This window comes from Ascidiella aspersa, chromosome 4, assembly GCF_963924565.1.
Source record: "Ascidiella aspersa chromosome 4, kaAscAspe10.2, whole genome shotgun sequence".
Classification (NCBI taxonomy): domain Eukaryota; kingdom Metazoa; phylum Chordata; class Ascidiacea; order Phlebobranchia; family Ascidiidae; genus Ascidiella; species Ascidiella aspersa.
Genome location: NC_139450.1, coordinates 3,419,281 through 3,665,005, shown reverse-complemented (window position 1 = coordinate 3,665,005; position 245,725 = coordinate 3,419,281). Strand labels below are relative to the sequence as shown.

At 35.4% G+C, this 245,725-nt stretch overlaps 14 protein-coding genes and 6 non-coding genes across 25 annotated transcripts; 9 read left to right on the top strand and 11 right to left on the bottom strand.

The window, feature by feature from the left end:
• Positions 1-59,428: 59,428 nt before the first annotated feature.
• On the bottom strand, positions 59,429-64,661 carry LOC146146719 (small integral membrane protein 14-like). 2 transcript variants are annotated; one of them, XM_083387388.1, is made up of 3 exons: positions 64,455-64,661; positions 63,184-63,332; positions 59,429-60,947 (listed from the first exon to the last, which is right to left on the bottom strand). In XM_083387388.1, exons 1-3 carry the CDS (start codon positions 64,579-64,581, stop codon positions 60,894-60,896), a joined length of 330 nt encoding a protein of 109 aa, XP_083243514.1. In that variant the 5' UTR covers positions 64,582-64,661; the 3' UTR covers positions 59,429-60,893. The 2 variants fall into 2 exon arrangements, with proteins under 2 accessions (XP_083243514.1, XP_083243515.1); XM_083387389.1 differs by having other exon boundaries at positions 63,184-63,329.
• A 2,313-nt stretch (positions 64,662-66,974) lies between these two features.
• Positions 66,975-74,527, bottom strand: LOC146146718 (serine/threonine-protein kinase Pink1, mitochondrial-like). Its single transcript, XM_083387423.1, has 12 exons — positions 74,258-74,527; positions 73,703-73,843; positions 73,067-73,278; positions 72,531-72,677; positions 72,006-72,105; positions 71,317-71,434; positions 70,627-70,785; positions 70,029-70,192; positions 69,467-69,597; positions 69,033-69,144; positions 68,415-68,545; positions 66,975-67,479 (listed from the first exon to the last, which is right to left on the bottom strand). Exons 1-12 carry the CDS (start codon positions 74,376-74,378, stop codon positions 67,240-67,242), a joined length of 1,776 nt encoding a protein of 591 aa, XP_083243549.1. The 5' UTR covers positions 74,379-74,527; the 3' UTR covers positions 66,975-67,239.
• Positions 74,528-92,718: 18,191 nt separating this feature from the next.
• LOC146146717 (ras-related GTP-binding protein A-like) lies at positions 92,719-96,106 on the top strand. The gene is made up of 9 exons (XM_083386446.1): positions 92,719-92,869; positions 92,934-93,033; positions 93,382-93,448; positions 93,507-93,729; positions 93,874-93,969; positions 94,083-94,175; positions 94,313-94,434; positions 94,772-94,887; positions 95,637-96,106. Exons 1-9 carry the CDS (start codon positions 92,858-92,860, stop codon positions 95,741-95,743), a joined length of 936 nt encoding a protein of 311 aa, XP_083242572.1. The 5' UTR covers positions 92,719-92,857; the 3' UTR covers positions 95,744-96,106.
• Positions 96,107-97,219: 1,113 nt separating this feature from the next.
• On the bottom strand, positions 97,220-102,441 carry LOC146146716 (spliceosome-associated protein CWC15 homolog). Of its 2 annotated transcripts, XM_083387443.1 has the most exons (6): positions 102,221-102,441; positions 100,817-100,993; positions 99,973-100,071; positions 98,855-98,964; positions 97,767-97,880; positions 97,220-97,372 (listed from the first exon to the last, which is right to left on the bottom strand). In XM_083387443.1, exons 1-6 carry the CDS (start codon positions 102,362-102,364, stop codon positions 97,315-97,317), a joined length of 702 nt encoding a protein of 233 aa, XP_083243569.1. In that variant the 5' UTR covers positions 102,365-102,441; the 3' UTR covers positions 97,220-97,314. The 2 variants fall into 2 exon arrangements, with proteins under 2 accessions (XP_083243569.1, XP_083243570.1); XM_083387444.1 differs by lacking the exon at positions 97,220-97,372 and having other exon boundaries at positions 97,597-97,880.
• Positions 102,442-102,946: 505 nt separating this feature from the next.
• LOC146146714 (ATP-binding cassette sub-family F member 3-like) lies at positions 102,947-114,868 on the top strand. 2 transcript variants are annotated; one of them, XM_083386437.1, is made up of 19 exons: positions 102,947-103,102; positions 103,320-103,466; positions 103,771-103,854; positions 104,275-104,333; positions 105,128-105,231; positions 105,914-106,036; positions 106,365-106,469; positions 107,142-107,303; positions 107,697-107,826; positions 107,983-108,053; positions 108,731-108,753; positions 108,927-108,982; positions 109,827-110,027; positions 110,647-110,723; positions 111,207-111,384; positions 111,704-111,884; positions 112,901-113,033; positions 113,699-113,786; positions 114,227-114,868. In XM_083386437.1, the coding sequence occupies exons 1-19, from the start codon at positions 103,030-103,032 to the stop codon at positions 114,383-114,385; spliced, it is 2,154 nt and encodes a 717-aa protein (XP_083242563.1). In that variant the 5' UTR covers positions 102,947-103,029; the 3' UTR covers positions 114,386-114,868. The 2 variants fall into 2 exon arrangements, with proteins under 2 accessions (XP_083242563.1, XP_083242562.1); XM_083386436.1 differs by having other exon boundaries at positions 103,320-103,467; positions 103,781-103,854.
• On the bottom strand, positions 108,296-108,368 carry Trnat-ggu (transfer RNA threonine (anticodon GGU)). Its single transcript has one exon. It is a non-coding gene; the product is annotated as a tRNA-Thr (tRNA).
• A 2,640-nt stretch (positions 114,869-117,508) lies between the features above and the next one.
• On the top strand, positions 117,509-119,410 carry LOC146146713 (motile sperm domain-containing protein 1-like). The gene is made up of 4 exons (XM_083386978.1): positions 117,509-117,692; positions 118,230-118,305; positions 118,460-118,722; positions 119,214-119,410. Exons 1-4 carry the CDS (start codon positions 117,509-117,511, stop codon positions 119,408-119,410), a joined length of 720 nt encoding a protein of 239 aa, XP_083243104.1.
• Positions 119,235-131,989, top strand: LOC146146712 (uncharacterized). The gene is made up of 15 exons (XM_083386591.1): positions 119,235-119,372; positions 120,985-121,678; positions 122,435-122,483; positions 122,858-122,979; positions 123,691-123,892; positions 124,152-124,222; positions 124,301-124,429; positions 124,566-124,661; positions 125,081-125,262; positions 125,646-125,769; positions 126,580-126,744; positions 128,106-128,239; positions 128,565-128,760; positions 129,175-129,356; positions 130,576-131,989. The coding sequence occupies exons 2-15, from the start codon at positions 121,073-121,075 to the stop codon at positions 130,739-130,741; spliced, it is 2,424 nt and encodes an 807-aa protein (XP_083242717.1). The 5' UTR covers positions 119,235-119,372; positions 120,985-121,072; the 3' UTR covers positions 130,742-131,989.
• Positions 131,990-134,154: 2,165 nt separating this feature from the next.
• LOC146146711 (carboxylesterase 1E-like) lies at positions 134,155-148,898 on the top strand. The gene is made up of 11 exons (XM_083386977.1): positions 134,155-134,340; positions 135,425-135,582; positions 137,344-137,443; positions 140,033-140,267; positions 140,805-140,935; positions 141,667-141,875; positions 142,763-143,024; positions 143,775-143,944; positions 146,815-146,997; positions 147,374-147,503; positions 148,584-148,898. Exons 1-11 carry the CDS (start codon positions 134,155-134,157, stop codon positions 148,896-148,898), a joined length of 2,079 nt encoding a protein of 692 aa, XP_083243103.1.
• A 3,100-nt stretch (positions 148,899-151,998) lies between these two features.
• Positions 151,999-162,054, top strand: LOC146146710 (NACHT, LRR and PYD domains-containing protein 3-like). 2 transcript variants are annotated; one of them, XM_083386951.1, is made up of 13 exons: positions 151,999-152,089; positions 152,156-152,240; positions 153,366-153,416; positions 153,970-154,008; positions 154,652-154,705; positions 155,641-155,685; positions 156,373-158,129; positions 158,580-158,732; positions 159,330-159,491; positions 159,782-159,943; positions 160,447-160,602; positions 160,823-161,002; positions 161,165-162,054. In XM_083386951.1, exons 1-13 carry the CDS (start codon positions 152,078-152,080, stop codon positions 161,228-161,230), a joined length of 2,922 nt encoding a protein of 973 aa, XP_083243077.1. In that variant the 5' UTR covers positions 151,999-152,077; the 3' UTR covers positions 161,231-162,054. The 2 variants fall into 2 exon arrangements, with proteins under 2 accessions (XP_083243077.1, XP_083243078.1); XM_083386952.1 differs by lacking the exon at positions 155,641-155,685.
• Positions 162,055-164,576: 2,522 nt separating this feature from the next.
• Positions 164,577-164,649, bottom strand: Trnar-acg (transfer RNA arginine (anticodon ACG)). Its single transcript has one exon. It is a non-coding gene; the product is annotated as a tRNA-Arg (tRNA).
• Positions 164,650-165,330: 681 nt separating this feature from the next.
• Trnar-acg (transfer RNA arginine (anticodon ACG)) lies at positions 165,331-165,403 on the bottom strand. The gene has a single exon. It is a non-coding gene; the product is annotated as a tRNA-Arg (tRNA).
• A 1,095-nt stretch (positions 165,404-166,498) lies between these two features.
• Trnar-acg (transfer RNA arginine (anticodon ACG)) lies at positions 166,499-166,571 on the bottom strand. The gene has a single exon. It is a non-coding gene; the product is annotated as a tRNA-Arg (tRNA).
• A 592-nt stretch (positions 166,572-167,163) lies between these two features.
• Trnar-acg (transfer RNA arginine (anticodon ACG)) lies at positions 167,164-167,236 on the bottom strand. The gene has a single exon. It is a non-coding gene; the product is annotated as a tRNA-Arg (tRNA).
• A 2,125-nt stretch (positions 167,237-169,361) lies between these two features.
• Trnar-acg (transfer RNA arginine (anticodon ACG)) lies at positions 169,362-169,434 on the bottom strand. The gene has a single exon. It is a non-coding gene; the product is annotated as a tRNA-Arg (tRNA).
• Positions 169,435-171,649: 2,215 nt separating this feature from the next.
• Positions 171,650-174,086, top strand: LOC146146704 (dnaJ homolog subfamily B member 9-like). 2 transcript variants are annotated; one of them, XM_083386543.1, is made up of 5 exons: positions 171,650-171,991; positions 172,450-172,654; positions 172,721-172,780; positions 173,021-173,091; positions 173,823-174,086. In XM_083386543.1, the coding sequence occupies exons 1-5, from the start codon at positions 171,778-171,780 to the stop codon at positions 173,912-173,914; spliced, it is 642 nt and encodes a 213-aa protein (XP_083242669.1). In that variant the 5' UTR covers positions 171,650-171,777; the 3' UTR covers positions 173,915-174,086. The 2 variants fall into 2 exon arrangements, with proteins under 2 accessions (XP_083242669.1, XP_083242671.1); XM_083386545.1 differs by having other exon boundaries at positions 173,616-174,086.
• Positions 173,318-182,733, bottom strand: LOC146146703 (major facilitator superfamily domain-containing protein 8-like). The gene is made up of 9 exons (XM_083386542.1): positions 182,575-182,733; positions 181,886-182,071; positions 181,270-181,532; positions 179,781-179,946; positions 177,281-177,438; positions 176,234-176,375; positions 175,721-175,840; positions 175,279-175,409; positions 173,318-174,534 (listed from the first exon to the last, which is right to left on the bottom strand). The coding sequence occupies exons 1-9, from the start codon at positions 182,645-182,647 to the stop codon at positions 174,412-174,414; spliced, it is 1,362 nt and encodes a 453-aa protein (XP_083242668.1). The 5' UTR covers positions 182,648-182,733; the 3' UTR covers positions 173,318-174,411.
• A 7,974-nt stretch (positions 182,734-190,707) lies between these two features.
• LOC146146702 (histidine ammonia-lyase-like) lies at positions 190,708-208,235 on the top strand. The gene is made up of 15 exons (XM_083386974.1): positions 190,708-190,972; positions 191,464-191,576; positions 191,989-192,002; positions 192,281-192,356; positions 193,118-193,139; positions 193,395-193,472; positions 199,213-199,285; positions 200,772-201,002; positions 202,148-202,336; positions 202,863-203,105; positions 203,660-203,799; positions 204,535-204,679; positions 205,312-205,502; positions 206,225-206,364; positions 207,313-208,235. Exons 1-15 carry the CDS (start codon positions 190,841-190,843, stop codon positions 207,500-207,502), a joined length of 1,977 nt encoding a protein of 658 aa, XP_083243100.1. The 5' UTR covers positions 190,708-190,840; the 3' UTR covers positions 207,503-208,235.
• Positions 208,236-210,661: 2,426 nt separating this feature from the next.
• LOC146146701 (alkyldihydroxyacetonephosphate synthase, peroxisomal-like) lies at positions 210,662-224,375 on the top strand. Its single transcript, XM_083386972.1, has 14 exons — positions 210,662-210,734; positions 211,063-211,223; positions 211,720-211,934; positions 212,307-212,476; positions 213,232-213,354; positions 213,635-213,778; positions 214,206-214,331; positions 214,459-214,519; positions 215,087-215,225; positions 215,751-215,859; positions 216,874-217,003; positions 219,827-219,950; positions 222,135-222,218; positions 223,805-224,375. Exons 1-14 carry the CDS (start codon positions 210,662-210,664, stop codon positions 224,027-224,029), a joined length of 1,884 nt encoding a protein of 627 aa, XP_083243098.1. The 3' UTR covers positions 224,030-224,375.
• A 3,769-nt stretch (positions 224,376-228,144) lies between these two features.
• LOC146146700 (ras and EF-hand domain-containing protein-like) lies at positions 228,145-234,107 on the bottom strand. The gene is made up of 6 exons (XM_083388331.1): positions 233,891-234,107; positions 232,583-232,694; positions 231,177-231,261; positions 229,763-229,882; positions 229,058-229,171; positions 228,145-228,583 (listed from the first exon to the last, which is right to left on the bottom strand). Exons 1-6 carry the CDS (start codon positions 234,045-234,047, stop codon positions 228,512-228,514), a joined length of 660 nt encoding a protein of 219 aa, XP_083244457.1. The 5' UTR covers positions 234,048-234,107; the 3' UTR covers positions 228,145-228,511.
• Between the last annotated feature and the right edge of the window lie 11,618 nt (positions 234,108-245,725).

The following is a 245,725-nucleotide window of genomic DNA, read 5'->3' as shown; positions in this document are numbered from 1 at the left end:
TGGCAATTGGCGTCTCGATGTGACCTGTATGCTTTCCCAAGGCAAACAGTAAGCATCCTGCTTGGCCGAACAAGCTCAGGCTGCTTTAGCTACTTTACTAGCACGACTGTACGGCGGTTAGCGATTAAAAGCAACCCTGGAAGAGGTCATTCATTTCTTAGTAAGGGATTAGCAACTGCTTACGCCGATTACCGACCATTTGAAAGCATTCGCCATAAGCGTACTAAGCGCCGGTGTGCGGTTTTGTTGTGTACGGCAACGAGAGAGCCCTCAAATGCTGCCAACTCGCCCAAGGCTACAACTACCGCCGCCCTATAGCGTAGGTTGTACGAAAATTCAGCTGTATGCTTACCGATGCTTGTATAGGCTACGTTAAGGCTACAGCATTTCGGCTCAGTGTTGCGTTAAAGCTGCTAGTGTTATGGAATGCGATTTGACTGCAAAATAAACTTCAATACCCCAGTGCCAACCTAAGTAATATCTTAGAATCCGAGACGTACACGTATGCTAGAAGTACACCTGTTTTTATGTGAACTTTGCAACTGAAAAACAAACCCAACCCTATTGGTTTATTTCTTTATCTTAACAGGCAAACTTTAAGGCCACTGTGCAAGTCTGCTAATATCTGACTGTTATGCGCACAACTTGAACACCCTGGCCTACTCGCTGTGACCGCGGCGTGAATAAATAGCGGCGGTCGGCCTACAGACAATTGGCCGCTCTAAAAAGCGCACGCAAGGCTCCCTTTTTCAACCGCGATTTTTTTATTTGTTGTCCAGTTTACATAGCTGCTTTAATAGCGCAACTGGGGGCCTTTTGTATGACACTTTTGCACTGAAAACTTAGTTTTTTTTAAATGGCCATGTAATGTGATCAAGAGTTTGGCAATGTAGTAAGTATGGTCAAAATACCAAAAGCGGCTCAAATTAAGGCCATATCTGCCTAGGACATTTGCGGATTGATGATTTACCCGGACGCTCAAAGGCCGTGTCTTCTGTAGCGCAAACAAACGGCTTTTGAAAGAAATATGGAGGATAATGAGGCTCTCTTTTATTCCCTTCTGCTGTGTGACGCTTATTCTACCGGCAAAGTCAACAGAAGACAGTGGAAGCCGGTTTGAACGCAGCAAAACAGAACCGCTTCCGCCGGTGGCCTAAATAACGCCGTGTATGACTGTGGCAGGCTTACTACACTCATCATTGCATTACCAACTAAACCGCAAATTTAACGTATTTGTTGAGCTTTTTTAAGCGTTCTAAACCACACATTTAAAGTTGTACTTAAAAAAAAGATTTTTCTTTGAATTGTTTTGGGAAAACTTCGTTACAATGTCAATGTTATCCCGTGATGAGTTTTTATATTTTTATTGAAATTGCTGCAAAAACCCGTGTCTTGTACTCCTAAATTTCTGGGAAAAAAGCCTTAATACAAGGTTTTCACAGGTACTATATAATGTCCACTACGTGAATGTTGGTCAGTCAGCCTTTGTAAGAACTATATGGCAGTTGTACACACGTGACACGCTTCAGTTTAATATATTATTTATAGAAAATGCCTCATGCCAAAATTTATTTTCGAAGCTGTGCAGTATTACACCTGAAGCAAGCTGGATATTATAGGTAACGTCTAAAAGCTTATAGTATCGATGAGATTCCTATATTTTGACGATTTGACGCCAATTTGTCTCGCTTTGGCAACCCATCTGACTTTCGGGTGTTAAGTCATTAACCTGGCAACCCCGCAAGTTTGACATTGAGCTACTTACAGAGGCCAGCTGCCCTAGAAGGTCATCTACGTTTCAACAACTTCCCAACGAGTTTTAAATAGTTGACGCCAAGCTAATCGACGCGATGACTTGGTAGGTCAGTTTTTACCTGACCAATTCTCGTTTGTCGTTATACTTTACCTACGATTTTGGTGTTTGCAGCATGTTACACGACTAATTTACATACGCTTTTACCCCGATTTTTGACAATGCTTATCCACTGTTTGTACCTTCAGTTTTACACACAGCCCTAAAAGTTAAAATAATCAAAAACCGGGCTGCAGTGAAAGCGCTGTTTCAAACGACCATTTATTGAGGAATTTTAACTTTTTCTAACGTGTAACGTGTCAAGAGTGAGAAATTAATGCAGAAAAAAGAGGCTGACCAATTTAATTTTAACACTACTCTGTATGTGTACATAGAATAAGGCCAAAACAAGTTTTAAACTACATCTAACCAGACCACTTTAAAAACACCACTGTGCGAAAATCGCCAAAAGCGTACTTTTTCAGTATCAATAAAATATGTACAACTGCCGAATAGCTGCTTAAAAAAACTAAGGTGAAAAAGGACCAGCGGCTTCTAAATTGCTCACAAAATCTTGCAAAATCTGAAAACACTAAGAAAACTCTCTAAAACTTTCAAACTTCCCATACCCAGCCTACATACATGACGTAACGTGAGTATAAAGTGAATCGTGACTCACAGCAAAACTACGCGGAAATTCGACACCTTTCTCTTCTTTGTGTAAAAGCCGACGCAGTAATTGCAATTTCCTGCAAGGAAAGGGTATTGGAAACGACCTGGGCTACGTAATACCTTATTCAACGTGAGAAAGCAATAAGGATTTCGCGCGCACAATACACATATTTATTTCCTGTTATTTTGGGCACCGACCGTGTTATTTTATAACGCGTAATGTTCCAATATTGCCCTTGTATCGGAGATAAGAGATAACGCATTACTTAACGGTGCGAATGCTGGTGCGTAGCACTGCAATATGGCTGGGAATAACCTACTTTTTTAGGTTTGATTTTCAGCTTTGGCATGTTTTGCAAAATGTCTTTTTTCTATATGTTTACTCTTTCAGACGGCTTTTACTGTTTTTTACGCTTTTTTCGAGTTTATTTGTCTATCTCGCAAAATTTACAACTTAAACTATTCTATAAATAACTTTTATTTATTTTTGTTCACTAATTTGCGAAAATCGCATAATTCCATAGTTATCTCATAAAACGAGGCTCCGTAAAAAATAACCCTTTTTCGTTAAAAACATCGGAACAATTCTTCAGGTTAGGTTAGGAGTAAGCAAGCGTGTAGACTTTGGGTTACACGGAGTCATAGCGTTTATCGTATTACATGTGTAGTAGAGCCTAGCTAGGAGCCATTCCTATTTAGTCACGGTAAACCTAGTAAAGCTTGGTAAAATATGGTTGTTGATATTATTTGTCATTTTTGGATCTTTGCTTGTTTACATTGTCTAACACTGTTAATGCTTTCCCTTTTATATAAACGACAAGTTTTAAAATGAGCCGCGAATGGTAAAAAAGATTTAAAACAGCTTAATTAATAAATAAGACTACAGTAACGCGAATAGCGACAAAATACCTTTAATTTTAAATAAAAAAGCTTAATCTATTCTATCCTATCGGTTAGCTATTTTTAACTACGGCTGTTTCGATCTTTTACTTATTTTCAGCTATGCCATCTATAATTTTCAAGCTAAAATTCACAATTTCTTGAAACTATAAAAAATAACTGTCGCAAAAAAAGCTTTTTCTAAAGACTCGTACAAAATTTAGACGCAAACTGAAATCAGTTGAGCTTATTGCTAAGAAATCGCCGGACAAAACTGCTTCTACAAATGCATGACTCTGTCTAGACATCGTTCAACTGGTTTAGAACATTGATTAACACCACGTAAAAAATTCAGACAGTCATCAACTTTACATTATTAGACGAGCATTAGTTAGAACGCTGGCAACTGTTTGACGAGATTTCTTATACTTAACCGCACTGAACACTTACAGCTAGAAGGCTAGGCTGTCTCTTAACAGAATAACAAGGCAGTCTTAGAGGGCAATTGCCAAGCTAATGCGCAAATTTGTGTCAGCCATGATATCCCAAGAGAACATTACAGAGCCCAAGTTAGATCAAAGCACCGCAAACCGGCTTCAATTTGGATGACTGTCGTCTATAAACGCCAGCAGTCCATCCATAACAGTTTTCTGGCCGCGTATCACCTATTCTAGTGGCTGTTTATTACTTTATTTGAAGAGTGTGAAGATGCCTTTTCGTCGAAATATATTTATTTTTACATCCTATAAAACGACTGACTTTGATTGGCACAGAAATGTCTAAAGAATGTTTACCATCGCACTGACGTTACTTTTTTTAAGAACCGTATTAGACCTAAAAATCTTTCGCGCTCAACTATTTAGTGGTTAGTGCGTAACAGGTTGAGAACCACTGACATCCGCAGACGAGCAACATTCTATTGGACTTAATGCAGCAGTAGTTGAACAAAAACTGCATGGGTTCTACGAATTGGAACGGAATTTGCACAAAGCGGAAAATTCTGGCGTTGTAACCCTATACCTTCTGCTTGTACATGAATGTGTGGCTTAAACTCCAGTGTAAACGCTGTAATGTATTTCTGCGGCAACTTAAGCTATTTTCTGGCGTTTTTTTTTCTGTAGGATATTAAGGTAACGTTTTGCCTGGTCACAAATACAGTAGAGCCGAATTCATTGTTTATACTTTTTCTCAATCGATTTCCAGTTCTAACTTTTGAAAATACTAAGCGCAAACTTCTAAACAATTCAACTATATAACAGCTTTAGAACAACTTATATCAAATTCGAATCATTTAACTATACCAGCTTAGAATCAAAATTATAAACATCCAACTGTAACAAATTTATATGAAAGTTTAAATCTTTTACGTATGTCAACATTGTAGCAAACTTCTAAACATACCAGCAGTACTAACTTAAGCTCAAACGCAACCTTTAATGATGCCACAAACCTGCTAGGAAGGCAGTGCTTACTCATATTTCACCGCTCGCTAAATCTACAGTCGCACAAAATACAGCGGAATCGAGTTTTAGCATCAGTTTCCTGTTTTTGCATCCTGGATTTAAAATCTCGCGTTTCGTGTTTGTGACAAGCGCACACATCCGCAAAGGAAACTGGACTGCGTTTTGGTTGGTGCTTAAAGCGACAGGCATAATACAGAATTGAACTTGTATACGCTGTACACAACGTTGGCGGACATAGAATACGACAGGTCAAAAAATGGTGAAAAAATTTACCTGCAAAACAATTCAGAAGAAGCCAAGTAGATATAATGAATATTAAAAACCATACATAAGTATATAGGTAGCATATTTCGACCGTAAAGATTTATTCCAAATGTTCACGAAATGCTACCCATACTCATGTACAGGCTTTAATATTCATTCTACGTCTAACTACAACATCCGTGCCCCATCCGTTATCTTAAGATTTTTTTTTGAAATGTTCACAAAATGCTACCTACTTCTGTATGGGCTTCCCAACTACAACCTCCAGCCTTTAAATGCAAAGGAAAAATAAGTTTTACTTGTTCAAGGGCATCAGCATATCAATATACAACAAAACATGAAGTAAGAACAAATGGAAAAAAGCAAGAATATTTCAACACAAAAAGTGTTTATGTAGAATTAAAACAATTTAATGTATACATAGTAGACCAGGCGTATTTAGTAAAATAACCTAATTAACCACAACACAATAAGTTGCCAAATAAAGATTTTCGTCAAAGCAAGTCAAGGCTGTATTTCTTTAACCGCAAGAATTTTTCCGGTGTAGTTTTGCGTGTGCTGTTACCGTTAGTCAGTTCTTTAATGCCAGATTATAGATATGAAAATGTGGATAGATGTTGTATTATGTTATGATATTTACATATACAATATTTATGAGACAAAATCATATGCTCGCTACATGAAAGTTTACAGCCTTTTCTAAATTCCAGTGAAAACCGTGTGAATTCTGTTGAAAGCCTAATGTGTAGTCGTCCGGCAATGGCTTTATATGGCAATGTATTGTGACTCTGATTACGATCAACTTTATGCAGGTGTTCTGAATCTAAAAGATTGAACAGCGATAGCCTTACATCCAAGCGCTTTTAATCTATATGACGTGGCTTACCACAGACATTGGGCGTCTGACGTCTAATTTAAAACACTAAAGGCATTATACAGTTTCTAAAGGGGATGTCCAATACTTGTCATTTTATTTTGATACCTGAAACGTCATACCGAGACTATCAAATGCACTCCACGGCCGGAGGTCATGAGTTCGAACCTCACTGCAGACTAATTGTTTTTAAAGCCTGACTTGCTTGCATCATTGATCGACTGATTCAGTTAGTTTATTAAAGGCTACCGGTATAGTATAATGATACGCAAGCCGTAATCGTTGGTCAACAAGCGAATTCAGAAGGGCTTGACCACAGTTGTTGAACACACATGTGTGTGTCATTAGACAGAAATAATTAGCAACCACTGCTTCAACGAAACTGTACTATTGTTAGCAGAAACGAACTAACTGCGCATTGAAAACATTTCGCAGCCCCACGGAAGAAACGGGGTGACAGGGGACACTTTTTATTGGAGTGGGGCATTTAAGGATGGACCTAATATTCAAAAACACGATTTTTTTGTGTAATTTTGAAATGGGGTTACGAGGTTTTACGCTGCGCTAGAAATTCGTTCCGGTGGTTAATCAGAAAGCCGTGGGCGTTGTTGCAATAGACTATTATCCTTCAGAAGGTAGGTTTTTATTCTGGTTGACTTTTAAGTAAAACCGCATGATTATGTCAGAACAACATTCGAAGAGATTTCACTTTATGGAATGCATCAAAACAACTGACTTTTTTGCAACAGTGTAATATAATAAGTGAAAAAAAAAGAGTTGTGAGCGCTAAAGCAGAGCAGTGATTGAAAAGTACAACATTTTCCGAATTCTTAAATAAATTACGCTTTTTTAATTTAACCAAACTGTCCTATACCATACAACTAAACCGCATGTAAAATTAAAGAAAGCTGCAAACAGCGTAGAAAAATATAAACAGAAACCAAAAACCTTAAGCGAAACCTGACTAGGCACCCTGAAAATTCGACCAGTAGGCTCAGAACAAAATTGTGTTTGTGAGTGTTGTCACTTGCGACATCTAACGGTTTTAGTTTTTTCAACGAAGTAAGCGTAAAAGTGGGAATATGGCTGAAAATATAGTGGGAATATGGCTGAAATTTTAGTGGAAATATGGGTAAAAATGAACTGGGTGGTGCGTTTGAAAAATTCGGTAAACGTAAACATGGAATTTTTTGGGCAATTTTGTAAAAAAAAATAAGAGGAAACTCACAAGAAAACGGAAATTGGCCAAAAGTTTTTAGAGGCGAAAAACGCTTTAATTATTTTGCTGTAATTGGGTACACTTTGCACGGGTCTGTAACTATAATAGGAATTTAAAAACGTGGTGCTCTTTCAAGAATTTTTACTGTTTAAAAAGACGTGATACATTTTAGGTATACCGTATACACTGATCTGTAAAGCAGCTTGAACAATGAATAGCAAGGCCAAATTGGTCGAGTAAATCGACATCATATTTAGGTAGCCGTTTCGTTACGCACATAAAGATTTTTCAGTTAGAATTCTTCTACAACTGAAGATGATGCAAGTGCGTATCGAAACGACCCCCAAATAAATAAGGTATCACTGCTTGTGGGTCTCACTTTCTCACTGATAGTACAATTTAGAAAAACATCATGTAAAAATAGGAAAAACGTGTTTTTACGGCCAAACTTCAAAAACAGTTGTCCAGGCAGACAAACACTTAAGGCAATTTACAGGCGAATTTTTTGCCCGAAATAAAGAGAATTGTACTAAGTATAGTGGTTTACAGCCTAGCGGTCTTGCTCAACCACCACCAGATACACATATAACACATTGATGTACCATTCTTTGCCCGAAATGAAGAGAACTGTACGAAGTATAGTGGTATATCTTGCCCAACCATCCCCAGATACACATATAACACATTTGATATACTCACGCTTTATAACCGACATAAATGTGTCGTAAGCCTCAATCGCTTCCACTTCTTCTTCAGTCAGCATTCCATGTTCAGGAGCACTCATTATGCCGCTGCTTTATAGATCAACCACAACCTTCTAGCAAACCCTATAGTGTTCTTGGCGCTTACAGAGTGTTCGTTTTTCCCGTTCTTGGTGTTTTGCAAAAACGCGAACCACTATCTACATAATGTCACCGCTGCAACTGCGCAAGAAATGTAGAGTAGCCAATACGAGTGAGTTTTTGCTATACTCGAGAAGCATTTTACACTTCTGAAAACGATTTTTAAGACATTTAATCACCTAAATTCATTCAATGTGCGTGTTGTAAAATTATTTAAAACAGTGCGTTTCAGACAAGTACAAAATAAAAAATAAAAGTTTCTCTTTTTTTATAGTGAGAAGGTATCAGTTTGCCAAGTTTCCATCTAAGTACGTCCATTTGTAAAAAAAGAAACTATTTTGTGTCTGATTGGGACATTTTTCATAGATGTGGTAATTTTTTCATTTTCACGCACTTAAAAGGTGCCTTTCAGGCATTTCAAAACGAGTTTTTTTATGAGGAATAACCGTGTTGGCAAGTAAGTAAAACCGACAAAAGAAGTACATTTCTTGAGGCCGTGTCCTGGCCAATTTTATAATAATACAAATTTTGACACATTTATCGACATCGAAGTAACTTTTCCGCTAGAAAAATGTGTCTAAAAAACTGATATAATCCGAAATCGGAAAGTTATTCTATTGACAAATTACTATAGTTGTAGAAAAACTAAACCCCACATAAGATTGCTGCCAATATGTATGACCCTCGATCTAAGAACTATTGACCTTGTTCTTATCGCAGTACTTGGAAATTCGTGCCATCTAAACCGTTTAGCAGTTGTATATCGAAAGCTATTGAAAGCTATATTGGTCGTCCGACTATTAGAATGGCAGCGCGCCAGGCAAAATCAATGAACGGAATTAGTTTTAGATTTCCACAACTAGAACTAGGCTGCATTTGCCTCTTATGTTTCAAATTGTACAGGCTGTAAGAAAAAAGTAGTAAATACAGTCAAATCATTAAAGGGGGTTGGAAATTTAAAGCGTTATGTTGCATTGGTATTATAGGCGCTATATTTCGAAACAAACTAAGATCTGTGGCCTAAGTTTAGGCTTTGTTTTGTTACATTACCCAAGTTGTGAGTATTTAAACGCAGCTAGACATATGTCTGAAGGTTAGCAAACGGCCTTTTGGATATGGTCCGCAGATATTGTGGACAAACCTAATTGGGCAATGATGGTATTGAAAACTTGCCTTATTTCTATACATTTTAGGGTAGACTTAACAGCGGCCTCAGAAAATACATCCAGACCCCTGCATTGTAGCTACACATATAGTACAAGGCTGTGCACTGACTTGCATAACAGTTAACAGTAATCTAACTCTGGTTTCAAAAGTGAAACGTTCTTTGCTATTATAAATAAACCTTTAAAAACTTCTATCAAAACTAACTGCTCCAAGACCTTGCTATTGTAACTGTACCTTTATTAAAACCTACTGCATGAAGACCGTGCTCCACGCGGCCCTAACAAGACTGAAACACTACAAATCGATTCGGCCGTAATTATAGCGCCCAACGAGGGGAGAGTACCCCCCTAAAAACATCTCAAACTTTTAGGAGATCGATACGGGCGCGATTCGTGCGCTCTCAAAAAACCTGAACCGCCAACTGAGGCTACAACGGCCGACTGGGACCATTTGAAAGCGATCGAAACGAATTTGCCAGTGCTCGCATATAGCTTTGTCGTCACCCAGTCTTGGAGGTTGATTGACGCAACGCCTGCAAGGTTTTGAACCCTGAGCGCTGCTCATTAGCCGACATATGTCGGGTCGTATGTACTAGATATATCGCCACCTATAATGGATGCATGATCGGTTTGGATGCAGCGGCGTGTTGAAAAGCGTTGGCAATAGAACGATGCCTTGCGCGTATAAGTAATAAGCATTCGTAAAATTATAACTGTGGTCGTTAAGAATTTGTAAAGCATCGCTATTTTTTTCTCAAGCGAACATACTCTGAGTGGGACATTACTTTATGAATCTTACAGTACACTTAACCACGAAAAGTTTATACAAGGTTTCGAAAAAAAATAACGGGTATTAGGATTCCGCTGTTGCTTGAATATCACGCAAGTCGTAACCACACGGGCCGTATCCTTAAGGTTTTACGTTTATGACTGTGGTTATATGTAGAGCCGTAGAACTAATAGGTATTTGCTATAACTAATAGGCATTTTTTTATATGACTGGTCGGTTAAACATTATTAAGAATCGTGACATTTTTTTAGGTACACTATGCACGGATCTGTAATGTAGTTTGAATATGAATCACAAATCCATGTAGGTCGAGTCAATCGACATCATCTTGATTTTGGAAACACTATGCACTGATATAGGCATCTAAAACGTCTTCCTAAAGATCATAATGATTTTCTGGACCTATTTGGCCTAAAACTTGGAATTACCTTTTTTTTAAATAATTTAAGCGTTGGCAGTTGGACTATGACTTGCGCGTATAACCAACAGGCATTTATGACTGTGGTCGTTTTAAGTTTTTGAAAGAATCTTTACCACTCATAAGAACGTGGTAAATTTTTTGGCTACACTATGCACTGATCTGTAATGGTAATTGAAGATAGATAACAAGGCCAAATAAGTCATGTAAATCGACATTATCTTTAGGGAGATGTTTTGATACGTCCTTGTTTCAATTCTAACTAATGCAGGGTACGTAACGAAAACGCGGTCACAAGTTTGAGCAGTAATTGCATTTAAATGTCCAGACATATATAAGCAATTAGGGATTCTAACACGTTTCACCAAATAGAGCGACCAAAAAGAGTATTTCATTTTGTTGCCAAAATTATCGCGGTAAAACATTACATTTCCCCTTTTAGGATAAGTACTCAAAACTAGAAACCTTGTTTTAGAGAATTTGTGCAGATAAAACATTGGCCCAATTATTCAAATTCCGAGGTACGCACGTTCGATTCTTTGGCACCTTTTTATTGTTAAAAACACACAAAGTTTATACCTTTTTTTGAACAACTACTGACTTAATTCAAAATTTTAAGTTGTTAGTTTTAGTTTTCCTATAATAAAAAACAGGCTTTTATTATGACCACAATATCAGCAAAGTTCAAAAACTGACCTACAGACAGATTTGCTGCATTCACACTAACAAACATTCTGTATGGAAAAGAACTACAATGCTAAAATAACTTTTTTATTCTTAAAACTCAACCAATGCATTGGAGTTCGGCAAACGCGCAAACATTTCTGGCCTGTAATCTCAATTAAACTTCACCTCTAACCCACTTGCAAACATTTCTGAATAGGTATAACCTAATAGACTATACACGGGTCTAGATACGAATGACGGCAAAACTAGGCGATGGCAATAAAGCTATAGTGCGCCAAAGGTTATACTTCACGGTTATTGAATTCAAAGAAGAAAATACACAAAACTTTATCAGAGAAGTTAAGTTTGGGCAAGGCCATAAAAGAGTTTCAGTGACGCATCCTATCAATGGAATCCGGCGTTGTTAACCTTAGTTTATACCAGAAGAGCCAATAGCGACTGTGTAAAGAAAGTTACAATACACCACAATGGCAAAACAACTCTTTTTACAGCTGGAATAAAAAGAGTTTTGTCATCACGCAAAATACAATTAGGATTCGGTTTCTCAGTGAGTTTCAATTTTGGTTTTCTTTCACATTAGGAAATTTAAAAGGCCATTAGGCTGGGCTATTTTGCCTAACCATTTGAAATGACTCGATCGATTTTGTGCGCGTTGCTTGTCTGTTATAACGCGATTTATGTTATGCATTAAACAGGTTTTTGTTGAATTTTTTGAACGTCAAATTTCGTTTTATTTTAACGCTGTCGGTTATTATTTTGCATTTGCGACAAAAACTAGCTTAAAAGCTGTCACCCGTTAGTTATGTGCATAAAAAATTGTTTGCCTATGAAAAAAATCAAACTTAGAAACATAAACCTAATACTGCAAACAATTTTTTCAGAAAACTACATATTTGCGTTAAAATCACTTTACGCTCTTATTATGCTGCTATATTAATTTATACAACTGATTACAAGCTGTTTACCGTGCCCAAGACAAAATGCATTTGGGTTTATGGTTATCGTATGTGGTCAACATTTTAAAAATAGCCTACTAAGCTATGCTTTTATTGATTACCTGCTGATGTATAGTTATCGAACTGCTGTTTTAGAATTTAAAGTAACAAATTGTTAAAGGAACAGGTAGTTAAGGGTTGCTTATAAGTCTATAAATATAATCTCAATAAGGCAGGATACATTAAAATCAGTAGGCCACAAGTATAACAGAATCACACAGGAATAACAGAATCACACAGGAAGGCCACATAGTAAATCAGAATAAATAAGGTAGCCACATGGCACATAGTATTACACAATCAATAAGGCGTAGCATACTTTAGAAGAAGAACAAAAATAGGCCACACACTATAACAGAATTACATAAGAAGGCCGCACACCAATCCAGAATCAATAAGGTAGCCAAATACTGTCACAGAATCAAAAAGGGTAGCCATCACACGCTATAATTTCGCCAACGGCATTTATTCTTAAAACAACCGTCTAAAATTTTGTCAAGTTAAACAAAAGAGACACCTTAACATTCGACCTGCTAATCCTGCCACTGTAGCACCTTATCTAACAAAAAAACGCGAACAAATCGTCTACGTTTTGATCACGCATTCAGCCTTTCACATTACACCGTCACACGTGCAACTGAACGAGTTGGGCAAAGGGAAATATCAAAGGCCGAGGCGCGATGCAATTAAGTTGCACGACAGATGGCGAATGTATGGGCAATTATATGATTTAGAGCAGCTAACAGGCGAGTTCAGTAAAAGCAAATATCGTGCTGATCAGATAGAGCTAAAATTCGATCTTAATTTGATCAAAAAGAGATTTACGAAAATAAATCAAAAGCAAGTTTTTTTGAAATATATTCTTTTTGCTTAAGATCAACTGGGTTGATCCCTAAGGGGTAAGTTTCGAGCTTAACTCGATGAAAAAGAGATAAACCCTTCAGTAAGAGACATCACTTTTCAATTAAGGTCTTTAAAATGTGTTTTATTCACTTAAAACCAACTGGCGTTATATCTGAATGCGAAAACGCATGTCGTCCTAAAATTTTGGCGAAAACTTTGAATGCCTTTCGCAAATTTGAAATTTTTTTGACATGATTTTATACCCACGCCAGAAAGGCATGGGGCCTCGCAAAATTGATATATCAGGGACACGTCATGATTCAATACGTCAACGGTCACATTTTTCCACGAAAAAATCTCTGGCGTAACTGAGATTGAAACGCAATCAGACAGAAAACAGCCAAAGCAAAATAAAGCAAAATTTTCACTCAAATGCAAACAATTTTTTTTTCGAATTTTGCTTGAAATCTTTTGTAAAAGAATTTCCTTTACAGACAATAACACAAACTGGATAAAAATATTGCTAAATCTTTGTTTCTGTTTTAATTCAAGTTTTCCAATGTACAAAAACACTTGGCAAAGGGTATATAGTTTTGGACGAGTACCGATACTACCACTTGTCAAAGGATATCAGCTCCGATCCGATATTATATTTATTATCGGAAAACCTTACCGCTGACAATGTTCCTAAACCCACAAATATGCATCCCAGTGTTTTTTTAAGGTGTTTTGGGGGAAAACGGTCCCCCAAATTTCTCCAGCGGTTTACCAAATTTTGGACTTGCAACTTTTTGGTATTTAAATGAAGCACTTGCGGTCTCTTAAAACTACTTAGCGGTCACCCAAACCAAACCTTAAAAAAAACCTGCGTCCTACTATGCAATAAACAAGTAAAGTGTCACCCTCGTGCAATGAACTCTACCCTGTTACGATAAAAAGTTTATTGACAAACCTGCCACTCTTAGCACTGCTTTTTCTGCAGCGTCCACCACCCTCTTGGTGTTGGCTTGCATTACGTCATCAGGGGAGTGCAGGGCAGGGGGAGACTTGCTGTCCGGTGACGTCATAGATTGCTGAAAAAACGCGATTCGGATGGTTACAAGTTTTACAGGGGTATACGGGGAATAATCTTTATTTAAAAAACGCATTACTTTGTTAATTTAAGTATTATATTACATTAGGTAATTTATATTTCATAAAAACGATTTTTTGATTGATTATAAGGTTTACAATGCATTATAGAGAACAATTGCTGCTAAACGGGCATTTCTATTATTAATATTATTTTGTGTTTAAATAATAATAGCTTTAGTTAGTAAAAGTAAAAAAGAAGAATCAATTAGCAAGTGTAAAGATTAGTCTAGTTAGTTTCTCAACTCATATTAAGTATAACTTGTCTGCATTCTTAGTATACCGAAATGCTATTTTAAAACACAGTTTTCCTTCAACAAAAGCCGATGTCTATACCGCTAAACCACCATTCCCTAAAAAGGAAAAAAAGTCTCAAAAAAACACTCCAAAATACGCCTATTTTTTAATTAACAACAATTAAAAAATCAAAGATTTACCAAATATATAAGTTTGCCTTCCATCTCTTATGCACTGCGAGTCGTCGCAGAAAAAAAAACGATTTGAAAACCTCGGGCGTGGTCAGTAAGTACAAGCGCCCGTATTCTCGACAACGCAACAACGAAAAGGATTAAGGCGCCTCTCGAAATGCAAGTATATTGTGATTTGGCTTGCCAGCGATAACTCTTTGTGTCCCTGGGCTAAACGCGCGGTGTTTTGCGTACAAATACCCGGAGCTTCTCCGTAGATATAAGCCCTGGCCAGGGTAGGATCCAGTATATTTAATTAGGGGGGATGAAAATTTTGGTATGTGACCTCATTAAGTTACGCCATAAAACGATTAATCTTAAATTAGGGGACATGAAGATTTCCATACGTGACGCCATGAAGTTATAAAACGATTAATCTTGAACACATGCTGTTCTCGAGCAAATATGCAAAAAATATTTTTTATTTAGTGGTAATTTAGTTTTAGCATTTCTTTTTATTTATGAAGGAGTGACGCTTGTGGCACATTAAAAAGAATTAGCATAATGCTTAATTTAATGGCATTTTTTTACCATGTCGGAAAGGGCAATTTCTAGATTATTTGAGTTAAAAAAAAATAGTTTAATTTTTTTTTTTAAATCGCGAAAATTAAACGCGTTTGCAAAAATATTTGCATTTAGATCGAAGTTGGCTAAAACATATATAATTTGAGGGAGCATGGCCTGGTCCCCCCTCTGGATCCGCCCCTGGTCCTGGCTGCAGAGTAGTATCGCAGCTTATATTTACGCTGGACGAAATTTGATTTTTCGTTTGTAAAGGTTAATCGTGTGTTTGTCTGATTTTGAGCGAATGACGAACGATGGAAAACGATACTTTTCGAAAAAAGAGAAAAATGACGCATTACATTGCCGGCGAATCGATACAAAAAAAAAACTTTTAAAGCCGGACAGTTTAAGAGTAAGTAACTATGTTATAACTTTGAACATTATTGGTTTTACAATACGGATGTCCGATACTCAATATTTTATTGCGACATCGGCGCCCGGTACTTTAGGTAAAAAATCGGCCCGAAAAGAATAAGGCAAAAATAACTTTTGATTTACACATTCTAAATTTCATTTTTTTCGTCGACATACCTTTAAACTATTCTATTACAAACTTACATTTAATATTTTCGTTTAAACTTCGTCATACTATTTGCAAGCCATGTATCGGCAAAATCAATGCGCAAAATAAAGCTGAGTGCAAAAATTCGAATCCCACAAACGCGTAAACAACATATACGTTGAAATGCGTAACGACTAGATCGCTTTAGGCTTAAAAAAGAAAAAAAATGAGCTTCTGACAAAGCAACTCGGATCAAACGAGGTCACACAGCACTGAAACACGATCCTAAAAAGGAAAACGAAGGATGTGATAAGGCGTATGAAAAGAAAAGTTCGTATGGGCCACAATAGTCTTTCAAATTTAATCAGTTCGCGGCGCACTGAGAGAATAAAAGAAAAAATAGTCGGAACATTTTTTTAAAAAACAACTATTACGATTTGGGGGGACAAATTAGATTTTAGGAACAAAAATATTGAAATTCTCTTATTCCTATTTCTTATGCGAATAGGTGATTTTCTAAAATTACGAAAAGTTATGACATTTTTCCAAGTAGCGTTTACATACTTATTTCAGCAAATTTTAATGCGAGTGGTGTGTCTGCTTTTCACAACAAATCACATGTTGTACTAATGGAAGTAAAACACTGGTTTCAAAAACCTGGTACAATTTATAGCGCTCTGGGGTGCCGAGCAATATTGCAAACTTCTTTGGATTCAAAATATCGGTCTATTGGTAAGCTTTTATATGAACATTTAGAAGCCAGGACAACAATTTTTTTCAACTCTGTGCGCTGTACATAGTTGATATGTGCTGTTTTAGTTTGATTTATTGTAACATTACAGTAAACTATATCGCGAAAATGCTAGTAAGAATGCCACAAACTGTTTATATTTTTACGTGTCTTTTTTTCAAAAAAGCCAAGAGAAGGTTTGACGCACTGGATTAACGATTGTGTGTATAACGTTTTCGAAATATGAAAAGTTTATTTTCCAAAATTACGAAAGAGTTGAGCCGGACGAAGCCTGAAAACCGCTGTTATATTTGATATTTCTACGCCTTAAAATATTCTATTTCCGCACCAACACACGCACGTGTGGTGAGGGCTTAAATGTCGGGTTTATAAGGACGCAAATAAGCGTTGGGCGCGGATTTAATCTAAGTCCACTGGCGCCGTTCGGTCCCACAATGAGACTCCCAGCTGTGCAAATAATAACATACCCAGGGTGGCAAGTAATTGCAAGGCTAAGCTGGACCATAAGTGGACACTAGGTGGTAGCAAAGAGCTCGACAAGAATATAATTTAGACGAAATAGAAATTTTTAATTTGTTTTACCTAAATAGCAAGTTTCGCAAGTTCTTGGTAAGGTTGCATATAGCAAGTTTTAGTAAGGGGAATATATATTGGTATCTAAGTCCTTTTGATCAATTTAATAAATTCAATAGCAAAGATTTTTAGGGTGTTAGGCCGAATCTTATTTTTTTTAGGAAGACTATTTGTCTTCGACTCTTAATGTAAAAAAATTAGCTTACAAAGTAAAAAATTCACGTTAGCTCCGAAAACATGGCTGCCACCCGCAATGTACAGATTCATTTGTTATCGGATCAGCACCGATACCACCTATCGGACGAGTAACGATACTACCACTTGGCATTGTATCGAATCCGATCAAAAATTATGAAACACTCAACGACTTTGGTAAAGTATTTACCTGTAAAAATACCACTAAATGCAGCGTGCAAAAATCACCATCAACAAAAACAGAAATTTACCCACAGAGAGCAATTTATTATAAGCACTTAATCAAACTGTAGTAAATGGGTTTAATAATTAAAATACATAAATGGGTTTAATAATTAAAAAAATAATTAAAATAAAATACAGCGTGTAGAATTAAAAATAGGAGAACTTTACAAAAGCACTGTTGGTTAAAACGTAATAAAATAAACCTTACGTGACCCTCGTTAGTGTTAGATCTACCGAAATCAGCAGGACCATAAGGGTTTGTGTACTAATGATGCGGAGCTGATAATTATAGCCAGAGCAACTTGCGAACAAATGTACACACGTGTAGATTAGTTTCAAATTAAATATATCCTATATGGCTGGCATTGGTTACACCAGTGGTTCTCAAACTGGGGTCCGCGGTCCTTTTGGGGTCCGCGAGGCATTTTTTTAGGACCGCGAAGCACCTAATTAGAAATCAACACGACGCTCTTTAAGAAGAAAATTTTTTGTTCCTTAAAAATTTTCAGGCAACTTACTTTTCCAAACCAAGCTGATTAGTTGTTTATTCACGTTATTGAACGCTTTGAGTTAAATTGTCCATTGTGACGTCATAGTGTTGCGTTGTGCTAATGACAATTATGTTTTCACAGCTTGCTGCGCTGCCACTGTGGGCCGTGCTGTCACGATTTTAAAACTGTTCGTGATTGCTTCACTCAAATTAAGTGATTCGTTAGAGGTTAACATAGCCGAGCGGATAGCAAAGAAGCAAGTGCACCAATCCCATTGATACCATTAAAAACAAATGTTATTTTGTGTATATTTTTAAGGGACCGTGAGCAATTTAAAAAAAATGCTGGAGACCGTTGCGTAATTTTTTAAAAAAGTTTGAGAAACACTGGGTTACACAAAGTGTGTGTCACGGCACATTATTGTACCCCGAGAGTGTACGATACTTTACAGTTTACCCCGATACCGATACCCGATATATTGGACAAAAAATATCGCGAGCCTTTACGACGGTATCATGTGAAGTTCTGAATTCATAAGAAGACATATTGATTAAAATCAATTGACGTCCCGTTAGACGTTACGTCATTGTTAGAAAACCATGCAAAAACCAAAAGTCTACGAAAACCGCTTTTGCGCTGTGCTAATTCCGCGTAACCCTATGTATAACGGGATAAATGAAATAACGTCTGAAATTAAAGGATTCAGGCCAAGATACGAAACACACTTCAGTTAAAAACTTGCTACAAACGTGTTTTCATTCTACAACTAGGCACGCTTTTTTCTTGCGGTTTTATAAATCAAAACAATTGGCAACAGCAAGTTGTGTTGCATAAGCAATATTTAATTAATGAATAAGATATACCAAAACGACATATTTTGAAATCGAAAACAAATTCCCGCAAAGTAGACGCAGAATAGATATCAAAGTCCATACAGAAGTGCGTAGCGTTTTGTGCCCAAACGTAACACAACTGATAACATTGATTTTGCTTAAATTATGATAAACCTCACAACACTTAACAACTGTATTTATCTTACCAGCGCGTATGATTTCATCATAATATAATCATAATATCCACATTATAAAAGGCGATATTTTCCTTCGCAGATCACCAAATGCTTTCTACAAGTCCCTAAGGAAAATGATGATGCAGTTTGCAAAAAAGCACCGTCTGTCAGTAGAAAGCCGTGTACCGCTGAGATAAACCGATACGTAAAAATCGATATGCTTTTTGGGAATGTATTTATCGACTGAAGCGACACGGCCAATTTGTCATCTGTCCGTAAATGACGGCTATAGTTCGGCAACTGAATGTGGATTTTATTGTGTTTTTGCTGTATTGTGGATAGTAAGATGTAGTAACAATATCAAAGCGCATACAGAAGTATAGGCATCATTTTGAACGTTTCAAATACCTATTTATACATTTTTAACATAGTCTTATATAATCAGTACGTCTTACTACAACCTTCAACCATTATGCCCCAAGTTTATTGGATTGTGTTATGTGAAAAATCATTTTGAAAAATAGATCAAGAATCATTGACTATATAAAACACGACACACGTGGTTTCTAAGCAATTTCAGTAAAATACAAAATCCATAACATTATAGGCCTTAATTTCACTTCATTTTTACACTGATGATGGCATATTGCAGAAACGTCATAACACTTTAATATTTTTGTTGAAACTATAGCGACATTTAGAATCCCAAAATCATGTTGTTTAACCAATCGCACTATTTAAGGCTATTTTGTTCCCAGAAAATATATGTAACAATTTTTATCCCTAATTCAAAATACGCTCTTTTAACAGGTGATGGTATAACAAATGTGGCAAAAAAACTAGTGATTTAGTTTCAATAGCTGTTTAAACACGCAAATATTTACCAGTAGCGTGTAACAGCTTATATTTAAATTAGGCTCATGCTTGCTTAGTGCCTTTATCTTAAAGCCAAACATTTGCATACATCAAAACCCTTTAATATGTTTAATGAGGTTGATAATCTTAATCTGCTCGCGGCTTTAATCAGAACCCAACACAAACAAAACTCAAAACTAATAGAAGGGGATTTCCTATTTAAGATAATGCGAAATTTAAAGCTGCGAGGTGCTTTAAGGAAATGACGTTTTAAACCAAAATAAATACCAGTTGCTATTTGTGGGTGGGGTTGTTTTGGGGTATTATTCCGATATTTTGGGCAAAAGTATGTTCGTCCGATTCCATACCAAATGACGTCATTTGATTTGCTTAAATAGAAGAAGTTAAAAACAAAACGTTTGAAGATATTTTTTTAGGTTATTAGGCCAAATTTGTTTTAACACTAAAAAATTGGAACAAAATCAGTGTTATAAATACAGTTATCTCCACCAGGCAACATATCAATAGATAGAAATCGCTCTTTTGGTGTAAACGAAGTATAAAGTGAAAATCGCTGTGTTGGATGGCAAAACATGTCTAAAATGCGTGTCACAAGTTATATTATACGATTGACACCGATATCGGACGAGTACTACCATCGGGTATCAGCTCCGATCCGATATTATCGGACATGGGTTGGCGATTTACCTGACTGAACTCGCAGTACTTCTTCTGGTGAACTCGGGTCATTTTCGTGTTAAAAACTTCGAAACGCGAAGAGGGCGAAAGGCGTTCCATCATCGCTTCGACCTTGCGCCTTTTCAAGGTCGAATATCGGTGTTCATCCGCCGTAACTGCGCTAGTAGTGACCCTAACTTCACCCTCGCTAGAACTCGGACTCGAAATAAGTCTAAAATCCTGACAGCCTGTGCTTTCTACGCTGATAACTCGCCCGTAGTGCAACTCGTCCTCTGAGTCGGCGTAATTCGAGTTGGCGGAGTCGTAGTTTTGCGAGTTGGACTCGTACGAATCCGAGTACAAGCGTAAATCCAATTCCTCGGGTTTCAAAGGCTCTGTAGTGAAGCTACTACTGACACAAGTCGACTGTTTTGATGATGAGCAGCTTAGCATCTTTTGCCGGTCGTTACCGTTATTTCTGCTAACGACTCGATTGTTATTGACGACGTCATCTTCGTTATCAACGATGCTGCTGCTAATGCTGCCATTGCTACCGCTACAGCTGCTGCATGAATAATAAACCAACTTATAATCCTGGCCGAACGCCGAGTTGCTAAGCAACAGCGCGGCCGACGGCGAGAAATCAAAGTCCAGATTTTCGCTTTCGCAGTCGCTGGAGTCCCCGACAACATTTTGCATCATTTTCGGGGCGATTTTTCAGCAAAAACGTTGACTTTCACTTGTACAGCGGGCAGAGCGTTTCGAGCGACACCTCAGTGACTGAATTAGCAGAGTAGGTCGCCCATGCGCTCCTAAAATGGTGCCGTCATTGTTTTAGCGCTAGAGAAAGAGAAGACGCGTGCATTCCCCACTGAATCGAAGGACCTGAATAATTTATCGCCCATAGCTCGCGTGTTTCTTGCCAAGGCCTTAGAGTCTGTCGCTGCTGTCATACAGTTCTCTGATCATAAATTCTGTACCACGGGTCACGATACACCTGTTGTTTTTTTGCTGACGCAGGTTTACGTAATAGACTGTGTGATTTTTGTTCATGGTCTATTTGCTGGTTATGTAGGTATGCCGGATAAATTTACGAAGCCCATGCAGCTATAGATCAGATTTTTGTTCCTTTTGGTGAGAATTTAGTTTGTTTAAACATAAAAAATGAAATTACACAAAAAAAAAATAAGTATAAGCTGTATGAATATCATTATCTTACAGAAAATAAAAATTTTGATTGATATTTCTACGGAAAAAAAACGATCGCACCAGTTTAAACACAAAAAAATAATCTATAATTTTCATTTCTGCATTTACTTAAGCTGCGTGAATATAGATATGACGCCAATATGCTATCTATTTTTACAATATTTTAGGCTATTTTTACAAAAGCGGTTTAGGGCGAACAGCAAATCTATTTTCCACCTCTGCTTCTACATAAGCCGCGTGGATATTGATTTCACGGCATTACGTTATTTGGGTGAACCTAATGGATTACCAAGCTTGCATGATCTCGCCTTGCGAACAATCTGGCACACATTTGCTTTAAGTGGTACAATAAACATCATGTTAGCTGATGTTTCTCAACAACTACGGCCCGTGGGCCAGATCTAACGGTATAATGCTTAAGTTCTTGAATTACCCTAAAATACGGTTACCAGTACTTTAATAGGCGACATGTTTGTCGGTGGTTTTGAATAGGATGTTAAACTATAAACGTAAACTTCCTTGGTTTTATAATAATTAAGTTACATAAGGTCAATACAAAATTTTGATACCCGGTCCGCGATTGCCAGTCCTTAGAGCTATACGGCCTTTTATGTGAAAAATTTAATGATCGTTGCATTAAACCAATTCGGCTGAGACAGAATGTAAAATTGACTTGCGTTTACCGAAATGTTGGGTTTACCCAATATAAAGTGGTTTGGGATTTAGCACAATCGGCCACAAAAAGTGTATTGCGTTTTCTAAGGTCAATTTTCATGTCGTGACGCAACTGTTCGCTGCTTTTGTGACGCAAATATATCCAACGTACGTGGGCAATAAAATCTTTAACAAGCGAAAGAATTCAATCGCGTGCTTAGTAGCGACACCACGTGGCTAAACTCAACACAGATCCAATATGCAACACAAACCAACAACAAACCGCCAATGAACCCTAATGTAAAAATCCCGTTAAACGAATCCTCAACCAATACATTTTCGGCAAGCAGCCCAACTTGTTTAAAGTGCACATGCGGTACAATCGCCTACTACTATATGCAGAGTATGACTGAACCATTTGCTCCCAATACTAGGCACGCTACCTGTATTGTCTCAAATGTGAAGGATTTTTTCGTGAAATTTATAAACTATGCCGTACTTGTCTTAACCCAGGACTTTAAAACACAATGCCATAACTTCGGCCAAATAAACTTTCCCATATTCTTAACTACAAACTTATTTCCGGTTCCTGTATTTTCTCACATAGTGTTTGTTTACTTTTCTTGTTTTTTTTGCCTCAACAAAAAGTTTTATGTAATTATTTATCAATCACAACAAATAAATGTATTTCTTTGGGCAACAGCAAATTGGCTCAATTGCCTGCTTAACATGTCATACGCAAGGGTTCTAACCGCAATACCAAGGAACTTTATAAAATAGCAATTATACGGGCTTGTTCTAAACTTTTTTTATTTTTGCGTTGTAAACGTTTTTCTAGCATCATTAAACAGAAGCTTTGGCTGTTATCGCTTTACTGGCCGCCGAAAGTTAACGGTATGAATTCGCAATAGCCTAACTAGCCCTAAGTTTAATGAATTTAATTCAATGGTTGAAGCGCCCTGTAAAAACAACTAAAAACTGGGTGTATTTTGCTTCAAACGTTTCAACTGTTACGTCACACAACTGACCTTTCGTAGATTGGAAATGAAAAAGGCGCTCAGCCTTCCACTGGATGAGTCCTCGGCCGAAATCACCTGCAAAACATAGAAATCATAATATATTACGTCATTCGCGCATGAACGGAATCAACAGCATGTATAATGCATGGCTGAAAATACCGCATTTCCGCATAGCTGGCATTTCAGAGTACTGAGAATTTTGCGTGGAAAATTTTCAAGATTTTAAAAGATGACTGCGATTTTACTGTTACTAAATTCAAAGTAATTAAACGGCATAAGTAATGTGTGGTGGCTAAACGGAAATTTTGCACAACTGGAATCGATTTTCACAGTAAATAGCCTACACGCGGCTCTTACGTTCATGTTGTACTGGTAAAGTTATGGATTATTGCCGGTTCCGACTCAGACTGTTTGCCTTGAGGCCAATGTGTTTTTAGCAATACTTTTGAAACAAGATAAACGCAAAAAAACATGCTCCAATTATTTTGATGAATGACATTGTATCGAGAAACGTGTATTTTTTCATCCAACGCGTTGCGTCTCCTTTTAAATTAAAATTTTGTCTAGTTAACGAAAAAAAAGCACTTTTTTTTTCGCTTCATGCGATCGCTTTGTGGGAGTGAGTAAGGTATGGAGTGATATGCTATTTTCGTTCCATGTGTGTAAGGTGTGGCTCTTTGCGGTTAACCAAGTAACAAATGCGGCTCTCGGTATCTGATTGGTTGGCCACCCCTGGTATAGGTCATTAAATCGTTGGTTGGTAAATTTCCACAAGTTAAAAAACTTTTGTGATTTTATTTTACAAATAGCAAAACTATAGTTTTACTATAAAAAAATCAACGACACACTTAACGCATGGTTGCCGACCGCCTTTTCCGCATAACTTACTTGAACAGTAAGAACTCAGATTTTTGTGGCAAACTATCAAGATTTAAAATCCACCTCGATATTTTCGTTTTTAGTGAATGCAAAACAAAATGTGTCGCTAACCATAGTTAACTGTGGTTTGGCAAAGAGTTAGAAAACATTGGTTAACACATTGGTTTACTGTATACAGTATACACATTATGGGTTTAGTATGGGCATTCCCTGTTATGGCCTATGGAGATATCCAACAAAGTCAATACCTTACTGCAAAAATTACGCGGTATTTCATTCACAGCGGGTAGTGGCATTCAGAGGCAGTGATGGCAAACATATTTATTTAAAGTGCTGTTAGAAAGGCCTTACTGGTCAAATGTAAGAATTTCCAGGATTTGTGTTTAGGTTGTAAAAGTACGTATAAATGCTAAAGCATTATTTTAATGTTGACAGTATTATAAACATTTTATTTTACTAAAAAGGGTCAAGTTTTAAGTACGAGCGATTAAAATCAAGTAAAGTCATTTAAAAAGAGTGACTTAACATTTCATTGATAATAATAATTGTGTGAGCCCTGCCAAGAAAAATCTTATTAAATACAGAGTAGCAAAGGGCGAATAAACCACTAGCTGATTATAAATTAAAAAAGCAAGTAGAATTTGCAGGGGGTGTATTTGCTGTCGCGAGGGGCGTGGTGTTCAAACAACCATTGTGTCGTCACAAATGAATGATTGTGAAAAGAATCAACAAGCCATTTTGCGATCAAGCGATAAACCTTAGCAGTGGCTTTGTCAATAGACCGAAACCAAGTCCGGGGTTGCAAGCCATCACGCGAAAATTTTTCTCCGGTTTTAACGGTTTTGCTAATTGCCGCAAACATTAGTTTGCCTGTTAGTGGATTATGGCTAGCAAAAAAATAGCCTGGAGTTTTTATAAACCGTATGAAACGCCTTTTTTAGGATTTTTTTTGTTGGCTCATGCCATTTCGTTTTAAACGTTTAGCTAACATCCATAAACACAATTTTGCGACTTCAGATTTCAGCTATAGTAAAAAAACGGCATTAAGTTTGCAAATCATGTTTAATTGGTCAAACTTTTAAGGCTATTTCGCGTAAATCTCATGAAAAACTGCTGAAACGTCGATTATATTATATGGGTTTCCAACGTTTTGCTAACAGCCTTAAGAAGTTTTGCAAAACTAGCTGAAACTGGGTGTATTTGGTTTCAAACATTTCACTAATGGCGTTAAATTAGTGGTAACAGATAACGACTAGCCAAAACCGTTTTCAATTTGCAAATAAAGGTAAAAGCGGCCAATTTTAAGGTTATTTTCTGTAGCCAACAACTGAAATTATTAAAAACACAAGTTGTTGCGTTTGATCAACTTTTGGCCTAAAGTAACATTATGTGAAATTGTTTGAAAGCTAACCTAAATGATATTACATAAACCCTAACTTATTTTAGTGCTTATATTGGGTTTTTACTACTCATTTTGCCTGGTTTTTACAAAATATAAGTGGATTTAAGTGCTAGAAGGTTATATAAAATTTTAAGTAGACTACTTTTGCCTACTATTTTACTAGACTACTGTGCAGCAAAAAAATGCGGCGCTGGTCTAGAATCCCACCACAGCAAACACTACTTGGGTTAGGGTGAGTCAAGTAATATTGTTAAATAATAATACTTGACCCACCCTCACCAAAACTCTAACCCGGACCCTAACCCAAATTTTGTGGGTTGCTATAATAATTTGTTTGAACGCTGTGGTAGCAATCCATGACAAGCGCAAAAAATGCAGCTGTACTGTACAACTTCGAATTCCACAGTAAGCCTGTACACAGTAAGTACACTTACATTATCTGAGTCTACTTCCCATGGCACATCCTCGTCGACGCTTCTATTCAAGGTCTGACTGGTTATTTTTCCGTTTGACTTGGCCTCCATGTTTGCAAAATGCCCAAACAGCTGGCATTACAAGCTCAAAAATCAGCAGCAGCTTAGCTTAGCTTCTACTTGACAAACCTGTACTAAAAAAGCTTTGTTCGCAAATCGTCACAATGCCTACTGCCTTTTTTCTAAAATGTTCTTTTTCCCTGAAAAGCTTTTGCTAAACCAGCTTTTGTGCTAAAAACACACGACAAGCTTTGTTGGTATAATTCCCGTTTGAACTTGGGTGAAATATTAGTTCCCTAAAGCCTCAGTAAAAACTACCTTTTTTGTCGCGACTATAAGATTAGCAATATCTGCTAGACACGGGTCAGTCGTAACTGCACGAGGTACCTTTTATCATTTACATTGGGTAAACTTTGTCATTATGCCTACTCGGTCGCTCACAAAAGCTATCAATGATTTACCATTAGATTAGCCGTTCAAAGGCGTTAGGGCGTTATTATCTCAACCTTAACGGGCAGTCATAACGGCGTCTGTCCTTTTGCAGGCTAAAGCTACCTGTAACACCGTATACACCACACAGGATGCCATTAAATAAGAAAAAAGAAATAACACAACGGTAGACTGCGCCTGGCGCTAAGAGCCCTTCTCAAAACTATTTCATATTGGACGTACTCGAAATTCTATGGATATTGAATCAGTGCCAGACGAAAATCGCTAGTTATTTGACTTTCAATTGACCAGAGCCCAGACTTCCCTTTATTGAAAAGCACTTGAGATTTTCGTATTTGCTATAAGATTGGTTACATAACTATAGCGAGTTTTAACAACACACGAATGTGGTTTCTATTTTAGGAGTACTACACTAAATGTATTACGTCTTCCTCAAAGCAAATAGAAATGGAAAACAAAAACATTATATGATAATTGGTAAAACGGCTCCAATGTAAATAGCGTTGTGCGCAGTTTAACATTGGTAAGAGACAACCAAAAAAATAGTATGTATAAAATAGTGAAAAATATTGCGTTAAGATCATTGTTTAGCGTAGATCAGAATTAAAAAGCGAATAAATCAAAGTTTGGAAAACACAGGTTGGTCTAATTTAAGGGTAAATACAAAGAGGGCGTATTCAAATAGCGAAAATTTTAGATATAACAATTACATTAAGCTGGCAGAGGGGAAATGCATTCACAAAAGACTTTTAAATAAACAAAGATTGGCGCGCGTTATTACAATGCCCTTTACTGCCCTCGGTGGTTAGATTTATTTTAATTCTGCAAACGGCAATTTTTTACGACATTTACAGAATTAAAGAAAAGTTTTAAACTTTTAAACTTTAAATAAACCTTACAAATGTTTTGACAAAAATATCAGTAACCGGTGTTCATTCGGTATTTTGAAGCATATATGTACTGATTTATTTAATTAAAAACTATTCTTAAAATCAAAATTGCTATTTATTATATTTTACCTCCACCCTAAGAAAATAAATGTCGTTCTTGCCTTGTTTTAAATAGTAACAAAACTTATGGTTTCTATAAGTGCGAATCTATTAATATGAGCCATGTGTTCGTATTTCACCCACAGTTTTCTCAAATTTTGGAGCAAATAGTGCTGAGAACCAATTTCAGCAAATCTAACCATACAAAACTACTACAGTAGGCGACCCAACCAAATCAAAAGCCACCCAATTTTGGGTTGCAATCCATAGGTTAAGAAACACTGATTTTACTTGAATACACACTACAAACTTCTCAAGTTGGTAAGCCAATGTGTCATCCTTACTAAGCGTGAGGTAATTATCTGCAGCGAAATGTGTAAAATGGCGTCTTTTACACTCAATATCCCACAAATTTGGAGAGACGGACTAACTGATAATTCTCAGCTGTAGTTACAGTTCTATTTTAAGATAACGTTGGAGGAATTTGAGAAACCATTTTACTTTGAAGGAACACTTAATAGACCAGTCTGTCATCCTTACTACCCTGTGAACGTGAGACAATAATCAGCAGCAAAATGTGCACCTAAGGGCTTGCCCATATTCCGAGCAGCGGCACCTTACCAGTGATTTACGATCCGAATGACTAACCGAACCTTTGCCAACATACCATACTGGGGCCGACTGCGCCCTGTGTGTATTGACATTGAGAAGGTCGCAGGGACTTCTGACTTGTACCCTTTTTTGGCGAGAAATAACCTTTTCGTTTTTTGTACAATAAAACTGTCTATACAGCCATATTTAGGTGGTATGGGTTAAACAAAATACTTTTTGGAGGCTGAGCGTTCAAGGTTTGAGGGCAGATCTTTATTTTGTTGATTTCAATTTTGTCACAAGTGTTATTTGCATTTTTTTTAAATATATATATTTTTTAAATAACGTATAAATCCAAAATCTTGAACAGGAAAATACGGGCAGACATTTTATGTCACACAGATAGTCGTTTTAGTATTTTATCGAGTGTTTCTTGTCAACGCCAGGTTTTTAAACTGAGCTAAATTGCGAGAAACGAATCTTTTCGTGTTTTTGACCGGATATAATTATATTAAAGCGACAGGTTAGAAAAGTTTAGTAAAGTAATGAATTTGGGAGTTTATTAAATTATAACATTGTTCGTCCGACATAGATTTTTATTATGTGCCAGGGCTGTGGAGTCGGACTCGGACTTGGGACTCGACGGAGTCGGTTTGTTTTGCCGGAGTTGGACTCGGGACTCGGGTAAGACTGCGTAAAACTACCCGAGTCCCAAGTCTGACGTGCGCATGCGCAGTATCACATGTTATGTGCAACGTTTCGTTAACCTATTCAGGTAAACTTCATTAGGGCAATCAACCTGAAACTTACCGAAAAAAAGATGTATGAAGTCAAGCCATAAAAACCACAATGGTTTTGGACAAATTTGCTGCTTTCTATACCGCTTTATAACAAACAGGAAAAATAGGTTTTAGTTCAAGAGCTTTACGAGATAAACGGACATTCGTAAACTTGTTAAAACCACATTTAAATCACACGTTAAACATGATTAAAGTGAAACCATCGAGGTAATGCTTTTTAAAGTTATCTTTGCTGCACCTGGCGACCATACTTAACTTTTCTATGTCCATGGAAAAATTAATTTCGGCTAAATCAGCATTGCGTTTGTCTTCTCTACTGCTTTAAAAAGTATGTTTTTTTCTGCATAAAACGCGTTATCTTTTCAAAAAGATTCAAAAGATAAGCATAAAGCATTACTGAATAGAAGTATACCTTTATTTCTGTTGGTGTTTGCTGTTTTGCGCAGGTAATAATTTACAGACTTGCGCATATGTCGCGCTGCGCATATGTCAGGCCTAACTGACACAAAGCCAAGATCAAAGCGGTTGTAAATTTTACGGCCTCAGTAAACCTTTTTCGCCTGAAATGCCACACTTTTCTCTCTAGGCACGTTACGGGGCCAAATGTGGGGTCATGTTGTCAAAAGGACACAAAATACTTTCTAAAACTCTGGTTCGTAAATAGTCTTTCCGTTTCACAGCACTTTGTTTACAAATAAGGTCATTTAAGTTATACGAGCATCCAATAAATGATATTTAGACTTTTTGCAAAACCATAAAACATAAAATCATTGCTTAAAATTTTACAGAAATGTATATTTTCGCCGTATGAACAGGCACCATCAATTTCTGTACAAAATAATGTATAAAATGCCCCACAAAAGTAGTCAAAATGTAAAATATATATAAGACCGCCTACAAAATTACAAAACACCTTCAGAGGTCAGAGACAAAAAATGTTTTATTTTCTCTTTAAGAAATGATTTTATGTTTTATACCTGTTTTATAAACCGTCTAAATATCATCTGATCTGAAAGTAAGAATCTTTCTTTACATTTATTGTCTGCGGGAGATTCCTTGGCCGAGAGTGTTTTAGCTTAACTGCCAATAGTTTTGCAAATATGTAGATTTGTGGATTAAAATTAAGCAATATTTTAAGACATTTGCTTAAAACAGTGTGTCCGAAAAAAAATATAACAACTTTAGTTTAGGCAACCGTACGGCACAAAACAATTTCAAAGCAACTAATATTTTGAAAGAGTCTTTTCACCTTTTTGGATCCCTTCTTTTTGTCATGTGATCTGCGATGAAAGCGACCGAGTTCTTTCACAAAACGTTTCTGTCACAAAGATAAAAAATATTATCAACACAACAATATCAAGCTGTAAAAAATGAAAAAAGCTAGACGTTCCAAACACGATTGAGCATAAACAAAGTACCTACACATTTAACAGAGCAATGGTCTCTAGACTAGATAAATGGCTGTAACTATGAAGAAACAATAGACAATTACCGGCCTTACAGACGCTTTCCAATATTATTTATTTCAGTTAAATAGGATTTTTAAATGAACTCGTTTTTTTTCATCTACTTTTCCTCCACAAATCCTCCCTGGAACAAGTTTCCCCCAAAGTTAAACATTCCACCCCAAGGGAGCCAAGTGATTTTTTAGCCTATAAGGCTATATCTGCTTACGACCAGATACCATAAGGAAATAATACAACGGTTAAGGGCAAAACCGGATATACATAGCTTGATTCCTTACCTTGATGTTAGTTGTATAGAATTCTTTAATTTCAGTCAATGTGTAGGTAGTCCTCACTGAAATACAAGTGTCTTATTACAGTGACAAGCATTACAAAAACTACTGGAAATGTAGAAACAAGCTAACAAAAAATTAGCGTATAGACAGAGGTTCAAACACATAACATCTTACGTGTTTGTTTTTTAGTAAAAAATGCTACAAAATATGCCTTTATCTTGAAAAGATTTCCTTTGGCTTCTTTAAGGGAGTGTAATTTTTTTGCGAGTTCCTAACTAAACAAGATTGGTACAAAACACATTTTTTCGGAAAAATAGGCATAGAATAGACATAGAAGGACCTAAATCATCGGAAAACTGTTGGTTCCAATGGTATTTATCGATTCCATTGGCCTGAAACAATGGCAGTGGTCAAGTAATATTAATTGATGTTTTTTAGTAAGTGTGCTGCCAAAAAAAATGCAGGCTCCTATAAAAACAGGCCTCATTCAAATTTGAAGAACGTAATTTAAAAACCTGTTAGGAAAGCAATTGAAACCTCGTTTGCACTCGAAGCTATATAACTGCTGATAACTTATTTCCAAAAATCACAAAACGACGTGATAACCCGTTTTTAAGTGTACAAAAATATACATTTTTAGAAGGTTAGTGGCCAGGAAAAGAATTTTATCTGTTTGTGACACCACCTGAAGGAACCTACAGAATGGAAGCACTCAAACGTATCTTGAGGGAACACTGACGGACACAAGTGTTCATCTCAAGCTGTTAGTGTCTGATTACAAGAAACGACGTTTTTCCCACCGGCAAAAAACGCAACCTTTTATTTCCGGAAGGCGCACCGTTAAATACCTGTGATATATTGACTTGACTTCAGTGCGCTTAAGTTACTGTTTACAAATGACTTGAATTAGGTCTTTTCAGGAAAATGACTTACTTGACTCGAGTCTTCTATACAAATGACTTAACTTGGAATTAAGACTTTGTGTGAAATGGATTTGGGTGACATTCATTTAACATGATTTTAGGTTTTTAATCTAATTGTTTGCACGTAAATAATAAACTTGCTAAATAGTGGGGGTTTTCTCAATAAAGTTGTTGCATATAATCGGACAATTTTACCAATTTTAATTTTTTTTTATCGTTTTATTCTTATACTTGACTAGTTGACTTGCTCTAACAATGACTTGACTGGGACTTGACTTGGGAACTTATGACTTGACTGGGACTTGACTTGTTATTTTTTGAAAAAACCTAAAGGGGACTTAGATCATTTCAAAATGAATTCTTTACAACACTGTAAGATACGTGTTGTTTAATACGAGGGCTGGACAAATGAAGGTAAAATATCGTAACTTACTAACAAATGAGAAAACTACCCTAAACTGACATAACACACCATTTTTTTAAAATTTGTAATACTACCGCACATTTTTTAAGTTATGGCTTTAAAATAACGGCAATTATATCATCTCAGTGTGTAAAAATAACCATTTGCTAATTTTGTACTGTATAGTTACAAAAATAGGCTATTATTTGTTTAACCGTTAAAGTTTGACAGGCCATTATCTACCCTCAAAACAACCTAAAAACACTGCTCCTACAATACATTTGTATCTCTGGACATACAATCGAAATTGCCTTTAATTGCGGCTAACCGTATATTTTTAAGCACTAACTTCAACATTTTTGCTGTGAAACAACCAGCCTGTCTGGTCTGGCGTTTACTTTTACAATTTCCCTAATCATAATTCAAGCCGTCACGTTGAACTGCAAACACTATACGTTTAACGTGTGTGCGACTTGTGTGCATTAGCTAAACACACCCCATAGCCTACACACTCAATAGAAACCCTAAACCCATTGCGTATAGGTTCGCAACAATGGCTTTGCAAACAGAACTGCCGTAGCGGACTGGTACAGGCATCACGAGAAAAATAACTCGCTAACGATAGTGAAATGTGTGGGTAAACGGACTCCAGCCATAATAAAACTGACATAAGAACAACACAAATCTCTGAATAAAACAGAGTTCGGAAGAAGACCAAATTAGGACCTAATAGTCGTAATAACGTCTAAACCGGACTAAGTCCTAAACCCGTCGGAATAAGACATAAATGGGCAACGATAAGGCCTATACAACATTATACCTATAAAACCCCAAACCCCAACCCTAACTTCATCACTAACTCCACAAATAATTTCAACCCTAAACCAAGTGCTCACTCATTACCCACCATTAACCTCAAAGAGGGACAAACATTCCGGTGCCAAAACAACGATGCCCCAGTGGAGCCGTTCAAACTAGGGCTCTCCAACGTCGATAACAAACGGCCGATGTCATAAAGGTCGCCTTCTAATACAGTAGTCCTATACCCTCTTCCTTTTTTTACCGCGATTTTTTATGATTTTATTTCATAAAGTTGTGTGCGCTTAAAACAACAACACAATATCTACGAACATATAAACAAATAATGATTTTAGATTAAGGAGTGTAAAAATGTCAAAAAATACCAAGGAAAAATACCTTTGTCAGTTGTTCAGAATTCATTTCTGAACTTTATAAAAACGTGACCAACAAAAAGAATAAATTTTACCGCTAAGTGGTGCTTTTGCGACAATTACATTGCTCTCTTAGCGTTTTACGTCTTATTTTTAATGCAATGTTAAATTATTTTCTAATTTTCATTTCAACCTGATAACGGCATAAATCGATAAAATATTGTGTAGTATTTCAAGTAATATACAAACCGCTGTCAATTACAATTGTTCTTCCGGCAAAATTTATTAAAGTGCCAACGTTTCGACCAACTATTCGGGCAATTTTCTTCAGGGCATAATATATTTGCAACTAAAGGCAAAAACATTTAGTTGCAAATATATTGCCCTGAAGAAGATTGCTCGAATAGAGGATCAAAACGTTGGCACTTTAACAAAATTTTGTCGGAGGAACAATTGTATAACTGAAACAATGCCTGGCAGAAACAACATATTCATAAACCGCTGAGTTATGTAAGATTACTTCAGAAGATTTTGTGCAAAAACTTTTGCAAATTTAAAAGGCGGTTTTAATCCTTGAAACCACCCTTATAATCCTTCTACTTACTCTCGGTTACTTTAGTCCAGGCCCATTCTCTTAACACTTGGTTGTAGCTTTGATTTTTTCGCTTGCGTCGTCTCATTTTTCTGCAACACAAGATTACATTTTGTCGAATCGTCAACCACTTTGTATTACTTATTGCTTCTGGTCTGACATTATACGAGGATCAACTGGTGATAAACTAGATTAGGCATGTAGACAGAAAATTAAATTTTTTGAACTCTTTATTCATTTTTTATATTCCATATACACTTAAAAGCAGTGCATTATCGTCATGTTGAAAATTAATAAAGAGTTATTCGAAACGTTCAAAATGATACCTATAATTCTGTTTTGGTTTTGCTATTCTTATTACGTCTTATTATCTCTCCAATGCTAGTTAATATCAACATCTAATAGAACACGGCTGAATATTTAATTTTTTTAAGATTATAATGTTTACTCCCTCCATGGCATTTTTTTGATTGATAAAATTGTTATGCGCACGAATATAATACATTTGTTGCGTGCTAAATGCAATCAATCGATATATAACTTCTTACATTATGCACAGTTAAGGTCTTTTGTTTAAATTGTGTTTTCGTAACAGGACAGTAAACTCCTAAGCGACAATGCTACCATGGATGCCGCAATCTATATACAGATACCGTGTCTTCGATTTTTTTTCTTTAAATTGACACTCGTGGGCTTACATGGGAATTTGTAACCTGCATACTGAGCCAAACTTTATCTTTTAATGTTGGTGCGTGAATATTATTGTTAATATGCCTATATTTGTATCTGTACAAAACCAAATTCCAAGGCAGCAATCGTCAAACAGACGACTGCATTCGATTTTGGATTGGGACCGATATCTTAGTATCGGTTGCAACCGATACTACCAAACAATACCTAACATCGGCCCAAATCTACATCGTTGGTAAAAACTAAAAGGCTCAACGTTAATTTAAATGCGTTTTTTTGTTGGCATAACATTTAGTCGCAAAACACATCCGAAAAAAAAAATAATACCAACACTGATTTATCAGAACACATTTGGAAATTGGTACAGCACTATATTGATGAATGTTGACTTATAAAGCAACAATATCTACAGCAGATTTCAGAAACACAACACTAGAGTATTAAGACCAACGACAAAATAAACTAAAGTTAAGTAATATATACGACAAAATAAGACCTATAAACCCGTCATGAAACTATATAACCGGCCTTAACAGCATTAAAAACCGTGATGCATAGGTTGTTAAACTGAGGTCCACCAAGGCCTAATTGACACATTGGACTCGACTGGATAATTCTATGGAAAAAACGCTTTAGCACCTTCTTCTTAAATGTATTTAGAATTAATTTCACCAACATAATTGTTTAACTAAAAGCAGAAGGTTTCCTTATTCTACTTATTTTTGAATCTTCTCAAAAAAAAATCATACCGACTCTGATCCGCGCGAACTACAAAAATTGTTTAGGTGGCCCGCGTTAAAAAAGTTGAACCCCTGTCTCGCTGTTTAGGACGAATGGCGCAACCATTGTAGCAGCGGCCGCTCTGGCAGCGCCGATTGAGCACCGGTTTGTTTTGGCATACGATAAAATAGATAGAGCTGCGCTAATATTAAATGTAGAGTGTGGTTTGAGTCAGGCAAGCAGTTGTTTAAATCGAAGTCTGACGGTTTTTTCTGACGCCTTAGATTTTATTCCGATGTATGTTTTATTCCTCCCATAGGTTTTTGGTTTAATTTTGGTCTTATTCCGAATTTGGTTATATTTGGACGACAATGATATTCCGATTTTAGTATTTTTTATGGAGTTGCTGGAGTTCGTAGAAGTTTGTCATGATTTGGTTAAATTTATGCTGTCTAACGATGTAGTACTGCTATATACATATAAAACTGCTTCAAAAAGCTTTATAAATACCTTTTAGTTCCCGGTTTCTTGCGATTGCAAACGAGGCACAGCAGAATTGCTGTGATTATTGTCACAACGATCAGTGCCAGGTGCGCGTATATAACACACCAGTTGCCGATCCAAATGCACGGGTACGCCTCCGTCATCCTTGCTGAAGATTAGCTGAAAAAAGAGTGAGATCTAAAGTCAAACATCAAACTCTACAATACGTTTTGGTTTTATCTAAAACAGGGGTGGGCAACTTACGGCCCGCCTGCTAGATCCGGCCCGCCAACGCAAATTATCCGGCCCGCGGCCTATATTACAAACTGGGCACGGAGCGATATCTCATATTTTCTAGCTATTTCAACTACGAAAAAGCAAATATTTTTTTGCGCTTTGCGTTAATCTTGTTCCTCCATCGAGTGTAAATTGCAAAACACCCTAGTTGTATCCCTGATTAACTGACGTTGCGGTGACAATAAGATGCGTAAAGTATACACAGCTAACATATAACGGCCCGCGGAGACCTTTTTTAGTTTGGTTTTGGCCCGCGACTGGAAAAAGTTGTTGCCCACCCCTGATCTAAAATGTACTCATTGCACTTTTCCACGATACATTCTTTTTCAGCCTTAAATTATCCTGTTATTTTCCAATTATATTGATTTAACTTGTGAGTTTACAAATAGGACAGGTGAAGTGCGGAAGAATAGATTTTGCCCTAAGAATTTAAACCCAAAATAGATTATTCCTAAAACTTACTACAAAAATTAACTAACATTTATTTGATCGTTTCCTTGTTTTACTATAGATTTTTGTCCCCTTATAAAAGTTTGGTGACCTCCTGCTTTAAGAAAAGCGAGCGTATTTCACGAAACATGGCAGTACATTTTTTATATGTAAAAGACCTGTCGATTATTATCAAAACAATTGCAAGGGGTAGACAATACAAATGTTAAAAAGTTTAAAATAAATTCGAGAAGAACTGATTTACCCGATTGCGCCAACATACGGAAATCATGTATAATATTTATATTTATGCTCTAAGTCAGTGGTTCCCAACACGTTTTTAAGGCGACCCATTTTATAAGAAAAATTCAGTTCGGTAAAATCTTGCGACCCAAGCAAATTGTTGTAATATTTTAAAAGCCATACAAGATTGCGTTACAAACAAACTGAACTACAAAAGCAGTAACTTTTTCCGAAAATAATATATTTATTAAATCACTAATGAGATAGCTGTGCTCGCTTGCTGTCAATGAGTTTTTGGGATATAGCCGCATGTTTGCTTCAACTACCAGCTTTATTGTATGACCGTTTTGCCATTTTTCGGAAGCCTAATAATTAATTGAAATATAGGTCACTCAGCAATAACAAGAATAATAATAATATTATAATAACAATAATAAAAGGAAAACTGTTAAATGTTATTTCACTACGAACACGCTACAAAGCTTTCCGATGTCTCGACATAAAACGCTTCCGGACTTATATTTAAATTTCCAGTTTTAAAATCTCTTCATGTTTTAAATTTTTTTTATCGTTATTTTTCGTCCAAGAAATGTTAAGCCTAAACACAAGCGACCCATGCGTTGGGAACCACTGCTCCAAGTCTAAAGTTTAACGTTACGAAATAGATAATTACATAGGGTACATTTACCCAATAAAAGTGCATGGAAACTCACACACAAAAAAATCCAATATACTAACATTCAGGAAAAAGTATATGTAGTAAGAATATCAAAGCCCATACAGAATTAATAGGATTTTATAAGTAAACTCTTTATTTATTTTAAACATAGTGAGAAGGCACTAATTATTCGAAAAGTTATTTAAATCGTTCAAAATCATACCTACTTCTGAGTGGGCTTCGATATTTTTACTATACGTCTTACTACAACCTCCAACCATTATGCTCCATAGTAAGAAGTATACAATAGAAATATCCTATTTTATGTGTATAATATATTTATTAGTGTTTAACTATTAAAACGAACTCAAAAACAACAAAAAACGGCACATGATTGGTATTCACATTTTTGGCCGCACATGGTTTGCATGACAGAGTGTGGAACTTTTGTTTTTTACGTTTATTTGTGACGTCATATGTAAAAAACATGTTGATGTTTAAAAACGTTCCTTACTTAAATTTCAAAGCTGTCGTGGGTTGAAGTTTACCGAAAATGCCGATAACGCACGCTCTGATTCGCGGTTAGCGGGGCACGAGAAAAATCAAATTCCCAGAAAGCGTCAATTTGTAGAGAGCGATGCGTTAAGCTTGGTCGGTTTGGTCGACTTAAAATAAACCTGATATTAGGGGTCAGCTGAGCTTACAGTGGTTATAAAGGCGGCAATTTGACACAAATAAGCCGGTAGCTGCTCGTGACAGCAGTAGGCTTTAGTTTGCAGTCCAAATGCAGTGTTTTTCAACCCTTGGGTCACGACCAGGGCCGGATTAACCCTACTAGGTGCCTTAAGAACTTACAACATTGTGTTACACAAATATATGTACAATTCAAAAACATTAAATGAGTTAATGTCAAAGATAAACACAACTGAGCTATTTTACATCTATATGATTTTTAAACAGTTTAGATATTTACAAAAACATAAAAAAAGGTTTTTAAGTTGCACAGCAATGTATATTTCGCCAATGAATATATATCATCAGTTTGTCTACAAAAAAACTAACATGTGTATAATATCATCAGACCAGAAACAAGAATATTTATTTTAAATTTTAGTGTCTGCGGGAGATTCGAAAGTGATTTAACTAGAATTTGCGCATACTTCGCCCTTAATCCGTTATCTTAAAAATAAAACTAGGGTAGAACAAATATAATGTAAATCCGACAATAGTTGTTTATGGTTCCCCTTTTCATGGATGCGCTTAGCACGTGCTTGTATTGCCCTTTGGCGACACAAATCAAGTTACTGAACTTTTTTGTAAGCAAACAAAAAACAAGCAATTAGCAAGAATCTGTGCTAATTTAATTAATATTAGCAATGTTTTTATATTGCTTCCGTAATATTCTCAAAATTGGAAGAAGTCTTGCTCAAAACAAATGATCACCATAAAAAACTCAAGGATGTTGTTTTATTAACGGTTTTGAGCCTATTTTTAAGCCATTTATCCATTTACATTAACATTGCAAATTGCTTTTTCGTGCTCTACACGCGGCCTTTAAGAGATAGGGGCATAATAAAACTATCCATGAGGTGATAAATATTGATGTTCCACGTTCAACCACATGAAAGCCTCATAAAATGTCACTTTTATATATGGTTGGCATCTGGTAACTGATTGTGACTATTGATATAAAGGTTTTTAAATCATGCGGTTGGCAAAATATGTAGAAAAAGTAACTGTTCTACGTTAACATGTAAAATATGAAGCTAATTAATTGTAGACCCGGTATTTTAGTGTGATGTCGTTTAAGTTTAACCCATGCAGAAGTATACCATTTTGGAGGTTTTTGAATAAGTTAACATAGAATATGTTGAAAATGAATAAAGAGGTAGTCGAAACGTTTAAAATGATGATACCTTTAATTCTGTATTGGAATTGATATCCTTACTCTTGTAATTTGAAGTGGTTTTCGACTGGGCAGTGACCATTTTAAATCAAGTTGTATTTATAGTGGTACGAACTGGCAATTACATGTCAATTCGCTCATAAAAGCCTAGTACTGGTCAATGCAAAGTAATTACTACTTTGTCACACACGCAAAAGTTTGGTGAAGGAAATGACAACATACATTTTTGTGCGTATCTCGTGTGAAATATTACTGTCTCCTTACGCATATATTTACCTCTAGTTGCATCAAGTAATTATAAAGTTTATAAAAAAGTGCATGTTTTTTAGATCAAATAAATTAATCTCGACTTCGAAAATTATTGAAGTTTAAAAAAAACAGCGTTTACGATATCGTGTGTGCCTTACTAGCTTAGAAAATGACCAAAAATAGCATAACAAAGCACTACAATAACAATCTATCGGTATTTGCAAAAACAAAACTATATACATGACAGTGTTTACGTGCGTTTGGATCAGATAAGGCGTTGTTTTTGTAGAGATTTAATGACAATTAGGCAGTAAAAAATGCCTTTTTTCGTGTCGCGTTTTCGGAGAAAAACATATTCATTTTAGTAAGGCAACATGATAACATTGTTACACAATTGTAAAAATTAGGATTCTACATCACAAAATCTTGTTATTGTTAGACAATAAATTGCAAAGCCAAAAAGGTCAGTTAACATTAACTGAAGATGGTACAAGCACGTATCGAAACGTCTTAATCAAGATGATGTCAATCTACTCGACCTTTTTGGATTGCAATTCATTATCAAGCTACATAACAGATCTGTGCAAAGTGTACCCTAGTTATTATTTGCTCTTTACAAAAGTACGTATAGTACTACGTTTTTACCTCGCTTGTAGATCAAGTGCTGGTTTCCAAAATGTCGCGTTAGAGATTAGAACAACAATCTACCCATATTTGCAAAAACAAAACTATGTACATAACAGTACGAGTAAGATTACTATGTTTACAAGCGTTTGGATAAGAGAAGGTATAGTGATTTAATGAGTATAAAAAATACCTTTTTTCGTGTAACGTTTACAGCAAGAAACATAATAATTTCAATAAATAAACATGTTTTATAGCAGTAGCAAGCAAACTAAAGGAAAAAATGGGATTTTACACCACAAAATCTAGAACTATTACGCTTTTACCTCGCTTGTAGATCAAGTGCTGGTTTCCAAAAAATGTCGGTTCCAGATCAGATCGCAAAAGCTCTTTGCTCTACTTGACGCGGTCAAAACTTTATCCAGCAAACGCCGGCAATTTCAGCTTCGATCTGCGTCAAAGGCAAAAGTCAGCAGCGGTTAGGAGGCGAAATATCACACGTGGACGATACGGCGCAAAACACACCTGAAGGCATTTTGGATTTACGCTAAAGGCGTACGTACGCACTCGTATGACGCCCACGCGGTGTAGGCTTAATATTTCTTGTTGTGATGCTTTATGGCGCGGTTAAGGTAAAATTATAGCGTATGATTTGCTTTGCGAGGGAGAGGATTTTGTTTTATTGTAGTGTTTGATTTTTTGTGTTTGGTCCATTATGTGATTTTTTTGCATTTTGTCAGTATGTGATTTTCTGTTTTTTTTGTCATTAGGTGAATTTTTGTTTTTTGTTTTCGTTTTAAGAAGCGAAAGGTTTTAATTGTAAATCCCGTTCAACTGCAAAAATAAAGTTTTAATTTAATAATGCAGTCCAAATAAAAACTATGCATAAGCTTATTAACTGCTATAAGCCACGAAAAAGCACTTTCACGGTAATATCACCAATTTTAATGAAAAAAAGTATTGATGTTTTAAGAATGACAACGCCGGTATACACACCTGTTCATACGGATGAAGTGATCATCGATGTTTCCCAGTCTTTCATAATTCATTACATATCTGTAAAATGTATTTGCAAGGCGCTACACAGGGAAAAGAGGACAATAAATTAGGTAAAGGTCAACGTTGAAAAACTGGGTAACGCCTACTTGAGAGAAACTAGCTAAAAGTGCTTGCTTATTCGACTGGGTCCCAAAATGCAAACAAGCGTAAAAACCATGGAATTCCTGCGCTATCCACACAAAAAGAGACTGCTTATTATTAGAGTTTGTGTTCAACCAAGCGTTTGAAAGGTGGTTATACATTTATTACTTGCCTTGTGATTAAACTTTAACTTAATTATGAACTGTAGGTTTTAAAGTTCACTGGAATTCAAGTTTTTTTGCCTTTTATAAGTGATTTTAAATAGATTTCAGTTACCTTAACTGATGATTGTAGGCATGGTAGCCTACAAGTGCGTCGACAAACGTCTTTATTCAGATAATTTCGATTTGCCCGACCTTATTCGCATTGTTTTCAATTTTCGAGCACTTTACAGATCCGTACATAGCGTACCAAAAATTGGTTTGCATTTTGTTCACTAAAATCGAAAACGGTATACCGCACTACCATTAATGTGAAAAATCAGTTTTTATTTTTTACCATCGTATTTCACCCGTGGTTTTATTGGAAATAAGCTTCAAAGTGACTAAAATATCGATTAGACTTCAATCGATTTTAGCCAGAGCTAGCAGCGTAAATGTAACGTTGGAATTGGGCTTCGTTAAAAAGCCTAAATCAGTGCTTTTCCTTTTTTAGAGTACGGTACATTACACAACAACCATTATACCGCGGGACGCTTACTGGCATTTTAGCTTAGTGGTTTGCCGTAATGTCACAATACAGATCAACTGTGCAAAACATGGCAAACATTTTTTTATATATTGCATTTTAATCATGCACAATCAGTGATGTTTAGAGCAAAAATTGGCGCTGGTCTGTAAACCCCCTACAACGAACATTTTTTGATTAGGATGCGGGTTAGCGTTTGGGTTTGGGTAGGTTAAGCAATTTATTAAATAAGAATACTTGTCCCACCCTCACCCAAACACTAACCGACACCCTAACCCAAATAATGTGCGCTACTTTAATAATTTGTAACGCTGTGGTAGGATTCTAGACCAGCGACTAAAACTTATAATCTCAAAGAATTAAAAAAATCCCTTTGAGTTGATCATTCTAAACAGCACCCCAGTTAGGAGCCACTGGCCTTAATTCCAGTACCCTGTCATTTTTACCCTGAACACAAGGACCATCTGCCTATTTATCTACGTCACAATAACAAGAGAATGAAAGCGAACGCGTCAATGAGAGAAAGCGCGGGAAATGTTACACGTGCCGCTAAGCAAAACAAACTCCTCTGCCACTGATAATTGCCAACCCACAGATAGCTGTTTCCTTTTTCGCAAGTGATTGAAAACTTAGTTGCGTTAAGCTGTCATTAAATATTGCAATGCAGGCACAGTTAGTTTCATCCAATGCTATGTGCTAACGATAAACTGTATGTGATATATCCTGCATTTACTGCTGAATTTTAGAACATTTGCAAATTGTTTAGCAACGCTAACCTTTTCCACTTGTCTGTAACTTAGCGCGGTTCAGGTCAATTTCGGGCACTTTTCAGGGGATTATGTGAATTATTGGCTTTTTTCACAACAGCCCCTTACATCGACACACTTCAATGAACACTACACGTTTTGTGTCGCGTTTAGCTTATACATGAACAGAATGCCTATGGCCCCGTGTATTTAGACTTCTCACTAAGGTACCTGCTTAACCTGAATGTTTTAGCCCAGTGGTTTCGAACTTCGTTAGCTAACGGCACACTATCGAAAAGATAACTTGAATAAACAAAACACACGACTTTAATTATTTTGGTGCCTAATGGCTGGGGTTGTAGATAAGCATAGAATAAATATCAAAGTCCATACAGAAGTAGGCAGCATTTTGTAAGTGTTTCGAAATATGATGCCTACTTCTGTACGTGCTTTCATATTTATTCTAAATACCAATGTGAATTTAAAGTTTCACATCTCAACCTAGCATCGCGATCAATGAAATTCTATTGTGTGAGGCCCAAAACTTCGAAATTGTTTGCTGATTAAACACTCTCCCAATACATCAAATTCACCTTGACTTCTTTTCTGCGTCTGTCAATATTTGCAAAGCGCTTTTGAAATTGATAAATAGTCTTGATTAAAGCTGCTGCTACTGCACAGCCAGCTGATAGCTGATACCGCGTGTCCAGCTCGCCAGAGGCTAGCTATACAAATCGTAAATAGCGCACAAATCAAAACCATTATAAACAACAATAACAAAGCGACTGATGGCTCGGCCCGGCTGCGCGGTTGCGTAGCGTAGAGACAGTTGTACCGCCGACGCTAAATGCCAGTTCGCTACGTACAGTGGCCTGTGCCTGTTCAAGTTTTGACGCTACCCAGACTGGCCATTGCTATGCTTTCGGACACAGGTTATGTCAGGCTTCCTAACTAGGCTTTACAAGACGTCTTGGGGTCCGTGGTTACTGGTTACCGTTCTTTAAATGTTCCACATAGTTTTTTCTAAGGTAATGCTCTCGTTGTTTAATAGCGTTAAAGTCTGTGTTGTTTAAATCTAGAAAAACGCATCCTAGCAGAGATTTAGCAGCAGTTTCGGATAGTTTGTTGTCTCATTTCAGATGTAAATCTGTGCATTTTACACAGTTTTAAACATTGTTTACAACAGAGGAACCAAGTCGGGAAATCCTTGATTTATGCAAATTTAACGCGCAAGTACAGCTACCTTAGCAAACCAACATAATTAGTTTTGCTTTTAGTATTTTAAATGTAACTGGGCCATGTCTTTACTCGTGTCTGCTAGATGTCCACAATGTTTTCTGAATAAACATGTTTGATCCAGGGACGATAACAAGTTGAGAATCCTTTGATTTATGTCAATTCAACGCGCAAGTACAACTGCCAATCCAATGTTTATAGTTTCCCTGCAGAAAAGGCCGACAACAAGCAAAGCGGAAATGGGTCCTGACAATTGCTGGTAAAATGCTCAGTAAAAGCCTGAGCTAGATCCTGCCAATTGCTTTAAATTGCCGCGGTGTTGCGTTACGGCGCCATACAAATTGATAAAGGGGTGCTAGACTATATCATAACCCACCCTCTTACAACAGCGAAAACTTGTTAAAATCAACAGAATATCAGCCATTGTCAAGAGATTACCGGACAGTTAGTGCTTAATGTACAAGCCTTCTTCGCTCCAGTGTTGTACTCGGCGGAAATGTACTACATAAATAGCTACGGGTCAAAAGGATGAATCCATCAAAGCTGCATTGCGGCCAGCGTACTACAACTGCTATCGACATGATTTTGACAGGCAATCGTTTCACCTGACAAATATACAAACCTAAGCATCGTACAATCAAGTGTCATACCTTGTATCAAAAATAAATCAGAAGAGCTTTAATTATAGGCGGTGCTTGTATTTTTAGATCAGTTGTTCTCAACCTTGTTAGCCCACGGAACCCTAAAGAAAAAAACAAATAAATTGCTGCACTTTTGGTAACGCTATCGTTAGGCGGGTTAACTGCAAGATTACAGTAAATGAAATTGATACAACACGTTTAGTCGTATGGTCGTATAGCAACCCGACAAACTATATGAAAACAACATATGCCTTGAAAACCTTGGGTATTTTCGTGTTGTAATGACTTGTCTTGGACTCATTGTTTTCAAATGACTTGACTTCACTTAAGTGGTTTTGGAAAATGGCTTGACTTGAGTTTAGTCTTTTGGGCAAATGACTTGACTTGGACCCAAATATTGAGTTCTTTGACTTGGGTTGAAATTAAGGGATAAGATTATGGTGACCAGTGCCCCCTTATTTTAATTTTTCTTTTGGCGCCATTCATTTTTTCAAACATGACGTACAAAATTACGTCAAAACGTGACGTCACAAAGTTACGTCACAACGTTACGTCACAAAATTACGTATAAACGTGACGTCATAAATAAGTGTGGAACACAAAAAAATGCAATTTTGTATGTTAGGCGGTCGTAGTTTTTCGGGCAAAATTACCCCCAACAAAGATTTGACTCTGTGAAGAAGGGATAATGCAATCAGGTACTGCTAATATCGGACAAATTTAGCAATTTGAAGGTTTATCATTTTATTTTATACCAGTGATTTGACTTGGAGTTTCCTTGGGCAACTGGTGACTTATTGGACTGGGACTTGACTTGGTGTTTTTTAAAAAGACTAAAATTTGACTTGAGTTATTTTACACTTGATTTAACTGGGACTTAAATCATTCCAAAATGACTTGTTGACAACAAGGGAATAATTCCTTTTTACAAATATTTTTTCTTCACTAAAACTAAAAAAGGGTGGACAAACCCGATAGGTTGGTAGAAATAATTTTTTGTTGGTTTTTCTTTTGTTAAAGTGTTTCTTAAACATTTTTATCCCGTGGGCCCCTATAACCGTTATCAGAAACTCAATTCTAAGAAAAAACACTATCTGAAATTTTACAAATATTAGAACAGAGTATATCACCTCTTTAAATTGTCAAGCTTTTCATCCGCTATATTAGTAGTAAATTATTAGTAATCTAGTTTGCTAAACAATATTTTAATCAAATCAATCTATGCGACAGAGAGCACACCGGGCGCGTGTATATAAAATAATAATAAGGTAACTGTGCACTTCAGTCAAAGTTTTTGTATCGCTTACAAAAAGGCCACTTTAACATTTCACCACAACTAAAAAAACGCGACTTTTTTATAAATTAAAAATTCACCCTTTGAAACTTCAAAATGTGGCGGGGGGCCCCCGGTTAAAACCTCTGTGTTTACACTGTTGATACACGGTTAAGCGAAAACTGGTCGATTTAAACAAATCTATTTTTCGTTTTAACTTATCAAGCGCTAAACTACTTGTGCATACTTTGAAAAATGAAATAAATCTTACAAAAAATCCGATTTGAAATAAAACAAGGAAGTGGTTAGGGCAGGGGCGGGCAAATTCTCCAGTCGGCGGGCCTGATATGGGAAAATAAAATACTTGGCGGGCCGGATTCCTGATCGATATATTAATTGTACTGCCATAGTGTTTTGTCGCATAATGGCGACTAATGTTGTACTATTTAAACACGGCAACACTTTCGTTGCACAGCAAATATACTGCTATCTTGCCGATTTGAGTGTAAAAGTGCTTTGGCATCCAATCCCTGTTAAATTTGCAATTTACTTTTCTTAACAAAATCCAAGGGAAAATATTGATTGTAAATTCTCAATCTAATTTAGGAACACACAATAAGACCTGAAAAGCAACAATACCTTAAGAAGAAAATCAATAACACCAGTATTAACACATACGACATTATAAACCAAAATACGCAGTTATACCCACGACAGAATAAGAACTTATCGTCTAAATAAGACATACATCTGTCGGAATAAGTCCTAAATTGTTCGGAATCGGGGATAAATGGCCAAAATAGCACATGAAACTGTAGAAGGAGTTATCGGACGATCGGGGGCCATGCGTCTGATATCGAACTTTTTGATGTCTAATTTTGGGCGCCTCAGTTTGAAGGGCGCCGTTATGGTGCCGCTGCTTTGGCCTCTGATGTTCTGGCCCCGTTTGAGGTTTATTGGTGGGTAATAGGTGGGGTTAGAAAATGGGTTAGGGTTTTAATTATTAGTTAATTATTATGTACTTAGGGGTGGGGTTTGATGTTAGGTAAAATGTTTTATAGGCCTGATTCTGGTCATTTAGGACTTATTCCGACCGGTTTATACCTTATTCCGATTTAGACGGTATTACTAGGTACCAGTCATATGTTGGTCTTATTTCGAAGTTGATGTTGTTCTTATTTCGATCTTATGGCTGGAGTCCTCTAATTGTAATAAGCAAGTAGTGGGGGATTACGCCGGACAATTGCCGCGGGCCACATTATCATGTAACACCGGAAACTGTCAGCGTGCCGCTCAAAATCCAATCGCGGGCCGTATGTTGCCCGCCCCTGAGTTAGGGTATAGGCTATTTGACCGGATCTCTCCTTTACGCATGCACCAATACGTAAGTATTATTTATTGATTTGGCTAGGGTTTGGGTGGTTGTAGTATCAAAATTTAATTTCCGAGTTTTGCATATTTTGAACGATTTTTTCGGAAATCAATTTAAATGACTTTATTAGCCCGGTAAATAGCCTCAGGAATTGCCTATAGGCCAGGGATGTCCAACTCAAACATGCCGGCGTGCCAATTTTTATCTTATAACTTCTTCCCGTGCCAAAGTTTAGAAACTATTTTTTTTCTAATATTAAAAGCGATTTTATACAAAAAATAAAAGCAGTATAGTGCAATAATATCAGAAGTAATTGTTTGTTGTCGTAATTGCTGGGATTGCTTTGTATTGTGAATAAACAATGACAATTGGCTGTGTAACAAATTTAGCTTTTTTGAAAATAGGCTGTGTTTTGGGGGACTTGCGTGCATTTATTATTAGGTCGCGTGCCACATTTGGCGCACGTGCCTCTTGTTGAACACCCCTGCTATAGGCTATTTGACCAGATCGCTCTTTTACTCTTGCACCCGTTTATATGTCGATTTAAACTACTTTGGTGTCCGGTTGAATAGCCTTTTCCTTAAAACAATGCTTTGGTGCCTTATTCTGGAATGTTTTTAGACTTTATTTAGTTTTACATTTGTTGAATTGAAAGCAACAGCTTTCCTAAGTAAACATGTTTATGACGTCATCCTTATGACGTCATCTCTCAAAAATTCACGCCGAACCTGGTTAACGCGAACCAAATGTTTAGGGGTTCCCCTTATTGAAGTTAAAGCCTAAAAAACCCTGGTATAATAGAAATCTAACTGCAAGTGAAATAAAAAGATAAATGTTCAGCGGTTTTATTTAAAATAAGATGTGTAACATTTTGACGATAAAAAGCAAAACAGCTGACGACTTGATCATTGACTTCACCTTTGGAAAGCTTCTCAAGATAGTTTCTGAAAAGTACCGTACATACAGATTTAGAAAAAAACAGTAAAAACAAGGAATTGTCAAAATGTATAATTATTAATAGCTCTATACAAACGTAAAGGCTTAATTTCAATACTTTCATATTTTTCAAATTAATGTTTTTCAAAATAATTCACAAAAACCTAATTTTGTGTTTTCAAGAAAAAAAAATTGTATTAATAATTCTAAATAACCTTTCAAGGTAAAATCTGTGTTCGATTGCAGACCATGTCTGCAATTCATATATTGATTTGACATTAGATCGGCATCGATACTGCCCTAGTATCGGACGAGTACCGATGCTTTCAATTAGTATCGGTTAATGGTGCAGATATTATCGGACATCCGTAATTGAAACCTACCAAGAAACCGACCTTTAATTTTTCTGCTACCATCTGAAGTCGTTTCTGTCTTGGTGCGACTTAGAATCGTCATTGTCAGCTTTCATACTTTCTTCAAGTTCGTCCATAACATCTTCCACAATAGCGGCTGAAACATTTCAAAAACGTTTAACTTTTTGACGTTTTGTTCTTTGCATTTATCTGTTAACACTGGCCAAGTTGCTCGAATTTGAGCAACATTGTCTTTTGTTTTTTTGTAACAACAAACAATTGATAAAAACATTTATCATGTTGTTCTCTGTGTGAGTTGTTAATCAATTACTTGCGCTGTCATGTTTGGTCGTTGTTGGAAACAAGACAAATTGTATATCAAAATAGATATGCACCAAACTTAGTTTCACAGCTAACATGCGAAAGACTTGTCGCAGATCGCAACAAAAGAATCTTGATCGATTTGTTAGTTAGACTTTACAATCAAAAAATGCATTTTAGGATGTTGTGAAAGTGCTTGATATGGCCACAGCACACTGGTTTGTTTTGCACCTCACGAGTGCTTGAAACTAATTGTGATTTTTCATATACCAATCAACCATGGAGTATATTTAAACGAAAGTTAATGTGATTTGGATACAAATATACTTTCAATCGTTTTTTTTTACTTTTCCGAGCATTTTTCCGCCTTCTTCGTACGGTTGGGTTTGAATCAAAGTTTTAATCTGGAAACCTTGCTACGGACCGGTAACGAACTCCTCGATGACCGGCGGTTGCCGACCACTGTGTTAATGTAACTAAAATATATCCAAACCTCTCTTATAAAAGGTGGACCGCAATTCTAATCATTCTGAGTTTTCAATTACTCTAGGTTTTTAATTGTTATGAGCAATATTTTGCTTTGCCATTAGTAGCTGCATTACAGATCCGTGAATAATGTACCTAACTGAGAATTCGCTTTTTACAAACACACATTGGAAAAATCATTAGAAGCATTTTAGTTTGTAGGAGTAACGCAGTTTCTGCCAAATTACACTATTAATCCCAACATCTCAACCCATAGGCCTATTCGTATATCATTATTGTGCCTAATACGTTTTCAAATTAAAAGTTTAGTAAATTTAAACCAAATAAATGCAATTTTGTTCGCACCGTGCGCGAATTTTCAACTGCGTTTTTTCAAAATATAACGGGTGCGGTGAACTAAAAACGTTTGAGAACCACTGGTATAGCCTAGCCCTAAATCATTCACAAATAGGGAAAGAATAAAACACATGTATTGGACAGGACGGATTCATGGGGACTTGAGGCAATAATCTAACCTAAACTAAATTATTTACTTACTTTAACTATCTAAATGCGAAAATGGTTGCGCTATGCACGGACGTATAAATCATTTAGTTGCGCTGTCGTGTAATGTCTTCATTCAAGACGAGACAAATTAAAAATCTAAAAAGTTAGTCACGGAAAGCAGGACATCGGTTCGTAGAACAAACAAAACAGTTAAAGGGGAAATCACGAAAAGTAAAGATGGATTAAATCATTTTCGGTTCAGAACACCCAAAACATCTGGCTTCAGAACAGTGGCGGAATCAGGAAAAGGGGCGTTGTTATGCCCCAACCTTGAACTGTGTTTTTTGCCATTTTTTACTAATTAAAAACAAGAATAGTTTTACCACTCTGCATTACGCTTCTACTATGTCTTAATATATTTGTTTTAAGCCCAAACGTCCTGCGTCTCACCGAACCCTCGAAAACGAAACGTTTTTGCGAATTCAAAACTCTACATAGGCGTTTTGCGCTAAAAAGTATTTCTTTTGTGTCAAAGTAACACCTCTCCAACGTTTAGACGTCACGTTATAACCTAACTTTATGACGTCATATTTTGTGTTTTTAAAAAATATTGTCAAAAGTTTTTTATTTAAAAACGAATTTGTTTGCGTTTTGTTAAGATTTAAGGTTAAACTAAGTACGAAACTCAGTTCTCACATTTCATCACTAAACGTGGCATTTTGAATTCCTTGAAGTAAAGGTGGACCCAATCAATTTTTAAAACAAGGAGAACTTTAAAGATCACTGGACAATAATTACTCTAACTTTCAAATCCAACTATACTCAGGCCAACTCCATACTCAAGTTGTCAAATGTGTTAATTTTATTGAAATCCAATCGAAATGATATGTTCCGGGTAACTAAATGGCCAGTCATTAAATTTTAAAAAGTTGCGCGAACCTCTTGAAACTTACTAACGGTGCAGTTTGAGAAGCATTGGTTTAGTGTAGCGATTTGAAAAACTGCGGGTACCAGATTGCGTGGAGATTTTCTAGTTTGCCGCGTACTTTTTTATGTTTTTCAACAAAATCTGTATTAGGGATTAAAATTATACACAACAAACTGTTAACTGAAAATCACATGGTAGCCTATTTACACATTGCCTATTGCTAATAAGGGTGAATTGGGATTTTTATGGATTGCTACGCACAATTTAAAATAAGTACACGGCGATATTTTTAATTTTGTTTTGGTATTTTTTCTGTGCTGCAAACTGAAAACGTTTAGCAACTACTGATTAAGATGAAAAAACGCTGGGATCGTAAGCAGAATTGTTCATTTAACTGATGCGCTTGTTTTTCGGTTCGAATTGCAGAAATTAAAACTGTGCTTAGTAGGCCTATTGAGGTAAAAAAACATAAATTAAATACGTTTATTTTGTCGCCATAATTTTTTTCTTACAGTACATTCTGGCTAGCTCTTGGTGTCTATGTTGTCACAAAAGGCAGAAAAAGCAAGCTTTGTAACAAGGAAATCATTGACAGTCTTTCCCGGAAAACACGACAAATTTAAACTCCAAGAAACTACAGAGAACGACTTGAGAAATGGTAGCAGCTACTGACAAGTCGTAAGCGGTTAGAGAAATGCTGTAAGACAGATTGCTGCTGAAAAAACCGCTGACAGTTTGCTACCAAAAGTCGATTTGTCTAAACCCGATTTTAATCAAGAAAAAAAGTTTTTTTTGTAATTCGAACTGAAAAACATGCGCATCAGTTAAACAAATAATTCTGTTTGCGCGTCCAGTGTTTTTTCATCTAAATCAGTAGTTTTTAAACGATTTTAGTTTGTAGTACACTTTTTCATTTAAATCAGTAGTTGTTAAACGTTTTCAGTTTGTAGCAGAGTAAAAAAATACCAAAACAAAGTTAAAAATATCGCCGTACACTTTTTTAAAATTGTGCGTAGCAATCCATAAAAATCCCAATTCACCCTTATTAGCAATAGGCAATGTGTAAATAGGCTACCATGTGATTTTCAGTTAACAGTTTGTTGTGTATAATTTTAATCCCTAATACAGATTTAAAAAAGTACGAGGCAAACTTGAAAATCTCCACGCAATCTGGTACCCGCAGTTTTTCAAATCGCTACACTAAACCAATGCTTTTCAACCTGCATCGTTAGAAAGTTTCAAGGGGTTCACGCAACTTTCTTATTTCATTGACTGGCCATTTAGTTACCCGGAACAAATCCTTTCGACTGAACTTCAATAAAATTAACACACTTGACAACTTGAGTATGGAGTTGGCCTGAGTATAGTTGGATTTGAAAGTTAGAGTAATTATTGTCCAGTGATCTTTAAAGTTTTTCTTGTTTTATAAATTGATTGGGTCCACCTTTACTTCAAGGAATTCAAAATGCCACGTTTAGTGATGAAATGTGAGAACTGAGGTTTCGTACTTAGTTTAACCTTAAATCTTAACAAAACGCAAACAAATTCGTTTTTAAATAAAAACACTTTTAAATATATATTTTCAAAAACACAAAATATGACGTCATAAAGTTACGTTATAACGTGACGTCTAAATGTTGGAGAGGTGTTAGTTTGACACAAAAGGAATACTTTTTAGCGCAAAACGCCTATGTAGAGTTTTGAATTCGCAAAAACGTTTCGTTTTCGAGGGTTCGGTGAGACGCAGGACGTTTGGGCTTAAAACAAATATATTAAGACATACTAGAAGCGTAATGCAGAGTGGCAAAACTATTCTTATTTTCAATTAGTAAAAAAATGGCAAAAAATACAGTTTGGGGGTGGGGCATGACCACGCCCCTTTTCCTGATTCCGCCACTGTTCTGAAGCCAGATGTTTTGGGTGTTCTGAACCGAAAATGATTTAATCCATCTTTACTTTTCGTGATTTCCCCTTTAACTGTTTTGCTTGTTCTACGAACCGATGTCCTGCTTTCCGTGACTAACTTTTTAGATTTTTAATTTGTCTCGTCTTGAATGAAGACATTACACGACAGCGCAACTAAATGATTTATAGGTCCGTGCAGAGCGCAAACATTTTCGCATTTAGATAGTTAATTGCAAGTAAATAATTTAGTTTAGGTTGAATTATTGCCTCAAGTCCCCATGAATCCGTCCTGTCCAATACATGTGTTTTATTCTTTCCCTATTTGTGAATGATTTAGGGCTAGGCTATACCAATGGTTCTCAAACGTTTTTAGTTCACGGCCCCAATTGTAAATAATTAAAAACGCAGTTGAAAATTCGCGCATGGTGCGAACAAAATTGCATTTATTTGGTTTAAATTTACTAAACTTTTAATTTGAAAACGTATTAGGCACAATAATGAGATGCGAATAGGCCTATGGTTTGCGATGTTGGGATTAATAGTGTAATTTGACAGAAACTGCGTTACTTCTACAAACTAAAATGCTTCTAATGATTTTTCAAATATCTGTTTGTAAAAAGCGAATTCTCAGTTAGGTACATTATTCACGGATCTGTAATGCAGCTACTAATGGCAAAGCAAAATATTGCTCATAACAATTAAAAACTTAGAGTGATTGAAAACTCAGAATGATTAGAATTGCGGTCCACCTTTTATAAGGGAGGTTTGGGTATATTTTAGTTACATTAACACAGTGGTCGGCAACCGCCGGTCTGCGAGGAGTTCGTTACCGGTCCGTAGCAGGGTTGCCAGATTAAAACTTTGATTTAAACCCAAACCTTTCGTAAAATCCGGAAAAAGGCTCGGAAGGTGTTAAAAAACGATTGAAAGTATATTTGAATCCAAATCACATTAACTTTCGTTTAAATATAGCCTACTACATGGTTGATTGGTTTACGATAAATCACAACTAGTTTCAAGCACTCAAAACGAACCAGTGTGCTGTGGCCATATCAAGCACTTTCACAAACATCCTAAAATGCATTTTTTTTATTGTAAAATCTAACTAACAAATCGATCAAGATTCTTTTGTTGCGATCTGCGACAAGTCTTTTGCACGTTAGCTGTCAAACTAAGTTTGGTGCATATCTATTTTGATATACAATTTATCTTGTTTCGAAACATGACAAAACGTGACAAGTTATTGATTAAACACTTACACACAGAAAAAAGCGTGACAGATGCAATTTTTTGTTGTTACGAAACAACGAAACTGCGCTATAAAAGAAGCCCGACCTTCTTCGAGGCATCACAGTTCTAAATCGCGTTTAAGTGAAACAAGAAAAAGTAAATATGAACAAGGTATTCATCCTTATCTTGGTGGCTTGTCTCGTTGTAAGTAACGATGCAAGGCGTCGACGCAGGAGACGTGCCGATTCACAAATGAGAGGTAAGGACTTGCCCGTTTAATACATAAACTGCTGCTACCAGGCATAATTTTAACCAAAAGAGCAGTTTTTGATTAATGGACTTGTTGGTTTAACAATTTACAAACAGGTATATATGGTGACGAAAAAATGCGTACATTTTTTAAAATTCATAGCTTTTTTATTACAGTTAAATTTGGTAAGAAAATCCGTTTATTGTATTAGAAAGGCCGTCAAGATAAAAAGGGTCGTTTTATTATGCGCTGGAAAATAGAAATGTTGTACGTACGGTCAATTAATACAAAAATCAAAAGCCAGAACATTTAAAAAAAATTGACCTATGTTGTTTTTGAACGTTGCGCCAAATAACTAGCAATGTTGTACAACATATTATGCCATTTTGAACTGACTCAGTACAAGTCAGATGATTTTTTAAATTAGCCTAATTAAGACAATGTCAATGTAAGTCAAGTTATGTTAAGTTATTTGTACAAACATTTTTTTCTTAAACCAAGTTTATTAATAACAGTATCGTGGATTGGAAGACCTGACTTATTTCATCACAACACTGATAACTCATCTAATGTGTTTCGTATTGCGTCGTTTGCTAATTGGAATGCAAGCTTAAAACTTTATTAGCATTTCTAAATAAGACATTTTTTTTTAAGAATCAAATTTTTTTCTGTTTGGGTTTGGAAAAAAAACAAACGGGGAGTTTTTAGAGTAGTTGCAATGTGAAAACTCAACCATATCAAGTTGAGCGTAAACTCGCTTTCGGATAAGTTCGCTTATCTTCGCATAATTTCGCGCAATATCTTCGGACAACTTTGGCCAGTTACAAAACACCTAATATTTGAACGTTTTTGAAATGTTTCAGCCGCTATTGTGGAAGATGTTATGGACGAACTTGAAGAAAGTATGAAAGCTGACAATGACGATTCTAAGTCGCACCAAGACAGAAACGACTTCAGATGGTAGCAGAAAAATTAAAGGTCGGTTTCTTGGTAGGTTTCAATTCTGGCAATTAGGGATGTCCGATAATATCGGGTCGCATCCGATACCCGATACCATAAGTGGAAGTATCGGCACTCGTCCGATTCTAGGGCGGTATCGGTGCCGATCCGATACCGAATTTGTTTATAGGTTTTAAAAATAGGTGGTTATCACGTTTTGTTTAGCATTACGAAATAGTTTTTGTTTAGAACAGCTGTCCTGAAACTTATTTTATCTTTCAAGTCAATTTTGAAATATTGCAGAACCGAATCAAATTTGAAAACTAAAAAAACGAGACAATATCTACTTCAAATCAGCACACATATAAACTATATATTGTACGAAAGCTGTAAAATGAATCATTCATGAAAAAGGATACTTCAGCTTTAGTATGTTATTAATATACGTCTAATATTTGAAAGACGTATTTTGGAAAATGGGCGTTTTTCTAAAGATCTTAAGATTAGGTACAATTATATCTTGCCTTTAAAAAATGTTTTGGTTCATTTTTTCTAAACACGAAATTAACTTTTTCTGAATTAGAGATATAACATTTGATTTTAAAATTCACCTTAAATTCAGGTTATTGTACTAATAATGGTTTAGCGTTTATTTTTACTGATATTAAAAAAACATGTTTTTATTCTTCAGAAAATCATCATTGAAAGATTTCCAGCGTTGAATAAAGTCTCATATACGTGAAGTCGTCTATTATTTTTGCGTTTTATCGCAAAAGTGTCGCCATTTTTAATAAAACTGATGAAGGTTTATGTTTTGTCATCCCATACAGTTTTATAGAACGCATAAGGCTATGTTTATTGAAATTGCGCGTTGGAGGCAACAGGCAATTTTAACGATACGTAAGCTTTCTCGTTGATAGACTGTAAAGCCCCACATCCGAATAACAACACTTCGATGTATCTTAAATTTAACTTGCCAGATGGTTACGAGGGCATTTCCAAGGGCATATTTACAAAGCTCGGCAAACAATATTAAATGCAAATTAACCCAACGTAAAAACACATAGGACTCTTTCAATCTGTTGTTGCAATCTCTTCGAAAAATTGCCCTCCCCCTACAAAAAATTCCGCTGACAATACTCTGTACGAAGCATGATTGAAGTGATAGCAATCGGCCGTTTCTTAAAATCCAGAAACAACTACTTTACTCTGTCGAATAAATGACGTCATTAAAATAAAATCAGGAACTGCGCGCGCATATTACAACAGAGGAACCACCGATAAAGCAAACAGGATAACATTGTGCTCGTTTAATTGAGGGAGCTCCAATACATTTGCTTGCCAACCTTTGTTCCTAAATGTTGATTAGCTTGTCAGGGAACCATTAGCCTTGCGCAGTGTTTAAAACTAGCTGCATTTCGCTCTTAAACGATGGTAGTTTAATTTGATTTTGACTTAAATTAGGGTTTTTAGTAAAGCAAAAAGAATGTTGTTTTTCAGTCTAAAATTAAATCACAGAATTACGAAAATACGAAAGTGGAGATTTTATTTTTAGTTTCGGGCGTTTTTGCAACCTTGTTTATTTAATTAGTTAAAATTATGTTAAAGGTTGTTACTGTATAGATTTAAATTTGGCATTTAAAAATACGTGAAATAAATAATAATTAGTGACTACTATACTTTTTTTTATAAAATTTGTGTAAGATAACTTATGCGTGTACAAAATTTGGTCGGCCTGCAAACAGATCAAATTTGGGAAATGTATTTTAGTAGGACCAGTAGGCCTTGATGTTTCTTTATAACAACCATGTTTTTAAAAAATTAGTTTTGTCTTGTTTTACGTTTGGCCGGCTGATTTATTGAGCTTTGGAAAAAAATTATGTGAAAACGATCATAATTTTTCAGTTCTTAAAAAAATATTAATTTTGGATGCTTTTTTACTTTAACATACTTTACATCTCTACCGGTTATATTTTCTCTTATAGCTATATTTTCTGTTTCTATAGAGCAATCTAAAAAAATAGCGCTTTAAAAGTTTATTTCTTGGCTCAAATAAATACCAACAAGTTAAACAGACTGTTCTCTGCGTGACTTGTGCAGAAAGATGTCGCACCATAAGAACATCTTTTCTGGATTGGGTTTCAAACCTTGGTGGGAATCCATGCGATCTTACACAATTTCCATCATGTCAGTCACCACTTTGTTTTACATCTATAAGTCGGGTGAGGGAATTGTAACTTGCCTGCCCGATCACTGCGGTGTTAAGTGTTCAGAAGGACCCCCAATGACAAATCTCAAATGCATGGCTGATTTGCCACAACGATGGATCCTGGTAAACTTCTGGTGGCTGAGCGCGTTAGGAACTTTTTTCCTGTTTCTGGCTAACAACTTCTGGGAACACAACCCGGCATTGCTTGTGGCAGTAAAAGAGTTTAAATCCTTGTACGACGATGTTAGCACTTTGCAATACATGGACTTGCCAGAAATGTTTAACCTAGTTAGTTCGCCTGGAAAGCTTACAGAGCAGCGAAAGTTAGCCAGGACGGTTTGGACTGGTTTCTTGATTCAACAGAAGAACAGCTTCGCTATGTGGTTCCGTACGCGAAACGTAATTTCATTAGTTGCTTCTATGACCAGCGCAGGCTCCATGGCTTATTCGCTGTATAAAGTTTATGAAGCAGACACCACATTTTACTGCACTATCAATAGAAATAAATACATAACCGAGTACGAATGCCTTTATACATTAAAATACGTCATCCTCCCCGTGACTGTGACGCTTTTTGTGATGTCATCGGTCCAATGCATAATCTTCTTCACTTTGCTACGAAGCTACGGCATTTTAAGCAGCGTGGATGTGCTTATTGATATAATGGAACAATCGAAAGTCGGAAAAAGGTTGGTTGTTTGTTTGAAGTGTTGAAATGGCTTAAGTCAATGACTTAACTTTAAGAGCACTTAGGTCTTTTTTTAAGGACTTTGCGTATTTTGGACAAAATAGTTAACTTGGTTAAATCAATTGGATATAGCTTGCATTAAAATTAAATAATTTTTTCAAATGAATTCGGTACCGGTAGCCTAAACGTTAAGCGCTTTAATTGAAAACATTTCAGTCAAATTGTAAACGAAAAAAATAACTTGCGGTTAGTTCGATTTTTGTTGCTTGCTATGTTTCGACTTTCAGGAGCAATTCCTTAGGACGACAATAAAGTGTCCTGGATTTGACTTCTGACTGCGACTTGCCTGGGATAAATAGGGACTTGGACTTGCTAAAAATGACTTGACTTGGACTAGAATCTTTTTAAACTGACTTAATTGTTCACAAACCTGCTTTTTATTAACTTGTTTTAAAAATAATTAAGGGTAAAATATCAAAGCTCGCACAGAATTAGTTCACATACAAATTCATTAACTTTACACAGCGCTCATCGCCGTCGCTTTAAAGAGATGAGCGAATACATAAGGAAACACCGAACTTCGCTTCTGGAGGAACTAAACCGGCCCAGTCGGTTCCAAAGGTTCCTGTCGGCCCGCCAAGCAAAAGACAAGGAATTTCCCGCTTTCTACGAGCTGGCTGGTGGCGATTCGGGCAAGGTGCTGGCTGAACTGCAGGAGAAAATGTCAAGTCGCACTTGCAACAGTACTGAAAATGTTGGATGCAGTGCTGCGACTATTGTAAGTCTCGTGGCTTCGCATTCCAAATCGTCTCATAGTGTCCACAACGGCAGTTATGTCAGGTGAAATCTTGCTTTGAATTCCGGCGGTAAACGCCTATGTACAGGACATAGTGCTTCTTTTGTTCTCTATTTTAGATCTTTTCTGTTTCACGTCTTTGTTTTTCGTACGAAACACATTGTATAACGTGTTTTAACGTTAAGCAAAATTACTGTTGTGCAAAAAACGCGTGTTGGGCTAAAAAGGGTTTTTAAATCTAAAACGGTGTTTTTCTTCTACACGCGACGTATTTCTGTGTAATATTTGTAGTAGCCTCGTTGCCGCCAAACCCTCTTTTTCACATCAGTGGACGAATAGCCTTTAAAAGTCAAACACGTCAGCGTGAAGAAGAAACGTAGCCTAAGGCTGCTCGACAATGTACGTCATACGAAAGCCTAAAAGCAATACGTTTACGTCAACGTAAAAAAAATAAATGTTGTTGTTTTGTACATTTCAACCAGTCTTGGAGACTTAAATCAGCTAAACAAACGTTTATTTCTGTGTTTTCTGAACTCGGGGAATTTTGCCAGTCAACGACAACGGCACATTTCAAACAACATTTTTTCAACTAAATGAATTTAAAATAATTTTTTTTCTGTAAAATTAGTGTTACGCAATTTTCAATTACACGGTCGTCAATAAAAATTCAGTAGAATTTATTTAAATCTGTCATTTTTGAAGTTGCGTGAGTTTTTGTTTAAATAATTTGTATCGAAAATGTTGCCCTTTACAAAAAGAAATCCTCTTACTTTGCATTACATAATTATGTGATTGGTAAAATGGACAGCGCAACTTTCGAACAAAAAGTAATTAGTAACTTATGGACTCAACACTGGGATATGGCTCAGACAAAATACCATGCTTTATAAAAAAAAAGGGTCTAAAAACAGCCGTGTACAGTTTTTTCGTAAAGACTCGAAATATTCTTATTTCTCATAAAAGAACCGTGTTGCCTTTCAACGATTTATCTATTTATTTACAAACTTGTAAGTGCACCAAACATGTATTATATGTACAAATAATGTGTTTTGTAATAACGTTACAGAAGGCAAAGATAAAGAAAGGGAGTAGGGAGAGAGAGGCTTCACGAATTATGATGAAGAAAGGCAAATTTTGTAGGATGAACAATTTCCGAAAATATTTTTTATTCAAAAGGCACTTGATAACATTGCGGTGAAAGTTCTACGCGTTGGCTTTTTTTGGAAAACATTGACGCCATATTTTAGCACATTTAATAAACTATCTATTTTTTTTACTTGCTTACCACATTGGCCTAACAACAGCTTTACAATGCACTTTTGATACTTACAACATACTTGACAAGCATTTCCTTATGACCCAGCCAAGCAATAACATACGCATATCTAAGATAGATACTTAAAATTAGCTAATGGTATTTAGGGAATGTTTATGTAACTACCACAGAGTGCAAATAGTAAATAGCTATGTGGCGGCGTTTAGACAAAAACAGAAGGCGTATTCAATTTGCTTCTTAGAATTAAAAAACCATGTAAAGCCAAAATGCTTTTGGGAAATTCTGGAGCAGAATGGTTGGAGGTTGTAAGCTTGTAGTAAGACATTTAGTAGGAATATCAAAGTTCATACAGAAGTGGGTAGAATTTTGAAGGATGAAAATGAATGAAGAGTTATACAAAACGTTCAAAAGGCTACCTACAGTTCTGTATGGGCTTTAATATTCTTACTACAGCTTTAGGGAATGTTCAGTAAAGAAAGAAAATAGACAAAAAATGCAATGAGAACAATGGGTGAATTTAATTTGGGTGGGATGTGTTTGAAAAAAAAATCTAAGCCCAAAAATGTTCAACAGAAATTAACAATGTAAATTCCAAAAAAAATTATAATTGTCTTAATCCCTTTAATTAGGTCAGTGGTTCTCAAACCTATAAATTAATTTTCCAATAAATTTTATTCACTGGATTACACAGCCCAGCTTTTAATTGATTTAAACCTTAAGAGTAATTAGTTTATACTATTTTGATTTCTTTCTTATGGAAAATTATGAGGTTTCTCTTAATTGTGTCAAGATAGCAAGGGACTGGCTGGATAACAGTTTAAAAACCACAAAGTTAGGTTGTCAAGTTGCCATAAAAGTTTAGCCGTGATGAAATAAGCATAAATATAATAAACCTATCTTCCATTTAAAGAGCAGACACCAGCAACATGAAATAATATAACAAACAGTTATGTTGTTGTATACAGTTATATACGTATATGGATTTATGCCTTAAGCAATATATTTATATTATACGAGTATAGAATACGATCCTACAGGTTTTAAGCGGAACAGTTTATTGCACTGGTGGGACATCCGGTGGTGGATGGTTGTTGCCGTTGTTGTGATCCTGAACAGATGTGAAAATAGGAACGATTTAGTGACACAATCATCGAAATCATAAATGTAGGTCTATAGTCTGTTTAGATAATATTAATATTACGATTCGCATGAAAAGCCTAATTTGTTGGTTATTTTTAAATATAATGTTGAAACCACCTAAAATATTTTTTTAAAACTGAAACACCATCATATGTAATGTGTGTACTGTAAATAAGCCCTTCTGGAGTCGTACTGACCAACGATAACGGCACCCATATATAGTAACCAATATGCCTACGGAGAGGTTTACAGAAGTCAGTCAGCCTAACCAAAATTTTCCTGCAAGCAAGGTCATGCTAAAAAACAACCAATTATAACAAGTAAAATGTATATGAATGTTTCAGTTGCTGAATACACCCTGTTGGTTCTCTTTAAATGAGGTTGGGTAGGTCGGTCGGAAGAGCTGCGGTCCTAATATGGTCGGAGGTCAGGAGTTCGAACCTCACTGCATGCTAGTTGTTTTTGTAGCCTGTTATCATGTGCACTCTTTTCTGGGTATTTTTTTTTTAATGTTTAGCATACAAATACCAGATTTTATAGACGAAATTGAAAAAAAAGTTATCTTATGTCAATCAATGTTTGGATTTTTGGGGTCAGGTTTATTTCCTATTACAAAAAATATTTTTAGCATTTAGACGGTTTTTGGTGGTCTGGTAAAAAACAAATTTAAAATAAAATAGAGACATGGTTTCAACTTTTAATCCAAACCAGCTTGTGCATTGTAGTTTACTATACTGAATAGGATTAATCTGTATTGTGAAAAGGTAAAATAGCACCCTATTGTTCCTGTTTTATATCAATACATTGGAATGAATTCATAAAAGGAAACAATAGAGTATAGTCTGTGCGCTAGTTTTAAATTTTGCAGTTGCTTTTTTGACAAAATACATTGTAGTTTGATAAAGGTAAATAAAGCTTGTCCAACACCAAACAGGCATAATAAGACCAAAAATGTGCCCAATGTTTTGCTCTTCTAAAACAGGAAGTAATAGACTTATAGTGCTTAATCTACACATAACATGTCAATGTTTTTGTTTTTAATAACTGTAGGATTGCCAACGCACATTTAAAAAAGCCATAAATAATCAAAAAAATGACATCATAAAATAATTTTTATCTTTTTAAGGTAATAAGCTACGAAAGTGTTTTGAATGGTACAACAACTTAAAACACTGGTCAAACTAAAGTAACTTAGTATGCTAAAATAAAACACTACAAACTATTTTGCCCGAATACTACGCATCATATTAATAAACTCTATTAGTCAGCTTTTGACAATATAACCAAAATCAGTGCAAAAAATGATACTAAATTGGACTTCTCATGTGGAAGATCTAGATCAGGGATGTCCAACCTTTTAGCAGAATGGGCCTTATTGCCACTTTAAAAATTTTGATGCACCGCAAATCCCATTAAATTAAAGGGGTGGCGTCATAAAACAACTTTACTTATAAACACCCGCTCTTCCAGATAGAACTTGTGTGCAAATACGCAAGAATTAACCCAGGAAAGCAAAGTTCTAATCGCGCGAAACGCGAAAAATCGAGTTTACATGCCGTATCATGCCATGGTACGACACCATTTATTTCGTTAAAACGGTCCACAAAAACACACATTAAAAATAAACACATCTTGCTTAACAATGATGCGTGCTCAAGTGTTCGATGGATGTTGAAATGCGACATTAGACTCGATTATAGTCTCAGCGAATATATTAAATTAGGTCTACATTAAATACTGCTCGTTTTACACATTTTAATAATAGTATAAACAATTGTTTTCAATAAAGGCTACTGAAATTTAGAATAAGTGGTGGGCCGCACGTAAACATCAGGGAGGTTGGACATCCCTGATCTGGATACAGTAAAACTATTTTTTTTATATCACCCTATTTCATAAACCATAAACCAAGGTATTAGCACAAAGGTCTTGAACCTGGAAGTCTTACAGTTTATAGATTTAACACAGGCTAATTGTTTTTCTAGATTGGCCTTGCTTGCAATACTATCCTAATCAGGCAGACTGATTTAGTGAGCCTTCATAAAAGGCATTATGTGTAGATAAAAAAATATCACTTACTCGGAGCACCATAAGCACAGCAACCTTGGGGTTAATAAATTTAGGCACTTGGTAAAGCATCAGAAATTACTACATTTTCCTAATACCACAAATCAGAATTAAATACAGACATTCCCAACACTTACATCATCATCATGCTGTGGAGCTTTGACCTGTCGCCTCATGCTTCGTGGCCGAGTGAAGAAAAGAACAACCATGACCAAGAACCAGAGAAGACCGGCAAACATCATGTTCCATTGCTGATTTTGGGCGTTTGGGTCATTCAGTGGGCCTACTGAAAAGATTCAGAATATGATTTTAGGGGTTTATTCTACTGAAAGATAATGTCTGAAGAGTTTTAAACTATTAAAAAATATATTTTTTTCAAACTCTTTATTTTGTGTGGCAATGAATGTGAACAAAATGTTCAAGATGAGTGTCTTTTTGGTTACAACCTTTATTTTTATTTATTTTGGATTTTGTCTTAATGGGAATTTTTATGTTCTAAATAAAGCACTCTTTTCTGGTTAAAGGCCATATGATTTGCTTCTTTTATCTAATCATATGGGTGTTTTTAACGCACAATTGTTGTTACGATTTTGTCAAACAATGGCAAACTAGGTTTCCAAACCATTGAATTTTTAAACTGGGAAAGTGAGCAAAAGCTGTTTGTCATAATGCCTGTCCTGTTGCTTCACAAAAGAGTTTTAAATGAACTGAATTTTGACTTCCTGGATGTTTTTATGGTAACTTTTTGATATTTTGGTAATCTTATTGATAACAAACTTACATTTATAGTTGTCTTCTTTGGACAATATATTACAAGGAATAGAAAATAGAGAAGTGAAACAACTTAATTTGGGCATTATTATGATACTTTATAAATTTGATTGTCAAAATACACATTTTTTTATACTAAATTTACATTTTATGAAAGGTGTTTGTTTTGAACAAAGCACCAAATAAGCTTTTAAGGCCAAGCCTTTTTTATAAATAGTATTTCTACTTACACTCCCCCTATAATAATCTATATATAATCCAAGTTATGTTTGTCATTTGCAAGCCTAATTCTATCCGTTTAAGCAAATATAACAAGCCACTAAAACTTAAACAGAAATAATTACATAAACAAACAATGAATGTCACATCTAGAGTTTTCCAAAGATATTTCTAAAACCTGAATGGGTCCAATGGTGTTTCAAATTATAGCTGAAAAGACAATTAATACGTAAATAAAATTGAGAAACCCTTTTAAATTTTCTAAAACTTTCTCAAAATTTATTCTACTTTTCTAAAACAGACTTTATAAGTGAGTAGTTGCGGTTTAAAACAATTTCGAGTGACCGCCAAAGCATATACTAAAAAACCCTGATCATATCTTTTATAAAATTATTCGATGCAAAATAACTACACCCACCTTCTGTGAAGCACTCATTCTCTGTGCAATGCTGTTGTGATGTCCTGAGCACCGATAGAAGTCTCTGCATTGCACGTTGGCTGCTGCAAACGCACTCGCAGGGATCAAATCCACCCTGGTCTCCCATTTTGATGTTGTTATGTTTTTTTTTATAAATTTGGCATCAGATCTCCAGGCAATATTCAAGATAATACCCTGAACCTAAACAAAAATCTCCAGTTTTATTGTTAATATTTTTAGGTTGCACGGACAGATGGATTTTAACTCACAAAGAATGACAATAATGGCTGGTCTAGAATCCTACCATATTTCGAGCGGGGGATTTATATTGCTATTAACATTATATATTTGGGTTAGGGTGCGAGTTAGCATTTGGGTATTATTCATATTGTATTGCTTTTCTTTCTTGCAACTTCAATTTTGACAACTCGTTTCGTTACTGTAAAAAAGTGGTAGTTTTCTAGACCAGCACCTTACATTGCACCGGGAAACAAAAATAGTATTTAAAAGACAGACAGACTTAAATTCAAGAGAAAATAATACTGATAAAAACATTTATCTATTTGGTATTCAATCTTGTTTTAGGTTGAGGGCAAATACTCAATGTGCCCAAGGTTTTAGTACATTCAATCCTGGAATCAAGGTTTTCATAATATTTTGACTATATTAACAAATCTAAAGACATAAGTTGAGACCAGTTTTCATTTTTTGTCACTTTTCACTGAGATCTTGGGTGTGCGGCGCCAATTTTTATTAAATCATAATACTTGACCTACCCAAACCCACACCCACACCGTAACCAAAATGATGTTAACAATGTGGTGGGATTCTAGACCAGTGATGCGTTTTTTACTAATGCAGGTGAAAACACAAATTCCTTTAAAAAATGTAATGTGTGCCTCTGCCACACAATGCAGTACCTAAGGGCACCTTTTAGACATTTTATGTAATCGAAGTTAATTACTACTTTCTTTTAGAACTTAAAACATAATTGTATGCCGTATGTTTAGGACTAACCTGTGCTTACTTATATTATATTGTAAGCTTTGGCGCTCGTCTAGAATCCTACCACAACGAACATTATTAGGGTTAGGGTGCTGGTTAGCGTTTGGGTTTGGGTGAGTCCAGTAATAGTGTTAAACAATATTACTTGACCTACCCACACCCAAACACTAACCGACACCCTAACCCACGTATTGTGCATTGCTTAATAATTAATTTAACGTTGTGGTAGGATTCTAGACCAGCGCCTAAGCTTTTTATAAATTTAAAGGTTTTATTACTCATTTAGGCTGGACTTTTCGGTACAGTGTTAAAACATATTTAGTCAACAATACGTTTTAAAGGGATGTATTTATTTACTTAAAAAACGTTTCTCAATTTTTTCTGATGCAACATTAACACTCCGTTGGGTACGACTTAACTGTATTAAGATCCCAATTACATTTAAAGTCTATAGTTCTTGACAACAACATGTGTTATATATTTTTGCACCCAAAACAATTTCACTCCTGATTGATTTCTTAAGGGTGAATCAAATCACGCCACGTACACACAATAACACTTTTTCCGCAGACGAAATGCCGACATTTTGTTTTCCCTCGAGAAATGTGGTATGCGGAACTTTTAGTAAACAAACGCGCTATGATGTCTATGTCACTTTTAAATTTAAGGTTTGGATTATAAAAGTGATGAGTGATGACTGCAGTCCTGGTTTTAATAGCACTCAATATGATGTTTTTGCAAAGTGATGACTGCAGATGGCATGTCTATGTCACTTATTCAGGGTTGTATTATAAGTTAATAAAAACGAAATATCTGCGTTCACTTGGATTTTATCTCCAAATGTTATACGGTTTATTTTATTGTCGTTTTGTAGGCAGCTTAAACTTTTGTCACTTACGACCCTTGAAATACTGTGAGGATATTATATCTTAACAACAAAAAAGTGCGGACTTAACTTTAAATATTTTATCTTTAGCCAGGTACCACAAAAAGGTTGCAGTCTGCGAACCAAATGATGTATAAAGCGCTAAAACTGATGTTTTTCTTTTATCTAAAACTGTTTTCACGTAAAAACGCCAGGTTTCCCAGTATACTGTAGTTAAACTCACCCTCATAAACATTAAAAACGCAAACAAACGCACTTACTTATTTATGTATTTTACGTTCCAGTTAAGTATCTTTATGACAACATATTAGTAGGCTATATCCGTATGATCGCATCTCCCAATTTTATGCAAATAGTTAACACAAAGGGCGTCATAATAGTAAAATGAACTTTATTACATTATTGTACACCAGCAAAAAAACATGCAAAACAAGAAAGGAAGAACAAATAAAGCAAAAGTACCCAAGCAAAACTGAATTAGAATTATTTCTTGTTGCTATTATTTTCAGTTTGTAAACTATTTCTAACGCCTTGCGCAGTTCTATATCATTAGTAATTGAAATATGTAGTGACTCCAGTATAAACAAATCGACAAATCATATTCACATTTTCCCGGTACACAATAACAAGTTTATTTGGTAACGCGTTTCAAGCCTTTTTGTACAGCGCGCAAGCTTGGGTTTGAAGATACATTAAGCTCCAAGCTGTTAACCGTGTTTAACACAGTATTAAGAAATTAGGCAAAAGGAAAGCATTTGAAACAAGGCTCATAGTTTTTGCAATTGTTGTTTAGTATGACCAAATTTTAAAGGGTTTATTAATTCTGGTTTTGTGCGACTGTTTGGTTGACACATAGTTAGCTCTTAAAAAAAATTGCAATGTTTATCGCTCTACCTAAGCTCTGAGCATCATCCAAAGCCGCAGAGAAGTGACGAGTCTCTTTGCGTCCAAACGACGAAAAAAAGACTCGCAAATTCCGAACAGAACAGCGTCGCTCGACCTTCGAAGGATCGCCTCAGCGCAGTGTGCTACCGCCCACGTGCGGAGGTCGCTACTCGAGTCACACTGGCCGCTAGGTGGGGTTGCGAAGTGCTCGAGGTGAAGAAGGTCGGCCGCTTCTCTAGCACTCAATCTCTGTATAAGCAGGTTATTTTAATTGGTATTGTTTCCAAGAAAATACAGCCTTAAGTAATAAAAGTACTTTAGTGGGAGAGTTGATTTCCTCCAAAACTGAGTTTTTAATTTTTTTTATTTGGGGTGGTGTACTCTAGCCCGTTTTTCGGAAAATGAACAAGCTTAATGACCTAGTGTTGGTGAAAATCATGTTAAACCAATTTGGTAAAAATTAATTGTTTTTAAAATGAAATACGCAACCCAAAATGTCGCTTTTATCATTGACGTTGTTTTGGTTAAAAAGTAAACAGTTCACAATCGAGCCTCCCAACTCCATTGGTGTAAAGCAATGGGAAATGTAGAATCGAATCGGTGCCGATCGGATGCTAAATTATAAGCATTTTATTAATGGTTTAAGATTCAACGCTTTCAACGTTTTCTAATTTTAAACAAAAGTTTAAGTGAATTAACAATCGAAAGTAACCTAGCTTTTAACGCTCAGACAATTTTGTCTTAACAACTTAAAAGTTCCTTCAATTAATTTTGTCACAAAATGCCTAGATCGGCTTTTGACTATATGACTGAAGTCAAGTCAAGTCTTTTAAAAACAGTGAATTTAGTACACTTAAGTCAAGTTATTACTGTGTGGATCGGCCGTTGTAGTTTTTTACTTAAAACAGGAGGTATCCGAATTACAGCGGCATCCTTGTTAAAAAAAGTCCTTTACTTGTATTAATTCAACCAGCTTTGCATATTTTTTGTGTGAGTTGTGACTTGCGCTGTGGTGCGTTGAGTTTTGCTCTAAGTGACGGTTAGCAGTGTAGCAATCACGTACAAAGAACCTCTATAATTTTTGGGCGATATTTTCTTACAGTGCTCGGATCTACAGAGTGATAGCCGTGCTATATTAATTATTATCAGACATCCCTACTTGTAACCATTGTAAAATTTCTTACTGTGCTTGGGTCTACTGAGAGTGATAGTCGTGCTATGTTCTTGAGTACATGGGACACTCCAGCTTTATTCAGACCGGGAAGATCTTGTTCAGAGTAAGTTCGTGAATCGAGTCCCTTGTCATGCCCGGCATCTGACATAAAAGCAAAGTAAACAACTAGTAACAAACAGTTTATCAAATTTAGGTACACTATGCAGAGAGCTGTAATATGGCTTGAAAGTAAAGGCATAGCCAAAAAGGTCGAGTAAATCGACATCATCTTGTTAAAGACGTTTCGATACGAACTTGTATTATCGTGTATTTTACGGTTTCAAGAGTTAATAAACTGGGTGATCTTTCTAAAACATGTATTTAGATATTGAAGTAAGAAACAATTTAAAATATTGATTTTGTACAACATTGAACACAACCTTACATGTCAACACATAGTAGACAATATATTTTAGTCGACTAAATAAGGTTCAATAAACCTTCCTGTCATTTAAAGCTATAAAAAGTGTGATTGGTAATCATTTTAAATTGAGGTCTGCAGCTTAATAGTGGCAAAATCGTATGCGACTTCTTGTTACCAAACCTAATCATAGATAGAATAAGATATAATAAATTAGATACAACCAACCTTCGAATGGGTTGCTTCCAGTTATAAGCTCATATGCTAGAAGTCCAGCAGACCACACATCAGACTTTCTATAGTCAATGTAGTTGCCCCTCTGGGGTGTTGACCTACTAGCCTACAATATGGAAAGTAAACGATAATAATTAATCAAAAAATCCGAAGAAGGCGATTTGAAAAGGTCGCCGAAACGTTGGTTAACAATTACAATGATCAGAGGAGCTGTTTTTGATTATAACTACTATGCCTGGTAGCAGCAGTTTATATATGGAAACTATATAACAATAATGGATGAAAAAAGTGCAAAATACTAAAAAAATTAAAAGTTTAGCCTTTAACAGGGGCTATTTTGCTGCTAAAGGTTAACGGTTGAATTTTGTAGACAATTTGCTTTTGTATAAAGTTTACTCTTTTGCTGCTTGCTAATAAAAAAATATTACCTCAGGAGGCTGCATTGATTTCTTTCCAACTCTCGTATCAAACTCTTTTACTTCAAACGGAACGCAAACATCGTTTTTGCTTCCACCGAAGCAATGTCCAAAGCCACCAAGTATCACTCTGGGAACACAATCTGTTAAAACAATTAATTGTAAATTTAGGAGTATTTTTATATAATAGGTTTCAGTATTTATTTCAAATTTAATTTAAATTGAGAATCATCTAAAAAAGCACTTAATGCCTTGATAAAATTTTCATCCAGAAATTTCAGTTTTTCTACAATGTTGCATTGTTTTGCATTGGTATTACAGATGATATATATTTTTCATTTCCAGTATTAATTTATCTGGGAAAAATAGTTTAGTGTAATAATAATAATATGCTACACATGTCTAACAATTAATACAACGAGAAACAATTCAATGAGCTATGATTAACTAGTTTATTTCAAAAAATACTTGGCAGTGTACTGTTCTTTATATCAAGATGAAAAGCATACATGTCGAGTGTTGGTTTAGGTTCAACTAATCTCATAACTTTTAAACCTGCTAGTACTTGTCCTACCTTGGTTACACTGAAGGAAAATGTTTTCAGCGTTGACATCCCTATGCACGTATTGGTGTTCTTCAAGATGGGCCAACGCCTCAAAAACTTGCAGCAATATAATGCTGACCATGTCACCATCTGGATTGTTATCATACAACCAAGACCTTAAACTTGTATCATACCTGGAAATTGAAGAGCCTAGTTTTAAAAGAGTGTTTGACAAAATGTATATTTCTATTTAACTGTAGTCTATTGAAATAGTTTGTATCATGTGGTCCAGTCTGTAATTATTATTTGCAAGAATTCCATTTTGCTAAGTTGCCATTTTGCTTTTAGATGCACTTGATTTCTTACAGAGCATCAAAACGAGTGCGTTTAGTAAAATTATTTCACTTTCAATAACTTGGCTGGATGTATGAAGCATCAAAGGCCAAAGCACAGAACACATACTGCAAATCAATAGAGTAAATATAAAGCAATTAATCCAAAACCAATGATCAAATAAAATAAAGTTTGACAACATAAACATCTTTTTTTTTTTAATTTGTATGGCATTTATAATTTTGCATCATAATGTTTGACACATATCAAATAATAAGAGTAATTTAATGTAAACCTTTTAGAAACAGCGCAGAGTATAGGTGAGTTGTTTCGGTCGCTCGAACTTCCAGCATGCCACTGACAATCGTACATCGATGGAAAGTTATCGATGAAAACCTTCTCGTATCGCAAGATGTTTGGGTGGGAAGGGATAGGTTTTTTCTTAGGTTGGTTTCTAAAATATATCATTATTTCTATTCGTACCTTCTTTGTCATATAAATTTAGAAGTCTCATGTAATAAACATTTCACCAGATGCCTTTTGGAAACCTTAGCTATAAGTTTAAACCTTATTAATTTTTGTTTTGCAATATTGATAAAAATCTGTGGTATGCCATTCTGTTTTGCGGTAAGCCTTCTTGAAGGCATGTGGTGCACTGTAACTGGTAATAAGTGAGCATATGCGGTGTTATTTCAAAAGTGTTTGCAGCATTACTTCAGAAAGGAAAAATCACAAAAATACACCGTTGAATAGTTTAGTAAGTCGAAACATTAACAACATTTAGATTCAATACTTTATATATGACTTCAACAGATAAAATCTTCACATATGGAATGCACTAAATTTGCAATATATTTGCTTGCTTGCATATAAATCCTGGTTAGACCAAACGATTTTGGGAAGTTAAGATTTCAGGAGCATGAAAACTTTTGTTGCAGACTCAAAGAGCACTTTAAATAACAAATTCACAAGATTTCTAACATACCCATTGTGAAAGGTGTACCGGCCATATCCGCAACAAGCCAGTTCAGCTTCGCAGCGCTTTAATATCATTTCATAACTTGACACACCGGGTGTTGGGTACATGGCTTTCACAGCATATCCTTCGAATAAAAGGCAAAAAAACGGTAAACAGCACTGCTTCAAGTAAAAATGCCCCAAAAGCTGTAAATATATAAAGAAGGTTTGTGAACAATTTAACATGTTTGCTGCGATTCCAAATTTTCGTTGTTTTCTTGTGTTGCGATTTTCTTTAACTTTCTGTACCGCTAGCTGCCGCCAGAGGTTTGCCGTCAAATTTAGATTTCGACATGTTTTCTTCAATTTAAGGAGTTCTTTCAGACAGTTTAATCGTTTGGCCACCGGTGTGTCAAATCGCATTAAACACAAACTATATTGTAGCCAGTGCGATTTGACCCACCGGTGGGTCACATAATTTTAAGCTACTTATAGAGTAAAGCTTAACTATTTGCTTGTGTGATAGATCGTAGGTAATATATTGTGAGTAATTTCTGTTTTAATTGTTGCAAAATGAATCATATCGCAGCGAACGTGTTAAAAGTCTTTTAGTAAAATAAAATACCAAAAAACTGAAAAATCTGGACAATATTGAAAAAAAATCTGGACAATATAAATTACGGTTTTAAAAATACTTTATTTCACACAACTTTTTACCTTTTGTTTGTTTCTTTTCAGGTACATCGTCAGCGTAAACCCATGAATAAGAAACTTCATTTACATAGTTATCAGACTTTTCAATAGATGGTTCACAGTCCTGAAAAAAATATCACAAAATTGTTAAGGGTATGGATAGTCAATGTATAAACTGTTGCTAGCAGGCATAATATTAATCAAAAGCAGTTGCGGGGCTTGGTGGGATAAGTCTTGGGACTTAGTTCCAAGGGGTTTGCATATTACCTTTAAATTCAATGACAAGTTAAGTATTTCAGGCAAGAGTACTTTCCTTTCATTGAGTTTTTATGAGAATAGCGTGACTGCTTGTGTAAAGTAATCTGTTTTTAAAAGTGCCGATTTGTATATAAAATAAATTATTGCGCCATAACTTTTAAAATTTTCACATTTTTTAACAATTGTAGCGACCCTTATTCATTGTAACCAAAAGGGGTCGCCAGGTAGAAAAGTTTAGGTATCACTGCTTTAGACAATTATCACGAATTATTGGATACAATTAGAACTGACCAGATTGTCTTCATTTCCCACCAGTTCAGCATCATACGTTATGCCACTGGCATCCATCACCAGGCAATCTTTTAATTTGTAGTCTGACAAAATGTTGCCTTTGTCTGTTGAAAGAGTTTCTTCTTCTTCAATTATAGGAAACAAATCCTGAAAACAAACATTTATACTGTGTTGCAAATTAAATTTTATGCCTGGCATGATTATTCAAAATTAGAAAAAATAAAAAAATTAGCATATATAAAACAAAAAATGATTTTTTTTCTGGCTCAATGGTGGGAAGTGGAAAAACAATTCTTTTCTAGTTTTTAAAAACATTTTTCCACGTTTTCATTATGTCTTGAAACATCTTTTGAACCATCTTGTAAAATTTGTTGTTACTACTGTTTTCATTTTTGAAAGGTATCACAAATATCCGAATTATGAAAACATATAAACCAAAAAACATCACTAAAATGATGATGACCTTGTTATGTTTTTCTGAATGTTTACTTTTTAATCTGTTTATATTCAACTACTAACGCGCACAAACCGTGTACCTTAATATTGTCACAAATCCTGCTGTATATCTCATACTGCTTGTTGCTTTTTCTGTGGAGTTCTTGACTTTCTTCCTGGTAGAGAAACAGTCCGGCAAACGCGATGAGGTGACTTTTTCTGGCTCTACGCCAGAGAAAATCACGACTGAAAAAATTTTCTGCTGCTTTCACATCTGATCGTATCAACTGCCTCTGAGCCCGAACAGCATTTTCTGCATAGTAAAAAAATCCTGTTTATTTTTTTAAGTGTTGTTAATGGTAGAACTGCATAATGCCTATTATTTGGCTTTTATTAGAATTTATAGGGAAGTAGCATGATTTGCATTTGCCCTCAATTGAAAGTATTTTATGAGGTAAGCATAAAAAAACATATTGTCATGCGTTTGTGTGTTTCGTAACAGAAATGCATAAATTACAATTTTTTAAGATTCAAATAAATTAAATATTTGCCATAAGGCCTAAATTAAAGTTATTTTTATTAGGCAGGTATATTACAAAACGATATATTAGGTAACTTAATATGTAAAAAATTACCGACAAACAAAAAACGTGTAGACATTCAACAATAGTTCTGCTAGTAAATAGCCATTTTGGTGAAGATAAAATACAAAAACATAGGAATGATCTTTATTTTACCTTTTATGGTAGTCTTAAACGACTGCAGAGATGGTGTCCAGTACTTCTGCACATTCTTTCGTGGTACCAAAACTGATTCAGTGAACACACTGCCAACATTGTCGGCAACATTTGGGTTGCACACTTGCTGTTTGAATGTTACTAAACAACATTTTAATTGTAAGAAAAAAAGTAGTTTTAAATGCAAACGACTTGACTTAAATTTAAGTGATTTTATTAATCACATCTGAGTTTATTAGGTTAGTTAAACTAACACTTATTGTAAAAATGCTATGTTGCTAAAAGTTTTGCTTTCTCTACAAAATATAGCCCTAAATTGTGTGCGTTTAAAAAACTAAACGTTTTAAAATCATTATTTATGCAAATGACTTGACTATGATTTTATTACTATTTGTTAAAAATGACTCGACGTGGTACTTTAGTCATATTAAAATAACTTGTTTACAAACAAGCATAAACATAAATTAACAATAAGAAAAAAGCTTAAAAAAATACATAAGTCTTTTCGGTCGGGTAAACATATAATAACCAAATCAAAAAGATGGAAATTGTTACCTTTGGTAAAACTTTTATACACGGCATTGGATATCTTCTCATATTTTGCAGCCATTTTGTTGTAGCCCCACATACCGATAGACTTAATAGTCTTTGGCAGTAGGGCACTTGCTGAAGACATACTGCCCTACTTAACAGGCCTCTATACCTGTTTATTGCAGGGCAGTCAAGTAGTTTTGCAATTTGATTACCAATACAATTTAACGCTTAAAAAAAAATTTTTCAGACTAAAAAAAAGATAATAAACCCTAGCATGGAATGTATACCATAAGTGTTAATCACATGGCACAAATAGCTTTGAGTTCATGGTTATAATTATAATGATTCGAATTTCTAAATACAAGCATTAAGAATGAGGTATATTATTTATTGAAACAATTTAAGATTTGGATAAGTATAAAACTAATCTTTAAAAACATCAACCGTTTAAAAATGATGCAATGTTTTTTAACATACGATAACTGCAGCACTAAACTTTAGCTATGTTAATCTTAGAAGATGCCCGTACTTATTTAATCAAAAGCTGTAAATGAAAATTCAACAGGTAGCACCGTTAAGTTGCGCTGGCCCAGAATGATACCAGTTTTTTTAAAGTGCCGAAACGAGTTGTCAAAATTTAAATTGCAAGGAAGAAATAAATATGGCAGAATAACTATATTATTATTACTTGACCCACCCTAACCCAAGTAATGTTAGAAACATAAACCCCCGGATGAAAATGTGGTGGCATTCTAGACTGGCGCCCTGTTATTCTTATCTTCTGCTTAGTTTTAATTATATGTATTTCAAGAATAAAATCAGGAGTGTTTGTTAAACATTTTCACCTAATTTATCTTGTAGAAATGCCATAAAAACTCAAACTGTACCCTTTAATTAGCATGTCCACGTACGATATACAACAATATTGCGCTATGGCTTGTGTTTTGGTTATTTTTCGTTTTTGTGCATGAAGTATCTGACATCACCCGATCCGACTCGTTTAGGTCGCTTCAAGCCGTCTTATAATTTCACTTCTTCGGCCTTAAAGCAGTCCCGTGGATGTCCACTGACCCACTGGTGGGTAAACTTGCCTGCTTTATGCCAACAGCTTATTCCACTCGGTTCATAGCACTCACGAATCTTCGTGAATGTGATTTACTGGCAAGCGGCTATAGAGAAACGCAATATTTTGCTTTTTTATTACACAAAGGTAACGATTTCACCCGAGAATGATGCAAAGATGAACTACTTAAGTAATAACGAATAAAAACAGCAAAAATATATTTAGTTTACGAATAACTAGGAAATACGAAAATGTAGAATTTTTAATATTTTTTTTAAAACTTATACTCTCGTATAAGGGGACTCCCCATTGTAGCGACCGTAACACTAAAAAATTTCAATTCAGCTTAAAAAGTTGTCTTTCTGTCAGCACGGTTTTAAAAATTATGAAAAAAGGCAAAAGTAAAAAAGTAATTACCTGATCAGTTAACATTTCCTGTCAGCTATGTTTTAGTCATGATAAAGTGTATTATATTCGGCCCTGAGGGTGTCATGTAGCCTGCAGAGCCACTGCCTGTACAAGTAGCTTTCCCTGTTATTGCATTGCAGCAATAATATATTGTTGAAAATGTTAGGCGCAATCTAACCTATAGAAGATGGTTGCTTACTAGTCTTTACTACCGTTTTGGACAGCCTAACGTATAGTAAAGGGCTTTGTTACTCAAATAACGCTATACCTGCAGAACGAGTCTGTGACCCGACTACCGCTAACATTCGGTCACATTTTTATTAGTATTTAACTGTTTTCACTAGTCTGGACCTATCACTTATCAAGAAACACAGCCGTTTAAGCAATCATTTTTTGTGGCTTGTCTAGTTGCCCAGGTCTAAACATGTAGCGAGCCAACATATTTGTAATTATAACTTGTGCGCTGTGCGTAAATAGACCAAATCTTAGTTTAAAACTGTCCTGGCATATTTCGTTTTCCCCCGAACCAAAGTCAGCAACTGACTAGCTTACCCGCCATCGCCCTTGTCCCGTATGGAAAATATGACAGATTTTGATGAAATCTTGCGATTGCACTGCCAGAAAATTTGGGATGACCTGATGCAACTAAGGTCAAAACTGCACCCGCCAATATAATTTGTTGAAAAACTGCTATTATGCTATTATATTCATTTTCAAGGGTTGAAGGTCTAGTCCATTGTTTCTTAACCTTTTGACTTGGTGGCACACCTAAAGACGTATGAAAACGTGGCGGCGCACCTTGTGAGCGAAGCGAGCGAGAATTTTTTTAGGTGTACCCGGTATTTCTCTTACTGCAATTTTTCAAATATTGTTTAATAGTTGCATATCTTTAAAGGGACTCCAGTGTTTAAGACTGAAAACGTTATTTTGTCCATTTAAGTCTTATTCCGATTAATTTTGGACTTATTTTGACATGTTTAGGTCTTATCTAGACTATTTTAGATCTTATTCTGTCGTGGTTATTACTGCGAATATGGCGTTATTTTTTCGGTGGTCTTAATAGGCCAACTATGAAAGCCTGTTATAGATTAATTATATGATTTAGATATTGCTGCTTTGTAGGCTTATTGAGTTTTCCACTTGAAAGCCTTGTGAAGTCAATGAGCTAAGTTAATTGGAAAGTAAAAAATATGTTTTATATAATAGGACCTACATTATTTTTTCTTTTTGTTTGCGGCGCACCTGGCAGCCTTCCATGGCGCACCAGTGCGCCGGGCGCACCGGTTGAGAAACGCTGGTCTAGTCTGTTAAAAATAATTGTGGGTGCACTTGTCATACTTTCCATGATGGACTCTTGTGCTATAATATAGTTTAACACAGCTACTGAAAATACACCCAACCATACACAACAATCATATTGCAATACTTGCGAGACATGTTCTTGCTGCACTGTGAACTGTATTTATTAAAAGCAGAGCTATGCTGAATTTTTTTAATTTACATATTTTCAATAACCTGACTATCGCTACACTGACAATATGCACTTTAAAACACTGAGGCAGTTTCTTCAGTTTTGATCTTTTTTGTGTTGGCTCATGGACTGCCTCCTTAAACGACTCTTGATAACTATCACATTCACTGTAATGTGTTTTAAAAAATGGTGTGCTTAGGAGTATTTTTTTACTTTTGCTCATTGTAGCATCATAGTGCCACCGTGCTATACATCCCCCAAAATCTATACTGCATTAAACTGTTTATGACCCAAATGCTGTGCATACTATCGTATGTTGAGCTGTGTGACTTATAAATGCTACAAAGTAAATTTTTATTAAATGAAACTATAAACTTTTTGCACTAAACGTCTAATTGTTAGTATTAAGTGTTTTATGACAAAAACTCTGTGATATAATTCGCTTCATGTGCTGGGCCTTTAAAAGCTCTTGAAAGAGCATTTTGGGCAGCGACAAAAAAGTTTGTAGGCCACTGCTTAAAGAACATTGTACCCAAGTTGGAAAGTTTGCCTTATCTTATGCAGTTGCACTTTGTGCATTTTATGGAAATTTACTGTGGAATCAGATTAACTCCACAATCACAATATAAAACCCCTAGTACAGTTTTCAGTTGAACTTTATCTAAACTAGACAAATTGCATTTGTAAGGTTATTACAGCCTATTCTGTTCTCCAGGACAGGTGCACACCCAAATTAGTAAATTATAGAAAAAGATTTAGTTGTGATTGGATTCCAAACTATAATAAACATTAAACCAGGGGTGTCCAACTCAAACATGCCGGAGTGCCAATTTTTATCTTATAACTTCTTCCCGTGCCAAAGTATCGTAACCGAACCAATTCTTTTTAATCATAAAAGCGTTTTTTTACCAATAATCAGAATGTTTATTTAAACTTGAAAAATAACTATCTAGTAGAAAGGCGCAGCCCTACATCAAAGTGTCTCTCGGTGAGCTGACTTTTGTTTCTTTACACCAAGCTATATAATATATGTGAATGCTAGCCTCCACACAGTATAATGTTACTATATCAAAAGTAATTGTTGGTTGTCGTGATTGCCGCGATTGTTTTATATTGTGAACAAACAATGGCAATTGGTTGTATAACAAACTTAATATTTTCTGAAAATTGGCTCTATAACAAATTGAGCTTTTTTGTCAATTGGCTAAATAACAATTTTAGTGTTTTTTGGGCAGGGCTTGCGTGTTTTTTTATTAGGTCGCGTGCCAAATGTGGCACCTTGTTGGACACCCCTGCATTAAACCTTGGCCCAACTGAAAATTTGATGCCACTCACCTGAGGTCTTGACCAAATGTGCCATGAAATGCTGACTGAAAACAACACATTTAACGGTTACTAATACTATTTTACCTTGCCAATCCTGTCTTCGACATGTAACTTGGTATCATTACAATTTTATTTTAATCACATGTGATAACTATGCAGTGCAAAGCGATTTAGTAGAGTCAGAGCTTTATTATTCATGATATACTTTTAAAAAGGCAATACAGCAATCAACCGCAAAACTATTTGCTAACATTTATATTAATATCATGAAATTAAAACAAATATTCAACATTATAAACAACTGACATTTCAAAAAGTTGTATAAATTGTAGACCATAACTACCAACAAAAAATATCATAACAGAAACACCTGGTTGTTGCCCAAACTTAATTTTTTGTTTATTTAATGAGTGCGGTGCAGCACAATGAGCTCTTTACAAAGGGGGGGGGGGAACTGTTGTATTGTATTTAAGTTTTGCTACAACTGATCTGGTTAATCAGCTGAATATGATGCTGAAAATAACATGTTACTATTTGCCATTAATATCTTATTATCACTGGGTAAATACACTGTAAAGTAACCTTTGTTAACCTCGAGTAACCCCACATAAATATTATTATTAGGCGAAGGTTAACAGCAAATAATTAGAAAAACGCTGGTGTCGCAGTACATGGCTACCTTTATAGCAAGTACAGTAATTGTTTCGCCACTGCTACAGACCTTTATTCAAACTTGCCACTTGCGTATGTACAATTAGGAGCAACTCTTTGCACTCCAAGCTCAACCTATACTTCAAGCTAAAAACTATATTGGTTCCAACCATCAAATACAGCAAAATTAGATACAATATAAGCTTAAAGATTCTCTATTAAATATTGAATATCCCTATGTTTAACCCACTCTTCAGCTAAGCATAATGGGTGCAACAAATTCAGTCTGCAATTTCATTAATATTTTTAATTGCGTATGTACAATTGAGGCAATTCTTTGCTGTAAAACTTGAACTATATTGGTTTGAACATCCAAAACAGAGAAATTAGATGCAATATAAATTTGGATTTGAATCTTAAGACCCTTTATTAAATATTAAATATCCCTATGTTTAACCAACTGTTTAGATAATCGTAATAGGTGCAACAAATGTCCATCAACAATTTCATTAATATTTTAATTACTTTTTGATAAACTGTCCAATACAAATCAGTTATTTTTTCGGGTTTACAAATCTCTTTAATGCATAGGTGATATTTTAGTTATATCTAAATAACAAACAGCTATGAAAATGACTCAGAAAAACAAGACTCTTGTTATTTTAGAAAAATGTTGTTGGAAATATCTCTTATTGCAAGACAGAATCACAATTAGGTTTAATGTTACTTTATACCACTGGATTCTAAATAAAAAATTATATGTAATTTTTTGTACTGACATTATTTGAGACTACTAAATTATTTTCCCTGGATTTTTACACATTATCAGCAAAGATGTACAGTGTAATTTATACTTATGTCTTATCGATAGATAACTTTTAAGTATTTCAACCAGCACTTCTGCTAAACTATATATTGCCCTTCAAACTTCATGAGCATTTTAAGGCATTTTGCTAATAAAGTGTATCTGTACTGGTACAACATTCTCGATTACTAGATAATATTGGTATTTTGGAGTTCTAACAACCTGTTTATATTTGTGTCATTAATTGGAAAATACCAATCAAATTTTAACTACACTTCTGTTTTAATTTTTACATATTTTTAATAAACAAATCCTATTAGAATGTTGACTAAAAAAACAACATGACTAGGCATTTGTTTAAAGAATTGCTTTGCCTGTATTAAAATTGGGGTTTGAAGGAATAGATTTAAACAAAAAAATCAGCTTCTAGACATTTTGTTAGATAACAGGAATCCTAGTTCCTTTTTTCAGCTTTAGGAAAAATTACTTACAAATTGGTCACTTGCTTAAATCCTATAGATGACATGTGGAACAGTTTAACATTAGTTTTTTAATCAGGATTGTTTTTCTTTAATTTGTTTTTTAGAATTCAGCAATAGTCTATCAAAATGTAAAGTTGCTTTTCTCTGAAGAACTGATACCAAATGATAAACATGATATTATTATGCTACATGTTATGATAAACCAGATGAGATGAATATTGAGGATACATCATTGTAAAATAATTGATCAATCAATACAAACAGGTGTTTAAAATTAAAATGACTAAGTTTCATATTTCATAAAACTGTGGATTTCAGTGTTGAAATTATAATGCCTAAAATAAAGCTAATGATGTTTTCTAACTACCTATTCTGTTTATATATTTGCATATACATTCAATGGGTATCTTACAATCCTACAGTTTGTTGTAACTTAGTAATGTTAAGAGGGATTTTGCTACCAATAGCACTTTCACTATTTCTTTTTCAGTTTTAGTCAGATATTGACGTTAAAGTTTGCCCACCATATACTTTAATATTTACTGCCAGATAATAACAACTTCTGTATATATGTATGTACAGAGCAACTTGAGGGATTCCAATGTCAGCTTAACAAAGACAACCAATTTCAAGTTAAGCACAACACGCTTTCTCGCAAACTAATGTTGCTTGATTAAAGATTTATTCAAGCGTTTCAAGAATGCTACATAGTTCTCTATGGGCTTTGATTTTGTTTAAGCCAACTACAACCTCTAGTTTGTGTTCCAAGCTCGTAGACTAATTTGTTAAAAAACTAATATGTTTCAAAAAAGGAATAATTTGTCACTCGCATTACAAGTGCATGTATGTTTAGTTTATGCGTTTATTTTTGTACATTATTTTTCATTTTTGCTACATGACGTTAATTAATTAATATTTTCAATAGTGCATGATGTTTTTAAGGGGTTAAATAGCAATTGTACGAATTCGTCAACGGTTTGTTAAGTTGAACAAAGCTTAACTACCACTTATTTACCCAAATTGACATCCCTATTCCAACCCTTAACCTAACCCTTAATAATTTTATAAACAAACAGATCAGTGCCCAATCTTCCCATTGCTCTCTAAGCTAAATATTTTGATGTTTTGATTTCAACGTAAGGGTATTTTGGTTGGCCACGGTCTACTCCGTCTTTGGATTATATTTAGGCTTCATAAAATTTTTATTTGCTATTTTTGGGCTAATGGTGCTTGTTCTTGCTTTTCTATTACGCTGTGGAATAAGCTTAACTGCCATATGTATTTCTTCTTCGATTTGTGTCTCTTACTCACTAATTGGCTCACACTTTTGTTAAGAATTGCAACTTTCTCATTGACAATTTAGAACAAACTACTATGCCATGTAAAAAGTATCTGTTTTGTGTTGCTTTTGGGTGATATTGTTTATTTTTTTCCGTATTAATCTGTTTTGTAACGTTCTACTCTGAAACGGTTATCAATTTGGGGCGGCCTTCATTTTAAACGTCATTTTGAATATGCTTCCGTGTAAAAAAACAAATACTTTTCAAGTTATTCACTAACTTGATCGATTAATATTGTCATAAATCGTCATCTCTTGTCGTATAACGTGCCAAGAGTAAAATTTGATTGTGCTTAATAATATGAAATAAACAAAACAGTTGTTAATGAAAGGCGATTTTAATGCTGTTAACAAGTCATTTAGAAATGTAGTCCCAGTCAAATCAAGAAAACCATTACGTGGTAAATAACGTGGTATTACAAAAAAATATTTCAAGAATGTTCTTAAATAAAAAAGTCTGGTATTTTTGACTAAAACGCTAAAATGTCAAGTCTTCAAAAACTAAAACTTGAGTGCATTTTATCATAGGAATACAATGTTGAGGAAAATACAGCTGTTGTGTTATGTAGTAATCAAGTGACCTTGCGGGCAACAATTAAGTTTTGCGAGCCAAGTTTAAAAACGACTTGGATAACTTATTGTTATCTAATATACTTTTAAGAAAAGCAAAGAATTTAGTGTAAAGCAGGTTTAGTTACGTTATTTTGAAATAGAAGGTAAAAATGTAACAAATCACATGTTTTTTTCCGCTTTTGTGTAACGTGCACGACGGAAAAATTTTATCTATCTGCATCTATGCTTATTCCTTACATATTTGTGTTGGTGTTTTACCAATTTTTATTAAGAATGGTTTAATCTTGCTTTAAAATAAATCCGTCGTATGCTTGGTCAGCTGTGTTGTAGTGTTTCAGTGCAGACGACGTTTAATACGCCCTCGCAAATTGTACAAACGACCTTGTTATTGCGGTGAATTCTATCGCAACCTTGCGGATTACATAATTCTGTGATTTTGTCAATTTATATAAAATGTTTAAATCGAATTTTATGCCTAAGCCTCGCCAGATATAATTAAGACAGATGTACAACGTGCTAAAATATCAAAATTTTTATCGATTAGGCCTAAATTTTACCTCAGTAAATATTGTAAGGTTTTATAACAACAGGAACCTAAAATGCATAGCTCTGCTGTATTACTTGGGTTATCTCGACATTTTTTTTAAATAAGATAATCTTAGTGGTACAACAGTGAGAAAAATGATTGAGATGAACTTTCACAAGAGATACAAACATTTTGAGACCGAGATAAACACTTAATTAGTATTAACGTATTTGAAAATCGACGCATTATTTTTATGATCAAAATATAGATTCCGAGCTTTCCAAAGGAAATGAGTCAAACACGAAATCTGTATTTTGATCGCGAAGTTACTAAGTCGATATCAAAACTTATATTCCGATCAGTGTCGATCTTGAAATGTCCATCAAGTTTCTGAAGTAAATAAGTCAAACACGAAATCTGTATTTCGATTATGAAGTTAATAGGTGGATATCGAAGCTTATATTCCGATCAGTGTCGATCTTGAAATATCCATCTACTTTCCAAAGGAAATGAGTCAAACACGAAATCTGTATTTTGATCGCGAAGTTACTAAGTCGATATCAAAACTTATATTCCGATCAGTGTCGATCTTGAAATGTCCATCAAGTTTCTGAAGTAAATAAGTCAAACACGAAATCTGTATTTCGATTATGAAGTTAATAGGTGGATATCGAAGCTTATATTCCGATCAGTGTCGATCTTGAAATATCCATCTACTTTCCAAAGGAAATGAGTCAAACACGAAATCTGTATTTTGATCGCGAAGTTACTAAGTCGATATCAAAACTTATATTCCGATCAGTGTCGATCTTGAAATGTCCATCAAGTTTCTGAAGGAAATAAGTCAAACACGAAATCTGTATTTCGATTATGAAGTTAATAGGTGGATATCGAAGCTTATATTCCGATCAGTGTCGATCTTGAAATATCCATCAAGTTTCTGAAGTAAATAAGTCAAACACGAAATCTGTATTTCGATTATGAAGTTAATAGGTGGATATCGAAGCTTATATTCCGATCAGTGTCGATCTTGAAATATCCATCTACTTTCCAAAGGAAATGAGTCAAACACGAAATCTGTATTTTGATCGCGAAGTTACTAAGTCGATATCAAAACTTATATTCCGATCAGTGTCGATCTTGAAATGTCCATCAAGTTTCTGAAGGAAATAAGTCAAACACGAAATCTGTATTTCGATTATGAAGTTAATAGGTGGATATCAAAACTTATATTCCGATCAGTGTCGATCTTGAAATGTTAGTCTCATTTCGGAAGTAAATAAGTCAAACACGAAATCTGTATTTTGATCGCGAAGTTACTAAGTCGATATCAAAACTTATATTCCGATCAGTGTCGATCTTGAAATGTCCATCTAGTTTCCAAAGGAAATAAGTCAAACCCGAAATCTGTATTTTGATTGCGAAGTTACTAAGTCGATATCGAAGCTTATATTCCGATTAGTGTCGATCTTGAAATATCCATCTACTTTCCAAAGGAAATGAGTCAAACACGAAATCTGTTTTCCGATCAATGTCGATATTGAAATGTTCCTCTCGTTTCGGAAGTAAATGATTTAAACTCGGAATCTATATTTCGATCGTGAAAACAATGCGTCGATTTTTAAATGTTTGTCACGTTTGCGAAGTAAATATTCAACCCTTTAATAGTGAATCAAATGAAATGACCTTAATTGTTCGGGCCGTTTTTAATGCAATAAACTAAACTTACAATCTGTATCACGATTCAAGAAATGGATATTGAGATTAAAATATTATATGTCCATTGTAAAGCGAACACGTTAATACTAATTAAGTGTTTATCTCGGTCTCAAAATGTTTGTATCTCTTGTGATAGTTCATCTCAATCATTTTTTCCACTAATGTAACACTTAGATTATCTTATTTAAAAAAAATGTCGAGATAAACCAAGCAATACAGCAGAGCTATACATTTTAGGCTCCTGTTGTTATAAAACCTTACAATATTTTTTGTTATAAAACGGAACCTTAGAATATTTTTGAGGTAAAATTTAGGCCTAATCGATAAAAACTTCGATATTTTAGGACGTTGTACATCTGTCCTAATTATATCTGTTGGAGCTTAGGCATAAAATTCCACTAAAATATTTTATATAAATTGACGAAATCGCAGAATTATGTAATCCGCAAGGTGGCGATAGAATTCACCGCAATAACAAGGTCGTTTGTACAATTTGCAAAGGCGAATTAAACGTCGTCTGCACTGAAACACCACAACCCAGCTGACCGGATTTGTTTCAAAACAAGATTAAACCATTCTTAATAAAAATTGGTAAAACACCAGTGCAAATATCCAAATTAATAGGCATAGATGTAGAGTGATGAAATTTTTCCATCGTGTACGTTAAACAAAAGCGGAAAAAATATGTGATATGTTAAATTTTTAACACTATATTTTAAAAGAACGTGACTAAACCTGCTTTACACTGAATTCTTTGCTTTTATTAAAAGTGAATTAGATAACAATAAGTTATCGAAGTCGTTTTTAAACTTGGCTCGCACAACTTAATTGTTGCCCACAAGGTCACAAGATCACTACACTACACAACATGGAGCTGTTTTTTCCTCAACAATGTATTTCTATGATAAAGTGCACTTAAATTTTAGTTTTTTTGTAATAACACGTTATTTAGTAATATTTTGTAATAACACGTTATTTACCACGTAATAGTTTTCTTGATTTAACTAGCACTACATTTCTAAATAACTTGGTAACAGCATTAAAATCGTATTTTATTAACAACTGTTTTGTTTATTTCATATTATTAGGCACAATCAAATTTTACTCTTGGCAAGTTATACTACGCAGGAGATGACGATTTATGACAATATTAATCGATCAAGTTAATGACTACGGTCAAAAGTATTTGTTTTTTTGCACAGAAGCATATTCAAAACAATGTTAAAAAGAAGGCTGCCCTACATTGATAACTGTTTCTTACCATTTCAGAGTAGAACGTTAAAAACACAGACAAATACGGAAAAAATAAACAATATTACCCAAAAGCAACACAAAACAGATACTTTTTACATGGCATAGTAGTTTGTTCTAAATTGACGAAAAGAAAGTTGCAATTCTTAACAAAAGTGTGAGCCAATTAGTGAGTAAGAGTCACAAATCTAAGTAGAAAAACATATACCAATGACAGATGAGCTTATTATTACACAGCGTAATAGAAAAGCGTAACGAGAATAAGCACCATTAGCGCAAAATAGCAATAAAATAACGTTTTTATGAAACCCAAATGTAATCCTACGACGGAGTAGACCGTGGCCAACCGGAATACCCTTACATTGAAATCAAAACATCAAAATATTTAGCTTAGAGAGCAATGGAACGATTGGGCACTGGTCTGTTTGTTTATCAAACTAAGGGTTAGGTTAAAGTGTCGTTTGGAATAGGGATATCGGGGTAAATAAGTGGTGGTTAACCTTTGTTCAACTTAACAAACCGTTAACGAATTCGTACAATTGCTATTTAACCCCTTAAAAACATCATGCACTATTGGAAATTTTAATTAATTAACGTCATGTAGCAAAAATGAAAAACAATGTATAAAAACAAACGCATAACTAAACATACTTGCACTTGTAATAGGAGTGACAAATTATGGCGGTTTTAAACAAATTAGTTTTTTTAACAAATTGGCCAATGAGTTTGGAACACAAACTAGAGGTTGTAGTTGGCTTTAAACAAAATCAAAGCCCATAGAGAACTATGTAGCATTCTTGGAACGTTTGAGTAAATCTTTAATCAAGCAACATTAGTCTGTTGAAAATCCTGTTGTGTTTAACTTACAAGCAGTTGTCTTTGTGTAGTTGACTTTGGAAAGTAGCTCTGTGTATATATATACATAAGTTGTTAATATCTGACAGTAAATATCAAAGTATATAGTGTGCAAAGGTTTCAATATCTGACTAAAACTGTAAAATAAATAGTTCAAGTGCTAGTCGTAGCAAAATCCCTCTTACCGTTACTAAGTTACAACAAACTGTAGGACTGTAAGATACCCATTGAATGTATATGTAAATTTATAAACAGAATAGGTAGTTTGAAAATACCATTTGCTTTATTTTAGTCAACACTGAAATTCCCTGTTTTATGAAATATGAAATTTGTCATTTTAATTTTAAAATACCTGTTTATATTGATCAATCAATTCTTTTACAATGATGTATCCTCAATATTCATCTCATCTGTTTTTTTATAACATGTAGTATAATAATAGCATGTTCATCATTTGGTATCATTCTTTTCAGAGAAAAGCAACTGTACATTTTAATAGACTATTGCTGAAATCTAAAAAAAAATTAAAAAAAAACAATCCTGATTAAAAAACTAATGTTAAACTGTTCCACATGTCATCTATAGGATTTAAGCAAATAACCAATTTGTAATTAATTTTTCCTAAAGCTAAAAAAATGAACTAGGATTCCTGTTATCTAACAAAATGTCTGGAAGCTGATTTTTTTGTTTAAATCTATGCCTTCAAACCCCAATTTTAATACAGGCAAAGTAATTCTTTAAACAAATGCCTAGTCATGTTGTTTTTTTTAGTCAACATTCTAATAGGATTTGTTTATTAAAAATATGTATAAATTAAAACAGAAGTGTAGTTAAAATTTGATTGGTATTTTCCAATTAATGACACAAATATAAACAGGTTGTTAGAACTCCAAAATACCTATATTATCTAGTAATCGAGAATGTTGTACCAGTACAGATACACTTTATTAGCAAAATGCCTCAAAATGCTCATGAAGTTTGAAGGACAATACATAGTTTAGCAGAAGTGCTGGTTGAAATACTTAAAGTTATCTATCGATAAGAAATAAGTATAAAGTACACTGTACATCTTTGCTGATAATGTGTAAAAATCCAGGGAAAATAATTTAGTAGTCTTAAATATTGTCAGTACAAAAAATTACATATAATTTTTTATTTAGAATCCAGTGGTATAAAGTAACATTAAACCTAATTGTGATTCTGTCTTGCAATAAGAGATATTTCCAACAACATTTTTCTAAAATAACCAGCGTCTTGTTTTTCTGAGGCATTTTCATAGCTGTTTGTTATTTAGATATAACTAAAATATCACCTATGCATTAAAGAGATCTGTAAACCCGAAAAAATAACTGATTTGTAATGGACATTTTATCAAAAAGTAATCGCCCTACATATAACTAATACCAAAAAATGTATTAAATCCTATGGAATGTAATCAAATACTAATCATTCTTATAATAATTTGTTTAATTTTAGTATATTTAAAATATTAATGAAATTGCTGATGGACATTTGTTGCACCTATTACGATTATCTGAACAGTTGGTTAAACAAAGGGATATTCAATATTTAATAAAGGATCTTAAGATTCAAATCCAAATTTATATTGCATCTAATTTCGCTGTTTTGGATTGTTGAAACCAATATAGTTCAAGTTTTACAGCAAAAAATTGCCTCAATTGTACATACGCAATTTAAAATATTAATGAAATTGCAGACTGAATTTGTTGCACCCATTATGCTTAGCTGAAGAGTGGGTTAAACATAGGGATATTCAATATTTAATAGAGAATCTTTAAGCTTATATTGTATCTAATTTTGCTGTATTTGATGGTTGGAACCAATATAGTTTTTAGCTTGAAGAATAGGTTGAGTTTGGAGTGCAAAGAGTTGCTCCTAATTGTACATACGCAAGTGGCAAGTTTGAATAAAGGTCTGTAGCAGTGGCGAAACAATTACTGTACTTGCTATAAAGGTAGCCATGTACTGCGACACCAGCGTTTTTCTAATTATTTGCTGTTAACCTTCGCCTAATAATAATATTTGCGTGGGGTTACTCGAGGTTAACAAAGGTTACTTTACCCAGTGATAATAAGATATTAATGGCAAATAGTAACATGTTCTTTTCAGCATCATATTCAGCTGATTAACCAGATCAGTTGTAGCAAAACTTAAATACAATACAACAGTTCCCCTCCTTTGTAAAGAGCTCATTGTGTTGCACCGCACTCATTAAATAAACAAAAAATTAAGTTTGGGCAACAACCAGGTGTTTCTGTTATGATATTTTTTGTTGGTAGTTATGGACTACAATTTATACAACTTTTTGAAATGTCAGTTGTTTATAATGTTGAATATTTGTTTTAATTTCATGATATTAATATAAATGTTAGCAAATAGTTTTGCGGTTGAATGCTGTATTGCCTTTTTAAAAGTATATCATGAATAATAAAGCTCTGACTCTACTAAATTGCTAGTATTAGTAACCGTTAAATGTGTTGTTTTCAGTCAGCATTTCATGGCACATTTGGTCAAGACCTCAGGTGAGTGGCATCAAATTTTCAGTTGGGCCAAGGTTTAATGCAGGGGTGTCCAGCAAGCGGCACTCAGGCCAAATGTGGCACGTGACCTAATAAAAAATGGCACGCCAGCCCTGCCCAAAAAACACTAAAATTGTTATTTAGCCAATTGACAAAAAAGCTCAATTTGTTATAGAGCCAATTTTCAGAAAATATTAAGTTTGTTATACAACCAATTGCCATTGTTTGTTCACAATATAAAACAATCGCGGCAATCACGACAACCAACAATTACTTTTGATATAGTAACATTATACTGTGTGGAGGCTAGCATTCACATAATATTATATAGCTTGGTGTAAAGAAACAAAAGTCAGCTCACCGAGAGACACTTTGATGTAGGGATGCGCCTTTCTACTAGATAGTTATTTTCAAGTTTAAATAAACGTTCTGATTATTGGTAAAAAAACGCTTTTATGATTAAAAAGAATTGGTTCGGTTACGATACTTTGGCACGGGAAGAAGTTATAAGATAAAAATTGGCACGCTTTGGCACGGGAAGAAGTTATAAGATAAAAATTTGGCATGTTTGAGTTGGACACCCCTGGTTTAATGTTTATTAAAGTTCTGAATCCAACCACAACTAAATCTTTTTCTATAATTTACTAATTTGGGTGTGCACCTGTCCTGGAGAACAGAATAGGCTGTAATAACCTTACAAGTGCAATTTGTCTAGTTTAGATAAAGTTCAACTGAAAACTGTACTAGGGGTTTTATATTGTGATTGTGGAGTTAATCTGATTCCACAGTAAATTTCCATAAAATGCACAAAGTGCAACTGCATAAGATAAGGCAAACTTTCCAACTTGGGTACAATGTTCTTTAAGCAGTGGCCTACAAACTTTTTTGTCGCTGCCCAAAATGCTCTTTCAAGAGCTTTTAAAGGCCCAGCACATGAAGCGAATTATATCACAGAGTTTTTGTCATAAAACACTTAATACTAATAATTAGACATTTAGTGCAAAAAGTTTATAGTTTCATTTAATAAAAATTTACTTTGTAGCATTTATAAGTCACACAGCTCAACATACGATAGTATGCACAGCATTTGGGGCATAAACAGTTTAATGCAGTATAGATTTTGGGGGATGTATAGCACGGTGGCACTATGATGCTACAATGAGCAAAAGTAAAAAAATACTCCTAAGCACACCATTTTTTAAAACATTACAAGCACACCATTTTTTTTAAACATTACATTGTAAGCACACCATTTTTTAAAACATTACAGTGAATGTGAAAGTTATCAAGAGTCGTTTAAGGAGGCAGTCCATGAGCCAACACAAAAAAGATCAAAACGGAAGAAACTGCCTCAGTGTTTTAAAGTGCATATTGTCAGTGTAGCGATAGTCAGGTTCTTGAAAATATGTAAATTTAAAAAATTCAGCATAGCTCTGCTTTTAATAAATACAGTTCACAGTGCAGCAAGAACATGTCTCGCAAGTATTGCAATATGATTGTTGTGTATGGTTGGGTGTATTTCCAGTAGCTGTGTTAAACTATATTATAGCACAAGAGTCCATCATGGAAAGTATGACAAGTGCACCCACAATTATTTTTAACAGACTAGACCAGCGTTTCTCAACCGGTGCGCCCGGCGTTTTCAGTCTTAAACACTGGAGTCCCTTTAAAGATATGCAACTATTAAACAATATTTGAAAAATTGCAGTAAAAGAAATACCGGGTACACCTAAAAAAATTCTCGCTCGCTTCGCTCACAAGGTGCGCCGCCACGTTTTCATATAGGTGTGCCACCAAGTCAAAAGGTTAAGAAACACTGGACTAGACCTTCAACCCTTGAAAATGAATATAATAGCATAATAGCAGTTTTTCAACAAATTATATTGGCGGGTGCAGTTTTGACCTTAGTTGCATCAGGTCACCCCAAATTTTCTGGCAGTGCAATCGCACAATTTCATCAAAATCTGTCATATTTTCCATACGGGACAAGGGCGATGGCGGGTAAGCTAGTCAGTTGCTGACTTTGGTTCGAGGGAAAACGAAATATGCCAGGACAGTTTTAAACTAAGATTTGGTCTATTTACGCACAGCGCACAAGTTATAATTACAAATATGTTGGCTCGCTACATGTTTAGACCTGGGCAACTAGACAAGCCACAAAAAATGATTGCTTAAACGGCTGTGTTTCTTGATAAGTGATAGGTCCAGACTAGTGAAAACAGTTAAATACTAATAAAAATGTGACCGAATGTTAGCGGTAGTCGGGTCACAGACTCGTTCTGCAGGTATAGCGTTATTTGAGTAACAAAGCCCTTTACTATACGTTAGGCTGCCCAAAACGGTAGTAAAGACTAGTAAGCAACCATCTTCTATAGGTTAGATTGCGCCTAACATTTTCAACAATATATTATTGCTGCAATGCAATAACAGGGAAAGCTACTTGTACAGGCAGTGGCTCTGCAGGCTACATGACACCCTCAGGGCCGAATATAATACACTTTATCATGACTAAAACATAGCTGACAGGAAATGTTAACTGATCAGGTAATTACTTTTTGCCTTTTTTCATAATTTTCAAAACCGTGCTGACAGAAAGACAACTTTTTAAGCTGAATTGAAGTTTTTTAGTGTTACGGTCGCTACAATGGGGAGTCCCCTTATACGAGAGTATAAGTTTTAAAAAAAATATTAAAAATTCTACATTTTCGTATTTCCTAGTTATTCGTAAACTAAATATATTTTTGCTGTTTTTATTCGTTATTACTTAAGTAGTTCATCTTTGCATCATTCTCGGGTGAAATCGTTACCTTTGTGTAATAAAAAAGCAAAATATTGCGTTTCTCTATAGCCGCTTGCCAGTAAATCACATTCACGAAGATTCGTGAGTGCTATGAACCGAGTGGAATAAGCTGTTGGCATAAAGCAGGCAAGTTTACCCACCAGTGGGTCAGTGGACATCCACGGGACTGCTTTAAGGCCGAAGAAGTGAAATTATAAGACGGCTTGAAGCGACCCAAACGAGTCGGATCGGGTGCTGACATTCAGAAGGCTTATTTCTGTTTTGTTTGTTTGTGTCACGTGAGGTTGTCACGTGTTATTTAATTATCGAAATCAGTGAAATCGTTGCTGATTCAGTTCAACAAAAAATTACATAATGTAGCATTCACTAAACATAGTTTTTACTAATATAAAAACTAATTATCAGTATTTAAAATTTTAATTTTGTGATGCAATCGTATAATATTTCTATTGTATCGTCACGCCTAATTGATTCCAAATTATTATGCTTCATTGCAATTTTATTTTCGTTATTATCCATTGTTTGTTAAATAACTAAGTTATCAATTTATTTTTTAGTAAATGCTGTATGTGTGATTACTGAATACTAAAGATTTGGTTAACTTAAATAAAGTACGTGTCGGTGTGTATTGCATTTCAATAATTAAAAATGTCTCAACGTTTTTTGCAGTTCATCGTGTTTTGCATAATTTAGAAATTCGGAATACTGTTTTGTATCAAATTTATTATTTTTAATGAACGAAAGGTCTGCCACGATACAACCCACGCACAAGTTGGATTTGTGAACAACTTTGGACCTCATCACCATTAATCATGAAGAAAAAGGTAATCCCGCTTAAAGTTTAAACCTGTGTCTAAAAAACGTCAATTAAATTTGTTTGTTTCAAAGGTACTTTTAATGGGAAAATCTGGTTCTGGCAAAACCAGCATGAGGTCAATCATTTTTGCAAATTACATTGCAAGGGATACACGTCGACTTGGAGCAACAAGTAATAAATATCTTTTTAAATAGATCTTAAGCCAGTAATACGTTTACATCTTTTTGGCGTTGGTCTGCAATTCTACAACATTTCGCCTTGAACTGCATTGCCAACATTATTTGGTTAGGGTGCGGGTTATTTTTTTGTTGGTCAAGTATTAATATTGTATTTCTTCCTTTCAATTTTGACAACTCGTTTTGTTACTGTAAAAAAGAGTGGTAGGATTCCAGACCAGAAGCCAAGGGAGTAATATATTTTTTGAAATATTTTAGACAATTTGAAAGTTAAATAGTGCATGTCTGATCTTATATTTCTTTACTTCTTCCATTGCATTAATTGTAACCTGTTTGTTTTCAGTTGATGTTGAGCATTCACATGTAAGATTTTTAGGCAATCTAGTCTTAAATCTTTGGGACTGCGGCGGGTAAGAATTAAAAATAGCCAGCCCACAGTATTGGTATAAATAAAAAGCAATTTTGCAGGCAAGAAGCATTTATGGAAAACTACTTTGCCAGTCAGCGCGACAACATTTTCCGTAATGTTGAAGTTCTCATATACGTGTTTGATGTTGAAAGTCGCGAACTACAAAGGGATATGCACTACTACCAAACCTGTCTGGAGGCAATTTTAAAAACATCCCCGGAGGCAAAAATATTTTGCCTCATTCACAAAATGGATCTGGTTCAAGAAAATCAGAGAGATGTGGTAGGTTTTAAAATCAAGTTACTATGAACTTTCCAGCATAATCGCCGAAGGTTCTGGCTAGACATACTATCATACTGAAATATGTCGAAAATTATTAAAGAATTGTTTTTCTATAATGATTGTAAAGTTTTTTTTAATATTTAGGTGTTCAAAGAACGAGAAGATGACCTTATCAAATTGTCAAAGCCTCTGAAATGTTCTTGTTTCAAGACTTCAATTTGGGATGAGACTTTATACAAGGTATACCAAACTGTCGTATTTATTATTAAAAATATACATTAAAAACAGTATATTCTGCTTCCATATTTGAATTACCTAATCAGCGTGTTAAATAATTTAATGTCAATTCACAGGCATGGTCCAGTATTATGTATCAATTGATTCCGAATGTTCAAGAGTTGGAGCTAAACCTAGCGCGCTTTGCCCAGATCATTAATGCTGATGAGGTAAAAACTAAAATTTAAATTTAAGTCTGCTATTTGAGCAACTACTTTAAAACTTTTCAACATTCTGAAAATTTTAATACACTTTAATCAATGTCAGAAAAATGTGAGCTATTCTAAATAATCTTAAAACTTTTCAGGTATTACTTTTTGAGAAGGCAACCTTTCTTGTAATTTCACATAATGAAAGACGTGAACATAAAGACGTTCACCGCTTTGAAAAAATAAGCAATATCATCAAGCAGTTTAAGCTTAGCTGCAGGTTGGTTAATTGTTATTTTTTTACTGTATATACTTTTATTAAAACGTCTTGTATATATTCTAGAATCGATATAAAAAGCTTAAAAATTCTATGAATTAGTTTTGCTGTTTATTTAAAAATATGCTTTGAGTTTTAGTAAAAAAAAATTGTTATACCTTAAACTATTGAAGTAAAATGGTTCCGAATAAAAACCTTTCAAAAAAAGGTAAAAGGCAAACTGATATATTTGTTAAATGGTGAGGAAATTTTCGAACATTTATTAAAAAAACTTTCTGGGGTAAATTATTGTCTTTTAGATAATTTTATTAGAAAACGAAAAAGCGCATTTCTGTTTTAGCAAAGTTGCTGCAGCGTTTCAAAGCATGGAAGTACGGAACAAACACTTTGCTGCCTTCATCGAGATGTTTACATCTAACACCTACGTGATGGTCATTATGTCAGACACTTCAATTCGTAAGTTGTTATTTTGATCACAGCTTTGCCTTACAAAATAATTAAAGAAACCTTCATAGCTTAGTTCCAACACCCAATTTAAATTTCAGGTTTCATTTGAATTTGACTCAAGTATATGAATTAGAGACCCATGTGTGTAATTACTTTTAGTTTGCTCATATAAAAATTCCAACTCACAATAAAGATTAGCACTTTTAAATCTTTTAAAATATGGCCCCCTATTCATGTGTCTGTTAAGTTCGCCTAAAGTTCTAATGGTCTAATTATGAATTACAGTTAAGCACCTTGCTTTGATCAATAGAAATTGCTTTAAATGTGAATTAAGACAAGTTAAAATATGCTCTGCTCCCAAAGAGTTTAAATTGTAGACATATGTCCACTTAGCTGTGGTTAGTCCTAGAGTGGACTTAACATAGAATTTGACTTTGTGTATTGTTAAAACTAGGGTTGTGGAATCAGGTTTTCTGGAAAACCAAGTTTGAAGTGTTTTCTGTCATCAATCGGAACCGGTTTTTAGTATAACAATCCAACGTTCTTTTTAAAGCAGAGCCAGAAACCTTTTCAGGTTCCCCAAAAAAGTGTGTGTTTTGTGCAATAGTTGTTAATTAAAATATTACAGTAAGACTTAACATTTTAACTTTTAGTGTTTTCGCAGGTGCTTAGAACAAAATGTGATAGTATGCGTGTTTTCTGCAAAAGTATCACAAGTGAGTCTTTTTTTAAACTTGACAACATTTTTAACCTTTCAGCGTCGGAACTGACACTGATCAACATCCGAAACGCTCGGAAGCATTTTGAAGAACTTGAAAAGATTGATCGAGGTCGAATGGAGGGAAGCAGAAGATGGAAAATGTGAACAATCGATTGTGTTCTTCTTTCACCATCAAGCCTGTGATGTCACAAAGGCATTCACTTCCCTCTCATATCGTTCCACGTCATATATAGGGATGTCCAATAATATTTAAACGGAGCTGATACCCCAAGAGATTATTGCTACTTGTCTGGAACTAGGCCGGTATAGGTACCATTCCGCTGTTATTTTATGTTTCTTGTTTAATTTAAAGCAGCGTTTTCAATAAAATGAAATATTTCTTAGAAATTAGTTAATTAACAAGTTCTATAACATGTTCCAATGTTAAAGCAAATGATAACCTCATAGCGTGAAAAATTACTTTGAGATTCTAATTTTGCATATACAACCATACTTCTCAATATTGGTATCTAGACTATATACAACCATACTTTCTCAATATTGGTATCTAGACTATAACATTGGACATCCCTAATCATATCACACTGATGCAGAAGTGCAATAGTTCGGCGACAGTGATTTACTTGGTTGCACTTTTGAATGAGTGATTTTCTATCATCTTAAAATGTCAAAAATATTAGGTTTTTTCATGCAAAGATTTTCTAAAGTTTGTTGCAACCAGAAACTACAGTACTCTACATATGCACAGATTCATGTAACCTGATGCAGGATAAATATTTATCCTTTGAATAAGTTTTTTTGTTTCATATAATTTTTAATATATATTGCAGTTAAACATTACAAAATCTTCCGTTTTTCATTTCATTTTTCAATTTATCTTGGTCGTTTTCTCAAGATATTGACCTCTTCATGTTGGAATATTTCTCTGTTTTCGTGATTAAAACATTTTAGATATGAGTGTGATAATTGCTTTTTTATAAAAGTGAATGTAGTATGATAATAAATTGCAAAGCCAAAAAGGTCGAGTAGATTGACAGCATCTTGATTAAAATGATGCTTAATGTGCTTCTCAGTCACATCAACTGAAGATGATACAAGCTCGTATCAAAACGTCTTAATCAAGATGCTGTCGATCTACTCGGCCTCTTTGGCTTTGCAATTTATTATCAAGCTACATTATAGATCCGTGCATATAGTGTACCCATGAATGTAGTAGTAAAGTAGTTCAAATTTTGAAAATAAAATAGTAACGTAGCAGTACAATCTAGTATCATTGCTATCTGAATAAACATAGCAATTGTCTCACTTCAATGGGACCTATTCCAGTGAAACAGATTTATTGAAAACATAAAATTCAAATAATGGTTTCAATTTTGACCATACATTTTTTATAAAAAGTTAACACATGTAGAATTCATGAATTATACTGCTAAATGCACAATGTCCCTTTGAACCGATTTCATTAGGACATTAATATTTTGAGATTAAAAAAAGTATAATTCACATGTGGCAGCTTACGTTTTTTTGCAAAGCAGTCATATTTGAATGGTGGTTTCTTCATTGGATAAGTAATATTTAAAGGCTGCCACTATAAACTAGGTTACTAAAAAAAACACACAATCAAAATGGATAGCAAATTTATCTTTCTCGATAAATGCAAAATTCAAAGTGCTAAAAAATGTAATGCAATTGTTGTTTGTGTTGCCTGAAATGCTTTAAAACATACAAGGAATGGATATTTGTATATATTTTTCAACTGGTTGGCAGCAATCCCTGTTAAAAAGAATAAAGTAGTATCTTGACTTCCAATCGCCTAAATTCGTAATGTTGATTTAAATGCTTTCTATTTTGATTTATTTAACAATTGATTGCCGGTTATAAAAGTTCTTCTCAGGGCTAACAACATAAAGAGGCCTAATAAACATAGGTCTACTTTGTCTAACACAGAGAATTACTATGATTGGACAAATAATAATTGCCATTATTGTCAATTAGTGGTAGTTGCACATAAAAAATAAGGTTTTCTTTTAGAGCACAAAAACATAAGAAATGCAAAACAAATCAAAATCAGCTAACGTTTGGGAATTTTTAACAGCTTCCAGCCTTCATCTCCCTTTTTGTATTTAGAATCCAGTGAGTTTCCATCTACTGCAGTCACTTCACGTACTTGTCCATAAACTTTTTGTGGAACTCAGATCGTAAGGTGTCGTTTACAAAGCGCTGTTGAAGTTTGTCTGATTCGCCGCGGGCACAGTTTTTAAAAACAACATCGTCGTCCCATCTATATTTGGAAAATAAATTATATTCGGCTTAAACACCTTGAAGATTTTAATAGCATTAAACTTTTTTTAATAAAAGACACAGACATACAATGTGTTAACACACGTATATATTGTATACACATACATATGTGTTAATGTGTTATTTTTTTTTTACTTTTGTGGTGCATCTAAACAATATAAATTCCATGTTTCTTTATTGGCCAAAACAAGGAAGCAAAGCCAAGCAAGTAGAGTAGATCGACATCATCTTGGTTTAGTAGTTTCAATACAAACTTGCATTATCTTTAGTTAGTGTGACTGAGAAGCAAATTAAAGCATCATTTATAAAAGGTGGGACGCAGTTGTTATTATTCTGAGTTTCTATAGTCGGAGCATTAGCACATTCAGGTGTTGCACAGGTCACATTAACTGAAGATGATACAAGTTTGTATCATATCATCGTAATCAAGATGATGTCCATTTACTCAACCTTTTTGGATTTGCAATTCATTATCAAAATACATTGCAGATTCTTGTATAGTGCACACAAAAAATCATCCCGTGTCAATTTTATGGACAATTTAAGCATGAAAATGGCAATCTACAGTGGTGGCCATATCTATCCTGTTTTACTGTTAAGTTTAATTTAAATTATTTTACAAGGTTTTTATGTGTTATTTGTCAAACAAGTATGAAATATTCCTATTAGTAATTTGGCACAGTTTTTTATTTAACAGGTTGTGTTAACAAAATTGTGTGCTTTCTAAGATTTAGGTAATTTTATAGGAATTAAAGCATAACTTCAGAAACACTAAACACTTTTTTTTTTTAATACTTTTTCAAGTCTTCTGCAATATTGACAATTTATCAAACTAGATATGTGAACTTTTAATTATAACAAGTCAAGAGGCTGTAAAGTAAACCATATATACTTAATAAAACACAGATGTATGGATTTTTTATATTTAAAATCCAACTATTAATAGAGTCATACCGTCGCTTTACAGCAAAGTTGGATTGTGCATTGGATCCTGTAAGAAGGGGATTTCCGCTTAAAATATTCTCTGTTCGGATTCGTTCCTGTTCTTCCCTTTGTTCTTGCTCCTAGAGGTTTAGAAAGGTTGGAAAGTCAGGCTCTATGATTTTTAAATCTAGTTAAACTTTATGTTACTATAAATTATGAGCCATGCAGTCACTTTTGGAAAAAAAGGTAAGGTCATATGACCAAGGGTGCAACCTTTTTTTACAATATGATAAGTGCCAGGTTAAAATGGCCTTGTTGTTTAGGCTAGAGCAGCGTTTCTTAACCTTTTTTACTTCGGGGCGCACCTAGAGATATTTTAAAATGTTGCGGCGCACATTGCGAGCGAAGCGATTTTTTGAGGTGTACCTGTATTTCTCTTAAATTGCTTTTCATTTTTTATTATATAGGTTTATAGTTGCATATCTTTAAATAGACCCCAAGCCTTGAGACCAAAATAAGAACAACGTCAACTTCGCAATAAAAGACAGTTAGGAATAAGGCGAAAAAATGACGAAATCTGAAGAAGACCTAAATGGCCCTAACCCCAAACACCACCCATAACTAACACCAACTCCCCGAATATTTTTAACCCTAGCCCATTTGCTGTCGACAGCAAATGGCCAATGCCAGACATGTGTCTCCCAATCATCCCATACCCTTTCGCTAGAGTCCTGGGCGTAATTTTATCTTATTCCGATTAATTTGGAGCATAATTCAACATGTTTAGGTCTTATCTAGACTATTTTAGATCCTATTCTGTCGTGGCCATTGATTCGAATTTGGCGTTATTATGTCGCTGGTCTTAGTAATATGGTATTATGGAAATTCTTACTTAGATATTGTTGCTTTGAAGGTATTCTTGTGTTTTGTATTTAAAAGTACTGTGGAATCAATGAGCTAAGTCTAATAGAAAAGCAAAAATACATGTTTTAAATATTAAGTTATCTTTTTCCTTTTGCTCGCGGCACACCTGGCAGCCTTCCATGGCGCACCTTGAGAAACGCTGGGCTAGAGCAGTGGAAAAAAAACTTTTTGTCACTTGAGGGATAGCTACATAAAAACAGCCGAATATGTGAAAAAATATAAACCTGTTTAGCAGCCTCCTCTGCCCTTTCTTTTTTTATTCTGTTGAGTTCCGCCAACAATTCCGCTGTGTCGTCCTCAGAGTCATCTGACGAGTCGCTATCCTGTGTGGAAATAGATTTTAATGTTTGTATATCATAAGGTTTATTGATTCTCTTTGGCAGAGTCAATTATTACCATTCAGTTACAGTAGAAAGTGTCTTTTTTTGGGGGTAAAAAGTAGTTTCCCATTATGAATGGCTATCACTTGTTTTTTGATGCCTAATATTGGATAGGTCAGATGCTTACTAATTTTTTTTATTGTTCACTTACACTAAAGGTAACTTTAATTTTTTGTAGTTTTATGTATTAAATTACAATAAGGACAAAAACCACTTAAACAAACACTTTTGCATTTTGTAATATATATATAAATTTAGATTTTGAAATAAATAGCAATGTTGTTCACAACCAACAAGTATCGATATTACAAGTTGGAGTTGGTATTGACTCCAATTAGTAAGCAGGTGTCACCAAACCATGGCCCATTGGCCAGATCTGGCATGTCATTTGAATTATTTTAGCCCGTGGCATATTTCCCAAATAAAACTCAACTATGTTTTTCAAAAATAGGCTAAATTTTGACAAAATTTTAACCTAAACAACAATGTTCTAAAGCTCAGTTAAAATTTTAACTAATATTTCTTTGTTCATAAAGTCAAAAAAGGTGAATTCAATTTGTATATTTGGCAAGCGACCGCCAGTCCTCGAATTTTCTGGCCTCTTATTAAAAAATTGGTAACCCTCTGTTTGAAATTCAGGAATATGCTATTTTGTCAGTAAAGAAGTTTATTCGAAAGTATTTCTTACACTTTCAACGGGGTCGTCCGCGTCCAAATTAGCTGCAGTGACTTGATCCAAGCGTTGCTTTTTCAGCGCCTCCCTCGATGATCGACTGTCCCCCGATCTTTTGTCTCCCCTCGAACCACGCTCTCTGTCGTCCAATTCGGAACGGAGGTCGCGGCTTCTTACGTCGGAAGGTGCATTCTGTTTTAGAAATTTTAAAATGACAGCCACTATTTGATGCATGTTGGTTTGTCATGAAATATTCCAATTAAAAGCTGTACAGGATGCCCTTGGGAAGGCTTACCAAAATTAGTCGGTCTGATCAGCATTATAGTGCAAGCAAGGCCAGGATAGAAAAACAACTAGCCTGTGGTTAGGTTGGAACAAAAATGTGGTAGGACCAGCGACAAAAATTTATAAAGCAATGGCAAAATATCGTTTAAATTCAAAACATAAGTCACTGTGGAAAGTATGGCAGTACACCAGCAAGTTTTTATAACAGACCCAAGGTGCACCCCTAAAAATTCAATATGCTCCCCAATGTTTACACTTTCGGAGTGCGTTAGTTACCTTTGTGAGGCTGGGTCATCCCCAATTTTTTCTGCCTGGCACCCGCAAAATCTTAACGAGATCTGCCCGAGGTTGCAAAGTTAGGCCTTTGCAGGGGATTATTCCCCCGTGCAGTTGCGCTCTTAGACGTGCATTCGGTGTAAAATGTGCACAGCCAAGTCCCTCAAACATGCAAAACTTCAATCTAGCTAACGGTTTTCAGCATAATACTTCTTTTTCAACCGTCTAAATTTTAGAACTAACGTTATTTCGGCTGTGCGAATTTCATCAAAAAATTTATTCCAGTCGCGCATATTTAAGCTGAATAAACACCAGGTTAGAAAGTATGACCTGTTTTCTGCTGGGCCGCAGTATTACAGCCAGGCAAATTTGGGCAAAAAGTTGGCGCTGGTCTAGAATCCTACCACAGCGTTCAAACAATTATTAAATCAACGCACAATATTTATGTTAGTATGCAGGTGGGTCAAGTACTATTATATCTATAATTTAAGAAAATAATGTATGTTGTGGTAGGATTCTAGACAAGCGCCAAAAAGTTATTACAGCCACGCAATTTCAAGCTGCCAACTCGTCTCTCCCGCGCAAAACCCAAAGTTTCCAATCTGGGATCTGCCATACTTTCAAGACGAACATAAGACATTTATCCGAACATAACACAATCTTTGGTTCTCAATTGAAATTTAAAGTTGCTCCATTTGAATTGAGCTTCAATCAAAACATTGTGCTATTTTTACAAGTTTTAGATTGTATAATGTAAATATCCATCAATATTAAAAAATTTAACTTTTTTCGACATTTCTACAAAAACAGCTTATCACAAAGGATATCTGAGATGACATTATATATGTGGAAACGTACCTGGCCGCTTTGTCTGTACTTGAGTTTCGTGTGGCTCGGCAAATCTCTGCTGGAATATTGCTTTGAAAGTTTGCCCAAATCGCCTTCGCCCCTCGCAGTTCCACCTTTGGCGGGCGCAAACGTCGCTCTGTGAGCTGTTGACATTGTTTTTGTGCAAAGAAATCTTCCGTGATGGCAACAAGTGCTTCTCTGAAAATATTTTCGCTAAAACACAGCAAACAAAAGCCCTTTGAAAATGTTTTATTGCTTTTTGCCACGCATGAGTACACCGCTGTTTTGATGTAAAAAAAAAGACAAAATCGTTAGTTTTTATATTGTTTTAAAAATGCTAAAAAACAAAATTACAAAATGTAATTATTTTCTGTTGTTATTTTTGGATGTAATTTTAAATACCCACTTGTTTAATCGCTAAACGCCACGGACGTATTATGGGACTTTCCCAACCTGAAATACACTACACGTTAACTACCGACATATTTTGTCAATCGATTTCGTAATTTAATGTATTTTGTTATTTTTATTGCGAACTATATGGGTTGCATTTTTCACACAATATTATCGCAAGCATTTCTTTAACTAAAAATAAATTTTAAGTTGGGTGATTCAATATACGAAATATGTTTAAATGTATAAAATTTGCCCAGGAACTAAAAATGGACACCAATAACTTAACTATAAAACACATTACTGTCCAAGTTTTATTTTACCAAATTGTGAAATCTTTTTCCAGTGTTACACTAAACATAATTATATCTGACTTTTCTTGCATTAACTATTGTAAAAAAAGAATTACCAAACATTTTGGAGTTATGGCTCTGTGTATGGAAATAATAAACGAAAAGTTTAAAATTGATGATCCAAGCATTCATGAGTATCTAGAAAGTGAGTATTATACTTTTGTAAAACACTTAAAGAATTTAATTAAAGGTTTTTGCCGATTTATTTGCCAGCCTTAGTTTTATATACTTATTCTCGGTACTTCTTTTTTTAAATAGCTAATGTTTTATGCTAATTTTTGCCTAAACATGGCCCTGCTTTCTTTTTTTAATAAAATAATATGTGTCTTAAAAATGCTTTAAAACAATATGTTTTTTGGCAGGTGTTCTTGAAAATGGAACCGAAGACTTCCACTGTACAGAAGATGTTTACGATGCAGTCGGAGCGATTCTAGAATCCTCGAGCTCAACACAACCGACCGATGATGAAATTATGGAAGTTTGTAAATCTATATACAAGACATTATCTTTGTGAGTGTATTTTAACTAATTTTGAGAAAAAGTAAAGGGTGCAGTACTGTGAACGTTAACACAGAAAACATTAAAAATCTTCAAGCTAAAGTTATGGAATTCTGAATAGAATTGCTTGTAGAAATTAGCTTTTATCACATTGTGTGCACTTGAGTCACCGTTTTCAATTGGTTAGACTTGACTTATGTCTTTTGGACAAATGACTTAACTTGGAATTTTAAAAATCAGTGTTTTTCTAATTGTATCGAACAAAATTACTTGTATTCTTTAGTTTTCTTATAATTTTTCACTGTAATTGTACAATATTATTTAGTGCATCCGAAAAAGAAACATCTTCTGTGAGAAAACTGGATGCTCCTATTCATTTGGCAAGTAATGAAACTGAAGGTAAATTTTGCAGCACAATGATTGGAGGTTGTAGTAAATTGCAGTGAGAATATTATAGCCCATACAGAAGAAAGTAGCATTTTAAACTTTCTTAAAGTGTCTTTATTCGTTTCTGATGTTGAAAATGAATATAGAGATATTCAAAGCGTTCAAAATGCCACCTACTTCTGTATGGGCTTGGAAGGTAAACGTTTGTGACATTCTGTACAATTAAAATATTTTTCTGCACATTTTTGTGGAATTAAAACAAAAGGAACACATACTATTCAATATCTAAGATTAGTTAAATCCCCATGCTTTGTTTCTATGCAAATGTTTTTCAATGCTCTGGTACTTGTATTTATACTGTTCCTTATACATTTGGTCTATTATTTTATTTTCTGAATTTTTTTTTTCTTTTATGAATTTTTTTTTTCTTAGAAACCTTCACATCGTTAGACACATCAAGCATCTGGATTTCCAGACAGGAAAAGAAATCTGTAAGTGTGGTGCAAGTTTGTGATATTCATCACAAGATAAACATTAAACATAGTGCTTTAATAGCTTTTTAGTTTGTGCTTAGTTCTATTTTTTTCAAAGCAAATCACATGCAAAACATATACAATTTCTTCTTTTATGAAGTTCTTGCCCAAACTTGGGTTGGTTTCCAATCAATAAAACCAAATTTAGTTGCTGTATGTTCAAAATAGTATAGCTTTTATTTGACCCAATTAAAAATGAAAAATTTGATTTTCTTTAGATTTATATTACCCACTCAGGGTTTTTTTAAGGTTTGGTTTGGGTGACCGCTAAGTAGTTACCAAAAAATAGCCATATTAGTTGCAAGTCCAATCGGTCCCCCAAAACACCTCAAAAAAAACACTGTACCCACTTATAGGTGTATGTGCATTGCCACTTTCTGAAGCTGTTTTCTCTGCTAACAAAGTAATTTATATTAATTAGGGAAAAAAATCAGTGTAATTCAAAATTCTGGGACATAAATTTTTTTCTTATTTGCTACTTAGGCTCTACGCGCGAATGTTTTAACTTAACAAGAGGACGGTTTATTTCTTTTATATATATAAAAAAGCAGAAAACACGTAAACTCACTCAACAAAATAACCTTACTATGCCCAACGTAGAACGCAGACAACTTCAATCCTATAGTTACGCTCACTTCACACCAGACAAAACACGTCTATTTTTATGCTTTTCTTTAAAACATTTTGGGTCTACTGATAATGAAGATCAGACTTTATATTAATCGTTAAATCTGCGTGCTGCTTTTTCCCAGACTGTTAACCAAAAAAAGTTAGAGAAGGCGGAAGCAAAAATCAAGCAAAAGCAAGACAAGAAATCAACAGAAAAAATTGTAAAGAATACCTCAACAAATTCCTTGTGAGTTTATTTTTTACTATAATGTATTTTAAGTTAGTTTTAATGATTGATTAGGTTTTACATTTTATCATAGAAAGTGGATCAAGAAAAGTTTTACTGCCTTCTATCAGGCTGTGATTATAGTTACTTTGTGAATACAAAAAACACATGCTATAGTTCCCACACAACAAACAAACCAAATAACAACTTTAAGTTTGTGTTTTTTTTGATAGTCAAGTTATATTTGTTTAACCAGGATTTTGTGTTACAATAATGCATCGAAAAATGTAAAAAGTGAGTTAAAAATCCCCTGCCAACAGCTTAGAGATCAAAGTAAGATACAAAAAATTAATGTAACTTAGAATGCAAATACATTTAGTTTATTTACCTATTTGTCTTGTCAAATCTGTCTGCCATGAAAGTGAAAGCAAACGACAAATTTTGAAATTTGAAATTTAGGAAACCCATTTGTATTTTAAGGAAACACTTTATAATAATTTTATAGTAAAATATGAGAAAAGTATTGGCCAAAATTTACTAATGTATTAGTAGGAGTGAAATATCGATATTATCAGTAATTCGATGTATTGGTCTATCTCTACAACTGTGAACATGTGGTAATAAGTTATTTGTTAAAGCTAAAGACGCGCAGATACTTTTTTCGTAACTTCCACGTTATGGCTTTTTTCTACTTTTTTAATAGGACAAGTATGGAGGCCTCTGCCAGTCAATCGATGAACCGTAAAGATTTGAAAACTGAATCCCAGGGCAGACATAAAGTCACCGACGTTCACATCGAAAACTTTGACATTTCGTTTGGAAGCAAGTAAGGAAAAAACAACAACTACATGTAGACTGTTTAATGCCAATTAATATGGCCATTTTACTACATGTACGATTATATTACAGAACCTACAGGCTCTTTTCATAAGCGATAGTATGAATTTATTTTGATTTAAGAAATGATTAATTCTTTTTATTAAACAATCTGAAAATATACAAAGCAATATCCAACGGATTTGAAGCAAAAAATTTGTTTATGTTAAAAAATATTATATAACCAGAGTAAGAAAGCAGATTTTGTGTTTAATAATGAAATTATGTGTTGTTGATTAAGGATGAAATTATTCTTAAGTAATTTTTTGTTATTTTAGAGTTTTGTTCGAAGGAGCTAACCTTCATTTGGCATGCGGACGTCGTTACGGTTTGGTTGGTAGAAACGGAATGGGAAAAACAACCTTGCTAAAAATGTTATCAACGTAAGTCAAACACCAAATTTATTTTGTTCTCATTCTCAAATCTTATTTAACATTGCGAGTTATGATCAAAATTGGTTGACAATGGCACGCCGATTTTAAGTGTTAACTTTTTAAAAGAAATGTTACGTTTCTTATTGTCACTGAAATGAGTCGGATTAATAACAAGGATTTCTACTTTGACCTGGTGAAGCGCGGTTGTGCAAAAGTTTGTCAAGATTTTAATACGGCTTGCCGTTAAACCGTGCCACCAGATTTTCAATTCGATTTAAACAAATATGGCTAAAGATTGAATTACAAGCATGGCATTTGTGAAGCCTGCGCTGAGCAACGAAGTCGTGACCTCGACTATTACGGGATTGTCGCTCTACCAAATGAACTAAGCAGGCTCGATAAAACATTGGACAATAATCACAGCACCATTTGCCTCTTGTTCCTATTGCTAGTCATTCAATGGCCGCGAGCCGTCCGATACAGATTGACGTCGTTACTAAATAAGAAATATTGATAAAATACGCACAAAGGTCAACTTTTTTAGATTATGCCGAAAATTGCTAAGAAACTTGCTATTCTTTAATTGTTACGTTCGATTTTCTAAAAATACGAAAAAAAAATTTAACCAAGTAATGAAGAGATATACGTCAGCTTATTGACACTTTGTTTTTTACTATTAAGTCGGGAACTTGCCATTCCCAAGCACCTCACCATACTTCACGTGGAACAAGAGGTCGTTGGTGACGACACAATCGCCCTACAAAGCGTGCTCGAAAGCGACACCGTGCGGGAGAACCTACTACAAGAGGAGAAATCCTTACAAGCGGAAATCGACAAAAACAAGTTAGTTTTAAAGCATATTTTTGACATATTTCGACCTATTTAAACTTCAAATTTAATTGGATATTGATAAAAAGTAAATCTTCAAAAAAACACAAAGAATACAATAGTGAACTACAGGCGGAAGCGTTTTAAGTAAAGCAGGTCAAAATTTTTGATTTGTTTTTTTTGATCTGATAAAGCACGGTTGTGCGAAAGCTTGTCAACATTTAATTAGAATATCTAAAAAGCTTCTCTCAAATTTCCCTATTTTTTTTGCTGTCAGGTTAAGTTAATCGTTTTTCAAGTTTGTTTACGATTGTTTTAAAACTTTCGATGCCCATCGTTTTTCTGTTATTGACTCATGTCAGTATAATACAACAAATGTTTTTTTTTAATTTTTGTTGTTGTACATAGAACTGCCGATGCGTCTATATCCGCTCGTTTATCTGAAGTCTACAACGAATTATCTGAAATTGAGGCCGACAAGGCTCCTGCTAAAGCAGCTGTTATTCTAACCGGTCTGGGTTTTACTCCAGAAATGCAGGTTTGTGTATTTGAAATTGTACCTTTTTTGTTTTTTTCTAGTTACCTTAGTGTTTGAGCTATTTGGTTGATAAAGTGTAAAATAACTTTCTAGCTATGCATGATAAAAGTTTTAAGTTGTATGTTTTGCGCTGCGTAACCGTTGGTTTGATTTTAGAGAATGAAAACGAAGGAGTTTTCTGGCGGATGGAGAATGAGACTTGCGTTGGCACGAGCTCTTTTCGGAAGGTAGGTACAAGTTAAAGTAAAAACACATGTTCTTCGGAAAGGCTCACCAAATCAGTTGGCCTTATCAGGATTGCAGTGCAAGCCAACCAGGCTTGAAAACAACTAATCCACACTGAGGTTCGAACTCACAACCTCGACCATACCGCGACCGTCCTTCTACCAATTAAACTATACAAGTTCAGTGGGGAGCGAATCGAGAAACAACCATAGAGCCGCTGCCGCTGCATCCTGTTCTTAAAACTAGCCTCTGGTGAGGTTCGAACTCACTACCTCCGGTCTTACCAGGACCGTCGCTCTACCAACTGAGCTATAGGCTCAGAGAAAGCGAGTCGAGAAACCCACAGGACCGCCGCTTGTCGGTCCCTGTTTGGCCTAAGGTCGTTAGTTCAAACATCACCGCAGGCTAGTTGTTTTTTTCTAGCCTAACCTTGCTTGGATAAAAATCCTGATTAAGCCGACTGATTTGGGTAGGCCTTTCCTAAGGAATCTTGCGTACTATGATATGCGTGTCGTTATTGTTGGTCCAGAAAGCCTTTATTACATAACATGCATTGACAAGGTTTTATTTATATGTGCAATATATTCTGCCCTAAAATATTTTTACTAGTTATCGTTTAGCTAAAATCGTTTTTTTAACATACTTAAATGCCATTAACAAAAACTTTTGTATTTTTCAGGCCGGACATTTTATTGCTTGACGGTAAGCTTCTCATAAACCTATTTTAAAGCGATTTATTGAAACTTTAGCATTCACGCAGTTAAAATTAGGCGTCTAAGTACAGAGTGCCACGTCATTATTTGTAATACCACTAATAAGATTGCTGTATAGTGTTCTATGTCGAGTTGAAGTACAGCTTTTTTTGTATTTTCCAGAACCGACAAACATGTTGGACATCAGGGCGATTATGTGGCTGGAAGACTATTTGCAGGTTGGTTTTATAAGAAAAACCTAAATCTGAACTAATGCGTATATTAGTACTGCACTTCTTAATATTTTATTTTTTACACTTGCACTTAGACAACTTTATAGCCACCGGCAATAACCCATACCATCATCAGTACAAAAAAATCAGGAGATAAAAGCAATATAACACACAAAAACACCCCTTTTTAATCGGTGTAAAAATTTCAAGTGAGTTAAAAGCGATGAAAGACAAAAGAAGAAAACATTCCTTTTTCTATTTCGTGTTTATTCGCTTTTTTCTTCACTTTAAGTTTTTCTGAACCCTTTTCTACTTTGTTTTACCAGGATTGGCACGACCGAAGTTTTAGTAAAAACGTTAAAAAACTAAAGCGTATAGTGGTAATAAATACATAACTAACCCTGCACTTCCACAACTTTATAGCTACCTACAGTGCAAACATTCAAATGAAGATAAAAGCAATATAACGCACATAAAATCCCTTTTTATCTTCCATCATCAGAGTAAAACAATTCAAGTGAAGATGAAAGCGATAAAACACAAACAAATAATGTTTTTTCTTCCATTATCAGTGCAAAAACGAAAAAAAAAATTTAACATAAAAAAGAAATAAATCATTTTTTTTTCATGTTTGAAACCTTGTATATTCACTGAAATTTTTTGCTTGACAATAGCCGTTTTCTACTTTGTTTTCCTAGGATTGGTAGAGCACTGCGTGTCTCACGTGTCTCACGACCGAAGTTTCATTAAAAACGTTTAAAACTAATGTGAACATCCCTTTTTTCGTGTTTGATCGCTTTTATCTTCACTTGAACTTTTTCCGAGTCCTTTAAACACTTTATTTTCCCAGGATTGGCAGAGCACTGCGCTGATCGTGTCTCACGACCGAAGTTTCCTCGAGAGCGTTTGCACCGACATCCTGCATCTGACGTCACGGCAACTGGACTGCTACCGTGGTTCGTATGAGCAGTTCATCCTCACCAAGGACGAGAAGAGAAAGAACAAAATCAAGGAGTACGAGGCACAGAAACAGTACAGAGACCATATACAGGTGAAACATGTAAAACTCATAGTTAAAAACATGAGTAAAAACAGGATCAGACGTTTTGTTTAAAAGGAAAATATATTTAGCCAAGTGGCATCATCAGTTCCTTAATTCGAATTCATTTCACTTGTTAATATACGCGTCAGCAGAGCAGTGATCGACTGGCTAAAACCTGCCGCCGATGGTTTTGGCTTCTATAAAGATTAGAGATACACCCTTATGTTGTTCAGGTGAAATATCGTATATTTAAAGACATAGCAGACTAACTTTACAAGCTCAAAGGAGTCGCCCTACTAAAACTGCTTTTTGACCAACGATTGCGGCTTACATATCATTAGTACACCGAAAGCCATTGCAGACTCACCGAATCTGTCGATCAATGATACAAGCAGAGTAGGCTAGAAAAACAACTAGCCTGCAGTGAGGTTCGAACTCACGACCTTGGCCAAACCGGGAAGGTTGCTCTACCAACTGAGCTCCAGCTCAGAGGGAAGCGAGTCGAGAAACAACCATACGCCACAATGCATGCTACATTTTGTTCGGATGTTAAACATCCCTAGTTTGAACCACCATATACCATTTGGCAAGTCAAGTCCTCTTCAAGTGATTTTACGATTGTTGTTAGGTATTCATCGACCGATTCCGTTATAACGCAAACAGAGCCGCCCAAGTCCAGAGCAAACTGAAACTGCTCGAAAAATTGTGAGTTTGTTTTGCAATATAAATATGTTAGAGGAAATTTGAAATTGTTTTATAATAAAATTTTATTGTGTTAAAGTGGCAAAACGCGGTTATATTATGGCTCCCAGAAGTGGCTGGAATTTCATAGTTTGTTAAACTTTTTTCTTCTTTTTCAAATGTTAATTTAAATAAACATTTACCTTTTGATTTAAAAAACACTACTCATTTTTTAATTAATGTTCCTTGTTTTTTTCCATTAATTTTTAAAACACTATTTTTTATTTTTTTTTATTATTATTACTCTTACATTGAGATCGGTGAAATTAAAACTATTACTCTGCACAGTCTGTTAAATGTTTTATTATTATTATTAAAACGAAATGAGAATAATGTGATCTTGCTTATTTTGCTGAATTATTAGTCTTTTTTAAGTTTCTTTTTCAAATTTGTTTGCCCTAAATTATCGTAATTCAAACTGGTTTGACAAAATCATTTTTCACACAGACCCAAGATTGTCCCGGTTGAAAAAGAAAGCCCAGCAGTCATCCGTTTTCCGTCAAACGGTGTGAAGTTAAACGGCACGGTGTTACGATTGGACGAAGTGACGTTTCACTACATTCCTGGCGAAACCATCTTTAAAAACGTCAACATTTCGGCTGGACTCGATTCGAGAATATGCATCGTAAGTTTTCGATGTTCTAGTTCAGAGACCAACAGCCACATTTCGTACTTGGTGTACTGCAAATAGCCACAGCTTTCACATGGACAGATATGAAAATGAATATCACCCTGTTTCCGACTGGTTTATACAAACAGCTAGGCTAGATTTGTTGTAAATCTTGCACACTAACAATATTGCGTAGACCCCTACTAACTGCTCCCAAACTTACAATATTTGCAAAAATTCTCAAATAAATAAGATCACGCTGTTAAATTTTCTAAAATCTGCTGGATAATAATTATGTATTTTTGCCCAAAAAAACACTTTTCCATATTCTCAGGTCGGCGAGAACGGTTCGGGCAAAACGACACTACTTAAGATCCTGAACGACATGTTAGAGCCGGTGAGCGGGATACGACACACACACCAGAACTTGAAACTGGGCTATTTCACGCAGCACCACGTCGACCAACTCGATATGGGCGTGACGTCAGTCGAACTGCTGGCCGGTAAATTCCCAGGTATGACGTCACTTTTATTGAATGTCCTAAAATTTTCATTTGTGACCCTATAGATCCTCAATCATTTGTAAGTGGTTGTTTGGCGATATAGTGCTTAAATAAAAGGTTGCATTGGTCCTTATGGTGTGACGTCACAATTGCGTCATAATTTGTTTGCCCCACTCAAAATTGCAAATATTTTTTAGGCGGGTTTTAACTCCCTAACTACGCTTACCATAACGAACAAAATGCATTTCAAATTATACAGAAGGGTAGATAATGTTAAGGCAAGGATTTGTTTATCTCATATGACGATCGGCGAAAATTCCATCTTTAAAGTATGTTTTCTATGTTTATAATTTAACTTAATTGTGTTGATAGTTGGTTAATGTGACGATCGTTCGTCACTATTTTAGGATACATAAGTTCCTCCGCTTTACGTTTTATGTTATATAGAAGGTAGCCTGTGAACCGAAATATTTCATTTTCAAGTATATTTTCTATGTTTATAAGTTAGCAGGAGTGTTGGTAGTTTGTTAACATATTTTTAAATAAGGGATTATTTGAAAGGCATCACCTGTCTATTACTCGTTTATTCTAGTCTTCTAGTGTCTTTACGATTTAACCCGTACGCCTTTTTTTGACTATCAATAAGATTTTTTGCAAATCTATGCCCATCTTGCAGCAATACTAGCAGTATTGTAGTAATTTTTACCATTACTACAGCCATCAAGTTAAGCCAACAAGTTTATTACCGAAATTCAACAAGTAAATGCATCAGTAAAAATATTTTTACTCCTCATCACAACTTTTGTCACTCTGAATTTTCTAAATCAGCGTGGTCTAACATCTTTTCAAAAAAACGTGCTGGGAGTTTTAACTGCTGTTTGCTCTTTAAGGGTCGAAATAAGAATGTTGCGAAAAATGCAATCGTTTTCTAATGTCTCTACGAATCAAGCAGTTTATAGTGCATCCACCTCAAATAACAGGCGCCACTCTTTTAAAACTTTGTTTTCCTAAACTGTGTCTCCTTAAAGGTCGAAACGAGGAGGAATATCGTCACCAGCTTGGAAGTTACGGTGTTACTGGAGATCTTGCCCTTAGGTCGGTTGCCAGCCTTTCTGGAGGACAGAAGAGCAGAGTAGCATTTGCACTTATGTCAATGTCAAAGTAAGTATTTCTTTGCTGTGAGTATTCGTATAATGCATTGTAAGCCATAAGGTGTCTCCTTTGCCGAAATGTCAATGTCAAAGTGAGTATTATTATATCTCCACTAGAAGTGTTTGTATAATGTACTATAAAGAGTCGCCTTTGCTAAAATGTCAATGTCAACTAAGTGTTTATAACTGCGCTTTGAATGATATATTTTAACTTCGCACTCAAGCGTATTTTAGTGTGAAAGAAAGCGTTTTTTTATAGTTTAACAAGATAGGGGTTGGTTTTGATGAAGTACATGTTCGTGAAATACAATCGCAGGGTATTTTTTGGGGGACTGCAACCATTTGCTTATCATACAATTAAAATGTCAGACTTTACAATAATTTCCATGCAAACAAATCGCATTTTTTGGGGCAGTTTTGCTGAAAAACGTTTTCACTGCTCATTCGTAAATTATGATGTGAAACAGATGCTTAATCGGTGTTTTTAGGGTGTTTTAAATGGACAAAATGAGAACTTTTCCAGTTCGAAAATGTATTCGTAAAAACTGCAGCGAAAATAGAAATTAGTAGATTTTCAGGTAAACCAGATTTGTTTTTTGTTCAATTTCAAACCAGCAACAAATTAAATTCCCTATAAAAAGCTGTGCTCAAACAGATATAATTTGTATGTTTTAGTCCCAACTTTCTTATTCTTGACGAACCCACGAACCACCTCGATATGGAAACAATCGAAGCCCTTGGAATCGCCATCAACCAATTTGCGGTGAGTAAAACATTGCTAGCAGTTAAGGTTCTTTACGCTGGATAGTTTTAATACTATATATTGAAATTTGACGTTTTGCCTTTGTGTTTATAAATTTTTTATCCCAATTTTTGCACACAAAAAAAACGAACAATTTCCTTGTTATAGGTTGAATTTTTGTTAGTTTCAAGGTTGGGTATTACTCATAATCGGACAAGTTAACAATTTCAATAGTTTGTTTTAATTTTATACAAATAAATTGACTGGGACCCGATTATTTTTTACAAAAGACTTATTATATTTTTGTTATTTTTTAAATCATTTGACATTTTCAAAATGACTTTGTGTTACTGCCAGTAAATAACTCCTTATACTCATGTTTTTTGTGTAAGCCTTTGTTTAGATTGTTCGTGGTTACTAGTGATATTTTAGTTTTTTACAAACACCCATTTTGTTTCCAGGGGGGCGTAATTCTGGTCTCTCACGACGAACGTCTCATCCGACTAGTTTGTCGCGAGCTTTGGCTTTGCGGAAACCACTCGGTACGGTCGCTAGAGGGCGGTATCGAAACCTACAGGAAACTTTTGGAGGAGGAATTCAGGAGAATTGGAATCAAGTGAAATATCGCGGAAGATTTACCAAACTTGGCTGTGTTTACTGATGCTGCATTTTTCTCCTGGGGTGTATAGTTTTAAAGACTGTACAAAGTGTACAGTTCACTTGTGCGCTTGCTTGAGCGCTTTTGTATTTATTAAACGCAACATGTATTTTTTTTAAGTTGCCTAGTTTTCCAAATTAATTTTTCAGAAAATATTATTTTGCCGCATTTCGGCTGCGTATTGCGATATTGTTAGTCGATCTAGCACTGGGGATGTCCGATAATATCGAATCGGAGCCGATACCCGATGCCAGGTAGTATCGGTACTCGTCCGATACTAGGGTTAGATCGGTGCCGATTAAATTTAGTTGTGCATTCAGCGACGACTTTATTTGGTATCTTATAGGACAGCTGTATTTTTTGACCAAAATATCGGTATCGGTTTATCGGACATCCCTATCTAGCTCTCTATGTTTATTTTATTTTAAGTTAAAATCACCTCATATGCTGCAAACACCCATAGGCAATTATTGGTGTGCAATGGAAATAGACAATTTTAAATAAAAAAAATCTCTGTTATTCTGGTGGATTGATATCTTATAAAAAAATAATTAGGGAAAGTTATGAAATAATTAGACACATACGCAACATACAGTTTGTATAAAAGTTGTGTAGGTTTAGGAAGTAAAATGACTTCACTTTAAACTTCCGTTATTTAAGCAAATGTTTACAGTGGAATTTGGTGTTTAATTTAATGCATTTTGAGGGAAAATCCGGTTATTTACTTACTTTTTACACCAAAAATAGTTTGTTTGCTATTTTTAAAGATTGCGACGACTTGAGTCGTTACAAATCACTTTATTTTTTTCAAGTCCAATAAATCTTTCAAGTCCAATAAATGTTTTTTTCAAAACCAAAAAAAAACTAAATAGAGAGACTCTGTTTAGAATTTTCACACAGCAAAACATAACAATTGTACGGATACCGCCAAGCGTGTAACATAGCTGCTTTTGCGCCTTTCCTGAGTGTAATAACCGTAACGTCGCTTTATTCGTAGTTGGCTTAAGTTTGTCTGTCGGCCTACAATGCCCTGGGCCCCAGTCAAAAAAAAAATAATCCCTTCAAGGGTCGAATAAATGGTGTTTTGTCAAATGTTTGGGCTAGGCTTAGTCAATACTGTTCATGCTACTGAGCATTCACAAAGGTTTTACTGCTGATTGTTTTGAGAAATAGTGTTTGGTAAGTTTTACCATATAGGTTTATTTTTTATTAAACAATGATTTATTTGATTTATATTCCTCAACGAGTTTTTTTTTTGGAGGTTTTTATTTGGAATCACAGTAAAATAAACATGTTGCTTGTTTTGTTTGTGGCTTCACAACCGACAACAAAAGCCAATTGTCCAGGCTTTGTTTTGTACGAGTTTTACTTTTTAAACGGGATTTAGGATTTAACAGAGAGAAAACGAAAAAGATAAGGCAGGTTAAACAAGTATTTTGGCAGAAAAATACCAGGTTAACTTTCAAACTTATTACGGTAAGTTCATAAACGTGTTCTGAAAACGTTTCTCCACCTTTGATGAGCGGTTAAACAGGGTTTTAATTGGTACAGGTTGTTAAGAAGTATTATTAGTAGTACTTATAAAAGAACAGTGTTTTATTTGTCTTGTAAACACTCTTACACCTGGAAAATATCGGTGTTTTAAAGTGGATAAGCGGGCTAATATTCTGCCAAATCATTTTTTGCAAAGATTGATAACTTTTTTGAAGTTTTTGCACCTGCAAAAAGTATCACATTGGATCTGAATAAAAACATCACTTAATTACCTTTGCTTTAAGAAACACACAAGCTTGTATCTGTCACGCTGTGACGATTGATTTCATGTGATTTGTGAGTTGTGACTCATTTTTGCCGTCTGGTCATATTTGTAGTTGTCGATAACGCGTAAAGTGCAAGCGGACATAGTCAGTCTATCGCAAAAAATATAGGTTTTGTCAGAAAACAAGTAAAAACAGGCAGTGCTTTGTAATTAACTTGAAAATAACTAAAAATAACTGGTATTCAGGATAGTATAATTAGAATATTTTAACGAAAAACATCGTTTCTATGAAAAACTTGGCGTTATAAAATGATTCAGTATTCAAACAAACCCACGCTTGACTTATCGCGTCACGGATTCTTTGTTTTGAATGACAGGAAAACAACTTTGACAATATTTATCGCGTAAAGTTGCAATCACAACATAATGTGTTTAGAGTTTGGACGGTCTTGTCAACTGCATTTCCGTTTATTTACATTTAGTTTCGAATAGTTTTCTTTAAATTCAATTTTGAAAGCTTACAAAGGTGTTATTTAGGTAATTTTTGTGGAGTATATTAATAAAATATAAAAGCTTTGTATAAAAAACAATTTAACAAGGATACAGTATGTCCTGTCCCCATTGATATTATTCTTTAAAAGGCAAAAATGATTGTGTATTACTTTTTAATACAATATAGATCAGCTTAAAACTTCAAAATGCAAAAAGTTGTTACAATTGAACGACAGATAAAGTCAAATTGCTATCTTAAAAAGTTTGTTAAAACACTAAAAACAAATTGGAGTGTTGCATTGTCACAACAAAATCTTCTTGTTGTACATCATATTAGATTCAACTCATGCTTTGCTTTAATGCAATATAATGTAAATATTGCATGTTATTGCTCTAATCACTGCAGCTTTCATGATTTTTGCACTATTTATTCACACTTAAATGTAAAATAAAACAGTATAATATGTTTTTGACAAACACATTTATTGTTTGCATTTTAAGGGGCTGGTTTGGAATTCTATCACTTTTTTTTCTATGGTAATAAAACAAGTTTAAATTGCAAGGAAAAACAAATATGGGGGAATAAATGTAATAATAATACTTGACCCATCCTAATGCTTACTCGTACTCCCAAATGATGTTAGCGATAGAAACCCCCTGAAAAAAATGTGGTAGGATTTTAGACCTGCGCTCAATTTTATATATCTCCTAAATTGCTGAGTTAGCATGATTTCTTTGGCGACACATAGCTTTTCGCCAAGACTCCTAAACTATGTTTCTACTGTGGTAGTGATTTAAAATAACGACAAAGGTGTAGTTTTCCCAGAATGGTGAATGCCACGGGCAAAGGAAAGTAAATTTGCCGTCACGGCTCGGCAGGGAACTTCATCGTTAGCGGAACGCAATCTGCCAGTTTTTGTCACCCCAGATCAACTGGAATATGTTTTGAGCGATCTCTCAACACACAAACAAGTCGTCACTGTTTATAACCCGTACGACTTTCTCATTTATTACAAAGGTGCCTAACATTGTTTAATTTGTTTAGTAAAGTGTTATAAACCTAAATTTAGTGAGATGTACCATATACTTTTGTAAATATATATGACTACTAAATAAAACTGCTATAATATTGTAAATTATTTTTTATTACTGATGTATATTAGTGTTATAGCTATATAAAAGTCACATAACTAATATTATTATTTACAAAACAGTATATTTATGTATTGTGTTAAAATCAGCTTTGAATTTGTGTCTCCAACATAATCGCTAAAATAATTGTCCCACATGTCAAAATTCATTCTCACTGCTTTAAAGAGAAGGTTCTTTCAGTTTTTGTTTTTTTTGTTAAATGCAACAAAACAAGTAATAAAAAAATTGATCTCATGATACAATGCAATATTAGTATATTTGACCAAAGCCAATATTCTGTCAGGTGTTCTTTGTATAGCAGCCTTTGTTTGCATAGGAGGTCTGTCCCTTTGTTGAATGCATCTCCTCCTGTGGTTAACCATTGACTTGAATTTCAATTTACTTATATCTTCCTTTTTTTCAGTACTGTGCACGGCGCCAAAAAACTACCTCGTGAGTGAATCCAAAGGCTTCATAAAGCCACGTTCTTGTTCTGATGTGTAAGTTTTCTTTGTAGATTTTTTTAAGGCGTGATGTGATAAGTTAAATAGCGTATAAAACTTTATTTAGAAAAAGGATTTAGGAAAATTGACCTAATTTTTGATGTGAAATAATTACAATTCAGATTTTAAATTTGGCTTTTGTTTCCTGTAGGGTTATTCGACGATTAAACCTTCAAGAATCGTCTTTGAACAAATCGGACAAACTCTTGTTTGAGATTTTACAAGCGGAATCCACTGTTTCCAAGGATAAAAAGTACAATTTCACGCCGTTGGGAACAAAGAAAATCGTCATTACTTTTGTAAAAAAGGCGTCTGAAGAAACAAGTTCAGTTTCAGGAGAAAGATCCACTAGAGCTGAACAACCTGCACTTCCATCAGTGGATATAGCAGAGTTAGAAAAGAAGTCTAAATCTGGTAAAGTTTGCATGTTCTGACAAAAAAAAATATTTTTAAATTATCATTTCTGGCTTAACAATGTTTGAAAATAAGTCCAGGGAAATTTGCTAATGTGCATGAAAGGTTTTTGCATATAATTTCCAAGTACTATGTATAAATATATATAAGATAGGATAAGTAATGATTTGTTATATAAATAAGTATGTCAAAATCAACAGTGTGTTATTGTGACAGTGACACAGACACTAAAAATGTTGATAACAGATCTTAAAGATTGATTTGTAATGTTTAAATTTGTTTGTAATGTTTTTGCAATTTCACACATTGCATTTCAATGTAGCCTACTACTTTACTAAGTTTGTAATGGTTTGATATGTAAAGCTATTAACCACAACAAAATATTATATCTACAAAAGTCATATTGTTATTTAAAGTGTTGCAGTAAATAAAGTATTATATTTGCTTCCGTTTTTATCAAATTCTCACATATTATAATTTTTTTGTTTCAGATGAAATTCTCAGCGGTCGTTGGCTGTTAATTTTGATTGCGATTATTTGCTTGTGTGCCCTCGCAGCACACACCACCGGCCAGGAGGACCCTACCAGTTTCATACCCACGTATCTTTCGTTAACCGCCAGTCAGAAAATGGTTGCCTCCTATGCACTTGGTGAGAAATTATACCAAGCGCTTGAAACATTTTCATAGCTTTTTAAGTGGTGTACCTGCATGGCTGTGTTCAATTTGTCATTTCCTTAATTTCATTAATCAGTCAAGTTGTACTCAAAATTGCCAAAAGTTTTGTTGAACAGCTTTGTAATTGTAACAAATCGGTTTATAAGTTGGGTTTTGCAGGTTTAACCTTTTTAATTTGTGAAATAAGTTTGCTATTACTTAAGTATGTTTTTTGACATCAACTAACCTTTTTCTTAGAAATTCTTGTCTCAAAAAAAGTTAGGAGAAAAAATTACTATAGTAAATTGTTTAAACAAAGTGCTAGAATTTTAGTTAACTACTCTCAGAAAAATACAGGTTTAAATTTTTCTTTCTGTATAACACAGTCTTAAGTACAACTGTTAAATAGTGTGTTTGTCCACTTAATTCCCATGGGACACCAAATAACCTTATCTCATGGGAAACAGATCAGACAACAGTTTGAGTTAAGCCAGAGCAGGTTTCTCGGTGCAAATTGCCGTTATCAGGTTACTAGGAACAAAATCAAGCCAGGAAGATTTTTTTAGTTTAGGGTTTTTGGTTTAAAATTTAGTTAGGACTTATCGAAAATGTAGTATATTGTGTTAAGTTTTTTTTTTGACAAATTCTGTTTTAAACTCAAGCTGATTAGTCTAGAAAATGTGTTCCTACAACTTCAAGTTGTATGTAATTTTATGCAGTTGTCTGGCCAATATTTTGTCTCATGTAAACACACTTGCTTGTACCATAAGGTTATGAGTTATGGCCAGTGTGGATTATTTAAAATGCTTGACTTCGTAAAACTATTAGTGAGCAATCAAAACAGTTAATGTGAACAAACAAAATTACACAGAAAAAAGCAGGCGTCATTATTTAACAGCTATATTCATCTGTAGCTATAAAGGAAGTTAATTGTTATTTTAATACTTTAATTGCAAGCAGCTCTGGGTGGTAATATTGTATATTGTACTATTTACTGCTTCATTGTAGACAGCCCAAACAGTATCATTTAATCTATGCAGCTTAGCACAGTCAGAACTGAGATATGGCTTAAGGGCATGGTGGTTTGGATATTACATACAAGTGGTAAATAAAATGTAAAATTTAATTTAAAATGTGCAAATGTCATGGCATACCACTGCATGCATGGGTTGTTTATTTTCCAAGTTAAATGTAATACGTTTGTAGGTTGTACATTTAATCATAGTAGTTTAAGACAGGTTGTTTTTTTCTACTGCCTTGTACATTTAATTTTTCAATTTGCATGCTTTTAATCAATAAACTCTTGTCATTCGAGGTTGTCATCATTTATATTCAGTGGTGAAATTTACCCTTTCTTAAATATGTTTAGCCTAACTATCTTTTTTTTCCATTTTTACAGAAGAAAACTATTTAACCAATAAAGAAACACAGTTTGAAGAAAAAGGCTTTGTTGCTCATCCCTTTGTTAGTTTAACATTTTATTACCTTTTCAGGATTTCAATTAACTTTAAAGAGTTATTTTTGTTCTATTCTGTTGTTTGATTCTATTCCATTTGTTTTACATTTTTGACCAGAAATGACCAGAATCTCTTGTTAATTTTTTACAGGTTTAATTACAATGGCTATTTTTCAACCATAAAAGTGCTGTGTGAATCTGCTGGCTTATTCGATTTTTAAAACAAACAATAAAAGGAAATGTCGCGTACGGCGGCGATCACTCCTGCGCGCAAAAGCAAGCGTTTACTTGCCAGTGGCTACTACCACCCTCCGACTCACGAAACGAACAATGGCATGGTGCCACCTAGTGATGACGATGATACCGCTTCTGTGGACTCCAATATGAGTCGCTCATCATTTGCGGACAATCGCAGCGTGCACTACGAAGAGTCATCTCCGATAAAGCAATTCAACAAAATCCGGCGAAGAAGAAACCACTCAGGATCACCGTCGCGTAGCCCGGTTTTACCCAGCGCTTCTAAAACTGTCAGCGCCGACGGCAATTTGAACCAAATGCACGGCAGAAATTTCCGCCAGAAAGTCGTGCAGAAACAGTTCTTCGAACGCAGCAGCGTCGTGACTTCAAGCAGGAGCGCAAGCGCCGTGACTAGAAACGAACATGCTCTGCCACATTTGTTCGGACTTCACGAGGATGATGCCGGCGATACGTTCGCTGAAGGCACAAGTCTAAAGCAGCCTCCTTTGCCCTTCAGAAGGCCGGTTACTGACAACGGAGATTTAAATGCTGAAAAAGATCAATTCAAGGTGCCAACTGCTACGACTCAACGAAGGCCACCGAGAAAGGTAAAAACATGTTGTTTTTTTATGTTTAAAGTATTAAGTTTTACTGAAAGTCAGATATTTCGGGTTTTTTTCTGATGCCTAAGATTTTAAATCAAGTACATCTGTCCGATCTGAAACTAAATAAGTCATTACTAGGGATGTGCAAAGTAGAATATCGAATCCTTGGATTCAAATCAAAATTAAACTTCAATAATTCAAAAAAAAAATATGCTAGGATTAATATTCTGAAATCCCCATGGATTCTGCTTTGAACATCCCTAGTCTTGCAAAATAGATTGAATTTAAACAGACAAAGGTAATTTTTGCCAAGTTAAACTTTAGCACTTGACATTTGATCAACGATTTGTGGAAAATTTTAATTGAAAATCCTGTATTCGCTTATCAACCTTGTCCAAAATACACAAACTAATTGGGCATTATTTCAGCATCGATATTGCCACTTTTTTTAGGATCTAATAATATCAGAAATCCTTTTGGAGTCGCCTTTAGGATTTTAGGTTTAAATTAATTATATAACACTTTAATGTTTAACAATTTCCTTAGGATAATAATATACAAATCTGTCAATCAATATTTAGTAATACCTTAAAGGTTTAAATTGATTATAACACTTATATAAATGTTTAACAAAATTTTCCTTATGTTATACAAATCTGTCAATCCCTGTTTAGTAGTGCTTTATAAGTTTTAATTGATCATAACAGTTAATTTTTTAATAATTTCCTTATGATAATTCTCTACAAATCTGTTGTTTAGATGCTTACTTCATTATCAGAGGATGATTCAGAGGGTTTTGAGACAGAAGGTAAACCTAAATAAAATTTTACTTGAAAATATTTCTAAACTAACCTTTTTTTTTTAAAGTTTTTCAAAAAATATAGATTGTTTTATATTTTAAAGATAAATCAATACTTAATTAATGCACACACAGACAAAAGTTAGTATTCCAGACAGTGTTGTCAATTGTTTTTGGCGATATACTTTATGTGCACTTAAGTTTTATGTATCTATGCAGTTTTAGTGAATATTTACCCAAAATAAATTGGTTTTGTTTTTCACTTACGGCTTACTTGATTGAAAGCGATGTCTAACAAAATATAGTTACTGATTAATTGCAATTATTACCAAGGCTTTATTGTTTTGTTTTTTCCAAATAAACACAGCTTTACTTTTACTTAGATTCTGGTACTGCACATCGCACTGTTACTACTTCCACACTGTTGTTTTTCCAACACATACTAACCGCCATCTCTACAAAAACGTCTGCATTCAGCTGGTCAATCGGCCAGCGCATTTACCAGGTAAACCTACATAACAAAAATTAGTTTTTCAGGTTTTTAAGGTGGCAGCTTGTCTAACACTAGAATTACCTTTTTGAATATGCAATTGGAATCCTTTTTTTTTAATATATGAGGTTAGCTGTCCTTTAAACGAAGTTGTATGCAAGAAAGTTTTGTTTTCTTGGCTTTAAAAAATAATAATAGATTTTCTAAGTTACAGAAGTAGGCTGATTTGAGAGCCGCTCAGATAAATGTGAAAGACTGTTTCGGGTCCCTAAAAATACTGGGTGTATTGTAATTCCATGCCAAAACAACCAGAAACAATTAAAATTTCACACCACTATGACCTTTAATTTATTTTATATTTGTGACACTTTTTCGTGTTTCAACTTGATTCCAACAAATTTCATAAATAGTCAAAATTGTATAAGGGGCTAAAAAGTTATGTTATTTAGAAATTTTGGGCGTTTTTTGCTCACGAAACTGGGGAATTAAAGTATTTTTAGCTATACTAACTTGAGACTTTCATAACTTTGAGATGGAAAAAAAGTTTATTTAAAAGATATAATTACTTAAGGTTCCATTTGTTAAAGTCAGAGGTCATGTAGAGGTTAAATATTTGTTTTTTTGAAATCAGTGACTTGGAATCAAATTTTGACGCAAAATACCTCAAAAACATAAACTAATTAAATATAAGTCTAGATAAATTTAATCGTTTGTTTTGATTTTCAGGCGACAACACACCTACTGCTGCTAGACACCTGGCTACTAACTCATGGGATACCTCTGACCTCATTCAAAAGGCTCTTTAAACTGCTACTGCTGTTCATTTTTGTCGTACTGTTACTGGTGTTTCTTGTCCCTTATTTCAGCCAGACAACTACAATGATCGAACAACCAACCTCATCCGTTTGGCATTCGATTCAAAGTGCCCGTAAGTGTGGAGTGTGCTTTAAATTTTTTTATACTATTTTTGTGAAAACCAAAACTAACACAAAGGTTTAAAACTATTGTAAAGCAACTTTATTTATTTAAAAATAAGTGGATTTAGGTCTTTTTATCCCTGTGTAAATATATTTTATTGATCTTACGATAGGAAGAAAAGAATTACTGAGAGTGTTGATAGATGCTTATATCCTAAAACTAACTAAAAAATTATTATTATTTTAGTGGAACATTTTTTTTAATTTTAGTAAAGCAAGAAAATCAGAAATACGAAAAAGGCTTTGAAGATCATCAAAAATCAATTCAAGCTGAAATCCAGGTTGGTATTGTATGTTATTTTAATTAAACTAACTAAAACTTGTACTGTTAATCTAAAAGTAATTCATTTGTTGTATAGGAACTTCAATTTACCTTGCAACAACTGGAGTTAAAAGTAGCCGATAGGCAAGTGTCTATTATGGAGAAAATCGACAGTCTGGAAAAAAATCACCAAAAAAATGTCAAGGAAATTGCCAAAAGTGCAGAGGTAGTTAGACCTACAAAATCTTATTTTGTGATTTATACAATGATTCTGTCAATAGTTACATTTAGCTTTAAAATGCAAATCTTTTTTGTATGGCAATGGCATATGTTTTAATAGTTAGTTGTTTGTTATTTTGCAGTCGGTCTCCACAATTGCTTCTCTGGTGGACAGTTCCTTGGTCGACAAAGCTCATTTAATCGAAAAAAACTTCCAAGGACGTTTGAACGACCTCCATGTCAGTTAAAATAGAAAATAATTTTATTGTGCAATTTTTTTGTTACTACATTTGTTAAATCTGTTTAAAATTGACTTGAATTAGTTTTATAACAATAGTAGGATGTTTTGTTGTTTTTTCATCAGCTAATTGAAGTAGATCCATCTTAATTTTGTTTTTTAATAATATCTGTATAATCATCGCTGTCGGATATTTGGTGGCCTTAATTAGTAGCATAAGATTGTTCAATTGACATGATAAACACTCTATACCAGGGGTGAACAATTATGTTTGTAAAGGGGTCGCATGGTCTTCCAGAATTTGAGCAGGTCTGCTCCAAAACCTACTCACAGATAAATCGACATGCTATTTAAATTTACAACCCAACATATGCCCCACAAGGTTAGACAATTTTTTTACAATATATAACATGTTTTTAGATTGAACTGCAGCAGCTGAAGTACAACCACTCTCAATCTGTGGAAAGACTTCGTATTGAAGTCTCCAAATCATTGGTTGAACTGTCAAGCCGTGCCAACAAAATTGAATCCCAGTTCACACAGTTTGAAGGCTACTTGAAAACCATCAACCAAAAACTGGACACCATGGATCACAGTTCAAAGTAGGTGGTATTTCTGAGTTATTGTGAGGCATGATGGCCGTAAGTTGTAGTTAGACATAGACATAATATGAAAGCACAATTAGGTAGCATTTTGTGAACTTTTCGAATAGGTATTAAGATAATGGCTGGGGGTTGTAGTTCTACCTAGAATGAATCAAAGCACACACTGAAGTAGGAAGCATTTGTAAATGTTTCGCATAAATATGCTGAATAAAGATTTGATTGAAACCTTTACAAAATGCTACCTAATTTTGTATGAGCTTCGATATTGATTCCGCGATGCCTTATTGATTCTATGATCCTGTTCTCTCCTCTAAAACAAAAAAATGTTTGCTTGCTGCGGGTTTTGAATTTTTAAACTGCATCACTTTTGCTTCATTCAGGGAATTTCAGCGTTTCGTGGAGAAAACTTCGTCGAACGTCACTTACCTGAAGGAAATTACAGACAAGCAGTTTGCTGAAAACTTTCTCATACTCTTACAGAAAGGCACCATTTCAGACAGCAAGGTCTCAAAGCAATATTATATTCTTTCATTAATATGCTTTGTAAAAAAGTAGTCAACCTGTTTTTTAATGTCTGTGTTATAATGGGTTTTGAAGTGCTGGTGCCGAGATTTTATTCAAACCAAACATTTTTTTCAAATTTTTTTTTTCTTGAAAGCGTAATTATATATCTGAAAACAACCGTCCTACTTTATCCTAAAACGCCGGGCATTCCTAATAGATGTGCTGGCAGACCGCGCAGTTATTAACAAATCGACCAAACTTTCTAAAACGCTAAGAAAATTAACAAAAATGAGTTTCAATCACTTAGTAAGAATGTCAAAGCCCATACAGAAGTAGGGAACGTTTCGAATATCAGTTTATCATGTTTAACAGACCTACTTCTGGATGGGCTTTGCTGTTCTTACTACGTTTAAATACAATCTCCAGCCATTGTTTCAAGATTTGTTCGAAACGTTCAGAGTGCTACATAGTGTGTATAGATATCATTTTACGTCTAAATACATCCTACGGCCATCTCCAAAGTTTAAATAACATTCAGTGTAAAACCGTCTTTTAATTTAAACTCTTTTCTTGAAAAACTTTTAATTAAACTCTTTTCTTGAAAAATTGATTTACTTCTTCAATATACACCAATATTTTTCATTAGTTCTTCAGTGTCCCCTAAAACTAGTTTACGGGAACCCCCTAAGGGTCAATTGACCCCAGTTTAAGAACCCCTGATCTATACGCACCTGGTAACGAGTTAGACATGAACTATGAAGCTTACACATTTAAGCATTTTTAACCATTTTCACTGGTGTTTAACTGCAGAACGGCAAGCACCAGCACCACCACCTCTCGCTGGTCTTTCTCGAGTGGCTCAAGGCGCGTGGTTTCGTGAAGAAAGAAGACCTACAGAAGGTGGTCGACCACAACAACCAGACCTTCCACGAAGCAATGATCAAGGCCAGGGCCGAGACAGCGCGAAAAATCGAGGTTTGCAAGTCGTTCTGTGCTGATTACAAGCCGCAAATTTGATTACAGTCTTGCAATTTAGGTCTTTAAGGTTGCGAGAGTTAAAAGGTCATTTCTAGACGCTTGAACCGACCCTTTTTGTACTCCTCAATATAAACCGGACAACAAACTAATCATTACCTAATTGGTTGCTTATGGCTAAGATAAATTATTTTTAAGACAAGACATATTATGATGTCTTAAGTTTTTTGCACACTTTAAATGGTTACACCAACCAGAATGTTTGCTACTTAGAATCCTTTATTTAAATAGTTCTGGACTTTATTTTTGAAGACATTTGTGTAACTTGACATGCGCACATATTAGAGTTTGGCAAAATAAATCTCTGTGCCAAGGAATAACTTTGTATTATAAATTTTATAAATTTAACAAAATCAATATTACCAATAATAACGGACATATGTAAGAAAGTAAAAACATTCTTTATTTAATTGAAAAAAATCTGCGTTCAAAACAGCCCTAAAAACACGCTATTATAGGACTATTATATGCCAACTTAGAACCCAGCTTTAGTCCAGCGATAGTGCCATTGGGTCACCTTACCTGTGTACATAACACACAGTACGCGCTATTGTAGTACATCGTCACGCCCTGTAACCACCAATCATCTTCGCTCCATTTGACCCCTTATCACAACTACAATAGCCCAAGCCACGTGGGCGCGTTATGTCCAATAGCAAACTGGCATTTTGGCTTCAATCGCCCATAGCCGCCACGTTTTACTTGTGTTTTACCGTTTGAAAACCGACTATGGAAAAACTGTTAATTGAGAAAATTGCCTCCGAGTCTTTGTGTCTTTAAAAATCTTTGATTTGTTTTTGAATTGATTTGTGTATTGAAAAGTCCTATGTTTTGTCTTTCACCAGTCTTTTTATTACGCAGCTTTAAGTTGTGTTGTAAACACAAGAACAGTTAAAAATAAATTTCTGACTGTTTGTTTTTGTGTTGACCATGGCTTTATACTGTTTTGTTTTCGAAATTAAGTAAAATGTCGGGCGATCCAATTTTAGGTCTTTCAAAACCTAACTAGTTTTCTTTAAAAAGTCTAAATGATTTTTTTATAAAACTGTGCAACCCTGTTATGGGAATATCCAAGTCCGTTATGTTATAAAATTTAAAGAGATTTTCAAAGCCAAAATGGCCGAGTAGATCGAAACCATCTTAAAGAATGATGGCAATCTACTCGACCGTTTTGGCTTTGAAATTCGTTATCAAGTTGTGTAAAGAGAACATCTTAAAAAATTCTTGAAAAATTATTCTCGCTACTTGTGCGTGTTATGTGTTGAAATTGGCAAGCCTCACCATGACTTCAATTTTTCCAGAAACTGTCAGGCGCCAAGTCCCAGGAATCGACGATCACACTCGACACTCTGACGTCACGCAGCTACAAGCACAGTGACGTCATCAACGAGGCGGTGGTGAAAGCTTGGATTAAGGAAGCTCTGGACACTTTCGGGTTATTATATAAAGCCCATGTTTGAAGCGACCATTTATTTCGTTGCTATTTATCTTATTGTCAGCTTACAAAAAATGAAGATTGTGTCGCCAAAGCTTAGCTGCAGAGCTTAGCTGTTTCTACGCTTAGTATTTGGGTGAAAAACGGTTCCGAAACCACTGGATTTTTCTAGCCTGGTCTTGATTGTACAAGACTAGACGCTTTCGCCAGACGCAAAACACGTCTATTGCGAACCAACTCTTAAGAGCAGAAAAAAAAACACTAATAAAATACCACATCTAATCACATCGACGTGGAAATAAAACCAAACCCCGGTATTTTTCAGCGCCGACAGGATCGGCATGCCGGACTACGCGCTTGAATCATCGGGAGGCTACATTGTCAACACTCGCTGTTCCGAGACCTACCACCACAAGACGGCACTAGTGAGCATACTGGGAATCCCAATCTTCTACAATATCAACACACCTCGGGCCGCCATTCAACCAAACGTACTGCCGGGAGATTGCTGGGCTTTTAAGGTAAGAAAATAGCATGTATTTTTTAAGGTAATAAAATAGCATGTATCATAGCATGTATTTTGGGGTTTCAGGGAGATCTCGTAAAAATTGTTCTGTTATTGGAAAAGTGTGTCAGGTTTTGTTATAGTTTGTTGTAGTCACGAGTCACGACTAGGGGATGCCCGATAATATCGGACAAGTTAAACAAACACATTACGTCATAATTTTAGATCGGAGCCGATATCCGATGTCAAGTGTTGCCCCGTATCGGTATAGGAACAAGTGTCAGTTATTGGACATTTCTCGTCGCGTTCTATATTTTCAGTTGGCGGCCTTATTAATTCTGAAGTTTTGTAATGCGCACGTCGGACTCGGGACTCGGGAAATCTTACTTTGTCAAACCGTGAGTTCGGCACCATTTTTTTTTATTTAAAGGGGTCCCAGGGTTACGTTGTGATCGGACTTTCAGCTCCCATTCAACCCAATTCTTTCACCTTGGAGCACATCCCAAGGTCACTTGCCCTCTACAACAACATCTCTAGCGCCCCCAAGGACTTCACGGTTCACGGTTTGAGCGACGAGAAAGACCAAGAAGGAAGTCTGCTCGGAATATACAGGTAGGTTGAGACCTTTGTGTGAATATGGTATATTTTTGCATGATCTCAATTTCGCGAAAATCATCATTATCGAAGTTCAGTAAGAAGCGATTCATTGTAAGTCGAGATTTAGAAGCAACCTTCACATGTTAGACTTAAGATATAAATTAAAAATGTGAACAAAACATTAAATGCTTGAGATGATGCTCGCATTCGGAATGTATGTTCAGTAGTCTATACCAGTGCTTCTTAAGCTTTTTTAGTTTTGTTCACCCCTAACATCTATCTCCAGATTTCATTCACCCTTGTCTCATTATATGCCAAAACTATCTCGTCTATATATAACAGCACAAAATGACTTAGGTTGTTTCGATTTTTGTTAAGATCAACTCAACCTAAGTTATACCATTGCAAATCTACAATTTCTCGGGCCAGAGATTTAAAGCTACAAAAGCACAAAAGCACATAATATCCGCCCTGCTCGCAAGCTATCACCCATTTCTGACGGTTCACCCTTATTCCCCTTTTGGTTGGTTCACCCCTGCAAAAATTTTATTCATCCTGGGTGGAACTATTCAGCTGATTAAGAAACACTGGTCTATACAACAAACAGCTTGACCACATTGATCCATTGTATATTGTGCGAGCGCGTTTAGTGCTGGTTTAAAACTAAAAAACACACGGTCCTGCCGTCTCCTCGTATAATAAGTTTCATAGGGGCATAACGCCCTGCGATTCCACTGCTACTTTTGATGTAGAATAATTTGCAGCACACAGGCAATGCAAATCGACGCTTAAAATGTAAAAGGTTGCCCACCGGGTCTTATGAGTCATTTTCGTCCTCCAGTTTGAGAACAATGCGCATGCGAAACACGTGTATGCCAAACTTGGCACCAAAATCGCATTTCTCTCACTTGAACTGGTAAAAGATTGAGTTTATTTGTTTTCAGTTAACAAATCTTTACCATAAAATAATTGTTAGCCTTAATTGTAAAACTGTACTTCTGGAAAAAGTTTATTGATGTACTAACGTTTCGATCACCTATTCAGGCAATCTTCTATTTTAAGAATCCTCAAGATTTCCTGAAGATGTGTTCGAAACGTTTGTACTTAATATTTTTCCAGAAAAATTATTATTTTACAATTGACACACTGCCTGGCAGCAGCATCATATTCAATAATAAGCTCGTCACGTTTGTCTTTCTGTTTGTCACCCACGTGTGTCTGTGTGTCGCCCCAGGTACGAGGAGGATGGCCGTCCGATCCAGACCTTCCCGGTGGACGCGAGCAAGGCAGAACAGGGTCGAGACTTCAGCTTCGTCGAGCTCAGAATCGCAAGCAACTGGGGGCACCCGGACTTCACCTGCCTATATAGGTTCCGGGTCCATGGCTCCCAGGCCATTTGAGGCCGGAATTTTGGCCAACATTTGTCCTTTGGAACCATTTTTGGCCAAAATCTCTTTTTCAGAACCATTTTTGGCCAAAATCTTTTTTTCAGAACCATTTTTGGCCAAAATTTGCTTTTCCGGAACCAGTTTTGGCCAGAAGCCGCTTTTTGCGACCCTTTTTTCGTCTGTTTCTTGATTTCAGGCCGATTTTTCGATTTTTTGGTTTCGCCGCCGAATGTTGCATCCGCGTTTCATTTCGCATTCTGTTTTCTGCGGAATTTGTTGTAAATGAAATGTTTCCTAATTTTTTCAGGGCCGTTTTTCCTTTTTTGTTTTTCGCGTCGACGACTGTTGTTATTTGTTTTGTTTTGTTTCGCTGTTGATGCGAAAAAAATTAAAAAAAAAATTATCTCGACACAAGTAAATACAGATTAAACTTGGAATCCAATTTTAGGAAGTCAAAACTCTAATACGATCTAATTTATTTGAAGTCTAAAGGGATTTTTTCAACACCATGTTACTTCCCTTGAATTTGTCACTGCAAAATGTTGCTTTTCGTAATGACATTTTATCAATTTCAGGCATATTTTCGTGTAAACATCCTATAATCCAAGTGTATTTCTCTGTTCCAAGTGGAGCTTATAATGGCGCTTTAATAGTAGTTCCCCTTCTAATACTGCCAGTCAATGAAGGATGAAATTACCAACTTATGGTACGCAAAACTAGCAGATCAATCCATTTTCGTTCAGTATCTAAAAAGGCAACTTTTGGTAGATATTTTGTTCGCTGTATAAACATTACTACTTTTACCTAATCCACGATTATCGGTAAACTCTTAACGAAAACCGGTTTCTGTAACATTTTATCAAACGTACAATTCAAATCCAAATGCGTTTATGTTCTTTAAAGTTTATAACAACATTTTTTATGTCCAATTTCGTCATTTTTCCGCCCCAAATGTTATGTTCAATTGACCGTTTGTAAATTTGCGCTAAGAGACCGATATGATAAGAAACGTAATCCACCACGTAAAAACTATAGTTGATATTTTTCGTCGTCTAGCGCTGCCGTTTGATAATTACGCGTCCAATTGATTAAGCGTTTTTAAGGACGCTTTTGCACCATAGATACGATTCCAACGTTCATGACGGCTATTTTGGTGATGTTTAATAGCTTCTGGTACATTTTCCTGTGTAATACTGCGGTGTATATCTACTTGTCAAGCAATTGCACGCTGGTGAATCGCCGATGTTATCAAATAAATGTTCCCACATAAGTTTTATGCGTGTTTTATTGTTCTATTCTTTACGATCTAGTGTTGTAAACAAGTCATTTTGAAATGACTCGAGTCCAAGTCACGTCTTTTGCAAAAAATAATCAGTCAAGTCAATTCATTGACATAAAAAGTAATAAAATTGCTAAATTCGTCAGATTGTAAAAAAATGCGATATACAATAAGCAAACCGTTTACGCGCAAAATTTTAATAAAAAAATCCAGTTTAACAAAAATATCCAACGTAAACACCTAATTTTAACCCAAGTTATTTGACAAAATGACTCCAGTCGTCATTTAGAAACAGTGACGACTTAAATCAAGTCATTACAACACCCTGGAAAATGCCATCCCGTTACCTTGTCACACAATGACCCATTGTTACGAGAAAATGACGCGCGAAGAAATGTTGCTGATATTGCACGGCGGTTGGTAGCGCAGATTTGTTTTTACGCAACACACTTCACATTTGTTTGCCCGGCATAGTTACTGATAAATCAATATCGGGAGATCATGCGCATCGCCAAAGTGACACCGAGTAACCCCGGCGAAGCAACCCGGAGTAACCTCGGCCGAATTACGCGAAGTATAACATCTGAGATTTACGACCTAAAAACACTTCCAGTAAAACAGGCGAACGCTGAAATTTAATCAGCATTCATCGGCTAGCGCAAGATAAATGGGCGGCGAAATTTAGGTTATCGGAGCAATTTGTTCAGTTTGGGCGTTTAAAATTCGTACACGGCTAGGATTAGAGTAAAACTTTTGTTAGACAAATGAGTTAAATTGAATTAAGGGATTGTGCGAATGACTTGACTTGTCCTAAATCTTTCAAAAAAGTTTCGTTTCATACAATGACTTGACCAAGACTTACAGGTCCGTTTTTTACCAAATTAGAGTCCAACTTTATCAGAGGTTCGCTGAATAAGTAGTCCACATGAGCATAAAACATAGTAATTTTCAAAAAAGAAATTCCTTATGTATCGAAAATGGTGGCAGCCGTCAGAGCTGTTGAAGACGAGTACCATAAACAAGATACTTAAGGAAAATTACGACGTTTTTTGTGGTTACTTACATTCGTATCTAAACGTTGAAGGTTGATCAAAATTATAATATTTTGTCTGATATAATTTTAACGGAATGCCGAAAAATGCAAATCTACCCCCGCAAATTTCCAGGACTCCAGAGCCTTCCCAAAAGACAGTTCTTAAGATCGTTTTAATCGAATGACTCTGGCCGAGAAATAGTTTTTAGTTAAAACCCACTGATTAATTAGCAAGGCAAAAATTAATGCACATTTTAACGAAATTCTGGTAAACGAAAACGATTTTGACATTTTAACGTTGCCTGTTTGTCTATTAGTTTATCCCTAAAAAAATTATCAAAATCAAAAATAAGCGACAGACATTTCAAAAAACCGCAAGTCATGGTGATTCGCGTGGCAGAAATAGTTCGGGAGGTCGCGTGCTCCTGTGAAGAGTTAATGAAATCTGCAGAAGAACTAACAACACGCATGAGCTTGCAGCAGCATGGCAAAGATTAATGAATAACCAAACCATTCGATTTCGTATCGCCAAACACCCTTTGCAGAGTTCACAAACGTGTAAGGGAAGAAGTATCAGCACTTTTGAAATTGTACTGTGTGGAATTGATTAGAAGTATAGGCTAATAATTGGAGGTTGTAGTTTAAAATGTCAATTGTGACAAGGAATTACAGAAGGGCGGGATGGCCTATCTAGTGAAAAAGAGACATGGCCTGGTGAAAAAACAATTTTTTTTAACGGTACGTCGTACCTGCTAACCTTCTTTTACCCGAACGCCGTTCAGCACCGTTTAGGCTTACTTTCACCATTACCTGAAACATCCTTTATGCTTAGTTAAACGCCTAAGTTGCAACAAAATATTCGTCTGGAACGTATGGCTACTTATACTGCTCAGCTTTTTTCACTGTTTATTAGTAAGAGTTCAAGTGAAAGTGCATGTATAATCTTTTCAGATTTAACCATGCGATAGCGATAAAAGCAGTTTGTTTCAAACCTAAAAAACTGATTCGCTTGGCCATCATTTTAATATTGTAAGATACCTAAAACACCTCTATTATATTTACAGCTTGAGGTGGTGTAAAACGTTTGTTTACGCACGTTTCAAAACTTCCAAAATGATTCGCTTTGCCGTTCTTTTTACATTGGTGTGTTTGGCAAGCGGTTCAAACGACTTAGCGTCGGTCAGCCCGATCGCGAACGCCATAGAGTTCTTACTCAACGAAGTCGTGCACGAAAGTCGTTTCACGGAAGACGAAAATCTGGTGGTGAGGAGCGGCCGGACTTTCCTCAGTCGCACCGAGGTATGTCCATAAGGATGTCCGATAATATCGGATCGGAGCCGATACCTGATTTCAAGTGGTAGTATCGGTTATCGTCCGATACTAGGGTCGTATCGGTGCCGATCCGATACCAAATTAATATTGAAGTTCCAGTCATGAATTGTGATGTAAACAGTAGGTTAGCAACTGGAGGTAACTAATTACTAAACTTTTTTAACAGAACTGACGAACTTATTCTACAATTCAGTGTTGGAATGTTCGATAGTATCGGATCGGTGCCGATACCTGATTACAAGTGGTGGTATCTGTACTAGTCCGATACTAGGGTCGTATCGGCGCCGATCAGTTACCAAATTAAGAAGTTTTAGTCATAAATTGCGATGCAACCTAACGATTCTACTTTAATGGTAAATTAATAAAAAAAATTGTCGTTTAGCAATTGGAGGAACAAAACTTTTTAACAGAACTGAGGAACTTATTTTGCAACTCGGTTTAGGAATGTCCGATATATTTTTATCGGAAACTATACCGATTAGTCCGATACTAGGGTGGTATCGTTACTCGTCCGATATAATCAAAATTTAAATCGACTTTCAAGCCATTGTTTGTGATCCAACAATGTATATGCAGCGATTTTTACTTTTTAAGGGGAAAGATTAAAAAAAAAAAAAATTACAACTAAAATGTTACTAGCCTATGCTCTATGTCTCAAAAAAAACATTGGCCTAAAATTCATAAAAATTGCATTTGGCGATTCAATTTTATCAGGTTTGCTTATTTCTCAAAAGAAATGACGTCATTTGACATCAGATCGAACGGCTACTGCTGAAATATCGTCTATCGGAATAAAATTAACGTAATTAGAATATCAAATATATATCATAGAGAAATAGGCATCATTTTGAACGTTTCGAATATCTCCTTATTCATTTTCAATAATCAAAATGCAACCTACGTCTGTATGGGCTTTCATATTGTTATTACGCCTTACTACAACCTCCAAACATTATGCTTCAAGGAATAAAATAGATATAATCCATTCCCTAACATTTTAGTGGCGGTCGCAGACTTTTCAGCCAATCAAATAACATTGTGCACTAATTAGGTAGATGACGTAACTGGTCCGAGGAAAAACGTGGAGGAGACCGTGATGGGACATCCGGAGGTTGAGATTGAGAGCGGGATTGTGATAGGGAGCAAATTCCCGGAAGCTCAGGGCTTCTTCAGTATCCCGTTCGGGAAATCCCCCGAGGGTCCGAGACGGTAAGTTGACAAAAGTTGAAATTTATTAGAAAGTCAATATGTGATTAGACTTGGAGAATATTTTTATCATTTAAAAATGGTATTTTAAAGTAAACTTTATCCGTAGCAAATTTATGCTGATTTTACTAACAAGATAATTGTCTAGATTCTGGAAAAAAACAATATTTTACTTCAAAACAACGATAGACGCAAATATTATGGATAACATGTACCACAGTGGGACTGTTATTGCGTTTTTTTCTGATAAAAAAAAACTAGTTTATGTAAATCGTTATTTGTAGTATTTAACTATGAGACCAATTGCCTCATAACCTCGTAAGAAAACTTATACCTGTTTTTTTCAAAATCTATGTAAAATCTTTATTTAGGATTGTGGTTAACATTTTAAGGGAGGGTCACCAGATGTTTTAATAGTCGCGTTATAAAAAAAAAGTTTTTTATACATATATTCAAAATCTTTGGAAGTCCTAAAGATCATTGCTTTTACTAGCGCGCTCGGTAAAATTTTGTTGACCATTGTCAAAATTGTTGACCTTTGTAAGTCTGTGGTTGTTGTGAAACATGTGTCGGCGCCACTCAAAGTAGTTTACCTTCAACCTATATTAAACATTAACACCATTTGTGCAATTGGACGTCTGGTGCGACCAGATTCGTACCATAATCACGCTGCGCTGTTTTGATAGTCGCAATTTTCTCGAAATTCAAAAACACAAAAATTCCTGTGAAAAAACGTCAGGTTTTTCTTAAGACGATCTTTAAAAAACATCAAACGGGATTTATATAAAAATTGTTGATTGTACTTTTCTGTGATGGCAGTATTTTGTAAAGTAAACGGATAACTTATAATTGTATACGACATTGCTTAAGATTGTATTGTAGCTCCTTTGTAAAATGACATACAGCTTCTTAAACCAACATGGATTCGAAGTTATGCTTGTCGTTTTATCATCCATTATAGACTTTTCACATTAACAAACAGACTCTTCTTGAAAAGGCGTAATAAATGCGTTTACATTTCGTACAGGCTGTGAAAACACATTACATTTTGCTTTATGCAATAAAGTTATTGCCTGTTCCAATGTGTAATCTAACCTTATAAACATTTATCTCGATTGATAGCAGTCAAAAAAACGGGTATGCTGACGCTCGTCAATTTTAATATACTTTGTCTGCAGTGCTAAGTTGTAAACATTTGTTTCCAGTGTTGTAATGACTTAAGCCAATGACTTGACTTAAGTGCACTTAAGTCACAGTTTTCAAATGACTTGACTTAAGTCATTTGGGAAAAATGACTTGACTTGACTTAAGTCTTTCGGACAAATGACTTGACTTGACTTAAGTCATTTGGACAAATGACTTGGGTTAAAATAAATTGTTTTAATTAAGCCATTAATTATAAAATTGCGTTATTTAGCCCAATCTTTGCACATAAAAGAATTTGCTTGTTACATGCTGCTTTTATGTGATTTGTGACTTGAGTTGCTCATAATAATCGGAGAGTTTGCCAGTTTTCATAATTTAAAGTTTTATTTTTTTGACAAGCGCTGGACTTGAAGTTGACTTGCTCTAATTATGACTTGACTGGGACTTGACTTGGGCAACCGATGACTTGGACTGGGACTTGACTTGTTATTTATTCAAAAAGACTTGACTTGTACTTAAGTTATTTTACGAATGACTTGACTGGGACATTTCAAAATGACTTGTTTACAACACTGTTTGTTTCTGCCACTTCTAAGCAAGTTTTCTTTTTGTATTTAGTTTTATGCCACCCGAGAAGATTGACCCGTTCAGTGAACCGTACAACGCAACGATGCGTGACGACCGCATGTGCTTCCAGGTTCCTGACAACGATACAAGCGTCGAATGGGTGAGTTCAATTAAGAATAAGAACCAGGGATGTATAATGTAAGCGAATCGGAACCGAAACCTGATACCAAGTGGTAGTATCGGTACTCGTCCGACCCTATAGGGTGGTACCGGTCCCGAACCGGCTTTACTCTCAATCTGCGAAAATATGACTTAAAAATCGAAAATCAGTACGCTCCCTCATGCGAAAAAAAAACTTTGGCCTAATACTATATGAAAATCATTACCTTTTCATCAATATGATAAATTTGGCCTCGTTGAATACAATAGCCTAATGATAATTTCTTGAATCGGATCAGATAACCCTACATAAGACCAGTGTCAAGACTTGCTGCCCCCTAAGATATTTGGTTTCCCTTTTTTAGGGTTGGACATTTTAATACCTGTATTTCAATTTAATAACTGTATTTCAGAAAAACCAAAAAAAAAAAAAATTGTGTAATGTCACAAGCATGGTCATTAAAATGGTTAATAGGCTATTAATGTTCGTAAAAACAAGTTTATGTGTTTATGGGTGTTTTAACTACTTTTTGACGACAAATATTACGACCAAAAACTGCCTTATGGGCGTCAAACGATATTTAATTTATATCACTGGCGAGACGATTACGTCAAATTGGCTTCATTTTTTGTTAAATGTTTACGGTTTCGCCTGTAGGCCAGACGATATATTCTCATTAAGCTCTTAAATGTTTTTATGGAGCCGTAAATCGTTCTGCCTACCTTAGCTATGCAAAAAACAGATGTTGCTAAATTAAACAAGGCGAAATTTTGTAGTGTGCTGCTTTGAAACTATTCATTTAAGAATATTTTTGAAATATAATTCATCATACCTTATTGGTATGTATCGTACAATCAAGTAAAAAGGCCGGTAAAATCCCCAGTGTTTGTAACATCATCCCTGAATATTTATGCCCTCCCCCAAACAAAAATCCCTGTTAAGTAGGTTAGTGCCAAAATCAAGTGTTTGATTAACAGCACGCTTTTATCGCCACATAAGTGTTTACCCGCCGCGGCATATTCTTTGATAACATGCATTTGCAAGCAGCGTCCTTCATATTACGTGTGGTTTTGTGTTTGCCAAACCTTACGAAACGCCGACTCGAAGGGTTTGTTTTCCGTAGGATACTAACATTGATTAACTACTGAAAGCAGAGTCATGTAAAACATTTTCGAAGAGAAACATTGATTAAACACAGGAGACGTACGGTGTACTTGTCGAATTTATAGGCGTTGTATCAAATAATAAATAATAAACCAATTTTAGCTCACTTTCCTAGTTACTTAATACCCGAGATTAACCAATGAAACCTGAACACACATATGTGCGTTTACAACTGAAATCTAGCCCTTCTGAAGCTGCTTTTTGACCAACGATTACGGCTTACGTATTATTAGTACACCGAAATCTGTCGATCAATGATGCAAGCAGGGCAGACTAGAAAAACAACTAGCCTGCACTGCTTGCATCATTGGTCGACAGATTCGGTGAAGAGTCTGCAATGGCTTCCGGTATATCCGAGATGAAATGTAAATATTAAGTCGAATTTCGCTTGAGTAGAGGAATGACGTGATTTGGAATTTATTTTCATATTTGTTGTTTTGCTGAAACCAGCTGATTATTCCTGGTATCGTGCGGCGGATCCGATCCGATATTATCGAACACTCCTGATTATGACGTAACCTACTTATGATGTAATCGAACTTGTTACCACTGTCTATAGACGTTTACAAATATTTTACCAATTTAGAAAAGTTACATTAGAACCCCATAAACACAAAAGTGGCATCAATTCAGCAAATTAAATTACTCGCCCCATAAAATAAGCAGAGTTTCACGTGCATTTGATGAATCTCTGGTTTAAGGCCACAGAAAATGTTCTATAATACGAAAAACAGCACTTTTAAGTTTCCAATTTTGTTTTTTCATGCTATTAGGGTATATTTTGTTTTAGCTGTGTCTATAAAGGAAACTGGCATTATTCAACGCCAAAAATTTCGTTACTTAGCTTAGATATAAGCTGGCTTATTAACTCTTAGTCAAAACTCATTTGGTTACGCATGCCATGTACTTGTAGACGAGGTAACCTAATTGGTCGGGGAAGAGCGATATAGTATCCTGGCCCATTACCCTTTTTTGTGATAACCGGGTAACTATAGCCTGATGCTGATACTAGGATGGTATCGGTGTCTATAAGATATCAAACTACAACAAGTATTTTATTCATGTTTAGTAATTAAGCGCAGTTGAAAAGTATTATTTTTAATAAAAAATTTACAACTAAAGATAAATACAAGCTTTATTTATTTAACGATAAATAATTTTTTTCATAAAAAAAATAGTTTTAAACGCTTTAATTTCATCAATTTCGATTTTGTTTTATTTTAACGTCATTAGGAATTGGCCATACTTTTTGTCTAAAACATCAGATTTTGAAAGACACACGAACCTAATAAACCAGGCGATATAAAACTCATCAGGTGGTTCCTAAATGTTTTATGGTAGGCTAAGTCAAGTTAACGTAGCTACTTCGACCTGGGTCAAATCAACGTGATATTATAGCTATCAATGTTGTAAAAGACAAACAAAACAAAACCATTTCAGATGACAGAGGACTGTCTTGTTCTAACCGTCTACGTTCCCAATAAAGTCAACCTCGATAATTCGGGGAATCCCCCAACCGACAGACTGCCAGTCCTGATCTGGATGTACGGGGGATTTTTCTTCCGGGGAAGAGGAACTGATCCTAAGAGTGACGCGCGGTGGTTGAGTCAGGAGATTAACGCGGTGATAGTCAACATCAACTACAGAGTCGGTAAGTAGTTTGACTCAAAAAAATGTATTTTGCTGGCTATAAATGGAGCATCTGCATTTAGAAAAACAGTGTACTTCAGAAGTTGTTTTTCAATTGGTTTAATTCCTAAATTTCAGCCAAAATGTTTTAGTAAAGGACGCTTTGTAAACTTGAAAAAATCCAATTCAAGTTAACTATTTTTTCACACGGATAGGCTATAAATAAAAATAATGTAATGCTTTCGTCATGGTAATGGCTAAACTGCTTGATGAATTTTTCGATTTCTAGTGCCAGTCCAGTGGTACTTTAAAATGGAGATTGTATTGTCTTTACAGCGTCCCAGGACAACTGCAGGTTACCTTAAAATACAAAGTCATCAGTCTATAGGTTCTTACGGTCAATAAGAAAAACTTTTAACAACAGTGAACCCCTTGAAATAGTACCAGCTAATTTTAACCTTATACTTCAAAAATATTTTAAACTTCGTAGTTTTTTAAAATATTTAAACTACAAAAAGCGCTTTTAAATGCCTTAATTATAGCAAACTCCGTTTTCAAGGTCCCCTCGGGTTCCTTGTATTCGAGGAGGACGGTTCGTTCATCGAAGGCAACCAGGGTTTGAAGGATCAGCAGCTTGCATTCCACTGGGTTCAGGACAACATCGCTAAGTTTGGAGGAGATCCTGATATGGTGAGCATTTATTGAACGAGGATACAACGCATTTATCTTATAAAATCGAAATATTTTACTAAAAAGTGTAATTTCCTGTCAAAAATATTCGCCTGTGGAACAATATAAGCGGGACTGAACAGGTAGGCTATCTTCTGAAGTTTAAATATATCAATAAATATCAGCATACGCCTTCTTGGTGTTGTTCAAAGATAGCTTGCTACTGAATTGTTTTTGCAATCTAAAATGATTTTATAACAGTTATAATTTTTAAATGGTGCACATATGGGTAGAGCGACAATATTTAAAATATTCACCAAGAGAAATGAATTGAATAAGGTTGAACGTCAAAAATTCGACTTACGGCCCAACTAGATACCCCTAACTAAAACCAATTTTTCGAATAGAATAGCGCAGATAAGGGTTGTGGAGTCGGTTGAAATTCGACTCCGGCAAAAAAATTAACCAGAGTCCGACTCCGGCTAAATGTGCGATTATATCGAGTCCCGATCCCGACACCCTGGTACAGATAGTAATCAATTTATTTAAAGACTTTGGGACAATTTAAACATCTATAGGTTTTGTTATCGCAGAACCTGTTGATATCATTTATTTCCGACAAACTTAAAAAAATAACGATTTCTATATCCACCACCACAACAGTTATCGGGGGATCAAGTTACAAAACTGAACTAAAACTGCTGAAAGATCCCCAAAGATAATAAAATTCAATCTTCCACACGTTCCTCCAGGTGACGCTGTTCGGCAACAGCGCTGGAGCCCAGTCGATCATGTTCCATCTGGTGTCAGCAAAGAGCAGTGGCTTATTTAAGCGTGCGATAATGCAAAGCAACCCTGCAGTGTTCCCCTACCACAACCAAACCGAATCACTAGCGGTGACTGATCTGGTTTTGAAAACTCTCGGATGCCGCAACCCAATGAATTACGTCAAATGCTTAAGGTAATATGACGTCACGTGCTTAATCAGGGCCGTCACACAATTTTAGATAAAAACAACACATATTTTCAAAAAAATAAAATAAATTTTTTAAAGACCTTAAATTGGATCTCCTAGCGTTTTTTTTTTTTTATATAATATCAAAAAGAAAAACACTAACTGTCAACTAACTAAAAATAATTTTATTAATAGCATATTCAAAAACAAACATTTAAAGACTATAAACGACTTTTTGTGAAAAGTATAGGGTTTTTCAAGGACTTTTTAATACGTAAATCAATTGAAAGACATTTTCAATAAGATTCAATAACTTTGTGGCAATCGTGTAATGTAGAATGACGTCACATGTTTAAGGTGCTATGGGCATGACGTCACGTATCTTGGGTAAAACTAGCAGTCTGAAATACTGTAGCTATACAAATCTCGGAATTATGGCGATCCAACGTTTTCACCGAACATTTTGCGAGGTTGAATAGAATTAAAAAAGGATGCAAGTTAAACACAAAATGTCCAATTAACCTTTTGCGGGCTTTGTCTTCGTTTTGCGTTTATGACTTTAAAAAATCTCAAAGCAATTTTGTCTCAGGGTCATCCTAATAAATCTAACTTTGCTAACCACTGTACCGGCGACACACTCATAGGTTGAAAGGCACTGGTCATACATTAATACCATTTTGTGGAAGAGACTATTATAAAAACTTTATTTTTAATATAATGTTTTAAACATTTTTGCGAAACAAATTATTACCAGTCATTTGAAAACCTAATTTAATAGGTTTAATAAGACAGGAAAAAATAGCTTGAAGAAGAACCCCTTATAGTACTTATTTAGCAAAACAACGGACTGTATTACTTTCTAAATGTACAGCACATACTTCATATTTACATAGAGAAGCCGATGCTTTTGAGCTAACCAGCACACGAAACGAAGTCATGCTTCGCTCGCTGTTGTTGAACGGGGACCTTTTTACCGGAATCGAACCCTTTCGGCCCCACATTGACGGGCGGGAATTCCCCGACCAGCCCCTAAACCTGTTCCAGCAGGGAGCCTGGCAAAACCGCAAGGAGGCGGTAGTGGGAACTACTGAGGAGGAAATGTCTTACGTCAGTGCTGTGTTGACCAATTTCAACATCTCAGAAAGCTTGTTTAAGGTTAGAAATTTGTTTGAGATACATCTATATACTATCGTTGCCACCAGTGTTAAAGGCTAGAATTTAGTTTGAATAAATGTCTTATTGTCAGTACTGTGTTGACCAATTTCAACATTTCAGAAACCTTGTTTAAGGTTAAAATTAAGTTTGAGTCACTCAAATAGGTCTTTACGAGCATGTGCCGGTAAATATATATTATACTTCATTATTCTTATCGCCTTTTACTCGCGCTTATGGTGCATTTTAATTGCTTTCATTTATACTTCGACCTGATGAAGCGCGATTGTGTTAAAGCTTGTCAAGATTTCAACATAATTGGTCTTCGTATAATGCCACCTTATTACCCTATTTAAAGTTAAACATACGGTCATTTTTCTAAGTTCGTTTTGGATTTACTTTATCGCTGAACTGAAACTTTGGTATCATTGTTTAAAGTCAGAATTTAGTTTCAATAAATGTTACGTCAGGGCTGTGCTAGCCAATTTCAATATCTCAGAAACTTTGTTGAGGGTTAGAATTTAGTTTTAGGCGGCTGTAAACAAAAATGCTTGTTAGCTCTAAATACTGCGTGCTTCGAACAGGAGTGAATCCAGAATTTTGTTTTGCTGGCTTCAAGCAATAAATCGGAGATAAATCAAAACGTGACTTTTTTATATGAAGGCCTACAATACATGAATACTGGCACAGTTTTATCCATAAACGTAATGCAAAACTGGCAACATTGGTATTTTATCAGTTTTCCTATCGCAGACGTTAAACCGAAGAATCCTTGGACCTCAAAAGGGGAAGAAATTGTCGGACGCTTACATTTCGATGCTGCACAGTGAAGGCTTGAACAGCACTTTGTATGATTACTCCGAAGTGCTCGCCAGAGAAATTACAGACATGATTTTTGTCTGTCCGAACCGCGCACTTGCAAGGTAAGTTTATTTTGAAAGTGACTATTTTCCCCGGATCGATGGTGTACGGCCCAGTGCTTCCCAACCTATGGGTCGCTGTTTGATTTGGTTGGGTCGCCCAGCGCAGTAGCTCACATGTTTATACTAATTAAGATTGGTTCTGAGAAAGAAATTTGGAAAATTAAGGAAGTAATACAAATAATGTCTCATAATAATTTAAAAAATTCAAAATTCTTACTAATGCCTATTTTTTGTTAGCTCACAAAAATAAAAACAATTGGGTCGCCAAAGCTTAGTTGTCATACTAACGCTTAATATTTGGGTCGCCGCGAAAAAGGGTTGAGAAGCATTGGTTTAGCGCATACACCTATCAGTCATTATATATCTATTGGAGTTTTCCAGAGTTTTGATTCATTTGATAATACATTTAAACTTCTTTGTTAACAGGGTTAATAGCCTACGGAAATGTCTGTTCGCCATTTTTCGACTCTCTCTGGTACACATACACTCATTTGTGATTATATATCGATTAACTAGGCCACTTTGTTGTATAAGTTTAATTGTGGAAGTGGCTATTGCACCAAAAGCTATACAGCACATAATGGCAAAATAAAAATACTCAAGTTAAATTTTAACATCAAAAATTAGGACTCGTCACTATGTAAGTGACAAATAGCTGAACCTAGCATGATCGGCGTTTCGCATTTCATTCTACTTGATCTTTTATAGACTAGCGGCTTGAATCAGCCTGATCTTTTATTGTGTGTTTTGAGATTTGTGAATATATACTGAACCAGCAATATCAACTGAGTGAAATAAATTTATCTAAAGTTCAAGAAGTTAAGAACAGGTATTTTAGCGGCCCGTTGTTTGGGATTCAGATACAAGGACGTGTAATAGACTTAGGCAACCGTCGGCTCTCTTTGTAGAAGCCAGCGCCTTATTACCCGTAACTACAGCTCTCATTCGCTAAATCAATATCAATATTTGCCATAAAAAATCCATTCATCATATTTTATATTCATAGCCAATTACCGGCAATTTAGCGACTTTTGTGCCAGCAACTTTTCGGCAAAAAGTCCAAGTTGAGAGCTTTAAATAATCATGCTTTACCCACCAAAGGCTTAAGTAAAGCAGCCAGTTTTCTAGTGGGTACCCATCGAGCTGTGAGGAACCTGAGAAATAAAGTAATGTTAAATATCGATCTGTCCGTCGTCTGCCACACATGATTTAAATAACAATGCATATAACATCACTTTTAAACATTTATATTACAAACCTTCGTTAATAAAAGATTGGTTGGGTCTCACTTAAACAACTTGTGGTGGCAGTACAGCTGCAAACCTTGAGCTGACATCTTCATGGGCAGCTTTATATTAAGATGACGACATTGATAATTTTGATATATTACAAACCTTCGTTGTCGGAAGATTTGGAAATTTGGTTAGCGTTCTCATTGTGGGTTGTTTGAGTAAACTTTTGTTGATTGATGCTTTCCAAATTTAAAACATAAATACGGACTGCACTCAGGGAAAGATGAAGGCTATCGAAACACTTCTGACTAGAGAACTTGTTTAAATGCGTTATCCTGAGGTTGTCTTATAGTTCATCCCTGGGTGGATTAAAAGCTCATGAACCATGTATTAAGTATGGTGCGTTGGGTGAAAATTTCACTATTAACAGCAGAAAGGTTTTGATCGATCTCAAGAGTAAATCTCAAAGACAGGATTTCTTGTGATTGTGAAGTTTTTACTATTGACTCAACTTTTTATACAAGCTCCACCTATTGTTCTACAAAATGCTAGTTTTATGATTGCCCAGACCAACATATAACAACCTTCGCTCCTGGCTACAACGCCTTGGTGAGCCAAATCAGATTTCTTGTGTCCTTCAAGAACTTGAAAATCAAACTAAAAACAAACACAATTAATGTATGCGAGTTTACCAATTAAACAATATCCAACAATACCTTGTGGCTGCTGCTTCCAAAGGGTTGCTGTTGACTACGTCGTTAGTGCCAAGGCCAATACAGCAACTCCATCCAGTATTCTGCTGTTGGACAGATCGGTGATACCATGCCTGGTACCGCCTGGAATACTTAGGCCACACACGTCTACCGAAGTTTGGCGAAGGCCTTACAAGGCAGGGCTCAACTAAGTCCCGGACATTGCTGTCCAAAATGTGTAGAGGAGCCGTTTGCGGAGCTCGGTGCAGGAACCTTCCAGCACACTTTGCTTCGCTGGAGGTCGAAAAACTTTGTGCAAGATTCCAACCTGAAACAACTAACAAAGAAATTAAATATAACAACAAGGCAACTTACTTAATATACCAAATACACTAGGAACCTTAGAGTTGATTGAACAAAGGCGATTTTTTTTTCTTTAATTTTTTTTTTTTTTTTAATTTTTTCTTAAAACAAAATTTATTTCACTTTTTAAAATATATACTAAGATTTCAATTAGGCCTTCATGGACCCCCTGAAACTAGTCTGCATTTCCCCAAAGGGTCCATGAACCAATTTCAAAAACCTCTGATCTGAACAATGGCATTACGAGAAATATACACTCTTCGAACAGAGCCTTTCCTCGAACTCAATGTCAATCAGAAAAAACGCTTAGGATTAGTTCAAAAAGTTCGAAAAAACAATTTATTATTTACAAGTTATTTTGTACTTTTTTTCATATTCGTTTTATTACATGGGGAATCAGGGCCACTATATAAAGACAAATTGTATTGAATGAATTCATAATTCAAAATAATTTGTCATTATATAGAGCCACCTGATTTCTCTATTCAGAATTAGACAAATACGGTCATTTACAAAGTTTTATAACAATGCATATTGTGCTTACCATTAAATGTTCAGATCAAAATCAACTTCCATTTCCCAGGTTCGCCTCGCAGACATCTTGCAACAAAGAACACCCCTCTGTGCCAGTATACCTCTATAACGACGCCTACGCTATGGACTTGGAGAGTTGCCAAATCGCCTTCAAGACTTTCCCGTATGTTTGCGGCACCGCCTTCCACTCATCCGAAGTAATCCTTGTTTTCAAATCAGACATCAATCATGGGTGAGTGAAAAATAGTTGGAATTCGGTGACTGAAGACTTTTTTGATTGTCAGTTCGGCCTAAACATAAAACTTACTGGTAAAATTTAGTTTTGCCATTAAAAAATAGAAGGTTAATTAAAATCAGTAATTTCATGTATGGAACATTGTTTTAAGAAATGACTTTTTTCAAGAATTAAGGTTACTTCTTTGCGACATCATTTTGCGACGTCACGTTACGACATCAGTTTGTGACGTCACGTTATGACGTAACTTCGTAACGTCACTTCTGAAAAAATGCATGGCTTCCCAAACAATCCTGGATTGGCGCCTGTCTATAGGGCCCATAGGTCTATCAGCTAAGCGGTTTGTTAACTATTTTTCGAATTGTGTGCGCAGAACGAACTTCACGGAGAACGATAAGTTGGTTTCGGATATGTTCTCTGAGTACTGGAGTTGGTTCGCGAGATCGGGGAATCCCACGCCAGAAGCAGCGTCGCCTCACCAGTTCACAGAATGGCCCGGTTACGTAAGTACATCGACTGGAGGGTTGGATAACTGAAGGAATATGGCTAGGTTTCGATAATCCAATGTAAGAAATTAGAACACACAACCCGGTCTACCGTGAGCGTCGCTCTACCAACTGAGTTACACAGGTTCAAAGGTGAAGCAACTTGATAACCAAAGCACTATTACCTGCTGCATTCGGTTCGTAAAACAAGACTGTAGTAAGGTTCGAACTCACAACCTCGGCCATAGCGGGACCGTCGTTCTACCAACTGAGTTACAAAGGCTCTGGAGGGGGGGCGAGTCGATAAACAACCCTCGCACCGTTGCCTGATGCATTGTGTTCGTAAAACTTGTCTGTGGAAAGATTCGAACTCACGACCTGAGCTACGTGGGTTCTTTAGTGAGTCATTAGCCGTTATGGTTGGTCTGTCAACCAGTAGTCAAACACAAATATCAAATCAAAGTCATTAGATTACGTAGATTAAGCTTAATTTGCATATAGGAGCAAAAAAGCCATTTTTTCAGTAAAGACGTTTATTAAGAGCCTGAAAATATGGATCCTGGTTTAAAAGTATTACGCTGTAAATAAAAATGTTATACCTTTGTGCAAATCATTACATTATAATTAGAAAAAAACAACATCGGAATGGTAGTTCGGAAACAAAATCGGGCAAAGGCTTATCAAAGATAGAAATAATTAAATTTAGCTAAATGTAAAAGTTGTCCACGTAGTTTGTAACACGTAAATATATTTAGCTCTGATTCAATTGACTAGTCTAGCGAAAAAAAAATACAATCCGCAACAGGATTCCATCATTTGTCAATATTTGCTGTAAATTAAGTTAATAAACCCTCACAAAATTCAAGTTAATGAGAAGCAGTAACAAACAACCCTCTTTCATTGCAACAATTAAAACGGATAAGGGTTAAACAAAATATATTTAAACAGTAAAACTTGGCTAAAAAAGTATATTTTTTCGGAAAGGGTGGCCCACATTTTTGCCCACCACTGCTTCAAAGGGTTATCTGGCGAGCAATAATCACGCGTTTTGTATTTAGTCTCCAGCAACAAAAAACAATCCTCTTAAAATTTTGGCAGGCTTCGGGTGGGCCGTTAAACTCGTGGAAGAACATCCGTATGGTGGCGCCGCAGAGCGAGCAGCAGAGTTCCTACAATCGAGAGATCTGCGACATTTGGGACGAAATTGACTTCTACGTGACTCGCGACCCGCCCGCCGACTTCGATTGCTCGATTGACGTCACCACTACGTCAGAGGTCACTGACGTCATGACCACGGTGAGCACCACTACGCTGGGTGGCGCTATCACGACCACCACTACGACGGGTTTTGCGCCGAAACTAAGAATTGGTTTTGATTTGTTTTTTACTGTGCCTTTTATTCGCTTTGTTTAGCAAATTGTGAGTTTACTGATTCAAAGTTTGCTTTTAAGGCCGTAAATAACCTATAAGCTTGATGCCTTAAAAAGGAGTTTGTTCTTGGATTTTGGTTTTTTGTCCTGCGTTTTTCGCTTGGTTCGCAAATTCTGAATTTACTGGTTTTAAATTTGATTTTCTTTGCCTGGAAAATCCGACATACTTTCAGCCTAATGCTCTAAAAAAAGTGTGTTGTTGGATTTTATTTATTGTTAGGCGTTTTTTCGCTTTGTTTCGCAAATTGTGAGTTTACTGGTTTAAAGTTGACCGAATACAGCTTCAGGATTTAAAATAGCGCTTCCTTATTTTCCATGTATGCCTAGTTGGTTCCTGTTTCAGTAATGCATTTTTCCGAGTAGCAATTTTCCTAGGGCGAAAATTTGAAATATACGCTTAACACAAAAGACAATTAACATACCCTTCGACAAAGAAAATTTTACGAAAAGTGAAATTTGAATATTAAACAGTTTTAGGACTATGCAACCTATATGTTCCCAAATTCCGATTAAATATGCCCAAAAAGACAATGAATGCTTAACGTAAAAGACTATATTCTGTTCTTTAGGGTAATTGTATAGGAATTGGGATTTACTGTGAAATGCCTTTCCACCTAGTTTTAGGTAATTCTGTTCATTTATCGCAATCTAATTTCCTCGCCGTGAAAAAGTGTTGTTTACGTAATGGCGTAATGTAAAATAAAATTGTTTTTGATTTAATAAATGGACGGGTATAAGATATTAGGGAGGTATGTCAATGCAAACTAGTGGCAAACGTCCATCCCCAAGGTTTTTGCCTAAATGTAAAGGCCTAATTGAAATCCTGTTGTATAATTTTAAATACGAATTTTTTATTTTTATTTTAGAACACATAAAACAATGTGTGCATGTTGCGTTTTTCTTATTTCTTTAATCTGTTTTTGCTTACAATCGTACTGGTTTAAAAATGATAATAGCTAGTTAAGGTTAATTTGTATAAAAAAGACGTGGCTTGCCGTTGACTGACTTCGACTGTTTCGTTGAAATTATTTGGGTTAATTTCATCGCAAAAAGTTGGAACCTGCCTGTAAAATAAACTACGGATTTTTAAAAAAAATTATGATTTTGAGCAGGGGTTCCTAAACTGGGGTCCGGTGACCCATTTTACCCGTTAGGTACAAGTCAGCTGACCCCTGCCTGTGCTATAGTGAGGGAGCCGAGAATGTCATTTTACAAAAGAGAATTCCAAAACAACTTTAAGCTGTTCAAATCTAAAAACCTGCTGCAATTTTAAGTGTTACGGTTACAATCAATTTTACGTTCCGGTAACCACATGTCAAAAAAGTTGTTAATGCCACTTAAAAAAAGTCTGCACAACATGCTTATATGTTGTTTACTCTTTATGGTCTGTCGATTGTCAATGAAGCAGCCTTATTCACCCCTAACAAAACACCAGGGAACTGTATAGCGTAAGTGTTAGCCTTCAGACGGAACCTATTGGATTTCGGTGGCTCAGGATTTTCCACTGGAGTTGGTTCCCTTTTAACAGGAAGTCTGCCAGCAGTGCGCCTAAGTTTTAGTGAAAATATTCCCGGAACAACAGACGCAGTTTAGAATGGGTGAAAATAATTTGTGCAGTGCGGTTTAGAAAGTTTGGTCACTGTTGCACTGTTTAACATACATAGGTTGAAGCAAAATAATTGTTAATAGTTGTGGTTTCTATTGACTATACGGTTAGACATGCCGTGTAGAGTGTATGACATCTAGTTTTAAATTTTCGAGCTATCAAACGATGTTTGATTTTACAAAACGGGTTTTGGCAAGGCAAATACGCAAATAAAAAACAAAGAAACAGATATTGTTTGTAACTCGCAAAAATTAATCCATTTTTGAATAATACATCAAAACCAAATGGTAATTCGCTTTTATTTTAAAAGTACGTATTTAATTTAGAATGAAACTATGGTTTTAGTGACGCTGTTGTGATTGCATGATTTAGGCAACATTTCAAAGTTAACATATAAAGGTACCTATGGGTTGCACTGAATTAGACAAACGAGCAGCATTGTGCACTTGAGCGTTGATGATAACATTATCACAACAAAAATAAATAAAAAATACAAAAAAGTAATAAACTCTGACATTACAGTGATTTTCGACTGCTTTTGTAAGCCTCGCGCCATAGCTTTTGCCAGATAAGGTTTCAAAGTGATCAATAATGATAACTGCTGGACAGAAAAGCGAATTAACCGTTGCTTAGATAGAAGTTATCTATATGCTGTCAGATTTTCCTTGTTCTATTCTGGAATTATCGATTTCAAAGATACACTTGTTTTCCCAAACAATTTAAACCGTTAAGTGGTTTAAGTCGCCAAATTACATATCACTTGAACCTCGCCAGTTGATAAAAAGTATGTAATCTAATTAGTTAAGTGCGTTTTTGTGCCAAAATAGATTATGCGTCGCTTCAGAAAAGTAAAACGGGTTTTTGGAAGGTTTACAAGATGCTATAGATCAGTGGTTCTCAAACTTTTTTAAAAAAATTACGCAACGATCCCCTAGCAATTTTTTTTAAATTGCTCGCTGTCCCTTTAAAAATATACACAAAATAACGTTTGAATTGGTACCAAATTGGACGGGTGCACTTGCTTCTTTGCCAGCAGCTATGTTTCACCCGAACAGTTTTAAAACCGTGACAAGCTGTAAAAACGTGATTCTCATTATCACAACTCAACATAAGACTCAAAATGCACATTTCAACTCGAAACACGGAATCACGTAAATGAACAGCTATTCGTGGCTTGTGATGACGAGCGCAAACACGCTGGAATAACGTTAGCGTAATGTCACTTTGTGCGTATAGGTCGAGCCTGAATCTGGCCTTCTTTCTTTTGTCCCACATTTAGGCCGATGTACGGCATAGTTATTATTATTGTGTCTGTTAAGCTTGGTTTGGAAAAGTAATTAGCCCGAAAATTTTATTGGACAAAAAATGTAAAAAAAAAAAAATGTTTTTCTTCAGGAGCTTCGTGTGGATTTTTTATTAGGTGGTTCGCGGTTCAGAAAATTGTCTCGCGGACCCCAGTTTGACAACCACTGATATAGCTGAATGATTTTCGTGGAGAACTTCATCAGCTTTTTTATCGCAAAAAACATACAGAAGAAAAATAAAGAACTCGGGAAATGTGTGATTCGGTAAGTTAAGTTTGGCTTTTGGTTTAATTCGGAAGGAAAAAATGTTAAAAACTTGTTTTTTGACAGAATGAAGCTGGAAGCTCCTCGGCAAGCGAAGATCGCGATGAGAAGGCAAACTACGATCGTACAGACCTTAACGTCACTGGATCCAGTAAGTTTTTCATATTTTTTTTAAATTTAAACTTAAATCTATTGTACCTAAATATTGTGAGTCGTGTGGAAGTGACATATAATTATCGTATATCACATTTACTTGGCTTTTATTAATTAAGCATGATGATGAGTGGTGTTAATTGCTATATATGCATAATTAACATCAGGTTGTCTTCAATTCAATAAAGAGTTTTTTCTACAGTTGGGGTGTTTTGATATTCTGTAAAGAGTATTTTCAGTCACCAAACGAAACTTGGCTTTTATAAAATTTACAATAAAGCTTTCAGATATAGCCCAGACAACAATACACGTTCACTAATATGTAGTAGTTTTTTTTTCGAAAAACGAATGTAAAAAGTAGATTTCTAAATATTCTACGAAACAAAGGTGTAACTGTAGATGGAATGTGGTTTTGGGATTAACATAGGTCAGAAGTTGTCGATGCAAGTTTTGACGGCTTTTTTTAAAAGAACACGTGCTTTAAGGCTAGTTTCTTAACTTATGGGTCGCGACTAAATTTCGGGTGGCTGACTGCGGTAGTTCTATGCGGATAGATTTTTTTGGATTGGCGGCGCAAGTACGAAGAAATGTCTTCTATTATTTAAACATGTATATGTTCATGTTGTTTGTCTTTCATTGTGTTCATCTACAAAAAAATTAGTTGCGAAAACTGGAGCGCCAAAACTTTCGCAGTAATACTTATACTTAATATTTGGGTCCTACGAAAAAGGGTTGAGAAACACTGTTTTGGCAGAGACGTACATCTTCCAAAAATAATAGATAATAAGAAATTAAAGCCAACAAGAAAGGATAACACAGTTTGAACTGTTGGACTTCGCCGGAGTGTTTCTTATACTAGGGGTCATTTTTAAAACAAAAACTTATCAACGCTTGGAGACGTGAATGCTTTGTTATATCAATTTTTTCTCGCAAATCTGTTGTTGGGGTCTGCTTGTGCTAGATATCCGTACAACGCCATGCATAAATATACCACATAGCGTTTATAATCAACAAAGCTGAAATATATCTACTTACTTTGCTGTCCCAAAAATAAAGAGAGGTAGATGTTCTGCATTTGTCAGTTCGCATCCACTTTCGCTGACTTTTACTGTTTCCTTAACAGACCACAGCGTTAATGTCAACATATTCAAAGGCAAGACCTTCATTACCACTGGTAAGTAATTCGCTTTAAGGTGTGGTTCTCAAACTTTTTCGTTTTTTCTGCGACTAAGTGAACGAAAAATTCGCGGCTCGCTTATCACTTAAAGTACAAAGCAATCTTAAAAGTATCATTTATCTAATTGTGTGTATTTGCAGGCTTACATGTATGCCTTGCCGTAATGCGGATATGTTGTTTTCCTCAAACCTTAGGGAATAAGGTTTGAATAATTTTTGGCTCTATATTTGTATTGGTCATGGTAGATGTAGTTCGCACAATGCAGCTTTGTAAATGTCTAGCAATGGTTGCTGTGGCAACAACGATACGTTTTGTTTTAAGTCGTTATTAAAAAAATAAATATTTGGTAAAAATAAGCAGCAGTGCACATTGGACCATTATCAACATTGGACCATTATCTTTAATTTATGTAAACAAGGTACACACCATTTAAATCGTGTTTTTTTTTAAAGAATTATTTTACCTTGTAAATACTTATTGGGCTCAAACAACATGGTTATAATAAAATACAGCATTTTCCTTGTATAAAAGTGTTACAATTCTTACGCAGGGCAAAAAGGCGGAGTGGTATTTCAAGGAGATGAAGGAAGTAAGTTAAAGCTTTTTACGGCGCATGCTGAATGGGTATCAATGGAAGAGCAGTGAAATAGGAACCGCCTCGGCGAGCCACAATAGAGCGACAAAAATCCGTAGGAAATAGAAACCCTGGGCGTAGATTTTGTTGCCATACCGAATAAAACGCGTGTTAAAATAGTTCCTCTTCTACAAAGGGAATCCTAGTATTACTATCTGTTACAAATTGCCCACAGATACCATTTCACATGCATTAACTGACGCCCAAAAAGATTAACGGGTACACAGATACCCACAGTTAATTTTTAAATACTGAAATGACTAGAATTACAACTTTGAAGCATAATGATTGGAGGTTGTAGTAAGACGAAGTAACAATATCAAAGCCCATACAGTAGTGTAGCATTTTGTACGTTTTCTAATATCACTTGACTATCTTGAAAATACACAAAGAACAATTAAAAACGTTTGAAATGCTACCTACTTCTGTATGGGCTTTGATATTCTAACTACGTCTTAGAATTACAACCAAAGACGTATTCGTGCTTTAATTGTTCAGCACACAACTGCGCGTTTTACCAGCCACATGGGTTTCTGGTACATTTTAACATGTTCTCTACGCGTTTATGGTGCTAAAACATTAAACCAAATTCTTTTAGATTTCTGTCAAGCCAATATAGCGGGAACGAGCAACATTACAACAGCCAACCAAGGTAAGTTAGGTCGGAAAATGTGACTCCAACAAATTGAAAACAAATGCAGTTTGAGTTATGGGTCCTTAGTTATTTACGCTTCGCGGGTCCAATGTAACATGTTTTAAATTCTGCTGTCTTCTATCTTAACTATATTCAGTGTTGTCAAGACTTTGACTTAATTTAAGTCTCTTTTTCTAAATGCCTTAAGTCGATTTAGCTGACTTGAAATACCCTTAAAATTAAATGACATGTTTTAATGCAATTTTTTAAGTGAAAGGGCATTTACATCAATTTTAAATGTTTAACAGTTTACTCGTAATAATTTTTTTAATATTTTTAAATAAAAATATTGCTTGCAGTGCATTTTTTTTTTCAACTTTTGGAACTGACAAGGCTTCAAGGTTTTTTAGAAATGACAGGTCTGGGTGTTTTTAAATTATTGTAATGCAATTAGGCTTTGATGGATGTAACTAAACTAGTGAGTAACAAACAAAAATCTACATCTTAACCTAACCAAGGGCAAGGGGTCACCAAAAATTTTTATATAGGGCAGAATATAAATTTGTGTCAAACTTTATTAACTTAATTATCTTTAAATGAAGAATAAACCTAAAAAACTGTTTGACAAAAACTGTAGCGAGACTTACAAACTTACAGTTCAGATTAAATTTTCATCAAAATTTAGTTGCCATTTGCATCGAAGTAATATTTTAAACTGAATTCCACTTTCATTAGGGTAACATGCCATAGGATGGAAGAATTAACTCTGTGGGCTACATCTAGTTTACTTATTAGAAATTTGCTAAAAAATTTTAAGAAACAGAATTGTCACTGAAGTATAAAAAACTTATTCACAAAAACTCAGGAATCAAACGTCAAGAAAGTTTACATACAACTAAATAAGTGAATTGTTTCAGTAACTCACATTGTTTTTGTTGCAAATGTGCATTTAGATGTCCACAACCATATCACTGCACAAACTGCAATCAAAGAAATTGGTAAGTTTAAAAACCAACAAATTCAGTTTTAAGAAAAAAAATTCATTTTTTGGGGTAATGAAAAAAACTAATACCTTGTGTTTTATTAAAAGTGCAAACTGAAGTAAACTGCATTATTTTCTTCAAATCAAAATGAACAAATTCTGACATTTAAACATGTTACTACGTTGGGGTAACACAATTGTCTTTGGTTTTGTTGTCAACATTTATATAACAATTCAAACAATTTATGCAACATTTTAAGGACTCACAAAAGTTTGAAAGCAAACTAAAAAAATACACAACAAAAACATTTTATTTGGTAAACTATATTAAACAAATGAAGTTTAAAAATGCTATTCAGCTTACTTATCTTTATTAAATTAAAAAATGAAAATAGTTGTTGTTTGTGTTGGTTGATTTTATAGAAAACAATTTTATTATCTTTTTTCTATATACAAATTTTTTAAATATACTTAAAATATTTTCACAAATTTATATTTTCTATTACTTTGTTTGGTTGTTCCGAGTTAAATTATTGAAAGAGCCAGCTTTTAACATTAAAAAAATTGAATTTGTTTCACTACATGAAAAAATAAATGTTTTTTTTTTAAATGTTTTTTTTACCTTGCCCCATTGTTGTATAATGGTTGATTGTAACCCCGAACCAGTATTAAGGTTTTTTTAAATGTAGCTTTTTAATCTTAGCTGGCTTTCTATACAAGCGGCGCAAGATCCTGATCGGGTCGCAAGATATCCACCCAGTTCCTCTACAAATCTTTCAGCAGGAACGAGAACTTACTGAAACGTTTGGGATCGGTGGATTGTTTCTTCACAGAGATCAAAACGCTGTTTCATTTGCAGTTGATGCCCTGTTCACAGCGGCAAAAGCAAAGGCTGTAGAAGAGGCAGAACGTAAAGCCATAAATGAAGCTGCAGTCGAGTACATTGAAAGACATGGCAACATTGTGTCTGTCACAGGTAGAGCAGGCATAGGCAAAACCACACTGGGAAAGCAATTTTTAGAACTTGCTACATCTGGTTACTGTTTCTTTAGAGATCTCGGCTCCTTAGAAAATAGTGAGAAGAAAAGCGTTTTTGAGTTTTTAATGAATCCCCCCAACCCAATGTTGAAGCATCGACAAGACATACAGGATATGATTTTAGAAGAGCTCTCTAAATCAACCGAAGTGTATATTGTCATGGATTCTTTGGATGAAGGAAGATTTAAAAAACTTTCGTCCGCTGCTCCAGTTATTGGTTTGTATGACAGAGCAACTCCAGAAACCATTCTCCAGAACATTCTAAGGGGCGATATTCTGCCTAATGCTTTGAAGTTACTTATTTCACGACCGGGAGCCTACCACAAGTTACATAAAAATTGCAAGGCTAATTTTTCAGTTGTTGTAGTTGGGTTAAGCGAAGAATCCCAGGATTTGCTCTTCCAAAAAATGTGCTCCAGCAAAGATGATTATGTAAAGGTAAAAAGTTCTCTAAATCAAAACCCATCAGCCACGGCATTGTGTTTCATTCCGATCTTTGCCAAAGCCATAGTGTTATATATCATTAAACATGGAATAAAAGATGGCGTGTTTACCATTGCCGGTGTATTCACATCTTTTCTGAATGACTACATCCGTTCTGATCACTTTAAGAGCGATGAAAGTGTCCGAAGCGTTCTTATAAAGCTCTCTGATTTGGCCATGCATGGAATGCTGAAGGACAAAATTATGTTTGATGTTGATGATCTCAGTCGCATTGGACTAGAAGCTAATGGTTTAGAAGATTTTCTCAGCATTCAAGTCCCATCAAGCGAAATTTGTGTCAAAATTCTTAATGGCGACAAGCTGATTTATTTTAATCACTTGCTACTGCAAGAATTTTTTGCTTCCCTAAAGTTAATGTTTATTACTGACATCAAGAGTTTCACCAAAATGCTTAAAAACATAACGAATGACCAGTGGGAAATGGTCCTTAGATTTCTTTTCGGTTTACTCAATCCAGAACTGCACCAAATGCTAAAAGCAATGTTTCCTTTCTCCCCAAAAGATATGGCCAAGAAGAGATGTTTACTCAACAAGCTTGCTGCTTCTATCACTCAAAACTATGCCAAAACTTGCGTGAAGGATTTTCCAGTTCCAATTGCTGTATTACAAGAGGTAGAGTCATATCAAAAAGCACTTACGTTCCTTCAACGACCAGATGACACAACCCTGTTCAAACTATGCAGTCTCGCCCATGAGTCAAAAGACACTGATATCACGACTACAGTGGCAAAATACTTCCCGCAAATGATTTTAATTTCGAGATCAATTCTTTCCAGCCAAATGGCAAGTCTCTGCCACATAGTTCAAGCAATAGACAAGCAAATAGTTGTAAATATCGGATGCTATGTTGAACCAGTTAGATTCACTGGGAATGGACTGCAAATGTTCATGAATTCAATTGTTAAAACAGTACACAAGGTTGGTTTTAAACTAAAAGAAAATAGTTTTAATATAAAAACACAAAGCGCCAACAAATGTCTTAATTAGTCTAGGGCAGTGGTTCCCAACCTGGGGGAAAAAATGAATGGCTGCTCAAACCGTAACTTTATTTTGTTGTGCATATTTAATCCGGACATTTTAGCAAAATGTTGATACAATCAGACTAGATTTTTTAAAACATGTTTTTTATTGACCCTGGTTTACGTATCATACACTATAATTGGAGGGTTGTGCAATGCGCAAGTTATGAATAACTTAAAAGTGGTCGCGAGAACAAAAAGGTTGGGAACCACTGGTTTAGGGAATGCTTAGATTTTACGTGTTTTAGGGATTGGTCTCACTTCAGTTTCACCAAAAAAAAACATATTTTTCACCTGTGTATAAAAACATTTTTCTGAAGAGTCAATTTAGTTTTACCTGCCTTATCAGATTCCTAAGTGTCACATCGAGGAGGTCAACATAAGTATTGCAACTCTAGCACCACTTATTGCCGCGATGGAAGAGTTGACTATCATGACAAGCAAGCTATCTGTCAACGACATTGCACTCATTGTTGAAAGCATACAAAAGAAAGAACATCCGGTATAAGAAAGAAATAGTCTTAATTAGTAATAAGAGATTTAACTACGCTAAGTTTAAATGCGGTAAATATGAATAATATTGGGTCAGCAAATACCGCCTGCAAATGCCACCTACGAATGGAAATTATTAGGACCGCCGCTCATTTTCCAAACTAGGCACAATGATTTTACCCATATTGTGTGGCTATTTCAACCACGTAACTGCATTTTTTCTTAGTTTTGTATACTAAATTTATTGATTTTCTGTATTTTTATTACACCTTTCAATTGTCAATTTTATACTAAACAAATGCAACTTTTCGTGCTTGGTCGAGAGTATTTCAAAAAAATTATTATTGCAAAGAATGCGAGTGGGAATAAATATCTTTGCTTACTATAAGAATCTTACTTGACCGATTGATAAGTCAAACGAAAAAGACTCCTAAAGCAGCCCAACCTTAAACATCAAAATGTCTTGGTTTCCTTTATGTTAAGCAATAAAAGTGCAACTATATTATGCTTATGTGGGGTGTCAATCATAAAAATTTTCTTTTAACAAAAAAAAAACATTGATGCATTTAAAACATATACATTTATCTTGTATTTTACCTTTATTCAGATCAGTGATCTGGACTTGAGTGTTAATATTCTGGATAAAGCCAGTGTGGAGCTGCTATCTAGCTGCATTGCAAAAATTGAAAGGCTGCATCTTGAAAGATGTGGTATCACTTTTGTTCATCTCCGAGTTTTGACAAATAGAATAAAACTACTAGATAATCCGGTATGAGCTGCAAATAGCATACATATAAACAAAAACGTTTCAAGAAAAAAATTAGCCCTAGACATTTAACTGTTTGAATTGACTAAGTCACGGACCTTGTAGAATAAGTTGTTGCCTGAATTAGGCCATAAAATAAGCCTAGCTTCAAAAATACTTTTGACTAAATACTACTTACATGGGTTTTACTGTAAGAAAAATTTTTATAGTAGGTCTTTTAATTTGATTTAAAATAATTCTTTAACAGCGCAGTCACATACCTCTTTTTTAATGATCAGCCTTTTTGTCTGCAGATTGAGTTTCTTAACTTGAGCTTCAACGATCTGGGCGACGCCGGTGTTGTCTTGTTATGTGAGTGCATTTGCAAGATCGAAAGACTGCATCTAAGGCAGTGTGGAATCACTTCCAGCCACATGCAACTGTTAACAAGCAGCATTAATGAAACAGACCACCCTGTGAGCAATATATTTAAATTACTAAAACTAAAGTAGCACTAGTAAAAAATATCACAAAACTTCTAACATTGCAAGACAAAGTTTTTTCCAAATGTTTCAATTCAAAAATGTATGTACTTGTAAAAATAAAAAAAACATTTCCTAGTCAGATAGTGGTGAAAAACATTTTGAAATTCAAACAGAATGATATTTCATGTTAAATATGCGTCTTTTAGTCTTTTTAGACAGTAAAAATTAACTTCGGTATAAACCGTTTAAACAAAAGGGTTTTAATTCAAATTCTGTGTTTTAACTGAGAAAATGCCAAAGTAGCATATTTGGTAAAATCCGAATTAGATTAGAACTAGAATTAAAGCAAACAAGCAAATCACAAACTACATTAGAATTAGCCGCATGTATGTACTAGTAAAAATAAAAAAAACATTTCCTAGTCAGATAGTTGTGAAAAGCTTTTTGAAATTCAAACAGAATGATATTTCATGTTAAATATGTCTTTTATGTAGATGGCATGGCTATACCTCCGGGGGAATGAGTTTGGCTCTTCTGGTGCAGCTTTTTTGGCTGATTGTGCACACAAAGTGAACTTTTTGGACTTGCAAAATTGTGGAATTGAAGACATTGGGCCCCTGACTGATGCAATTGCACACAGAGAGGATCTGGTAAACCATACAATGATCTATTTAAACACATTCTTTTATTTTTATTTAGTAGGTTCTAACAAACACAAGTTAATATAAGCAAAATAAGTGCCTTGAATACAAGTGAAATGCAGTTAAATAAAAATTGTTCCTTGGCAATCAAGTTCATTTTCATAAAGCAGTCCAAACTAATAAAAAATAAAAAAATAAAAAGCAGAAATTATTCAAATTTTGGTTGCAGATGTCACTTCTTGATCTTAGTGGCAATCCAATTGGGGACAGTGGTGCGACTTGTTTGGCAAAATGCCGTAGTAATATTGATTATTTGGCATGTAACAAATGTGACTTCACGTCAGTCGGAGAGCAAGATTTAAAAGCAGTTGAGAAGCAACAAGAATTGAAAAGAAAAAGTCAACACAAAGTAAGACATTGAATTGGCTTTTAAGGGGTTTAAAGAAGCTTCAATTTACTGATCGGTGTACATGACGAACTAAAACTAAATTATATTTGTTTATTTATAAATCAAGGGGTCTATTGTACCCTACCTAAATGGTTTTAATTTTTAATCATTTTTTATACCTAGGAGACAGATATAAGCATTTGTAAAGCGGGAACATCTAAAAGAAAACGAAGAAGGAGAAAACAGTAAAATACCAAGAATGGACAAAAGCACTTCAAACTCCGGTCACAGCTTCTTCACTTCATAAGACTGGAATTGCTTATCACACTACATATGACTAGCATAATCCAGAAGCTGTGATCGCAATTTTTTGGCTTGCCCAAGAGATCCACAATCCAGAAGACACAACATACAAGCAAAGCTTGTTATAATAAAATGAGATTGTCAACAGTAAATTCCCTTATTTGACATTTTACTGTAGTCACTGCCAGGGCAGAGCCAAAATGCGCTGTGCTAAACTGGACTGGATTTGTAAACACTGTTTCGCCAACTTATATAAATGTATTTTATTGCGCTTCATAAAAATTTATCGTGTTTTTTAAATATGAACACATCATCAGTAGTTTATGACCACATTAAAATTTCACCAATAAAGTAGATTAACTAATAAAGTTTCGCGTTTGCCAAATATATTTATAAATTAGGGTTGGGCATTTGACCAGTCAAATAAAATCCGGTCAAATAGGTCAAATACTATACACACCATCATAATGCAATTAAAACAAACCTTAATTTTAACTTTAAATAAATATATGAACGTTTTAATTATTTTTTACCCATCAATAAGCATTTTTGCAAAACCATACCCATCTTGCAAGCAATACTATAGAAGTATTGTAGAAATTTTTAACAGTAATACAACCACCAAGTTAAGCCAATTAAAGTTTATTACCATCATCACCGGGGCCCACTGGAGATAAGGCATTTGGTTCTTCTAAATTTCTAAGTAGCCTCAGATTGTGGTATACCCCAATTAGTGTTTCCTTTTATGACAAACGCGATTCATTATTATATATGTGCATTTATTCATTCTAAACAAAATATATCGACTTTGCTTTTACAAACCTTTTGTTATTACCACAGAACATGTGTTGCATCAGGTAAACCCTAACATTTTATATTTGAATTATTTAAAAGAGTTACAATCAATAAGAATATCAAAGCCCATACAGAAGTAGGTATCATTTTGAACGTTTCGAATAACTCTTTATTCATTTTCAACATCTGAAATGAATAAAGAGTTATTCAAAACGTTCAAAATGATACCTATTTCTGTATGGGCTTTGATATTCTTATTACGTCTTACTACAACCTCCAACCATTATGCCCCAAAGTTACAATCAAGATTATTAAAAACTCAAATTTACAACATTTGAATCCAATATGAGTATTTGACCGGTTAAATAAAGTGCGGTCAATGGACCGTATTTGACCGGTCAATTGACAAGCTTGCCAGCCCTACTAAAAATATTTCAATTGTGATTATGGATGATGCCATGTGGACTCAAATTTTAAACCAAACAAAGTAATATTTTGATCACATTTAAACACCTTTTTCTTAAATGTAATTAAATCCATTTTTTGATACAAAAAAATCCAGGATCACCTTTGAATAGTTGTGAAGTATTTAAAAACTTTTTGTTATAACACCAAAACTGTCAGTTCAAATTTATTACACCCTGCTTTGACCTTCCTGAGTTTGGCTTTGGTGGCGCTGGTGTAGAATCCAACCACAGTGTCCAAACAATTATTGAATCTGCGCACAATATTTGGGTTAGGGTGTGTGAGTTAGCGTTTGGGTGGGTCGATTGTTATTATTTAATAAGAATGCTTGACCCACCCAAACCCAGACGCCCAGTGTGGACGAATGGCAAGTGCACCCATTGAGTTTTTTTCAACCTTTCAAAAGTGCACCCTGAAAAAAATCTGAACTGTTCGCCAAATAAGTAAAACGCTTGTGCAAGGTTGGAAAGTAAGGCCGTTTCCAGCGCGAACACATTCACAGCCGCGCATTTCATGTCAAATTAACGTGAAATGCAGTTGGCCACGAAAAATCACTCAAACTCGCAAAACTTATGTTGCGCTAATGGTTTTGAGTGTAGTACTACATTTTCAGCCGTGCAAATTTTACAAATAACGTTATTACAGCCAAGCAATCTGCACCTTTATTTATTGCATCTGTATAATATGTTTACCGAGCAATGAATGCAATACAGAGTGCATTGAAAATTTTTAACCTTCGTTGCACCTGGTCACCAGGATATTTTCAGCCCTTCAACCACAAGATCTTGTGGAACATCTGCATACTTTCCACGCGCTAACCCACATCCAAACCTATTAATGTGCGTTGTGGTAGAAGTCTAGACCAGCGCCGCTTTGGCCTGCTACTACGAAAAGGGTGCAAAACCCTTTTTCTAACAGTATTAAATGTAAATTATCCTTCTACCTTATTCTAGAAATAATATTGCAAATTATTTCGCGCAATGCATTTCCAATTTTAGGAACTAAATAGCTGGTGGCATTGACATGCTACACGTTGGGAAGTAAAAAGACCAATCTATTGTTTAAAAAAAGTTAACGCCTGTCAGCAGCTCATGATTTTGCTCATTTCACTATACACTTTACTTTGCTTGGTGATACTCATCGAATTCACCCAGTGTACAATTTAGTGGAATTTAGACCTAATTAAAATACATTATGTCAGGGCGCTGGTCTAGAATCCTACCACTGTTCTAAAATCAACGCACAACATTTGAGTTGGGGTGCGGGTTAGCGTTTTGGTGTGGGTGGGTCAAGTGTTATTATATTCTTTGTTTAATAATAATAATTGACCCACCTTAACCCAAACGCTAACCCGCACCCTAACCCAAATGGTGTTTCGTTGTGGTAGGATTCTAGACCAGCGCCTATGTCAGTTATAATAACTTATAGTTCATTCCCTAAACTGAGGTTTTATAAGAAAAAAACAAATTTTCGCGAGTTGTGCGTCTTGTGCGATTTGCTATTTCCCGCCAAACCTGTTCAGCAGGGAGTTCAAATTTTGGAAAGAGTAACGTTTTCGAACCTTTTCCCAAAATATAGAAAAGTTAAACGACCTCTGTGACACAGAAATCGAACAAAAATATTCATTTTTCTTATGATTTTTTTATCCGCAGAAGTGGTTTATTTTGGCCATATAATGGCAGTCAGTATGGCAAAATGTTTTGTGGTTTTAAAGGTGTTGTCTGGTTGGAAATACCTAGATTCTAGTTGCTATTAAGCTTTTTCAGATATTTTATAAATATTTATCAAAGCCTACATAACTTATAAAGCCACTTTCCTTTTTATTTTATTTTTATTTTACACAGTTGGCCGACAGAAATAGTTTTTCTATTTTTCCACAAGAAAATAGAAGGCGTGTAACGAAATAAGTTTGTCAACGACAATTAACTATTATAAAAATCCAGCACAAAAAAAATATCGACGCGCTTAGTTTGAAGATCACCGGCGAGTAAGTATCGGATCGCAAGTGACTGATAGTTACTTAAAAAAGTAACGAGCACGCCAGGACTCGAACCTGTAATCTTCTGATCCGTAGTCAGACGCGTTATCCATTGCGCCACGCGCCCGTTCATGCAAGCTAAGACAACGGCTAACCTAATTTTGCCTAAAATACAGGCCAGTAAAAGCCTTATCCATTGCGCCACGCGCCCGTATGTTATCCATTGCGCCACGCGCCCGTATGACACCACTTCACTTAACTTAGTTTAAATTTGAGGCTACCAAAAGTCCGGCTTTTAATTACTTCCTTAATGCACAAGACACGCTATCAGTTGTGTGACAGCATCCTGAACAAGTGAACTCTGCTGTACAATCAAGGCTGCGAAAGCGTTTACAAACAACTCTAGTTACTCCGAAAAATGTTTCTATTCCGTCGAGTCCCGAGTCCGGCTCCGACTCACTCATAAAGGTGTCATAAAATTCCTCCACCCACAATACAAGGTTGGAAAATATTCCACCATATGGCGTCCAGCCTTTACTCGGAGGGTCGTTTACGAAAACTTTTTTCCGAGCCGACTCTAGCGAAATAAACTGCCCATCAAGTCGCTATTATTGAATGAACTAAAAAAAATTATTTAAAAAAACACTTGCTCAGGAACTCCAAGTGTTTGTAGACCCCAGTTTTTCATCATTTAGATTTAGTATCGGTTCCAACCGATACTGTTGAACATTCTTTCTCGTGACCAGCAATATCTTACATAAAAGAACAATTTGAATCAAGTGGGCTAGGCTGCCAAAACAAAAGATAACGAGCACGCCAGGACTCGAACCTGGAATCTTCTGATCCGTAGTCAGACGCGTTATCCATTGCGCCACGCGCCCGTATGACAACACTTTAGTTAACTTAGTTTAAATTTGAGGCTACTAAAGTCCGCCTTTTCAATTACTTCCTGAATACATGACAAGGCACCATCAGTTGTGTGACAGCATCCTCAACAAGTAAACTCTGCATTACACTCAAGGCTGCGAACGCGTTTAAAAAAAAGATTGACTCCCGACTCCCAAAAATGTTTCTATTTCGTCGAGTCCTGAGTCCGGCTCCGACTCTACAGATTGTATTACACCTATTTACGAAACTAAAATAGGTGGATTTACTGCAATTCACTCATAATTGAGTCATATAATTTATCCAGCCACAATACAGAGTGGAAAAATATTCCCTCATATGGCGTCCAAAATTTACTATTTGTACTTTGAATCTTATATGTTTCGAATTTGATTGATACTGCGCATGCGCATGTCGGACTCGGGACTCGGAGAGTCGTTTACAGTCCTACCCCAGCGAAGTAAACCGACTCCGTCGAGTCGTTATCATTAAATAAATTTGAAATATGTTGCGCAAACCAGGGCTGCGGAGTCGGTTAAAATAACTAGAGTCCGACTCCGATGAAATGAGCGATTTCTTCGATTCCCGAGTCCGGGCCTAAACCCTACAGCCTGTATTCCGCCAGTTTACGCAACTAAAATAACGTGGCAGTCCCCTTATAGGGGTGTCGCATAATTTAATCACTCACAATATATGGTTGGAAAATATTCCATCATATATTATTCCACCTTTACTATTTCCAGTTGGCGGCCGTATCAGTTTTAAAATTTGGTACTGTGCATGCGCATGTCGGACACGGGACTCGGGTAGTTTTGCGTGGTCATACTCGAGTCCCGAGTCCCGAGTCAAGACTCCGCAGCCCTGGCGCAAATCATATAAACTTACTCACGGACTCCCAAGTGTTTTTCGAAACCGATGATATTGGGACTGAACCAGTTTATAAAACACGGTTTTTACCATTAGGCATGAGTGGCGGTTCCAAAGCGACATTTTCGAACATTCTTTCATGTAACAAGCAATTTACATAAAAGAACAATTTCCATAAAGTGTGCTTTGAATTTTTTATGAAGTGAGCTTGGCTACAAAAATAACGAGCACGCCAGGACTCGAACCTGGAATCTTCTGATCCGTAGTCAGACGCGTTATCCATTGCGCCACGCGCCCGGATGTTTCCAAATCACTTAAATTTGTCCAAAATAGACGATAGCAAAAGTCCAGCTTTCAATTACTTCCTGAATACACAACACTATGAGTTGACTGACAGCAACATCTACAAGTTACAACTCTACTATGGATATGTATAAGTATACCCATTATAAAAAACGGGGTAGATCACTGGTTCTCCAAACTGTTTGAACTGGCGAACGTCCGTCTCGAACCAATCAAAAAACTCCAGTCCGACTTCTGAGTCCGACTCTGACCAAATTTTACGATTTCGTCGAGTACCGAGTCCGGCTCTGACTCTACATCCCATAATCCACTAATTATAAAGTGGATATACAGCAATGCACTCATAGCGGTCTCATTATATTCATCCACCCACAATACGTGATTTGAAATATGCCACCACTTGCTATTCGTTTCAGAATTTGCTACTGCGGTTGCGTACGTCGGACTCGGGTAGTCTTATCAAACCTTACTCGGTTTTATAAAAGTCTTACTCGAATCCCGACTCCTACCCCAGCGAAATAAACCGTCTCTATCGAGTCCTTATTATTTAATAAATTTAAAATATTCTTAAACTTAAAAAACGTAACGAGCACGCCAGGACTCGAACCTGGAATCTTCTGATCCGTAGTCAGACGCGTTATCCATTGCGCCACGCGCCCATGTAAAATAGAAAGACGAAACTTTGTTTAACAAACAGGCTAGTAAAAGTCTTGTATTAATGAATTCCTGAATAGACTGCAAGACACTGTTAGCTGACCAGAAAAAAATCTAGACGAGAATATTTAATATGGATGCCAGTCGAAATCACAATAATATTATCACTTCAACACTTAACCAGTACTAATGTAAACTATATAATGTGCAAAAGGTATCACATAAGTAACTATTAAAAATTATATGGTTCATTGTTATTAGAATTCAATGAGACAAATGTGGAAGGTGAACATCATTTATCAGCCAATGAGTTACAAGATGTTGCAAACACCTTGAAACTTTCAAACGGGGCCAAGTTTAACAATTAAAGCATATTTGGAATGGAATGACTCGATAAATTACGCGAAAATCAATGAACCAATGTCGGATAACTTAATACGCGATTTTCAATAAAATAATGAATTAGGGTTAATTTTTGTCATAAATATGTTTATTTTGCCTTTGTATTTCTTTGTGCTGGCTTTTGTGCTGTGTAGCTTCTGGTGGCAGTAGGCCTAAAGGTTATGATGCTCAGAGAAAATTTAACGAGCACGCCAGGACGCGAACCTGGAATCTCCTGATCCGTAGTCAGACGCCTTATCCATTGCGCGACGCGGCCGTACACTTCGATATAGTGTAACACTGTCCAATACATAGGCAATAGTAAAAGTTTGGTGTTCAATCATCTTCCTGATAAACCACAATACACCGCCAGCAGCATGACAAGAAATTAATAAGATAAACCTAACTCAACATGCTTTATCTTTATGATGCAGTAGTTAGATAAGTGTTTTTCAACGATTTAACTTGATTTAACCCTTTTGTTTCCTTAATTGATCGAAGAACAATTCATTTTTCAAACCAGCCAAAAACGTATTGTAATTAGAATTGTAAAGTGAGGGTGTCCGATACTGGACATTTTATTTTGATACCGATAACCGATAGTTTACGTAAAAGTATCGCGATCCGACCCGATAATAAATGACGTCATTTCTATGCACAAACGGGCAAAAAGTATGACATAGAAACGTTCCAAGGTAATTTTTCCAAGTTATTAGCCCCAAATCTTCTTTAGCGTAAAGAAACTTTAGCGTCCAGTTGTTAATAGTATTTTTTAATAAATTTGCTTTTCAAGGTTCAACCGCTGTTTTAATTCGCTAATCACGCCAGAAATTCCTGTGGTAGTTTTGGTATCGTATCGGCACCGATAACCCCTAGTCGATATTATCGGCATACCTACTATAAAGCAGGGAGTCGAACCGTTTGACTTTTCCGGTTCAGGTTCGGTTCGGGTTCAAAGATGTTTTCGGAATCTGGTTCAGTTCCGGTTTCGGTTCGGAGCAATTTAAAAGTTTCGGTTCAGCTCCGGTTCGACCATCGTTATTTCGGTTCGGAAACAATATAATTTGCGTTAAATCTCAAAATGTGGGTCGATAAATGTAGAGAATAATCTTTGATTTGTAAGTCATTTAATCTAAGTTACGTTACATATTAAAAAAACAGCAACTCATTATTGAAATATCTAAACATTAAAAAATCAACGTTTTGTTTTTTCAATATTCATATATGTTTGATAAAGTTTCGAACATGGCGTAACTTGACTCTGTACAATAAAAGTTGTGGCGTCATGCAGGAGCGAACCGCTTTTATTTACAGGTTTGGGTTCGGTTAAGGTTCATGTTATTTTAAATTATTCGGTTCAGTTCCGGTTCAGCTCCTTAAAATCTTTCAAATACGGTTCAGGTTCGGTTACGGTTCGACTCCCCTGCTATTAAGTATTACCAAGTTAACAAATGCTGAGCGATAATTGTACAAGAGGTGTCATCTACTTCGTGTTTTATTCCGATTCCGATATACCTGATTTGGTATTGGATCAGCAGTGATATCACTGTAGTATGGGACGAGTGCCATTAGGCATCGGAATTGGCTATGAACCAAAAATTAGGACATCTTTAGTTTTCTTAATAGCAACAATCTAAAGCAGTTACGCAGTTGGTTTGGATGCTTGAGGAAAACCATGCAAGCACATCTCGAAAATAAAATAGTTGGGCAAGTGACTACTTAGAGTTAGACGATTATAGGAAAAGGTAACGAGCACGCCAGGACTCGAACCTGGAATCTTCTGATCCGTAGTCAGACGCGTTATCCATTGCGCCACGCGCCCGTTCATGCAAGTTAAGACAACAGCTAACTTAAATTTGCCTAAAATACAGGCCAGTAAAAGCCCAGCTTTCAATTACTTCCTGAATATACTGCTAAACAGTTTAGTTTTATAATAGGAGAATCAAGCAGAGAAAAATCAACGCGCATGCCTAATATTTTGATGGAGGAATCTGATCGTTTAACCTAATTGTCTGCAAAATATATTAATTTCCGGTAAAGATCTACAATAGGGTTATAGGCTACTATATCTATATGTCAAACGTTCCAACATTTACCCACCGGGATCCTCCAACAGACTAACCGCATCAGGCGATTAGCTAATTACATTGAAGGCTCCCGAGTCCCGGTGAACTATGATAGGCTGCCATTTATTATGAGACGTAAGCCGTTATCGTTGTTCAAAAACGACTTCACAAGGGCAATATCTGAGCTCCACCAACTTTTTCACAGCGATAAAATTGACGCCAAAAGGGACGAATAACGCCTAATCACCTCCGTGATCATAACATTCTTGATTCGGCAACAAACATAACGTTTTACCGGGACAGAGAAGAAATGTTAATGCAATTCTTCTCTTAAGAAGATAATTTTGTGTACTGTAAATAATTTTTAGCTTCGCGTGGACCACGGTAGGCAAGAGACAGCATAAATTGACGTCATAATACAAATAGACATAAATTTGTTGATGTCGGCCAAAATATGTGAAAGTGAAATCAAGTCTAACTAATACAGTCACTGTAAAGACGTTTTATTTTTAAGTGATCTGTTTTCATTCAATTTAAACGTGAGTTTTTTGGGCATAATTTCGCAGCGATTCTATCTTGAAAGGTTAATTTATCAAAAAATATTAGGTGAACAAGTGAAGGTAACGAAACTTCTTTACACTGAAGAAAATTTTAACCTAGCCTAACAATTAGAAAAAATATACCTCAAAAAATATAAAAGTTTTATATGTTTAGCTTGTTTAAGCATGTAAATGACATAATTTGATATCGGATCAGCTCGCAATACTTTTTGTAAAATATTTTATTATTAAAGTTTTGTATTTGGATTTTACCTGGCCCATTTCTTATTGCCCAATTTGGTAGGCCTGATAGATTTTTTAATAGCGAAATGCGTTATTGGCTTAGCTATATTCGCTCGCTGTCTCGAAAAACAGGAAAATACATATTTTAAAAGCAGGTAATTTTCGTTTGATTACAACGACAAACAACGCGGATGTCGTTTGAGTATATACTACATATGGCGAACCCGGATTTGCAAGTTCTAATTTAAAAGGCCGTTAAACAGATTAAACTTTTAAGATATAAACGACATATTTACAAATGTTGGGTGTTTTGATGACTTGGCTTATAAATATAGGCAAACTCAGTAATTGTTTTTAAATGACCTGGCTTTCTTAGGATTTTCAGACAAACTACTTGACTTACACTTACGTTAATTCGGTAAATGACTTGGTTTAAATTAGGTAAGTGTTTTATTTCAATTTGATTTTGGTAAAAGTAATCTAATAAAATAACTTCACTATTATGCGCTAACCTAGTCCATTTGTTCTTGATTTTGTTTTGGTGGTTACAACGAAATATTGCCAGAGATCGAGTAATCGTGATTTTTAATTTGCAAATGAAATGACTTGTACTTGGAACCTTCAGTCGACACGAGTAAAAGGTTTATTCCCAGAGCTGCGGTATCTCTAAAATTCGAGAAACTAAACTAACCTTATCTGCAATCAGCGACGAAGTGGATAGACAATGTTTTTAAATTCCATGAAATTTATCGCCGTGCAGCAACAAAAGTAACATTATTGTAAAAATTATGTTGACCCATTCGATAGGGACCTTACTATATGCTGGATTCATGGACCGCTAGTTGATAAGCCGTGATCTTAGTTCAACCACTAAATGTAGGACTAGGTTCGTCGACTCTCTGGTTAAGTTTCAGCCAGTTAGTTCACAGTCATGCATTTTGAATAACCAACTATGTCTCAGGACAATAAAATCTGCTTTATAAGTTAGAAAATAGCTGGTGAGCAAATGAATAGGCTAAAAATGTTGTCGTAAAACATGGTTTGTGACATAACTATTTTACAAAAGTTGAACTCCAAAAAAGGCAAATCACAGCAGTATTAGTATGAAATTTTGACACGGCGTAAGCGTAACTGAAACGCTGACTTTCTTAAACGGGGATTTACCCTAGTTGTATAAAGAAACCTGGCGTCTTCAAAACAATTTACATTTTCAGAGACACGTCATCTATTTGCGCTGTTGTTTTAACAGCTGTGGTTGGCCCGCGCACGTGAAATAAGCAACATTTCCATATGGTTTTAGTTCTGTGAAGTGTTAGTATGCGTAAGTACGTCCTTTTTGCGGTGCTGGTAGGTGTATTAACACACGCGATCTTTGCCGAGAAAACCTTGGATTACTACCATGTTCTTGGTGTCTCGAAGCAAGCTACTACCAAGGAAATAAAATCGGCTTTTAGAAAGCTGGCGCTGAAATATCACCCTGACAAGAACAAAGAACCGAATGCAGAAGAAAAGTTTAGAGATATTGCCGAAGGTATAGTAGTGTTTCAAATTTTAAACTACAAAAGGGAACCAATAAAGCAGCGTTTTTAAAAGTGTTATTGCTCGATAAATTAGCTAACTTATGATTTCGGTCTGCAATCTGTGGCAGGTGCACTATTGATATTTTTTAAAATAAATTTCTGTGCACTCTGGAACAAGCAACTTGCACACATAAATTCCAAAAAAAAAGGCTGAGTTGTGCTAGATTCTTGAACTTCAGGTGTCTTAATTGCACACCTGTACAACTCAAAGATCTTGCCATGAAGTAGCATAAAATGCAAACTGGCTTTAAGTAATGTTCTAAAGTTTAATATCAATATCTTGTATAATTTTGGAAAATTAAACAATGAATTTTCAAGCTGATTGCTTTCCTTTGACTGTATTTAACCTATTTTATTGAAATCAAATCATTTGTTTGCCTTTGATGACTTCCTATTTGTGTCATCACAGCCTACCAAGTGCTGTCTGACAAAGAGAAAAGGCGACAATATGACACATATGGTCATGCCGATGAAAATGATGGCGGTTTTCACGATGGATATAATCCGTTTGAAGATTTCCATTCCCACTTTCAAAGCCACTTCAAGTTCCATGATTTCTTCAAAGATTTTGACGATCAAGTGCATGGACAACATCATCATGATGCTCATAATAGGTGGAAATATATGAGTGTTGTTATTATACTTTTACTTGCAGTGTAAGACATATTTTTTACTTGCAGGGCACATGGATTTAATTTTGATGACATTTTTTCTAACATGGGTGGAGATTTTATGTTTGGGTAAGTATGTTCTCTTTTTAAACAGAAGGTAATTACAACAACTTTCAGAAGTATCAGCATACTGACCTGCATATTAACAAAAAGATGCTGCTGTATTTCAAGTTTTTTTTTTAATTTTTATAGTTAGAGCATGATTAAAACAAATTACACCCTGTTGTTAGTTTTTAGCTTGCAGAAATAGGCCTGTACTTTACTCTTGCTGGTTCTAAAAAAAACAACAATATAATTGTTTCTTTGCAGTGACAGTGCCTTCCCGAACATGAACTTCCCTACTGGTGGTGGTAGTTTTGCTTTTAGTAGCTCCAGTTCAGGTAATAATGTATTTAATTAAGCACAGAACATTTGTGCAGAGTTAAAGTATGCATATTGATAATGATATATATAAAGCTCATTAATAATATTGTTCCGTTTGAAGCTGTATTTTACAGCAGCTAGATCTTCTTTACTTAATAACCAAAGTAAGAATTTGATTTTTCATTTAAACTTTCTAATTTATTGTTAAGTTAATACAATCACAGAAAACTAACAAGCGTAATTCTCACGTTAAAAGTTACAATACTAATGCTAATCAAACTTGTTTTATTGAAACTTAATAGAATAAAATATATCAAAATAACTAAAAGGAAAGAGTCATTATGATGAGACGCCAAATGAAATTTCATGATAAATCAAGGGGATGTAGACATTAAATCTAGTAAAAGTGTATAATAAACCCCAGCAAAACAAAGTATATTAAATTTTTTTGCTTTGTGTTTTTACTTTAACGTTCAATGACGTGTAATGTGACACTATAAAAATGACAAAAAGCTTTTTTATCAAAGTGATGTGTTAACAGATTATTCCGACATACAAATAAACCAAGATACTCTTTTTCACATTTAACACTTCTGCATGCACATTAAATAAAAGCAAAAAATGCTGCAAAACTCTTCAATTGAAAATCGTCTTCGAGAGTAAAAAATGTAAAAAGAACAATTTCACAATTGACATATGTAAAAAGGTTAATGGTATTGGATTGCAATTGTGTGTCCACCACTTACAGGGAGCAAGCAAAGATGTAAAACTGTCACAAAAACTGAAAATGGAGTGACGACAACATACACATCTTGCACAAACGTAAACGACGAGCTGTAATGTCTTCAAGAGATCAAAAACTTATGCAACGGAAAGAGTACTGTGGCAGTTTCACAACCGCAGAAACGTTTTGAGATTTTAGTGTGTATGTTTCAACAGTGATTATAACTTGTGCATTTCAGAAATACGAGTGTTTTTACTAACGCATTGGTTAATATATATTTAAACGCGACTTTTGCCTTGCTACATGTCATTTCACAAAAAACTTTGCATAGAAAATTAGGTAGTGTGCTATTCAAAGTACTTGTATTTCTCTAAAGTGTAGAACTTTGCAAAAAAAAAATAAAATTATATAAAAAAATAAAATATTGTTTAACAAGGCAGGTTAAAAAACCTTGCCATTCTCCTATAAGTGCCGAGGTAAAAACTAAGATTACAGAAAAGCCAGTCAAAATAAACAAAACAATAATAAATTGCTGATTTTCATGCAATATTTTTGCAAAAAACAAAGAATTGTTAATATATTGCACAGGCCAACAAGTTTCAAAAACGTCTTCCTAAACATTAATTGCACCATCTGTGCTTTTAAGCAGAGGTGTTCTTTCGTCTGGAATTGTGTCATCGGATTCTATGGGCAATGTAACCACCTGCAATCGCTTATACGATGCGATTATCATTATCTGTAAAATATATGAGATTTTGGTACAAGTTTAAACAAATTATTCAAAGCAAGCCCACAGTCTTGGCTACCACCAAAGGATGGCTAAAAAACTATGATTTTAACAGTAAACAATCCCTTGAAATTAAGGAAAATAGAAATTGGTTTGTATTTACTAGTTGCCATGTTAAAAATCAGGCAAATTGAGAACAAATATCCGAAATATTTTCTAAAATTCAGACTTTGACAATAAGGACAAATTTTAGAAAAATAAAAGGTATGTAGGCTCTGCTTATGGTGGATATTTATATCGGGTGAATCCATTATATGATTTGTCAGCAGCAAATTTACAAAAAGGTATAGGGAAATGTGTGTCGGAAGTTGGAAGTGATACTCAATGCCAAGTGGTGGGTGCTAATCAGTTACCAAACTGACAAAGGCATTTCAGCCAAGTTAGCATATTCAACCTGAAAGAAATTGTTTAGTAAAAAAAAACAGCAAATGAATAATTTAATTTTTTTAGTATCACATTGTAACATAAACTTTTTGCCATAAATATTGGTATCAGGATAAAATGAAAATATTGGCCACCATCTTATCCTTAATACCAGGATTCACCAAACTTTTTATACAAAGAGCTGGACAACTGTAAGGATTTACGATCATGGGGCGGATATAAACTTTTTGTCGAACTTTATTAACTTGGTTATCGTTAAACGAAGAAATTATAAATAACTATCAATAAAAACTATATTTTTTTACATACCAGAACAAGAGCAACAACAAAGAGATTGACAGACGCCATGATGGGTAGGTTTTGTAAAAACGATGCAGCCCAAAGTGGTCCGAGGATTTGACCAAGACCCATCACAAGTAGTCGCACTCCTTGGTTAAATGCTGCAAAACCAAATTATTTTTTTAAGTACAACTTTTTTCATGATATATTGTTAATTTCTCTTGATTCTCATGAATATAAAGTACATTTTAGTTTAATTTCTAAATAGACAATAAGGTTTTAGCTACCTCATTATATGGAATGTTTTCAGGTTTATTTTTAAAGTTATGTTTAGTTTAAAATGTAATGTAATGCTTTGAAACATGTTTTTATTGAAACAAATTTTTTTTAAAGAATTGAACAGCCAAAAACACATTCTGAAACACAGGTTCGCCTAAATTCACTTCTATAAAGATCACAAATTTAAACTTACCCTGCGACTGTGCGCTTGTAACTTTTGAAAATAAGGACGCCTGTGGAACCCACACAAAAGGGAGGTCGAACACAAGTATGGAGCTATGAAGGCAAAACACCCCCAGCACCCAAGGGGTACCTTAATTAAAATAAAAATATTGTTAAAATCGATGGAGTACAACTTAAAATAAATGTTAAAGTCAAAACAGAAAAAGGTGCCATTTTTGAAAGATTTAGAAACTATAGAGTAAACAAGTACAAAAGATCATTGCGCTAAGAATAAGAGTTTTTTGTTAAATCCTTAAATGTTTTGTAGCGCAATGGCTGGAGGTTGTAGTAAGACGTAGTAAAAGTTTTAAAGCCCATACAGAAGTAAGTTGCATTTTGAACGTTTTGAATAACTCTTTATACATTCTTAGCATCAACTTCTGTATGGGCTCTGATATATTTTACTATGACTTTTAAGGATTTTTTTAATGAGTGCAAATTAGGGGATCAAGAAAATATTTAATTTTTTAAATCAAAAACTTACCAATTGGTGCATTGACCGCGAAACTAATAAAGACAAGGAAATAGACCCACAATCCGACCATCACGACCATTCCGATCAAAAGCATAAGCCGATCTGAAACTCGTTTGCTGATTTTGCTCAAAGACAAAAAACTTGCAATAATCTAAAAAAAAATATGATTTCATATTGTTTTTTATCAGCATTGCATCTTTTTAAAATTTAATTATAACATTTAGGAGCTTAATGGTTTGGAGGTTGTAATAAGACATAAAAAACGATACCTACTGCTGTATGGGATAATTATAACATTGCTTTTAGACTATTTTGACTTGCTATGTAATAAAACTAAAGTGACATTACCAATTACCATTACTGTATTTTCAGCAATTACTAAAATTTGTAGGTACACTATGCATTATGCACCGTTCTGTAAACAAGCTTGAAAAAATTCCAAAAATAAATAGGTCAAGTAAATCATGTTAATAAAAACTGTTTTTTAGGCACTTGTATTGTCATAAGGTTATGTGTTAAAAATATTGATTATGTGTAAAAAGATTGATTAAATCTTGATTTTTAGAATTTAAATGCAATTAATTGACATTACATTTGGATAGAAATTCTACAAATTGTTAAATGTCTTATAATAAAGTTTACACAATCTTTCAACAATAAGTTAATATTCCCCATTATTTGCAAAGGGTGGATTGGTATCTTTTGGCAAACATTAGGTTCAATAATATGTTTTATAATAGCTGTACTATCTTCTGGGTTAAGATGTGGTTTTAGTTTAAATTTATTTAAGCAACCGAAAGATGTTCCAATGGTGAGAAATTCATAAGCATGCTCAAAGGCACAAATAACAAATATTTTTAGCTTGAAAATAAATGTCTAAGCCAAACAGGTCGAGTAAATTGACATTATCTTAATAAAGAAGTTTCAATATGCACTTGTTTCATCATCAGTTGATGTGATCATTTTAGTTTAAAAAAGGGGATGGTTTTGTTGTGCAACAAAAGGGAATACAACATCAATATAAAAAAGTAATACACATTAAAGAGTTGTACTTACAATAACTCCAGCAATCAAGAAAAAAAGGCTGTTTGGAAGTTCTCCCCAGTTGAATAACTTCAATGTCAAAGGGGTTAAAAGTGTTTCAATACCGGTTTGAACAAACATTACAATGAAAGTGACAGACAGACACACAACAACTTCTTCGCGAATGAGGTCTGAAACATAACACAAGAATAAATGGATAAATCTAAGTGTATACTGCAGATAGAACTGATACCTTATGCCAGTAATTCGCAAACTGTGTGCCGCAGCACACTAGTGTGTCACAGGAGATTGCCGCGAAACTTTTTGTAATATCGGAAAATAGAGTATTTGTATTATCAATAATAAGCATAAACGCAAGTCGCGAAATATTTAAGATATATTTGTAGTGTGCAATAAGCCAAAAATGTTTTACCACTGCCTTATGATCTAGTTTTGCCTCAAAAGATATATAGAAAATAAGCTCTGTGCGCTATGTTATTTGCTGGATTAGCCGCATCCACCCACACAGGAAGTAGTTTGTCTGGGTCTACTATATGCAGTTTAGACAGAAGGTGCAATTTCTACAACCAGACTGCAGTCTATGATGTTAATAAGACCAGCATGCACAAAACTATTTATCCCTATTGATTATAAATGTTTTCAGATAATATTCCAAACTATATGCTTCAATATATTGTAACAGAGATATAAAACCTTTAAACTGACAGGTCAAATATATGTATCAGGGTTGGGCTTATGCACTCGCCCGCTTGCCAATGCGAGTGCAAATTGCTTCGGGCGAGTGCTGATTGACACCCACTCGCCCGACTGGCGAGTGCCTTCGGCGAAAAAATTAATTAGTTGGTGTAGGACAACTTGTGTTACACAAACACCACTACTAAGCAAAATATTACTTAGCGCCAGTTATTTCCTTAAACACTAAGGCGCAAATACATTCAAAACTACACAAATAATAAGGTTAATCGAAGTCACGTTTGAAACTCGTAATAAAGATCCTTTGTCCCGCTGTAGATCGTAATAAAGACGGCCAACAATCAAAGACTTCATTGCTGCAGTGGTAAATAGTTGAGGTTTATTGCTTAACTTTAACGTTGTTAATTTTTAAATATTTAACCTGGGCGTTGACGCCTTTGGAAAAGTTTACTGAACCTGTGATGTACCCCGCGATATGAATTTTACTTTTCTGTATTTATTGAATTTTTTGCATAAGAAAATTATAAACAATTGCTGTAGTTGGCAACAATAAGTTCGAATGTAAATGTCTTATTTTATTTGTAAGTAGTGTTTTTAAGAGGGTTTTGAGAACCGAAACAGCCCACTGAACACTACGGTATTTTGAAATACCGCCTACTTAACTACACCCGAGAATTGCCAATTAGTCTACGTAAGTTTGTTGTTGCGATCTCTTAAGTTCATAGCGGTCAACCAAGTCAAAGCTTAAAAAATAACTCTATAATAAAATATTTTATATGGCAATTATGTTTAGATACGAATCGAAACCATTGCAGACGCCCTTGGAAAATTGAAACGACCCACTATAGAGCGTCGCGCAACCTACTCTAGTGCATGTTATTCGAATGAATGGTTTAGTTGAAAATTTACAATTATTTAGTCATTATTTGCGGTTAAGCCAGTAACTTAGTGTTAGGCGAAATGCGGCGTTTTGTTTGTGGCGCGAAGCAACCTGCGGTGAAACGTCCTTAAAGCACAGAAAACCACTATACAAAAAAAGAGCGCGCGATCATTTAAAAAAAAATGGAAAACAGGCATGCCGTGGCTACTAAATTGTCAGTTTTATTATTTTTCATTATAGATTGTAAAAAAAAATATTTCGGCTAAAAACTTTATTTTAAGCGTAAACTGCTTTATGGGTCATTAATTTGTTCATCCATGCATGGAAATAAACGTACAGACTTTTATAAAACCTAATGTTTACGTATAGAAACCATACGCCAGGTTAACGATAACCCAAGAAATGACCGAGCTAGGACGGAAATTTGCAGACGTCCTGCAAACATTTTTGGCGAGTGTTATTTTGTTCGGGCGAGTGCTGATTGATAGCCGCTCGCCCCCCTGGCAAGTGTAGATTTTTGCTTAGGAACAACCCTGTGTATGCAGACTGGACAACAGGTTTGGTCATCAAAAAAAAAAGAATTGTCTTAGATCCGATTCACGTTAACTGAAGTGGCAGCAACCGTAAGTCCATTCTTTTTTATATAAATTGGTACAAACTAATGGTGTTCATTGGTAAGTACTGAACAATGTGGATATTTTGCATGTCCTAGTTAAACTAAAAATGCTCACCCATGCATATTTACCTAATCGTAATCTTACAGCCACTGGAATCGCCAAACCAAATACTGGGGCAATTCCAAGTGAGGGACAACAATATTAAAAAAAATTAGTGGTAGTATTCAATAGATATCCATATAAATTTACTGTGGTAAACATGTATTATTTAGAGGAGCAAAAAAATACAGGTTAGCCAAACCCTTTATTAAATGGTCTTTACCTCTAAAAACAACACTCCACTTCTGAGCATGTTCTTCTTTGGATGCAGCAACAAGCGTTTCTTTTTTATTAATAACACCATTTGAATTTGCTTCGCTTGACTCGAGTTCATGGTAGCATAGAAACATTAAAACTGTATGCAAACACCAAAGCAGCGCCATGAATATCTGAAATGAAAACAAAACATGTGTTTGTAGAATGCAGAATTATATTGAGATATAGAGAAAGCATTTTTCAATTATAGACAGATTGATATTTTGCTTCACTGATGATGTCGACTGATTTTCGCTTCTACTGATTATCAGTAAATGTTGGCTGATATTTCAGCGTATACTGTTTGGTTTCAAAATGATTTTTTTTAAACGTTTTTTTTAACAAGCAATCTAAAGTTTAATAAATAAAGTTAGACAAACTGAAATAGTATTTGGATTTTATTTTTAACCAATTAAACTTATGACCACATTTAAGTGGAAAACAAATCGGTATAAAAACAAAAAAAATTGAAATTGGCCGATTTTTTTTTAAAATTTGAATTACCATTAAGATCTTTGTATAAGATATCTATGTTAGTGACACAATATGTACAGTAGTCATCCATACAAGCTACATTAAACCATAAAAAAACAAATACAGCTGAAGTGTCAAACACAAACGATGATCACAATATTTTCTATTGCCTTTAAATAAACAGTTAAAACTGCTCAATTGTATTGTTTAAGCCAGGGATGTCCAACATTTTGTTATAGTGGGTCGCATTGACAATTAAAATAGTTTAATGGGCCGCAGAACCTAATAAGTTTCAAGATTAAGTATTGCTCTTTAGAGTTATACCGGGCTTTTAGAATTTTTTTACCCATACTATACTATTTGTGCGACCCTAAAAGCTGACTGGTATGTTTTAATTAGGCTAATATTGAACGTTTAAAACACTCCTTGGGGGTGAAAATGACTAGCGGGCCGCACAAAAATTTCAGGCGAGACGCAATGTGGCCCACGGGCCGCAGGTTGGACATCCTTGATTTAAGCCAAACTTTTTATCAATACAAATCAAATAAATTTTAGGGTACACTGTCATTATAACTTGCAAAGGTTTAAAATATCCTACAGGTGTTTATAATAGGGCTGCGGAGTCGATTAAATATGACACCAAGCCTGAATCCGACAGCTCCAACTCTGTGTTTCACCAATTTACATAAATAAATTAAGGTGGATAGTATTTGATCCACTCAAAGGGGTGAGTGAGATATAATTCATCCACCAACAATACGTGTTTGGAAAAAAATTCACAATATGCTTTTCCACATTATAATTTACAGGTTGCAGCCTTATCAGTTTTAAATTTAGTACTGCACATGCGCACATCGCACTCGTGACTTAAGTAGTCCAACTCAAATCCAAAGTCTGACTCACAGCAAAACAAACAGACTCAATTGAGTCCCTAGTCCAGAATCTGACCCTGCATCCCTGGTTTATATTTTCTTAGTACTTACCCCTGGTGAAGTCAAAGCATTAACATGAAGAGGGCCGATGTAAAAATCCAGGTTTTTGAGAAACAAATTACAGGCAGGTCCGACCAGGAGACCAAACTGTCGTAGCGACATCAGTTGCGAAAAAGCGGCAGTCCGCCTTTCCTCCGAAGTATTCCTGGAAATCATTCCAAAGAGCGAAGAACCAGATCCGGATCCAATTCCAGCGATTAAACGACTTCCCAGGATCATGTATGGATTGAGAGCCGCAAAATACATCATGTTTCCTACCAAACAAAAAGATTAAAACAGATATTAGCAACATCAACATTGTGATTTTAGACCTGTAATTGGATTAGGCTTTTATTATTAATAGTACAAATATGAGGATTAAGTTTTGCTATGAAACTATACAAATGTTTGGAGCATATTGCTTGAAGGTTGTAGTGAGACTTAATAATAACATCGAAGTCCATACAGGGTAGGTATCATTTTGAATGTTACGAATAACACTTTATTGATTTTCAACATCAGAGTTATTCAAAACAATTAAAATGATACCTACTTTTGTATAGGCTTTGATATTCTTATTGTGTATAGGAATATTAATATTTTAAAATTGGTAAAACACTCCACTCACCACCAATTTCAAATAGATTACTGAAAATGACAGCAGCCTTTGTCGACTTGGTTTTGTCGGTGAAGCGTCCATAAATAGGAGCCGATAGCAAACCAGTTAAACTAAACGAGGCCATTACAAATCCTATGAAGGATTGGTTGGCACCCAATGATAGGAGGTAGAGGTTCAACGAAGGCAATATGACAGCTGTAAAAAAACAAAAAAATAAAATTTGCAATAACCAAATATAAAACAGTAATTTGTATTTTAAAAACTCAAAATTTATATTTTTAGGTAATTTACAATAAAATGTATAAGTTCCTTCTCTTGTTATTAATTAATTTAATACACATTAAAAAAAATATTGATATATTTTTTGACATTTTTTTATAGTTAGCAATAGTTTGTTCATATTTATTAATGTTTACCAATTTGTGTTTTATGACAACCTTATAATAATATGACAAAAAATTATTGTTTATAGCAATTTAATTGTTTTTTTGTTTGCAGTAAAATAAAAATCGCTAAAAAAAAATCGCTAAAAAAAAGAGTCTAGAATCCTTCCATTTAGTTTACAGTAACGAAACAAGTTGCAAAGTTGAAATTGCCAGGAAGAAATAAATATGGGAGAATAAATAGAATAATTAAATACTTGGCCCACTTGAACCCAATTAATAACTCGAACCCTAACTCAATATATTGAAACTTACCATATTCCACGCCACTTAAAAGGTAGTAGATGCCAATTACAATGAAGGTAACAGTATTGCGTTTGCACACCATGGCTTCTTTGCATAAACAGAAATTAAAACGAAAAAATCTCAAATATTACAAAATTCCATTTGGTCTTCAATTACCTCAAAGGCAGAAATTACGTACCTGAAAAAATTGAGTAAGGATTTACATTAAGTTAAATAAATAGATTCAAAAAATACATTAAAAGCAAAATATGTAAGTTAAAAATTTGGCAAGAGGTCTGCATTTCACGGCACTTCACTTTGAGAACTCGGGTGTGCAGCACTAAAATTTGAGGTGCCAACCTTAAGTCAAGTTGCAAAAATACAGAATAGCCAAAGCAAGTTGTTTTATGTGCAAAAAGTTAAGGTATAACCCAATTAAAAAAAAAAGCTTAATAAACACATTTCATTTCACCCGAGTCAATTGTCCGAAAGTTTAATCAAAGTCAAGTTATTTTGCTTAATGGTTTAAGTTTAAAGTCAATACAAACAACGTTGATTGTAGCAGGCCAAATGCATTGGAATACTTTTCCCTAAAGCATGGAATACTTTCCCTGAACTAAATTTACAATAAAAAATACCTGTTTAGGGTGTAAATATTGTCCAATTTTGGCGTATGACTTCATAAAAAAATGTGCATTTGAAAATTGTACGCAAACTAAACCATTTTTTCTGGGTGGTTAGTTCAGTATTCCGATGTTTAAAAAACCTTTTGTGTTAACTTGTCACAGAATGCAGACTATTCTGAGTTATTTTGATAATAATTTATTAAAATTAACTTTCTATAAATCAAAAGATACTGACACATCAGTTTCATTGTTTTGAAAAGCATTGTCTGATAACATCAACCCTATCTAATGTAAAAAGTTGATAAAAAACGTCTCAATCGTTACTCAGACATTACTACTGACGTATTTATTGGGGTCAATTTTCACGTGCCTAGCGCGACCATACCAAAGTCCTGCTTGCTGCCAAAATTCCTAAGCAAACAACGTAAGGTAAACATCATTCATAAACATGCAATCCACGAGATATGTTGCGTAACAAAATGCAACGTATCACGCAAGGTCAGTTAAGTACAGAGCAGGGCGCTGGTTCAGAATCCCACCACATTTTCGTCCGGGGGTTTATAATGCTAACCTTCCTTGCAATTTCAACTTGAACACTCGTTTCGTTAGTGTTAAAATAAATGTGGTAGGAATTAGACCAGCGCCGAAGCAGAAGTTCAACGTTTAAGAATTCGGCGCTGGTCTAGAATCCTACCACAACGAAACACCATTTGGGTTAAGAATTCCATAGATAAAGTCTTATCACTCTTATATTTTTTCATATAACTCAGATTAACACAACCTACCAAAAAATAAAAAAAAATCTTAATATATTCTACGCCGACAACACCTGTAGTTGTTTGTGGTCTGCTTATAACACATAGAAGTCTTACCCATTTGGCAATGTTTTGCATTTTTTCCTGTTTTGTTGTTTAAAATCAATTGTCAAGTTAAAAAAACTTGAGGTAGCGGCCGTCAAAATTAAAATATATTTTTATTTGACCTTATATAATGAAAAATGTCAATCAAATAGCAATCTATGGCGTAAGAAGTTTTTGTTACATAAATCGTAATTACTGCGTCACCCCCGGCGCCGGTCCACCGCAAAATTGTTTGTTAGTATTCTATGGCTCCACGACTCGTAAAATTACGCGCGAAGGAATTTAGCTAAAAATACAACGAAAGTAATGGCGTTTGCGTTAATTGTTGTAGGTCTATCACTAAAACCAAAACAATTTGTATATTTCAAAATACTTAATATGAGAAACTGCGCTAGCTTACCAAATTTATTTATACTTTCTATTCTCAACCTGACAGTATGCATAAACTTTAAGTTAGAAGGGTTTAATTGCGTGTTGATTTAGCATAGGCGTCTCCAATGTATATTTCAACAGAAGGACATGACCAGCACCGTCCTATCTAAACTCTAAATCGAAAACTAAAACAAACTGTCATTGCATTTCAAAGTAGCCTAAATACTGTCAGGTCGCATGAAGTTTATTTCTAGATTCGAAAAATTCAGCACAGCTTCGTTTTAAATAAAACAGCTCACAGCGAAGTAAAACCACGGTTCGCCGGTAAGCATTTCGTTGCATTGTGCAGTAGGCAGGATGCAAACGGAAAAAGGAAATAGCCAGGACGATTTTAAACATATTTTCGAATGCGCACGCAAAACAAACACATTAAAAAACAAAAACAGGTGCTCGCTCCAAACAAAATTCGAACAGCCGTTGAATACTAAAAGTTATGCTACCTATTTCAAGGTTGGCAATATCAACTAGGCTTTTTGCAACCAAAGCTAATGTTACAAAATCATACCTGCAAAAAAGTGTACGGTATTTGACTTGACCCAATATAAGCTTGCTTTACGAATACAAAAGCTTTCTTTGACAAGTACAAAGTTTCTTTGACAAATGAGCCTAGCTCTAACCTTTGCATTAGGTTAACAAAAAGTTTTAAAAAGTATTTTATCTACACTTCATCTATTACTAACAGCAACTTCCAAGCCTTCGCTAACTATAACTATTAGCTGTGGTGATATCACAACAAGAGCGGAATTTTCAAATATAATCATATTTTAGCTCTAACTCAGCAACGCAGGAACACTGAACGTCGCCAACCTAAACTACAATATCAACGCATAAAAAGTCTCTCTATTGTATTAGGCAAATCAAAATATAATTCTGTTTTTCAAGTATTGGTTTCAACCACGCCTTTCGTGCCTTAATCCTTTCAGCAATTAACACAACGCAACCGTAGTGGCGCGAAAATGGCACGATAAATGATGTCAAAAGGGTATGAACTGTTGTTGAAGGGGGCTGAACAAATCAGTTGTGAACGCATTTGCTGTACCGGTAGTGGATTAAAACGTTTAACAGCAACGACGCTTTTGGTTCTATCATATTTTCATTGCCCTAAAAAAAGACAAAAAGTACAACGCAAATCAAGTTTTGGCTTAAAAAAAACTTTTTTTTTCAGTTACACTTCAATTAGCGCAAAAGTGAACTTAGAAAAAAATCATATCTCAGGATATAAATTTGTAAGTTTTGTATTTTGTGCCGCGCTCCCTTGTTGCGCACTTGTGCGTTGCCTTTCATAAATAGGTGCAAGGTATACTAAAAGCCGACAAATATTGCCAGAAACCCTTGAAGCATTGCCAATTGTCCGACAAACTTAGAATGTGTTCGTTAATAAACTTTGTTTAGTAAAATGTTGGAGCACATAAACTACCCTTACAATTATATACACAATCAATGAAAAACTAAAGCTGTGTCCATTCTTCCAATTGTTTATTTTTGTCAATTAATCTGAAAGTAAATCATTAGGCCATTGCAAGTGTAACAGCAAGGCATGTCTGTTTGCGCATGTGATTATACGCCAGGTAAAGTATTAAATATTTCACCTGGATTTACTTTTGCTTGCTGGGCCGGTCTGGTAAATCCAGTTGGCATTTACCTCAGCTAATCCCCAAAACAGTGGCTCCGGTGCTATATAGTTTCACGCAGCTGCTAGATAAAGGAAAAACTATAGTAACAACGATATGAACACCTTACTTGTTTCTTAATCTTTTTTACCTCATGGCACACACGTGGACCTTTAAAAACCTGGCAGTGCACCTAGCAAATGAAGTAAGGTCTAATGTTTTTTAATAAGACTGGCATTTCAATTTGTTTTTAAAGGTCTTATAGTTGATTTTACTTTTAACATATGTGGGATAAATATGCTAAGCTGAAAGGGAAAGTAGAAATCGATGAAAAAACCTATGTTTTATATTTTAGAATATTTTATCTGCTTGTCTGTGGCGCACCAAGTGCCGTCAAGGGGGGCTACTTTGAACACTTTTTGAAGTTATTGTTGTGTATATTTTTTACTTTTTATGCTAATTATCTGAAATTTGGTAAAAATTGGGGCTGTGTATAGATGTTTCAAATGGTAGTTTTTTCTTGTTTAAAATATCTAATTTTGGGGGATTTCCCGCCAAATTTCTATGTGTTCAAAGTTAGGTAGGGGGTATTCTAACTTTGAACACTACGTATTACAAGCACTTTAGGGCTTAATTGACAAGCTCTGTCCAAATTTAACACTTCACATAGCATTATTAGTAAAAAAACTTGGGTATTTAAAACAGGTTTAGTGAAATAATTGCCTAAAAATGGTACTCTTCAGTAAGAAGGGCCGCACTTTCTAAAAAATCAAATCTCCCTCCCCCCACACACACAAGAAAAAAGACACCACGTGGATAGAAAAATAAATCTTTTTATTTAATAAAAGTTCAATAACAATACATCTAAAAGAACAACGAACAGCTAAAGCAATTTCTTATGCAAACACAATATTTAGGGCCCCACTCATTTTTAGGATCAGGAAGCCCGAAAAATCCGCTTTTGTTAATGCTGGTATCTACTATGTTATGCTTCTTTATCCCACTCATAGTCAACCTCGTCGACACAGTATGGCCATCGCCAACCTTTACCTTACTTTGTTAAGGTAGAAACCCTGGCACCTTCCTTAGCCATTTCTATCACGTTTCAAGGGAAATTCGACCCTCTATAATTCTCATGTCCAAAACCCCATTTTCCAACGATTTGGATGTGTTCAACGAACGCATCTTCTTTCACTTCGCTAAAAACTGTTAGATGGCCGGTAGTACCAGTGCGTTTGTTGCTCAACGTTCCCAAAGGAATGTTGTGCATTTTGCTTGCTTTCTCTAACGACATAGACTTATTCTGAACCGCCCCCATCGCTGTTGACAATGTTTGACTCGAATAGGCTGTAGTGTATAGTTTCGTGATCCAAGTGATCGTTTGTATGCACGAACTATGTTTTACAGTGCTTATCAATAATCTAGTTCATAAAATATGATGAATTAATGGATGTATTTTTATGCTGAAAAAAAATTAAACTTCCGTATGCATATCATTTGCATGGCCAACGAAAGTACCACTAAGGTATGACGATTCTAAAGTAGTAGGACATTATTTATCAATGATACTTTAATGCAACAACAACACGTAAGGCTACTTTGAACAGCACTAAAAACGTATTAATGTAGCCGAAAAAGTATGGGGCTACTTTAAACACCGTTCAAAGTTAGACACACCAAAATAAAAAGATGACCCACTTTAGTAATTTTTAGATAATGAACGGTATTCTCAACATAAACCCAGTTTTGAATTATCTTTCGTGAGCTAATACAATTCTTAGCATTTCACTGAAAAAAAAAATAGATCAAAACCTCTTTTACTTTCCGAGATCCAACTAAGACTACTTACAAAGTGCCAAATGTTGATAAAAGTCACGTGGTGCAGTTTCAGTATCAAAGCAGTCCTTACTGTCAACATAGAAATCTTGTTTTAAAATATTCGGAAAGAGTGGGTATTGAAGTCTATTTTTTTTTTTTAGATTAGTGTTCAAAGTAAGAGTGCTGTTCAAAGTAGCCCCTCATGACGGTAACTGTTTTAAATTGACTTGACTTGACTGAGTATTTTGGGCCAATTGACTTGGCTTGACTAAAGTCGTTTGGCTAAATGAATAGACTGGGACTTAGTCATTTTAGGCAAATAACTCACTTAAATGTTTAACGAAAAAACTTTGTGTAAATAATGGTTTATCACCTTACTTTTAGACGTAAAAATGTTGCTTACTATATTTGTTGCGTTTTGGGAGTTTACTGTGCGAAATTATGCTTGGAATCAATCAGTTTCTATTTTAATACGGTAGTTTATATTTTTTTTACAGTTGCAGAAAATGCAAGAAAAACAAACGGATTGCAGTTTTGCATGCAAATAAAACACTTTGCTTGCTTTTTGCTTGACTAATTGACGACGCCATTGCAAGGGTTTATCAGATTTACGGTGAACAGCACGATATACTGACGCATGCTTCCTATAGGTCCAAATGGCACGAAGATCGTGACAGTTTGCTGGCCAATGACAACGTTATAAATTAAACAACAGACGACAGTTCTTGGCTTTCGATAAATTTTACGTGACCGATTATAAAAGCGCCAGACTGCTAATGCTTTAACCATGTTCCAAATTTACCATTTCTTTTGTTTTGCCAGATTTAAGATCAACAAGCACGTTAAATGGTTATTACTGAGCAAAAAAAGCACCCTGAAAAAAAAATGATCAAAAACCGCAAACGTTATCAGTTTAGTTTAGGCTGTCTTACACGTGGTGAGAAATGTGTTATCAAGCTAGCTGCCAAAATGTTATCGCTTTAAATTTAAAGAAGAAAGTCGTTTTAGCTGATTAATTCTAAGGACATGTTAAATAAATAATTATTACTTAAAGGCATGGTAAATTATTACCACTATAATTAAAGTTTACAGTAGGTTGTTTGAGTGTTAGTAAACAAGATCTTAAAGACGGAAAAGTATTGATTTAAATGCGTTTTAAGTAAACTCAGTTTAGGCGCATTTTTCCGTTAAACAGTGATTACAAAACGAAAAAACAAAATCCACCGGTTTTTGATTGTATAGAGCAGGGGTGGGCAAACTGCGGCTCGTCGGCTTGTTTTTTGTGGCTCTTCTAGTCAAATCGTAAAATTCCAAAAAAATTGCACAGGCTACCAAGATACCGTTTATGAACGTTTCTCTCTTTATGTTTTTTTTATTTAGGCCAGCATTTCGTTTATGGACATAGAATCTTAAGAGTTAGTTAACAGCAAGTCAACACAATTTCATTGCTAAGATTTCAGAGAATAGTAAATTAAACAAAAGACTGATATTGATCAATATTGTTCGTGTTGTTTTATTATTACCGTTTTGTATATTACAATTCTGTTATTAATGCCGAACTTGCATTTTTACTGTTTTTGTATTGAAATATTTTTGTGGCTCTCTGGTACTTGTTTTATTCTGCAAATGGCTCTTTAATTAAATACATTTGCCCACAGAGGAACAACGTGTTCTGTTGTTGTTTACAAAGGAATTTTTTTCTAATTTCGTCCGACTTGATGCTGAAACCACAGGCGCACACCTAAGTGTGGGCGTGTCAGTTTTCCAGCCAATGACTGATGGCGGAGGCCATTACCACTATTGTTATACTATGGCGTTGTTCTATTAATGTTAGTTAAAGCTTTATGCACTATGCCAGGGGCGACTACAAAGAGGGGGGTGTGGCCATAGACTCCCAAACTGTATATTTTGCCTAATTTAACCACGTAAATGCAAAAACAATTCTAGCATCGCGCCATTTTAAAATCGCGTTTTAAGTATGTCGTTGATAAAATCGATTTAGCCTGAAGGCGTCGTGCTTTTTATCGCCTCCCCGCGTACATAAAAGGTTTTGCAACTCAAACGATGTTAAGGCATTTTTTCGCTTTGCGTAAATCTCTAACATCGTCGTAGTATAGCTTTTGCATTGAAAGTAACACCCCTCCAACTTAAAACTTTAATAAAATAAACGAAATGTGCTGTATTGCTTTGTTAAGGTTACTTTTTGATATGTAACATTGTGACGTCATGTTTTGACGCGAATTTGTAAAGTAATTTCTGAAAAATATGTTATTGCCCTCCCAAACAAAAATCCTGGATCTGCGTCCCTGCAATATGCTAATCGTTGCTTTTATTTTAAAAGGAGAACACTCGAGTCTGTGACTTATCATTTCCTGAATGAAAAAAAATAATTTTCCGTTTAAAATAATAGATTTCCGATTTAAAAAATGAATGACAATTAATAATTTTCCGTTTAAAAGTGTGTTTCAACAAACTAAAAACGCAGTTTATTAAATTTACACAGTTAGAGCTTGCGGTCCGACTGTTGTTGTTTACGAAAAATTTCGAATCTACAGAGTTATAACTTTTGTTGTCCTACTTTCGTCGTTTCCGCGAAATTTCAAAACGAAGTTTACTAAATCTACAGAGCTAAAGCCTGTCGTCCTTTTGTCGCTGTTTACAAGAAATTTTGACCTGCTTCGAACTTTCATGAAGCTAAAAACACAGACGCACACCTATCTGGCGTGTAGGCGTTGTCAGTGCTCCAGCCAATGGCTGGAGGCGGAGTCAGTCACTCGTTGCATTGCAGCACTTGGGCGTCTAACCATGCGAACGAAATCTGTCATTCTATAAAGCGGCCTCCGCTTTGCTTTACTATTGTTTTTATATCTATTTTGTGGCAGTGAACTTCGTCTGACGGGAAGCTGTTAATTTTCGTGAATCGACGTTTGTAGATCTTTTTGCCTTAAACATGCAGTTGTACGTGCACGTGGCTGATAAGTGTATAAGCGTGCCTTGCGCCGATGGATCGAAGGAAATTTCGTGGCTGCTGGCTGAAGTAAGAAAGAGAAGCAAGGAATTTAAACTGGCTCTGCCTGACAAGGTAATAAACAATAAGCCTCCAAAATGGCCCACCTTATATCACTATATAGTGTTTTACTTATCGATGTTAGGTTGTTTTTCGTGGTAAACCAAACCAAAAATAAATAAGCCAAGTCGAAAAAAATAAAACAACGGACAACAGTAAAATAGTATTTTGGGATATTTTAAGTTATATTAATTAATAAAATAGTGAGCCTAGGTACTCATTAATTATTGTGTTTGCGTGAAAATGCTTTAAACTTGTTTAAATTGTATTAAAATGGCCTTAAGTTTCCGTAACCATACTACATGATGTAATGCCAAATCAGCTAGTACTGCATCGTAAAGCTGTATTGGTTGATGAACAGGTTATTTTAAAGTTAATTTCCTACAATTTAAAAGGTATGTTCACCTAATAAGACAATAAAACGCTAAAATGGTCGAAATCCGACAAGCACAGCATGTATATTGTTATTGTTTGTTGGTAAATGAACGTGTAATTGCTATTTTAAGATCCTTCAATTGACAACAGTAGACGGCGGCATTTTGTACAGCAGCTCTGACGTAATTTCCGATGTTCTGAGCGACAAGCAGTTCGTTCGAATAAGTACGTATGCTGCTGTGACGTAATATGAACAGTGATTAATCATCATTATTTAATCTTAGTTTTTATAACATAGGTCATGGAGGTTGTTGTTAGACATAGAAGAAGTAGCAAAACCCCTACAGCACATCTACGTTAAAAATAAATAAACATTCATTCGCAACGTTCACAAAATGCTGGATTTTTTCTAGATAGACACTAACTATAGCCTCCAGCCATTATCTTAAAATTTATTTGAAACGTTCAAAAATGCTGCATTTTTTTTCTAGATTAGGCCCTGAAATTCATTTTACGTCTAACTATACAGCCTCCAGCCATTATCTTAAAACGTTCACAAAATGCTATATCAACTGCTGTATGGGCTTTTATATTCATTCTACGTAACTATATTGCACCCAGCCTTATCTTTAAATTTATTATAAACGTTCACAAAGTGTTACTTTTTCCCGTATGTGCTTTAATATTTAATCTACGGTACGTCTAATTACACCCTCCGGCCATTGTCTTAATATTTTTTAAACGTTCGCAAAACACTACATAATTATATAGTTGCTTTGATGTTTATTTTAACGTTTAATTTTCACTTCTAAAGCTGTGTCCATTCTTGTATATTCGTTCTACTTCTAAGTACAAACTCAAGCCATTCTCTTGAGATTTATTCAAAACGGTCACAAAATGCCACCTACTTGGTGTTGATCTAAATTTATTCCTGTTCGTTTTGCACAGAACTACCTGATCGTACAAGCTACAATGACGACCTTGACATTTACCACTTGACGAAAGAGATAAAGAAATCAGCGACGTATCCTTTATTGTCGCGTTGCAATTGTTAGGCTTATTTAACGCAGGGAGGTCAACAAACCTTTTCGTAAAGCGCCTAAAAGTTGTAATGATCAACAATCGCGCGCCAGATATAAAAATTTGCGTCCAATTTTGTCGACTTAGTTATATCGTTAAACGAAGGAAACATATACATTTATTTAACAACGCTTTTATTGAATTGCCGCCCAGTTTAAATTTAAACTTTTGTTAAAATTTAGTTCGGAATTGCGTCCGCAACATTCCAACTGTATTTTGTCTATATATGGACAAATGCTGCGACCCAACAACTTGTCTAATGAAACGTTTTAGGACAGGAGTTTTTAAACTTTTTTACCGCGGACCCCTATAAATAATTTTTTGGTTTGTGTGGTCCTGGGTTAAAGGAGGGGCCATAAGGTTTTGAATTAATCTTTTTTTTTAAATCATCCCATTTTAAATTAGACATTAAAATTTCTAATGTACCTTCAGTAACTTTCAAGGGGTCAACGGACCCCAGTTTAAAAAATTGTGTTCTGCGACTTGCTTTTATATGAAATAGCGTAAAATTGTCAAAATTTGGCCATAAACCATCATGCTTATTAGCCCAAGAAATTAAAAAAACGATAGGGTAAAAAATATTATACTTTTTAACTACGTGGGCCGAATTTGTTTTTATTAATAGCCTTGTTTATTTATCTATACGTTAATTTGTTTTATACGTGTTCATGCTTCTTGACACTAAACCAAACTGCAAACAAAAAGAATCAACACGCCAAAAATCAAGGTAAGCTTTTTACGATACAAAGCAGCGCAACTGAGTGACATTTTCCAGAGCTGCGAAGTCGGTTAAAAACAGCTCGAGTCCGACTCCAATTAAATAAATGAACCCGACTCCCAAGTCCCGAGTCTGAATCGGGCCAAAAAAATGAACCCCACCAGTCTGACTTCGACTCCGCAGCCCTGCTTACTGTGTCTGGTAAACTAAAGCTAATTAAGGCATGGATAGGATTTTCTTAATTTTTCGCTTTTTTGCTGGCAGCATGTGGTTGTACTTGATGGATCTTCGCTGACGACTGGCGTGTTATGGAGTCTTTCCGGGGGCGATTACAAAATAAAGGTAAGGCGACGTGTTTTAACGAGCACTGAATTGCCGTTCAAGCTATTGCGAAGTTTTAAGACGGAGTTGTGCGCTCTGTTGGCCATGGGCCTCTTTGTGGTAGTGTAACCTAAAAATATCAAATTTGATAGCGCCCCACCAACCCTAAGCCCTTAGGAATAAAAAAAATATATATTTCTAATAATAAAATGGAAAGTTTGTGAGTCGTCGGTCGTCAGCATGTTCGCGTTTTAGGAAGACACAGACAGCAACGTGGCTCATTTTGCTTCCTCTTAAGCGAGTCACCGGGCAAGTGGGTAAAATAGAAAGAAACTCGTGTGCTCCCAGACAAAATAAAAAATTGTTTCTTTCTATGAGAGAAAGTCGAGCATCTCAAGCGAGCGCCGTCGCAAACCGGTCACGGGTGAGCAGTTTTTAAACCATTTAAAAAACATCACACAACATTGGCGTTACGTGTTCACTAACACATTAAACACCTAATTTAATCAATTGCCATAAGCCGAATCTTAGAGTTCATTAGGTTATGTTACGAATTGATAAATAGAGTTTTAGAATACGCGTTTCAGCTTTCGTTTGCAAAACATTTTCTTCAGTTACATAGCAGCATTTTTTATGATGCAATATTTCTGTGTTATTGTGCGGGTAAAGCAATTCTTCGATTTAGTTGCACAATTCCTGAGTTTTTGTGCGTTCGCTCGCCGCGTTTTAAAATTGACATGTAACCTTTAATCTCGTAATCTAAAACTGTTAGTCTTGCGGGCGGTGTTCTCACGTTCTGCAAAACAAGCCACTTGTTTTGCTGGCGTCTGACTCCCGCTGCAAATTGGCTTTAGAATGGCCGCTGTAATTCCTAGCCATGTTTTTAGAGTGCCGGCCAGTCTTATTGGCCAAATATGACGTAACTTTCGTGTTCTTTTTCTTCCTACGTATTGGCTATATACATGTCGTTTCTAACGGCTTTGCGGCTTTCTCTAGAGAAGTATTTTGCGCAGTCTTAGTCGACAGTCGCTGCAATTACCTGACGGTGGTCTTTTACCGGATCACTGTGGGGTTTGTGTCCTGGCATTTTTTTCCCGGGTAAAACCGGATTTTTTGGCCAGTATAAATACTAAAACTATTACTTACATTTACACTGATATTAACACTTACACCAGCGTGGTCCAACTGCAAGCCCGTGGGCCAAAGAGTTCAGCTTTTTTGGCCCGCCAACTGATAGTCAACTTTGGTTCAATCTGGCAATATCACTTCAATTTTTGTTTTTGTAACTTTTTGTTGTTGAAATTATTTTATAACTACCGTAATTGAACACAGGTATACATTCCATAAAGTTAGTATATATGCCATAGACTATGTATAATTTGCCAGCAATAAGCCTAAGAATCGCAATTTAAAAACATTGGCCCGCAAGATAAAATAAACCTTGTTTTTGACCCGCGATGAAAAGAAGTTGACTTACACCGTACCTCCCTGACTTACACCATAACCAAAAAGGTAAAAATATCGACCTTCTGCCGACGCGCAGTTCAACTCTAGCTCTACCTCCAAGTGGCGGCACCGCCTCCCTTTGGGAAAATGGTTGTCCTGAGGACTGGGCTCGAACAATACTGACACTTCAGGCATTCCCGACCTACTTTTTGGTCAATGGGAAGAACAAGCCACTTAGACTTTACATTTCTTTTACATTTTACTTTCTTTGCTTTCTTTTAGTTAGCAAAAAAAAACAGTCGCTGCAATAGGCGGTGGCTGTCTGTCTCACATTAACTTTAAAATAAATATACGTTCACCAATGCTATTTGATAATGTTTCACCGCACACTGTAACAATATACTTGTCGCAGACTAGATCGGGACACAATCCCCAAAGTAGCTGCTAAGGATAGGAATGACTTTACTTTCTCGAGCAAGACGTTTATTGGACAGAACGACAATCAGTACACGGCAACTAACCACGCACACCAAGTGCTCGCATAAGGCTACAGCTTGTCTCTAACCAACGAGATTGCAAACCGTGCTCAAATGCGTCCGATTCTCTCGGTATCCACCCGACGAATCATATCAAAACGACACCACGCAATAGCAAACGAAATCGACACAAAGATATCACGCAGCGCCGAGAAAACCGAGGCTGCGAAATTCACACAATGTCCTATTCCTGAGGGGAAACCGTGGCGACGGGTAGCCGACCCAGACGGCAGTTCCCGCAGCCTAACACATTAGTTATGCTTCAAAGGGTTACAATAATTAAATTTGTGACATTTACCCCCTCTTAAAGACAATCCTTGCGATTGGCTAATTTAACGGAAAACAAATTTAAAGCGAAGTAAAAATAAAGTACAATACACACTTTAACCCAAGTTAACTTCGCGATGGCACACAGTAAATTTACAACACAAATTTCCAGCAAGAATTAAACAAACTGCAGTCCACACTTTACCCCAACTTAAGACGACTTTGCAATGTTTACATTTTAGCCAGACACAAATCTAAGAAAACCAGCAAAAACAAGACAAACATACTAGCAAATTCGCATACGAGAGACGAAATTTATCTCTCTTTAAAGCTGTCTTATGATACATACACGTCAAAGCACAAATTGTAAAGATCACAAAATGAAAAACAACAGACGAGAAAACATCGCATGCACATTTACAGTCGTTTAACTTTAAACAACTCTGGTCATCGCCATGACCCATTTTAACGCGCGCCGCTCAATTTTGTCTCTGTCCGGTGAGGGCCGCACATATTGCGCAACCGGTGACATGTCAAAGATCCTGTTGAGGTTGTTCGGCGTAATGACCTTGCTTCCAACGTGAACCACCTTCGAAAACGCCCGTAGACCTTCCGCAATGCACAAGACCTCCAGCTCCACGTCATCCTCAGAGTAAGAGGTGCAAAGTGTGACCCCGTTTCCTGCTTTTCGAACATAATCCGCTTCTACGCACTCCAATACCTTCGAATTGTCGGCTGCTTCTAATGATTCGAAGCCCAACTGAACGTCTTCAACCCTACGTTCGTTTGTCGCTTCTAAAGCCTCGCTGTACAACTGGGCGTCATCACAACGCCTTTCGTTTTCCGCTTCCGAAGCCTCGCTGTACAACTGGGCGTCGTCAGAACAACTTTCGTTTGACGTTTCCAATGCCTCGTTATACAACTGACCTTCCTCAGTAGAACTTTTCTCGGTCACTTTTCCGCCGACCAAGCTTCCCGAGTTGTCCTTGCTCAGCGCGGTAATTTCTTTGTTGTTCATCACATTTTTCGCGACAAGCGACGGATGCAAAGCGTCTGTGTATCGCATCCTTGTGTCACATATCCCTGTGGTAGGCACCTCTTCAAACGCTTCTGCTTGCTTGTCCACTTTGACTTGTCGATCTCCCCACTTTTGTTTCGTAGTCTTCTCTTGACTACCATCGGAAGTATCCGGCCTATTTTCTTTTTTCTTGAATTCGACCAGCTTTAATAGGACTGGGCTCCGATGCTCAAGTTGAGCTATTTCAACTTCCAACCGATTCATTTCTAACCGAAACTCGTTTTCTCTCCGAGCTTCTCTGGCCCGCCTTTCTTCGGCCGCTGCTTCGCGATCCAAGCGACGTTCTTCGCGTTCTGCGGCCTGCTGCACAAACTTCACCAGGTCATTACCTGTGAGTCCCATGCTCTTTCCTGCCTCGATTATCTGGTCCATTTCTACCACGTCTTGAAGAGGTCTCTAAGTCAAACCTTGTTTAAATCCCGGACGAGCCCCCAATTGTCGCAGACTAGATCGGGACACAATCCCCAAAGTAGCTGCTAAGGATAGGAATGACTTTACTTTCTCGAGCAAGACGTTTATTGGACAGAACGACAATCAGTACACGGCAACTAACCACGCACACCAAGTGCTCGCATAAGGCTACAGCTTGTCTCTAACCAACGAGATTGCAAACCGTGCTCAAATGCGTCGGATTCTCTCGGTATCCACCCGACGAATCATATCAAAACGACACCACGCAATAGCAAACGAAATCGACACAAAGATATCACGCAGCGCCGAGAAAACCGAGGCTGCGAAATTCACACAATGTCCTATTCCTGAGGGGAAACCGTGGCGACGGGTAGCCGACCCAGACGGCAGTTCCCGCAGCCTAACACATTAGTTATGCTTCAAAGGGTTACAATAATTAAATTTGTGACAATACTTTTGATTGGTATTTTAGTTGTGGTTTTGACAGGTAACATATTTAGCCAGAAACCTTTGCAAACCAGCAAGAACTCACGCGGTTGCGACCCGCCGGGCAACTGTGTGGGGCCAGGGGTCAGGCCCCAGTGCACATGTTGCGGTGGGGCGTAACGATTGGTTGCACGTTAACTCGTAAGGGCGGGCGTGCAACTTCTCGCAAAACCTCTTGACGAAACGGGTTAAATGTTTTCACATCAAATAAATACGTATATTAGTAATCATTATAAAAACTCATTTCAACCAACTTTTGTAAAAAAATTAATCTAAATTAAAGATACCCAGCAAAATAATGTTAAGTAGGAAACTCATTTTATCAACTTTTAATAAAAATTATAATAAAAACTAAACCAGTGGTTCATAACCTTTTGACCCTTGCGGATCGGTAGAAATAAAACGATCTATTTACAGACCTGTAATAAAAATTTCGAAAGCACGATTCTTTTCCTATAAAGACGGCTTGCCACCATTTTTGGCAACTGTAACTTATTTCCGCCGAGGGCTAATTAATAGAAACTCGTCCGATTGGCGAGTGCAGTTTCTAATTCTACACCAACCCTATCATGTTCAAAAAATGTCACAGATTTTTACAAACTTGCAATCATTTTTCACAGCCTCTTTATTGTGTTAAACAAAATAAGGAATGTGGAATAAATAAAAGTGGAATAAATATCTGTTCACAGAAAGATTATGTGTTCCAAGCATTATTTTTATACTTGCATGTGGTTTGTTTGGTAAGCAAATCGCTATGCTGACAACATTGTGCATATTGCCCCAAAATAAATCGCCACTGTCAAGAAACGCTAAATTCGCTGGATACCGTAACCTGTAAAGCGGTGACCTAAGCCTCGCTTTTCCCGCCATTGATTTCGAAGTTGAGTTTGGTGATATTGTGCTGTTGCGGATAGAATAGACTGAGGCGGTCCGGAACAAGCGATCGTACAGGCTCGGATTTTATCTGGCGACGGCCGGCCTGGTTTTCGTTCAGTTCTCTGAAAAATAAAGGTTTTCAAAATAACAGTTTATGTCAATTTGTCGGTGCTATGCAGCTGCAATTAGGTTTTGGTTGTAAATCTGCCTTAGTTTTAAATTAGGCTAGAAAGGTGCATTTGAAATAGTCCTGATATGTAGCCTACGCAAATTTAAAATTTTCTTCAAATTTTATCTAATGCGAAATTTACCTTCTTAACAACAACCATTTTCATCCTAAATGAATCCCACCTAAACAATTTATTCTTAAATTTTATATAAGGAGATGGTGGTTCAAAGCAAAGCGTTGTCTGGAAAAGCAACCACCATCTCATTCCCCGATATTGCCAAACATCCCTAATTCAAAAAATTGGTATTAAAACTAATTGCATTATACAATCTGTCAAATGATTTACTATCCAAAAATGAACGCCACAATTATGTGCTTTACCAAAATTTATTATTCAATGAATTTAAAATATGTTGAGCGGACCCATTAAAACTCCCTTACGGACCCCAGTTTTGAAACAACAACCAAAAAAGTTTTCTTTCGTTTCACCAGGTTTCGGCTGAAGCTGAACGTAAAGTTCGAGCATCAAGAAAGCTTCTGGACGAAATTGTTGAAGAAAATAAAGGTACTAGGCCTATAGGTTAAACATGGCTTTAATTTAACTTGATAAAAATCAATCTCAAAGCTAAAAAGGTCAAGTAAATTGACATCATTCCGATAAAGACGTTCCGATACCTAATTGTATCACCATAAGCACATTAACTGATCTTCATCAAGATGATGCCGATTTAGTCTTTTTGGATTTGAGCTTCGTACTCAAGCTGAATTTTAGATTCGTGCTTAGTGAACGTTTTTAGAACTTTCTAGAAACTGTGTTGTTTTCTTTAAAACTTTGAAGTAACTGCGTGTTTTTTAGATAAACGTTTTGTGTTATACTAAAACGCATAGAAAATTATCAAACATTTGCCATTTACATTCTTATGAATAAATTGTGATTTACACTAAATTAATTGTAAATAATTATGTAATTTTAGTTTAAATTTTATTTGATAATTTTCTGTTTTTCAAAATTAAGGAATTTCAGTTCTAATTTAATTCGATAAATAGTAAAAGATTTAAATCATATTTTCAACTTTTAAACCAATTTAAAAAAAATAATGTGCTTCAATTTTAACAATTGAAAATGATTTATGTTTCTAATTTAAAAAGGTACAATAAATCTGGTTGTCCAAATCTGCCTTGGATGTTTAATCTTTGTCTTGCTTTTTCCGCCTGTCTGGCAACTTGGCGTTTGTTTGAGACAACAATACAGCAATCAAACGCTTTATTCAACAATTCTAGCACCCTTTTAGTCGAGCGTAATTTGAAGTAGTCTGCGGTTTTTGTAAACCCACCCCATCTGAACTCCGAGTTCGCAAGACACGCACACTGAACGTAACAACCCTTACCTTGCCAAGCAATCCAAACCAGGGATGCTGTATCATATAAAGCAAGGGTATGCAATCCTTATTGCAGCCCATCACCTATAGTAACTTTTTACATTTGCTGCCCATGCCACAGTTTCATAAGTAAGTTCAGTTTAAGTCTTTTTTAGTTCAAATTATCATGCGCATAACGAAATTAGGTTAAAAAAACAGTAGCCTTAACACATTCTATTTCAGTCAGTTAAAGTTGGTATATTTACAAATGAAACATAATGCGTATATAGCAAGCCGTTTTCCGTGTTCCAAAAACAAAAAAATAAAACCTTTTCCAACCAATCGTAATTTATTAAAACGGTTACTCTTCTATTTTCAGCAGTAGAACACACAACGCAAAAATAAAATTTATTTCACACAAAACAAACACGTAGGCCTGCAGCACAAAAAACTCCAGCCTTTCTAAAAACAGTTTCAAAGCCCATTTAGAAGTAGGTGGCATTTTGAACGTTTCAGATAGAATATGCTTTCCATACTTCTATATGGGCTGTGGTACTCTTATTACCGGTACGGCTTACTACAACCTCCGCCCATTAAGGTTGGTTCACACCAGACGCGTTTTTCCCGCTTCTATAACCGAAATGCTCCAAAGAACAGTTATAATTTACAAATTTGATTTTTTTACCATTACAGTTGTATACGGTGTGTCCACTGGTTTCGGCAAGTTCGCGAGGGTCGTAATTCCACCAGAAGACCTCAAGCAACTGCAGGTCAACCTCATCGAGTCCCACAGCGCCGGTGTGGGGAACCCCCTGCCGCCCGAGAGAGCCCGCATGGTCCTGGCGCTCAGGATTAATGTGCTGTGCAAGGGCTACAGCGGAATCTCGCTGAAGAACCTCGGTACCCTGGTGGACGCTTTTAATGGTAATAATTAATGGTAATAGTGGGTGGAAATAAACAAAGAGAAGCTATGTGAATTAAATAAATTGTACTGTGTTCGCATTTTGATTAATTTAACACAAATTCTTTAACTCTGCTTTGAAATATCTCATTGACAGTCAATACAAAAGGGACATGTGTGTACGTGGTGTATGGATATAAAACGTGCATACATTTATACATGATCATCGGTCAATTATACGTCTTAGAAATATTAAAAATATCTTTTTTACCATTCGCACGGAAAAACCAGTATCCGGCATTTTTCCACGAATGCTAATAGTGGGTGGAACAAAAGCACGAGCAGTTAAATATTTTCTGTGTTTTTCGATCCACTATCAATGGCGAAGATCAAAAAGGCGCTTCGGCCGAACAAAATCATAAAAGCACTTATAATATATAATTTAGCGCTACCGGTACTTTTAGTTTTTCTAATAAATTGTCTCTAAAATGTGCAGGATTTCAAGCTTAAAAAATTGTATGCGATCAAATTTTATAATAGTTATCATTCATAGGCCAGAAATAACACAAATTGTAGTGCTATTTATGCTTACAACATCTAGGCTACTTGATATGTGTGAACTTAGCCGAGTGCATTCGTGTTCACCGAAGCGTTTAAATTGCTTTTTTCCTGTTTGCCCGACTGATTCTCTTTTTACGCGTTCGTGCTGCGACAAACATTATGTCGCAGTTACGAAACAAAATAAAATAATCCAATTTGACTTAACAAATAAATTTCCTCATACATAAACATTGCCACGATAAAAAACTTTTATTTGTTGTGTAAGGCATTACAACCGTTAGTTACAATATTCCGCCGACGTAAAAAAATAAATAAAAAACTCCAACATTTTCTCCACACCAGCGTCCTGTCTAGCAAACTTTAAAGCACAGTTTAACTACGAGTTTAAGGCTTAGTTTAACTGTAATTTGACCCACATTATTTCTCTTGTGTTCGTTTGTAGTCCAATTTACGTGTCTTAACGAATCTTTGAAAGTCTATTTGTAGCACGAAAACTGGATTCGACTTATTTTATATTTTTAAACATTACTCGTTATTTTGAACCTACTAAGCTTCGAGTTACAATATTCCAAAAATAACCACGAATTTACCATCTTATCTACACCAGCGTCATGTCTACCAATGATCCCAGACCAGGGAACAGTCGGGGCGAGTGGGGACCTTGCCCCCCTGTCCCACATCGCCCTGGGTCTGATGGGCAAGGGCAAGATGTGGTCGCCCTCTAGTGGTTGGTCTGACGCCAAATACGTCCTAGAAGCAAACGGGATTTCCCCTCTTGACTTGACACCCAAGGAAGGTGAGATTGTTTGTTGAAGATCAACTAATTGCAAAAAACGAAAGACAGCTTAACTATACATTATTGTTATCGTAACAAGGCTTTAAATTTTTTTAAATCTATGGCAAAAAGCCAATGACTATGGTATTTGGGGAGGTTTAAAATACTAAGCAAGGCAGATTAGGTAAGTTAACCTCATTTGTTAACCTACTTTTTTGGATTAATTTACTTTGCAAAGTAGAATAGCTGCATTATTGGATTGCAAATATTTGCTAAAAAAATATTTAAAAATAATAAAGTTTTGTTTCCAATACCTTTTTATTTATTTTCAACATAATGAGAAGGCACTGATACCAAAATGTGACCTACTTCTGTACGGGCTTTGATATTCTTATAACGTCTTAAAACAACCTCCAACCATTATGCTCCAAAATTAATATCGAATCGCTACCAATTTCACCAGACGAGTACCGATACTATCATTTACCGCTCAAACCAACCGAGTAACCTAAATCGACTTACTTCACATCACCCCAATACATTGCAGGTTTGGCGCTTATCAACGGCACCCAGTTCATTTGCGCCCTTGGCTCCGAGGCGACCGAACGGTCCCTGCGAATCGCTCAGCAGGCCGACGTGGTGGCCGCCCTGACCCTCGAGGCCCTTCAGGGAACCAGTCGTGCCTTTGACCCTGCAATCCACGAAGCGAGACCACACACTGGCCAGCTGGCCGTGGCCAAAAAAATGAGAGCCCTGCTTAACTATGGTGGAGAGAGATCCGAGATATCTAGTAGGTGGATCGGTTTGAGTTCGATTTTGCTTTGTCGGGTTTGGATTTTGTGTCTAGCTTTATTAACTTGATTATCGTTAAACAAGAAAATGCACCAAAAACTCAAGTGATGACAAAATATAAAGTTTGGTATTGCACCCGACAACATTTCAACTGTACTTTATCTTTGTTAGGAAGTTTATTTATTTCGGTTGCACTAATTTTCTATTTTTCCTTTTTTGTATTTTTCCAGCACGGTTGTTCGAAAGCTCGTCAACAGTTAAATACAATTAGCCAACAGTGTTACTTGCTTTTAGTTTTTTGAATAAGACAAATACGGCCCAGGTTGGAAAGTAAGGCCTGCGCGGGAGATTTATCGCGGTTTTCAGTATAGTACTCTTTTTTTTTACAAATAACATTATTACAGCCGCGCAAATTTGGGCAGAAATGTTATTACAGCCGCGCAATTTCAAGCTGCAGAATCGTCCCTCCCGCGCAAAATCCAAAGTTTCCAATTTGGAATACGGCTATCAAGCAAGATTAAAAGACCGATATACCACTTTTCCGCTTCGCAGACAACCACGCCAACTGTGGGCGAGTGCAGGACGCCTACACACTGCGATGCTGCCCTCAAGTGCACGGAATAGCGCACGACACCGTACATTTCGTCAAGGGGATCCTCGATGTGGAGTTGAACAGTGCCACCGACAACCCGGTACGCTATATTTACTAATCAAGATCAGTGTAAAGTGTAACAGTTTTAAATACAAAGAAATGCAAACCGCCAAAAAAGTGTACCTCACTCAAAGATCAATGTCAATAGCTTGATAATGAATCTCATACCCAAGATGTTACTCATGTATATTTCTTATTTGGAATTCTATAAAGGAACTAGACCGGGGTACGGTTGTTGTATATTTTGTCGGGGATATATTTTCAGGGCTTACTGTTTATTTTATTCCGTTATATATGGCGTTATTTACCTAGCTTACTTTTAAATATTATTAATTTCACTTTGGTTCGTGGTGTAGTATATACGCTGTTAAGGGCATATTACGTAGCAGGAATATCAAAGGCCATATAGGCATATATAGGAAGTGGTAACATTTTGAACGTTTCGAATATATAGACCAAATTTTACGACTTTGTCGAGTCGCGAGTCCTGCTTCGACTCTATGTATTTCATCTATTTACGTTACTAAAATAAGCTGGATATACCGCAATCCACTTATAGGGGTGTCATATATAATTCATCCACCCACGATACGTGGTTGAAAATATCCACTCTTTGATATTTTACCTTTGCAATTTAAATTTTTTTTCGGCGGACTCGGGACTCGTGTAGTCTTCCTCGAGTCCCCAGTCCGACTCCAGCAAAAAAAGAACGACTTCGTCGAGTGCAGGGTCCGACTTTGAATCCCTAGTTTTGACAACATTAGAGTTTTTCCAGATGGTGTTGATCGATCGTCATGAGACGATCTCAGGCGGCAACTTTCACGGCGAGTATCCTGCAAAAGCGCTCGACTTTCTTGCAATTGGCATCCACGAGCTCTCTTCAATCAGCGAGAGGAGGATTGAACGCCTTTGCAATCCAGGTAAAGCTATAAATTAAAAAAAAAATATTTCACGTTGGCTATGATTTTTGCCTGGCCTGTATTAGTACTACACACTGGCAGACGAAAGAATAACGAAGTGTTTTTTACCTGTTTCAGTTAAATATTTTTCGAGTTAAATTAAATATTACTAATTAAATTTTAGTTCGTGTGTAAATTATAAGCAACAAAAGTGTGGTTAAATTACCAAACCACGCGAGTTTGAAATATGTTAAAAAAATAAAGAAATCCTTTAAGTTCTGAAATGGTATATCTGTGACGGTGTCTTTTTCTTCAACTGTCAAACTAGAAAACGTGAAACTGACTTTGTATTTTTGAATTGTTCTACTGAACGTATTTGAAAATATATGACAAACACCTTCATAAACAGACTTTAATGAACATACTGTTGCTGTCAGGCATTGTATCAATTGTAAAGTTGTACTTCCGGCAGTTTTTTTTATTAAACTGACGTTTAAAAAACCTATACAGAAAATGTTTGTTGGGGTCGTAATATTGCAACTGAGCGAAAAAATATACTTAACAGAAAAAAATGTGTTCGTTGTGTGTTTTCTTTATTGTTTGACTGCTATATAGTTTTTTTCGCCCAGATGAAATATTCTATATACTTGCAGCTTACAGCGATCTGCCGGCCTTCCTGGTCCAAGACGGAGGTTTAAACTCTGGTTACATGATTCCACACTGCACAGCTGCCGCTCTGGTGTCCGAAAACAAGGTCCTCTGTCATCCCTCTTCAGTCGACTCGCTCTCAACCAGCGCTGGCCAGGAAGATCACGTTTCAATGGGAGGTTTCTCAGCCAGGAAGGTAAGTTACAGGGTTACAAACTAGTCATTTTGAAATGACTTAAGTAGCAGCCAAGTCATTTGTAAAACAACGTACGTCTAAGTCAAGTCTTTTTGAATAAACACCCAGTCAACTCCTAGTCCAAGTCATCAGTTGCGCAAGTCAAGTCTCCGTCAAGTCATAATTAGCGCAAGTCAACTTCAAGTTAATTCCTTGTCAAAGAATTAAAAAGTTAAACTACTAATGATTCCGATTATCAGCAATAACTCGAACTAAAAAATAGACGCAACATATAGCAAGCATACTATTTTATGTGTCCAAAATTTAGAATAAATACCTCAGTTTTAAATGAAAATTCTTAACGAGGACACATCTTTTATGTCCAAGGCATTTGTCCAAAAGACTTAAGTCAAGTCAAGACATTTGTCGAAACTAATTAAGTCAAGTCAGGCCATTTGAAAACAGTGACTTAAGTGCACTGAAGATAAGTCAAGGCATTTGTCCATATTACTTAAGTCAAGTCAAGACATTTGTCGATACTAATTAGGTCAAGTCAAGACTTTTGTCGATACTAATTGAGTCAAGCCAGGCCATTTGAAAACAGTGACTTGAGTGCACTTAAGTCAAGTCAAGTCAAGACATTTGTCCATACCACTTAAATCAAGTCAAGACATTTGTCGATATGGTTAGGTCTAGTCAAGACATTTAAAAACAGTGACTTAACCCTGCCTTCATCTTCTCAGGCTCTCAGCGTGGTGACTAACGTTGAAAGGGTGATTGCGATCGAACTTCTGTGCGCTTGTCAGGGAATTGACTTCCATCGACCTTTGAAGACAACAGAGGCACTTGAGGCGGTTCACAGCCTTGTCAGATCACACGTACCGTAAGTAGACATTTCCTAGTGGGGTCGCATGGATTTGCTGACTTAAAGAAACGAGCTTTCTGTTTTGCATACATTAATTTTAGGTTTTCATTCAACATATATTAGTTTTGTCAGGTTTCCATTGACATGCACTAGTTAGGTAGGTCTACCGTACCGTAAGTTAAATCTTTGTGGAGTCGAATGGCTCTGCTGAAGGGGCTTACAAACCCATTTCATATATAAGTTGGTTTTGTTCAGTTGTAGAACGCTAGGCTGTTACAAACGAAAGTAAGCAGGTCGTTCGCTAAATGACATTGTACAAGACCAATAATTTTCTCCACAGTTCTAACTGGGCTTAGGTTTGCTGAGTCGACTTCGGCCAAATGTGCCAATTTCGTCAAGTCCCTAATCATGCTACACCTCTATACAGATTGTAATCTACTGTAACTAAAATAAAGTGGATATTCGGCAATATACTCGTAGGGGTCTTATATAACTCCTGCATTTCCAATATACGTGGTTGGAAAATATTTAAATTTGTTAGCGTATGTTCACGTCGGACTGTGAATTTGGGTAGTCTTTCGTAGTCTGACTCCAGTCCCGAGTCCCACTCGGACTCCGCAGCCCTGATAAAAAACACTGCTTGCTCAATTACCTATACCAGGTACCAGAGCTTCACGAAGCACAGTTTGAGAACCACTGTTATATATGTATCACTTGTAGGGAAAATATAAAATACTTTTATGAGCAAACTTACTCCGTCAAACCCAAACTTTGACTCCGTAGCCCTGTCCATAACACCATTGCCCGCCTGTTTACAGAGTACTAGGTAGGCCTGCCATAGCGTCACGAAGCACAGTTTAAGAACCACTGTATTATATTTATCACTTGTAGGCAAAATATAAGACTTCTTAAAAGCAAACTTACTCCGCAGCCCTGATCGTAACACCACTTCTCGCCTAATTACAGAACCTACGACAAGGATCGCGTGCATTACGAAGACATCGAGGCGGTCGCTGAACTTCTGCGGCAAAATAAGATCTGGGAAGCCGTTGAGCCTTTCCTTAGACTTCCTGCTTTGCCGCTGGACCTCAGCCAATATTCCTGCTCGCCAACATCCAGCCAAATCCTTCCACATTCTCTCAGACAGGATCGTTAACAAATCAGAAGTCACTAAATCGATCCGACTACTTTCTATCGCTTTACGACGCGTTAAAATATCTTTCTTCTGCCGCCTTTAAGCTGGGCAGTAGAAGCCGCTGTTCTACTGGTAGATAACCTGAAGAACATTACGACAAATTCTGTGATCTCAAACCCAACCCTAACGCCAAAGCGATCTCATGTTTTAAAAATTATATGAGCCCAAGGCGAAAAGTATATCCTAATAACATTAAACCAAAGGCCTTTTTCTGTAAATTAAGACAGACGTCCTAAACACACAGTTTTACGCAAATTCCTGTTCTTATAGTTTATTTTACTGGGTATTGAATTTTTGTTCAGTACTCCGCTCTCCAAATTGCTTTTATCGCCCACTAAATAAGCACGAGAAGAATGCCGTGTTTAAGCCATATACTGCATAGATATACTATACTGGACTTGGCGGCTGAAAAATGAAGATTTTAACGCGGCTTGAAGCCATAAAAAGTAGTCCTATCGGTTAAGCCCTTTTGCAAGCGTAGCAACCAGTTTTACTGTAATTTCGTCGCTAATGCCTGAATTTGTACATAGCTTTCATATAACCACAACGTTGCGTTTAAATAGTAATGCTGATTGTACATGACTTGCAAAGTTCAAATTGCGCCAAAGCTGTATCAATAAGAGTTGTACATGATATTTTGCGACTAACATGGGCAAACAAACATGTATTGTATTGTATAATCGTACGATTGTGAAAAAACAATGCAAAAAAAAGTTTTGGTCAATTCGTATCTTGACATACAAAGGCTAAAATACTGACCAGTGATGCCAGCAGTTAGTTCTGTATTGTCAGGCCATACAGTTATCTGGCCCGAGATGGTCAGGCCATACAGTTATCTGGCCCGAGATGGTCAGGCCATACAGTTATCTGGCCCGAGATGGCCAGGCCTTACAGTTGTCCGGCCCACGTTAGTCAGGCATTACAGTTATCCGGCCAGCAAAAGTCAGGCCTTACAGTTATATGGCCAGCAAAGTTAGGCCTTACAGTTATCCAGCCCGCAATGGTCAGGCCTTACCAGTTATCAGGTCCGCAATGGTCAGGCCTTGCAGTTATCTGGCAAGCAAAAGTCAGACCTTACAGTTATCTGGCCCGCGATAGCCAAGCATTTTACAGTTATCCGGCCCGCGATGGTCAAGCATTTTACAGTTATCCGGCCCCCGATATTCAGGCGTTACAGTTATTCGGTCCGCGATGGTCAGACCTTACAGTTATCCGGCCCACCATGGTCAGACCTTACAGTTATTCGGTCCGCAATGGTCAGGCTATACAGTTATCCAGCCCGCGATGGTCAGTCCGTACAGTTATCTGGCCCGCGACCTAGCGTATAGCAAAAAAATCATTTTTGAAAAACCCGGTGATGGAAAGGCAGAAAGTGTGGATGCCAGCAAGTATTAAGGTATCGGTATTCAATAATATATTCTAAAATAAAAAAGGTTATTTTTACTTAAAAAAGTATAATGGATAATGAGCCGTTGGCCGGATTGAACAAAGTATTATGTTAATCACAATAAAGTTATTTCATTTACCTAAAAAATTGATCACCTGCACAAGAAGTAAAAACAAGTACTGTGATGATAGCTAGATCAATGCTCTTTAACCAAAATAACATGTTAATCGAGGTTGTAGAGCGCGATCGTCTGTATTTGTTATTTAACATGTTTGTTTTGCGTGTGCATTAGTAAAGTCTGTTTAAAATCGTTCCGTGTATTTCCTTTTCTCGTTTGCAGTTGTATTCGAAAATCGAAGTATACTATAAGAAATTTAGCGCTGTGAGATATTTTATTGAGAGCGAACTATGCTGAATTTTTCGAAATTACAGTAAATCCATAAGCGACCTGACTGTTGATAAAGAAACTTTTTATAGGTAATCGTTCAGTAGGCATCAGGTTTAAATCTTTTTAAAACAGCGTGCAACAAAAAAAACTGTCATTTTCTTTTAAAGTGATTTTGTGTTGTTCTATATTTTTGAGTATTCTATGATTCACAATGTGACGCATGATTGATCGTAAAATTGTGTTAAATAAAACCTAAACCAGTGAACTAAACCAAACGGTAAAAGCGAAAAAATTGCTGAAACATATTGTGATTAATTGCTTAAAAACTAAGCGTTTTTCAATAATAAACAGTTAAGGTCGCATATTTTATTTTTTGGGACAAAGCCTCGCGATGAAAATTTCTCATTAGTTTTATAAGTTACCAAGATATTTAGCTGGGAATTTGAATCAAAAACTTGTTTTGTGTTGTATTTCGTGCGCTCGTCTGTAGAATCCTACCACTTTTTTACAGTAACGAAACGAGTTGTCAAAATTAAAATAGCATCAAAGAATAAATACAGGAGAATAAATATAAATAATAATACTTGACCCACCCAAACGCCAACTCGCACCCTAACCTATGTTATAATGTTTAATGTTAGCAGTTCAAATGCCCGGATAAAAATGTCTGCACTCTATGGCACTTCGAGTCCCTACCACAATTTACAATTTTTTCTAAATTTAAGTGCGCAATATACCAATTCAGGTGTACACACAAATTGCTTTTTAGAAAAAATATTGGGCGCTCCTTTAGTTATGTACTAAAATTAACAAAAAAAAACAGTCTACAAATACTGCATACTGCAACGTACATTGTTTGTGTTAGGGTGCAAGACTAATGATAAATTTAATTACACTTGACCCACCCGAACCCAAATAATGTGGGTTGTGGTATGCGGAATTGTTTTGTTTTATCCTTTGGTATAACTTTCTACGTACAAAAGTGAAGGAGCGCCAAATATTGAGTGTGTACCTAGCACAGAATGCAGACTGTGCCCTTAGCCTCCCGCAAACAATGATAAATCTTACAGTGAAATACTTTGTTTCTGTTGCAGCTCGCACAATTTAAAGCTTTGTTTTATACATAAATTTTCGCATACAAACCTTCTTTTCAGCTGGCATTTGTGACGTCATATTTAGCGTAAAATTGGGAACACCAAATACACAAAAGCCAGCGTCTATGTGAGCCAGTTAAGAAAATTAGTGTCTATGGCACATTTCTACTGTAAAATGTCTTGCAAAATGTTGTGTTTTATGGCCCAAAAACTGTTTTAACCATTGCAGTGCATAAAACGTAAATTGCAAAATGAATACCAAGGGTCAACAAGAAAAATCGCGCCTGGATGCTATTTCAAGACATTTAAGTGTAAAGAAGCCAGGTATTATTTTTATCTTACAAAAAATTGTTTATTTAGTTTCTAAAATATTTATGAGCATGATAGTAGCTTTAATTAACTATTTATAAACAGCTTTGTACTTTATTATCAGAGAAACAAAAGAAAATGTCCCAATAATGTTTTTACTTTTTGTTGTTGTCTGAATTATTATTTTTTAGTACAGTTAATTTTTCTTAATTGCTAGTTTAAATTTATTGGTTAATGTGAAAGGTTGCTTGGAAAACATTTGCCTCGAATAATAATCTAAGTCCTTTTATGTGTTTCTTTTATTAAATAATATTGAATATTTCTACTTTTTGTAAACTTTCAGATGGCAACTTTGGACTATCTCATTCAAAATGTGGAAAGCTTGAAGATACAACTGCAATACCGACTGGAACCAGGAGCATGCCAAGAAAAAGAGAAAGCACTTTAAACTGGCGTGGGTGGGGATACAATGACACACGATTCATAGAAACTGAAAATGGACAAGTAGGATGAAATATTGCTACTTGATTGTCTATTGAATTTTCAATAAAATGTTTAAAATTTTACCTATTTTGTAACCTAAATTTTTTTTTATAAAATATTTAGATAAGCCTTATAGTTATTTAGCATTATAAAATATATGAATAACACACCTTTTTTGTAAACCTAACCTTGCTTTTATAAGTGAATTCCTATTCAGATAAACTTTAAAACATTTACTATTGACAAATATACGAATTATGCCCCTGATTTTATGGAACTAATATTGTTTTTCTAAGTGAATTATTATATATATCAGCTTAATGACCATTTACCAGGGGACAGGGGTGAACCATGTTCCTCTTTTTTTCTTATGACAAATGTATTCATTTAGTTCCCCCAAATTATGATGGGGAAATGTACAAGGTTTAAACATATATTTATTGTTTTATAAACTAACCTGTGTTGGGGCAAACTGCTATAAAGCTGAATCTCAACTTCATCTTCTTCTAAATTCCAGATCTCTTTTATTGGCCCGAAATACAAACTTAGTGGTTTGATAATGCCAACTCTAAGACCTTGGATGGAAGAAACACTTGGATTAAGCATAGATGAAAAAACCGAAGCCGTTAAAGAAATTAAGATCGAAAACATTCCCAAGGCTTTTATAAATGAAAGCTTTTTAACTGACCTTCATAAAGTTGGAATGGAGGTTTCAACTGATGCTGTAGACAGGTATTAGAAATTTTAGACATAAAATTAAAAAAGACTTGTAAAATCCTAGTCATCAAGTGAAATTGCAAGGACATTTTTTGTTGTCACGATAAAGCATAAGGATTGTCTAAAACTTATGCTCTGAATTTGGCCTGTTGCCTTTATTTTAGGTAAAAACGTCATATACAAAAAATGATATATTTTATTGATTAACCAATATCCATTGAAGTTATTTTATTAAAACCAGTAAAAAAAAACTTTCATGTTTTGTCTTGTTAAAATGGAAATGTATTTATTTTTATTTTTGCATAATTTGTAAGTTTTGGGTGTCAAATGTTGGAAAGAAATTATACAAAGTTTCCTCAAAAATTAAACTAAAACTTTTTTCCACAGGCTAGTCAGATCTCACGGTCATACTCTCGAAGAACTTTTCTTACTACGAAGTGGAAAAACGAACGAACGCATCCCCGATGTTGTGGCTTTCCCCAGAAACCATGATGACGTTGTGAAGCTAGTCGCCCTGGCCGTACAACATAACGTCTGCCTCATTCCTATCGGTGGAGGTACTATTGGCTTCCTACATTACTTGTAGTAGGATTAGTTTGGGTTTCAAAACTACCATCCTGTTTAATTAATATTTAATAAATAATAGATATTAATTATATAAATGTTTATTTTTTATGTTGTTTTTTATGTTGTTTATTATTAAACACCTTTATTGCGTTACCTATGCAAATCTTTTTTTAGCATCTAAATGGATTTTGCCCTGAATTAGATCCATATGCTTGCTTAAGCATAAACCAGTGGTTCCCAAACTTCTTTGGCACACAGCACACTAAAAAAATCTTAACTATTTCGCTGCACACTTTTAACAGAACAACAATATAGCAATTTTACATTCGCCCTTAACACACGACAAACAATATGTAAATTTCTCACAATTAATACCAGAGTGCCTGTTTAAGTCTAAAATGTTTGCGTGTATGCCTAATGGTAATACAAATGCTCTCTTTTTCCGAAATTACAAAAAGCTTTCGCCGCGGCACACAGTTTGGGAATCACTGGCCTAAACAGTTAAACACTCACTCTTTGTTTTAAATTTCATTAAAATCATTAAAACAAAGTTTTTTTTTCGTATTTTGAGTTTTTTGTCACTTTAGCAAGGTAGATATATATTTAAAAAAAATCAATAAAAACTTACGAACAAAAACAATTTTACCTCTAATTAATCTTAGTTACACCTATTTTAATTAAATATATACCAATCCTTTAATCAAGTCAATTTATTTCATTTTAGCTTAGTTGTTTTTTCTTTTAGGAACTACCGTGACTTTGTCTCTTGTCTGCCCGGAAAACGAGAAACGCTGCATCGTTTCTGTTGACATGACGCAAATGAATCAGATTCTGTGGGTCGACGAAAAAAATCTCCTAGCCAGAATAGGCAAGTCAAAAATTTTTAAGTTGTTCAAAAACCAATACCCAGGAACCATGATTTTCTTAGCAGTGTGTTTGTATTGTTTGTTTTTTTCATTTGCATTTGATGTTGCGAATGAATACATCTATCTGAAAAAAAAATTTAATTAGTTTAATACCGTATTCAAGTTAAATTTGGGCAAATTTTTTTCTCAACAAATATATTACCTTTCTAATCAAATTCTTTTAATTTTTAGTTGTATATTGATTAGTTTACAAAGCTTTAAATAGTGTACTTGTGATTGCAGAGGCCGGTATCATCGGACAGGATTTGGAGCGGGACCTGGCTGCCATGGGCTTGTGTACCGGACACGAACCCGACTCGATGGAGTTTAGCTCACTAGGAGGTTGGGTTGCAACCAGGGCGTCGGGAATGAAGAAAAATGTTTACGGTAAACAGCTTTGTCAAATTTTATTTGTCAATTTTTTTCATTGGAAAATTGCAAAATTAGGTTTGAAAGCAAGATGTTTTTTGATAATGAATTTTAAAGCCAAAAAGTTTGAGTAAATAAACATCATCTTGATAAAGACCATTTAGATACCTGCTCGTATCATCATCAGTTAATGTGTTGCAATTAATGAATTATCCAGCTTTATTACAGATCCGTGCATAGTGTACCTAAGTTAAAAAAAATACCAAAAAAAGTGTTGTATAGTTATGATATAAGCCTCAATTTTAATTCTTCACTGTCTAGAATTTTACAGAAGTTTATTATAATAAACTGTTTTTGTTGGAATGTCTTTTTTTCTTTTTAAATTTTGTGTACAAGTAAGTCAACCAAATAAAATTTGTGTTTTATTCGCTTTAATGTTATTCAGGCAACATTGAAGATTTGCTTGTTCATGTACGAATGGTCACACCACGAGGTGTCCTTGAAAAGAACTGCATGGTTCCAAGAATGTCAGCCGGACCAGACCTACATCAGTTCATTATGGGCTCCGAAGGTAATTGTGATAGAAAACTTAAAGTTAGTATATTTATTTGTTTTTTGAATTGTAGTACATTTAAAAAAATACCTACAGATGTTGCATAAACTACAAAATATTTTGTTACTTATTTAAAAATGTTTAGGTACGCTTGGAATTATTACTGAAGTTACCCTACGAGTACGACCTCTACCCGAATGCCAAAGGTGCGTTAAATTTTCTATATATTTTTGGCCTATGAAAACTACAGGTAGAATCTTGTAACCTATTGATATTGGGCAACATAAATCAACTTATTTTTACATATATATTTTTTAATTTATTTACAATATTGTAAGGCAGTATTTCTCTTTTTTTGTGGCAATAAAAATACTAAGCATAACTAATAACAGTGAAGCTTTTTCCACCCAGTTCTCCAAATTGAATTTTTTGTAAGTGAACAATACATAGACATTAGCAAAAATAAATTCAAATTTAATTAATTTGACCCATGCCTTCGTATTTCTCCCACAGTTTTCTCAAATTTTTATGAAATCTTGCTCTGAACCAATCTTATTAAATGTAACCATATATAGCTACCGCATTCGGAGAAACAATTCTTATAGCTTGAGAAACACTGGTTTAAGGCCAATGAGCATTTAAAACAAAGACATAAAATAGAAAAGCTTATTTATTTTCTGAAGTAGTGTTTTTTTGCTAACACCACTTTTGTCGGTTATAAAAAGAGTAAGTTTATGACCAGCTTTAAAGTAGCAAATAATCTACTTCTTTAGATATGGATCGATCATATTCCCGGATTTCCAAAAAGGAGTCGACTGTCTGCGCGAGGTTGCTTTAAAGCGATGCGCTCCAGCTTCTATACGACTCATGGACAACCAACAGTTCAGATTTGGTCAAGCGCTAAAACCTGAGGTAACCTGTGTACTATAATTTGTAGGTTTGTATGTAACGCGTTTTGCGCCTATTTGAATGTTGTCCGGAAACTTTTTAAAAAGGAAGTCAACATTTATGAAATATTTACTGTTACTGTAAAATCAAACATCACAATTTTAGTTGATCAGTTTTATTTTAAGATACGTTTTTTCCAATGAGAACGATAAATGAACACTTAAGGTATAAATTTTATGTTATTTAAGCAAAACTAAATATAAGTTGATTTATAAATATAACAAAAAAACAGATTTGTTTTTTATGTTATTTTAATTGTGCTTTGTAATAGTGTTTTATTCCTGTGTTTTGGCACCTTTTATCATAAGTGCATAATTATATATAAATATATACGTTAAAATGAATATATATGTTAAATTATAAACTGCATGTTGTTTAAGTAAAATATATTGTACTGTGTAATAGTGTTTCATTCCTGTGTTTTGGCATCTTTTATCACAAATGCATAAAAGTATACATCATTTTTATCACTTTAAACTCTTTCTTTAGGCGGAAAGTATATTTTCATCATTTATTGATGGAATGAAGAAGTTCTACGTCACTAAAATGAAGGGCTACGACCCGATGGAAATGTGTGTGGCAACCTTGCTATTCGAAGGTAAGTTGTTCATACTTGAAATTTACCCCTAAACCTAAACTATATTAAGAATATCAAAGCCCATACAGAAGTAGATATCATTGTAGGTATCACATCAAGATGTTGAAAATGAATAAAGAGTTATTCGAAACGTCCAAAATGTTACCTACTTCTGTATGGGCTTTGATATTCTTATTACGTCTTACTACAACCTCCAACCATTATGCTCCAAAACTAATCTATATTGTTGTCCCTAATTTGCGAGAATGTTGTTCATCAGTTAACTAATAACTAAGTTCTGTATGGGTTTGGTGTAAATATAATTAAATGTAAAGTTTTTGAATCTTGTAAAACCCATTAATGCTATGAAACCACTTTAAACGAATCAAATGCTCTGTTGTGCAAAGAGAAAGTAGCAAATTTATTTTAGCTTGAAATATTGTACTTGATTTCTTCTTAAAATAGTATGGTGAGGAGATATAGTAAAGAGGGCATTTAGTTTACATTACAATTTTTATTGTCTGACTTTCCTTGTGTAACCATTTTTTTATTTTTTCACATAGTTCAATACCACTGTTTTATGTTTATTAACAGGACGGTGCATTTCTATAATTGCTTTATATTTTATAAATATATGTCGCAAATTTGTGTCACATAACCAGGAAAACGCGCTAATTATATCATTATTGGTAATCTAAGTGAACACATTGATACGTACATTAATAAATAATAAAATATATAATACAACTGTTGGCATGTTAGTTGAATCGAACGGAGAAAGGATATCAAAACCATGAAAGCGTTTTAAAACGAAAATATAAATTCATACAAAAGGTTCAAACCAAAAATCATGTTTCCTCTCGATTTTGCCCTCATTATTTATTTTCATTTTTGTAAAAAGCAGTAAATGCAAGTAGGGGTGACACAGAAATAAACCAAGCAATGTTACATGCCTACTATTACGCCAAGGCAATTTAAAAGCCAATTTTCCAAAGTATTTAAGAACCACTGCTTTAACTATTCTTTTTTCCACAGGTGACAGCGTTTCAGTTGCGGCCCAGGAGAAGACGGTTTACGAGATCGCGTCCAAGCACGGTGGGATGGCGGCTGGGGAGGACAACGGACAGAGGGGATACATGCTCACATTCGCAATCGCTTATCTCAGGTTCTTGGCTTTGTTTGTTACCTGCGTGTTACGAAAACTTTTGCTTATGTGGTGCCTTAAAGCAAAGACTCGGCCTCAGGGCTAAAGTAAGACTACCAGAGTCCGACGTGCGCATGCGCAGTACCAAATTTCGAAACTGATATGGCCGCAAACTGTTAATTGTAAAGGTGGAATAGCAAATGGTGGAATATTTCCAACATAAGAATTGTGGGTCGGTGGATTATACGGCTCCCCTATAAGTGTATTGCTGAATATTCACCGTATTTAGTTACGTAAATAGGTGGAATACAGGCAGTAGCGTAGGAGCCGGACTCGGGACTCTATGTAATCAAACCTTTTAGCCGAAGCCGAACTCTGTGGTTATTTTTAACCATTTTTTATAGTTTGCGTGCGAAAAACGACGGTTAAATAATTTTGTTGCATTGCCATTTTTCCACTATTGAAAAACGTTTAATGACACAGAAAAGTAGTAATATTTAAGGTCACATGATGTTAAAGTATGTTAATGGCATTTGTTGTCGCAAAAAACTGCAAATCATATTTGCCATTAGGGCTGTAAAGTAAAATGAGCTTTAATGTTTCCCGTAATGCAGAGGCACTTAGCTTCGCCATTGCCTTTTGGGGATTTTGCCTTTATTTTGTCAGCTTTCGTTGGTTCCAGCAAAGTAGAAAATTAGGTTTAGCTAACGCAGTTGAGCTTTACTTTTGCGGCTTGTGTGGCTTGTGTGTTCAACACCGTAGCTAGCTTTTGACTTGGCGTAGCGTGACGCTTTTGATTTTTACTTGCAGACCAAACATGAATAGTTGCACTGCCACCTAAAAGTTTTATTTAAAGATATTTTTTTGCGTATGTGTGTTTTACAAGCTCTACGAAACGAGCAATAATACAGTGATTACTTGCTATGTTAGGTAAAAGTGAAGGCATGACACGTAAAATTTCCCAAACAGACCAAATATAACGCTTGCATTACCATAAACACTTTGAGTATATTGTTGTTTTAAAAAAAACTTAATTTGTTGTATTCCAAATGTCATCAGCAATCTGCGTATAGAAAGATCGCTGTAATTTCCTAATTGTCTTCTGACTATTTGTTAGGCATATCAAAACTAAATTAATCTGAGTGATTTACCTAAAAAATCAGTACGATTTCTTGTTTGTAAACTTTGAGTTAGAAGTCCAAACCAAACTGATAGACCCCATACAGTTCATCGCATATAAATATGGAAATATGTCCTTATTTTTTACTACTTCATCTTATATAAATATGTTATTAATTCTGCAAAACGTCACTATTTTACTTTGGCCTTGTTTATAAACAAATCATTTGGATTCAGATAAAATAAGTGTTTATTGGTTTAGGACAGTGGTTTCCAAACTATTTTATTCCGTTGCCCCAAGCCCAATGTTTGCCCATCTTTTTTTTCACCCCAAGGTATGACTAGTGCATGTTGATTAACAAATATTTTCCAATATTATAAACATTTATCCTTGGTACAATTTGTCGAACAACAAATATAACTTTATTGAGTCTCTGATCAGTCTGCTGAAGTTAAACAAGTCGTACGCACAGTTTACGCCAACGACTAATTTAGTAAAACTAAATGTGTAGTTGCAATATTTCAAATAGCACTATGGCCCACTCAAAGTAGTCCCATGGGCTCAGTTTGGGAACCACTGGTTTGGAATATCACGTTTTATTATCTCAAAAATTGATTTCGGCGTTTGGCAGTTTTAAAAGTTGCATATAACATTCAACGAATTGTCCATTTTGCCTTGAAACGTCAATATCTACCTACTGTAGTTTATCTCCCGCGTGTGAATTGGCACGAAGCGCAAAAGGCTAAAGGTCGTATGTTCTATGTGATTTAAATTCCGCTTACAGCGCAAATTGTGGGTTCAAAGTTCACTGGTTTCTGTGGTGTGTGTCGTTTCAATTTACCTCTCATCAGATTTGCCCTACGCCCTGTTTGGTATGAATGGCCAATACTATTCATCGGACTTGGAACTGGATACTTGATGTAAAGTTGCGAAAGATAAATTAGGTCGATACTAAGGTGGTATCGGTGCCGATCCGAAATGAAATTAAATTGTGCGTTCAAGTCCTGGTTCGATACGACGCTGTGTACGTTATCTTAAAAAGGAACCCATAAAAGATTAATTAAATGACGATTGAAGATAACAGAGACTGTTAACGCTAGAGCAAAGTTTCGCTCCAAGACTTTAAATAAATTACTTTGTTGACATAATGAGAAAAGCAATACCCATATTGAAGTAGGTAACATTTTGAACGATTCAAAATATCTTTATTCAATTTTAACATTGCGAGAAGGCACTGATTCTAAGTACATATATAGTTCTAAGGCAGAGTGCTGGAAAGAAGGAAACGTTTACTTTCTACATTATATAGAATTTATTTTGTGCACACAAATGACGTCCATAGCGCTTTAAAGCGTTCTAAAAACAATGTAAAAATCGGCCAAATATATTTGATATCAGATCGGCTCCCTAACCGCCACCCTGCCAGTCTTTTTATCGTTTTTGTCCTTTCTTCTACCGCAGAGACTAATTTTCTTCCTTGATTGTGACTTAAAAAAATTTACAACACTTTTTTGCACAGCGATGGGCGGAAAATTGAAAATTCACCGAATGATCATAGCTTACTTGTATTTTAAAGTTGACTGAAGGGGAAAATTTTTTTTAAAAACAAACTTTCTTTCTGTTATCATAATAACAATCATAATTTTATATAGACACCAAAATACTAATTTTCTTAATTTTTTAAAGTCCTTTTATCACTCATCTTCTACCTTTTTCTATCGCAGAGACATCGGTTTCGATTACGAGGTTGTGAGCGAATCGTTCGAAACCTCGGTTCCCTGGGATCGAGTGGCTGACCTCTGCAGAAACACAAAAGACCGCGTCAAACACGAATGCCAAAATCAAGGGGTGGGTAGAGATTTGCTTGAATGCACTGGTCAGTGGTCATGCGACATGAATCCCGAGACAAAAAAATCGACATGAATTTTCCATGGTCGGTCGTCCAACCGCCGTTTGCCAATTTATTTTAGTTGTGTGGTAAAAGCTGCGCTTTGGTCTTTTGTCCCAAGGTTGGGCTGAAATCAAGGGATGGTCGGAGATATTTTTAGCGTTTCACGGTATGACGTATTTATATTGTTTCGAGCACAAGTTTTGATTATTATCGATTTTAAGATTTTATATATATTATAGCCAAGTCAGTTTTAATTATAATATGACCAATATATACATATATGTAAAGCTGTAACTTGGCATTTGCAATATTGTTTTTTTTCTTTCAGATTAATAGGGCAAAAATTGCTTAGCGTTAGTATGTTTAGTTATTATCCAGTTATTTTTAATACATCTACCTTTGAAGTTATAACTGCTGGTTGGAACGAGCTGATTTTAATAAAATTACTTGACCAACTTAACCTGTTCCGAATCATAAACTTACTAAAAAGTCAGTTTGCCAAAATTCGAGCCAATTCCTTTATATCTCAAATTCCTAATTTCTTATACAATACCTCAAAACGCTAAGGCCTATTAAACAAACTAAATGTGAAAACCTTGTTAAAAATATGTTAGGGCTTCCAAAGGGCCCTTTAAATATGTCGGAAACGTTTTCACGTTGCTAACGTATGGTGTTTTATGCGTGTTCAGTCAGTTCAGCTCATCGTAAGAATCGTTCAGTTTTCAAATATGTATTTCACCGGTGTAAACAACCACATAACCTAATGCAAACAAGATGTCTTTATATGGCGCCTTGTATTTGCACTAAGGTGTAGCATTGGCGCCTTGTAAATTAAACATTCACAGTTATTTTACACACGATAATGAGCAAGAAAAATCTTTTTTTTTTTTGTAAGAATGTTGGTATAAAACAAAAATTTTACATTTTTTACAAATTCTTAAAAAAAGAAAAAAACTTGCTGTAACAGTTTCGTAATATTGCATTAAATATTTAAAAACAGTACCTAAAACTCATGAAAGGCTAAAAAATGTAACAGCGTTTACAAGAGGATCATGTCATGAGGAAATTCCACTTAATTGGAAATTGGTGCAGCCTTTCCATTAGAGCGGCGCATTTGTAAAGGATATCCTCTCATTAACAACAAATGTGTCCGCAAACATTACAGCTGCGCCATGCACTTTTAGTACAACCCCCTGACCTAATTTCTGGCTGTTTTTAAAAACTACTGAATAATTTGATGGTAAAAACGTTCTCTGTTGTACTTTTAAACAGTGGCGAAACGTCATAAAACCACCAACGGGTTCATATACGGAGCAAAAATATAAATTTTCATTTTTAATACATACAATATACTTTTCGCTTTACAAAAACAGGCATTGCTAGTCATTTTATAGAAGTGTAGTTTATTGACTCACTGATTATCACTTTTTTAATTTTAAGAAAGAGTTGATTTAGGTTCTTCGATCTGAAGTTCTAAACCAAGTAGTAATAACACTATATAGAAGTGGTTCCCTAACTATTTTGGCTTGCGACATACACAGAAATTCTAAATTGTCCGCGGCACCCTTACTAGAATTTTCGCTAAGTGTTTGCAGTGATGTCACGTTAAATTAAGTTAAAACTAGTACTACACACCCCAACGATGCACAAGGTTAAAAACCTTGATTTGTTGCATTATAATCGTACATTGTATCAAAAAAGCTTACTAATAGATCAAAACTTGGAATACAAAAGAATTGAAAATCTTTCTCGGCACCCTTAGAGCGTTTTAAATGGTAGGCCTACCCCCTATAGGATGCCGCGGCATCCCATTTGAGAACAACTGCTGTTTAGGTTATGGGCGATGAAAAACTATATCATATTTTCGTAGCAATATCGGCTGAAATTTACTGATAGCGATATATCGGTAGAAGTAAAATATCAGCCGATATTATCGGTTGACCGATATATCGGTGTCTGTCTCCAATTAGATGGGTCTGAGTTGATAATCAATTTGTTTTAAATATCTCTTGGCACCCTTGAGCGTTAGAAATGGTATCCCAGTGTGCCGCAGCACCCCGTTTGAGAACCACTGTATGTAGGTTATAGAGGCACTGATTTAACCATAAAAGTGTCTTATAAAAATGTATTTTCGTTCACAGGTCCGCTACCCTCCGTTCAGCAGTTGTCGTGTAACGCAGACCTACGACGCCGGCGCCTGTGTGTACTTTTACCTCGGCTTTAAGGTAAAAAGTGACAAAGTTCGAACTCGCGTCCTCGCTCAACTTGTTTGCCTAGTGTGTGGTCGAGTGGGCAAGGCAACAAGTTTGATTTTGTTTGACTGGCTTTTAAACGTTTGGTTCCTGGTTTATCTATAACAGTGTTTCTCAGTTTATGAGGCGCCACCCAAAATTTGTTTCCCAGCTGATTTGGTTGGATCGCCCACCGTAGAAGTATACACGGTTAAAATTAACTGAGGTTGGTTGTTAGCGAGATTTCTCCAAAACTTGTGGAAATTGTGTAAGCATAACAAACACATGGCTCATATTAATTAGTGTATTTTTGGTCGCCAAATCTATGCGAATATACTTACGCTAAGATTTAACGCCGCATAAAAAAGGTTGAGAAACAGTGACTACGGGCGCATGACAATGTTCTAAAACAAGTCGTCCATGTCAAAAAAGCTTGTGGTCAATTTCTTTTCAAAATAACTCAGAAAAGAGTAGTAGTAATAGTACTACAATTTTAGTAATAGTAAAATTCTTTCTACTGTATGCAATGCTAATACTGAAGCCGATTTTCGTAAACTTGGTAACGAGGACTACAACAAGAATACTTTTTATAAAACAAAATTCGCGGAAAAGAAAGACTCACTGGCAGTAAACGAAACTAGTCCTGCATGCATATATCAGTCGCTGGTAACACTAGGCTATACACATGTTATAACCAAACGCTTACTAAGTCGCGCTTAATTTTACTGATGTGCCTAACTCACATCATATTAAACATTAAAAAAAACAAAAAAAACTACTAGAATTGGGTTACGCATTGTCAAATCAGCACATAAATACCTAGAAAAATGCTCTAAGGAAAAGAAACGGCTGGCCAGATTAATTATCTCGCGGGGCCTTAATTTACCCAAAGCTCTGCTTTAACACATTCAAACGAATCTTAACCTTAAAAAAAGCAAAAACCATTTCGATTTGCAAGAATAAGTACTATAGCGGAGAAACGCCTTGTAATCGTATACAGCCCTCAGTGTGGTAAACAAGTCATTTTGAAATGACTTAAGTCCCAGTCAAGTCATTTAAAAAATAACAGGTCAAGTCCCAGTCAAGTCATTAGGCGGACAAGTCAATTTCAAGTCATGTCATTGACATAAAAGTAAACTGTTAAACTATTAAAATTGGTAAACTCGTCCGATTATAAGCAATAATTTAACTAAAAAATAACACAAACGCAATACACAGCAATATCATTGTTTAATGTGCAAAACTTGAGATAAATTTTAATGGAAAATACTTTTTTAATCCTAAGTTATTTGACGAAAAGACTTAGTCCAAGTCATTTAAGCCAAGTAATTTGTCGGAAAGACTTAGGTCAAGTCAAGTCATTTGAAAACAGTGACTTATATGCACTTTGCACTTAAGTCAAGTCAATGACTTAAGTGAAAGTCAAGCAATTTGTCGGAAAAACTTAGCTCAAGTCAAGTCATTTTGCCCAAAAGACTTAAGTCAAGTCAAGTCATTTGAAAACAGTGACTTAAATTCACTTAAGTCAAGTCATTACAACACTTCATTCCCTACTCTTTAACACAATGTATTTCGTCCAGTACCGAGGTCTTTCCGACCCAGTCGCTTCTTACCTCGCCGTTGAGAACGCAGCACGTGACGAAATAATGGCGAATGGAGGAAGCGTTTCACATCACCACGGAATCGGTAAATTACGGAAGCAGTTCATGCCACGGACCTTGACCCCGGCCGGCCTGGGAACCCTTAAGTCGGTCAAGGACTACCTGGACCCCAGGAATGTGTTTGGAAGCGGGAACCTTATTTGAAGAGCTTTTTTTGAAGGTTTTTGAGAGAGATGCGGACTCTTTTGTCGTTCGGTGAATACGCTGTGCGATTGTTTTGCTTGTAAAGTGCGAAATGGCTATTGTTATGGAAAATGATGTGAAAATGGTTAATATTTTGGAAAAAATGCGAAAATGGTTATTGTTTTGAAAAAATGGTATTTTTTTTGAAAAACGGATATCGTATTGCGGTATCCTATCTTTTGTCCAATTTGTTAATTGAAAAATCGTTTTTCTTTACAAGTCGTTTTTTAGTCAGATACCCTAATACCGTATCAAGTTTAAGTGATGTGGCTAATTTCGGAAAAATATGGAGTTTTTAAAATTTATATAAAAATGTAAAGCACCTGGCAAAGTGTGCGCTTTGCAAAGCAATATTTGTAAAGTGCAAAAGTTTAATGAAAATGCTCGGTGTTTCGAGAATTAAATTACCATAATGCGATATCTAGGTTTTTTGTCCAAGGTCTCAATTTCAACGAAAGAATCAAACTAAGAACACCGAACCGATACCAAACTTTTTAATATGATTTTTTACCCTAAATCGAACATAATTGTAATTATTTTGTAAAGCGAAACCCCGTATTTTTGTCACCTTCTATTCAGACACCATTATTGGATCGATCCCGATACTGACAAATTATCGTCTTATTTCGATATTATCGTGAATAACGCCAAGTTCCTTTACATTACCGAAAGCAATTTTGTCGTGTGCTGCACTTGCATATAAGCAAGGCATTGTCCTAGGTGGTGATTATTACGGGTAATAAAATTACACGAAGCTCTTTAACGTTTTATAGCAAAATTCGCCTTCAATTGTTATTTTTAATAGTTGTTTGAATGCAAATTATGAGTTTAGTCTTGTGCAGTTTGTTGCTTATTATTTTCTTGCTGTTAAAAAGGATGTTATTTAACATCAGTAATTTAAATATCAGTCTTTCAAATTTTTAATATCTAATATCAGTCTTTCAAAATGGTAACAAGACTAAAATGTTGAACATTGACTTCCAGGTATATTTAAAACCCCTTTTTATTGACTAGATACTAATTGGTAGCTATTTTTTTTTGGTTAAGGTTTCCTTGTAAGTCAATTTACCAACATGTTCCATTCACTGATGTGGTCAGTGTTTTTTTTAAGGTGTTTTTTTTCAAATTTCTCCAGCGGTTTCCCAAATTTTGGACTTGCAACTTTTTGGTATTTAAATGAAACACTTGCGGTCTCTTAAAACTACTTAGCGGTCACCCAAACCAAACCTTAAAAAAAACCCTGGATGTGGTATCCTGTCCATGTTGTACTTCCCTATTTATACTTTGTGTTTATCGAGCTTAAAACTTTATCAGTAATCTTCAAATTGTATTCCGCCGCATTTCAAGTCTACTCGTAAAATATTTAAAAGAATTTTATGTTAACTTGTCTTTTACAATAGTTATAAATAGCTATATTAATTCGTTTTATTGACTACATTATCTAAATTCAGTATTAGGCAGTTGTAATTTGATCCATTATTCCCTAAGATTTCCTTAATAACTTTATGGATTTGCGCCACGAAAAAGCACTAATTTAGAGGCAGTTGTTTTACAAACTATCACACCAAAAGTTCCTGATCCATTCCATCTATAATTTCCCACTTCGCTTTACGTTGTGTTAGTTAAGTAAAGGAAAAATGTTTCGTTAGCTTTGATAATGTCGCTTGATTTTATGCAAATCATGTTATTTTTTGATGTATTTCCTGTGATTTGCTTGAGTAATCAGATGAATTGTATTGTTTACACTTTTGCCTACGATTTTGGCCTGTGTCTGTGCACTGATTGTCCGTCGCGTATAAAGATATATTTAGTATATAGTAGGTTTTAGTATTGTACCGCACGTACATAAATATATGTTTAATTTGCGTCCGTAAATAGATGAAAGCATGATGGTATGTTATTTCCGTCACTGCTTAATGAATCAAACAACCGTAGAAACGATGAAAGTAACCTGAAAACCAAGAATTGTCCCAAATTGTCATTAAATTTTGAAACAGTAGTTTAAACCTTGCTTTTATTGATAACATTATATTGAATACAGTTAGCCAAATCAATCTATTTTAATTTATTAAAAAAATGCTTTTCTAAAATAATTTTTTTTTTTTGATCAAGTTCAACTTTACCGAAGTTTTTCGTTGTTGCAGACTTGAGAAATGGTAAATATTTTCTTGTGCGAATGTGCGTCCTTTCGTGTTTTGTTTCCCCTGTTTACATAAAGTTTTCAACAACGTGGCAGTAATTGCTCATCCAAAACTTATCCGCCTGCTTTTGTTCTAGCACTTCAGCGTACAAGGGTGTATAGTAGGTTAGGTAAACTATTTAGCAATAAGATTATATATGCTAAGCCTGCTAAGGTACTTTTTCTCAACCTGTGGGTCGCGATAGAACGCCGTTTGGTTTGTTTGGGTGGCTGACTGCTGTGGTTTTATTTCGGTAGCTTTTTTGAGATTGACTCTGGTCAAAATTTTCCGAAATTGAAACAATAACGAAGGCATGGCTTCTATTAATTAAATTCGAACTTTTTAATGCTAAAGTCTTATGTTTTGTTGTATCAAATTTGTTTCGCTAATAGCAAGCATTCAAACCTAAAACGTGTCAAATACCAAAAAACCCACTATTTTTCGAATCAACTTTATATTTTCCAGAGGTACTGCGTTGCGGACTTTTGTATAGTGAAAAGTCCTTTTGGCCATGTAAGGTTTATATTAAAACCTGGTACTGCAATTAAGTCAGCAAGTTGTTATTAGATTAAGTTGAGCTCAGGAGTCTAAATATAATACATATAGCCTATATACATATATTAAAAACACTATATTATTTTAAAAACTTGGTTCTATGTTTGTAAACTCACAAAACGCTGTCGTTATAAACAAACCAAACACAGATTGATTTTGCGCGTTTAATAGCGCACATCTAACATGTATAAACAGTAAACAGGAGTATAACAGATACAAAACATTGCGAATAATTAATTATTGAAAAACATGCGTCCAGAACAAATTCTATTACAACAGATGACTACAAGTACAAATATGTTCGTAAAAAGCACCACAAAAACTACGTTTGTCAAACATGTAGCAAAACATTAAGGCAACAACAATAAAAGCCCACGATTAACATCTATGGTTAATTACTTGACCAATCTTGACGTAGAATCAATTTCAAAGCCCATACAGAAGTATAGCTACAGATTTGTTATTTTTTCTACGACCTCCAGCCGTTGTATGTTTCACAATCTAAGTAGTTCTTAGTAAAATGGGTCAATTGTCAGAACGAGGTAAGATATTCACAAGGTTAAATGGGATCCTTGTTATGAAAATGAGTCCTATTTCACTAAAAGTTACATTGTAACTACCTTTTTTAACTGACTATTTTAGCATATAACAGCTCGTAAGTGGAAACTACATTGTCTTGATACTTGAATTGCAAAAAAATGGAGAGATGTTTGATACGTAGAATAGGTACTAACTGTTAAAAGATACAACAAGTTAACACAAAATAAACGTCTGTTATTGAGCTTTTTAATCGGAATTCCTAACCAAGTTTTACAGGTCTGGAAGTAATAGATCAGTTAGGAGGGCAAGGTCAAAGTTTTATAATTTTGTAATTAGATGTTCCTTTTTACAAAAATAGGAGCGTTACCCCTGTTTTGTCATGTTAACTCAAATACACAATTGGTATTAGATTTTTTGTTGTAATTGCTGAGGGACGAATATTGTCATGGTTGTTATATTGCGTAAAATAGGAAAGAGAGTCGACAACAGTGGATCACAACGTCTACGATTAGTTAGCACATTAGGCCTCCCATAAAGAGTTGCTTATTAAGTCTTAATTAAAATTCCCAAGTACGTCAACTGCAGTAACCTATAACGAAACTCATCAAGCATATTTTATTTTGTAGTCATATCAGAGCAAGTGTTAAAATACCCCTAAAAACCACCATAGTATTTTTCAAAAATCAGACATTAAGCTTTCAACTATAAAAATATTTGACAGAAAGTTACATTTCAAATTTCGTATTTTTTTCGCTAAGTCACGATATATAACGGTTCGGAAAACCATGTTCTTCAAACCGGGTATAACCTACCCAAGTTCATGCCCAATCAAGTCTAAGGAATATAACTGACAAGTTGTACGAAGGGTTTACAGATTAGGTTTAGTGCGTGCCACAACTCTGACAGAATATTTTAGTGATTACATTTTTGCCTTTGTAAAATCGCTATGTATGTTTTAGGCAAAACTAAATGCCAATATAGTCACTTTAAATAGCCAATATTTACTAATTGCGTTTTTTTTTTCGCTTTTTGAGGTATTCAAAGTTGGACATAAGTTGTTCGGAAAACAATAACATATAGAGACTGCAGAGTAGGCGAACAGGGCCCTCATCAGTGGTGGTATATGGTTTCAGTTTTTTTGTACTTGAGTAAGGTCAAATCACGAGCTTTACTTGACTCCTCCACAGCACCCTTGACTGCCCTCTAACGGTGGAGCTTCTCCAGTCAACTGGAACGCTAGCTGGAAATTATTAGATTATGTTTACTTTTCGCTTTTGCTTCCTACAAACTATTTTTTTCTGCGAAGCCTGTATAATAAATAGAGTAAAAAATAAACATTATAGAGTAAAAAATAAACACGAGGAAAACAAAGAATACTCAAAGTTTGAGAAACCGAGTAAAATATTGGATGAGACTTTTGTTAAAAAGAATATATATTTCGCCTAAAACGGCATCTTCAGTTCTTGTAATGACAGTCATTAGAAAAATTGTATCCGCGTAATTTTTTATTCAACATAATTTTATGACCGAAAAAATGATTTACTAAATGAGCTCTCCATGGCTTTTGCCCCGTTGTTTAATGGCATAGAATGACATTATATTATATCAGCTAAAGCTTGCAGGAGATTCTTTACTGATACCCAATCTGCAACCTACTTAGCTTGATTTAAAATAAGCTACTGAAATTGTACTATGCCGGATTAACTTGAAATACCTGTCGTTTCTCGTCGTCCTCTGCTTTAGGTAGGAGCTTTGCAAGTTCCAAAATGCATTCGTTGATGTTCGTTCCAAGCTTGGCGCTCGTTTCAACGTACTGGCACTCCGTCTCCTGCGATTCAAGCAACCATTTTTGTTATTTATTTGCGTTATTTGTTAAACAAACTTTTGGGCTTGGAGGCGTGCTGGTGGACTATAAACCTTATAAATGGTGTTAGGATTAGGCAGTGTTTTAAAATCCCAGTCAAGTCATTTGTAAAATAACTTAAGGCCAAGTCAGGTCTTTTTGAATAAATAACACGTCAAGTCCCAGTCAAGTAATAATTAGAGCAAGTCAGCTTCAAGTCACGTCTTTGTCGTAAAAATAAAACGTTAAACTAGTGGAATTTTTGAACTCGTATAAGCAATAAATGAACTAAAAATAAGAAAAACGCAACATATAGCAAGTAAATTGTTTTATGTGCAAACATTTTGATAAATAGCTAAATTTTATTAAACAAAGACCTAAAGAAAACACTCCATTTGAACCCAAATCATTTTGCCCAAATAACTTAAGTTAAGTCAAGTCATTGACTTATCATTACAACACTGGGCATAGGACACTAAAAAAGTTATACACATGCGTTTAATTTTTGTTTAACTTTTGATTTCAGTTTTGCTTGTTCCCGAACATCGCTTTACAAATCATCCAAATATTACTCACACTGGCCAACTTCTTCCCTTGATCTGCCGAAACAGTTCTCTTCCCGTATTTGGCGCTCGTCTCTCTCATATCCACCTTGTTGGCGCACAGCATTGTGGGTAGGTGTCTGCCAGCGCCGTCCTTAAATATGTCAAAACATTTAATTGTCTGAAAATAGCATATATAATACTTGTTTGTATGGTAGTTTGTTGAGCGGAACACACAGTTGTATAGTTTAGCAAAGTGTTTCTTAACCTTTCTTACTTAAGGCGCATCTGTGGACTTTTAAAACACGGTGGTGCACCTGGCGAGCAAAGCAAGCGCGCTTTTTTCGGTTAAACCGCTATTTTCTTTTGAAAACAAATTTTCTTTTTTTTTGTAATTAATAAAACGCGTAAAATCAAATGGGTATATTACTGCATCGTCTAATTCCAAAAGCTGAAAACACATTTAGACGTTTTTAGGTCATCATATGCCTGTGGTCTTGACCGAACGGGTACAATGACAAAAATGGCCTCTATCTTTAACACGCTTGTTTTCAGTCCAAAACAAATGCAGCTATAGAGCGAATATCGGTTGAGTTCGAGTATCATACCGAGGTGACTTTGTGACATTAATGGAAACCACAAGCGTGGCCGCGATAAGGCCACTGGAATTCGGTTTATGGCCATCATATACCGCAAACCTAATAGCAGTGGCTCGATTTCCGTTGGTCAAAGGGTTCATTTTAGCATTAAGGCAGCATTTTTCGTTGACCGCGTGAGAATAGCTATCGCTGCTGTGGTTTTACATATTGTCATCACATCACTGCGCCTAATTTTATAGTGTGGATCATTGGGGTTCAATTATGTGCACTGTTTGTGTGTGCTGGTGATCGAGTGAATTGAGAAAAAATGTTCACTTGGTAACGAAAGGTTTTTTATCACAAACAGCTCAACAATGCTTTTAACTTCATCAAAATATGAGGTGATCAGAGTTCTTTACAAAGCTATTTCAGTGCATCAGGATCGAATGCGAAAACGTCTAAATTCCGATTAATTGACATAGTAAGTCATTTCCAAGTCAAGTTATTAGTTGTAATAAAAATGTCAACTGTTAATTTTTTAACTTATTTTGTTTCGATTCATATTTCTCAAAGCAAATGTCAACATCTAGGCCTAAACACAAAGCAGAAAATTGTTATGTGTGTCAATTTTAATTATGGCGCCTTTTCTCAAAAACAACACAAAATACTTAATTCCTTCACCTACATAACTTAGGTTCAATTTATAACATTTTACGTAGTTCATGTCAGTTAATTTTGCCTTAAAGCATTAAAAGATTTGAAAAAAAAACTGGATCTCAGTGCTGTTAAGCGAGAAAAAAAACTGGATTTCAGTGCTGTTAAGCGAGGTATTACACTGCTTTCAATTTGTTACACAAATCTCAAAATTACCTCCACGGCTGACATCCAGTCGCGAACATTTAGGAATGAATTTTCGTAGGTGCAGTCGTACAAGAGAAGAACTCCATCGGCACGCCTGTAGGTTTCAACACATTCAGCAATTTAATTTAGTATTCTCACAGCTCACAATAAAAAATAAAAAATCGTCCTATTTGCTTTGCGCTGTTATAGAATCTGCTGTATAAAATCTAAATAACACATTGTGTACAATCACTGTGATCTACCCCTTTTAAAGTTGCTGTTTGACCAACCTTAACTGCTATTCCGTATCAAGTTCGCCAAAAGTCTCGGTGCGAACTCACGACCTCCAGCCACACCGGGACCGTCGCTCTACGCTCTACCAATCGAGCTACAAAGGCTCAGAGAGGAGCTAGTCGAGGAACCACCATACGACTATGATTACTACAATACACCATTTAGCAAAAAGAGACCTTTTACAATGCCCGACGGTATTTTGGTATGGCACTCAACTGCATCGAAGGGTTATAAACAAGTCAGTTTGAAATGACTTAATTCCCAGTTAAGTCATTTGTAAAATAACAAAGTCAAGCATTTTTTGTAAAAAATATAACTGAAGTCAAGTTCCAGTCAGGTCATAATTAAAGCAAGTCAATTCCAAGTGAACTCCATAAAAATTACCTTAGAGCTATTAAAATTGGGTTAACTCGACCGATTATTAGCAATAACATAACTAAAAACACCAAAAAGACAATAGAGGACAAGCAAATTGTGTTATGAACAAATATAAGTATAAATAACCCAATTTACGGAAAAATGCTTAATGAAAAACACTTCATATCAATCCAAGTCATTTGTCTAAATCAGTCAAGCCACGTCATTTTAAAACAGTGACTTAAGTGCACTTGAGTCAAGTCGTTGACTTAAGATATTACAACACTGCTATATCCCATGCAATAATGGCAAACATGTCACATTTTTTTTATGAATTTGGGAAAGCGAGTTTGCTCTAGCCGCCACAAGTCGGCAAATATCCGGTTCTATTAAAACTACACCTATAAGTCATAACTGAAAAATAAATGAAAATCTTTAGTTATGTCGGTTTGTTTGCTATCGATTTTTCACTGAGTATGATGGACGTGTAAAGCACTACAGCGCTAATAAAAAAAACATGGTTTATATATGTTCAAATAGGTTTAGAATAGTGCGGTTGTCAAACTTTTCATCCTTGCGGGCCCGGCTATCCTTCAGATATTGGCGGATCCCGTGCACTGATGTTAACTCATTGATTTAAGGTATTGGGACACTGACAGTTTATCCCTGTTTACAAAATAACAAAAATGGTTAGAGTGACTATTAGGAAAAGTATTAGTTGGTTTTCCTGGCCATCAATTGCTACTAACCCTAAACCATCTTCATCTAAATAACACAAACTGTACCTGAAGTAGGATCGTGCAATGCTGCGGAATCTTTCTTGCCCCGCTGTGTCCCAAATCTGGATGGTGACTGGTTTTCCATCGATGCTTAACGACTTCGTGTGCGAATCAACACCTGTTATAGTCATATTCCACAGAAGGGTTAGGTAAACTGCAAAGAAACAAGCAAAATGAGACCAGCAAGACAACAATGTCGACCTAAGATTTTTGTTTGGGCGTTATAAAAGTTAGGCCTGATGTTACATGTGCGTCATTACGTGACGTCATAAAACAATTATTCTTAAAAACACTTGTTGGTCTTGAGCGCTCATGCGAAAAATTGAAGGTGAATCCATTATAAAGTTTATTATTGTTATTGTTCACACGGGGTAACACGCAATTTTTGCATGGCGTCTTTAGATTTCCTTAAAAAGAACAAAATCGTAGTAAAATGGACAGAAGTTGGTGCGAAGCGCGAACTTTTACGTAGTAAAAGTTGGCAAATATACTTTAAGGGGGAACGACCTGGTGTCCACCGATTGGAACCCAACTAGCTGGCACTCACTTAACCGTGAAACTATCAACCATTGAGAAACGCCATTTGGCCGTTAGTAATTTGATTTTTATCTAATATTTCAGACTGTCTGTATAAGCGGCTCATTGTACCAGCTTATGTAGCAAACAGGAATTTACAAATACAGCACATGTGTTACCAATGCATACGAGTAATAATCGCCTTTTATGTCGCGATAAACTAAAATGATGTACTGTACGTTGTATATTATGTAAACATCAAGTAATATTGAACAACAATGTTGTGACGAACATAAGTGCACTCATACACAAAAAACAGATTGCTTGCTATACATTTAAAAGTATAAAATAAATATGTTTTGAATGCTGTTAGTTAAATGAGTTGACTTGCTACTGGACTAGGAATATACTTGTTATTTATTGCAAATGCTCCGATAATATTGGATCGGAGCCGATAACCGATGATAAGTGGTAGTATTGGTAATCTTCCGATACCACATAGTAATTGGAATCATAACCATCATTTTGCTTGTTTGAGAATAGTAATGACGTCTTTTGGTATCTCATTGGATCGCGATAGTTTTCTCCAAATATCGGGTATCGGTATCAGAATAGAATGTCAGACATCCCTACTAGGAAGTCAACACATAAGACATGTTTACTACCTTGCCACTATATAGTGACTATATGATTAAGTATTATCTTCACGCGTTACAATACTTTAAGTGCTTAGAACAAACTGTTCACCTCGAAACGTTAACCTTTAACCATTAAGTAACTAAACCCAGTAAAACTTACCTAGCGTTGCGGTCATACTGGACTTGAACTCGTTCTTGCACAGTCTCATCAGCAAACTGGTTTTGCCCACTCCCGAATCGCCAATCAAAATCACCTTGTACATCCGATCCGCTGCTGCTGATGATTCTTCGTCGTCCATCTTTGCGAATCCGGACATGGGTCAGTTTTAAACGAGGTTGCTGGACGTTCTAGTTTCCAGTCATGGCACAAAATCCTAGCAAATGTGATAAATTGTTACGAACGTAGACTAAGCTGAATCAAAAGAGAAGATGGGTTGTATGGTTTAGTTATACGTAGTAGAAATACCAATTAAAACCCTTACAGAAGTAGGTAACATTTTGAATGTATCTTTTCATCGAAAATAATGTCGAGTAAATCAAAGTTGATTGATTATATTTCTGTAGGTTTCAAATAACTCTGGAATTATTCGAAACGTACAAAAATGTTGTCTTTTGGCTTTAATACTTGACTGTGACTTAATATTCCTCCTAAGTGGATATAAAACAAAGCATTTTGTAGTGGCTTGCGAGTTTTTAACGCGTCACAAATAATTTTTATTATCTTTAATCTGCTACCTTAACCTGCGTCTATTCGACTCACAGACACAAAGTATAACTCCATTTTTTGTGAGGATCGACAGGTTTGTTGAGCATAAGAAATCACGAACAAGTTTGTCTTTTAATACAACTCAGTGAATAATAAAAGCCTCGTACATTACTGTAATGTATCTTTTTACTAGAAGTTAGACAAAAGCTGTTCAGTATTGTTTTTTCTCGTGCAAATAACAAGTATCGTGGCCGACAAATTTTTCCTACGAAGTTTATTTATAACCGCGTAGGCCTATACTTATTTCAAATACTAGCGTACTAAAAAAAACTTTAATCAGCACCAATGTAAACTAGATATTATCCTAATGCTGAAATCTGTGCATAACCAAACGCCTTGCTATTTTTCTCCGGTCCATTTGTCCCGTTGATCCCACGCATTTTTGTGGTTCAGCCAACGCTCTCGAAAAAAAAGAAAAAACACCAATTTTGCGCGGCAAAGGCTTCTACTCTAAACGCAATAGGGCGGTCGTAATTTCGAGTACTGGCCTATTACGACAGGTTTAAATTGTCCAGCAGTGATATGACGCCGATGTATCGACAATTGTCACAACTGGTTAGGGTACACACACATAAGTGGCTGTACGAGAGGCCCTCAACCTATACCCCGAGTGTCAGTATAGTGGCGTTTGTACGACTAGCGTTTCAAACCTGATCCTATAACGCGGTGGTTATAAAATATTTCCAGCTTGCTAACGTGAAACGTCAAACTAAATAGCTTCACGCGGTTTTATATATATATGACAATACAATTTAATTACGTGATTTAACCATCACCCGTGATTGATAAGGCGATACTAAATTATAGATACATACAATGATAATATTAAAGCTAATAGATAGTGATAAAAATTGCGAGGCACACTTGACAATTTCTCGGGGCAAACTATAGTGTAAGGCGGCACACGTTTTCATAACCTTAATCAAACTTTTTGACGTACGGTACATTGATTTGTTTTTTGTAAATTAGATTAGTTTTCTCTATTTTTGCACATAAGACAATTAGCTTGCTATATGTTGATTTTTTATATTTTTTAGTTCAGTTATTGCTCATATTTATTAAGTTCACCAATATTAATAGTTTACTGTTATATTTTATATTAAAAACTCGACTTGGAGTTGACTTGCTCTAATAATGACTTGACTTGGACTATACGACTTGTTATTTTTGAAAGACTTGACTGGGACTTCAGTCGTTTCAAACCGACTTATTTACAATACTGCTTCTGTATAACGGCTGTAGGCTATCTGCCGCAAATCCTACGCACGAGGCAGGCGGCACAAGGCCTAACCCGGACACTATAGTCGCCACTCTGCTAAATAAACTTTTGACAGCTTTGCTGGAGTGAGCTCCTACGCGTTCGTAGCAAGTATATAGGGTTTAAATTGCCGTGTATTCGCTCTGTGCGTCAGATTTTGAAAAACCGATACGTGACTGTTGACACAAAAGACGCCTCGTTATGCTTATAATAGCTAGCGAGGTATCTATGGCGCTGAAAATGTCGCCGAACGTCGTAAAAAATCAATAGCAATGCTATTATTGCCGGTGTGTATAGCAGAAACGTATGGAAAGGCGTGCGCACCGCTTGGCAAATAGCTTTTAGCAACATATTGCGCAAAGAATCCGCGCAATAAATCTTTTCCGGGAAAAACGGCGGCCGCGAGTTGGACCGCGCACGGTTACCACCTAAAACTATTATAATTGTCTTTATTTAGTACAGTGGCGCCCAACCGGGGTGTCGCGTTACCTTTGGGTGACATTTCTAATACTTAAGAGTGACAAGGTCTATTTGGGAATACTTAAGAATCTGATTTTAGCTCAACTTGTAAGCCTCTTTATGTGTACAATAAGAGTATTGAATTAATCAAATTGTATTTCTTACAATGTGTAGAATTAATGTGAGCTGTTCCAGTTTCGCTTATTTTACAACAAATTACTTAACAAAATTCTAATAGGGGTGTAGCGATTTATTTAATATTTCTTAGGGTTTCCATAATCGATAAAAGGTTGGGAACCACTGATTTAGTGCATTGCCCACGTTCTTAAGGTCCAAATATCTTTTCGGTCCTTGAGTGACTTAATTGTCGCAGACCTTATTGCTTAGAACTGCACTAATTTCTGGGTATGGGGTGGTCGTCACATAATGCTATACTCGTCGTTTTATTCTGTTTAAATAAACACCAATTTCTGTTTAAACTATAGCGAAAAAACACAGCTGCGTTTTGGTTAGGTTTCACAAATCAATGCAACCATTTCATTCGACATTAAATATTTGATCTTCCAACACGTTGACATTTTATAAGGCAACGCGGTATCTTTCTAAGTATATTTGAAGTAAATGTCAACAGACTTTGGAATTACGGATACGTTTTTAACAAAAACACAAACGTTAGAAATGTGAAAACGCTTTTTGGACAAAGCTTTTAGTCGTAATATAGCATTTATACATAGTTGGAAATGTTAAAACGAAACGTTCCAATATAAACACGAGATTTCAAAATGCGAAAACAGTATCCACAGAACAATAAAGCTTTTTTGTTTACTGGAATTCTAAAACTCCCAAAGTACATGGTTTACGAATAGAAAATGTGTGATTTATTCGTTGTTTTACTTTGGTAAAAATGCGAATTATTATTATTTTTTGTACAGATAAAACTATATAGCTAGAAAAACAACCACTAAGTGAGAAAAGCACATCTAAAGTTTGCGTTTTAATGAGATTTAATTATCAAATCAATACAACAATTCCCTTGGACAATTTTTTTTACTTTTTTTACCGCGTTCACTGTTTTTATTAGGCAACACTGTGGGTCTGTTTTACCTTAGGTTTAAACTCGTGGTTTAGGTGAGCCCTGGGGTTTTCAAGTCAAACATGCCGGCGTGCCAATTTTTATCTTTTAACTTCTTCCCGTGCCAAAGTTTAGCAACTATTTTTTTTTCTAATAATAAAAGCGCTTTTATACAAAAATAAAAACAATATAATGTTATAATATCAGAAGTAATTGTTTGTTGTCGTAATTGCTGGTATTGTTTTGAATTGTGAATAAACATTGACAAAGTAAAACAGAGTATAACTACATTCAGTGCGAAAACGTTTTGTTTTTAATTAAACTTGTTTTTAAAAAATTGATTACTTTTCAAATATACACCTTCATAGCCCCCCATAAAGCTAGTTCAAGGACCCCCAAGGGGTCCATGGATCCCAGTTTAAGAACCCCCCTGTTTAAAACGTTTTCTAGTGACGTAACTTTGTGACATATCGGTACTCTCGAAAAAAAATTGTTGCGTTTTGGTTAGAAAATTATTCTGCTTTTATCCCTGGTTAAAGTTAACGTCAATAGACTTCAGAAATAAAAAAAAATTTTAAAATATTTCCCAATAGTAAAATCTGAAAATGGTGTACATATACGAGAAAGCTTTTTCGGTCGTAAAAGACGGCCTTTACCTAACACGAAATATTTAAATGTAAATCGTTTTATTATGTTCTCGATTTAACGATTTTTTTCCGAGTGTGGTCCTTGGAATTTCCTATAGACGACATAAAACTGTGTTGATCGTTTTAGGTCACAATAAAATGGAAAGCGGGCAGTTTTATTAAGTCAGACGTTTTAAAAGGTTAGGCTAATTACAGTTTATTCAAATAGATTGTTCATTCCAGGCAGTGGCGTAGCCAGCCGAAAAGTTTGAACTTTTTTTTTAGCTTTGCCATGTATAAACGCCATTGTATGAACTGCCGTAACGAACACAAATAAATATGCTAGCAAACCGTTTCGAGAAGCAACTGACTGAGTTTTATACTAAAAAAACATTCAAAGAGCGAAAACAAACATAGCAAAATATATAGGCCTATATCAGATTATATATCAGGGACCTGATACAGGGTGTACCCGATGTATTAATATGAGTATATGATGCAATCGTTGAACACGGAACAGTACTGCCTCAGCAGTATGTTTACAATATTTCACGGCTTATATAGTTTTACAGTATAGCATGATTTTAGAAAATATCCCATTTTTCTAAAAAAATATTTCATTTTCACCAGAATTTGCCCTATATACCATGGGTCAACCCGGTGTATGAGTATGATGCAATAGTTGGTCAGTAGGTCCTACTACCTCTGCAGGGCTGCTGATCACAGTATTTCACGGCTTAGTTAAATATTTAAGGATTTTGAAAAAAAATATCTCATATTTTGTAGTTTACAAAGCAACAGCACATATTAGGGTCAACCCGGTAATTTATTATGACTAAGATGCACTAGTTGGTCAGTCCTACTTTGGCAGGGCTGATTACAGTATTTCATGGCTGAGTTATCAGGGCTCACCGTAAGTCTTCAACAGACTAACCGAATCGGTCAAATCAATGTTGTTTATATAAGCCAGACTAGAAAAACAATTAAACTGTGGTGAGATTCAAACTCACGACCTCCGGCCAAACCATGTTCGTCTCTTGAGCTACCTATACGCTCTCATCAGTTTCAAGTCAAGTTGACGAAAGATATATACACATGCGTGTACAACAAGTCTAATTTAGCCTTTAAGTCGTTTTGTGACCAACGATAACGGCTAATGTATTGCATACCAGAGTTTTATTATATATCCCAAGTTTTTGGTGTTTAAAGCAACTGCATTTGTCAAGGCTCGCATCAGGCGTCAGAAGTTGTTAAAGTCTTCCTTTTAGCATCTCCTTTTAAAGCGGAGATGACCGACTTGAGGTTTTCAAGCTGGTGGCTCGTATCAGCATTATCCGCCCCACCACGAATCTTGACACGTTGGACGAACTGTTGGACTTCTTCCAACTGAACTGAGAGGAAGTTTCGCTGGTTATCGTCAAAGAACTTGCCTGACCTAGGAGCCTCGTACATGTCCTCCTGCGCTACCGTATGTTTCCGTTCCGGCGGCAGCTTCGATCTTGAGCCTGGAGCACTTGTAGAAGATGCAGTCTTATCTGAGCCGCTACTTCTTCGTCTGTTTTCATGCTTTTTGCTGGAGTCAGCTTCATACGTTGTTGGTGCTTTCTGGGGAGTTACTGCCCTGGCGTGACCTTCTAGAAACGCGACCCTGGTGTTGATCAAGTCCAGTTTTTTTAGGATCGCGTCCAGTTTTTCGCAATCTGACATTTCTGTGGCCTCCGTGTGTTCAACACTCCTGTTATATAGAGTGCTATAAATCTTAAATGCAAAAAAATAGGGGTTAGCATAACATTTATACGGCCAAAAAAGGAGGTTGATATAACATTTATGCGGCCGCATTGTATTCAACGCAGTTAATGAAGTTTGCTCTGGATCTTTAGGAAAAAATTCAAAATTTACTTGCGCTTAGATATTAATTGGGACAACTTTTGATTTTCGAATGTTAATTTGCCCTGCTAATCAATAGATTTCGGCAAAAAATGTAGAATTTATGCTTAGATTATGGCTGCAAGAATAATTGGGGTTATTTTTATAGTAGGATAGCAAAAATGTTCGTTTTTTGCTTGTTTTTTAAGACAGACTATTATATTTAAAATATTTTCAATTTTTGATGTGTAAAAGGTACTGAAAAATCAATAAAAACATACTTACCTCTCTAGCTAATTGCAGCAAAACAACTTATATTTCCAACTTATACATCAGCCGATTTAAAATCTTAAAAGTTAAAATGGTTTAATGTCTGCAACAATAAAAAACAAAATAACCATTTTTTAAGCTAAACGTAAACCCTAGTTCTAAAAACAAATTACAATCTACGTGCCAAATCAATGATCATTATCAAATCAGCAGCAAGCCTGCGTTGGTGTTTACAGCAAATACCACCTGCACTTTACTTTCATCATTCGAGTGAATTTGCTAGTTAATATATCACTATCGTAGTTTGTTTATTTTATTGAGGCATAGGCAAACACACATGCAGTAGCTGTTTGACAATTTATATCAAATTATTCCGATATATCTAGGAAAAATTTTATTTATTCCGATATATCTAGGAAAAACAGCATAAAGCTGATCAAAACTTAAATAATTCATTACCCATTACGAAGATCAAAAATAAGTACCGGTAGCGGTACAACTACGAAAAGGCCTGAGATATAAATAGAGATGGTGGCGACTATTTTAAGTACTTTCTATCCCTACTGGCCGTGCTTTACATCAATGCTCGCTTTTACTTGGTTCTTGTCAAACTTAGAGCCCTTCCTCTAGGCCTAACTATAGGTGTACAAATTCTCAGTCCCGCTACAATAATGTCGTCCATTTTAGTTGTTTACAAACATTTTGTTGATTTTAATCCGTAGCAATTTGTCAAACCTGGCCATGGCAGTATAGCTACAAATGGTCTACTAGTCGGCTAACCATACAATTCAGTATTGACTGACGCGTTTTAAGTTACCCGAGATGACTATTTGCTTTCATTTTAGTTGCCCTGTACCTTTTGTGTTTCATTGTATAGGCCTACCGCCAGATAGCATTATCTTCTAAGATACACAAACTGTCTCAACGATTCCTGAAGACTGTTTTCAGTAGGGCAACAAAATGTTGTTTTAGGGAATTTCTAGTTTTTGTTGTTTGGAACCGATGCTTAGTCCAAGGGTCGGCAACCTTTTTCTATTCGCGGGCCAGAATCAAACTCAGGATTGTCTCTGCGGGCCGCACAAAATTTTAACTAAGAATAGTGTTATTAAAATGTGAAAACAACTGTAATTCAGGCGGGTCCGGCATCGTTTTTGCACTTAACAACGTGTTAAATTACATTTGAGGAGGCAGTAAAGTGTTGACGCAAAGCGTGAAAAAGCCTTTGTTTGGTTTAATTTCTAGTCCACACGTCACCATCCATACTACTAATGAAAAGTATAATAAAACTATTTGAAGAAACGCGACAACTTTAATAGGTAATCTAGTTCAGTGTTTGTTAACCTTTTAAGTCAGGGTACACCTGGCGAGCGTGATTTATTTTTGGTATACCTCCATTTCTTTTAAATTTCTTGCAAGTTTTTATTACATTGCCGAAAATAAAAAATGTTAAAAAATATATTGGCAATATTTTTGAATACGTTTTCCGTTTGTCCTTAACTAGTTCAAAAGACAGCATCATAACGTAAACAAACGAATGCTGAAAGATCATTGGCGCGAAGCGCGAAAAATTTTCGCTCTTAAGGCCCGTTTAAACTACAGCTGCACTGAGCTGCGCTGGGCGTAATTTGCATTTAAATTCTATTGTGGCGAGCGTTTCACGCTTAGCTAAACGCCCCGTGCAGCAGCTGCAGCTAGCTTAAAGTTACGCTTTGCTAAACTCAAGCCCCGTGCAGCTGGAAAAAAATACGCTTTGGAGCGATTTCCACGCTTTGCTAAACTCAAGCCCAGTGCAGCTATAGAAAAACATTACGTTTTGTCGCGATTTTTACGCCCAGCGCAGCTCACTGCAGCTGTAGTGAAAACAATTCCACGCCCAGTGCAGCTCAGCTCCGCTCAGTGGAGCTGTAGTGTAAACGGGCCTTTACGTGGCTAAAATAGTCAACAAGTATAATTAAAATGGACTCGTGTCTAGTTTGTCAAAGAGGCGGTGGGCCGGATTAATTACATTGGCGGGCCGGAGGCCGTAGGTTGCCGATCCCTGGCTTAGACCTACATGTTTTACGGTTTTCAAGTTTTTTTGGCACAAATACTGTAGGCTTAGTATTGAAGTCTGTAAACATGCGGACAACGAAATCTAGCCAGAAATAAAATATAGATTTGGGCAGAGTCATGTTTTACAGCACTTTGCTTATGTAGCCTACGTTTAATTTGAATTCGTCAAATTATTAATTATTTTTTTAGGCCTATATCGAATAATCGATAAACGAAATTTTTCAATAAGCGTATCTTTGCTATTTGAAATTATCTTTGTTATTGTGAAATTTGTCGCTTTTCTAAAATATTCTTCAGTAAATAACTTTACGGAAGCACATTTTCAGTATTAATCGTTTTATTGGAGTTTTTACCCGTGCCCTATAGCCCTATTTAGTTGTAAATTTTCCCCTTTAAATTGTTTTACCATATTTTGGGGCTCAATATCGGGACGCTTTGAAACAGTCTAAATTGATACTGGAAAAACGAATACTTTCCCCCGCCCTACAGTAACAATATTTACAGGAAAATTATCTATTGTCACAAGTAGCATAAAACTATTTTGGATTGCTCTCATCGAGACAATTACTTTGGGACAGGGGTTCTTAAACTGGGGTCCATGGACCCCTTGGGGGCCCGTGAACTAGTTTTAAGGGGTCAATAAAAGCCTAATGAATTGGGTAAACATTTTTCGAACCGTAACCTAACTGATCCGTTTTTTGCAAGATTTTAACGAGCCGAACCGGAACTGAACCGAATAATTTGAAAAAACATGACGACACAACTTGTATTTCAAAGAGTCAAGTTACGACATGTTCGTTATTTTATGAAAAATATAAATATTGGTTAAAAAAAGGGATTTTTTACTTTTTAGAAATTTGATTAATGAGTTGCTGTTTTTTTAATACGTAACTTAGATTAAATGACTTAATTACAATTCAAAGATTATACTCTACATATTTATTGACCTGCATTTTTGGATTTAACGCATATATTGTATTCGAACCGGAACTTTATGAACCGGTTTTGAGATAACAACGGTCGAACCGGAGATGAACCGAAACTTTTAAATTGCTCGAAACCGAAACCAGAACTGAACCGGATTCCGAAAAAATCCTTGAACCCGAACCGAACCTGAACCGGAAAAGTCAAACGGTTCGACTCCGCGATTGTGACGTCAATTCATGACGTCATTTTTTGAAATTCACGCCTACTGTGGTCCACGCAAAGCAAATACAAATTTAGGGGTCCGCGGTAAAAAAAACTTTAAACCCCTGCTTTAGGAGTAAAACGAATAATACATAGATTTTATGGAAACCAAATCAACGTTTTATTTTGTTTTTTTTTTAGTATTTTTTTCGTCGTTAACAGTAACAATAGCATTTACCACAATAAACTAAAAAGCACATCAGTTTATCAGTCAGCACTCATTGTCAAGTTTGACAAAAGACCGTTTACAACAAGCTAATATTCGTGTAAAGTTTTAAGGCTAATGTTCGCTAACTAAAAAAATGGTATATTTTGGTACACCAATCGTGACGCCGGAATAAAGTTTTACTTCACCACAATGATGTATTACAATTCTATACAAGGTCATTTTTTTCTTTTTTATATAACAACGTTATAGACAGGTTTATGCGAAACTAATTTGCCTTAACAAAAAACAATGAAATTCGCTTGTTCTATTTGTTGAACTATATATCTAAGCATTCTATGTTTTATTTGTTACAAGTAAATAATAGAACGTAAATTTGGGGTAATATCACAAGTCTATAGATGCAACAAACCACTTGAAGTATACTTGCACCTAAATCGTAAATCATAAGAAACGAGTTAGCTAAAGTTTGTTAAGCAAACATTTAGGTGATTTAACTAAGTATCACCTGTCAAGTTTTACTAGTTTTGAAAAATTCTCTAATTTAGTACTTGTCAACGTTGCTGTCTTATTTTTACCCTTGGAATTGCATTTATTGACAAAAATAAAGATAGAAAAAAAAATTTTAATATATTTTGTAAAGCAATATAATGACTTGCGTACTAAGGAACGAAGTATTTGATTTTTCTTTGTAACTTTTATTTCTATAAAGTTTCTATTACCCCTTTTGCACCGCTTTTTTTGACGTTTTAACATTTCTCACCTCTCTATTTTTCCAAAACGTTTTTTAATCGTACACGAGTTGTTTTTAAGTTGTAAAAAGCTGTTTTTAAAAAAAGATGAATTTGGTTATTCACTTTTCTCGCCCATATTTTGATTAAAGTTATTCGAAAATGCTTACATTTTTAAAAGAAATTGTCGAACTTTGTTAGAAGAAAAAAAAGGGCGCCTCAAACATGCTCTCTTGATTTTGTAGTTAAATGTTTAACTCCAGAGTTCAGTGCAGCAACTTTTAGATTTACAAAATGCAGTTTAGTGTTGTTCATTGTAATAACGCAGCTTTATATCTAACCTATTTTAAATTGCTAAACATATTACAGTTATATTAACTAACACCAAATTGTTGGTAAATATGATATATATGTGAAGTGAATTTGCTTGAAATATTGGCATGCGTGTTGGAGTATGCCTATTTTTGCAGAGCTTGTGTAAAATTATGTTTTTGTCATTTTAAAAGATATTCCAATTTAAATGAAACAAATATGCACCAGGTTGGAAAGTTTGGCCTGCGCGGGGGATTTATCCCCCGCCAAGTAGCACCTTCAGTCGCGGTCACAGCCGCGCAAAACTTCAGCCGCGCAAACTTCTGTATGAAACTAAATTACCTAAAAATGAAAAATACTGCTAAAATATAAATACGGGCTTTAACAAACTTTACTATTTACGAGAAGTATATTAACATAATAGAAACGTTAGTATGGCTCCTGTAAAACTGACGTCACATTTATTCACTTATCACTCGTGTATGACCGAAAATGTGTCCCCTTAAATCAGGCCTGATGCACAACTAAAATGGTACAAGGGCCACAACAAGCACAAAAAAAATTGGCGGGCCGCATACTGAAGTTGCATAACACTTTTAAACGCTAGTTTATAAGACGTATATAATATAATGCATCATATAGAATCTCCTGCGAAGCGCTAAAAACGCACAGTTCGGCGTTTTGGTCACGCATCAGTGGACAACGGTCACATGTATAGTGACGTCAAATTAGGCAATATCGATATTGCATATTAAATGCTACACCAAACTTTTTAAATATTTAGCTGCGCCCGCACACCAACCAAAAATCGAGTGCTTCAAGTATTCTATGAACGCTGTAAACCTGTAAGTTTATTATAATGTCGCAAACTTTCGGTAGTCTGGTGGTTTATTTTCAGCCGCGCAAGTTCAAGTCGAAATTTTATTTTCAGCTGCAAAACATCTCCCCCGCGCAATATCCAAAGTTTCCAATCTGGTATATGCAATAAATAAACTATTGCTACCAGGCATGGTAATATAAATCAAAAACAGCTCCTCTGGAGGGTAACACCATGAACGTCAAAACTGACGTGATGCTTTCGGCATGCTACAAGCATCTGCTGAAGGACTAGAGGCAGTCGCTAATTATTTTCTTATCGTTTCGTTGCTCGCGTTTATTTCTGCCTTTTTCCTTTTTTTGCTTTCCATTTATTGTACGAGCGTTCAGTGTCATTCACCCTGACAAAGGCG

Coding starts and splice junctions, on each gene's coding strand:
- LOC146146719 (XM_083387388.1), bottom strand. CDS start 64,581: ATGGGAGACCAGGGTGGATTTGATCCCTGCGAGTGCGTTTGCAGCAGC. Junction 63,333..64,454: donor GAATGAGTGCTTCACAGAAG/GTGGGTGTAGTT, acceptor GAATCTTTTCAG/TAGGCCCACTGAATGACCCA. Junction 60,948..63,183: donor CTCCACAGCATGATGATGAT/GTAAGTGTTGGG, acceptor ACATCTGTTCAG/GATCACAACAACGGCAACAA.
- LOC146146718 (XM_083387423.1), bottom strand. CDS start 74,378: ATGTCTTCAGCAAGTGCCCTACTGCCAAAGACTATTAAGTCTATCGGT. Junction 71,435..72,005: donor TGAAAAGAAACAAACAAAAG/GTAAAAAGTTGT, acceptor TTTTATTCGAAG/GATATGCTGTGAAAGCCATG. Junction 70,786..71,316: donor CGGTACACCTTTCACAATGG/GTATGTTAGAAA, acceptor GATATATTTTAG/AAACCAACCTAAGAAAAAAC.
- LOC146146717 (XM_083386446.1), top strand. Junction 93,449..93,506: donor AATCTTTGGGACTGCGGCGG/GTAAGAATTAAA, acceptor GCAATTTTGCAG/GCAAGAAGCATTTATGGAAA. Junction 94,176..94,312: donor AGATCATTAATGCTGATGAG/GTAAAAACTAAA, acceptor AAAACTTTTCAG/GTATTACTTTTTGAGAAGGC.
- LOC146146716 (XM_083387443.1), bottom strand. CDS start 102,364: ATGTCAACAGCTCACAGAGCGACGTTTGCGCCCGCCAAAGGTGGAACT. Junction 100,072..100,816: donor CGGACGACCCCGTTGAAAGT/GTAAGAAATACT, acceptor ATTTCCACACAG/GATAGCGACTCGTCAGATGA. Junction 98,965..99,972: donor CAGAGGAGGCTGCTAAACAG/GTTTATATTTTT, acceptor CTAAACCTCTAG/GAGCAAGAACAAAGGGAAGA.
- LOC146146714 (XM_083386437.1), top strand. CDS start 103,030: ATGGCTCTGTGTATGGAAATAATAAACGAAAAGTTTAAAATTGATGAT. Junction 103,103..103,319: donor CATTCATGAGTATCTAGAAA/GTGAGTATTATA, acceptor GTTTTTTGGCAG/GTGTTCTTGAAAATGGAACC. Junction 113,787..114,226: donor TCGCCATCAACCAATTTGCG/GTGAGTAAAACA, acceptor TTTTGTTTCCAG/GGGGGCGTAATTCTGGTCTC.
- LOC146146713 (XM_083386978.1), top strand. CDS start 117,509: ATGCCACGGGCAAAGGAAAGTAAATTTGCCGTCACGGCTCGGCAGGGA. Junction 117,693..118,229: donor CTTTCTCATTTATTACAAAG/GTGCCTAACATT, acceptor CCTTTTTTTCAG/TACTGTGCACGGCGCCAAAA. Junction 118,723..119,213: donor AGAAAAGAAGTCTAAATCTG/GTAAAGTTTGCA, acceptor TTTTTGTTTCAG/ATGAAATTCTCAGCGGTCGT.
- LOC146146712 (XM_083386591.1), top strand. CDS start 121,073: ATGTCGCGTACGGCGGCGATCACTCCTGCGCGCAAAAGCAAGCGTTTA. Junction 122,484..122,857: donor AGAGGGTTTTGAGACAGAAG/GTAAACCTAAAT, acceptor ACTTTTACTTAG/ATTCTGGTACTGCACATCGC. Junction 125,770..126,579: donor GCACCATTTCAGACAGCAAG/GTCTCAAAGCAA, acceptor GTTTAACTGCAG/AACGGCAAGCACCAGCACCA.
- LOC146146711 (XM_083386977.1), top strand. CDS start 134,155: ATGATTCGCTTTGCCGTTCTTTTTACATTGGTGTGTTTGGCAAGCGGT. Junction 143,025..143,774: donor TCTCAGAAAGCTTGTTTAAG/GTTAGAAATTTG, acceptor TTCCTATCGCAG/ACGTTAAACCGAAGAATCCT. Junction 146,998..147,373: donor AAATCAGACATCAATCATGG/GTGAGTGAAAAA, acceptor TTGTGTGCGCAG/AACGAACTTCACGGAGAACG.
- LOC146146710 (XM_083386951.1), top strand. Junction 152,241..153,365: donor CCTTAACGTCACTGGATCCA/GTAAGTTTTTCA, acceptor TTTCCTTAACAG/ACCACAGCGTTAATGTCAAC. Junction 159,944..160,446: donor TTAATGAAACAGACCACCCT/GTGAGCAATATA, acceptor TCTTTTATGTAG/ATGGCATGGCTATACCTCCG.
- LOC146146704 (XM_083386543.1), top strand. CDS start 171,778: ATGCGTAAGTACGTCCTTTTTGCGGTGCTGGTAGGTGTATTAACACAC. Junction 171,992..172,449: donor GTTTAGAGATATTGCCGAAG/GTATAGTAGTGT, acceptor GTGTCATCACAG/CCTACCAAGTGCTGTCTGAC. Junction 172,655..172,720: donor CATCATGATGCTCATAATAG/GTGGAAATATAT, acceptor TTTTACTTGCAG/GGCACATGGATTTAATTTTG.
- LOC146146703 (XM_083386542.1), bottom strand. CDS start 182,647: ATGGTGTGCAAACGCAATACTGTTACCTTCATTGTAATTGGCATCTAC. Junction 182,072..182,574: donor TTTAAGTGGCGTGGAATATG/GTAAGTTTCAAT, acceptor GTTTTTTTACAG/CTGTCATATTGCCTTCGTTG. Junction 177,439..179,780: donor GTGGAGTGTTGTTTTTAGAG/GTAAAGACCATT, acceptor GTTATGTTTCAG/ACCTCATTCGCGAAGAAGTT.
- LOC146146702 (XM_083386974.1), top strand. CDS start 190,841: ATGCAGTTGTACGTGCACGTGGCTGATAAGTGTATAAGCGTGCCTTGC. Junction 199,286..200,771: donor AATTGTTGAAGAAAATAAAG/GTACTAGGCCTA, acceptor TTACCATTACAG/TTGTATACGGTGTGTCCACT. Junction 202,337..202,862: donor TGACTTGACACCCAAGGAAG/GTGAGATTGTTT, acceptor AATACATTGCAG/GTTTGGCGCTTATCAACGGC.
- LOC146146701 (XM_083386972.1), top strand. CDS start 210,662: ATGAATACCAAGGGTCAACAAGAAAAATCGCGCCTGGATGCTATTTCA. Junction 213,779..214,205: donor AATGAAGAAAAATGTTTACG/GTAAACAGCTTT, acceptor AATGTTATTCAG/GCAACATTGAAGATTTGCTT. Junction 215,226..215,750: donor GTCAAGCGCTAAAACCTGAG/GTAACCTGTGTA, acceptor CTCTTTCTTTAG/GCGGAAAGTATATTTTCATC.
- LOC146146700 (XM_083388331.1), bottom strand. CDS start 234,047: ATGTCCGGATTCGCAAAGATGGACGACGAAGAATCATCAGCAGCAGCG. Junction 231,262..232,582: donor ATTGCACGATCCTACTTCAG/GTACAGTTTGTG, acceptor TGAAACCTACAG/GCGTGCCGATGGAGTTCTTC. Junction 229,172..229,762: donor AAGGGAAGAAGTTGGCCAGT/GTGAGTAATATT, acceptor CTTGAATCGCAG/GAGACGGAGTGCCAGTACGT.